This window comes from Stenella coeruleoalba (assembly GCF_951394435.1).
Source record: "Stenella coeruleoalba genome assembly, chromosome: 5".
Lineage (NCBI taxonomy): Eukaryota > Metazoa > Chordata > Mammalia > Artiodactyla > Delphinidae > Stenella > Stenella coeruleoalba.
Window position 1 is genome coordinate 112,546,050 of NC_137150.1, and position 288,358 is coordinate 112,834,407.

Genomic DNA, 288,358 nt, shown 5'->3' on the forward strand with positions numbered 1-288,358 from the left:
GCAGATGGCCTGAGAGGCAACAGAAGAGGTGGCATTTTGTGCTTTTGTTGTTGATGGGTGTGATCCAAGCGATGGGGATAGTTCAAAGGAGAGCAGACTTGAGTGGTTCAAGGGAGGAAACAGTTATCATGTGCTTGCCGAGTGACAAAACTAGAATTTTCAGTCTGTGAAGATTTAGTTTGAAGTGGATATGATTAAAGGTGATAAAATCGTGCTGTTGCTGGAATGAAGATGAATTTGTTCCTAATGAAAGAGCTTTAATAAATTTTTAAAAGAATTAATTATTCAACAAATATTATTGTTTATCTTCTTCTATCTTAATAAATATTTATTGTGATATTCCATTAACGTTACTGACAAGGCTTACTGAAAAAAGAATATTCAGTGCAAACCAACACGAGTCCCTGGACTAAGGAAGGCCACCAATTCCACACACACACACACACACACACACACACACACACACACACACACACACAGATAAGATCAGATGATCAGAAAGGCTAACAACCAAACTTTTGTTTTAAATATTGGACAACTGTAAGAATGAAATGCAATGAATCTTAGCTTTTAACTCTTTAGTACTCTCTGAAGAATTTAGCGACTCAGATCTACAGACCTTGGGCTGTGATTCTTAGCTAAGGGTAGATTTCAGAAAAAGATATGCCCATAAAGAAAATCTCTCATGATCTCTAGAGAAACGTTTTTTTGGTTTGTTTGTTTATCAAGCAAAGCCATGGTTTGAAATAATTGAAAAGCATGGCACTAGCCTGTAATAATCATCTTTTAAAATCTAGATTTAGTCGAGGGAGTGCCAGAAATGTCTATGTTTGGGGAATGTGGGTTGGGCAATAAGGCTGACCATCCCCTTCTCTTTTTGGTCATTTCTTTTGACTTATGTCTAATGGAAGAATTGAACATAGTGATCAGCTTTTTTGCAAGTAGTTGAATCAAATAGCAATCTAAAAGAAGGAGAGCTAGATAAAATGTTGGTCATGTATTGATTCTTTTTTGTTTGTTTTCTTCATTTAACTTTTTATTTTGAAAATAATTATGAACTCACAGAAAGTTGCAAAAATAGTACTCTTCAGCTGGTTTCCCCCAGTCATCATCTTACATAGCTTAGTTAACGAAACAGAAATAAACAGTTTACCAGGCAAAGAGTTTGAAACATTGGTAACTACAGTGTTATCAAAACCGGGAAATTGCACTCCTGTGTATGTGTGTGTGAGTAGTTCTGTGTAATTTTATCACCTGTGTAGATTCATGTCATCACGACCACAATACACAAGATACACAACTGTTTCATCACCATCAAGGAACTCCCTCATGCTACTTTTTTTTTTTATTGGAGTGTAGTTGCTTTACAATGTTGTGTTAGTTTCTGCTGTACAGCAAAGTGAATCAGTTACACGTATACATATGTCCACTCTTTTTTGGATTTCCTTCCCATTTAGGTCACCACAGAGCACTGAGTAGAGTTCCCTGTGCTGTACAGTAGGTTCTCATTAGTTATCTATTTTATACATAGTAGTGTATATATGTCAATCCCAATCTCCCAGTTCATCGCACCCTCCCTTCCCTCCTCATGTATTGATTCTTAAGTACACATAGATTGTGATCAGTGTCAACCTGACCTTTATAATAGACAGCTTTTTTTTTTGGTACTTTCTTTCACAATGGCCATTTATGAAATCAATGAAAAGGGGGCATAGAAAGGTTAACTTATTTATAAGTTCTTATAAATCTGAATTAAAATTTTAAAAATTTAGACTAAATGAAAGATGTTAGTTTATTAGCTGAATTTATGATCACAGTAGGCTTCTTTACCATATATACATGTGTTCAGTACTATTAATAATCTTGAATTCACTTGGAATTTTAATATAGTCTTAAAAAAAAGTCAAATGCTGAGAATGTTAAGGTATATTTGCAAAATTGGGAATTTAACTGAATAACATTTGGTTAATAGTGTGAGCAGATTTACCATCTTTATAATCAGGAATTATCTCACTATGCAGCGTGGCATGTGTTTTTCCATCTAGTTGTCTGTTGTTTGATGTTGTTCTTTAATGGTGTGCCTGTGTTTGTGTGCATGTGCACACATGTGTGTATATGTGTGTATGTGTGTTGCTTCATATTGGTCCTGTACAATTTTCAGTAATTTTATTTTTGTATATTTTATCTTTTTGTGGCTATGAATTATTTTCTTTGTATTCTTGGCAAGTGATATATAGGAAAGGAAAATTTTTCATTATTCAGTTTGAACACTTTCTTACACATTCTCATAAATAGCCAGTTTTTTTTTTGGTTGCCTCATGAATGGTCATATCATCAAAAAAATGGTAGTTTTGCCATTTTTTTCCCCAAATCTGTACTTGATGTATTCTTTCCTATCAAATTGCACTGGATAACACATTCAGAAAAACATAAAATTTTTAAGAAAGAAAAGCATTTCTCCTTATGAACTTTATAATAGTGTGTCACTAAATATGATTTTACCTATTGATGGAATAGATTAAAAATATCCATTTTAGATCATATTAAGCAACTTTTTTTTTTTTTACTTCTCTCGGCAATGTTCTATTAACCAGAATATATATTTTAAAAAGCCCATTGTTTGGCAGTGTCATAGAAGACACATTTTAAGCAGCTTCTCCATTATTTAGGAATTTTTACTCATAAAAATTGACTGTTATTTCAATAAAACTACCAATACTTTTTCTTCATTAAGCTTCTGTATTCAAATTAGGGGTTGAATATAGCCAACGTTATAAACAATATATGGCAAATCATTGAGATAAATGTTCTTAACTGTGAAGAACATTGATAAACCCACATTTATTATTTTAATCGTTCTATGTCATTTATTAACATCTATATCAACTAATTTGTGAATTATAATTCCTATTTTATGTTGTTTTCATTTCTCTTTTTTTCCGATATATATAATAGTAATATGTTTAGGTTTAGACTTTTTGTGCTGTTGCTCTGTTGATCACAACAGATGCTTATATGCTCTTTCTTTTGGTATAAAAAATAGTCTTAGAAATTATTAAATTTGAATGCTGCAATTTAAAATTGTTATTTTAAAATGCTTCTGTCTCATTCTTACATCAAAGAGAGATTTTGTTTATAACTCAGTTTTATGGAAGAAGGAAAGAAAATTTGGGCAGAGTATGATGCTTTCCTTTATTATCATGCAGGCCAGTTTGCCCCCTAATATAACTTAATTTCCAATCTTAATCAGCAAGTGATTATTTTACTGTGTTTTCTTGGTTTAGCCTCAGCAATACTGTTATATTATAGTGTTATTATTTATCATTGTCAATAACTGTATTATAGTTTTGAATTGAAACTGTGACATATGAGTGAGTGTTTTTCATGCTTTCTAAATGAATTCCTGAATGGTAAATTTTATAAAGAGATTTGGGGAAAGCTCTGAAAGAGAACCAAACTTCTCCTTTACTAGTGAAACATGGAAATGCAGGCATTTCTAAGTACTGGTTTAGAATAAGTTATCATACTATATATTCCATCTATATTTGACAGTAAAAAGGATCAGTTGGTTTGGGCAACATTGTTTGTTCAATATGTATTTTATCTTTGGAGGCTACTAGATTTCCACATCACTAATTTCTCTAAAATAAATTTGGTCTAACCCAACTGGAATGATTCAATTCCACCTCAGAAATAGGTGAAGTAATTTAAAATTTTCTTTTAAGTGCTTAAGAAAGGTATTAAGACAGTAAGGAAAATGTCATCCCTTAGGTTATAATTAATTAGACTATTGCTTCTCTAAGATGGGAATATTTTTAGTTTAAAACCTGAATATATGACTGTGGCTTTAAAAAATGTTAAATTTGGCTGTCTTGCTACATTGAGATGTAGAAGATTAATACAGCAGTTAGAAATACAATGAAATGTACATTTCCCAGTCGATTAAACGTGGGAATTTATAATTCATAATTTGATATAATTTCTTAGACATGTCGTCTGCATGAAACTATGGGTGTATCATTTCCCAATAGAATTTTTACCTAGAAATTACTGTTTTGTGATTCAATCTTAAGCGCTCCCTGTAGGAAATTTAGACGACAGTACTGTAACATGAAGAATATGGGCCACTGTGTCATAGCAGTTTCTTAGTTTCTTTTTGATTTGGAGGCATTAATAATGTTGCTTACAATCCCATGGCACTGAATCACTGTCTTTTAAAAATGTCATGTTCAGGTGTCTTGTCTGCCAAGTTGTAAATCTCTAAGCGCTTTTCTGTCTTTACTACCAAATGCTCATCTTATTGTTTTTTGTTTTTTTTTTCTGGGAGGGGTAATTTACTTTTCTATTGGTAATTTCTTTTCCTTTGTTTCATCTAGAAAAGCCAAATAAGATAACATTTGGAAAATATTATTAAATACATAATTTGTGATGACATTACTCACAGAGAAAAAAATACTTCAGTTCCTTGAAATGTGGGACTTGATTTTAATGGAGGCTTCTGTTCTGTGAGTAATGAAAATTCTGGATGACAAAAACATCTGTTTAATATAGAATAGGCATTGATTCATCTTTTGGCTTCACTGTTACAATAGTCAGTCTGAAAGTGATAAATCCCACTAGTAAAACAAGTTGAATGTATTTTTTTTAAAGCTTTACTTGGGGACAGAAACTTTATACTTTTAACTGTCGTTATATACACAAACATTTACATTTTAGAAAAAAATACTTATTTCTGTAATTAATATGGGAGAAGGAAAACTTATTCTGTACTAATAGTTCATTATAAAGAGCTATAATATTCTGGAAATATAACTCTTTAAAATATTTTCAGAGCAGGTTTTTAAAAATCAAGTCCAACAATGAATTGAAAGAATTTAGCTACTTCAGTTGAAACCAGGGCAATTCCTTAACTCAGCTCAGTTTGACAGTTCATGCATAATCATTCAAGGCCAGATAAGGAAGTATATGAATACATTTAGTATATTTTGCCTTTTAATAGTTGGTTTATATTTTTTAAAGAAATTAGCTTGTCTCCATGTTAATAATGGTTTTGATCATTAAGAAGTTTAAGCAGCTTGGTATGACTGCAGAGCTGCTAGAGATGTATTTCAAATAACTAAATATGAAAAACTCACTTTATTTTGTGTTCTTTGCTACTTTCATTTGCCTTTTCTAACAGCTTCATCTTCTGCTTCCTCTGGCCCTCCTCCATCAAGTTATTCCTTCCTCTGCCCCTTCAAACTCTCATTTCCTGTTAAATTCCTTCTGTAAATACACCCAAGCCTTCCCCATCCAAAATCACTACCTCGACAATAATCTGTTCTCCCTTTCCTTCCCCACTCTCCCCTCACCTTCTCTTTCCTCTTTTATTAGGACTTTTTGAAAGTTTGGTGTACCCTCATTATGTCTAGTTATTAACCTTCCATTCTCAGTGAGAACTGCTCTAATCTGTTCTCAATCCTCATCACTCCACTGTAACTCTTCTAAATTAGCTCACTAATGTCCTTCTATTTGTAGTAAGTAAGCAGTCCTGTTTTGGTCATCTTACTGGACCTCTCTACTCTATTTTGCACTTTCATAATATTATTTCCTTAGAGTCTGTGAAATTACACTCTCTCATATAAGCTTGCTGTTCCTTCTCTCCGCTCACCCAGAACTGGCGTTTGCCAAAGGTCGGACTGTAGCCTGTTATTTGTTGTTATCTTATTTAGTTTTCTGTGTTTATGTTTTTATTCTACATGCTCTTCCTGTTCAACTTATTTAGAATCATAATATCAAATACGACACAGAGTTCCCAATGTGTATCTTCCTTCAGACTTTCCCAAGTGATATCACAATTTGCAAAATTGTGCCAACTGCCTATTGATCATCTCCTCCTTTATTTACCATAAGTATCTAAATCATAGGTAGCATATATGAAACATTTACTGTATACCAGACCCAACATTAAGTATTTTTACTTCACTTATCCCACAAAACAATCCTAAGAAAATGTCCCAAACTGAAATCATAAATATAACTAAACATCTTTTTCCTTCAGTATTCTCTTCAGCTGTTGTTAGCACAACCATTTACCTGGTCAGCTAATTTAAAAATCCTTTGCTTTTTCCCTCACTGCACTCCTATCCTGTTTTTCACATGTGATCAAATATTAAATGCTGCTTGATTTATGAACAAACTTTTAAAACAATGTTTACCCTCTCCTTCATCCTTATTTTTCACTGCCCTACTTTAAACCCTTATGATCTCTCATCTGGTCTATTATAACAGCATTTTTACTGTTAATTCTTTGAAATCAACCCTGCATAGAGTGACCACTGTGATCTATCTAGAATGGGAATCTGATCACATCATTTACTTGTTTAAACATGTGGTTTCTAATTACCAACAGGATAAAATCCAAGATCCTTAACATGTGATATGAAGCTCTCTGTTATCTTGCCCCTGCTAGATCTATGGCCTCGTCGTACCATACATCCTACCTCATGCTGTATTAAAAGTTAACTGCTTTTGGTCCTCTGCATACACTACCTTGTTTTTCTGTTCTATGCCTCTTCTTGGGTTGTCCTCTATAACTAGAGTGCCTCCTCCCACCTTTGTATTCATTTTTTTACTGCTGTCTTCAGGAAGTAAGTACTTCCTCCAAGACGTTTTCCCTTCCAGTTCATCTGAATAGCTTTGGGATCCATCTTCTTTCATCTGAGAATATTACAGACTACTAAAACCCATGTCTGTTATTGATTTGCCACCCAGTTTTATGTAGTAAAGATGTAGATTGTGTCCAGTTTTCTTTGTATACCTGGTTCTTAGCACAATATTAACGTTTAGTTCCTACTCAACAAACTTAGTCGAATGAGTGAGTGAAACCATGAGTGAATAGTTACCCTCAAGCATCACTAGTTCGCAGAGGCAGATGTCTGATAGTTAATGAGGTTAGCCCTCCTCTGAATAAAAGAGAAGGAGCAACAGGGGGGTTTCCCTGGTGGCGCAGTGGTTGGGAGTCCGCCTGCCGATGCAGGGGACGCGGGTTCGTTCCCCGGTCCGGGAGGATCCCACGTGCCGCTGAGCGGCTGGGCCCGTGAGCCATGGCCGCTGAGCCTGCGCGTCCGGAGCCTGTGCTCCGCAGCGGGAGAGGCCACAGCAGTGAGAGGCCCGTGTACCGCCAAAAACAAAACAAAACAAAACAAAAAGAGAAGGAGCAAGAGAAACCAAGGTCTCTGTTGCTCAGTAATTCTGGCTGAGATCTACTTTAAAGGTGATGAGTATATGCACCTGCATAAATATCTGTGTTTACACAAAAGAACAAAGGATGAATCAAAGAAAATATTTTGAGTGTAGAGAGGAAAAAGATGGTGCAGAAAGGTTAGTGAGTGAGAGCAGAAATTTAAAAAGTGTCTAACACTGAATTATCTATGAGCTAGCCAATTGGGGAAAAAACAATGAATCTATCTCAACTGAATAGAAGGATGGATGAGGGTCAGTGAGCTTTTTTTTCTTTTTTTTGAAAATTTAGAATCGGAGACTTCCCTGGTGGTCTGGTGGTTAAGATTCTGTGCTTCCACTGCAGGGGCATGGGTTTGATCCCAGGTTGGGGAGCTAAGATCATCCCACATGTCGAGCGGTGCAGCCAAAAAAAAAAAAGAAAGAAGGAAAGAAAGAAAATTTAGAATGACCTCAAAGATAGAAAAATAGTAAAATTGACTCCCACTTATCCACAACTAAGCCTTAACAATTATTAATATTTTACCAAAGTAGTTTCATGTATCATCACCTGCCTCCCCTACCCCGGGACACATACCACGCACATTTAATGAGTGATTTTTAGTGGTGAGTTCTTGGAGGACATTAATTACCCTAAGTGAAACAAGCCTGTCCCAGGAGGACAAATAGTGCATGTTTCCACTTACATGAAGTATCTAAAACAGTCAAACTCATTGGAAACGAGTAGAATGGTGGTTGCCAGGGTCTGGAAAGAGGGGAAAATGGAGAGTTGTTCAACAGGTATAAAGTTTCAGTTAGGCAGGATGAGTAAGCTCTAGAGCTCTGTTGTACAGCACAGTGCCTGTAGTTAACAATTCAGCATTATACACTTAAAAACTTGTTAAGAGGGTAGATCTCATGTTAAGTGTTCTTACCACAAGAAAACACCACCAACAACAAAGGGACAGAAGGAGACTTTTGAAGGTGATGGATGTGTTTACTACCTTGATTGTGGTGATAATTTTATGTGTGTTTGCCTATGTCCAAACTCATCCATTGTATATATTAAATATATCTAGCTCTTGGTATATCAATTATACCTCAATAAAGCTCATTAAAAAATAAAAATAGGGACTTCCAGTGGTTAAGACTTTACTTTCCAATGCAGGGCGTGCAGGTTTGATCCCTGGTTGGGGAGCTAAGACCCCACATGTGTCGTGGCCAAAAAAACAAAACATAAAGCAATATTGTAACAAATTCAATAAAGACTTTGAAAATGGTCCATATCAAAAAAGAACAATCTTAAAAAAAAAAATAAATAAATAAAGATACTGCCTGTTAGTAGCTTTCTTATGGGTAGGATAATCTGATATCTCTTCTATATATTGTATACAATTTAAAGAATTGTGCTGTGTATTTTATTAGCTATTTAACAAATATAGTATGAAACACTGAGAAATAGCGAATAGAGATAATTTTATATAATTGTCTCTTTTACATGCAGTTTACATTCAAAATAAATATAAAGAAACCCCCAAACTACTATTTGTGGAATGTTTTTATCCACTTATCTAAATATTTATAGAACTTTTAAAATCATTTTTAAGAGGAGCCAGTTTTGGTATTTGTGTTACCAAAGCTATAGAAGTAATTACTATTGTTTATAATCAGATTTGCCCTTGTGTCTGGGAAGCACTTTGTCAATGAATGTGGCTTTAAAATTACAATCCAGAGTTGCCAAAGCAGGACTTGTGGGGTGGTTTCCATCAATAAATAACCCAGCCACATTCTAAATCTATTTCTAGATTTATATTCTGGAAGTTTTCTGCCAGAAAATCATAAGAACTGAGTTCTCTTTCTTCTCCCCCTACTAATGAATGATCAAATGAGTCATTCCATCTGAGCCTCCTTTTTTAAATGTGAAATTATGAATTACGATCTCCAAGGTTTCTTCCAGCAGAGGAGCACACAACATGCGTCTGTATTCAGGTCATGAAGTAATATAGTCAGCAACATTAATAGAGATTGTGATATTAGGAGTGAAGTCTTCTGGTAATGGTAGTGGGCCATTGTTCTGATGTAATGTGATGCTGAGAAATATAGGACCAGGCCTTTTAATCATTTAACAAGGACCAACAGACAAAAGAGATACATAGAAAGAAAAATAGGACTGGATGCATGACTGGGTCTTTGTCTCTAACCACCATGGATGGATTTGCTTTTCAGACTTTTAATGAAGATTGGCTGATGATTAAACAAGTCCACACTTGGATATGTGTCACCTTCATTTTATACAGCTATACTATGCCTATGTAAATTGGGGAGAAAACTCTAAAATTTATCCATAACTTTGTATCTATTCATCCTGTTCAACTCCTTTTAAAAATGTTTTTATTTTTTATTGGAGTACAGTTGATTTACAATGTTGTGTTAGTTTCTGCTGCACAGCAAAGTCAGTCAGTTATACACACACACACACACACACACACACACACACACACACACACACACACACATATATATATATATATATATATACACATATATCTCCACTTTTTTTAAGATTCTGTTCCCATGTAGGTCATTACAGAGTATGAATAGAGTTCCCTGTGCTATACAGTAGGTTCTTATTTGTTGTCTATTTTACATATACTAGTGTATATATGTCAAAAAAAAAACCTAAAATGTTTTTAAAACCCAAAGAAAAATACAGTCTTCAAACATTCCAATAATGATAAATAATATTCCTGTATTTCCATCATAAAATATATTCACTAACTATCTCACCATTAGTTACACATAGAAACAAGTCAGACAACCAACTTCTAAATGGAATCTCTCCCTCTAAGGGGGCGTTAGAACTCTTCTTATCTATACAGCCCTCTTCTTATCTCAAGAGGTACCTTTATGGTCCCTATGGTCTTTTTTAAGAGTCAAAACAGGGCACAAGTCTAAAGGCCATCCTAGGAAAATGGTAGGGATGAAATCATTAGCTCTTGATGACATAGCCGTATTTGTTATCACAGATCTCTCCTCATGTTGGGGGGAGGGGCTTGTAAACATTGTATAGCTCTTATCACCTACTAAGCAGATATTTTTAGGACAGACAAATGGACTAGAGCAAAAAGGTGTAAAACCAAGCTTACAGAGTTAATCCTGACCTGTCCACGTAGATTGTGAATGATGCTACTAGTACAAAGGGAATATCAATGAAATTTAATAAGTATATCTTTAATCTGTTTAGTTTTCCAGATATATGAAGAATTACATTTGCTTCTAGAAAGTGCCAGTGTTATCATAACTCTGTAATCCTTCAAAGCCGTTTCCACTCTGTTAAGTATTTATTGAGGACTCACCTCTATTTCAGATACTGTTCTAGAGGAATTACATAATTACAGATCTGTTATTTAGCATATTATAGATGGAAGCTAAATATTATGTGTTCATTACACTACTGAAAACACTAGAATATTAGTGTCTTTCCCAGTGAGTGATTTTTTTTATAGTTCACCTGGTTGCAAACCACTATGCTCTTATGCTGTTGAACTTTTCCTACTGCTGTTCCATGATCTACTAAGTGGTTCCCTGAGAAACATTCCACACTGTTTCCATCATAAAAAGTTTATTGTGAGGATGTATGAAAGTTCTTTTTCTACAGTTAGCTAGTTGGTTAACTGCCAGATTGCATGATTTTTTACTAGGTAATATTTCTGCAAACTTGATTTAATGTAATCTTGGATCAAGAACTTTCCCCACTAGGAAGCCATCTATTATAGTGGAAAGAACACAAGGCACAGAGTTTTCTGACATGGTTCATGCCTGACAAGCTGTTTGACCTTTGTCAAGGGCAACAGTCTGCTCTTCTAAAAAATGAGGAGTATAGTTTGAAAATATTCTAAGATCCCTTTAAAGTTACTATATGCCATGATTCTTACATATCCAAGTGATCAAAATCATGAGGAAGTATATTTTAGGATTCAAAATAAAATTTTAATTTCTTTGTAATTAAGTTCATACACCTATCTTTTTCTTCAATGTACATGATAGAACCATTTGTTTTAGGGTTAGTATGGTAGCATGAAACTTGTCTGCCAGAAAATTATTGTTCTATTCTTGGATTCATGCATCATTAATCATGCATTTTCAAATGAAAATTGCAGTAGTAAATTAATGTATTCTAGCAGTGCAGTCTGTTTCACTGACCACCTTTTGCCCTATTGGAAATTCTCTGGAGCTTGTTAAAAAAAATTGGCCTTTTAGACAAGATAAAACTACATTCTGGAAGACTAAATATGCATAACATGGAACTGAAAAATGCAACATCAGTGAAAAGCAACTTGCAGAAAATGAATTTTATGCTGAGAAGAAGAATAAGTAAACTTAATATTACAATCAGAATTTTTAGCTATTGGATAAGCTAACCGGCCTTCAAACTTACCATACTTAACCTTTTATGACTACAGAGCAAAATAACATAGCTACAGAGTTTGGGCTTAATTTAAACCTTTGAATGGTTGTACATCAAAATGTTAATAGCCTCAGGTCTTATTTTTTCCTAAATCGAGTCTTTCAGCACCATTTGATGGTTAATTTTGTGTGTCAACTTGACTAGGCCATGGTACCCAAATACTTTGTCAAACATCCATCTAGACATTGCTGTGAAAATACTTTCTAGATGAGATTAACTTTTAAATCAGGAGATTTAGAGTTAATCAGATTACCTGCCATAATGTGGGTGGGTCTCATTTAATTAGTTAATGGCCTTAAGAGAAAAAGACTTAGGTCCCCTAAGGAATGGGAATTCTGCCTCCAGACTACCTTTGGATTCAAGCTGCAACATCAGCTCTTCCCTGGGTCTCCAGCCTGCTGGCCTGCCCTGCAGATTTCAGAGTTGCTATAATTTCGTGAGCCAATTCCTTAAAATCTCTCTGTCTCTCTGTCTCCAGACACACACACACACACACACATACACACACACACACACACACACACACACACACACACACACACACTATTAGTTCTGTTGTTCTCTGGAGAACCCTGCCTAATATTCATTAGAAAGATATGATTCTACAAATATAGATTGTGAACTATTAGAAAGACCACTGATACTTACCTGTTATGTGAACTTAGATTAGTCTCTAACTTTGGGGACATCGAATTTCTTAATAATTACTTCAGGAGATTGGAATAGATTTGTTATTTGTAACTTTTTTCAAGTCTTAGGGATAAAATGTCATAGTGCAGCACAACAGACAAGTCCTATATTCTCAAAGGGATAATTGAATAATAGATTTTCATGTAGTAAGATAAGAAGTTCCAGTTCACGAAAGCTAAAACATGTGATTTCTAATTATATCTTACTGTTTAAACACAATATTTGACAATTTTTCCCATAATTTCGTGCATGTTCTTTTATTCTTTTCCTATCCAACTGAAACATAGCTATCGAACTATTCAGTTGAAATTAAAATGAACTCCTCCTACATTGCTATAAATTTAGATTTATAATTATATTATACTTGAGGTCAATGCTTACTACTAGTGTCATCATTTTTTTCTGTTTTCTCTTTCTTTTCATAAAAGCAAAACTTAAAAATATATACATATGTATAAGCACAATCACACATTAAAACACAGATACAATCCTGTCCAGAAAAAGATGGCAACTACCAAATTCGAAATGTCAACTGCCAGGTCATGTCACCATAGTTACTTCAGCTGAAGTACAAAAAACCATTTGAGGGTGTCAATGTATCATGTCTGAATGTGTAGGTTGTATGAGAGATGAATATATCACAGCGGAGGGCTAAAACAAAACTGCTCTGATTGAAGCAGGAGTTGGAGAACTAGAGCCCACTCTATATATCTTTATCCCTTTACCTCTTCCTCCATAATAGCACTTGAAGTAATTCAATGGAGCATTTTGTGTCCAAGAAGTACAGATTCTAAATGGCCTCCATCGTCAACTTCAGTGCTTGATTTTAATAGGGTTGTTGGTAAAGGAAGTACTCCTTACACAATCATCTCTTACTTTTTACACTAGCACATGCTTCTGCCTCTCTGATTGACTTCTAGCAAACTTATGTTAAAACAGATGTTAAAACATCATAAAAAGGATCACCTTTTCTCAAGAACTGTTAATTTGCATCCAAAAATCATGGCATATTATGGCTTTGAAATGAGGCAAATTATAGAGTTAAAACCATTTTTGAGAAAGATGTTTCTGTAATGGTTCAATAACCAAAAAGTTCACTGAAGCAATAATGTGTAGTACACGCTGATTATTGTACAGAATATAATGTGTATTATCCATTCATTACAGGATTACATGAGATTAAAGGAGTAATGCTGAAAAACTAGCTAGTCTTTTCTGAATCTATTACTAAAGCAGCGTTCCTTTATGTCAGATGATGCAGTTTCTGGAACTTTTAATTTGGCTTCCAACAACTTCCTTAATGAATTACAGCTGACTTAGGACTCATCAGGGAAAATAGAAAACGTTACAACTCTTTGACTGTACTACAGTGATATGGGTATGCTGATTCAGAGATTTTTTGGATATCCTAGGTTGTAGGCATTTTTTGAATGGAGAATGTTTTCTTCCAATAGGAACTACAGCAAAGTGGTCTTTGTGGGTACTTCACATCTTTCAAAATCTTAGCAGAAGTCATCATTCCTTTTATTTAATAAAAATCCTTAGGATATGACAGATTTAATTAAGCACTGAGATTGAACAGTATCAGCACATTTTATATGAGATGATTGTCCCAGAGAGAATATCACTTTTACAGTTGATATCCAAATCAGATTTACATGAAGGTACAGTCTCTTGAATTTGAAACAGGACTGACATGTAGATAATGCATTTTGTCAGGTAGGGCCTCTGTTAAACATCTTGTGTGAAGAATGACATCTTCTAAGGGTATGTGTACCCAGTCTCTTTCTTCATGATGATGTGATTTAAAGGACAGGAAAAAAAATCAACAATAGAAAATGTATTTTGCTTCTCTCCTGGCTTTCTAGAGAATTGATGGCCCAAGCCTTTATGAATGCTGTCTCTTTCAAGAAAGACATATGTGGCTGTCTTAGAATAGCCTTCTATTGGGACTGGAACATTTCTAACTCATCTCCTGAGGAAGATTTTGGTTAACTTGTTATCAGCCACACTGTTTTATATGTGTTGCTTCAGGACTCTCTTTTTTTTGAGCTCAGCTATTCTAAATCAGGGCTTATTTGATGAGTAATATCGTCTGGCCAGAGATCATTTTGCTACAGGGTATATTTTCTGCTGACATCAAACTTGTTTGGCTTTCTTTGTATACTCTTGTTCTTACTATTAGGCTAGCAGTTTTTAAGTTTTAAAAATGCCTTCGTAAGTGTGAATGGAAACTATATGAGTCTGCTTTTTTTAAACTGTAAAATGTTTACCTCTATTCAAAGATAGTTATTTGTAACTAACACATTCTGTATGTATTTGAAGAAACTCTTGTCTTGTTAGAATGATAGCCTTTAAAGGAGATTATTTTGGGTTTTATACAAAAAAAAGGGTTATTCAGAGAAAAAAAAATTTGAGAGTGAAAAGAGTGAGCTGCAGAATTTAGGTGAAAGGAATAGCTTTGTGAAGGAATAGAAACTCATTCCTGAGATGGAGTATTAGGCAATAGGTGGATAAGCAGAGATAAAGGGGAGAAAATAACAGATTAGGGAATTTAAACATGTTGCCTCATAAAAAATAATGAATAATAATAATTAGTATTGTTATAGCTGTCCTTTATTAAGAGTGTTACTATGTACATGTAACCATTATATTACTTGCTTAATTTACGCTGTTCCAATACTTATATAAAATATGAGTGGTACTATTATGCCTATTAAATGGACGTTGAAAAGGACTCTTCTTTTAGGGAGTCTAAATAATTTACCCAAAGTCATATATCTTTTAGGTAGCTAAATCAGGACTTGAATCTAGGTTTATTTGATTCCAAACTTGTTTTCTCATCACTTCTATTATATCCTGACTTCTGTTACATCCTGACTTCCATCATTATAAACTACAGTTCCAAGTGGTATCTTAAGCCAACATTTGTCATTTATCATTACAAATATATTTTGTTTAAACACCGGAAATTTTACAGTCTGTTTTGAATAATGCAAATAATCACAAATAATCCTTCCTAGATTTTTATGTTGACTTTATTTAACCAAACAGGGTAAAAGAAATCTCCGAATCAAATATAATTGCTTTTAGAGAATGGAAGATAAAGGGCATTGATAATATATAATATATATCTCTTGTCACAGACCATTATACTTCTTGCCATTGACTAATGTGAAAATTTGGGAACTATCATACATGCCCATTGATTTACTTAATTTAACAAACTTTTTTTAATGTTCCTACGATATTCTAAACACTGTTCTAGAAATAAGGAAACAAAATGAATAATTTCTGGTTTGTGCTCTTGGAAAGCTAGTGTAATACAGACTTAAGGAATTCAGCAAGTCATATCTCTCATTAAGATCAATGAATCATAAATGTGCAGATCTCTCTTTATCCCAAAGTGTTGGATGAAAATTGTTATTCAGTTATTCATTTAATTGACTAATGTTAATTGGGTGGTCACTAGCTGTGATAGATGTTGAGTACCTGATAGTGTAAGAAATAGAAATGCTTTCTAGACTTGGAAGCCATACATACTGTGAGTAGGTACACACACACACGCAAACTGTGACAAAATTTATGAGGAAAATAAGGAATACTCTTAAAGAGAATGTTGGTAGTTTAAAATTCTGAAGGTAAGAGAAAGTTATTCATGTTCAGAGACCACAAGGGATGGGGGGAGGGAGATGGGAAAAGGTGTGAGCTGAGGCTGGAAATATAGGTAGGGCCAGGTCTTAGGGAAGGTTATAGACCATGTTCTTTTGCAGATTTGTATAGCCTGGATGATGACTTAAAGGAGCCATCGTCTTCCTGCCACTTAATTATATGTAGATGATCTTTACGGTTTATTAACAAATGACTGGAGTTAGCCTGCTTTCTTTGAGTTATGCAATAAGGATATGTGTCCAGTATTTTTTCCCCTATTACTTATTTTCCTCTTAGATCTTGGACTTGTTAACAAAGAGATAGGGTAGGAAATTATCTTAAATTCCTTGATACTTTATGTATATTATCTATATATTTGTTTGTCCAGTGAGAAATCTTTAAAATGTGACATTTCTGTATTTATAGTGATTATCTAGCATTAAAAATAAGGAGCCAAAGCATTGCAGAAACTGATGGGAAAATGCAGTAATGAGGATCCCAAGAGCTGAAAATGCATCAGCAAAACATAATTTAAAATCATTGTAATTATTTTTAAAAGTTTCCCTTTGACACAAAAGGCTGAATCTTCACTATTGAAGACATGTCAAAAGTAGCTTGATTAAAGACAGCAGTATTGCATTTTTGCCATTAGAATAAAAAGACTGAATTGTTACTGAAAAGCCATGAAGTGCAGAACTCTGGAATTTGTGGTGAAAGGAAATTGAAAAAGAACAGAACATTTGGATTCATGTTTCATGAAATAATTTGTGTGACAGAATAGGAAGGCAGTCTGAGGGAAAATTGACATAATTTTTCCTAGGACTAGGAAAGGCCAGATAAATATGTCACTGTTAACAAATGCACTATTGTGCATGAACAAAGCGTGTTCAACCAAATTTGTAAATGTTAATTTTCAATCTTTGGAAAATATTTACATTTTTTAAAAGTATAAACAACCACTTGATCTCTCCTTTTTTTTCCCCTTTTCCATTGGCTTCCTTTTAATTTTGGATAGACATTAAATTGGAACAGAGTGAGGAAGGCAGATATAATTTTTTTAACCCATGGCAACGTTTGTTCTTCAGGGGAAGACGTATTGTGCTACGTATTGTGAAATATGTAATATGTAGTCTGCCTGTGGCCTTCTGCAATATATAAATCTAGCCTCTTTGAGCTTAGAGAATCCATATAGAACCCTTCCACCAGATTATAGGATCATAAAAGCTCACTACTAGTCCATTGGGTGGCAGGGACTGTGTCTTTCATATCTTTGTCTTTCCCACAGTGCCCAATTTAGTTTTTGTGTACAGAAGGTGCTTGGAGAATATTTGGGTGATCCAGGGCAACTGGCACAAACAGACTTATGAATAGAGAGAAAGAATCTCTAGATTTTTCCCTTTGTGCACTTTAAGGATATTGTAGTGGATGCTACTGGTTTAGCACTCAAATCTGCTTTGTACTCACTGCTTTCATACATGCGCAGGGCTTTCTTCTGCAAATACGTGTGACTCGTTCTCTGACCCTGTGTTTGGCTGTACGTGTAGGTACCCTGATATTGTGGGGAATTAACATGTCCAGAACTATCCCTCAATCAATTCCAGACATTTGTCTTTTTCCCCAGAGAGGATCTGATGCGTAATTATACCTTATTGTCCTATCCCCTCTAGTGGAATAACTCTGAAGGGTATTCCGTATAATGTCCTAGAGGGCTCCAGTAGGACTCCATCTGCTCATGAATACGTCCTGTGTTGGTTTCCTTTCCTTCTTTGTCTGAATTTCCCACTCTCCTAAAGGTGATGGCACTCAAAGCCTTGTCTCAGGATCTTTTTCTGGAGCAAGGGACAGGGACCCAGGTTCCTGGAATATTGGAGTAGCCACAGATGTCTGTAAAAGTTTGTTGAAAGGAATTAAATTATGTAGAATTTAATTGAATTAAATGAAATTATCCTGTAACCTCATTTCTCTGGGCCAAATCCAAATACTCATTATGTGCTGTTATGGGAGCTGGGGAGGAAGGCATGCTATTATTATGAATCTGATGACAATTAATTTATACACAATATGAACTAGTTTGTAGTCCGGTATCTAAAACCTGTTGCATGTGAAAAGATATCAATTAAGAGGAAAAAAAGAAGTTAAGAATAGGCACACCTGAACAGGTAAAATGACTTTACAGATGGGATGTCATAGGATAAAACAGAAGCATTATAAAATGAAGATATAATCAGTTATCTATACTTCCCTATATTTTGAAGTGTCCACTATATATTAATTGACATTTTCAGATTAAAAGATTAAATTTTGCTTCATAATTTGTACCCCCCTCAAAAGGAAAACTAGCTAGCTAGTCTGAATTATTTTTTTAGTGGGCCAGACAGATGAAATTTCACTGTAATTAGAATCATATTTTAAGTCAAGAAAGATCGCATAGCATTTTAGATTGTGTGTGTGTGCGTGTGTGTGTGTGTGTGTGTGTGTGTGTGGATTTTTTTCTCAAAATAAAGAATCCTAGAGCAACTTTTATAGCTACCAAATCAGAAAGAGGTTGTGGTGGTATGTTGCCACTGAACTTCTGGTTTGAATGATATATAAGAGACAGTCTGTTCAGCAGTTATTTGTAGCAGTTTTAATATAGTTACAGACCAGTATGAGAGGCTGCCTGGACTTCTGCAGTTCTTGGCAAGAGAAACAATGCATAGATCAAGCTGCAGCTGAAGGAAATGATTCCAGAGTGGGAATCATAGGTCTGGTACAGACTCAACCTATCAACAATGAATGATTTAAGTCAATAAAATCTCAATTAATATCATACATCTTTAATCGCTTACAATGTATCCACATTGGCCTCTTCCAAATTGAGTTCTATTACCATTTTTTATACATGTAATAAACATTTATTCAACCTAAACTAAGAAAAACTTGGGTTTCAATCCAGGTCCTGCCACTTACTGGCTATTTGTCCTTGGGCAAGTTACCTAACCTCTCTAAGATTCAATTTCTGCAGGTATAAACTGGAGATAGTGGTATCTATCTTACAGAATTATTATAAACATGAATGATTTAGCATGAAATACTTAATTCTTTGCTAGGCATGACCTTCGCAGACATGCTAAATACTGGAAAGCATCAAACACAGCAGTGCAAAATATATGAGGGTTTTATTGGAGTGAGCAAACAGTTCTCTATCTTAAAAGAATTTGCCTCTAACCATACAGATACTGCATACACTAAAATAATATGTATAAATAGCCCCAACCTGATAGAAAAAAAGGAAACTGCTGAGTGTAGGCTAAGTATGAAATCCTTTAGCTTTCAAATTAGATCACTTTATGTTTTTGTTACATCACACTCTCAATTCGTTCCAGCAACCTAGGTGCATTACAAAGACCTGTTTATAGAGATGAGAGGGTGGACTGAATCAAAAAGTTGTAAAAATCCTATCCTATTAGGCAATAAATAGCTATGGTAGATCTTAGCTGAAAATCATTTTCCCTCAATGAGAATAATGATTCTGTTTTATTTATTTTCTTTCAATTTCAATAAAAATCTCAACAGGACTGTGTGTGTGTGTGTGTGTGTGTGTGTGTGTGTGTGTGTGTGTATGTGAGGGGGCTGAGAAGCTGATATAAAATTTTTATGTAAGAGCAAGAAACCAGAAATAACCAAGACAGGTCTAAGTATAAGAATTAGGTGGGGGCTTCCCTGGTGGCGCAGTGGTTGAGAGTCCGCCTGCCGATGCAGGGGACATGGGTTTGTGCCCCAGTCCGGGAGGATCCCACATGCCGCGGAGCGGCTGGGCCCGTGAGCCATGGCCGCTGAGCCTGTGCGTCCGGAGCCTGTGCTCCGCAACGGGAGAGGCCACGGCCGGTGAGAGGCCTGCATACCGCAAAAAAAAAAAAAAAAAAAAAGAATTAGGTGGGAGGCCTTGCCTTATCAGAGGTAAAAGCTTAGTATAAGACTGTAGTAATGAAGACTGGTACAGACGTAGGCAAACAGATCAACAGGCATAATTAAGAGCCCAGAAACAAAGGCAAATGGAAATTGAATTATGACAGAGCAGATATTACAGGTTGGGAAGAAAAGATGATCTTTTCAGTAAAAAGTGCCAAGACAAGAGGCTATTCATATGGAGAAAAGAAAAAAAAAGAGGTAGACACTCTACATTCTACAAAGACATGTGTCAGATAGATAAAAGTCATAAATGTAAAAAGAAAAACTATAAAACAATATATGAATAAAGCTTTATGACTTTGGGGTAAAGGTAAACAAAAGATAAAGATAAACAGCACTTTCTTTACGATTATAAAGACAAAAAACTCCAAATTTGACATTAAAATTAGAATTTTCAGTTTATCAAAAAGACACCATGAAGAGAGTGAAAAAAACATGACAGGAATCAAGAGATCTTCACAACACATACGAAAAAGGATTAGCTTTCACAATAAAAAATAAATATTAAAAATATATCAAATATATTAAAAATTTATCAAATATATTGAATATTAAATATATAAATTAAATATTGCAGAGTAGGGGTAGCAAACAGTCCAATAAGATGTGAGCAAGAAAGTTGAACAGGCCCTTCACGGAAGCTGAAACCCAAATGGTCAAGAAACAGGCACACAAATGCTTAATTAAGCTCATTTGCCCTCACGCCAGCCGCCATATTCCCAGCAGCACTTGCGGGCTCGAGGCAGTAAAGCTCTTAGGTGGCCGCTGGCATCTAGGCCCTGTCACTTTCGCTCTGGTCTCCAAGGCACTGACTGCCTCTACGTTCAAACGTGGGGACACGGTCACGGCTTCCACTGCTGAGACAGCAGGCCCCTGCCCAGGATCTAAGCCTAGGCATCCAGGGCTGCCATGGTGGTTGCAGGATTTCGGCTTCCACCAACCATCATTGGCAGATTCAGGCTCTAGCAGACTGAGGGAGGTCAGAGCTTGTACGGACCTCACAGTGGCGCGGTGAATGAATGATGCCACCCCCGGAGGATCTGGCTGTGGAACTTTAGGCACCTCTGTCATCTCTGCCCCAAGCCCCACAGAGCCCTGGCTTCCTAAACTCCAAGGTGGAGTCCGTAACCTAAATGTCAGCTGGGAGTCTGGATAGCCTAGGGCCTCTGCAATTTACTTAAACCTTCCCTATATTAGACTGAATATTAAACGTGATGCAGATGGACTCATTCATTCTTAGCTCTTCTGGCTGCAAAATGTAGCCCTTGAAGCGGTTTTAGTTAGAAGTTCTGTGCACAGCTTTTGCTTAGCTGTGTTTTGATTGAACCATGAGGGACTATTCCTTCCAATGATGAATTACTCAAGACTTTGGGATGTGATCTGAAAAAGTTCCGACAGCAGACAGCCTCACCTCTGTACGTCTGCGATGTGCACCGTGGACTTCTGTATTTTTACCTCATTTTCCAGATTCCAGTTTCACAGCCCTAGTTAGGAACCATGGTGGTTGGAACTATGATCATCGAAATTATCTGTGACTATAGGGACTGTTGAGGTTGGAATTCTCTAACTTTTTTAGGACCTCTTGAACAATGTTGAATGGGAATGGTGATACCAAGCTTCCCTGTCTTATTCCTGATTCAAGAAGAACTGCTTCTAATATTTCTCTATTAAGAGTAATAGTTGCTCTAAATTTTAAATATATAATATCTTTTTAATTTTCTGAGTTTTTCTTTTTTTTCATGAATGAGTTCTGAATTGTATGTAATGATTTTCCTGGATATGTTGAGTATGTCACCTGTGTTTTTACCCACCTTATCTGTTGATGTAGTAAATTCCTATGTATATTTTAATGATAAACTAATGTTGAATTTCTAGATTATTAACAATCTGACACGATCCCTTATATTTTTATGTATTAGAAATTATTTTCTGTTCTCAAAAATTAAAGGCAAACTATATCATAAAGCCACATTTTCCACAAGCTGATAAAGAGTAAAAAGGTCCGTCAGTAGTGGAATAACTATGCCTAAAGGACCTTGCATCCTGTTTTAAATATTTGTCTCAGAAAGACACACTTGCAATTTACCAATAAGAAAATTGCCATACACTTAACTGAACAGCCTAGTATGCTAACGGGTTTAGGATTTGGGAGGAATGGAACATTTACTTAAATATGAATGAATGAATCATGGAAGGAAGGAAGGAAAAAAGGAAGGAATATCTGTACTCGGATCCAGCCTAACAGGACAACATCCATGTAGTTAGTAAGTTAGAGCTTACAGGTAGAACTCAAGTAAGCTTTGCCTGTAGTGGACTTTCAATAAATGATAACTATTACTCTGACAAAAGTGAGAACAGAAATGAATGTTAATAGCCTTAGGCCAGTGCTACAGGGAGGCTAATTAAGAATGAGTAGTGATCACAGACGTAGAAAACAAACGTATGGATACCAAGGGGGAAGGGGGTGGGATGAATTGAGAGATTGGGATTGACATATATACACTACTGAGACTATGTATAAAATAGGTAACTAATGAGAACCTACTGTATAGCACAGGGAACTCTGCTCAGTGCTCTGTGGTGACCTAAATGGGAAGGAAATCCAAAAAAGAGGGGATATATGTATACGTATAGCTGATTTACTTTGCTGTACAGAAGAAACTCACACAACACTGTAAAGCAACTATACTCCAATAAAAATTAAAAAAAAAAAATGAATGAACTCTAAAGTCAGACTGCCTGTGTTGAGATCTCTGATCTATCTAGTGTATAACCATGGGAATGAAGGCACAGGTGTGCATGGCATAATATATAGTTTTCTTTTTTTAATGTGGTTGACAAAAAAAAATGTTTTGGTTAAATGGAATTTTTCCGAGGATTCTATTTAACTGATTTTGGATTATCTGGGAGTGCAGTATACTAATGTTTCAGTGTAAAAATAAACTAAGTTAGGGCCATATATATACATTTTTGGTCCAGGTGAATAGAGACACATCTATATTTATATATTTATACACGTATTTATCCCTTGTAAAAACCAGAAAAATCAAGAAATGATTTTAAATTTGACAGGTAATTTACAAACATGAGCTTTCAGCTCAGACGTGATGTGAATTTCAAACTTTATGACTTTGAAGACGTTCTTTTTATTTTGTTATCAAAGTGTGATGTGTGTCTGTGTTAGTGTGTGTGTGAATATATGTTTAAAGCTTCTAGATGAAAAATATTTGGTATATAAACTATTTTATTCCTGATTATTTTAAATTTGGTTAAATTGTGGTTTTTATTTTCCCAAAGATTAGATCATATAATGATTGACAAAATAGCTGTGTATTTTAATTTTCTTAAAGAATCTGGAACAGTTCATAGTTTATATTTTTCTAAGATTTAAAGGAAGTTTTTTACTGAAATTCTTCTATCAATTTCTATAAAACTACAAAAATATGTAAAAATATTTTTAGACATTAGGTGTAAGCTGCTAACATTTTATACTTACTAGTTTTGCAATTCTATCATGTGAATAATTACAAAGCTGCAATTAAAAACAATGATCAAGGTCAGGATTTTAGTTTAGTTTAGCATAGTTAGATATGCTTAGAAATACAGATATGTAGTTTAGTTTTATTATATTTATCAAACACTGTTCAGTTAAATATTAATTTAGTATCTCCTTAATGGCAAGCACTATTATAGGTGCTGGGGAGACAAAAAACAAAAAATAAACTCTGTTTCAAATCTCTGCTTTCATGGCGTTTGCAGTACAGAAAGGAGGTTAAACAGTAAGTAATATAACTAAGGAAAGTGTATGGTTTGTTAGATGATGAAAGACAATAAAGTAGAAAGGGATTAGGAAATGCCAAATGTGAGGATATTCATTCAGTTTTAAATAAGGGGACCAGGCTAGACCTCCCTGAGTAAGTGTGATTTGACTAAGAATCTGAAGGAGGTGAAGGAAGGAGCTTGTGGGTGTCCATTATCCACACAGAAGGAAGAGTAACTGCAGAAGTCCTGAGGGAGGAGGTGTGCCTGAGGCATTTAAGGAATGGCTAGGACATGTCCAGCGTGGTTGGACAGAGTGCATAAGGTAGAAGTATGTTAAAGAAGTGAGAGAGTTAATAGGGTGAGCAAATGGTATAGACGGAGTCTTGCAGGTCATTATAACAATTTTGGCTTTTACTCTGAGATGGGAAAATCAGAGAGTTTTTGAGTCAGAAATGAGTGTAGGAGAAACATGATTTGGTAGGAGCGTTAGAAGAGGGTTCAGAGCAGAGACTCGGTTTGGGACAAGTTAAGTTTGGAAAACCCATTCTTGAGTTAGCAGAATAAGCAGAATCAAGAAATGCAGCTACATGGTCCCTACATCACAAAATCCATGCTGGTGTTGTAGAGGTACTAAAGAGTGTTCAATTCCAAGTGTAGTATCAGATGGCTTCTAAAATTCAGGTACTGTGCTAGGAAAAGATTTTATGGTAACATTAAACAGTTCCTACTGTAAAGGAGCTTGAGTGAGATTGACAAGTGCAATGTATTCTGCTCTTACAAAGGTAAGGACTGTGTTTTATGTGAGCACATACAAATGAGATTTCCCCTGTGTTATGTTGGTGGGGGGCAGTGATGGGCAGGTAGATGCTGTGGGATGAAAGGAATTAGGAGAAATTTGTAGGAGAAAAAAAAGGAGCTAATTTGAGACTGAGACCACATACAGTAGGTGACTAGTTAAGACTTTGGGATGTAAGAAATAACATACTAGTCTCCAGGCAGTGGCTTGAGAGATGGTGACTAGTTTAGGAACTGAAATTAGTTCAGTCGGCCTGGAGGATAGAGTAGCAAGGGAGGTCAAGAGTGGCAACAGAGGAAGTGGAGAGCTGAGCAGGAGAGGAGCGAGATCCGAAAGATGCTCATCGTACAAGAACATGGGTTCTATCCTCAGGGCAGCTGAGAGATATTGTAGGATTTCGCTGTTCCCACAGGCCTGGAAGAGCAGCTACGATGTCAAAACTCAGAGTATATACATATAGACAAAGAGTCTTATAAGGTACTTCGCTTTGTTAGTTGGCTCTTACATCATGGAAATACTTCCAAGTAGCAAATGTTTTCCAATTAAGGAGAGAATTATAGAAAATTCCATTAGGGCTTTAAAACTTTCTTGTTACATTAGAATGTGCAGATTTTTTTGAACTTGAACCAACTGTAGTTGAATTTGTTAATGATACTTTATTACATTTGTTTTAGAAACAAAACTGAAATCCAAATCATTTTGGCACTTTAGCCAGCAGCCTGAGTAATTTCATAGAGTAATAGGCTTTAGGGATTCTATCTAAATCCCATTAAGGATTTCTGTATAATCTTGAAAGATATTAATAATCTGTATGGACTGAGAATGATCCTTAAAAATGAATTCTCAGGAGCCCAGTTACAGAGGAAAACTGGTTAGAGTGAACACATTTGGCCCCATTGGGAGGAATCATCTGGATCTGTTGATGGATCTGTTGTTTCCTCCCACTTTTGCTGTCAAAATTTGATTAATACATAATTGGGAAAATGACTCAGTTAAAGAAAGGTTTGAATTTTGAACATCACGTCTGTTTTCCTTCTGAAGGTAAAGCATGTTGACTGTTTTAATAGAACTCAACAACAGGTATATTACATCCAATGAGGGGCAATCTGTTAAGATCTTTGGGGCAGCAAGACTGGATTACAAGGTTAAGAGAGGGGGAATAGAAGTGAATTGACTCTGATGGTGTGAACATTTATAAGGTGATGATCTTTTTGTCATGTAAATCAGGACCAGAATAAGTTTATCATTCATCTACAGCAATATAAGCAGGTTTCAGAAGTAAGTCAAGATTTGTTTCGGAAGTAAATAAGTCAAGATTAGTCTGCAATTCCTTGGCTGGGTGATTCCCCCCCACTGCATCCCCCAATAGCAAAAAAACCCAAAAAACTAGCGTTGGCATTCACTTTCCCATGAATACAGCAAATTGATGCAATATCTATTCCAAAGGAAAAGCTTCCTTTCTCTCTCTTTCTCCATGTATAAAAAAGAAATGAATGCTGCAGTTGTTGGACAAGGGATAACAGTTGATTTGGAATGAACCAGCCAAAAATGTCCCAAACAAATTAATAGCATAGAAACATCTGCTGCTGTTTTATTAGAGTTTCACATAAAAACCTAGTTTGCAAGCTGGCGTTTGGAAAGCTTTTCTTTACACTGAACTCTTAACGTAGCTGCGAAAGGCAATCAAGACCATATGTCTTGCATTTTTAGGTCCAAAATTTCCTACATCTCTCTCCAACCTGGGACAGTTGCTTGAAACATGAGTGCTGAATTATGAAACCCGTTTTTAAAATCGAGATTTTTTTCAACAATATATTTAAAGTCATTGAGGCTATGGCATTTACATTGCTTCGCTTATTATTACAATTTAATTTAAAAATCTTTGTACTTTATTTTTACCCATCATTATTTACGTGATGTTGGCTTTAGCTAGGCTTAACATTTAAAATATACATTACAGCATTAATTTTGGATGGTTTTAACCCCATCATTGGTCAGGAAGTAGAATTCTGATTTTGGGGGAGATGAAAACCATGAAATAGCCTATGAAATAAATCATTCTGTAGAAAAAATGTCCTCATTCCTGTTATAATCTGTTTATCTAATATTTCTTAAACTCTCATAAAACCCTCATGAGGAAAATGGGCAAGTTTTAGTTCCTATGTCATGAAAGCATCATTATTCATTGCTGTTCTCTCACGGTTACTGAACAGAGAACTGTAATGACAAATCTTGTTAATGGGTTTACAAGGATTTAGCAAATGTTTGTTGGATTTTAATACTAATAATGCTATGGCTTATTTTCATTTTGTAGTATGGCATGCCAGCTCTTCTGTGCCCTATTTCCACCCCTTTTTCCCCCCTCATTTATTCTCCCTTTGGAACTTCAGCCTTTACATACACGTGCAAATACACATGTATATACTGTATGTATGGATACAGATGTTTAAATTAGAGCTTAAAAGGATGCCACCATATGTTATCATAAGCTTTTATTTGTGTACAACAAACTCTTCATTGTTGCTTTGATTCTGACAGGAATTTAAGGAAGTTCCACAGCAACTTCGTCTTTTCTGTCACTTCAGTGTTTTTCATCACTTGTAACGCCATCTTTTTATTCACATTTAACAGCTCTGAAATCTGAGTAAGTTTTGCAGTTGATGGCATTTTAGTTTCAAAGAAATATGGCAACATTTTTCACTAAAAGGGAAAAGAATAACAAAGGCTCATTTGCCTATGAGGGGGAAATTCCTTTTCCCTGACTGGAAGTCAGTTTCCTATGTTATCTCTTACTACATACAGCTTTTTAGTTTCTTTGGAAAATGCTTTAGGTTAGTAAAAGGACCAAAAAAAGTTCAAGGACACAGAGAAAATGTCACTTGGTTTCTCTATAAAGTTGTTTAAACCTGAAAATATTATTTTGTTAAGAGAAAAATAACCAATGTTTATAAATTTTTGTAATTTCTTTTTTCTCTTTTACATTCCAGAATTCTTGATCCTACTGCTGTTTGTACTTTCCTCCTTATAGATTGCTCTGTGGGAAAGTCTTGGAAAAGAAATGAAATATCCTATTAATTTTCTGTGTCTTAGTCTGTGTAGAAAAACCTTCCTTTGCTTTTTTTTAATCCTTCATTGTCCTATTCTAGAAGATCTAAATCATTAAGTATGTGAAAAACTTTTAGTAACTATAAAGCACTATATTAATTAGCAATTTTTTTTTTTTTTTTTTTTTTTTTTTTTTTTTTTTTTGCTGTACGCGGGCCTCTCACTGCTGTGGCCTCTCCCGTTGCGGAGCACAGGCTCCAGACGCGCAGGCTCAGCGGCCATGGCTCACGGGCCCAGCCGCTCCGCGGCATGTGGGATCCTCCAGGACTGGGGCACGAGCCCGTGTCCCCTGCATCAGCAGGCAGACTCTCAACCACTGCGCCACCAGGAAAGCCCAGCAATTAATTTTTTTAATTCCATAAAACTACCATATACAAGAATGCCATCTTGGTACTTATGTACATATAAATCTCTAATTAAAAGATAATATTATAAAGATTTATAATGTGAAATCCATATCTTTTAGCATGAAAGTGTTTTAACACATTCTTTATGTTGTGGGCTTTCATGAGTTTTTAAGAATATCAGTGTCATTGGAATGAATTTCTACATAGCTTCTGCCAAAATTGTCTTTCTGTAATGCAAATCTGGTTACGTAGCTCCCCTGCCTAAGACAAAACAGAACAAAGACGTCAGGGGCTTCCCAATTCCTCAAATATAAAGTTCAGACACCTTAATATGGCTTATAAGTCCCACTTGATGTGTCCCTTATTTATATCTACAGTCTTATCTCTTGAAACCTTCTTCCCACTTCCGCAAACACTAATCACTTTTCCAAATACTGCTTTAGTACTAAAGCATGTCATAATCTGACCTCCCAGTTTGCACATCCTTCTTCCTCATCTTGAAACACTTTAACCACCTTTCATTCCAACAACTCTCCTTTCACCTGTCAGTTCTCAATTTAGACACCACTTCCTTCTAGCAACTTTCACTGATACCTCAAGTCTGAATCAGGTGCTGTGTTGGTTGGGATTAGGGTCAGCTATAAATAACTCCAAAGCTAGAGATAACAAATTAAATATTTTAAAATTTCTTTTGTAAACCCTTTGTAAGTAAAATATTATTAAGCTATATAATGATTACAAGTTTAGCTCAAGTATACCACTGGCTAAAATAAAGTATGATTATACTATACTACATGTGTATATGTAATGTACTTTATCTTTATAATATACTGATTGATAGGTCAAAATATGTTAGATCTGTAGGGTACATTTCAAAATACAGAAAGTACAAACTTCAGGTTTAAAATAGTATGAGTGAAATCCATTATAATAATATTGAATAGTATCAATGAAAGTTTACTTATTATCATCTAATTGGTATATTTTACTCCAATAGACCTAGTTACCCTAAAGAAAGGTGCTGTAATGAATGTCATCAAAATTAATTTTTTCTCAAACCCTAAAATATGTTCATATTTGGATACTATTGTGATTTTGAAAAGAACCAAGTAATGGGGATCTTAAGACCAAATTTAGAGTTAGAAGAAAGAGATACATTTATTTATCAAAAAACAGATCAGAAAATTATATAGATAGCTTTAAATATGGTTAACTGACAATTATTTCTGTGTAAGTAATTTAAATATACACTTTAAGGAGAGAATTCCAATTCCACATTTCTTAGTGACTTTCTCACGTGGTTTGTGTCATTAAGACACAGAAGTGGGGAGAGAGACTCAATTAGTCACAAGAAATCTTCTGGCAAATATATTTCTCAACGTGGTAAATACCAGGAAAGAAAAATATGTACATAAATACTAACTTTCTCTTAATTTGGTATGAACTTTCCCAAGAAAGCCCTAGTAGTGCACAATTGGGAATGTGTTAATTGGGCTGACAGACTTTCAAGTGGTAGAATGAGGATAGGACCAATAGTGATTCCTTCCAAGCATTTGAAGATCAAATGAATCGTTATGAATCCTGTAAAAGTTCCAACAGTCAGTGGTTACTTGGAAAAGAGCATTTAATAAACAGGCACAAACAGGAAGCTATATAAAGGAACAAGCAGAAGGAGCTCTTGTAACCAAAAGAGGTTTTTTTGAAACTGAACCTTCAAGGAGCTCTTATAAGCCCAACAAGTGCTGAGCTGAAAAGGGAAATGCCTGAAGCAGATGAACCCAACCAATAGACATTGGAACTCTTAATATATGGACAGCAGTTGTGCCACAAGCCAATGGAATATGTCCAGAGGAAAGTTTGTTGCCAAACCCTGAGTGTTTTCTCTTTTTGCTTTTGCTCCAGTGAGTTGAGTCAAGGAACAGATACTCAATTTCTCATCCGATTGCCAGATTCCAGACTATTCGTCAATGAAGAAAAATGTCTTCCCCAGAACATTTTTTTTCCCTCAGTACTATTTTTTCAGAGTTAAAAAAAAAAAAAGAAGGGAGGGAGGAATGATTGAGAGGTACAGTGGGTTTAATAAAAGACTCCTTTGCCAAAGAAAGGGTGGGGTGGGAGGAGAAAGGAAGCCACTCAGAAGTAATAGTTTTTGAAACATTCCCACTGGCAGAAAACAACTGTTGTGGTTTTCCTTACTTATGTTGTATACACAGAAGATGTTTTAGTGGAAGAAAGAAGAAACCTAAGCTAAAATGCTTGAGAAATAAGACTAGCTTAGCTTCATTTTTAATATAAGAACAAATCTATTAATAAATCTATTACATGTTTGAGGGAAAAAACCAGAGCTGTGCTCACTATTCCATTTCTATTAATTCTGATTTAGAACAGAATTAATAGTAGAAAGCCTGAAAAATAAACAAAAGTCTCCAAATAATAGTCCAGCATATTTACCAAATCTAAATGTTATAATCTATAGGGAAAGATGTATTAGTTTTGAAAGAGTATCTCAAAATGCTGTGGGTAGGGGTTTGTTGGTTGACTTTAACGAAATCTGAAGAACATGGGCTTTGAAGGAGAATGATTTGGTATGCTCTTAGAGACACCATACTTTATAGCATAAGGGTTTAGGTGCATATGGTTCTTATGTAGAAGGAAAATCTTTTTAAGTACAGCTTGCAGCACGTAGTGTCACTGTGCAACTTTACATCTTTTGAAGTATACATGCACATTTAAGAGGTAATCACTCTCAAGATATAGTACTGAGACTTTCTTTGATTGGGCAGACTTAGTAGCCTTCTTTCATCTTACTCCCTTTTGGTTTTCTGCAAAGTAAGCTGTATGTGTGGCTAGTTTCCTAAGCCATAGTTGAGTCCATGGCCAATCTGTTCCTATATTGTCACTCTTCATGCTGCCAGTAGCAACCATAGCTTAGCTTACAGGGGAAAAAATAGGAAGAAGTCTTAGTGAATTTAATGTGTTTCGTGGAAATATCTCAAAAAGAAGGCTAGAGGGCTTCCCTGGTGGCGCGGTGGTTGAGAATCTGCCTGCCAATGCAGGGCACACGGGTTCGAGCCCTGGTCTGGGAAGATCCCACATGCCGCGGAGCAACTAGGCCTGTGAGCTACAACTACTGAGCCTGCGCGTCTGGAGCTTGTGCCCCGCAACAAGAGAGGCCGCGACAGTGAGAGGCCTGCACACCGTGATGAAGAGTGGCCCCTGCTTGCCACAACTAGAGAAAGACCTCGCACAGAAACGAAGACCCAACACAGCCAAAAATAAATAAATAAATATTTTAAAAAAAGAAAAAGAAAAGAAGGCTAGATACAAAGGCCTTTAAATAATGTGTAGAGAAAAATTAAAAGACCACTTACTATGTGAAACTAGAAGTATTAGCAGAAAATAGCTAGCAGAAAGTGAATAATCTAGACCACTTTATATTCTCTCTAGTCTGACATTTTATAAAAAAAGTGATTGGTGCCTCATTTTTATAATCTATCATATTTTCAGTGTATTGTTTTCTGTTTGACTTTTTGTTCTTCTCAATGATGAACATTTCCTCAAGAACAGCGACCGTATAAATTTTTCTCCTAGGCATAACATTAGGTACATGGTATAGAATAGTATAACATTTGGAGGGAAAGGAACAAACATTTTTGTGTTTGTGTGTGCATCGTATGTTCTAGACATTGCCCTGAGCCTTTGTCATATGCATCTCATTTATTTTCACAGTAGCCCTATGCGGGAGGGAAAGAGAGGAATATTTCCAGTACGCAGGTGAAGAAGCTTAAGGTCAAGCACACTGATCAGTTTACCAATGATATTTAGCTACTTAAGTGGAGAGGTGGGAATTTGAACTCACATGGGTCTGATGTTCATGCCCCTACTCTTTTTACAATGGCATAATTTCTCCTGTTAGAATTGGATGACTGCATTGATCAGAGATTACTCCTTCTTTTCAATATAGGTACAATGTAAATACTTCTAATATGAAGGGAAAACAGCCTTTATTTCAGGCAGTGTTTATTCAGAATATTTACTAGCTATGTTTCCTTGGTCAAGTCATCATAAAACATTTATATACCTTTTCTATACTTCAGTTTTCATATCTATAAAATAAAAACATATATATGAACTCCCTACTTATAAAGACATTGTAACTTAAAAAGGAAAGAAAATTGAAAGCACTTCGTAGAATGCTTTTAAGGGTAGAGTCCTATTGTTAATGCTGCAGCCGAGGCCCATGATGATGATGATGGTCCATGGGTTCCTTCTACAACATGGTTTCCATAAAGTCTTATGTAATATTGAAAACACTTATTTGATAAATTAAAATTAACTAAGTAGGTTTAATAAAGAAAAAGCAGATATATCTCTGGATTGTGATCTAGTGTTTTTTGTTTTGTTTCGTTTTTGTACCAAATCGTTTGATGAGCCTGCCCAAGTCTTTTGACATATCTTAGTTATATATTTGGAGTATTCTTTTTGTAACTTAGTAAAGAAATATTTCAGTTCTGTGTTGCCTTCCAGTGATTAGGGAAGGACTCTACAACATGCTTCTTCAGGTACTAAAGGTCTTGATGTGTAGTTTGTTCTTATTTTCTAACTTGAATGGTTATATCTTGAAAAACTCTTTATTTTTATGTTTTTTCCACTAGTAGCAATGTATCACTGCAAGAATATTTTCCCATAAACCATGCATTCTTCAGAAAGAAATAGTAGAACTGGTTAGATATGGAAAATGTACTTTTGTAGAAAATTAGAGAAATTATATAATAAATTCTTTGAATCTAGCAGATACACCTCTCACTGCCTGTAAAACTGCTCTGCCTCTCATGAAAATCTCTTCCTAGGAAATTTTTGGCCTGTTGAATCACCCGATTGGAGCAGCAAAGAAACAGAAATAATGGCCAGAAAAAGTGCCTTCTGTTTGGAAAGACTTAACATTTATGAGACCTCTTTAGGGAAAAAGATCAGCATGAGAAAATAAAAATGTGATTTAATATAATCACACTATAAAGTGAATACATTGATTACTACAGGGCATCAAACACTAAAAAAAGTCATCACAAACCTACAGGAAGCATTTCCTTTTCCTGTTTTTGTCATGTCATATATATCTTATGTGTAAATGTACCACTAAATGTTTCCAGAATATTTCTGTTATTAAATTGCTTACTGGAATTTCATTTTCAAACTTGTTTTATTCTTATTTGTTATAAGCTATTTGTCCGGAGAAATACTAATTAGGTAAAATACTTGTTTGTTAAGCAGATAACTTGTAGAAAGTACCCCATATTATGTTTGCAACAGATAAAATACTTCTGGATTTGTTTCCTGATTATCTACAACTAGCCACGTGCTTTGCATTTATATTTTATATAGCACAGTTACAGGTATTTTTCTTCAATTTAAATATTTGTAACTAAAATACAGCATTTTCATTTTGCCTGTATGTATTTTGTTAATGGCAGAATTAGGATAAAATTGTAAAGAAAGTTATAATAGAGAAAGAGCACTGCAATTTTAGGTTTTTGATATGTGAATGCTTTTGATATAAACTTCTGTGTACTGAAACATTGAATGTATCTTACGTTATAATAGGTTCAAGGTTAAAAATATGAACAGAATATCCTCTATTTTAATCCTCTATTTAGAGGATTAGAAAACTATTTCATAATTGACTATATCCTGAATAAATTTTCAGCAAAGACAAAAGAAATGTTAAGCATTACTTCATGCTATCCAGAAGTTTTTCCATGCCAACTGCAGCATGAACTTTTGGGACAAGTATGTTGGAAAAGTCCCTAACTTCCTTTAATAATACCTTCTAGATCTATCTTTTATGATCCCTAAACCTCACGTGAATTGGTTTTTTTAGCCATACCATATCTCACAGTAGTAAGTACTCTAAGTTTGTGTTCATCTGAATAAAATAATGTACTCTATGTTCGCCAACCTGAAGTGGTGTGGCATTCAGTCTGTGATGAATCATAGAGAATTAAGGTAATCAGTATTCATTCTACTCGTGAACTATTTAATATTTCCTTGATTAGAATTTTCTCAACTTTTAATTTCTCAATTGAATTCACTTTCTAAAAACCTTTATTATATCATCTTCACGTGAGGCTAATGTGATTTTTTTTTATTACAGATGAGGGTAAGTCATCGTATTCTGAGGTTGAGGGCTGATGGCTTTAGGGGATCCCTTTTGTTTGCAGCTTCATTGCAAGCTAAGTTTCCTGAGCATACCCATTAAAGTGTTCATCACCTTTTTTCCCTTTCATATTTAGGCAAATATATTTTAAGAAGTTAACAGGGGATCCAGAAATGATCGTAATTCCATTGCTTACTACTGGTCAGATATTGCTACAGGACTTAGCTATCTCTTTGCTGTTGATATTTGTTTCTGAGTTGCTTCCTAAATCCATTTTGTCCCAGAAATATTGCAGGATTTAAAAATGTATTTTAATAGCAAAATAAACAAAATATACTCAACTCTGAGGATAATGAGGACTGTTAATGTCAGCTATTATGAGTGCCATTATAAAATCCTTTTGGAACATCAACAGCACACTTGTACTGTTAGCAAAACATCTGTCCAGACTTCCAACTTTAGAACCAATTACAAAACAGGAGACCGTGTTTGATGAGGCACTCTAGGAAAGTACTAGAGTGAACTGGCACCCTACTTGACATGTTAGGATGACTATGACTCAGAACCAAGATATGCTTATCAAGGGGAAAGAATATGATAAGGGTGAATCCTTGAGCAGAAAATACAATTGATTTTGAATGACTGTTTGAAAATAGCATCGAATAGCAGGCAGTGTGTGGTATCAGGAGAGCCTGTCTTAGTGTGGTAGGTGAGGGTCCCAGCATGTAAAGGGTTGGCGCAAGAGAAGCATGAGTTCCAGAAATGGTGGTACAATCATTGGTACTGAGGGTGGAGGAAATCCAGAAGATTAGAGAAAAGAGCACCAGAACCCACGAACTAGGCAGAGAAACAAGATAAGGATTCAAAAATGGTAGGATAAAATGGCTCAGTTTCTGAAACTAGAGTAGGAAATAGGTTTGGATATAGAAGCAGGCCAAAAGTCAGTTACTGCACTGGATGACAAATCATAAAATAGGTTTTTTTATCCACTAGAGAATGGATCCCACACATCCATTAAACTTCCCTTATCTACAAAAGGGGTTTAACAAAAGCTGTGAGAATTTGGGGCAGGCGAAGAGAAGAATTCCAGGAATGGTCATTAGACCCCGCTACATGATACTAATCTATCGCTTTATCAGTCTCATACCTCCAATAAAAAATTATCCAAGCTGATTTTCTCAAGGCCCCAAATATAACATGTTCCTTTCTACCTGCATGTTTTGCTTTTTGATTTTCTATCTACCTGGAAAGATAAACCTCTTTTCCCAGCTTATCTTTGCTCTCATCTTCCTGTTAGTCCCTACTCAAGTCTTACCTTCAAATAACTACTAAATAAGTTTCCATGAAGAGCTTCACCTATAAGACTTCAGTAAGGAAAGTATGAAAGTACACCAAGCTACTCATGAGTTTCATTGAACTGAAACTTTCCAAGTTGTTGTACCTTTGGATTACTTGATGTTTTGTCATATCTGTGTTCCTATACGTTTGACTGGTCAGGGATCTAAAAATATATGATGAAGTCTCATTTGATCTCCTTTGTTGAACATCTGAAAAAGTTTACTTAGCATGTGGTAACGATTTTAATTTGGGAGCACACTGGTAATAAAAAGATGTGTGTGCATGCATGCATCCACAAGTTAAAAAATGAGTTCACATATATTTGTTCTTAGCATTCAGCTTGCTCACTTTGTTTTTATAAACAGAACTGTTAAGCTTGTGGCTTTGGCAGCTAAATGCAGAGTAAATAAGAGTCAATCAAAAAGGTTGATAGCATCTATACGTACTACCTAGTAATCTTATTTATTTGGTGTATCGGTTCTAACATATTTACTTGACACTTTACTGAAAATATCATGTGCAGTACCTATTAATTAGCCGTTCAAAAAATTAACTTCTTATGTTTTTCCAAAGAAAAAGTATTTTATTTAGATGTAACAGATCCTGGAATGATGATATACTATATTCTGTACTTGAACAATCCTGCATTTTTCTATACTCATCTGGATTTTATAGAATGTTTTCTAAATAGCATTTGTCGTCTTTATACTAAATTACACATGTGAAATGTGAGGAAAATAACACATATATCAACAGTTGTGGTTGATTTGGATTATTTAATGTTTTTTTAGAGAAAGAGAAACCAAAAATTTATAATAACTGATAGCATACTACGTTGCTATTCTGTTTCCTCATATCATAGAGAACAGTCATTATATATACAAAGAGAGATCACATTTTGTTTTCTGTTATCTCATGCCAAGTATGATGTAATTTCAAGAGGCATTTTATCACACCTAAATATCTGATTTTCAGGGGTTTTAAAATTATGTACATATTCATTCATTTCATATGTATTTTCAAGATAAATGGTTATAATTTTTCATAGTGGTGGTTTTTAGGAAAAACTGCTTAAGAAACTTCTTCCATTTTGGTGTAGAATCAAACATTTCATTATACCAAGGGTTACATAATTAACTGTTATTACTACTCCCCCCAAAATCTCTCTGCTTTATGAAAGGTGCCTGAAGAGTGATATCTGGTTATTCCTGATTAATTACATAACCTCTTGAAATATACTCAATTTTCTATTTCAGTAGCCACCGCTCAGAAGCAGACTGACATCTGGCTTAGCTAGTGTAGGGCCATAAGGGGTGATGCTGCTCCAGTACAGCCATGATGGGTACCAGAACCCTGATTATAGTAGGCAATTGAGCCTTCCCATTCTATACCTAGATAGATAAATTGATTGATTGATTGATAGCAATATGGAGTTTTAAAATGAAGGCCATAGAAGGATTGATTGGAAATAACTGAACCAATACTGTGGGATGAGAACACTATAAAGTTCAATACCATCACGATTTCTTTTGCATTAGTGTGTAACTGACACTGGGCTAGGAGTTAAGAATAGATCAATGAACAATGACACTGCCCCCAACTTCTGAGAACTTTTGGTCTTGTGGGAGACTCATTTAAACATGTGGGTACAATGATGAGGTATAAACTTAGGAAGGGGAATACAGGATGATGGCAGAATAGAAGGGGCACCTGTGCCAGACTTTTAGCGAGTGAGGAAGAGCTCCAGGAGGAAGAATTATTAAAGTTGTGGCCAGAGGTAAGTAGGAATTAGCTAATCAGAAAGAAACACATGAGATGAAAAGTAGTTCAGTCGATTGGAGAGATTAGAGTCCTGGGGGTGGAAAGATAAGACATTAGGGTGGAATAAAAAGGGTCAACATATAAATGATAAACTACCCTAAAGACTTTGGACTTTCTTCTAAAGGAAATGAAAGGCCATTGGGATTTTTACCCAGGTAGTGACATTTTTAAAATATGCATTTAGACAGTACACTCCTGTAGCAGAGAGGAGAAATTACCAAGGGGAAAGGTTGGAGACACAGGGAGTTAGCTGCTGTGAGTTAGTCAAGAGAAAGGATGGAAGTAAATAAGAGTGGCAGTGGAGCTTCCCTGGTGGCGCAGTGGTTGAGAGTCCGCCTGCCGATGCAGGGGACACGAGTTCGTGCCCTGGTCTGGGAGGATCCCACATGCCGCGGAGCGGCTGGGCCCGTGAGCCATGGCCGCTGAGCCTGCGCGTCCGGAGCCTGTGCTCCGCAATGGGAGAGGCCACAACAGTGAGAGGCCCGCGTACCGCAAAAAAAAAAAAAAAAAAAAAAAGAGTGGCAGTGGAGTTTGAGCAAAGTGGACAGAATGAGAGCTGGATGATAATTAATATTGACAGAACTTGATGGTAGACTGAAAGGACTTGGAAGAGGAGCTAGATTTAGTACAACAGAATTAGTGGAAAGTGGGGTAGTAGGAGTAGTAGAGGAGGGTAGAAAAGATTAGAAGCTCAGTTTTGGATACAGTGAGTTTGGGGTGCGAGAGGAACATTGAAGTGAGGATATCTAAGTGTCTGTTAGATAAATTGGCTTGGGACAGCTATGTTCTCTGTTTGGTAGTAGTTTGTTACACAGAAAACCTCAGCAGGGGGCGTGGGTGCACGTGCAAGCACACACAGCATAGTTGGCGCTTCATATGGGTGGGAAAAAAATTCCAGAAAGTTCCAAAAAGCAAAACTTGAATTTGCCATGCTCCGGCAACTCTTTACATAGCATTTACATTATGTAGGTATCATAGTTAATCTAGAGATGATTATACAGGTAAACAGGAGGATAAAGGAGGATGTGTGTAGGTTAAATGCAAATATATGCCCTTTTACTTATATAAGGGACTTGAGCATCTGAGGATTTTGGCATCCTCGGGGTGTCCTGGAATCAACCCCTCACGGATAAGACTGTATGTCTGTACTAATATTATACGGGATTCTGGTGTTGAGTTTCAATCTCTCATTAGTCATATCTTTTAGTGAGATGTGACTAACGAACATGTATCCTTACTTCATCTGTAGGAAGATGTTCCTCATCATTTTGGTTTACTCTGTTCTAATAAGTAGAAAAATAGCTATAATAGCCAACATATATTGAGTATCTGCACGGTGGAATGCTTTATCTCAAACATCTTACCTAAATTATTTCATTTAATCCATATCACTGTCACATGAGGCAGCTACCATTATTGTCAGCCACATTTTGCAATGATTAAAAGGTAGAAGGAGATAGTGTAACTTGTGCAAAATCACATTGCTAATACGTGGTGGAGGTGAGATTCAAACTAGACTGTTTATTGTGTCAAAGTCTATCTCAAGGATTTGAAGTTCATATTTAATTGACTACTCCATCAATACATTGAAAGAAGTGACTCCTCAAGAAAGTTTTTTCCTTGCATTTGTGAAGGACCAAGGTCTGCTCTGTGCTCAGATATATCGTTTCCATTTTCTTGGGTCTTGCCTCCATGCTTGTGCCCCTGTTCCCTTTGGTGATGAAGTATAACTTCCATATGAACCTGAATTGAAAGTCCTCTCCTATTTGCAAAAACATGGACTTTAAAAAATTTTCTGTGTAAATTACACTTTTTAAACTCAACCTTGAGCTGTAGACTGGCTTTTCCTCCTTTTGGGTTCAGAATTATAATACTGTGTGCTAACTCCCTTTTAGTTGTTTTATGAGTAATTATAAATCATCTTCATGTTTACAGTTGTATCCTCACCAAAAAGGTTATGCCACTTGAAGGAAGTGGCTTTGATATTTTCATTTATATCTTCCCGTAATATCTTGTTCTTTGAAATCTCAATAAAGATGGTTCCTGGGCCCTATCTTAATGTTATTTACATATGCAAAGCTGTTCATGAAGGCTATGCAGTTTTCAAGAGTTTTCTGTCAAAATATTTGGCCTTTAAACCAGAATGTTACACATTTTTAGTTATGGGAAGGGGAGGCTATGATTTTGGTGCTTGAGTTTAGGCTTGAGATTAGGTTAAGAAGGACTCTATTATTTCCATTGAGAAATAGCTTCCTATTTACTAATGGGGATAATTAAAAGGATGCCTGGAGTATGAGCTGATGCTCTGACTTTTATCATGCTTCCTTATTTTTCTTGGGTAATTTGTCAGCTTAGTTGCTGAAGAGCAAAGGTTAGCTCTGTACTGTGTTATCTAGGGTAGGTATTGGAAGAAAATGTTATCTTTTTACAGACAAATTTTTTTTCTGTAAAGAAACCATAAATGATGCATCAGTAGTTTGAAAACATGACATAATTTTTAGTATGGATTGTTTTCTGTTCAATCTGATTACAATACTAGCCTATTTGTAAGTTACTTTTCTGAAACATATTTAAAATGAGTCATTTGAAATTATTTCTTTTTAAAACTCCCAGAATATAGTCACTGGTAAAGAATGTCATTGCTACAGAACTACTCTTTTGCTCTGTTCAGCACACTATATACTAGTTTTGACTCGCTTTTGCAAGTGACTCAGGCTTTCATTTCCTTCTTGTAAAATAAAGAGGCTCCTCTCAACTCTAAAGTTTCATACTACTTTATTAGAAATTGAATTTTTTAAATTTAAAATAACAGTGATGATAGTAGACATCTATATAGAGCTTACTATATTTTGGACACTAATCTGTTTTATATATTTTAATTTTATGTAATTTCATATAATTCAATAAAGTAAGCATTATGATTATTATTTCCATTTTATTAATAGGGAAATTGAGGCATAGAGAGGTAAATGACCTGCCCAGGGTGACACACCTAGCTCAGGCTAGAGCCAGAATTCCAGTCCAGACAATTGAGTTTCATAATCCATATTCTTAACCAATACACTATAGTACCTACTACTATATTTTTATTTGCCATATATATATATATATATATATATATATATATATATATTTTTTTTTTTTTTTTTTTTTTTCCCTACGCGGGCCTCTCACTGTTGTGGCCTCTCCCATTGCAGAGCACAGGCTCCAGACGCTCAGGCTCAGCGGCCATGGCTCACGGGCCTAGCCACTCCGCGGCGTGTAGGATCTTCCCAGACCGGGGCACGAACCCGTGTCCCCTGCATCGGCAGGCGGACTCTCAACCACTGCGCCACCAGGGAAGCCCCTATTTGCTATATTTTTGTAGTTTTAGAATTAAGAGTAGAGTGCAGGTCTTTAATTACATATAGAAAATTTAGCCAAATATTAACTTTTAAAAAGTCGCAATGATAATTAATATGATTTTATTTTTTAAGATGAGAAATTAGTTAAAAATAATTCTATAGTTTCCTTTAAATTTAAATTTTTAAAATAATTCAAGGCCTTCCCTGGTGGCGGGGTTTTGCTTTTGTTTTAGTCATAGAGAATTGCCTGTACATGAAAAAATAATGTTACCTGAATATCATTTGACACATTTATATGGATAAAACGCAGTACCTTGAAATTTTTTAAAAAGTTAATTTTTTCAGTTCTTACTTTTTCTCCACCTCCTAATGTAAGGTATAATATATCTTTAGCATTAGCATGTTGATATACTCTATCTGATGTCCTACATAGGATTCAGTAATTAAGCCAATTGCTTTTGATGATTTATTTGTCATGATCTGCGATATTTCAAAAGGAAAAAAAATATTGGACCATATACCTAAATTTAGACCCCATGATTAGCATGTTTCTTTAACTCATTATCAAACTCTAGGTGACATTGTTGATTATTCTTTGTAAGGCTAAGTATAGTCTGAGGGTTCCAGTTAAAGTGTGCATTGGAGTTACCTATGGAATATTTTTTAAACGCAGAAACCAGATTCCAAGCCTGAGCTAGTGAACTCGATAGTTATGAGTATCTTATTTAAAAAACAACAACAAAACTGTATAGGAGATTCCATTATGCACTCATGGCTAAAAAGCAATGAATTGAAATGAAGTCTTCGGAATCTGAAGAACTCATGTTTATATTTCACCTTCATGCATTAATAACTGTAATTAGTAAGTTAACTTCCACCTATCAGCTTCTGTTTCTTCATATATAAGCACTGATATTATTACTTATTTCATAAGATTGTCCTAAGGGTTAAATGTGATAATGTACAATAAGACCTTAGCAGAGTGAGGCATATAGTAAAAGCTCAATAAATGGTAGAGACGATTAATATGGATTTTAATTGATATAAAATGTTGAGGGGGGGAAATGAGGCCACTGTAGAATTTGTCTTGGGTATAATCCCCATTTTACATGATTGTTCTCATCAATGCTGTAGTGATGGCCAGGACAAGAATAGTTCTTTCTCTTTGATACACAGGCTGCTCATCCCTGCACCCCTTGATAGCTTTCTACTTGCTATTGTCCATTCAACCCTTGCAGCACTTGGATGCACTCAACCCATGACTGCATAATTGCTTGTGAAATTGCTTGTTACCGAATTCTGCTATTTCAGCAGCTCTCTATCTAATAATGGCACATTAGTGGGTAAAGTAATAAATCATATTTTAAAACTCATAACATTTGCAAGAATGACAGGATGATGAAAACAAAGAAACACATTCCAGACCAAAATTAAAGTCTATGAAGCTATTGTGCTGTCTAGTCTTGTTTATGGAAATGACACCTACCATCACCACATTCAATTACAAGACAAATTCTATCAGCATCTCTTAGTACCACGCTTCACACCAGATGGTAGGGCATAGTTTCCCACAATGAGATCCCAGGACTCATGCAATCCTGAGAAGTTGAAACCATTCTTCGCGAAACTCAACTCCCCAGGGCCAGAGGGGACATGAGCACATGGCAGGCAGATGAAACCCTTGAGGGTCCCCTGTAGCACAGCCTGAAGCAATGTAACGTCACAGTAGATAGCTGGAAAACACCTGCAACTGAATGGGTATTCTGGACAGCAGTCAGGGATGGTACAGCTCATTTAGAGCTGAGCTCTTGTAATATCCTGGAGACGAACTACAGGAGCAGATGCAACAGCAGCCTCTTGCTGGAAAATAGCGGCCACAAGAGAACACTGTATATCGATGATTATAATAATTACACAAAGCATTACTACATAGCACTTCTATTCATGTATCTCTGATTCTCATCACAGTTTTGCAAGCAAGGTGGGGCTCCTTATATTAAGCCAATTTTCAGGGTAAGGAAATGGATGGATAAAGGGGTAGGTGACATGGTCAGTAGCACCCAGGTAGAAAAGGTTGACACATCAGCACAGACGGATACAGATTTTTAGGAGTGTCTAAAGCTCTTAAAAATTTCAGAGTCTTTTTACAATACAAGAATGCGCAATCAGGGGTGTTGAAGGAGCCTGTGTCAGTGAAGAGTCTTAAAGCTTAAACTTTATTAGATTCAGGATAAATCCACGTGTAAAGATTGGTTTTTAAAGTTGCTGACTTTCCCAAGGCAGAAATATCAGAGTTAGGGCTTGAATCGCGATGGCGGAGATTTGGTTGTATTGTTTTATTTGAAGCGAAGGACTCTTTCTGGCATGCCGTGCTGCTCTTTATATTAGATAATTCAGCAAATTGGCATGTATTCTAATATTAATTTTGATAAGTTTTAGTGTCTTGACACCAGGTGTAAAAAGAGCAAGAAAACTGGAAAAGAAGGCTGTCAGAGATTTGAGAACTTATCTTTTAGAGTTCAAACAGCCTGTAGTTTATATCAGGGTACATTGTTTGTGGACAGTGGAGGACAAGGCTTACAAGTGGAGATTAAGTTCATTATAAAAGGTAAAAAAAAAAAAAGCTGGGATTTTGCATGAACCATCTGTAGATGGTGAGCTACAACAAGATGTTGGTAGACTTGGGGAAGGTGTGGGGAAGAATATATGGGATTGAATTATCCAAATCCTGATTCAACAGAGGTGGTAGCTGAAAGTGATGGTGTGATGGGATAGCTAGCTGTATGTACGAATGGCTTGAGCTAGAAGGGGGCGAGGGTAGCTCTTGAGAGTGTGAGATCAATGAACTAAGTCTCAGTGAGCTTGAAAACGAAATGCTCGCACTCCGTCCTAGCACTGAAAAACTGAGTGACAGCCTCCCAGTATTCTCTCAGGTTAACCAGATTTTATTGAAGACAAAAGGATATGAAGAATGTGGAAGAATTGGAAGATAAAAGGCAGATCATTTATATAATTTCCGAAAGGATACAGTGAAAACAAAATGTAGGCAATTTTTGATACCATACGATGACAACTATCATTTATATCTTAAAGGCGTGGTTTATTTTTAATCTGCATGTGAAATACTATCTGTGCTGCTCAAAATGTCGGCCACAAATCATTACCAAGAGTGAATCTACTTTTGTATTCCAAGGTGCTGAGAGATCGTGGAAAAGCAGTTATTCTCATTCATTAAAAGATGAGTTCCTACTTGAACCCTAATTTCATTTGCAAATGTGAGCCCAAAGTTGAGGTGAAGTCTAAATTAATGCTTTTGAAATGAGAATGCTATTATCAATATCTTAGGTTTAATTTTTCTCTTTATTTTCATCATTAAGTGATAACCTTGCTCTTAATTCATTCTAGTCCCCTGGGACACAAAACCAGTGATGACTTGTTGAATTTTAGCTATGTGTGGTCTAGTTCTCTAGATTTGCCAAGATCACTCAACACTTATTAGAAATAAATTTCAGCACTTCATTCAGGCTTACTAAATTTATTACTGAGTTTATTAGTTTGGATGACAATAGTGATCTTTCACATCTTAGTACTTGGCTCAGCCCATACTGGGTTAGTGAAATTAGTCCATTCATAATTCTTTTCCCCTAAGTGGTAGAGACATTAACCTATTCTCCTGAATATTATACCTAGTTGTGGCATTATTAAAATTTCATAATGTGAAATCTTGTCTAATTCTCACTGGAATATATTTATAGAATGGTGAAATTGTAGAGTAACTTAGACATATCTTTTTCTAATTCCTTAATTAATTTTTAACATCTTATAAATTTAGGCTTTAGTTTTAGCTGTGTTGGTTTTGCCAGTGTGAATGAGAAGCCCTAACATTTTGTAATCATAGAACCAAATGCACTAAAACTTCAATTACTTGCTTTTTTAAACAAAACAATAACACATCAAGAAATGGTAAACAATTAGATAATTTGGAATTATTTCAAATTGTACCTGTGATAGAACTGTTTTCGGAAGACATGAATGTGGTAAATGCCTTTTAGAAAATAAGCAATATAATTGGACTCAAAGTGGAGAGCTGAATTTGAATGTCAGAGATCTCATTATTTTATTTGGCAGCACTGAATGTTCCAGGTCCTATGGGTAACCTTTTGAATTCTACTTTTTTAACTTTTTCCGAAATCAGTATACATAAATATTAGTACACGAAAACCACACAGAAGTGATAGCTTGTATTAAATCAGATTTTTACTTACAGTAATGTGAAGCAACAGACAAAATAAACTCCATCAAAGTGAAAGCAGTTATGGTTATTATGTACCCTGGATGAACTTATTTTCTTTAATAAATCAGTAACATCTTGCTTCCAAAAATCAGTATGGGATTATTTAAAAAATTCTGATTTATTTCAACTAAATAAATGGTACTTGGATTTAACTGTATTAAATATTACTTTTTCCATGTTCTATCCCAAGGAATCATTGAAGTACTTGCTGTCTTCATTTCAATTACTATAGTTAATTTTTAAGTACTAAATCATATAAAGATAATAATATGACGAATTGTCATATTATAACGAACTTGAAATATTGGTCTATGCCTACAGGATTGCTAATTAGTTTTTTAATAGGTTACTTAATGAAACAATCAAATCAGCATGTTTAATAATTTAGGCCAGTGATTCTCAAAGTCTGTTTTTTTAGCTAGCAGATTCTATATCACCTGGGAGCTTATTAGAAATCAGATTCTTGATCCTATAGTAGAGTTAACTGAATCACAAACCCTGAGCCAGGGTGCCAGCAATCTATATTTTATCAGGCCACTTAGGTGATTCTGATGTGAGCTAAAGTTTGAGGGCTGCTAGTTTAGGAGTTTCAGCTCTGGAATTACACAAACCTCTAAGCTCAAATTCTGGCTTGTGCACTTATTAACTGTGTAACCTTGGGTGAGTTGCTTAACTTCTGTGAGAACTCAGATCTCGCATTTTGTAAAATGGTAAAATGATAATACCTGTAGCTTGGGGATGCCATGAGAATTAAACTAAATGCTCATATGAAATATGTAGCATCATCTTGCCACATACTAAGTACTCAATTTATGATTATTTTAAGAATAGTGTCAAGAAATAATTCTTGAAATTCACTGAAACTTGTTTTATAAAACACTGTCTCATTAATGTGTTTTTCCTATCAAAAATCAACATCATTATTGCTCATATTAAGCTTAGTTACATAATGACCATAATAATGTCACTTTTGTAAGTTACATGCATATTAAACTTATGTGATAGAAACGACTATTAACTCTACTTTTCAAAAAACGAAAAGGGTAAGCAGTTTCCCTTATCTTAAGGATAGGAGGAAAAAAGCAGAGAAAAAGCAATGAGTAGTAGGTCACGGAGCCAATTTCAGATCTGGAAGTCTGACCGTAGGACTTGTGCTCTTATCTGTTTCTTTCTACTGATTTTGTGTTTTTCAAAATAAAAGTAGTTCACATTTGTTTAATTTATATACCCTTGTTGAATTGAGAGCTTTTGTTTTTTGTTTTTGGGGTTTTTTTTGCGGTACGCGGGCCTCTCACTGTTGTGGCATCTCCCGTTGCGGAGCACAGGCTCCGGACGTGCAGGCTCAGCGGCCATGGCTCACGGGCCCAGCCGCTCCGCGGCATGTGGGATTTTTCCGGACCGGGGCACGAACCCGTGTCCCCTGCATCTGCAGACGGACTCTCAACCACTGCGCCACCAGGGAAGCCCGAATTGAGAGTTTTATAGTGAGAACTAGCAGTTTTCATTGGCACCTTTAAAAAGTACTGATTCTGATTTACTTTTGAAAACCAAATAGCCCTCTGTGTGAACTCTGATAAACTAAGAAAGAAGTTAAATAAAATATCCATTATTGGAAGAGGGCGTTTATATATTCATTAGGATTTGCAAAACAAAGCTAAATGAAGGCAAGTACACAGAGAATAAATATACACTGTTACATTTCTACTGTGAAAACCTAAGGTGGACAGACATGGAAGTTACTAGGTATAAGAAATTGTTGGAATACTTGGAATCGGGTTAATTTCAAGCAATATTGTAAAAAGGAAGGTACTCATAAAGAATAAAGAATTTCCTTATTTATCTTCAAATAAGGAGGAATTGAATCATAGGCAGAATTTGTGAGATTTGTCTAATTGAGAAGCACAGAAGACAGGACTGTATGAGGAGTAGGAGTAAGGAGAAGGCAAATACAGTTAAGGAAAGGTTATCAGGGCTTCCCTGGTGGCTCAGTGGTTGGGAGTCCGCCTGCCGATGCAGGGGACGCGGGTTCGTGCCCCGGTCCGGGAAGAACCCACATGCCGCAGAGTGGCTAGGCCCGTGAGCCATGGCCGCTGAGCCTGCGCGTCCGGAGCCTGTGCTCTGCAAGGGGAGAGGCCACAACAGTGAGAGGCCCGAGTACCGGAAAAAAAAAAAAAAAAAAAATCAAATAAGCAACCCACAATTGTACTTTGAGGGGAGTGAGATAGTAAAAGTTCATTGGGGAAGGTAATGATTCGATGAGAGCTTGGAGCCTCACCGAGAGAGTGTATCCACTTTGAATGTGGTTGAGGTCTCCGCACTGCACTGTTTTTACATTGAAAGGGAATAAATATGGAAATTAAAGAACAGGACTTAGAAGGGTTTGTTAATTTTTGAACTGATTAAAAGAATGAGAACTATAAAAGTGATTTACTGTAATGTGGTTATAATGTACCTCAAACACTTTAATATAGGATTATAATCTTAAAATTTATCTCTTTGAAATTTAGCAAAAACCTGCAGTAACATCCCTGAGCACAGCTTGGCAAGTGAAGTTCAAGCTGCATTTCAGACCCATTCACCCTCTTTGCTGGGTGTACTTGTACAGTGAATAACCTGCACAACTGTACATGGTGGTCCTGCTTATTAATTTTATAGTATATAGAATGGGAAGAAAATTTAGTAACTGCCCAGATGAATATGTTCACATTATAGACGAGAAAATTAAGCCCAAGGACAAGAAGAACTTTTTAAAGTTATTGAATAAGTAATTCTGATAGTTGTCAATGTCTAATGGCATCTAGAATTATCCTATAAGAAATTAAGGCATGAAGACGATTTAATATTCAGGACAGTTTGTAACCTATGTAAAATAAATTCCATAAGAATATTTTTGCTACTATTTTTTGGACAAATCCAATATATATTCATTTCATTCCTTAGACCATTAGAACTTAAACCTTCTTTTTTTTTTTTTTTTTTTTTTTTTTTCCTGCGGTACGCGGGCCTCTCACTGTTGCGGCCTCTCCCGTCGCGGAGCACAGGCTCCGGACGCGCAGGCTCAGCGGCCATGGCCCAGCCGCTTCGCGGCATGTGGGATCTTCCCGGACCGGGGCACGAACCCATGTCCCCTGCATCGGCAGGCGGACTTTCAACCATTGCGCCACCAGGGAAGCCCCAACCTTTCTTTTTCCAGTTCACTTTTGATTGTTAAACTTTCCCAGATGAATTTCATGCATTGTTATTATCGTTTATTAATTCATAAGTGCATAGTAATCATGACTTCTATACTTAGTGTATTATGTTTCCTTAGACGCTTGATGTAAGTTTCCACACAGCTCAACATTTTGAATTAGAATTTTGAGATGCCTGTCTGAACTTAATGCTTGTGCTCCTAACCATTTGTCTATACTGGCGCCTTATGTATTTGATCATAAAACTAATAGTGGCTTACCATTATTAAGTGTTTTAGAATGTACCAGCAATGGTATTTAGGCTTTACATGAGTAATCTCATTTAGTTATAACAATTAATAATTACTATTATTATCCCCATTCTACAGATGAGGAAATTGAGGCATTGACTAGTAAATGGGTAGTTTGACCCAGAATTCACTCTCAACCTCAGCTAACCTAAGCTACAACTCTTGTCTCTATATGACAAATTATAAATATTTTGGTTATGATTGTTCTATACTGATAGTGCTTACATGGTGTTACCATATTTGAGGAGTTATGAACCTATCCTTTAAAATGTGTTTTTTATTTTGTTTTTTTTTTTTCTGGTTAGGCACCATTCCCTAGCAATCACTCTTGTTTTAGATGCTCAAAAACCTGAGTTAGTTCAAAGCCACTTAATATTTCGTAGAGCCGTAATGTTTTATATTTCTCAAGTCTCACTACATTTAAACAATGAGGAGCAATGTTTTATTCATAGTAACGTTCTGTTCCTTGGACAGTGAAGTGTAATTCAGCATGATTTAATCTAGGGCCAGGTATCCTGGTTCAGCAAAAGAGAATCAGTTCGGTATGGTCTAAGGAGTACAGTCTTTGGAGGTGTGATGTACACTGGTGGTTCAGTTATTAACTAGTTGTGTGACCTAAGGTGAGACATTTTACTTCTGTAAATCTGTTTTTCCCTCTGTATAGTAATGAATTTATGTCTTCTAGTACTGTTATTCTATTAAGTCTGAATTTTTCCTGCAGTTAGAATATCACAAATGCAGTAGAACCTCAGAGTAAAATAGACATAATTTAGTTTTGTATTAACATAGCATTATAGGATCTTGAATTTCCTTTAGATTACTATTATGAACATAATTTATCATTGTGCAGTAGGTGTTTAGAGCTGCTATTAACAGTGAAGTCCTATTAAGAGAAAGAAAACAGAATTAATTGTATGTGTAGATGAAATCCTGGTCCGTAGTAAATGTTGAGCTACTTTTGTTTATTCGTTTTAGTAATGGCTATTTTTCTTCTGATTTTCCTTGTAACAAAAAATATTCACTTTTAAAATTCATTGTATTCATTTATTTATTCAGAGATTAATTTTTTTATTGTTATTTTCATAGTGCTTACATGAGTGTCTGGCACATAGTGGGCAATCAATCAATATTTATTGAAAAACTGAATGGTTTATAAGACATATATTAAGCCACTATTGTACACTTAGCTCAATGCCAAATATTGGGAAAGTATAAAGATGAATAAGTCAACTTTTGTCCTTAAGGATCTCAATATTTAATAGGAACAAACCAATATATATGATAATAATTGCAGTATAATGTGATAAATACTCCAGTAGACATTTAATTAATGCTGTCTAGAGAAATCTTGGAATATTTGAGAGAAGAACTCTGTTTTGTCTTTGCAAATTAAATGGAGGTATATCAGGTAGAAAAGAAGGAAATTTACCACTGTAGACTGAGTAAAGTAAATGTGAACAGGGACATAGTATATTGGGATAATGGAGCAAATATTGCAGCATAGGATATGGGGATGGAAGAGTAGAAATGAGGCTAAAGAGCTTGAAGAGACACTGTGAAGGTACTTGCAAGCCCTATTAAGAATTTTTACTTGTTTTTTAATAGGTCACTTAGTTAAACTTTCTACTTGGAGTTAAACAAGGCAGCTTGGAGTCAATAGAGATTTTAAAACAAGGGAGTGACAGGGATCATATTTGGTGTTTCCAAAGGATAACTACAGTGGAATAATTCCTTGGCCCAAGAAGATGTGAGGCTGGGTGAAAGGAGGCCCATTTGCACAGTGAGAGGTGGCGAGCTACAGAATTTACAGGGAAAGATTTCAGACTTTTCAGTTTTTACATGCCTGTTTAGTAACAAATATTTGCAAGTAAACTACAGTTGTGGTAAAAGTATTTACTTTTTTTTTTATTATTTTACTACTATATACCGATGCTAAGGTATTATGTACATTTTTAAACATCATATGAAATTTTATTAAAAATTTAAGGATTAGATTTAACATACATACCAATAGGATTTCTATTAATATCCTATACCTATGGATTATTTTATGTAGACCTGGAATATTGCTCACTTACTTTAGATATTATTGGTTTAGAAGAGAGCGTCTCAACTTTGGCTGTGTATTGGAAATAGCAGGTTGTATTCTAGAGCAATTACTTCTGAATCTCTGGATGTGGGACCCATACATTTGAATTTTTCTATCGCAGAGGATTCTAGTGTGAAGTCAAGGATAAGAACCATGTAAAGGGATTAGAAGAGTGATTTCAACCCTGAGCCCAGAGAAAACAGGAGAGAGGAATGGTAGTGATATTAGAATCACATAGGAAATTATTTCAAACTACATCCATTACTTTACTTTTCTAGAGACTTCGTGTAGCCAGCTGGGGTTGTATTAGATGCTTTGGGTTCATCTAGATTGAATTAAACTTAGACGGTTAATCTAGACAAACACGCTGGCTAGGATCTGATTTAATATGTGAATTTGGAGTTGGAGAGAAGATGACTGGTTTGCAGGAAAAAATGTGGTAAGTTTGACTATGAATATGGAGCTGATACAGAGTAAGGATTCCATGTTGACTCTAGGATTTCTCAGCGTACTCATATACTGAGAGAGGATATACTCAAGGAATAAAAGTGGTAATTGTTATTATTTTTTAAGACAAGTGGTATTGGTGAAGACCGTGTGTGTTTAGGATTCAATCATATGAGGCATCCAAGTGGTTATGTATGACGAAAGTGGTATAATTGATTTAGCACTTGGAAGAAAAATCTGGGCTAGGGTTATAGATACTGAAGCTTCCCACATACAGACAGTATAGAACATTATATGGTTGAGTAATATTGAGTCAGGAAGAGTATTTAGCAAAAAAGGAGGAGAAAAAAGATAGAACCTTAAAAAAGACAACATACGGAGAAAAATTCATAAAGACCAAGAAGGAAAACAGCTGGAGACAAGGAAAGAAAAGCAGCAGAAATGAATGTGGTAGGCAAGAGTGAGAGTAGGGTACCAAGAAGAGGCCGTGGTCAACAAAAACAAATTCTGCAAAACAATCTAGTAGGATGAAACCTGAAAAAAGGCTTTCTAATCAGGACAACTAAGATTTTTAAACTCTAAATTGAGAAGCGTTTCACTAGGATAAGGACAAAAGAAGCTTAGACTGTGTGTCTCAACCTGAAGAATGTTTGGCAATGGAGGAAGGAATAAGATATGAAAATGCATTTAAGGAAAGTTTGAGGGGATGTTTTTATTTAATGGAGAGATGTGGTCGTACATGCATATGGAGTAAAAAAAAGTATTAAAGTAGAAAGACAAAAATGGCACAATGGAAAAACAAACTGAGCCCAGATTATTTTATATAGTTGTTGTTTTTTTTTCTAGCATCTAAGTTATTTTACATTTCGGAAATTGTGTCTTATTTTAATATGCTGCTGTAACATATGGCTGTGACATTTAATCTCAGTTAATGATAAATCAGTGATACATGTGAAAATAAATATTTTTATAGAAAGTAAGCAAAAGTTTTTATTTTGACTTTTCTTTTAAATTAAGTACTGTTGAAAAGAAATAATCACTAAAGTGGATTAGATATGTGCAATTAATTTCATGGGTGCATTTTTTATTTGGTTTCACCATAACGTGACTTTCAAATACAAACAAATATAAAGAATGCTGGCTAAAATTATATCTATTCATTTAAATAAAAATAGTAGTAAGAATAATGTGGTACCAGATGACATCTGTTGTGTATATGCACTGGGGAAAATTGTGATACAGCCTAAATATGTCTTCATGAGCCTTCCATTTCTTCTATTTTAGTGTGTCTTCTGACCCACGTTTTAAAATCCTTCTCAATTTGACATTGCTGTGTGCTTTTTCTTGAACCTTGCCATCCTTTCATTAGAAGTTAATGTTTCTTAGTAGAATCAGTTAGGAGAGCTTTTTTATATAAAGATGTTACTGATGCTGTTTTAATTAATAGCTGAAGGTAACTACATAGTTTATCTATATTCTAATCGGGTTAGCAGGAGTTTGGTCCTTAACTTTCCATAATCAATAAACAAATGTTATTGTCCTCCAAAAAACAGTCAACCCGTTAGGGTCTAGTTCAATCTAACCAGTCTCCCAATGGGATTAATAATAATAGTAATTATCCTAGAAATAGAATTCACTATTATATTAATATTAACCACATTAATATTTACCATAATATCTAGCTGGTATTTGTAGCTATCATTCAGTTCATTGGGCACTATTTTAATGTGTCACATATAGTAACTTATTTAATCCTTACAATTCTCTGATAGTTTTTATTATCAATCTTAATATCAATCTATTTCATTCTTCTTCTTTTATATATGAAGAAATTCAAGCACGAAACACTTAAACAGCTTGTCCAAAGTCATATACTAAGTAAGCGGCCGAGCCAAGTTTCTTACCCAGGCAGTCTGGCTCCACAGTCTCTGCTCTTAAACACTGTTCTATCCAGATTTATACAGTCTAGTTTAATATAAATAAATTTGGAAAGGAAAATACCAATGTCAGCAGGTGAGTGTATTTTTTGCCAGTTATAGCCAAAGGTTTATTTCTTGTTGTTTATAGAATCATATTAAGGGCCGCTAAGGGCTAATTCCTCATGGAAACACTATTAATGGATTTCTTCACACAGAAGAGTGCCTGATGGGGGATATGAGGTTCATTCATTCAGTCATTCATTGTACAGTACTTATTAAGTGTCTACTATGTCCTCAATGCTACTCTATGTGCTGTGGACCAAAGCTTTCTTGGGGCATGAGACAGGTGGGGAAAAGAGACAATTAAAAAAATATATATAACACGCTATAATATAGTACAATGTAATAACATATAACCATAGGACAAGATTCTGATTCCATAAGTGTGTCCTAAATTCGGAAGAGTAGATTGTACTTAAATGGAACGTGCTGTGTTCTCTGTCAATCCTGTGAAATGAGATGCTGGCTCTCAACCATCGAAAAAGCTGTTGGAGCAGTCTGTGCACAGACCTCAGCAGAGATGGGTTAAAACAATATCTAAGGCAGCTAAGAGAAAAAAAACACTTTTCAATAGAAGTCCAAAAATGATTCCCAGACAATAATTTTGCAGTAAGCAACAGGGCAAAACTGGGTCCAGAGGACTAAACTATAGTGAAGTAGCGTGAAAGCACACCAGCAAAAACTAGGTGAGCTTGTTAGAAAAGTTCTGAACGCTGTGAAGCTGGGATAGCTTGTATTTTGTTCTCAGCAAGTTGAAGAACAATCTTTGCACATATTTAAAGGAAGATACTGTTGCCACTTTTCCTGTAACTTTGCCTCCTTGTACAGAGTACTGACTACATTATTGGATGTTGAGTGAAGTGCTAATTCAAAAAGCGTAACTGCAGTCCTGTAGTACATGATTTAGTAGTCTCACCTGTCTCATTTTATTTTAATTATTTTACTTATACTTTAGAAATATGAACGGGTGTCTTTATAGAAAAGTGTGTAAAATAATAATCTGGGCTCAATTTGTTTTTCCATTGTGCCATTTTTGTCTTTCTACTTTAATACCTTTTCTACTCCATAGAAAGTGTAAATAGAGCAAAATGTATTATATAAAAAGAATTCAGCGTGGAAAAGAACATTTTTCCCCTTATTTTGGTCATCTGAAAAAAGAACATCTGTATCTTCATACTCGCCGCAATTTTCCACCCTAGCAATTACTCACATGAGCTAGTGGGATATAATTGTCCAAGTTTTGTGTTTATCTGTGCAATTTAGTGGAAAAACTTCTTTTAGGTTAAGCTGACCAAAAGATAGAATTTTATTGGATGGTTTACCAGTTAATCAGCTTTGTGTTATGATGGCTACAAGTTGGCATCCTGCATAAAGGAATATAATATGTACACATAATGGATTTCTTCAAAGTGTATGATACATAAAAATCAGAAATGTCAAATACTAAATGTAGGAAAATTGGAAAACATCCACTCCAGTAAATTAAAATTATAAGTAAAGTTTAAGTTTCATGATTTGCTTTGAAGAGTATTTTCAAATTACCAGTGGATAGTGACTAAATATATGTTTGGTAGAAATTTATTAAAGGGTAAATACTGAATACATTTTCAAGTCATTAATACTTTGCAAGGCGAATAGGAGGTCATTTCTGAATGTTTTTGCCTATACAGAGTAAATGTTTTTGCATATATAGAGACACTTTGGAGACTGTTGGTATTAGTGGTTGTTGTTTATAAACTTCTATTGAGTAGGGAGCAAAATTTGAACTGCATATTCCTTTTCTTATTCATTTTATAAAAACTAATGCTTATCAGGTTATAGAAGTTAAAGTGTGCTTCCTCTGATACTTTCAAGTGATAGATTATCATTTTTTATTCAAGTATAGTTGATTTACAATATTGTGTTAAGTTCAGCAAAGTGATTCAGTTATACGTATGTGTATGTATATATGTATACTGTTTTAAAATTCTTTTCCATTATAGTTTATTACAAGATATTAATGTAGTTCTCTGTGCTATACAGTAAATCCTTATTGTTTATTATCATTTTTTATTAAAGATTATTTTAGCAAGTATCTTTGTTGCAATAAAGCATAAAACATTTAAAGGAGTTTTTTATTTAAGCTTAGCTTAAAGGATCATTGTGACCCTTGAAAATACTAAAGATGGTTGGAATATTTAAATTGTGTAATTACTTTTGATTGTTGCCGTTTTTATGATTCAGTTTCAGAGCTGAACTAAATGATAGTGAACAGATAAATGGAAAGGACTTGGCTGTGGAATTTGACACACCTAAGGTTAGGCCTGGTCACATACTAGCTACAATTCCTTGGGCAAAATTCTTAACTTAGAAAATGAGCCAAAAAAATGAGCACACCTCCCTTGATTGTTTTAGGGATTAAATGGGATTATTTTGTTCATTCGAAAAAATATGTTTAGGTCCTTGTTATAAAAAGAAACAGTGCCAGACCCCAGCTGTGCAGAGATAAACAAGACATTGAAGCTTAGTGAAGATACCAAGATGGAAATTAAACTTAATATTAAAGCAGTTCAGTCATAAAACTAATAAGATGTGTAGGGGAGGAAAAATTGTTTTTGCTACTACCCTCCTATGTTCTCTGGCTGGCGCCCTGTAAATTGGACCGACAAAAGACCGATTAATAGGAGAAAAGCATACACATTTATTTTATATATTTTACAAGTCACAGGAGTCTTCATAAGGAAATGAAAACCTAAAGAAGCAGTTAAACCTGAGGTGTTTTTTTGTTTTTTTGTTTTTTTGCGGTACGCGGGCCTCTCACTTCTGCGGCCTCTCCCGTTGCGGAGCACAGGCTCCGGTCGCGCAGGCCCGGCGGCCACGGCTCACGAGCCCAGACTCTCGGCGGCATGTGGGATACTCCCGGACCGGGGCACAAATCCGCGTCCCCTGCACCGGCAGGCGGACTCTCAACCACTGCGCCACCAGGGAAGCCCTAACCCGAGCATTTTTATACTAGGTCTGATGAAGAGTAGAAAGTCATGAAAAACACGATAGGACAAATAGGTGTGAGCTAAGGATAGTAAAGTGGATGGAAATAAGCAAGGTCTGTTAGTTCAGGTCCCTCTCAATGGCCCTCGATCTTCAGCAGTAAGGATTCTCGTTTCTTCCAGGTATAAGATGCACCCCTCACATAAGGGTCTTATGCTTCAGTGGAGCAGAGGGAGGTCAGAGGGTCCTTATTCTACCTGCCATTTCTCAAATTCCTTCATCTTAAAACATTCAATGTGCCATTCGGGGATAGTGTGTTCTGTCTGTTGTGTGTATTAAAGATAGCAACCAACATTTTTGTGCACCCATTGTGTCAGATACACGTTTCCTAAGGTTAAGTAGAGGGAGAAGACATAACTAATGAAAAGGATGCTTGGGGATTATCTAATACACCATGCTGAGTGTGGTGTAAACCCACCCATCATGAATTTTTTTCTTTCCTGTCCAAATCTGTAAGTCAGAAAATCATAGAATACAGCTACATAAAATACTTTTTTACCATTTTATTTTATTTTATTAAAAAAATTTTTTTTTCTTCTGATGAGAACTTTTTTTTAAGATGTTGGGGGTAGGAGTTTATTAATTAATTTAATTATTTTTGCTGTGTTGGGTCTTCGTTTCTGTGCGAGGGCTTTCTCTAGTTGTGGCAAGCGGGGGCCACTCTTCATCGCGGTGTGCAGGCCTCTCACTTTCGCGGCCTCTCTTGTTGCGGAGCACAGGCTCCAGACGCGCAGGCTCAGTAGTTGTGGCTCACGGGCCTAGTTGCTCCGTGGCATGTGGGATCCTCCCAGACCAGGGCTCGAACCCGTGTCCCCTGCATTGGCAGGCAGATTCTCAATCACTGTGCCACCAGGGAAGCCCTTACCATTTTATTTTGAACCGTATTTTTTTAAAGAGATGTTTAGATATTTATCAAAATCTAAGTATATTTATGATATGGATTTTTTCATCCCATTTTTCATTAATTTCATCATTTTAAGAAAAAAAATGAGTAGAATGAATAAACATCTATATACTGATGTAAGCAATTTGAACTAAATTTGCCTTCTAAGCTTCCCCCTCCCCCAAAAAAACCCCACAATTTAAAAAGTGCATATTGGGATAGCAAAGCAACCCTCCTGTGGTGTTACACTGATTTAGTGAGTAAGAACCCTGATTTTAGAATTAAACTGATACGGTGTGTATGCTGGTTTTTGTACGTCTATACCTCTTAGTTTTATCACCAATAAGTTGTGATAATAATAGTATTAAACTCATATGGTTCTGGTGGGAATTAATGAAATTAATGTATAACAAAATTTTAGCCCAGTTCCTAGCACAGTATAAAATACTCATTAAGTGTTAGTATTTAGGACATGCACACACACACACACACACACACACACACACACACACACACACCTTCCACCTAATATTGAATGTGTTAAGTATTAGTTTTATTTGGTTATTATCATATGGTACTATTTTTGATATACTTTGGGAATATCTAATATGAAGCCTAATTCTTGTCCTCAAGATTTTAACAGAGTTTAGTGTTTTAAAAGTATGGGATTTGACACAAGACTGACCTAGGATGGGATCCTGATTACCCCATATAGCAAGCAAAATATCAGTTTCTTCATTGGTAAAATAGTGAAAACTTTTCATCAGCCTTTGTGAGGATCAAATGAGATTCAGTTCTTAATTCAAAGGCTTCCACATACAAAATGCCAGATTTTTAGCTATTTGTAGTAGGGGGATGAGAAACGATATCATGTATACTTATGCAATATATGAAATAAGATGCACTTAGTACAATGTATGTTTTTCTCTCTTATAAAAACAATATAGGTTCACTATATTAGAAAAATCAGACACAAATGTACAAAGGCAAAGATTAAAAAATCATAATCTCATGACTCAGAAGTGACTACTCTTAATAGTTTATCTTCTCTTTATGCCTCTGCTTTCTACATATATGCATATATATTTATGTTGTTTGCAAAACTAGAAACATATTTTATATTGTCCATTCCCAAAGTATATTACTAAGGATTTTATTTTAGAAAGAGGGCATTGATGTTCCTCAAGTAATTTATAAAACTAAACGAAGTAAAGTTGGCATGGTCAAATGTGTTTGGAAAATACTAGGGCAACAAAGTTAAATGAGTTTCTTTTTATTGTAGGACTTCACAGTACTTTTAATATGCTAATGAATGTTGTAATTTTCCAAACGTTGGCTATAATATAACATTTTCCAAACATAAATATCTTACTTTTTAAAGCAAATACATATTAGGATCACTTTGAACTAGTGTTTTATAGAGCGTACTTTCGGAAACTGAGTCATACCTATTTTTATATGCTTTCTTTTTTCAATTAACATTTTATCTTGAGCATTTTATTACTTTATTTTAAAAAGAACATTATGTTTAATGTCTGTGTAATAGTCCCTTATAATGAGGTGCCTATTTTTAATAGCAAGTCCAAAATTTCTCTTTAGAATGAGTAATGTGGGTATTGAAAGTTTGAAATTCAAAAAGAGCAAGGCTAACGCAGCCTAAAAAAGCTTTAGGGAGGTACATGTGAACTGGAGGTGAGCAGGTGCTGCAGAAAAATATCGAGCCAAAGAGATGTCAGGTGAAGCCATTTTTATATTCCTCTAGGAGGAATTGTTTCAAATAATTTCATGGCTGCCTGTCACTCTGAAGCAGATTCTGTTCTTTCCTATATAAATGATATTCCGACTGCTACATGCATTTTTCCTTTGTTCAAGATCATTTTGAAAGGATAATTTTTCAACAAAATGATCTCAACTAGGAAGTTGCAAGGAGGAGGTTAGGAAAATTTATTCAGGCAGGCATTTTAATCAAAGAGGTATTTGTTAGAAATACAGTTAAAAGTGTAGTTGGCCAAGTCATACAAATAGTAACTTTTTTTCCCTTTGAGCTCTAGCCCAAGGCTTTGGAAATGAGTTATGAATGTAAATAAATACAAATCAACAGGAGTTCTGTTTTTATTTTTTCACTCGGAATTTCTGTACAATTTGAGAGCAACTTGCTGCAAGTTCAGCAGATGATTAAGTTTAACCTTGATCTTGAGCCAGCAAGATTGGCTTACTTTCTATCAGCAAGGGATGTAAATTTACTTGGACACATTTTAATTGGCATTTATGCAACATGTACACACAGATGCTGAATTCATTGAGAAATCCTGAGTGCCATCTGTTTAACTAGCTTTGCCCTCTATTAAAGTACATGATAAAATGAGACTGGAAATCTTTGGCTTGCTCTTATATTTATCTTACACTATACGGCATTTCCAAAGACCACCTTATTAGTGTTATACTCTGTTAGATAGTAATGATTACTAGAATAATCTAAAAATATACTTTATTTTCTCTTTCCCTTTATAAGATTCTTTAAGACAGTTTTTCTTCTACTCTTTCCCTTAGTAAAAAGATTATGAAGTAGCTTTTTTAAGTTAAAAAATATGTATTTTTGTAGTTTAAGGTAATTTTCTTAGTAAAACCACTGAGATTGCTGTATATATATAGAATTATAAGTACTTTGTATCAAACTTATCTTCATAATAAATTTAATGTTTCTAAATTTTAAATGATTTTTAAAATAATCACTTTTATTCCCCCTGTAAAGTTTGACATACAAGCAAACTTTTTAAGATCAGTCCTCTCTTCCACATATAATCAAAATGCTAGATTGGACCCAGTTCCAAATGAACGAGCTATTTGCCTTCCCTGAAAGATTTCGGGTAGGCAACAACAATATCCCATCATATCTACATATACAGAACTTGAAGGAAGAGCTGAAATTATTATAAAAATTAATGGGGGGGCTTCCCTGGTGGCACAGTGGTTGAGAGTCCGCCTGCCGATGCACGGGACGTGGGTTCATGCCCCGGTCCAGGAAGATCCCACATGCCGCAGAGCAGCTGGGCCTGTGAGCTATGGCCGCTGAGCCTGCGCGTCCGGAGCCTGTGCTCCGCAACGGGAGAGGCCACAGCAGTGAGAGGCCCGCGTACCGCAAAAAAAAAAAAAAAAAAAAAAAAAAAAATTAATGGGGAGGTGTTCCTCTTTAATCATGCAGTACCTTAATACGCATTTGAAAAAGATCCAAAATATACATTGATTCCATGATGAGGTGTTAAGATTGGAATCAAATTACAACCATACTTTCCTGATATATTAAGTCTTTTACTTAAAAAAACCCCACTCAAACTCTCAAATTGTTTTTCATACAGTTTCCTATTAAACTAAAGTAAGTATGCAGTCTTAGGAGAGCTGTCACTTTTTATAGCTGTCATGATGACAGAATGAACCATTTATTTTATCAGTATAGGCCTTATATCTCTGTGACAGGTGGAGATTATGATGACATTGTCTTCAACCTAAATTCATGAGCCTAAGAATGAAATTCCTAAGCTTGAAGATTTTCAAAACTGAAAGTAAACTATCAGATATAGTACCAAATTTTTAAATGGTTGTTATAGGAATGGGTCTAGTTAATTTCTTCATGTGGTTAATGCTTATTACAGTGATATTACTTAGTATATTAATATAATTCTCTCTTTATTGTTGGGTTTCTGGGACTGAGCTAGCAAGAAAACTACAAAATAAGCAACCCCTCCCCAGTGAACCACCTTGAGCAAATCCTGTGATTGACAAGGACTTTCAATTAAAGCCCCAGTTAAAGCTGCTTCAGAAATACTCTAAATTCCATCTCAAATTCAAAAAAAAATTTTTTTTTTTTGCAATTAGAAGCTCGTTGTTATCTTTGGATTCTGTTCTAGTTGTCAGTAGATAATGATAGTCTAATTGGAAGTCAATGGGCTTTCTTAATCTCTTTGGGTTGTAATAGCATTAAACCTTGCTGAACTCAGTTTTCCCATCTGTAAAATGCAGCAGACGTGGGCTAAAAAGATCACTAAGTTCCTTTTAATTAAAACATTCTATAATTCAAAACAATAAACATATGAAATAAGATCACAGAGTATAGAGTGGGCTGCTTATCCTTTATCTCTCTCCTGCCTCCAAAGTATGAAACTTTAAAACATTTCACTATTAGGGAAATGCAAATCAAAACTACAATGAGATAACATCTCACACGAATCAGAATGGCCATCATCAAAAAATCTAGAAACAATAAATGCTGGAGAGGGTGTGGAGAAAACGGAACACTCCTGCACTGCTGGTGGGAATGTGAATTGGTACAGCCACTATGGAGAACAGTATGGAGGTTCCTTAAAAAACTACAAATAGAACTACCATATGACCCAGCAATCCCACTACTGGGCATATACCCTGAGAAAACCATAATTCAAAAAGAGTCATGTACCAAAATGTTCATTGAAGCTCTATTTACAATAGCCCAGAGATGGAAACAACCTAAGTGCCCATCAACAGATGAATGGATAAAGATGTGGCACATATATACAATGGACTATTACTCAGCCATAAAAAGAAACGAAATTGAGCTATTTGTAATGAGGTGGATAGACCTAGAGTCTGTCATACAGAGTGAAGTAAGTCAGAAAGAGAGAGACAAATACCGTATGCTAACACATATATATGGAATTTAAGAAAAAAAAATGTCATGAAGAACCTAGGGGTAAGACACAAATAAAGACACAGACCTACTGGAGAACGGACTTGAGGATATGCGGGGGGAAGGGAAAGCTGTGACAAAGCGAGACAGAGGCATGGACATATATACACTACCAAACATAAGGTAGATAGCTAGTGGGAAGCAGCCGCATAGCACAGGGAGATCAGCTGGGTGCTTTGTGACCGCCTGGAGGGGTGGGATAGGGAGGGTGGGAGGGAGGGAGACGCAAGCGGGAAGAGATATGCGAACATATGTATATGTATAACTGATTCACTTTGTTATAAAGCAGAAACTAACACACCATTGTAAAGCAATTATACCCCAATAAAGATGTTAAAAAAATTTTAAAAAAATAAGAAAAAAAAACATTTCACTAAATCCTTCTCTGTTGAATTCAGTTGAAAATCTATTAGAATTTTTCCTTTGCATTTAAGATGAAGCAGAGTTATCTATTGAAAATCCACATCCATTTCCAGCAACATCGTTGGATCTTGAGCATATCATGCTAAGTGAGACAAGTCAGACAGAAAAAGATAAGTACTGTGTGATATCACTTATATGTAAAATCTAAAAAAGTCCAATTCATAATAAACAGAGTAAGATTCTGGTTACCAGGGGTTGGGGGGTAGGGGATAAAATTGATGTTGTTTAATGGTACAAACTTGCAATGAGCAGTAAATAAGCCACATTGATGTAATGCACAGTATAATGAATAGAGACAACAATGTTGTACTATAATTATGTAATGTGAAATATGGCTACCTTGGCAGTCATATTACAATATATTAAATGTATCAAAGTAGCATGTTGTACACCTTAAATGTACACAATGTTATATGTCAATATATTTGATAAAAAAAATTAAAGAATTCCACAGAGGGGAAAAAAAAAGAAAATCCACATTCAACTTCTATTTATTTGTAGCTTCTAACTAAAATTAAATCTTTTAGTGCATAATTATCTCTTACACCTCCACCCTATAAAACTTTTACTTCATATACTAACCTTAACTGATTAAACTACTCACACTGTCTATGTTGGTTTCAAATTCCTTTATGTACAGACTTCCAGTCTTTGAGGCCTAAGTTAAGAAGTGGGAAATGGGGTAGCAGTATGAAATGCAGTAGGAGCTGAAGAAGGAAGTGGGAAAGGAGGGTTGGCTGAGGAGTTCCCCTGGAGTCAAGTCCAACAGAGGGTTTCAACATTGGCAGCATCATAGATGGAGACAGTTTTTCAAAGGCTCCCAGTAGTAGGAACTCAAATGTTTGTTGACTGAAAAAAATAAAAAATGAATAAACAAAAAGGTAGGCAATCAGTTAGGTGGAGTTGGAAGATGAAGAGCAGGTAGCATTATTTTGTAAAGTCTGTTTGTAGGCTTGTATTATCACACTTCATGGTGAATACATGGCTAAAAGTTAGAGTTGCTTCAAAAAATATTTCAGTTTTGCACATGTCAATCCCAAACTCCCTAACTTGATGATAACCTGGAAGATTAAGGTATAAATTTCTTTTTTATGGTAAAGATGATAAACTATCACTTATATTAAGTCATTTAAATTGGAGGACTGTTCATGGATTAAAATATTACAAACAGCTTCAAAATACGGAAGGTGCTTGCTCTAAATGTTTCCAGTAGTTCATTTTCTAGCCACTAGGGTACAAAATCAAAAACCTGCAAGAAATTTGTTTATTTGTTTTTTTTTGATGTTTTTACTTTTATTTGTTATTTTGCTACCAACACTGAATTTATGTGACCATGTAATGCAGTTAGGCTATTTTAATTGCCAATCTTGACTTTGAGCCAGCTCTTATCCTTGTTAGAAATGTGGTAATATGTTTATTTCAAGTGTTACTTAGATCAATTAATTATGGTTGTAGTAGCTGTCAGTTATTTACAGTATTTGGGAGTAAAATCATGTCTCTTGTGTCACTTATCATATTGCAGCATGCTTATTTCATCTTTTTCTATATTTAATTACCTTTTTCAATATGTCTATGATTCCCTCAAATTCTGGAACACTGTATAATTACTGGTTGTGTTTTTTCTTTTCTGGTTATGATGCTTTGAAATGCCTTTCTTTGATTCTTTTGTTTCTAAGCAAAGAGGAATAGTGTGATTTTTATTATTTAAATGTTAATAGTTTGATTAGTAAAGACAATAAAGTTAGTAATTCTTAAAATGTTATACTTTCCATCAGAAATGTTAAACCTAGCTGATTTTTCCTTATATGAAATGTTGGTCATGACCTTTATTTTTTTTTGAAGTTAAAGAAGAAATTGGTATGCATAACTCAAGCAAAGACTTTTCTCTCTAGTTCTGCCCTTGAGAACACAAAAGAAAAAATTAATTTAATTTAATTTAGCACATCATTTGTTTAGTGACATTGGAACATTTAATGATATATATCACAGATTATTATATGTTCACATAAACTTCTCTTTTTAAACAGTGAATTTGAAAATGTTTAACCAAATAAAATAGCAAGTAAAAATATTATTGAGAGTAGGAACAATGTGATTTTTTAAAGTTTATTTATTTTTTATTAATTTTTATTGGAGTATAGTTGCATTACAATGTTGTGTTAGTTTCTTGCTGTACAGCAAAGTGAATCAGTCATACGTATACATATATCCACTCTTTTTTAGATTTCCTTCCCATTTAACAATGTGTTTTAAATTTCATTATTTTCCTGCCTTTTGGTATTTAGGTCAAAGGGCTACTTGACGTTTGCCATGCTTTTTTTTTTTTTTATTGGAGTATAATTGCTTTACAATGGTGTGTTAGTTTCTGCTTTATAACAAAGTAAATCAGTTATACATATACATATATCCCCATATCTCTTGCCTCTTGCGTCTCCCTCCCTCCCACCCTCCCTATCCCACCCCTCTAGGTGGTCACAAAGCACCGAGCTGCCATGCTTTTTTTAAACTAGTAAATAATCCTTTCCTTGACTTAGCTTTTTGCTCATGAAGACCTTGTGATTCCTCTATGATGTCTGCAAGTTCTGAACTTCATCTCTATTAAATTATAGGTCATTGTCAGTTAAAAATAATCATGCATTTAAAGTGGACCTTTTATATACTAGCCTAAGTTATCTGTTAAAAGAGTCAAGAAAGCATATTTAGAGCTAGAAAAATTTATAATTTATCAGGATAAGGTACTCTTGCATCATTGTTGATAAAGAAAATATTCCTGTTTTGAAAATAAATGTGAATTTCAGCTATGTAGATTTTTAATGAAATTGAGCTCTTTGAGACTGAATATACATGACTAAGGATAGGAACACCAAATTAACTTAGCATTAAGTTCACTTTAAAAATCTTGATTTTACAGTGTGAAAAAATGTTGATTTTTGTCCATAAAAATTTATAATATTGATTTTAGGCATCAAAGTTTTATGAGTATTTAAAATTATTATGTCAGCAATTGTGCCTTATTTTGTCAATTGAATTATTATAAATTTCAACTTAGAAGGTTATACACTATTAATAATCAGTTTTTGTATATCCTTCCAGTAGTTGATAAAGGATACATGATTAAAATTGGTAGCTAAAGTTGTCATTCTTTGTTTAGTTTTTATTGGAACTCTTAAAGAAGTGCTGATGATTGAGAGAGAACTTGTATTACATATATGTCAGGGAGCCTAGCAAATATTTAGAAAACAGACAAAAGTTTTATGATCATCAGAGATTTTATTGACTAGCTATAAACTACTTGGTTAAAAAAATAATAACAACTTTTAGCACTTAGAAAATAAAAAAGATTTTAAAATAGAAAAGCAGAAGTTACAGCTGCTCCTTGTGGGGAAAAAAAAAAACCTTATACATTTGTTTAATTTACAAGAAATGTTGCTGTTCCAACTGGGGTCTGTTAAAGAAGAAAAGTAATCCCAAGCTTGCCAGCATTGCAGAGAAACTGAGAGGTTTCTTTGTATTTATTTGAGCTCCTTTAAAGTAGCTAATGGTTTTATAGTTCTTTAAGTTGGTTGTAGGGTATTTTAAAGAACTGGTCAGCTAACCTGGTCGCAAGAGCCGTTTGTTCCTCATTATAAGCAGAGGTCTTAAAATCTCCAGAGGAGCATTTGGCCCTCTTCACCCATGAGACCAGGTTTTTGCTTATTTGATTCCCATTTTGACTACTGATCATTTAAAATTGTACCTTGATCTATTGGGTCACAGATAATTTACTCAACCCAGTGAACATAATAATTACGTTTGGTTTGGATTGTTTAACTTCAAATTCTACAATTAAGCATATAAACCATGTTAGCATCAGCTTAAGTTTATGAAATTTAACCGAATTTTGTTCAAGGGAGATAATTCATGTGTATACATGAGGTTCTGTACATGCTTTAGGTCGTGGCTCCCATTGTAATAGAGATGAGTTGCTAACTTCTTTAATGCTGGTGACTAGATTAGTGGGTGTGAGGGCTTAGCCATTTTAGAGCAAGTGGTCTTCAAACCAAAATACCTGTACATTTCAAAGGTGTATGGGGTATGGTTGTTTTACATTTTCCAGATTCTCACTCTCCCTATATATATCATTTCTAAAACTGAGGTACCTGAACATGTCTTTGCTTGTGGATTCCCCTTAGGTTTTTATATTGAGAGAGCAATAATTATTTTTATTGCATTGTTTTATCACGTTCAGTATTTGTTTCTTTTTCATCTGATACTTCCTTAGGAGGCACACATTTTATATTATGTAAAACACTGAGGGTTATTGGTAAAGATAGCAATGGTTAATAAGAATTACAAAATGATTTGCTTTTCTACCAGTTTAATCCCTAGTACCTTAAGGCAAGGCTTGTTAGCGTGACTCCAGCTATCAGCAAAAAGAGGTCTTAAACTTTGTCTGCCAAAGAGTTGAGGGCTGAGTGAACTCTCCCAAGGGCTGTGTAGTTTGTCAGGAAAAGGCAGCTCACACAGCTACACAATTGCATGTTTGTTATATTCCTTGGAGATTGAAAACTCTGTTAGGTACTTGGCATTATTATTCTGAAGCCCCGGACAGCCCAGTGATAGGGGAAGATACGAGGTATTAACAGATCTGAAACTTATTATGTTGGGGAATAGTAACAGTGATTTAGGGCAGATTGTCACCAATTAAAGACTCCTTTGTTTAGTTGATATGTCTGTGTGTGTGTGTGTGTGTGTGTGTGTGTGTGTGTGTGTGTGTACTATTTAGACTTAGTTTTTTCCTGTCACTTAAATATCCCTTTCATTGGGGGTTAGGGGGAGATGTTTATAATGGGCAATATTAATTATGCTGCACTAAGATACATTAGGGAGAATAGTTTGGTTGGGTTTTTTTTTTTTGGTTTTGTTTTTGTTTATAAATCCAATAGCTATTTTCTCGGGCTCTTCCCGATTACTGGAGAGGTTTTAACGAGATCATTTTAAACTGTGAGGATTTTTCTCCCTTGAGACTGTTGCCATTAGACCCCCATAAAATCTGAAAACTGCTTTTAGGCCTTCTCCTGTTTAGCTGCTGGCATGGAGCTTGAGAAGGTAAAGAAACACCTGGGGCTTTGTTTTTGTTTTTTAACAACCACCTTTGTTTCCCACTAAATATTTTAATTAGAAAACATTCTAGTCTTTCTCAGGCACTTCAAAAAATGCCTATGAAAACAAAGTATGAAAAATAGTTGTTTCAAGATCAGTCCTACTGTGTCTAGTCACTCATTTGTACAACCTTGAATCCATTTATTTAGTGCCTGACTTCAGGTCCTCATTTGTACAACCTTGAATCCTTTTAGCGCCTGACTTCAGGTCGTCATTTGTACAACCTTGAATCCTTTTATTTAGCGCCTGACTTCAGGTCCTCATCTGTACAACCTTGAATCCATTTATTTAGCGCCCGACTTCAGGTCGTCATTTGTACAACCTTGAATCCTTTTATTTAGCGCCTGACTTCAGGTCCTCATCTGTACAACCTTGAATCCTTTTAGCGCCCGACTGCAGGTCGTCATTTGTACAACCTTGAATCCTTTTATTTAGCGCCTGACTTCAGGTCCTCATCTGTACAACCTTGAATCCTTTTAGCGCCCGACTGCAGGTCGTCATTTGTACAACCTTGAATCCTTTTATTTAGCGCCTGACTTCAGGTCCTCATTTGTACAACCTTGAATCCTTTTTAGCGCCAGACTTCAGGTCCTCATTTGTACAACCTTGAATCCTTTTAGCGCCTGACTTCAGGTCCTCATTTATACAACCTTGAATCCTTTTAGCGCCTGACTTCAGGTCCTCATTTGTACAACCTTGAATCCTTTTATTTAGCGCCTGACTTCAGGTCCTCATCTGTACAACCTTGAATCTATTTATTTAGCGCCCGACTTCAGGTCGTCATTTGTACAACCTTGAATCCTTTTATTTAGCGCCTGACTTCAGGTCCTCATCTGTACAACCTTGAATCCTTTTAGTGCCCGACTGCAGGTCGTCATTTGTACAACCTTGAATCCTTTTATTTAGCGCCTGACTTCAGGTCCTCATCTGTACAACCTTGAATCCTTTTAGCGCCTGACTTCAGGTCCTCATTTGTACAACCTTGAATCGTTTTATTTAGCACCTGACTTCAGGTCCTCATTTGCAATTGGGGGTGGCGGTGGAAGTGGGGGAGGTTGCACTTAGATTGTATAAGTTTATGGTTTTAGAAGCTGTAGTAATACAGGCCTATTTTATGCATTATTTTAGAGGCAAGGAATGACGACTCCACTTTTCAGTTCGAAATGACAGTGAAAGCTGGATGCATTTTGAAATGGCACAGAAGTGGAGTTCTCTTATAAACTGCCAAGGAGACAAACTCAGGTCTGAATATCTATCTATCTCCTAAAAAGCCACTAGGGTTTAGTGCTAAAAATGTAGGCTCTGGTATCCCACTGAATCCAGGTCCAAACCTGAATCCAGGGTTATCACTTAACCAGCTACATACAATATAGCTATAGGAGCTGGGGAAATTTATGTACTCTCCCATATGTCAGTTTACCGCTAGACCTGAATTCCCCTGCAGGGCAGCCACAGTTGGAGGAGTCGACATTATCCCCTTGATCTATTTTGCATGTTAAACCTTTGTCTAAAGTTTCAGTTGAACGAGGCATTCTGTGACAAAAGAGGAAAAAAGAAAGAAAGAAAGAAAAAACCCAAATAAGTGCCTTGAAAGCATAGATCAACTATGTCTTGTTTATCTTATTAGCCACCACCTCCTAGTACAATAGTACTTTTATTGAATGAATGAACAAATGAGTGAATCACAAGTAAATCCTCAATAGTTTCATGATGCAGCATTTTCCCAGGGAATTTTACTATGCTTTAGAGATTTTGGAAACTTCTGACAAATGTGAATTTTCTGACTATTCTAATTATGTAATAACATTTATTATGCTATTGATTCTCTTATACATAAATAGTAAATTAAGCTTAATTGATGGCAGTCTGGAAAAATGCCCTAATGTTTTGAGTTGTCTTATTCTCTGAACAAAATGACTAGGTGAGTTTTTATTAATTTGCTGTAATGTATGGATATCAAAACAATATTTCAGATATTAGTAATCATATATATATCATATACATCACACATATACAGACAGGTATAATCACATATTTGTATATATACCTATATAATCAAAATCAGTTAGTTTTGTGTCAGATTTTCAGTCAGTTAAAAATGATATGCATCAAACAAAATTAAACTTTGTCATCCTAATAGTTATAATATAATTAATCAAGAGATATGAGTGAGCAGTTGAGATTTGGAGTGTAGTAGCATAAAGGTCTAAACAGGTAAATGTGAGTCCTGTGTTAAATACTAAGGGGCAGAATTTGAAACCATAGCATTTTTAATCAATAAAACAATTTTCATATTATCCTTCTCCTCCCAAATTATCAACTTTTACATATGTACACATAATTTGATAATATGGGTTTCTTATTTTTCTATTCTCCTCATGGGAGGATTTGTCTGTATATTATCTCTCTGTCCTCTTATCCCTTAAAAATGGCACGTTCAGTTCTTCAAATCAGAAACCTGGGGTATCACTGTTGACATCTTTCTCTCTTTCAGCTTCAACCCCTCAAGAAGTTGTTTTGATTTTCACCCTCAGTGTATACCTCTCCTTTCCCTTTTGTACCAAATCCAGTGTCATTATAATAGTATAAAAATAATCATCATTTTTCCCCTTAATTACTACAATAGCCTTCTAATTGGTCTCTCCACTTCAGTTCTTATTTCCCTCTTCATTTCATTCACAGAGCCACTAAAATGAATATTTAAATAGGATAATTCCAGCTCTGCTTAAAAACCACAGAAGTGGCTTCTCATGGGAATTAAAATAAAAGCTGACCCTTTATCATGACCGCTGTGCGCAGCAGATCTGGCCTCTCCTTCCCCTGACAATCTCATGGTGCACCAGTGTCAACCTGTCCCACTAACCAGAGTCTGAGTCTCTTAAAGTTTTTTTCTTCAACCTGGATTATTTCCTATGCCTGCAATACACTTCCATAGGATAAGTTCTATTCATTTTTCAGGATTTAGTTGAACTGCTATTTAAATTATGTCCTTCATTAGTTTCTCATACAGCAATCCTATCCTTTCCTTCATGTCATGTATCACGATTGTAGCTGTGTATCTATGCATGTGTTTATTTGACTATTATCTGTCTCCTCCCCATACCTTGCACACCATGAACGTAGGACTTGAGCTGATGTTAGCGCTGTTTCAGATATAATACCCAGCATTCAGAAGGTGTATTGTAAATATTTATGTTCTGAATGCCCACTATGTCTTGGGCATTATTCTAGGCACTGGATACATAGAGTGACAAAAACAAACTTCTCGTTCTCATGGAGCTCACATTTGAATACAAAAAGCCAGACAATAAATAGATAAGTATATTCCTTTGATCAAGGAATATATATATATATATATATTTCTATTTAGCAGGGCGCTAAATAGAAAGTTGGATGTTATAAAAGAAAGAACACGTCTCTCTTGCCCTAATCAGGTTCCCATACCTCAGATAGTCTCATTGTATCTGTGTTTTTTTAACCCTGCCAGGCTACTCCTGAATATGACTTTTGCTCTGGCACTTAGAAACCCTCATCAATGGCATTCTTTGTCCTCCTTTCCATTTGCACTGGCAGCTGAGAAATTTGGCAATTCCTCACATAGTGACTAATAGTAATACTTCTTTGCAGATGTAATGCACATATAAATGGCAAGTCCTGTACAAACACTAAATAATTAGTCTTCGTAATAACCCTAGCAAGATGGAGTGTAAAATTTTCTGTTCTGTATGGAAATAACTGAGCCATTGTGAATATACCTATTAAAATCATAGCATAGTGGTGGGATACATGGGGTGATTCTAAAATCCCTGACTTGTGTTTTTTGACTCCTAAATAAACATTATCTACAAATAATACTCTATCAAATGGTGTTTTACAAAAGCTGCATTCTTCATTAATAAATCCATTTAATTTATAGATGAAAGTGTATACAAATCAAACATCTAGTAAGCTACTGACATCTTTAAGTGAGAACATATGATTTTAGCAACCTGACTAACTTTGGGAGTTCATTTTTTATGATCTACCAGATTGCAAGTCTGCTGAATATTAACTATTTAAATGTTGATCCTTATTGAGGTACGCCTTTCTCTGGAATGCATCATAGGTTTTAACGTAAATCTAGCATGCCAAACTTCACCCCTTTGTCTTGATGACTTGGTGCCAGTGTAATACACTCTAGGGTACATCTTGTAGCACACATGATTCCTGAAGTGAAATAATGAAACCAGGAAACACTGACAGCAGAGAGCTGTGAGGGCTTTTCCTAGGAAGTGTCACCATGCTGTCCATGTTTCTGCAAAATGGGAATGTGGTTTAAGCTTGGACCCAGCCTGGAAGTAATTCTAATCACTAAAAGAGCAAGGATGGCTTTCCCCCATTGCTGCCGCCCGGCAGGACACAGAGGCATGCAACTGTGTTTAAGCCTGTTCCTCCATCATATGTTGTTTAAAACAAAACCCAATAAATGGCTACTAATTACTTTCATTTTGGTAATAACTTATCTTTCTATTTGCAGGACTTTGTATTCAGTGCTAGTTAAGATTGAGTGATGTTTGACATCCATCCATACTATATCACTTTTTCAGAATGTATAATTTTTTTTAATAAAAGTACTGCTTTCCTAGGGTAGAGCATAGGAGGTTTGTGAATCTTGAAAAGCTGCAGTAGTTGACAAAATAAGTGCTTTTACTAGCATACTTTCTTCCAGGATCTTAACCAAAGTATAATTTAAGGTTTCAAAATAAAGTTGCATGCTACAAAAAACACAAGTGGAAGATGACATAATTATTGAAGAGCATTCATAGATCTTTTCAGTGTCAAATTTTAAAAAGTAAATATGTACCCTTTAGGAAATGATCATGACTAAATCATAACTTTATACAGAATTGATGTGTGCATGAATCATTTTAAATATCAAATGCCTTAGCTTTAGAATATGATGCTATAAAATAGATAATACTTCATGAAAGATTATTTTATACGTTATCGTTTTAGTTTTTGTTTTTTAATGGGTTAAAATATCTTTCTGGACATTCATCCCTTTGGTTGGAATGCTTTTAAACATTTGGAATTATGATTTTATTTTAAGAAATGTTAAGGAGTTTTGAAAAACATTTGTACCCCAGATAACACTTTGCTCTCCTGGGTAACGCTGTGAGCTTAAAAAGTAAGAATGCAAATAGTTACGCCTTTATGATATGCTTCCTTGGCTGGCTCCTAAAGCATATATCTTAATACAAAATAACCTGCAATAAACCCTATTGTATTACCATTTCCTGACAAGGTGAAGATTAATGTTGTTTCTTGACCTACCTCTCTACTGATGTAAACTGTGCTGCAAGGGAAATACAAATGTTATAGCACGGGTGCCAAGCACCGAAGTATGTGCTCAGTACAGATGTGTTAAATGAAAGAATAATAGTTATTTTAAAATGAAATACAACTTACTTATGTTAAGTAGACATTTAGATAACGAACTAAAAGTATCAAAGAAGTGAGTAATACAATCTCTGCTAGTTAAAGACAATAGAAGTGATTAGTGATTTTGAAAGCAGTTGAAGTGGTACATTGTAACCGAGGCAGGCTGTCTCTGAGCATCCTTAAAGCTGTTGTCTTTGGGAATACACTTCCACATTTATTTTCTCCTCAAATATGTCCCATTTTTAAGGGTTTCATTCATTTTTTTCCCTTCCTCTGTCGACTGCTTACTACTATTTGCTGCGAGGTTTCATTGATAAAAGTTATCTTTTCAAGTAGAAAAATAAATTCCCAGGATGGCATATTCTCTTCCTCTGTTTTTCCCAAGATACCCATTAAAATTCTAATTAAAATGTCCATATTTAATTAAGATGCTTTTTATTGTGCAGCTTTTTCAGTCATTTTGTTGTTGAAATAGAAGAATCATAATAAAAGCACGACATAGGTAATCTGAATGATGATTTCTAATTCTCAGCATGCCACTGAAAATCTTCAGTGGCCTCTTCCAAACGTGGAAAAATCTGAGAAGGTACAAGAATACACAATATATTCAAAGGTAGCCATTTGAGTGTCAAGAGGGAAATTTCTCACTCAACTTCGGTTCTACTGGAAAGAGGCTGAAGTATTAATTATATCATAATAGCTATATATTTAGAATTGTGCATACATTGTTAAGATCAGATGGGTGGGCAAGTTGATGGAAAAGTGTCCTTGGTGGACTCTGCTCCTGTCTTTACAAATTCCGCATTCGTAAAATGAAACTAATAAAGTCACTTTTTCATAGCCTTGTTTTGAGGATTAAATGAGTGGATACTTGGCATGGTTCCTTACATAGTAAATGTTCAATAATCGTCAGCCATTGCTAACATTATTATTATATTGCTAACAATATCATTATTCTTATTTATGTGATGAGCTCCTCTCCTCCTGAGGAGCCTTAGATTATTAATTTCTAAAAGAAAAAGTTTGGGTCCCACATCTCCTAGGCCCCTGACTACACCAAGATTCTGTGATTCATGAAGCCAGAGTATTATAGTTCACATATGCTCACCACATGATTAGAGAACAAAATTAATTTTGGGAGCATTTGAGCCTCACCAAAATGGGGCAGTCCTGAGACTGCAGTGCATCAATGTACAATCACTGGTGAGTCAAACCTTCTGCAGTAAGGGAGTGAATTTGTTGGAAATACAAAAGATTAGGAAAATTGCATTTTACGGTAAAATGGTGATATGGTAAAAAATTTTAAAAAGAGCATTGCCTTGGAAATCAGGATACTGATGTTTTCTTCTGGTCTGTTCCTGACAAATAACACAGGCTAGTGACAAAGCTGGGACTCAGTTGCCTCTGTTTGTGGGATGGATTAGATGTTGTCAAAGACTCCTGCCCTTTCTATAACTTTATGTTTCATTCAGTTCTAAAATTTCCCACAATGCTTTTAAAGAGTGTGTTACAAATACTAAAATCTCCATAACATTTGAAAGTTTCCATTTAACGTATTTTTTCACTTTGTCCCTTGTCTTTTCAATATTACCCAAATAGGTTGCAAAGTCAGCACTGAATTTTAGAATCCTTTTCTGAAAGCAAATTTACTTATTCTGAGAACTGTATTAAAATTGATGTATGGTTTTTCAGAAAGACAAATGATTATATGTTTTGTTTTAAAGGATAAACTTTAGTTGGCCATTTTTTTTTAGACCAAAAACTTCAGGAGATTCAGATTCAATGAAGCTTATGTTTTTTTTTTCTAATTGAACAGAATGAAAAAAAAGTGAAAAGCAGTTGAGCCAGATTACATGCACCAACCTGTAAACATGAAACAATTACATAAATATGGAAGAAATATGATATTAGGATGAACTGTGGTTTAACAACCTTTTTAGGTGGTGTCTACTTGGATACATTATATATGTTATCAAATTAATATTAAATCTTTTCGAAAGTTAGTTCCATATTTTAGAATTTCATACTATTCAAATCAAGAAACATTTGAGAATATACTTTGATTAGTAGACATGTTACAGAAGAAAAGGAGAGATTTTCTTTTAAAGGATCTGTGTTTGAGATTATTTATGGATACCATCGTTTTTTCTGCAAGACGCTGCCAGTCATTTGAATTCAATTTTTATTTTAATTTCTTAAATATACATATGAATTAAAAAAATTGGATAGTTTAACCAGAAGTTCATATCATTTTATAATGTGACACATACTATTTTTTCCCCAAAAGGAAATGTTCAAGGCAAGTAAGAAAAAGAGTTGCTTTTATAGAAGAGAGAAAAAAATCTTAAATTCATAACTTTATGCAAGGTTGCCTGTCGCCATAAGCAATGCTAGAGTTCTGTGTTTCACAGCTGCAAAAATAATTGCATGAGCATTATCTAAGCAGCAATCTTTAATGGATTACATTTTGTTAGCTTTTCATTATATACTGTAAAAACCCAAATAACATAGTAAATGGAAAAGAAAAAAAAAACCCTTGATTTATCTGACTTAGACCTTTGATATTTTTGAAAGACATTTTATTCTTCATTGGTTTATTTGAGATATCTCAATTTGTAAATAAGATATAGTGTTACCAAGTTGGTTTTAAGCTCACCAAACAGAACAGTGGTGCAAATTATTTATTTTAATTTGAAAAGTATTTCACTTCTGCATGTTTCGAGGGTGTTAAAAATTTTCAGAGGTGTTATCTTAGATTAATAATGTGATCTAGCAAAAGCACATACTGTTTGTTAAGGTCAGTTCATTTGCTTTTTCTATAAACCTTACATTTTATTTGTGGTGTATTCTTAATACCTAATAGTAGTGTAAATTCATAAATAGTGGAAGTCTTCGTACTCTGTTCTTTTATAATGTGCTAACAGTAGCTGCAGTTTTCAGTTCAGCAAGGCTTATCTTTGTGTCTGTGTATTTTATTAGTAAATAGTGTGTCTATGGAGTTAGACTTACAACAGTGTGGTGTGATCATATCTCCTTTGCTTTTTCCTTTTACTGTTCTTTCCAAAAATGAGGACAGACATCTCCTGTTTGAAGCGGTATTTTCCAAGTGTTAATACTGTCATATTGTGCCCAAGTTGTTGTAATATGTAGATTAAAAAGTGGTTTTGTTGAGTGGATATTAAGGCTTACTCAGATGTATGCACACACTTAGCTGGCATAGAGGAAGGAAAAGTGGAGAATTGTAAGAGAAAAGTATAGTATTTTGTAAGTCTCTAAGCTTATTTGGGGTTTTGAAACCAAAATTTAAGGGTGACTTTTGAAATCGTAAGTTTTTTTTTCATTGTAGTACTTCGTCCATGACAGTATTTTTAAATGCCATTGAAATGGAAAGACATTCATTCCAGTACAAAATTGTAGTATCAAATATTTAATTCAATAGATTTTTAAAGATAAATATTTATCACTTCGAATCTGTGCACTTAACATACCAATGAGCATATTAAGTATCAAATTAGATTACTAAAATTGTTCACCTTTTATTACACACTGGGGGAAAATGGGGTGGGAGAAAGGTAACTAACATTTTTAGATTTTGTATTGAAGTGTGTATTTCCATTCCTGCTTTGTAAATATGGAAACAGAGGTATTAAGTAATGTGTTCGAGATTACCTACCTCGTAAACAACAGAGCTGTGATTTAAGGCTAATTGATGCCAAATAATTCATGATTTCTTGGTGTTAACAAAATACTGAAGACAATTATACTGTATTAACTATTTTCGAAATACATGTTTGATTTATTTTCTACATTTTATTCCAATAATCGCAAGGTGAATAATACTGGTTCTCAGTATGTTAGTATTATATTAGTATCCAGTTAGGATTATAGTAATGAATTGTTTCCTCCTCTAAAAAATTATGTTTAATAATATAAATGGGGTTAATAATATCTCTTATTCTGAGCAGGTTTGAGATTTAAATGAAGTAATGTGTACTCCTCACCAAATCCACAAAAAATAAAAAGTACAGAACATACAAAGTGACATGGTTGGTAGCAATGCTGTCATCATCACTGGTGCCTTTTAACACTGCCCCTCACTCAGTGATAATGGAAAAACAGACAGTGTTTTGAATTTAGTCACTTTGCAAGTATGTCTAAAGTTTTTGTAATGGACATATTTAAATTATAGTGACTATATACTGTTATACACTAGTTTGAAATATCTTTAAAATACCTCAGTCAAATGCATGCTTGGAAGTATATATATATATATATATATATATATATATACATATACGTATACTTTTCTTTTTTTTTTTTTTTTTTTTGTGGTACGCGGGCCTCTCACTGCTGTAACCTCTCCCGTTGCGGAGCACAGGCTCCGGACGCGCAGGCCCAGCGGCCATGGCTCACGGGCCCAGCCGCTCCGCGGCATGTGGGATCTTTCTGGACTGGGGCACGAACACGCGTCCCCTGCATCGGCAGGTGGACTCTCAACCACTGCGCCACCAGGGAAGCCCTATTTTTACTTTTAATATTTTTGCTTGTATGCATGTGTAATCCATTTAATAACAGAAAGCATCATCCCAACGTGTCATGTAAGTAAAAGGAGGGTTTGGTTATATTCATTAGCACATGGATGAGAAACTGTAGGCAGTAGACAGAGAAGTGCAAGTTAGAGATAAACCAAATGCTAACTGTGAGGGCACTAGGCAGCAAAAAACACTTGCCCACTGGCCTGTGAAGAATATCAAATTATCCCTGTCGTGTGCTTAAGGCCAGATATCATTATTAAATTGCATATGTCTGTAAGTAGATATAGATTTTCCAAGATGTACTGAGATAGCTGTTAGTAGTCGTTTACTATAATAAATGTCTCCTTCGCTGAAGTTCAGAGATAAGGACTGTATATTTCACCGTTGAGTGTAATGATTTAATCTTGTGCCTGCAGTACTACGGGATGACTTCAGACAAAACCCTTCCGATGTCATGGTGGCTGTGGGAGAGCCTGCAGTGATGGAATGCCAGCCTCCACGAGGCCATCCGGAGCCCACCATTTCGTGGAGAAAAGATGGCTCTCCACTGGATGATAAAGATGAAAGAATAACTGTAAGTATTTAAGCCAGCGGTGGGGGACATTTAGAAATCCAACTGTGTATATCTTCACGAAAGAAAAAGAGAAAAAAGTAGGTGCTTTCAAATACAGGATTGCATTAACTCCCATTTTCAATTCTTCTTTTAAAATAAATATATTTCAGTTCTCCTTGTGTTGACGTAAAAATAAGTGAGGAAAATGCATGTTGTTTAGTTTGCTATTCAGTAAAAGAAGACTTTAATTTCTATGTCAATGTCTTAGAGTTAACACTTTTGTGTATGACATAATTATTTGCATCACTCAGGGCGTATCACATTTCTAGATGGTATAGTAAAAAAATTATAAATAGAATTCAGAAATACAGTATATTTCCAGAAGGAAATCCCTTCAGAATTTTTATCTCTTTCTCCTTTTTAAATTGATTTTCTGTTCTGTAGAGTTTGATATCATTTCTGAAAAATCAAATCTCATTCTGAATGATGGTTAATGATGGATTGATCTCATTCCAGAATAAAATAGTGTGACTAGATTACTGGATTTCAAATTTCTGCTGTGATGTGAGTAGAGAAGTATGCTGTCTGTAGTAAGTAATGATGCGTTTTCTTCTGACAGCAGCGATTCTATGAGGCTTCTTTGCTTTTTCTATCTTGTAAGGTGTTAACTAAAGTACCTAAGTAAACCAGCTCTCATTGATTCTATGATTGTACAACATTCCCCTTTTCTGTTTTCTTTGTTCTGCACATACTGTCTATCTATTGTGAATTTATGAGCCAAGATTTAATGTTTCCCAGGAGAATGTGTGTGTAAGGCAAAGGTCACTGCTAAAGTTGTAGAAGAACAAAATTATAACACAGACCACATAATCCTAATAAATGCTTGCACTGTTTCTGAATAACCAGCTAGCAGATTAGCATGAAAATTAAATAGTGAGGAAAAAAAAGAAAGAGAGAAGGTTGTGGTGGACAGGGATTTAGAGACCTTGAAAGAAAATCAAGCATTTTTCCTGCATTGATCCGAATTAGAATGAGTCTGTCAAATGATTAAGTCTAGTAATTGGAGTGAGAAGGACCTAGCTGTACTTTTAGGAGATGCTGACGAGCCACATAGCAAAGTGAACTCTATTTGGAAATATTGACTCGGGGAAATAGAGTTAAGGGAACAGAGGAGTAGAGATTCTGGGACCAAATGCTTCTCCTGTTAGTGATAACAGATCCCTTTTAGACTTATGCACAATTAAGATAATGTTTTCCCCTTTAAAAACTATTTTAAGTCGTTTGATGACCATTATCTGTAATTTACATTTTCCTACCCTAATAATTCAAACTCATTGAAACCATTATTATCCATCTCCTCCCTCATGTCTTTCCCGATTACCTATTTGTGCTTAATACAAATTAATGATAAAATTCTCAGCATTGGAGATGCAGCATTAAACAAAAATCAGTGAATGCCCTTCTGGAGTTTATATTCTGTGGTTACTTATACAGATAAAACCAAAATAGATAGTATAACATATAGTATATTAGACTATAATAAGTCCTATAAAAAGTAATGAAGTGATAGATTAATAAAGATTGGGGTAGAATTCCAATTTTAAATAGAAATGACCAGAAATGCTCCACATAAAGATGTGAAAAAATTAAGGGAAGGAACTAGACAGGTATCTGGATAAAGAGTGTTCACACAAAATAGTAAGTTCAAAGACCCTAAGGCAGGGTGTACCTCTACCATTCAAAAAATATAAACAGGCAGAATGGTCAGTGTGGATGGAGCAGAGTAGCAGAGTGAGCAAGGGGAGATTTGTTGGAGATAGCATCGGGGGTGACAGCTAGCCAGACGGTATTCAGCCACAAGAAAGAACAAAATAATCACATCTGGAGCAACATGGATGGACCTAGAGACTGTCATACTCAGTGAAGTGAGTCAGACAGAGAAGGACAAATATCGTATGATACCGCTTACATGTGGAATCTAAAAGAATGGTACAAGTGAACTTATTTACAAAACAGAAATAGAGTCACAGATGTAGAAAACAATCTTATGGTTACCGGGGGGAAAGGTGGGGAGGGAGAAATTGGGAGATTGGGATTGACATATGCACACTACTATATATGAAATAGATAACTTATAAGGACCTACTGTATAGCACAGGGAACACTACTCAATACTCTGTAATGACCTATGTGGGAAAAGAGTCTAAAAAAGAGTGGATATGTGTAAATGTATAACTGATTCACTGTGCTGTACAGAAGAAACTAACACAACATTGTAAATCAACTGTACTCCAATAAAAATTTTTTTAAAACCCCCAAAACTAGCCAGACTGTCTAGGACCTAGTAGACATTGTAAATAGTTTGGCTTTTCCTCGAAGCAAGGTGTAAAGCATCAGAGTTTTCTCAGCAGAATCCTCCATGCTCTGCAGTACACAGTGAAGGGCGATAATAGCTGACGTGGAGAGCACAGTGGGAGTTTTTGCAGTAATCCAGGCAAAGGGGAAACGGTGGTTTGGACCACTCTCTTAGGAGGTAGTTTGAAGAGGAGAGGTTATATTCTGGATCTGCTGTGAAGCAATTGCAGACAGAATTTGCTAAGAGATTGGATGTGGCTTGTGAGAAAAAGAGAAGGATTACCTTAATCCATTGGTCTGAGCAACTGAAAAGGCCGAGATGCCATTAATTGTAAAAAGGGAAGATTTGGGATGGGAAGTATCAGGAACTCAGTTTTAGACACTGTAATTTTGAAATTCTTATTAGATATCCAAATATGTGTCAAATAGGCAGTTGGAAACATGAGTCAGAAATTCAGAGTTGAGGTTGAGGCTGGAGAAAAATTTGAGTTGTGGTAGACATAACAAGTACTCATTACCATACAGTCCTCCCTTCCTTCTGGGCAGATGAAACACTTCCCAGCTTCCTTGTCACGGGGCAATTTCACTGGTTCAGCTTCATGAGCCATGAGTGAAAATTAAAGACGTTAAATACTAGTGGGTGAGCTTCCAGCGCTCTCTCTCTTTATCAGGTGGCAACCAAGGAGGACACATGTTCCAGGACACCCAAAGAGCCTGGGTCCCTGAGTTAGGTGTAGTAGAACTTTCCACCCCATACCTCTGTCTTCCCATGGTGGACATGTAGAATGAATGAGAAATTTTTGTTGTATTAAATCATAGAGAATTTTCTAGCACAGACTAATGTAGCCTATCTTAATGAATATGGGAGTCATCAGCATGTACATATTATTTAAAAACAGGAGATTGAAATCACCAAGGGAGTGATTATACATAGAAAGGAAGAGAGATCCAGTCTTTAGCTCTGTGGGCAGGGGGGGAGGCAAAAGAGCAGTGGAGACTGAAAGGGAGCAGTCAGAAAGAAAGGAGGCTAACTAGAAGGGCAGCCACCTGGAGATAGTGCTTTAAGGACGTGGCAATGACTGAATCAATTGCAACCAGTAGATCAAGTAATGTAAGAATTGAGAATTGACCACTGGAATTGACAACTTGGTCAGTCATTAATGACCTTGACAAGAGCAGTTTCAGGGAGTGGGGTTAAAACTCACTGAACTGGTACAAGAGAAATTGGAAAGATTGAAATCAGACACGTTAGAATTGTATAGACAATGAAACGATGCCAAGATGTTAATGTATAAATAATTTTAAAATCATTTAAATGCTGTCAAAATGATGATCCATGATAGTGTTCCGTATGCCAGGAAGTTGTAATGTCTGAAACTTTTACTGTTTCTAAGACCATCTGTGTGTTTTGTGTAAATTATGACTGTTAAACTGATAAAACACTGGAGGTAAAACACATCTATACATGCAGGGAAATGAATAGATTAAAAATCAGCAGTTTGGATACAAAATTACTGCTCTTATTTAAATCATAATTGTTTTTGTTGGATTTCTTCCTTTAGGCAAAACTAAAATTGAGTAATTAAAACAAAAACTTAAAACAGAAACAGAATGCCTGATGTTATTTCTAATTTTTTTTTCAAAAATTCAAAGTAAATTCTTAAGAGACATTGGTTATTAGATATTTTATGTGATTCTTCTTTCCTGAGCTTTGTTTTTGAATGACTGTTTTCATTTCTATTGTTAAAGTACTTTGCCAAATGTGTTGAGTACAGACAAACAAGAGATTAAAGCACATAATATCTTTATGAAAGACAAGTGAAGATTGCATGGTTATTGCTACAGTTCTGGCTATAGGAATTTCTAGAGTTCTTTGATGTGGTGGCTTTCTTTGTTGAAAATGTAAAGTACAACTCTCCCAGCTGTGAGAACAAAGCCACACCCTACAAAAAAGGAAAATATGTAATTGAATTGTAGCTGCACCTGTATTTTTTTCATGTTCTTAAGTCACTTCTTTTTACACTGACCTGTATTCTAAGCCAAATTTTAGATCTATGATGATTATAATGCAGGAAAATATAAAAAGCATTTTCTTATTTTCCTGCCTGAGAGGAGAATCTTTTAGAACTTTTTTGGCGTGTATTTCTTAGAATAATTTGAAGGAGGCCTTAGATGATGTTTGTCTCTAGTGTTCGTTCTTTTTTTTCTAAACCTTAGTGTATTTAGCATGAGAATATAAGTAGTTTAACTGGCAGGCTGGATTAAATAGGTTTACTTCATATGTCTGAGACATAGTCATAACCATTATTATTAATAAATGAATTTTTCTCATAGAGATGAATCAGAGGACCAAAGACTTCTTTTTGATGTAGAATAACATCTCAATGTACTTTATAAAAAATGATATATAGAGTTTATTTCATTACATTTTGGAAATATTGTACTTAAAGTCAAGATTATTTTGTATGAGTGAAAAACTGAGAATGTTAAGGTTGGAGAAAACAACTAATACCAAATATTGAGAAAAAAATTTGTGTTCAGTTAAAAAACTAAAATTGCCCTTGAATTAAAGAAAAAGATAAATACAGTTGAAAGTACATATCGCAAATAATTTCCTAGATTACAGAAGATCTGAAGTATGTATAAAGATTGTCAATTACAGAATTATGTTGAATAAAAGCTGACAACTAGACCCAAAAATGCCCAAGAAAAATTTTAGCATGATTTTGGGTTTTTGAATGGAGTCAATCATCATTGATAAAGAGAGAAAAGAAATTTACTAATGTCAAAACATTGTGAAATGGTATTAAGCTTATTAAAAAATTTGCCATTTATTTTATATTTGTAGACCTGGGTAGTTTTAATATTGTTACCTTGGCGAAGAGTTTAGTGTGTTAAAAATCAGGCTAGTTTTGGGGGGGTCACACAATTGCCGAATGTCTGAGGCATCAGTTTCCCATATCTTTTTTTTTTTTTTGCGGTACGCGGGCCTCTCACTGCCGCGGCCCCTCCTGCTGCGGAGCACAGGCTCCGGACGCGCAGGTCCAGCGGCCACGGCTCACGGGCCCAGCCGCTCCGCGGCACGCAGGATCCTCCCGGACCGGGGCACGAACCCACGTCCCCTGCATCGGCAGGCGGACTCTCAACCACCGCTCCACCAGGGAAGCCCCCACCCCATATCTTTTGTATTGGCTCTCTACAAAAAGAAAATGCTCCTGGTGGTAGCTACAGGAATTGCAGGCATAAAGACAGAAGGAAATAGCCCATCTCTCACGGAAGATTTAAATAAAACTTACTTAATTCATTTATAAGCATAAAAACAAATGTATTCATAAGTTAAATGTATTAAGGTGTCCAATAGTACCTAGGTGGTACTAATGAGACAAGATCAACTATATGGTTTACTTCGACATATGATAAATTGGTATGGCAAATTGATACCATTATTTTAACAAAACAAAATGACAGTTATATGTATTTGTATATGAGATCTGATGATTTATGACTGGGAATTAAATCTTTGGACTTGGATTGATAAATTAATATTTATAGGAATAATAGTAAATCCTCAGTACATGGGACATAGTAAATATGCAATAAATATTTATGTTACAGCTCTTCTGGAATGTTACAGCTCTTGTGCTTAAGTCTATCATGAAAACAAACTGAAAAAACACCACTCTATTTTTTTCAATCTGAAGTTTTTCAAACAAATGTGTGGAGTTTTAGAAATGGTTGTTGTAGGGACACCAACAATTTACTACTCTACCATAGTAATAACAATAGCTATTGTGTATTGAGCACCTGTCATGTACCAGAAACGTAATATTATCTCATTTAATCCCCTTTAAAACTCAATGAATAAGCTATTTTCTTTCCATTATGGCACACTTATACCTGTCAATTCAGTCTTATGGATAAGAAGAGGAGGAAGAGGATATTGATATTAAACCCTTAATGTAGCACTTACTATGTGCCAGGTCCAATTCTAAGCACTTTATATATATTGACCCATTTTATCCTGACCCTGTCACACAGATACTAAAATTTCACTAGTGCAGTGGTTAACTCCAATTGACTGCGGGGACACCTGCCTTTTGTTTTACTGACAACATTTTCTATAGGTCCTATAGATTTTGCTGCATATATTAAAGACTCTGATTTGCTATCAATGCAAATTTCAACTCAGAATGGCCGTAACTCTTAGTTTCCGTTGTGAAATATTGCCTTTGAGTTTGTAAGGGTCTGGAGAGATTAGTTCACACAGTGGAGGTTATAGTGGTTTTGAAACTAAGCTTGGTACATTTGAGAATTAGTCCATATTATGTCCAGTAATAAAAACTGTAACATAACAAAGATCTATAAAATTTGAAGTTTGGTAGTTTCACAAACTATGGCACAGAAATGGTCAAGTTCGACCAAAGGTTATAGTTCAGATAAACTAAAATTATTTATTCTGGACACTAGAGGTCTTACCTCGAAAGATTTTAGGAGATTATCTAAAGAGGATGATAAATGACTGTTTGCCATTTGGCATTTAGGGAAAGAAGGACTTATATTAAAAGGGAATGAGTCAGAGAATGACTTAACTGACTGTACTTTACAGTTAATTGTCCAAATTGTGGATTAGCTAGGTTCTAATACCATCAGCTGTACACACGTCAAAAGTTATTGCTGAAAAATTAAGCAATTATGAGACATTACATAAATAAATGGATAATTAAGTCAAAGAAAATATTGATGTAGTAGCTTCACAATTTCATATAAATACAATAAAATATTGTAAAAACTAATATAGTAACAGTACAATGTAAATGGTAAGATCTGCCTGGACTCAATTCTGAAATTCCAGAGTAAGTTTCTTCAAAGTAACCTTTCACCGTCATTTATCCTGAATTATTTCATTTTAGTATTTAAAAGAAGAGCTTAAAAGACATTCTTTTCATGTTCGAAACTCAGCTTTTTAAAAAAAAATTATTTATTTTTATTTTGGGCTGTGTTGGGTCTTCATTGCTGTGTGCGGGCTTTCTCTAGTTGCGGTGAGCGGGGGCTACTCTTCGTTGTGGTGCGTGGGCTTCTCATTGCGGTGGCTTCTCTTGTTGTGGAGCACGGGCTCTAGGTGCACAGGCTTCAGTAGTTGTGGCGTGCGGGCTCTAGAGTGTAGGCTCAGTAGTTGTGGCGCACGGGCTTAGTTGCTCCACAGTATGTGGGATTTTCCTGGACCAGGGCTTGAACCCATGTCCCCTGCATTGGCAGGTGGATCCTTAACCACTGCACCACAGGGAAGCCCTAAATTCTTAGCTTCTAAGCTAAAATTTAGAGATGAACAATGCATGCTTTTCCCATCTTTTTTGTATGTGGCTTTGTGACATAAACATTTTTGAATGACTTGTATTATTCTTTGAGATAAGCTGTGTCTTGAATTTTTAATTTTTTTCCTACCTGTCTTCAAAGCAGCATGCTACAAAATGTTTTATATGTCTCATAGATTTTCTTGTTACTTAATAGAAAAAATAATTTAGATTATAAAGAAATACTTTCATTATAAGCTATTTATTTCTATCAAATCCATAGTCCAGAAACCATTTTATTGTCAATTCCATCTACTTATCAAATAACCATATTGAGACTTTATTCATTCTTCTTTGAAAATGTGGAAAAGATTTCACAGCATCTATGTGTTTTAACATGATGAGCAAAGGTTAATTTAGTAGCCTTTTCTTAAGGTTTTTACTTAGATGGGATGACCAGCCATCCTGGTTTGCAGGGAACTGTCCTGGTGTTAGCACTGAAAACCCCTAGTCCCAGAAAAATAACCCTTGGTTCTGGGAAAACTGAGACAGTTGGTCACCCTAAGCCTAGATGGTTTAAATGAATTGATTTATATATGAATGAGAAATTTCATTCATACAAGGTAAATAAAATGTAGTTTAAATAGAAGAGTTGTATCTATGTCATTTCTTTCATAAGCAAGTTAAAGACTTGAAAATCATTAGTGAAGTTAGGAGAAAAATTCAGTTATACATAAAAAATGATTTAACACCTCCCATTCCTCATGCTAAGGGGTACAACTGTTAGAATGCAATATGTCATCAGTTCTTTTTCAAGTCCTTTTCTGCTTCCTGTGTGTCTTTGTAGGCTTCTTTGATTTCCCTTGTTGGTGTGATATTTTGGTAAAAAGCAGCTGACTCACATCCCATCCAAATCCCCAGTGTCCTCCAGATCCTTCATAAATTTGGCATTCAGCCCTCTCCTTGCCAATTACTTCCTTTCCCCCCAATTCCCACATGTCTCCTTCCTAAGCCATCTGCTTCTCCTCCCTTCCTTCGATTAGTGCTTTCCTCTGGTCTTCCAACTTCTTTCATTGTTCAATGTCCGTTGCTTCCTTTTCCCCTCTGCTCCCCTACAGGAAATCAACATGCTTAATGCAGCTGATGTCATAGAGCCCCTTTTCCCTGAGAAGTTAAATTTGTGTTCCTGAAAAATAAATATGTAGTTCTGTTGTGTGAAGGTCAAAGGAAACTGGTGTATTGAACCAGAATTTTTTTCTGCCCATCTTACATAAAGAGTCATGCATATTATATATCATCTTTTTTAAAGAATAAAAATTTTATTCATGATGTTTTAAAGAATAAAAATTCTTTTTTAAAGAATAAAAATTTTATTCATGATTTAAATATAAGTTAATATGAATCTATAATATGAATCATGAGACTGAAGAAATGAGTTAAAAAGTAAATTTATATCCTATCATACTTAATTTTCAAATTTAGTCATTGAAATACAGTATTAGTAAAATTAAACAGTTTCATATATTGTAAGACAATGTTTGAAAACCTATATGCATGATTTTATGGACGTTTGATCTCTATAAATTTCATCATATCCATCTGTGAAATTAATTGTCTAATAATACCTATATTGGTTTACAGTGTCCTTGTGGGAATCCAGTGAGGAAATACATGTTATATGTCGTTTTAAATGGTGACACACTCTGTACGTATTAGTAATCAGTATTCTGGTGATTATTGTTGTACCTGCCTGAACTCTGGGTAAATTTAGCAATCAATAACTTGACGGAAAAGGAAAATCAGGAACTGTTTATGCCACAGCAATTTCAACTTTTCTGAATTAACAAGAAGACCATATATGTATATGAAAACAGACCCAGCATTTGTCTCATCTAAATTTCTATTTATACTGATTTACAACTGTGAGAAAATCAGTTTCTACAGAATCACCATGAGTATTTAGTGCAGGTGAATATTATGCGTAAGTAAAGTTTTCAGACTAATATTGATATTAAGAAACTAATTTAAAATCCTATGTTCACCCCTACTGTGAAATGCAATAATCAACTGGGGGTTCCACAAGAGAATTAAGCCCTAATGCCCTAAGGCATCCACTCTGTGTAATAGATCGACTTTTCTCCCATGCATCTAGAACAGTCCTAGTTGTGTACAATTCTCAGGGGAATTGAGAAATGCTGTGATTCAGATGAGGTTCACTGGTTGAGAAAGGCTGGTTTATCTTCCTAAGGAACATCCTGAACCTTTTCAGAAACTTGTAATTCTATTTAAATAATTAAACATACACTCATCCTGTTTGGATGCTGAAACTAGAAAAGAGAAAGCCAAGCATCTCAGGCCTACCTGTGAAGCCCAAGTACTCTTTTGAAAGGATTTTAATAAACTAAGGCCTTCTCAGTTCTCGCACACAAATTAGTTTAGATGACAATAGTTATAAATATAATTCCAGTGAGTATTTATTTGATTATTGCTCTCTAGATTTTAATTATTTGTGTGTTAGACGTGCATTTAAAAGCTTGGATACTAAGAGTTTGCAGTACCGAATTATGAAAGTCTTTGCGTATCCAATTCCCTCTGCCTGGAATGTTTTGACACCTACACCGTCTTTGTCTAGCTCACTCATTTTCAAGTTCCAACTTAAAGGCAAGTTCTTCAGAGGAGCCTTCTGCAAAACCCTACTCTGCACTTCCACACTAGATTTGACTTCCTATTATCTGTTCCTTTGCCTTTTGCTAAATATTTCTCTTTTAATCTATGGCAAATCATTACTTATATATTACTCATTGAATATACATGACACATAAAGGCCAGCCGTATTCCCTCTGTCTTGTGGTTGGAGCTCAATACATATTTCTTGAGCAAATATTAAATGAATGAAATATAAATCATAATAATGTCTTCTAGTATACTCAGAACTGAAAAGTTGCTAATGTGAACATACTTGATTCTATTTCCATATGCACTTATATATTTACTTTCTTATTCCCTTATAAATTGGAAAGGATGTATCATCCATACCATTTAGTTTTTTCTAAAGCACGTTTTTTCACTGCCTTATCAGCAAGAGAAGGAAGAGATATTATACAGGTTAATTATGTGAGTAAATATATTTCTGTAAGTGTGACTTACAGATACCTACAGAATCTTAGAGATGGAGCTGAGGAGAGATGGTAAATAGGCAAGTCCCTTCATTTTTAAGAAAGAAAGGGAAGCCAGGGGAGTAGATTTGCCCTGAGTCACTTAATGGATCTGTATCGTGAGTCAGGAATAAGAGCCAGACCTCTCAATGCCTGTTCTGATTTTCCCATGACGAACTAGACCTGATCACCCCTTCTCAAACAACACTTAAATTTAAGATGTTTCCTAACAAAAAATCCACAGGTAAAGTGTTTTACTGGACTCATTTCATACAATTTTGCTACTTGTTTTGGTCCTAAATTCAGTATTTCTTATCTTAGTACCAGTTATAGAAAGTATTATTTTGGGCTTCCCTGGTGGCACAGTGGTTAAGAATCCGCCTGCCAGTGCAGGGGACATGGGTTTGAGCCCTGGTCCGGGAAGATCCCACATGCCACGGAGCAACTAATCCTGTGCTCCACAACTACTGAGCCTGCGCTCCAGAGCCCGTGTGCTGCAACTACTGAGCGCACGTGCCTAGAGCCCGTGCTCTGCAATAAGAGAAGCCACTGCAATGAGAAGCCCAGGCACCGCAATGAAGAGTAGCCCCTGCTTGCCACAAGTAGAGAAAAGCCTGCACTCAGCAACGAAGACCCAATGCAGCCAAGAATAAATAAATGAATAAATAAGGAAAAATAAATAAAGAAAAAAAGAAAGTATTATTTTCTATATTTTCCCTTATTATTTTCAATTATTTATCCACTGGGTACAAACATGGCCTTGTGTCACGCTGATTAATAATTCTGTATGCATTTTTGCTTTATCAATTATGTTTTTAAGAACATATCTAAATTCATCTTAAGTGATTGATTATCTGAGATTGCCTCAGGATTTCATCCAATAAATAAAAATAAATTACAGCAATTTAAATACTAAGTTAAGGTTAACTTATGGCCATCTTGGGAAAGTCTGAAGCTCCTTTTTTGAAACTGCATTAATAACTAGACCTTGGTCACATCCTTTAATTGTTGAACATACTAAGCTAATAATATCTTCCCTATTTATTAGGCTCATAATGAGAATCAAACCAGAGCAGTGAGAGTGTTTTGAAGACTCACAATAACTGCCTTATTGTAAGGTGTTATTTTAAGTAGTGCTGTCATGATTTTCAGTTAATGTTCATTCTGCATTGATATTAATAACTTGGAGAGGTAAGAGACCAGAGATTTTTAAGTTCAGAATGGAAAAGAACCCTTTTGCATTATTTAGTGGACAAAACAAAGCAAGCAAACAAAAAACGCTGATAAAAATGGTATATCCTGTTTCAATCAGTTTTTTTTAAGTGTACAAATATATGAGTCTCCTTCTGGATGCCATATACTTTTAGGGGCCTCTGTAATTTATAGTCTGCATGCCCATTTTTGTCTGGGTCCCTTGAGACACCTAGTTGTAATTCCTAATAAAATCCTTGTAAGTCCATATAAAATGACTCAAGTACCGCAGAGAGGGTGCAAGTACGGTTGGATGCAGAGATAAAGTAGCAGAGGCTAAAGAGTGCCAGATAAAATATTGTCTAGTTTAACAAATAATCTTTGGTGACTTCAGGAAACAATATACTATAATTCAACTTTGAATTTTCCTCTGAGAAGTGTAATGAACTTCCATATGAGTAAAAGTCCTAACATATGTGAAAAATCAGAATACTCTTGAACAGTTTGGTATTGTACAATGTAGATTTTTTTTATCCAGCTTTGTATTAATGTTGACTGTCAGTACTCTTTTAAATCTCTCAAGATGATTCTGGCCTTCTGAATTTTTTTTCCAAATATGTTTCCTCCAAAACAGTTTTGAATATTTTCCCAAAATCTAGTCCCACCCAAATGTTAGTTTCAGGAGTGCCTGGCAGATCTGCCTAAGCCACCTTCGGTATGGAATTCTGCCAACTCCTGAAATTCACTGGGCCAAAACCTGCTGTGGATGTACACTGCTGTTCAGCGTCCATGATCCTTCAGTCAGAGGAGATCTTCCAGAAAGCAGAAAGTGTCTCAGAAATTAGAGTAAACAGCTAAGAAAGAGTTATAGCTCATAATTCAAAGTAATTATCAATACAGTATACTACTAGAAGTATTATAACTCTACAGAATGAACACACATGGTCAGAGACAGAGCTCATAATAGGAATTGCTGATTAACTTAGATAGCTGACTTACAAATGTTGTTGTCCCATTTGTTTTTTCCTTATAATGCAGGCTCACTCAAGCAGCTGGGTTTCTTCACTTTCCAAGCACTTTGATATATTTGATCAGGCCATTACATTTTTCCAAATAGCCAAGGACTAGTGGAATTTTACTACTGTCTGGGAGCACTTTGTTTAATTATAGGTTAAAGTAGTTGCCAAATTAAAGGTACAATCTTCTGTGGTTTCAAGGATGGTGTTCCAACCAGTTTATTTTATTTTCAATGTTCTATTAATCACGGCTGAAATGTTTCTCTAAAGATACAGTTTTAAAATTTATTTAAAACCTTGCTTATAAATCTTGCCTATAATCTGGAGAAAAGTTATGTCATATCAGAGTACTTTTTCATAAATTCTGTTTTTAAAAAGTTGACTTTTCTAAATGCTTGTGATTTTGGTGTTTGCTCATGATGGGCCAGACATAATTTTATTTTTCTGTTTACCACAGGAAGAATGAATTGTAATCTTTAAAAGCAAAGTAGTAGATTCAAAAGTGCATTTGATTGTACAGGATTCTTTCCTTAAAACATAGTTCAAAATGCAGAAATCAAAGAAATTATTTTAAGCCTTTAAATTTAAAATTATTTTTAATCTGAGCAAAGGGGTTGGGATTTCCTTTTCATAGTTTACAATTGGCTAAAATTGGTTTTATCTATTTCTCCATCTTGTTCATATTGTCACTTTTAAAGAAGCTCTCTCCAAAAATAATCCCAAATCTTATGCTGAGGCTGATGTCTTCTCTAATCTAATGCTGATTCTGCATTTCTTTTGTCTAAAGGTGAGTTGTTTTAAAAGTACTAATACTCTGTTGGTAATATCTGACCACTTCAATTTTTATCTCCTTAAGCCCAAAGAATTTGATAATATGATAAATCATACACTTGTAAAATAATCCGGTGTGCATTAACAAAATTACTAACAGATGGCACAGGTTTTCTCTTCTTAAATCTTACAAATCTAGGTGATCACGAAGCTTTAAAGGCTGATCACACTAGGAAAAGCCTCATGTCTAAGTCACCTTTAAGAGCATCATCTTGTATGGGAAAATTTCAAAAGCAGGTGAACTCAATCTGTATAATACTGGTTGAAAATAATGGAACTCTGTCTCCTTGAGTGGATAAAGTGTAATTTACTAAGGAATCCATTATTTCTTTGCCTTTTAACATTCATGGTGTCACTCTTCTCTCTCCTAGATACATCACATCACCATATTGCTACGTACATCATGCTTATAAAAGATCATGTCAGATTTTCTCATCTTTATTAGGAAACCTTACAAATACTGTTCAAATTTTAAATATACCATAGTAATAAGTACATATTTATATGGGGAAAGAAGAGCTATTCCTCTGTATAGGAACTAACGTTAAGATATCTACCTAACTAGATTTCGCCTGCAAAGAGCACATGCATATATGAAATGTAAACATGCACATCTTTTCCACTGGCAGCTAGATGGATTCATGGCAATTAGATTGGCTATCCCAATCACTCAGGTTTAAACATGGAGTGTAATAGATGGAAGGCCATCAATCTAACAGACTCAGGGAGGTCCACCAATAGCACCTATTTCTTCGCCAAGCCGTTGGTTCTCGCAATCTATACAAGACATTGCCAATTTGCAGTTTGTGGCATGAGAAGCACAGAAAACATGAGCTCTTGTTTTCTGTCCAAAAGAAAGTGCACTATGTAAACTTTACTTCGGATTTATGTAGAATGAACTCCAATCACTTACTAAATGATCTGGAGCAAGTTTCTGATATTCTCTGAGCATTAGTTTTCTCATCCCCAAATAGAAAAATATACCTCACCTGTGAGACTGTTGTAAAAATGAAAGATGATGCATGCAGCAATGTCATATACACAGCACATGTTGCCGCGTCATGGTTCTCATTAATCACAACAGTAATGGTATTCCAGATTGTTGTTTAAATACAGTAGTACATTTATGAAATTTACCACAGGTTCACTGATGTATTTTTCATGTGTTTGTGGAAAAAACTGCCAGAAGCATTTTACACTTAGGACATAATTTTTTTCAGGTTTTTCCAGTTGTTAAGTCATTTAAAACTCCTACTGAAACATTAGAAAATTTAAATGTATTTATTACTTTTGTGCGAAGTCATCAGAATTTGAATTTGTCTTCCACAAGACAGTAGAAAAGAGTGTACTTCTAACATAAATTCTAAAATATCAAGCCTTTTTATGAAGAGATGATGACTGAAGTCAAAGAATTTCATGTATCCTACATCTCAGATCTTGAAAAATCTGATAGTGTACTTTCTATGTGGGTGTTGAGCAAGATTCTAGAGATACAACAAACTCCTTGCCATTGCAGAACTTATATTTTATATAGAGAGAAGCAAGAAGAATAAGATCGAGTTTTTTATTTGTTTGTTTTTGTTTTTGTTTCATATTGACTTTATCTTGTGCCTTCATTTTCCCACTGACTGATATCACTAACACCAAAACCTTTCCCTCTACTCAATCCTGAAACCTCCTATTTAGGTTTGTATGGAAGCAACCTAGGATTCACAAAATTCTGAATTTCAAATCAAAGTTCAAATGTTACAACTCATAGCCTTAGGGTTAGGAGCAATCCAAAACACTGAGGTCCTTAACAGCATTAATACTTTTTGCACTACATTTTCTGTTCAGTATGTTTTTGTCTTGACTCAGGAACCGAACCATTTATGGCTGAGAAGGATTGTCACAAACAAGTATCATTCCAAATGGTGTCTGAAATACTCTTCAGGTAGACATTTTCTCTTTTGTTTTCACAGATAACTATAGAATATAAGGGCCAGGATGCATTTATTTTGATTTATTTGTCCACAAGTTAACCATTAGTTCTCAGGAAATAGAAGTACATGTGGATAATTCTGAAGGTTAATGTAACCCACCAAAAAGAGTTCATTTAAGCCCTAGCTCAAACCTTTCTTCCCAAGATTTTATTCTCTTCCTTACATGTGTAAATTAGCCTACTTGTTTTCTCTTAGGTAGTTTGTAGATATATTTTCATTTGTTTTACCATGTGCAGTGGTGGAGGAGAGGGGGTTATCGTCTTTTATCTTATCATCTGTCCCTTATGAAATGCAGCACACATTTGCCAAATAAGAGAGCTAGGTTCCAGAAGAGTCTTGTGATCAATAAAAGAGAGTGAAGCAACTGACCGTATGGATATTGAATCTCTGACCGACCCTGTCTGATGAGCCTTGACTCTGATTAATCAATTAAGCCCGTCACTTGCAAGTCTCTTGTTCTCCTTTGACTCTCTTAGATTAAAATACCACAGAATGGGAATGAGTGTTTATTTCAATTTGTAGCTACTTTAGGGATCTTCGTACTTGTATAGAATCTTAATAAACAGTATTAAATGCTTTTATTGCTTTTTCATTTTTGCAAGTTACAAATATGTTTCCATAAAGCAATTCTCCTTAGTTAATTTCTGTACTTCATTTACATAAAGTCATCCTGCATTTCTGAATCCAAGAATCCCTTATATACTCAACCTTGGTTTGACTTTGTCTGCCATGGTTTATGTCTTCTTCATAATATAAGTGAATTTAAATTTCAAGAGTAACAAAATAGTGTCTCTGGAAAAGGCATTATCTGAGCAATGCGTTTGGTGGTGAGGGAAATTCTCACACTGGACCAAAATTGGAGAAAAGAACTGAGCATAAGAACCCATGGTGAAGAAAAAAGATTTACTATTTGAAAAGTATTTTCAGCTGGTCCGCTTGTAACTCAAAAGAGCCAAGTGTTTGAAAATGAGCTTTTCTCCCCTCAAATATGATGAGCATTTGTCAACTTTATTTCTAGAGTATAGTCATAATTCCTTCATAGATTTTTATTTCAGGCTGTCCCAACAGTGACTGTATGTAAATTCAGAATTAGAGCCAGATGGTTGGAAGAGGTGATAAAAAGCAATCCTGGTTTCGTAGGAAAGTGAAAATTGCCCATAAGACTTTGTTTTTACCTTTAAAACAGCAGGACATTGTTTCATGAGACCTGTGAAGGAACCAATACATTAACTTTAATGGCTAGGAACTAAATTAATTTCTCATATGTATGCAGAATACTACCATGAAATACGTAGAATTTTCAGAGGTAAAGATCAATTGACTGACTTACTTTGGGGGGATAGCTAGCAAAGGCTATTTTCTTCCCAAGCCACTCTTTATATTGCCTCCTTTTTATAGGATTCACTTTTGGATTCTGATCTTAATGACTTGGGAACAAGATACCTGGGGAATTAGCTAAAAGCCCTCACTGTTTCATCTGCTCTCCATTTCACCAGTATTCGGCAGTTGTCTGCCCCTGGTTTAGAATACGATAAATTGGAGATGGCTTTCCCGGTTGACTGGTTCAAGAAAATGGGTGCTCAAGAGAAAATGCCAAACCCAAGTCTTCATATTGACTTTGAGCCACGCTTAAGCAAGCAAAATCGGTGTCTTTTAAGGAGACTGGGCTTCTTTTTTCTATTATTCCTTGTTAAAATTAGGATTCATGGCGAGATCCTCCGGTGATATAAACTAGATAGATAGAAAGGTAACAATTTATACCTTCACAAAGAAAATCATCCTCTCCCTTTAACTAACTATGCCTCTCTGCAGGGTGGCTCCCACTTGCCTGCAATTAGCAAAACAGCTCTTCCTGATATAGTCTATATCGAATTATCCTGGGTGTGCTTCTGTGGCAGCAAAGAGCCAACTACCAATTTATAAATCGCTATGAGGAAGAAATGAGAAGTTTAGTCGGAGAAATGAAAATCACAGAGAAATGCAGCTGCCATAGTCTTAGGCAGCGATTCTCCCAGGCCTGTGTTCTCAGCTGACAGCTCACCAAGCTGTGTAGAGAGCCACGTGTCCCCACTGGGATAATTGCTTTTTCTGCATGAGTCTCTTGTTGCTTCTCTCTGATGATCAAGTGTGTTTAAACTCCTGGCAGAAATCATGTTGGTTTTTAAATGATACTGTAAAGTGTACCAGCAAACAAATGAAATTGGATCATGTTCTCTTGTATGCATGTAGCCCAAGCAGATATGGGATGCCAATGGAGAGATCCTAATTGCCTGTTTTTCCTCTCAATTCCACTCCGAATAGAACAGTTGAAAGACCTACAATAAGTTGTGTTTTTTTTTTCCTTGTAATGCTGTTCCTTTTAATGTCACCAAGTAAAATGTGGAATGGTCATGTGTTTTCAATTTGTCATTTTCATAATTTCTTTACGATGTATATGTACTTATCCAGGCATCCTTTTGTTGTACAAGATTTTTTCATGAAAATCTCATGAACATTGTTCATACCATAAGTAGGCTATAAAGAGGAAGGGAGATTTGCATAAGAATGGACAAGTAAATGGATTAGTATCATTCAGGTGAAAATTTTTTACAGTGTGAATGAAATCTAACTACATTTTTTAATAATCTATAGTAAAAAAGTATTGTAAATATTAGCACATAATCTATTTTTTCTTAGTTTAACCCATCCAAGAGACACAGTCACTCTCATTTTGTATCACGAGTCTATATTGAACTGGTCCTGAGTACATGCCAGCTTTGCCTAACAGCTTTTGGATGACGAGTTTGAAACCAGATCACATCTCATCAAGAAACTTGAGTGGGAAATTTAAGCCAATGCATTTCTTTTTCCTTCTCCCCCTCTTCCTCTTCCTCCTTCTCCTTTTTTCTCTCTCTCTTTCTTTCTCTCCTTTTTTTTGAGGTCTCTGTGAACCAGAATAAAATTGGAATAGAAAGAGTTGAATTTTTTTTGGAAAATATATTGAGAGGCAGTAGCCTTTATGAAAAGTAGAAAGGAAATAAACTTTGTTAGCCAGGAGGGAGAACTGTGATTTGGCTAACCATGGTTTATTGTTTATTTATCGATCTAAAATAAAACTTATGTTTGAGACTTTAATATGAAATCATGTTGTTATGGATACATGATATCAGTTTTTTTTTTTTAACATCTTTATTGGGGTATAATTGCTTTACAATGGTGTGTTAGTTTCTGCTTTATAACAAAGTGAATCAGTTATACATATACATATGTTCCCATATCTCTTCCCTCTTGCGTCTCCCTCCCTCCCACCCTCCCTATCCCACCCCTCCAGTCTGTCACAAAGCACCGAGCCAATATCCCTGTGCCATGCGGCTGCTTCCCACTAGCTATCTACCTTACTACGTTTGTTAGTGTGTATATGCCCATGACTCTCTCTCGCCCTGTCACAGCTCACCCTTCCCCCTCCCCATAACCTCAAGTCCGTTCTCTAGGAGGTCTGCGTCTTTATTCCTGCCTTACCCCTAGGTTCTTCATGACATTTTTTTTTTCTTAAATTCCATATATATGTGTTAGCATACGGTATTTGTCTTTTTCTTTCTGACTTACTTCACTCTGTATGACAGACTCTAGGTCTATCCACCTCATTACAAATAGCTCAATTTCGTTTCTTTTTATGGCTGAGTAATATTCCATTGTATATATGTGCCACATCTTCTTTATCCATTCATCCGATGATGGGCACTTAGGTTGTTTCCATCTCTGGGCTATTGTAAATAGAGCTGCAATGAACATTTTGATACATGACTCTTTTTGAATTTCGGTTTTCTCAGGGTATATGCCCAGTAGTGGGATTGCTGGGTCATATGGTAGTTCTATTTGTAGCTTTTTAAGGAACCTCCATACTGTTCTCCATAGTGGCTGAACCAATTCACATTCCCACCAGCAGTGCAGGAGTGTTCCGTTTTCTCCACACCCTCTCCAGCATTTATTGTTTCTAGATTTTTTGATGATGGCCATTCTGACTGGTGTGAGATGATATCTCATTGTCGTTTTGATTTGCATTTCTCTAATGATTAATGATGTTGAGCATTCTTTCATGTGTTTGTTGGCAGTCTGTATATCTTCTTTGGAGAAATGTCTATTTAGGTCTTCTGCCCATTTTTGGATTGGGTTGTTTGTTTTTTTGTTATTGAGCTGCATGAGCTGCTTGTAAATTTTGGAGATTAATCCTTTGTCGGTTACTTCATTTGCAAATATTTTCTCCCATTCTGAGGGTTGTCTTTTGGTCTTGTTTATGGTTTCCTTTGCTGTGCAAAAGCTTTGAAGTTTCATTAGGTCCCATTTGTTTATTTTTGTTTTTATTTCCATTACTCTAGGAGGTGGGTCAGAAAGGATCTTGCTGTGATTTATGTCATAGAGTGTTCTGCCTATGTTTTCCTCTAAGAGTTTGATAGTTTCTGGCCTTATATTTAGGTCTTTAATCCATTTTGAGCTTATTTTTGTGTATGGTGTTAGGGAGTGATCTAATCTCATACTTTTACATGTACCTGCCCAGTTTTCCCAGCACCACTTATTGAAGAGGCTGTCCTTTCTCCACTGTACATTCCTGCCACCTTTATCAAAGATAAGGTGTCCATATGTGCATGGGTTTATCTCTGGGCTTTCTATCCTGTTCCATTGATCTATCTTTCTGTTTTTGTGCCAGTACCATACCGTCTTGATAACTGTAGCTTTGTAATATAGTCTGAAGTCAGGGAGCCTGATTCCTCCAGTTCCTTTTTTCATTCTCAAGATTGCTTTGGCTATTCGGGGTCTTTTGTGTTTTCATACAAATTGCGAAATTTTTTGTTCTAGTTCTGTGAAAAATGCCAGTGGTAGTTTGATAGGGATTGCATTGAATCTATAAATTGCTTTGGGTAGTAAAGTCATTTTCACAATGTTGATTCTTCCAATCCAAGAAGATGGTATATCTCTCCATCTCTTTGTATCATCTTTAATTTCTTTCATCAGTGTCTTATAAATTTCTGCATACAGGTCTTTTGTCTCCTTAGGTAGGTTTATTCCTAGATATTTTATTCTTTTTGTTGCAATGGTAAATGGGAGTGTTTTCTTGATTTCACTTTCAGATTTGTCATCATTAGTATATAGGAATGCCAGAGATATCTGTGCATTAATTTTGTATTCTGCCACTTTACCAAATTCATTGATTAGCTCTAGTAGTTTTCTGGTAGCATCTTTAGGATTCTCTATGTATAGGATCATGTCATCTGCAAACAGTGACAGCTTTACTTCTTCTTTTCCGATTTGGATTCCTTTTATTTCCTTTTCTTCTCTGGTTGCTGTGGCTAAAACTTCCAAAACTATGTTGAATAAGAGTGGTGAGAGTGGGCAACCTTGTCTTGTTCCTGATCTTAGTGGAAATGCTTTCAGTTTTTCACCATTGAGGATGATGTTTGCTATGGGCTTGTCATATATGGCCTTTATTATGTTGAGGAAAGTTCCCTCTATGCCTACTTTCTGCAGGGTTTTTATCATAAATGGGTGTTGAATTTTGTCAAAAGCTTTCTCTGCATCTATTGAGATGATCATGTGGTTTTTCTTCTTCAATTTGTTAATATGGTTTATCACATTGATAGGTTTGCGTATATTGAAGAATCCTTGCATTCCTGGAATAAACCCCACTTGATCATGGTGTATGATCCTTTTAATGTTCTGTTGGATTCTGTTTGCTAGTATTTTGTTGAGGATATTTGCATCTATGTTCATCAGTGATATTGGCCTGTAGTTTTCTTTCTTTGGGACATCTTTGTCTGGTTTTGGTATCAAGGTGATGGTGGCCTCGTAGAAGGAGTTTGGGAGTGTTCCTCCCTCTGCTATATTTTGGAAGAGTTTGAGAAGGATAGGTGTTAGCTCTTCTCTAAATGTTTGATAGAATTCGCCTGTGAAGCCATCTGGTCCTGGGCTTTTCTTTGTTGGAAGATTTTTAATCACAGTTTCAATTTCAGTGCTTGTGATTGGTCTGTTCATATTTTCTATTTCTTCCTGATTCAGTCTTGGCAGGTTGTGCATTTCTAAGAATTTGTCCATTTCTTCCAGATTGTCCATTTTATTGGCATAGAGCTGCTTGTAGTAATCTCTCATGATCTCTTTTATTTCTGCAGTGTCAGTTGTTACCTCTCCTTTTTCATTTCTAATTCTATTGATTTGAGTCTTCTCCCTTTTTTTCTTGATGAGTCTGGCTAGTGGTTTATCTATTTTGTTTATCTTCTCAAAGAACCAGCTTTTAGTTTTATTGATCTTTGCTATTGTTTCCTTCATTTCTTTTTCATTTATTTCTGATCTGATTTTTATGATTTCTTTCCTTCTGCTAGCTTTGGGGTTTTTTTGTTCTTCTTTCTCTAATTGCTTGAGGTGCAAGGTTAGGTTGTTTATTCTAGATGATTCCTGCTTCTTAAGGTGGGCTTGTATTGCTATAAACTTCCCCCTTAGAACTGCTTTTGCTGCATCCCACAGGTTTTGTGTCGTTGTGTCTCCATTGTCATTTGTTTCTAGGTATTTTTTTATTTCCTCTTTGATTTCTTCAGTGATCACTTCGTTATTAAGTAATGTATTGTTTAGCCTCCATGTGTTTGTATTTTTTACAGATCTTTTCCTGTAATTGATATCTAGTCTTATGGCATTGTGGTCAGAAAAGATACTTGATACAATTTCAATTTTCTTAAATTTACCAAGGCTTGATTTGTGACCCAAGATATGATCTATCCTGGAGAATGTTCCATGAGCACTTGAGAAAAATGTGTATTCTGTTGTTTTTGGATGGAGTGTCCTATAAATATCAATTAAGTCCATCTTGTTTAATGTATCATTTAAAGCTTGTGTTTCCTTATTTATTTTCATTTTGGATGATCTGTCCATAGGTGAAAGTGGAGTGTTTAAGTCCCCTACTATGAATGTGTTACTGTCGATTTCCCCTTTTATGGCTGTTAGTATTTGCCTTATGTATTGAGGTGCTCCTATGTTGGGTGCATAAATATTTACAATTGTTATATCTTCTTCTTGGATCGATCCCTTGATCATTATGTAGTGTCCTTCTTTGTCTCTTTTAATAGTCCTTATTTTAAAATCTATTTTGTATGATATGAGAATTGCTACTCCAGCTTTCTTTTGGTTTCCATTTGCATGGAATATCTTTTTCCATCCCCTTACTTTCAGTCTGTATGTGTCTCTAGGTCTGAAGTGGGTCTCTTGTAGACAGTATATATATGGGTCTTGTTTTTGTATCCATTCAGCTAATCTGTGTCTTTTGGTGGGAGCATTTAGTCCATTTACATTTAAGGTAATTATCGATATGTATGTCCCTATTCCCATTTTCTAAATTGTTTTGGGTTCGTTATTATAGGTCTTTTCCTTCTCTTGTGTTTCTTGCCTAGAGAAGATCCTTTAGCATTTCTTGTAAAGCTGGTTTGGTGGTGCTGAACTCTCTCAGCTTTTGCTTGTCTGTAAAGGTTTTAATTTCTCCATCAAATCTGAATGAGATCCTTGCTGGGTAGAGTAGTCTTGGCTGCAGGTTTTTCTCCTTCATCTCTTTCAGTATGTCCTGCCACTCCCTTCTGGCTTGTAGAGTTTCTGCTGAGAGATCAGCTGTTAACCTTATGGGGATTCCCTTATGTGTTATTTGTTGTTTTTCCCTTGCTGCTTTTAATATGCTTTCTTTGTATTTAATTTTTGACAGTTTGATTAATATGTGTCTTGGCGTATTTCTCCTTGTATTTATCCTGTATGGGACTCTCTGTGCTTCCTGGACTTGATTAACTATTTCCTTTCCCATATTAGGGAAGTTTTCAACTATAATCTCTTCAAATATCTTCTCAGTCCCTTTCTTTTTCTCTTCTTCTTCTGGAACCCCTATAATTCGAATGTTGGTGCGTTTAATGTTGTCCCAGAGGTCTCTGAGACTGTCCTCAGTTCTTTTCATTCTTTTTTCTTTATTCTGCTCTGCAGTAGTTATTTCCCCTATTTTATCTTCCAGGTCACTTATCCGTTCTTCTGCCTCAGTTATTCTGCTATTGATCTCATCTAGAGTACTTTTAATTTCATTTATTGTGTTGTTCATCATTGCTTGTTTCATCTTTAGTTCTTCTCCGTCCTTGTTAACTGATTCTTGCATTTTGTCCATTCTATTGTCCATTCTATCTCCAAGATTTCGGATCATCCTTACTATCATTATTCTGAATTCTTTTTCAGGTAAGCTGCCTATTTCCTCTTCATTTGTTAGGTCTGGTGCATTTTTATCTTGCTCCTTTATCTGCTGTGTGTTTTTCTGTCTTCTCATTTTGCTTATCTTACTGTGTTTGGGGTCTCCTTTTTGCAGGCTGCAGGTTCGTAGTTCCTGCTGTTTTTGATGTCTGTCCCCAGTGGCTAAGGTTGGTTCAGTGGGTTGTGTAGGTTTCCTGGTGGAGGGGACTAGTGCCTGTGTTGTGGTGGATGAGGCTGGATCTTGTCTCTCTAGTGGGCAGGTTCACATCTGGTGGTGTGTTTGGGGTGTCTGTGGCCTTATTATTATTTTAGGCAGCCTCTCTGCTAATGGGTGGGGTTGTGTTCCTGTCTTGCTAGTTGTTTGGCATAGGTTGTCCAGCACTGTGGCTTGCTGGTCGTTGAGTGAAGCTGGGTGCTGGTGTTAAGATGGAAGTCTCTGGGAGATTTTCGCCGTTTGATATTATGTGGAGCTGGGAGGTCTCTTGTTGACCAGTGTCCTGAATTTGGCTCTCCTACCTCAGAGGCAGAGCCCTGACTCCTGGCTGGAGCACCAAGAGCTTTTCATCCACACGGCTCAGAATAAAAGGGAGAAAAAGTAGAGGGAATTAGTAGAAGTATGAGGAAAGAAAAAAGGAAAGGCGGGAAGGAAGGAAGGAAGAAAGAAAGAAAGAAGCAAAGAAGGAAAGAAGGAAAGAAAGGAGGGAGGGAGGGAGGGAGGGAGGAAGGAAGGAGGGAAAGAAGGAAAAAAGACAGAAAGAAAGAAGATACAGTAAAAATAAAATAAAGTATAATAAAATTATTGAATTAAAAAATTCTTATTTAGAAAAAAAAAAAGGGGACGGATAGAACCTTAGGACAAATGTTGGAAGCAAAGCTATACAGACAAAATCTTACACAGAAGCATACACATACACCCTCACTAAAAGAGGTAAAGGGGGAAAAATCATAAATCTTGCTGTCAGAGACCACCTCCTCAATTTGGGATGATTCGTTGTATAAAGGAGGGAAGGAAGGAAGGAAAGAAAGAAAGAAAGAAGGAAAGAAAGAAAGAAAGAAAGAAAGAAAGAAGGTAAAGTATAATAACGTTATTAAAATTAAAATTGATTATTAAGAAAAAAAATTTTTAAAAAAAACCATGGACGGATAGAACCCTAGGACAAATGGTGGAAGCAAGACTATACAGACAAGATCTCACACAGAAGCATACACATACACATTCACAAAAAGAGGAATAGGGGAAAAAATCATAGATCTTGCTCCTAAAGTCCACTTCCTTAATTTGGGATGATTGGTTGTCTATTCAGGTATTCCACAGATGCAGGGTACATCAAGTTGATTGCGGAGCTTTAATCTGCTGCTTCTGAGGCTGCTGGGAGAGATTTCCCTTTCTCTTCTTTGTTCTCACAGCTTCCAGGGGCTCAGCTTTGGATTTGGCCCTGCCACTGAGTGTAGGTCGCTGGAGGGCGCCTGTTTTTTGCTCAGACAGGGCGGGGTTAAAAGAGCCGCTGATTCGGGGGCTCTGGCGCACTCAGGCCGGCGGGGCGGGAGGGGCACGGCGTGCGAGGCGGGCCTGCGGCGGCAAAGGCCGGCGTGACTTTGCACCAGCCTGAGGCCCGCCGTGCGTTCTCCCGGGGAAGTTGTCCCTGGATCCCGGGAATCTGGCAGTGGCGGGCTGCACAGGCTCCGCGGAAGAGGGGTGTGGAGAGTGACCTGTGCTCGCACACAGGCCCCTCGGTGGCGGCAGCAGCAGCCTTATCGTCTCCCGCCCGTCTCTGGAGTCCTCGCTTTCAGCCGCGGCTCGCGCCCGTCTCTGGGGTTCGCGCTTTTAGCCGCGGCTCGCGCCCGTCTCTGGAGCTCCTTTAAGCAGCGTTCTTAAACCCCTCTCCTCACGCACCAGGAAACAAAGAGGTAAGAAAAAGTCTCTTGCCTCTTCGGCAGGTGCAGACTTTTCCCCGGACTCCCTCCCAGCTAGCCGTGGTGCACTAACCCCTTCAGGCTACGTTCAAGCCGCCAACCCCAGTCCTCTCCCTGTGCTCCGGCCTCAGCTCGCAGCCCCGCCCGCCCCGGCGGGTGAGCAGACAAGCCTCTCGGGCTGGTGAGTGCCGGTCGGCACCGATCCTCTGTGCGGGAATCTCCCCGCTTTGCCCTCTGCACCCGTTGCTCTGCACTCCTCCGCGGCTCCGAAGCTCCCCCCTCCGCGCCCTGCAGTCTCCGCCCGCGAAGGGGCTTCCTAGTGTGTGGAAACTTTTCCTCCTTCACAGCTCCCTCCCACTGGTGCAGGTGCCGTCCCTATTCTTTTGTCTCTGTTTTTTCTTTTTTTTTTCTTTTGCCCTACCCAGGTACGTGGGGAGTTTCTTGCCTTTTGGGAGGTCTGAGGTCTTCTGCCAGCGTTCAGTAGGTGTTCTATAGGAGTTGTTCCACGTGTAGATGTATTTCTGGTGTATCTGTGGGGAGGAAGGTGATCTCCGCGTCTTACTCTTCCGCCATCTTCAAGGTCCCCCCCTCATGATATCAGTTTTAAAAACATTTTGTGTGACAAGATTAGTACAAATAAATAGGATAAATAAAGGTTAAGTTCTTGACATTTCTTCTTATACTTAAGAAAAGTGTTGATGGTGACAAGAGTAGTAGATATAAATTGTTTTATATCAATGTTTTTTTGTTTTGTTTTGTTTTGTTTTTTGCCCTACGCGGGCCTCTCACTGTTGTGACCTCTCCCGTTGTGGAGCACAGGCTCCGGACGCTTAGGCTCAGCGGCCATGGGTCACGGGCCTAGCCGCTCCGCGGCATGTGGGAGCTTCCCGGACCGGGGCACGAACCCGTGTCCCCTGCATCAGCAGGCGGACTCTCAACCACTGTGCCACCAGGGAAGCCCTATATCAATGGTTTTTTAAAAACTTTTTTTTTTAATTTATTTTTTGGCTGCATTGGGTCTTCGTTGCTGTGCACGGGCTTTCTCTAGTTGCGGCGAGCAGGGGCTACTCTTCGTTGCGGTGCGAATGCTTCCCATTGTGGTGGCTTCTCTTGTTGCAGAGCACAGGCTCCAGGCGCACGGGCCTCAGTAGTTGCGGTACATGGGATCAGTAGTTGCGGCTCACGGGCTCTAGAGCACAGGCTCAGTAGTTGTGGCGCACAGGCTTATTTGCTCCAGGGCACGTGGGATCTTTCCGGACCAGGGATCATGTGTCCCCGGCATTGGCAGGTGAATTCTTAACCACTGTGCCACCAGGGAAGTCCTATATCAATGGTTTTTGATAGTGGAAATTTTTCAAAAACTTACATTTTTATCTGCTTACTAACTCCATTAAAATTTAGGTTCCAAAGAGTGAAACAGCAAAGTTATGAAGGTGTATATTCAAAAATATAAAGTACCTACACATGATATTCAACCATGATTAGAAAAACATGAAATTATTTCATTCTATACATGGCTTTTTTACTAACAGCTCTTAAGGAACTGCTTACCTGGGAGTGTGAGTAAGAAATATTGCCAAATAAGAAATACTGTATTCTTTGATATTGTATAAGATCTGAATTATATGAATTATCTTTTACTTGGTTATAATTTTTTTAACTGCTATGAGACATGTATTTTATCCAACCCTTTGCCTATCATTTGTACAATATAATTACACTACCACCAGTGTTTTTTCCTTAATTTAGAATGCAACAAAGCATAATTGATTTTGAAAGGTACTGTGGTATATGTTAGAAAGTATGAATGCTTCAGTTGGAATTGATTACATTAAAGGTTGATACCACTCTTCCAACCAGATTGGAAAGTAATGGGTATTTTTCCATTTCCTCCCATTCTCTGCTCCCTGATCAAACAATATATCTTTTTTTTTTTTGAGGGGGGTGGTTATTTTTGTTGTTGATTTAATGCTAAATGTTAAAGAAATAAAAGCTGTTACCGTGACTCTTCTTTACATGTCTCTGTTGAAAGGAGTTCTTAGGAACCACCCAAAACTGCCTTGCAGTTTAGTTCACCAAAGAGAATGTCTGGGGCCTGTGACTGGCCATCTGGGGTACCTGCATCTCATGGTCATTAAGAAGTCTTAAACCCATGCAAAGTACTTCCCTTCTAGTTCACAACAGTTTGATATCTGTTCTACAGGTCAAAGATCCAGGCAGAATTGGCAGCATTGCTATGAAGAGATATTCTGCCCAAAGAGACTTAGTGAATTGTTTAAGGATGATACACTAGACTATAATTCAAAACCTCTCATCTCATTTACTTTGCAAAACAGTGGTAAAGAATCAAGTGTTTCAGAAAAAGTAATTTCTAAACCTGGGTGCTTTAAAATTTTTATTCCTCCTATTAACCCTGCTTATTAAGTCTTTACTACTGTAAATGAATATTTCTGAGTCTTTAATCTTTTAGAAAATTATAAAAATTAAGTACTGCACAATTTCTCATTGGTATCATGACACCTATTTGCATCTTGCGTATATTGTTTAAACATATATCTCTCAGCATTCTAGATCAGTGTTCTTTTAATCCATTGTTAGGATCTATTTTAAAAATAGTATTTATAGTAAGAAACAGATTTTGAATGCAAAATCTACTAAAGGAAATGAGATAAATTATATGACAGTTTGGTGGTTAGCCATTTGAAATCATCTTTGAAGCCTTTAATATAATTAGTGGTTTCGTTTTTGGTCTGCTGAATTCAAGTCACATTAGGTTAATGTAATTAAAAGCAGAAAAGATTTTGTGTAGCCAAACTAGTTAATTAGCCCCAGTTGGTTTAGTATATTAACCTAGAGGTGTATGGATAACATTGTCGGGGTGATGCCTGAAAAACAATTCCTGTGTAACAGATACTGCAAATCCCCTGACTTGCTTTAGGGTAGAAAATGACGACATACCAAGGGGTTCATTTTAAGTTCATCTTTATTTCTGATTTTAAGCACTGATTGCAGAGTGAGCTGTATATGCCATAGAATAACCAGACAAAAAGCTTACTTAATTTACTTTTTAAAAGAAAGCATGCTTCTATATGTGCAAAGATAATGTTCCTCCTTGTATTCTGGAAGTAAGAATTCTGATTGTGGTTTTTCATGCTTACCACAAATATGAAATAATTCTCTTCACTTTTGTTCGAAAAGCTACATCTTATACCTGATTTTTCTATATCATCTTGTTACTCAGTAAACAATGCAATAAAGGAGATGAAAGCATTCTAGAAGAGATTTTCAACTACTTCAGAGAAGTCTTTAAGTGCTAGGAGAGAAGGCTTTTACCCCTAAGGTATATAATCATTTATAGCTTCTTAAAGGGAAAATGCTAGTATATAAGAATCCTATATATCAAGTACATTGAGGTATTCCATACCTTAATGTCACTAAAACTTTTTTTAATCTGAAACTGTTCTGAAGAAAAATATAAAGTATAAAGATATTTGAAACTTTAACCTTTTCCCCACCTTTTCCTTTCTCCTCCTGTCTCCTTCCCCAGAAGTAGCAACACCACTAGGACCTTTTTTGTTTTGTTTTCACCTAGTATGTAGTTAGCGGAGGTCCCCCTTTAAGTGCTGTCTAGAGCTTATGGAAATGTAGGCTTCTAATGTGGTTACTACTGCAGGCTGATAAGGTAGATGGTAATGAGGAAGTGGGACTTCTGCTTCGAGTTTTGACATAGGCTAGATGCCATATTGTCGGAAAGCTTAACTCTTTCTGCTTCTCCACTACCCGGTTAGGTTAATTGAAGTAGAGCTGCTGCAGTGCAGTGTTTAACATTGTGTCTGTTCATTATACAAACTCATTTTTGATAGGTTTACAATTTGGCTGTCAGATCCAGCTGCAGGAAGAGAGCTGCCAGGAAATATTTCTTAACTTGTTTTAAATAGTGCTATTTTCACATTTATGGTGTTTTGTATGTGTTAGACATATTCTTCCTTTCTCTGTAGAGAGGAAATGTCAATTTTTGGTTTACAAAGGAGCACTAAGATTTAGAATGTGTATAGTCACCCTTTACAATCAATATTTTTATATGCCAGCATAAAATGGTGATTGTTAATAGTAGGTACTGCTTTAAAGCTGGTACGTTATATTTGATCGGGGTTATAGCACTATGTTTTTTTCTATTCTTCTGTTTGTTGAAAAGAACAGGCCACCATGCAGTCCACATTTGTGACCATAGAGAATAGAATTATGGCTTTTGGTTTGCTCTGTTTCAATTCAGCCATTGACATAATGCCAAAATCAATTTGAACTTGTAGAAACTGAAGACTACCATTTGCATCCGTTATTTTGTGTGTTTCTCTGTTTTCAGTACTTTGTTGTTTCTTCCTTCACTTTTGTCAATTTCTGTCTCTATCATCTCCTAGGAGATAAGTTTCTCCCAGGTTTGGTGAGGTTTGTTTGATTTTCCATTTAAGTTGTAATGTTCATTTTGGGGTTTTGAACCATTATTGCCAGTGAGTGTAGAGTAGAATGTAGGGTTTTATAGTGAAATTGTCTTGTTAATGGGATGGAAGTTGTGTAGGCGTATTTATACTAACCTGGGGACTCTCAGTGATGATTTTTCCAAATAGAGTAAACATTAATGGTATTACATGATTTTAATCCCTCCTTCCTTTTGTTATATTAATCCAGCATTTATCCTTAGGCCAGAGCCAGGTCTTTAGAACAAAGTTTCTCAACATCAGCACTATTGACATATGGGGTGTGTGATAATTCTTTACTGTGGTGGACGCCTTTGTGCTTTGTAGGATGTTATTGAGTTGAAAATGCAACTTAACAAAGAAAAGCATGAATCACATGATTTTACTTTAGTAAAAGTGTGTATGTGTAACGTATATTTTATATCTATATTTCTATATCTATTTATCTATATCTATATTGAGAGAGAGGGAGGTACAAAAGAAAAATGCTCATAAAGTATTGACAGTAAACTTTTGGAAGGTTTTTTTCTTTTCATGTGACATTTATTTGTTCTTTTTATTTATTCTGTTTGAAAACAGGTAAGTATATATGAAAACAATAAATCTATCATTAATATATCTTGTAGCTGCTATAAACCTTTATGAAAATGCTTCAGTGGATAATAGACTAATTTTATCTACAAAAGCAGTTTGCATTCATTAAAAATCTTTCGAGTGACTACTATATGCAGACATTTTTCTAAGCATGAGGGATAGAATCATGAGCAATGCAGAGAAAAGTCCCTGGATGATTTTTATAATGACACCTAGAGAATCATGGTCATTTTTTAAATAAAAGGACTGAAAAATGTCAAGTTCTAAAGGCACAAAAATTAAAACTGCTCTGTTAATATTTGGTTTGTCCTAACACATAAAGACTTGGCCGCAATATCTAGTTTGGATGTCTGGATTGAAATAAAGCAATTTAGGCATTCCAAAACACTGTGACCCCACTTGAATAAAGTAGTAGTTTCAACAAACTCCCAGTGTAGGATGAAAAAAAAATTCTATTTGAATGGTTCCTTCCTTACTTTCTGTATTTTTTTTTCCTCCTTTGTTTAATCTGTATACTGTACAAAATAACTGTGAGGTCAAAACCTCCATGAATAAACATTCTGGAAGTTATCCCTGACAAAACCTTTCTAAGGTTCAGAGCATTATAGTTATTCAGGGGTAATTGAACTCTACTCCCCACCAAAAGCATATTAAATTAAGTAAAGATAGTTCAATTTCCGCATCCCAATCTTAATTCATGATTAGCTTTGGCCTACATATTGTACTGGAAGTCTGCTTACATTTGTAGTTAATCCTTCTTCAAATAATTAAGTGTTCAAGAGTGTACCCGAATGACTTTCCAGATGATTTATTAGTATCTGTTCGGTCTCTGCCTCCTAAGACCCCAAGAAACTGTTTGGACAGCAGAGACACTTATGTTTTTTAGGACAGGTCAGGTTCTGTAATATTTTGGAAGTTAAGATATAGTTGCTTAAAGCATCTCTGGCAAATTAAGTAATTAGAGACATTTTAATTTCCACATCTTGTAATACTAGAGTATGCTTCCTTGAAATTACGTATAGCTAATATGTATTTACATGTTAATTATAGTCATATGGTATTAAGAATTTCCTAAACAACAAGGTCCTACTGTATAGCAAAGGGAACTACATTCAATATCCTGTGATAAACCATACTGAAAAGAAGATAAAGAATGTGTGTATATATATATATATATATATATATATATATAAAATAACTGAATCACTTTGCTGTATAGCAGAAATTAATACAACATTGTAAATCAATTATACTTCAGTTAAAAAAAAATTTCCTTTTTCTTTTTTCTACTTGCTAACCAAATTGTTCACACAATGTTTTTGGTTTTCATTTAATTAAATAATATGAAGGAACTTGGCTGGTTTGGAAAAACAAATTTCTAGTTATATAGAATATAATTACTTTACAAGAAATGTAGGTAAGTAAAAATGTTTTGCCTCTTTTATATTGTACCTTTGGAATAAATTCTGTTTAAAGTTATTACCTATAGAGTAAATACTACACATCAGCTTTTTGATATAATCAGTCTTTCTTTGCATGCTTAGAAAGTAGACTTCACTTATGAAGACCTCTGTCATGTAAAAATTACTGTAGCGATTTTAATGATAGTCACGTGAAACTTTTTTTTAAGATACGAGGAGGAAAGCTCATGATTACTTACACCCGCAAGAGTGATGCTGGCAAATACGTTTGTGTTGGTACCAACATGGTTGGGGAACGTGAGAGTGAAGTAGCAGAGCTAACTGTTTTAGGTAAGTGCAATTTTATCTGATCTGCTCATTGTAAAGCTTATCTCTTATTATCATTTAGTATCTTTATACAAGGGAGAAAGAAATGACCTTTTCTAGAAGGTAAACCAATATTTTGGGGGCTGGAAAAAAGACAGAAGAAATCAGTAAAGCAGCCTGAGATAAAGTAGCCAAGACATAGGAAGACAATTCGGAGGAAACACTACACCTCGGGAGGAGAAGTAGGGAACTCGGTGGAATAATTTTCTAAGTAATATTTTAAATTATAAATCTGCTCTTACGGAACATCTAAAATGGCTTTTAGTTTGTTCATCTGTATTTTTTTTTTTTTGAGATGACTTTTTCTAATTTTAGAGAGACCTTCATTTGTGAAGAGACCTAGTAACTTGGCAGTCACTGTGGATGACAGTGCAGAATTTAAATGTGAGGCCCGAGGCGACCCTGTGCCCACAGTACGATGGAGGAAAGATGATGGGGAACTGCCCAAATCCAGGTATGGATCAGAATTTAATGATGGGATTCATCCACTCGGAATTTCTACAGTTCTCATCAGACCACTTTTCACATATAAGCCATTAGAATGGTCTACTCTAGACTCCTTGATCTCCTTGGGCCAGACATAGTAACGGAGATAATTAGAATCAGAAGGTTGCCATGCTTTCTTTGAGCGTGTACAGATAACTGTAAGTTCATGACCCCAGCCTGCCCAGGGAACCCTTGGAAGATGTGACATTCCTTAAACAGTTTTCTCTTTGTCCAGCCAGACAACAGTTAATACCAATGTCTTATATGGGAATAGGTAGGGAAGGGAGGTACAGCACTAAAGATGTAACTACAAACCAGTTAAAAAGCAAACTTCCTTTTCCTTAGCTACAACATCACCAGGGAATGGTAGAAGAGGTCAGAGTTTCTTGATATCTGTCAAATCCTTAAATTGGCTAGAAGCAGAGATACACTCGCAGCCTTAGGGAATGAGGCAATGAAATGAAACTTTCAGGCACTGTCTTTAGGCTGTCTTCTCTAGTGTGTCCATTCATTCAGCAGACATACCTTGAGCCCCTGCTAGGTTTGGGGGTCACAGCAAGTGTTTAGGTATAGTTTCTGCTGTCAAGGAGCTCACCAAAGGAGTCATGTATGGATAGATACAGAGTAACGTAGCAAACCCTTTTGCTGCTTAAAGGTAGACCCATGGGAGCAGAAAATCAGGAGAGAGTTCTCAAAGGAAAGTGACATAGAAGCAATGTCTTGAAAAATATGTATCAATTTGACAAGCAAGAAAGAGGAGAAGAGTATTCCAGGAAAAAAGACATCACAGCATAGACACAAATCTAAGACTGTTTTGAGTGGTGGAAATTTAGCATGGCAGCACACAGCGCATGTGGCAAGAGGTTATGGGAAACCAGGCTGGAGATAGTGAGGCCGGATTTACAGGACTTTGTATCGACTAAAGAATTCTGAATCATACGGCATGCACATTGATAAGCCAAGAGGGATAACTATGAACAGAATTGCTTTTTAGAGGAAATATTTTTTTTAGCATTATGGATATCACATTAATGTGGCAAGGGGTTGGGGGGTTGCCGTTGGCTGGGTCACCATTGTTGTTGTCCAGATAAGAGATGTGAATCGCCTGAACTAGGAGATGAGATGGAAATAGGCTAGGGGTCCATCATGGAGAGAAAGTTCTGAGACCCAATTGATGAATTGAATGATTTGTTATATATAGGGAGCTGGTGAAGGAAGATAGGTAGGTTGTGTTAGGAGAAGGAGTTGTTTTATGTGATAGGGTAAGAAAAAAATGTTTTATCTAACGTATTAAATATTAAGTGTCTCTGGAGGTATGATGTCTAATTATTAGTCAGGATTATGAATTTGGAGCTTAAGTGAAATAGGGGCAGCAAATGTTTGTGTGGTCAATCAATATATAAACTAGTGTAGATAGTATAACTCAGGGATATCATATAGAGTAAAAAGAGGACTGAGGTGAAATTTCAAGGGATACCCAACATTTAAAAAAAGGCAAGATGAGGCAAGGCAAGGGAATTCCAGAATAAGACTCTCTGGGTTTAAATATTAACTCTGCCATTAAAATAGCTGAAGACCAAAGCCAAGCTACCTTACCTTCCTATGCCTCAATTTTCTCATCTGCCAAATGGAGATGAGCATAATACTTCATAAGGTGTTATAAGAATTTTAAAAGATAGAACCTACAAAATGCTTGAAGTCTGACATATAATAAAAATGTATTTAATGGTCACTTAAATTTTAGTATGAGTACAGGAGCTTGAGGAAATAAACAAATAAGCGTCAACTTTGCCTAAAAATATTCTGTTAAAAAGTAGTTTTAGGGCTTCCCTGGTGGCGCAGTGGTTGAGAGTCCGCCTGCCGGTGCAGGGGACACGGGTTCGTGCCCCGGTCTGGGAAGGTCCCACATGCCGCAGAGCGGCTGGGCCCGTGAGCCATGGTCACTGAGCCTGCGCGTCCGGAGCCTGTGCTCCGCAACGGGAGAGGCCACGGCATTGGGAGGCCCGCGTACCGCAAAAAAAAAAAAAAAAGTAGTTTTAATATTTTTGCCCACACGAATATAAAAGAAGTGCTCTTTTCTATGCACACGCTTACTTAGAAGAATGCTGCATTATTTACCTTCTGCTTTAAATTCTCGAGAATGTTGGCTGTGATTTGATACCTAAATACATACTTGTAATGATGGATTCTTTCAAGTAGAAAGTCACTTAACTGTGCTTTCTTTTGTTATGTCACTAGATATGAAATCAGAGATGATCATACCTTGAAAATTCGGAAGGTGATGGCTGGTGACACGGGGTCATATACTTGTGTTGCAGAAAATATGGTTGGAAAAGCTGAAGCCTCTGCTACTCTGACTGTCCAAGGTAAGGTTTGGGGAACATTTTTTGTGGTTGATTTATTATATGAGATACAATGTTGATATTTGGAAATATTACATATTAGAGTAGTCTATATAAAATATAGACTTTAAATAGTGCTGTATATATATACATTATTCCAAACATATTTAAAGGAAATTATTGTTTTGCCTATGGGAGCTCTATAAGTGTCTGTTACAGGAAATTGAACTAAGTTTTCAAAATTATGAGAGCATTTTCTCGGTCAAATAGAGGAGGGGAGTGTGCTTTAATCTCTGGGTCTTCAAACACAGAGCTTTAATTAAATGACAGCTACTGCCGCGAAAACTTGATCTTTCAATGAAAATAAGTCGACCATTCCTTCAGGTCATGCACTTTCAAGGGTCTGTACAGTTCAGAACAAAAAAGTGAAAAGATTCTGTTTCCCACTAGAATGTAAGATGCATCCAAAGAATAGGGACTTTTGCAGTCTTTTTCTGTGCACACCGTGCCTGTGACTTAACAGACATTCAATAAATATTTGTTGAGTGAATTAATTGCATTTGTACTTTGCTAATTTTGATGAAGATTTATTATTTGGTGTGATGTGAGCCAAAATGGCTGCCATATTCTTTGGCTACAAGTTTTTTGAATGTCAAAGTCACATCTTAAACTGATATGCAGAAATGGTTCTGTCACCTCCTTTGTCTCCATAATTTCATATGTTTTTCATTCTCATTATCCCTTTTCCCCTTTTTCCATGATGTCATACTGATTATTTCTTACTATGTATCATCTGAGAACTTTCTCTCATTTTTTTCCTTTTTAGGGACAAATTGTTTATTGTGGAATTTGAGAGACAGGGACCTTTAAAGAGCATTTTGTTGGTGAAAAAAATTCCTTATTTTGACACGTATATAGAGTAAACAGGGATTTTGGCCATAAACCACTTAGCTTGTTTCTGAGTATGACATTAGCAACACCTGCTCTGTCATCTTTTCTGAGCACTGTCTCCTCTAAGGCTATTACGAAGGAAAAGGTGGCTTTTGAAGGAGAGCTTCTACTGTGGGCTTTCTACAAAAGAGCCTTGTGGGCTTTTTACAGTAGAAAAAAGGAATAAAGAATATTTCCTTCCTGTCTCTAAAGCCATTATGTCCCCCTTTGGGGTTTTTAGCTCAACCTCATAAAAACAAAAGAAAAAAATGAAAAGATCAAGAACAAACATTGAATTTCTAAGGCCTAGACTACTTCTCTTTAATCTAAGTTGGACTTGAACTCCACATAAGACTAAAACTGTAAGAAAAGAAAACCCCTTTACATTTAGAGAAAGCATAAATTTAAGAGATGTCAAGTTCAAGTTCAGAAGCCCTCCGGAGGGAGTGAAAGTAGCCCAGGATGAATCCAAGACATGAAAAGGTGTGTCTATCTCCAGGCAATTGTGACAGGGAGGTTGATTGTCTATTATATTAGTCAGAGAGATGATGCTTTTATAAATAATAGCCATTCTGCTGTGTCTACAGTAGACATTGAAATCAAAATAGAGTTTCCTCCAGCAGTTTTATACTCAATTCCAAAGTTAATTCAGCCTTAAGTTTTCCATATGGAATTCTTGCTCCTAAGCCTGGATTTCAGTGAAAACTGGGTACAAATGATCAAATCCAGAAACTACTTAAGGAATTTAGAAGTTCTTATTTCAACTGCATTGGGTTTTCTATAAACTTATGAAAGATCTGTGTATTGTTGAGAAGTTATTATTTTATTCAACTATTAAAATAAAATATGCATATTAACATCACTGTGAAAATACCTTTAACATGCTAGAATAACATACACAGTATGTCAAAGAAAGTAACATGATTCCCAACAGCAAAACTTAACTAAGAAAAAAAACAAAGGAAACTTTTCAAAGGAAACTTGAGAAGTTATGTATTTTTTTCCTTTGAGATTGAATATAGAAAAATATTAGTTACTACAAAGGAAACTAATCAGAAATGAATACATTTGATAGCAGGAAACAATTATTAGAAATTCAGTAGCATAGTTGTTTTTGATTTCTGTATTTCATTTGTGGTTCATTTTTGAGGCACTATTGGAGTCAGTATGGGCTTAAAAATATTCTTCCTTTTCCTCACTCCTCATGCAATAAATATTTAATTTTGAGAATTGATGTTGGACAACAGAACCCTGTGTTCCAGTAGCAGTTTGGGGAAAAAAACTTTCTTAAATAAGGGTGAACGTTTGATTTTCACCCCCAGTACAGATATGATTAGTTCTAACATTTAAAAATTAACCCTCATTTGAGAATTACTTCCTTTTTTTTGATATATATATATATTTTTTTGAAATCCTGATTCTGCTGTTTTAGAGACTCTGTCTGTATGTATTTCCTCAAGTATTCCATTCTCAACTCATGATTTCTTTGGTTTTAATACTTGTGTATTTTTCACAGTCCTTAGTATGGTACTGGACATCTAGTAGGCACTTTATGTAATAAATACTTGTTACAATTTGAACTATGCATTTGAACTCCAACCTTCTGCTTGTGTGGTAGAGATATCACAGTACAGTACATCACAGGGGAAATTCAAGCATCTTCTGGTGACTTTGATCCTGAGTGCTAGCAATAGGTTACATTGGATCAGATCTGAAGAGATTATCATCTCTGATGGCTGCCTGGTGGTCTGTGTTTGAAAGGAACAGAGTAAAACCTGGGGCTGGACAGAGTTTCCTAAACTTAGATGAAGTTTGTTATCTGATCTTATCTGAACGTGTATATCTAAACTTATCTGAAGCTTGTTAAATATACAGATTATCAAGCATGCCCCTGGAGAACCTGATTTAGTAGATCTGGGTTAGAGAACAGAAATTTGTTTTTATTTTTGTTTTCAAGCAAGTTCATCAGTCTCTGGAATGTGGAGTTACCTGTTGAGCTGACAGAAAGAATAAAGGGCTTTAAAAAATTGCTCTAGGGCTTCCCTGGTGGCGCAGTGGTTGAGAGACCGCCTGCAGATGCAGGGGACGCGGGTTCGCGCCCCGGTCCGGGAGGATCCCACATGCCGCGGAGCGGCTGGGCCCGTGAGCCATGGCCGCTGAGCCTGTGCGTCCCGAGCCTGTGCTCCGCAATGGGAGAGGCCACAACAGTGGGAGGCCCGTGTACCGAAAAAAAAAAAAAAAAAAAAATTGCTCTAGGGTTTGGGAATTACCAGGGCTGGATGAAGTGTGTTACAGAGAATTGTGTAGCGAAGAGTATAGACATTGGTGTCAGACAAAATGTAGTTGAATCCTATTTCTGTCATTTACCAACTGTGTGGCCTAGAAAAGGTTATTTAAATTACATGAGTCTCAGTTGCCCATGTGTAAAATGGGTACAGTAATACCAATCTCACAGCATTTTTATAAGGATTAAATTAAATTATATATATATAAAGCTTAACATATTGTCTGTTACAGAATGTTTTATAAATAAGGAGTGTTGTAGTCATATAAGCGTTATTATTAGTGATAGCTTTATCACTTAATTTTAATAATTATTGGTTATTTCATAAGAAATGTAGTAATGTTCAGATAATTCTAGACAGGTAGGTCTTCCTTTGCTATTGTAAATGAGAAACCTGAAGTAGTAATATAATCATGATAATTTATTATGTAACAAGTTATTAAAAGTCTTCTCAAATATAAAGCATTACATTTTTATTAAAAAAAAAACTTTATTGGCTTTTAAACTAAATGTGTTAAATCTTGTTAGTGCCATCAAAACTAGTGCTAGATTTAATGTTGAGGTTTTGCAAAATAACTAGATAATTTAATGAAAATTATGACCACTTGGGAATAGAAATGATTCAAAAACCAATCACATTTTATGTGCAATGGAGTGTTATCGTTATGAAAAAACGTTCAGCAGAGACTCAGAGACTCTGCAGTAATTTGACCTGTTGAAAAATAATTAATGTCCATTACATGACCAATAAAAAATGGTGAAGTAATGCTGTTTGGAATGATCACAACAGAGAAGTGTTTCTGTTTAACTCCCAGTTAACCAGAAAATTCAGTTAACCTGAACTTGATATTCTGTCATTTTTTGGAATAATCAAAAGTTTATTACCTATAAATGTAAATGTTGTTACATTTACGCCTGATGTTTGTCTGCCTCATTTTCCCTCCATACTGTAATAATATCTATGCACCTCCTCAAGAATTCTCTTTGTAAACCTAAAATACACAAATTCAGGCATCTTTTAAAAGACATATCATCTCAATTTTGATTGATTACATTGTGATATTTGCATTTTAATGTCTCAATTCGACAAGTATTAGGATTGCTAGCTGTCACAGTAGGAATGAATTATCTTCTGAACTAGTGTTTCATGTTGCATAATGGCCCCATCGTTTAAGGAAAAAGATATATACTGTAGTATTTATAACCATTTTATAGGTTGTGACATACCTATAAAATGTAAAGTCTAAGTTGAACAAAATAGATGCAGTGAGGCACCCTGCCAGATTTTTTAAACAGTGTGCTATAGAAACTGCTAAAATTTATGCCTCTGCTTGGTGCTCCGAGAATGGTTGCAGGTTTGTTTTACATTATTTTACTATCTTAATCTAAACCCATTAGGTCTTTATTAGATGCTTGCCAGGTGGGCCTTGAGGTTCTTCTTGTAATCACATGATAGCCAACATAAATTTTCCTGCTTGCTTTCATTTTTGAACCAATTCATAGTAATTTAAACAGTGGGTACTTTTTTTTTTCCTTTGTTGAAGGTAGCCTTTAAAGAAAAGCATGGTGGATGCAGCCTCAAAACACTTAAAAGAAAAATAAAGGCTGAAAAATAACTTTATCATTCTATTAATAGCAAAACCTTTAAAATTAGTGATTATTTATGATGACAATCATGTCTGTAGCTTTTTAAATAATTCCATTTATGAGGTGTGCTCTTCTGAAAGAAAGATGGAAGATAAAGCCACACAGAGTTTAAACTCCAAATTTCTCCCATTTCCAAGTCTGTCCTCCACCTCTAAGATTTCTTACAATTCTTTGGTTCAGTGATACTCACTGCTTAAACAAGGCAAACTCGATGGCATTATTAATCTTTCCACTCCCTCTGCAACTTCACAGATAAAGCAGCTCTTATTACTGTCACAATTTCATTGACAAAGTAAATTTGCGACTCTCTCTCACCAGAGTGATCGTGTTCCCATCGCTATGTCTGTCACAGGAAACCGAACTGAAAACAAACTTCCATGTACCAGCCATTTCCCAAGCAATCTCATTTTATCTGTGCTGACTTGAACCATTAAGAAAATCTAATCCCATTTTTGTCTGTCTTTCTTACAATAGGCACTAAAAGACATTTAGTCCTCCCATTTCCCTTTAGCCCTAAGTGCTGAGCCAGTCAGACACAGGAAACTGGACGTTTAGTTCACACCCCACTGCACTCCTCCACAGGCCTCTCCCAGGGACCAGTTATTCTTTGAAGCTCAAAAAACAGTTGCTTTTCTGCCCTTTCAGCAACAGCTGTGTTAAAAGAAAAGGCAGATGCCAAACATCTCTAAACCAGGTGATGCTCTGTTACCAGACAATTGGAATTTCTGTGAAATCCCAGCTCTTTTCTCATAGGCGCTTATCCGTTTTTCTTCCCTTGATGTGAAATTACTCCATTCTCTCAATTTCATCACCTGGTTTTTTGGGGGTTTTTTTTAGTTCTAAAATATGGTATCATGAATGATGTTGATATCTCCTTAATGTATTCTTGGCATACAATAGGAATGTTCAAATGGATCATCAAAAAGACGTGCATTCTATTCTGTTCTGAAGAACTATTATTTTGTCTGATGCTTCCCATAAGTATTATGCCTACTCTGCAGTGAAGGAACAGAGCACTTCCCCGTTAGGATTGGTTAGCCACTGACAGCCTGTGGAAGGCTGAAACTTGAAGTCTGAGATTGATGTGAGACCAGAGAGACACAAGGCAGAAAAAAAAGACCAGTGCAGTCCTTTGGCTGACTTAACTGCTACTAATGGAATGTTTCCTAGAGCTTCTCTCCTTGCTGCTGGTGAACTGCATGCCAAAGAAAATAAGAAGAAAAAAAAAAAAAGAAAAAGGAAAAGAAAAAAAAAATGCTGAAATATCTTGGGCACTATAGTTTATAATTGACCCCTAGTTAATATCCCAGTGAACTAGGAATTGATCAATAGTTATGATTTCCAGTAAAACAAGAAGCAACAGTCAGAGGTTTGGCTAAGCTTTTAAGATTCTCCTAACCCAGTGTGTGAGTATTAATTCACAGGAAATAGTAGTGATGCAGTGAAAACAGGAGCAGACAAGGCATAAGAAGCTGAACTCTTCCGTATTCTTCATTTCAGTCGATGGCAATGCAACCTGCAAATACACAGTAGTAAGCAGCTTGGGTGCTGGTGGGGTCATGCTTTGCTCTTCCATTTCTCAAATGTCAGTCACCTTAAAATCCTATTTATTTTGCCTTTTAAATATTTCTCAACTCTCAACACCTGTCTTATCTTCTTATCACTGCTTTATTATCTCTTGTGCAGTGAAACTTAACATCTAACCAGTTTCCTTGCCTCCGTCTTGTCCTATAGAATCCATCCTTCATACAACAGGTACATTGACCTAAAATACAAATCAAATTGTATTAGTTCCATTCATGAAACATTGTCATGCTTCCCATCTCTCCAGATAAGGTTCAAAGTACTTAAATGCTGCTCTGCCTGGCTACTTAGCCCCCTCTTGCTACTCCCTTCAGGGTAGTAACACTATATTGTTTACATATTTTTTCATGTAAATACCACCATGGAGCTTCCTTTTGGGCTTTTCTTTATGTTAGTCCTTTGGTCTAAAATGCTCTGCCCCCACTGACCCATCTTCTACTTGCTAATTACTTGTATCCTTGGATCCAGCTTAGGCAGGCATCTTGCAGGAAGCTTTGCAGGCAGTCCTTACCCCAGTGTCAGGTTAGGTATGCACATTCATGGACCCGTCACGTGCTGTTGCCACCCTTATTGCATTTCAGTATCTGCCCCATTTGACTGTGAGTTCCTTACAGGCACACTTTATGTACTTCACCTTCTTAGTCTCGTTGCTTATTGCAGTCTTAGGAGCATCCTTGGTGCTCATGTAACATTTTCTGTCTGAGCGAATCAAGGGCTGCCCTGATATATACCAGCTGTGGTAGGTATCCTGGGCAAGTCACTTAACTTCTCTGAGTTTTAGTATACTCATCTGTTGAAAAAAATGAATGTACATGGACTATAAACATCAAAGATGATAGAAAAGTTTTAAAAAGATAATGAACAAAGTATATTCTCATAAAAGTGGTTTGTGGATTATGAAATGCTTATGCAAAATGATGGTTATGATTATTTTTCTCATCTCTTCTTTCAAAACAACTAAAAACCCATTAGAGTCTCAGTAATATTTACTTTGACCATAGAGATTTGAAATTTTTAGTTGCTGATTAATGTAGAATTTGGTAATTGTTTTGCTTTTCTGCAATTATAATTTTCTGTGATTCCTTGATATTGAGGTCTGTCAAAATCAGCCCTCAGGGGCTTCCCTGGTGGCGCAGTGGTTGAGAGTCCACCTGCCGATGCAGGGGACACGGGTTCGTGCCCCGGTCCGGGAAGATCCCACATGCCGCGGAGCGGCTGGGCCCGTGAGCCATGGCCGCTGAGCCTGCGCGTCCGGAGCCTGTGCTCGGCAGCAGGAGAGGCCACAACAGTGAGAGGCCACAACAGTGAGAGGCCGGCATACAGAAAAAAAAAAAAAAAAATCACTCCTCAATATTTTTTTTTTTTGCTGCTGCTTTAGGAAATGTTCTGTAGGGTAGAACTAACAGTCTTTTCTGATAGACACACATGGATTCAAAAACTGAATGTACAAGATGTTAAATCTCTGATTCTCAGTTTTCTCCTCCGTAAAGGGGAGTAAATATGTCTCCCTCATAGGATTTTGTGGAGATTAAATGAGCTAATAAATATGAAATGCTTAGCACATTGTGTGAAGCATTTAAATGCTCAGCAAAAGGAGAAGCAATAAAGGTGATATGAAGAAGGCAGAAGAAGAGGAGTCATTTCAGTCATGTGTCTTTATATGTGTATATATCAGGACTTTATGTAGCTTTAGTGCTCTTAGCTGCTGTATAAAAAGATTAAAGTCTGGACTTCCCTGGTGGCGCAGTGGTTGAGAGTCCGCCTGCCGGTGCAGGGGACACGGGTTCGTGCCCCGGTCCGGGAAGATCCCACATGCTGCGGAGCGGCTGGACCCGTGAGCCGTGGCCGCTGAGCCTGCGCGTCCGGAACCTGTGCTCCGCGGTGGGGGAGGCCACGGCAGTGAGAGGCCCGCGTGCCGCAAAAAAAAAGAAAAAAAAAAAAAAAAAGATTAAAGTCTGAGTCATGTATGCATCTCCCATTATACTTTATATAGACACACAATAAATGCTTTTCAATAAACAATGACTATCAAGGTTTCTGTAATTGTGGTTTAAAAAAATGTCAATTTTCATTCTAATTGCTTCAAGAAACAGAAAAAAAGTTAGGTATAACACAAAAAAATCTACATTAGGTAAAAATACTTTTTTGTCTTTATTAATTGTGTGTATTTAATATGCATTTGAGACCAAAATAGTTTTTTTTTATTAAACAGATCCATAATTAACATGATTCCCTTTGATCTTTAAACATAATTATTATCCCCCCCTTATATGTTCAATGCTGCTAAATTTCCTGATAAAATGAATAATATTGAATCACTGTACCTTCCATAAATATAATCCATATATTGGACCAGTTGAAACTAGAGATAAAAATAATGTGGATAGATGGTCCCCAGTAATAACTTCCATATAATTTAAAACTTTAATAGTCTTGAAAATGAATCAGAAGGCATAGTCCATTAAAAGAAATGTGCATTTGTGCCTTGAACATTTTCTAAGATGTGAAATAGCAACTTTGAAGTTTACAAAACCACATGTTAATTTCACACATTGCAACATGTCATGTGCATGGCTTTTTTTTTTTATGGACCACTATATAATTATTTCAGAATGTAAAATTAAAATTTAAGTGAAAATTAAACAATGTAGCTTACTGTAGATTTTATTGCCAGTAGTGAGGGATAAACTTTAATAAACTTGCATTCAAAAACAAACTCTGGGGGGAAAGAAAGCCTGTTTTGTAAATTTGTAGTTCCCATAAACAGGCTTCACCAGGCTAAAGCTTTCTATCAGCATATGAGATCTGATAGAGGGTAAGAGTCATCTGACTTTTTAGAGCTGGTATAATATCTAGACAGAAAAGAAGTAATGAGAGAAAAAACTGGACCCTTCAGTTCTGAATTTCCTTTCTTTGATGTAGACTTCATTTAAATCATTTGTTGGAACAGTGTGCTTAAATTGCTGATTTCAGAAAAGCTGGCAGTATAATAGTACATTGTTTCTGACCAATAACGTGGTTATTTGAGTCAAAGCCAAAACTAATAGTGTCAGATGGCCCTTTTGCAGGTTCAAGTCAGGTTTACTATAATCCAAGATTTTAGTTAAGAACTGTGAATTTACTATTATGAAATGGTAAATAAAGTGTTTCAGATTTAAAAAAAAGGACTGTGAGTTCAACGTTTTGATGAAACACATATTCCAAGGCCCCCAAAGCTTTACTGGATGACTTTAAGAACCTTGACAAGATATGGCAGACTGATTCTTTGGAGAATGATTCTTCATCACACATGGCAGCAATCCACAAAGGCCCAGTAAAGTCAGTCGTACTAGAGTAAACAGTGCTTCAGGGATTGGGATACACACACACACACACACACACACACACACACACACACAGTGTCATATATAAATTTACCACCTCCTATATGTATGTATTGCTACACTCAATGTTGAACTCAAGAGTCTTACTCAGAATGCCTCCCTTATAGGATTTGTTGTGGATTTTGTGTTTTTGTTGTTGTTGTTGCTTGTTTTGTAGTTAAAATAATGATTTTAAAAATTTAACTGAAGATTTGAGGAGCTAATGAGAATTAAAAAAAAGATTAGTTATTATAGAAAGAAAACCCAAAAGACAATGTGTGATTGAAGAGTTTTAAAGAGTCAGTATTGCCAGCTGAGCTCTTTGTGAACAGGCTGAAAGTCAAGTGCTATCATTCAAGAGGTTTAATGAAGCCCCACTACAGAATTTAACAAGAGAATGATTTGTGAGAATGGCTTCCTCTCCTAACTGTTCTGATCCAGTGACATAAATAGGATGCCGGGCTCCACTCCTGCTGGGTTTTTTTTTATGCTATTTGATTTGATTGAGACCCAGCAGCATTATGGCCTATGATTCTTTTCCTTTTTTTTTTTTTTTTTTTGTAGAAAGGATAAAGTAAAGAACTTCTTGTGTTCTTATAGCCTTTCAGAAATAGTCATTTTAACCCTAATGACTGTTGAAGATGTGACATTCTCTTAGATTTCTTTCACTTACTCATGAAGGTTTTGGGTTGCTTTTAGTTATTTCAAACAAACTGATAAAATCTTAAAAATTAATCAAAAGAAAAAGCAATTCTCCACCTAGCCTTCCTACAGAGAACTTGAAACACTCTCTTAATGTTTTTTGCCAAGCAAGTATTTGAGGAAATAAGTAGAGCAGTCAGGTACAAGAAATAATTGACACATAAGATGATTCTGTGACAAATAATGACACAATACCACACTAGTAAATAGCACATCATGGGTCTTCCGTTATGTTCTGAGCTTTACTGTGATTTATTCATCTACATAACAGTGGATAAGGTTCTCTCGTTGCTCAGTTACATAGATGTATAACTTAGCAACTGTCTTTAGCAACCTACATTATGAACTAATGACATCATCCTGGAAATAGGTAACTGAGTTGTGTGAATCTACACAATCTGCATTACGCAGCCTGAGAATGAAATTTGAATGAAATAAATTAGATTTTTGCTCTAGTCATTAATGGGTAGCTCATTCTAAAACATTAGATTCATTACTGACAATCTCACATAACTTTAAGAATTGGAATTATTTTGTGATATTGTGTATAATTTAATGTAAAAGAATTAATTCTAAGTTAATTTACATTGATGTATCCTATTTTGTCCAGAATTATTAAGACATAAAGTGATTGAGGTAAGTCATTGTTTAAGAGAGAATAATCATAAAGAGAATAATTTTAGACTAATTGACATCGAGGGCACCCTTTTCTTATGATGAACCCTGGGTGAATTAACTATGCAAGATAATTGAAAAATGGTCTTTTTATGCATCCATATGTATCAAATTTTATTATTTGCTTGCTATCGTTTTAAATATTTTATAGGTATACACAGAATTGAAAATTACACTGAACAGTATTCATCCTTATAGATTCACAAATCATTTCAGTATATTCCAAACATTAGGGTCATCATTAGAATAGTTATACCAGCAGCAGCTGGTGTCCTTTGAGCCTTATTTCAATAATTTCAAAATATAATATGCTTTTTATTTCATTTTTTAAAAGATTCTGTATAAATTGGAAGTTACTACCTTTTAATATCATACCCAAAGTTTGCAAAACTGATTAAAATACCACGAGCACTTTAATTTGCTTTTAAACTGTTATTCTCAGGACTTTATAAATAACGTGCCAATATAAACACACCTGTAGAAAATGCTAAAATAAGTATAAGACAAAATGTAGCTGAGTAATTGCTTTATAACAGAATTATGAGAGTAGGAAAATCCATAAATGGTTGTTAAGGTTAGCTTTAGCTGTAGGACATTTATTTTGTGTGGTCAGTGTTATTAGGAGAAAATTTACAGCATTACACAACTCAAACTGATAGAAATGACCATTTTACAAAGGTGCTTTTAAAAAGTTAACATTGTGTATGGTAGAATAGTCATTTCAAACAGTGTTCTTTTTAGGTCATTAGTAAAGAGATGAGGTGTGCTCTTGTGTTTTTCCTTAGGTTTTTATATTCCCCCCAAGTGTACTAAATGACTAAATATAATTGATGATCAGTAATTTTGGCCTGATTTAGGCTTCTTGGAAATAATGGTAAATTACATAATTCCTGTGCTGGATTGTTGAGATTATGAATGTTAGACATGGATGGGGGCTCTGTTTTACTGATGAAAAAACTGAGGTCAGAGATGACTTTATAATGTATAGCAAACTGTGAACATATACATTCGATACTTGACTGCATGAATTTGACATTTACGGTAGTTGTCCTAAAAGGTTGCATCATATCATCTTTCAGAGATGGAAATTGGCTGTTTGGACATTGTTTTTTTTTTTTTTTTAATGAGAAAATAAAATATAGCATGAGTCATTTCCTCCCCTAAAACCTTTTTATATGTTTGAAACATGCCCATATGTGAAGCAGATTATGTACCCATGTTAATTTAATATATTAATACATATTGTGCATTTAAACAATATCTTTTTTGTTAAGGTATAATTGACATATAACATTATATTCGTTTCAGGTGTACAGTATAATGATTCTATATTTATATATACTGCAAAGTGACCAGTGCAGTAAGTCAAGTTAATATCCATCACCATATACATAGTTAGAAAATTTGTTCTTGTGATGAGAACTTCTAAGATTTACTCTCTTACCCACTTTCAAGAATGCAGTAGAGTATTACTAACTATATTCCCTATGCTGTACATTAGATCCTCATGACTTACTTATTTTATAACTTGAAATATGTAACTTTTACCCCCTTCATCCATTCCATCTACTCCTCACCCTCACCTTAGGCAATCACTAACCTGTTCTCTGTCTCTATGGACTTATTTTTTTTATTTTTTGTTTTAAATTCCACATGTAAGTGAGATCATTTGGTATTTTTCTTTCTCTGTCTGACTTACTTCACTTAGCATAATACCCTCCATGTCCATCCATGTTGTCTCAAATGACAGGATTTCCTTCTTTTTATGGCTGAATAATATTCCATGGCGTGTGTGTGTGTGTGTGTGTGTGTGTGTGTGTGTGTGTGTGTGTGTATTCATTAGTTAGTTAGTTTACATTTCTTTATCCATTCATCCAGTGATGGGCATTTCGATTTTTTCTATATCTTGGCTATTGTAAATAATGCTGCAGTGAACATGGGGTATGTATATATTTTTGAATTAGTGTTTTTGTTTTCTTTGGATGCATACCCTAGAGTGGAATTGCTAGATCATATGGTAGTTCTATTTTTAATTTTTTGAGGCACCTCCATATTGTTTTCCACAGTGGCTGCACTCATTTACATTCTCACCAACAGTGCGCAAGGGTTCGCTTTTCTCAACATCCTTGCCAACATTCTCATTTCTTGTCTTTTTAATAATTATCCATTCTAAGAGGTGTGAGGTGATTTTGTGGTTTTGATTTGCATTTCGCTCATGGTTAGTGACGTTGAGCATCTTTTCATGTGCCTATTGGCCATCTATATATCTTCTTTGGAAAAATGTCTATTCAGAGTCTCTACCCATTTTTCTAATCAGATTATTTGGTATTTTGCTATTGAGTTGAATGAGTTTTTAATATATTTTGGATATTAACCCCTTATCAGAAATATAATTTGCAATTATTTTCTCCCATTCAGTAGGTTGCCTTTTCATTTTGTTGATGATTTACTTTGTAAATAATTTCTTATTGAAAGTTATTTCACTTAGGTCATGGAGCCAAAAGATTTCAGAACCAAATTTACATTAGAATAAGATTAACACTTTTTAAGAATTTTCAAACAAACAAGTCATGCAAGGTAGTAAAAATAGCAAGGATTTAAAGAGCTGAACAGACCTGAGCTCCAATCTTCCATGTCTTACCTGATGTGTGACCTTAAGAAAATTACTTAATTTTCACATTTCTCCCTTTGCAAAATTGGCATATTGAACTCTTTTCTACAGAGTTGCTGAGAAGGTTTCTGTGTGTGATCTGACACATAGTTAGCTAACATTGATGGCTCTTTACTAAACTGAGATGTAGAAAGGTTATGTGATTTATGCAGGATAGATCTGATTAATTTTGCAGAGAATCTTGATCCAAAGTTGTTTAATTTTATCATTATTGAATAATTTTATCATTATGCCATCATGTACCTTAACGCTGACCCTCCATGAATTATGCCATTTGAAGGTAAGTGTTCCAGATTTTCAACTAAACAAATTCTTAGCACCTTCTATATATAAAACAATATGCTAAGCACTGTGAAGGATGCACAGATAATGAGACATGGAGCCTGCCTTCATGGAGCTTATTACAGCCTATTGATAAAGAGAGATATACATAAATGTCTACAGCATCAGCAGTATATGAAAAGTGGATTTGTACAGATAGGCCAGGGAGGAAGAAAGTGCTTTCAGCTGGGCAATGGGGACATTATTGTCATTTGTTCACTCTTTCAACAGATATTTACAATGTGAATAATGTCCTCAACTTGATAAGTTCTATAGAAATGCCGGCAAACAAAATGGTTAAATACTTGCCCACATGGAACTTATAGGCTAGTTTAAGAGACAGACATTTATAGAATAATCACAAATGTATAATTTAAAACTACAGTAAGTGCTCAAGGAGAAAAGTTGAGGTTGCTGTGAGAACATATAGCATTCTGATAAAATTTAGTATCAAATTTAGAGGAAGCTCTTTGAAGAGGTATTTTTTTTTTAGCTGAGGGCTAGGGTGAGTAGGAATTAAAAGGGGAGGATCCCAGGGCACAGCATAAACAGAACCGGAAGTAAGATGGAGCAACATGTGCTCGAGGATGAGAAGAAAATCTACGGGGCTAAGATAGGGTGGTGGAGGAGGGGAAGGGATATGAGAAGACACCAAAGAGTTACATAACGAGGCCATGTTTGAGATTTTGCTCTCTATTTTAAGAGCAATGGGACCATATTGAAGGGTGTTAAGCAAAAATGTACTATAATCAGATTAGTTTATTTTTAATCATTGTGGCTGAATTGTGAGATTGGAATGGAAAAAAGCAAGACATTAGTTCGGGTGAATGCTGGTGGATAACTTGTCCAGGGTGGTGGCAATAGAGATAGAAAGAGGTGGATGGAATGGAGAAATAGTTATGAAATAAAAGCTATGGAATTTGGTAATGAATTATGTATCTCTCGGAAGAAGGAGAGGAAAGATCTAAATTTCTGGCTTTCTAAATTGACTTCGGGAGTATTACCACCAAAATTATGATCCTGAGATCCTATGTCTGGTGGCATACACATTATCATAGTTTGCTGGGTAGCTGCATTTCAATCTCAGACTCTTTAGCAGGCAAATAACTAAGTTGCACCATTTAATAACTGCTTGTGGGGACATTTGTAGAAGCAGAAGGAAAAGAAGAATATTAACTTTTTCTGAGCACCTGTAATGTGTCAGGCATAGTGCAAGGTATTTTGTGCAGATAGCAAGGTTTCTCAGTCCTGGCACTATTGACATTTTGGGTTGGATCATGCTTTGCTGTGGGAAGCTGTCTTGTGCGTTGTAGGATGTTTATCAGCATCCCTGACCTCTGCCTATTGGTGCCGGAAACACCCCCCCTTCAGTTGTGACAATCAGAATTGTCTCCAGAGCCACTGATCTAAAGAATAAAGTGAGATATTTGAGTGGAGGGGAAAAGTTCATGGTATTTTATGTATCCATTAAATATATTCTAAAAATGTTCCTCTTAATCACTCTATTTTTATGTCTGAAAAGTTGAAAGATGTAATGACAGGCTTTTATGTTAAACTCAACCTTTTCCCTAAAAAGAAATCATACCTAGTATTAAAATATCTTGAGGGTTTTTAATTGTTAGAGATATTATCATTCATGAGTATCTATGCATATAATTTCTCTGGTGTAACAGTGACTGGGATTTGTCAGTTCAAATGTAGATACTTCACTCCTTAAAAATTTGAGTGTTCCTCTGTTTTAATAAAAATGTGTTTCTTCTCAAAAAAATCTTGTAACTCATTACTTTACTCCATTCATATTCTTCTGGAATGTGGTATTTACAATTCTAGTCTGTCAGATTTGTTAACTGAGCCCTGCTGTGTATAAGAATGAAAAACATCACATCAATTTAGGGATTCACTGCAATTTAGCTACTAATAATGAAAATGAATATCTATGAGTTAGCAGAAGAATTCCATAGTCAGGGTGATTTCATCTGTAGCCCATTTAAGGAAGCTGCTGTTCTCTGATATTTGCTAGTAGGATTGGTCCTACTGTTTGTAAATTTGCTTAACTATGAAATATTCTATAGGGCCATTCTATGAGTTTAGAATACTTAAATTATTTTAGACCCGAATACTGTGAAATCTTCTGTCATTACAGTACAAATAATTGTATAGCCCATTACTAATAGTGAAGAATCTCAGGACTTTAATGTGTAAGGATAAACTCCAATATTTTTGCCACTATGCTTCAAAAACTGAGATTTCAATGTGGAAATACCAAAATTGTAATTTTAATATTGTGCTAATCATGCAAATATTTTACTTTCTTGGAATTTTCTGCTATCTCCTGGATTTATCATATGAGCTATGTGTATAAAGTACTTCATCAACTTTAGGTAATATTGACTGAAAAGAATATTTTCCAGGACATTTTCTACTAGAGTATACATTTGGGTATACATAATCTGAAGGAAAAATATTGGAAGCAGAGGGGTATATCTGTTGTCTTGCTTTACCTCTGAACTTCCAGAGTCTTAAAATCATAGCGTAGAAAGCACTTTAAGAGTCAGCTACTCTATTTCTTTACCAGACAGTGTTATATAGCTAAACTGTTGTGGCCAAATGGAAATAAATCCCATTTTTAAAGACCTCTAGAGACATCACAGTTGGCAACCAATTCATGGTTCAGTGACCTTTACTGTTAACTGCTTCTTTTCTATACTTTTCCTAAGTCGTTCGTGCTATTATTTAGGCCCATTATCTACTTCTCTTCTGGCCTAAGTAGTTATTAAGATTGGCTGGTCCCTGTATTTATTAGACATAATGTGAAGACTTCTTAAGTATCTGTCCAGCTAACTTATTTTCTCAGACCAAAAAAAAAGCCTCTTCCTCCAGCTTCTGTATAATTTTTTCAAACATGTATCATCTTTCTGACTCATGTCTCCTGAATATGACAAGGAGATAGAAGAAATGAGTTTTTTCTTTCTTCTTTCCTCCCTCCCTCCCTTCTTTCCTTCTTTACTTCCTTATTTTCATTTCTTTTTTCTCTTAGCTTCTTCTCATTTATACCTAGAAATTATTGTCTGAACAATGTACATTCTTAGAATAAGATTTCAAACTAATTAGATAATCTGGAGCCCTTCGATGGCACATTCAAATGAGGAAGAAAATCTCTTATTCTAAGTGTGTGTATGTGTGTGTGTGTGTTTGTGAGAGAGACGAGAGAGACAGAGAGAGACGGAGAGAGGCAGAGAGAGAGCAAGAGACTAAATTCTCCCAAACTTTTTGAACAGTTCTTTTTCTAAAAACTGTTAGTCAAGTGTATAATGTTTGTATATCTCCAAATATTTGGAAGAAAGCTCTTCTTTTTCTTTTTTAGACTCAAAAGAGAACCAGTTTTATAAAATTATATAATTAACGTGTATTATATATATGTATTATATATATATATATATATATATATATATTTAGACTTTGATTAACTTCCCTTCCTCCCCCACCCAACCCCAAGAAAATAAAATCTAGGTGAAAACAGTATGCTTTGTATACAAACTCAACTTAGTGGCAATTCTCTAATCCCTCACGCCTTTCCAAACTCCCTCCAATATAAGGAAATTTAAAGCTGTCCCTGGAGATGGATTGTAATCTGCATAATGTTGCAATGTTAAAAAAAAAAAGAAAAACTAGTAAGGTTTTTTCCTCTTAAAAATATATATTTATTTTTTAAAGTTTTTTTTTACCTTCCTATTTGACCCATTTACCTTAAAAAGTATTTTTTGTTAAGATATTATTCTCATGCTTCAAAAGAGTAGTATTTTATTCAATTTATAGTGAGATCAAGAAAAGAAATGATTAAAATTGGTTCACCCTTAAGAAATGATTGCATTACATTTTTTTCCCAAAAAGGTGAACTTTGTAAGAGCCTTTAAGTCTGTTTTCTTCTCACTTGTTAGTTTCCCATGTCTTTTTAAAACTCTAGCCAAATATTCTTTAAAGATTTTTAATGTCATGAGGAATTCTTTAAAACTATTTTTATGTGTAGGTAGTAATGATTTTAGATTAAACAGTTTATGACAGTCTAAATGTAAAATCAAATAGATTCTGTGTCCTATTGCGTATAGTTCTCCCCAAACTGATTAACTAGTAGGGAAATTTGTACAGACATGGATTTAGTCGAGAGACCTGGAAGACAGCCTTTGGTTAGTCATCTGTGACCTTGAGAAAGTTATTTAACAATTTAGGTTCTCCATTTTCTCATGCAAAAAGATAGGGTTAGACTGATAAGTGCTAAGGTCACTTCCAGAGCTAACATTTTATTGTTTTATTGTTTTATTAGAGATAGAGACAGACAGGCTTTTCGTCTTTCTTAGGGAGAAAGGGGAGCTGGGATAGAGGTGCTCCCAGCCTTTAAAGCAGAAAAAAAGATGAGACGAGTTATGTGGAGGGTGGGAGAGAAGCAGCCCGTAAACCAGGAGCTTTAGAGGATAATGAATGAACAGGATCCAAATGACTCTTGTTTTTTCTAATTCTTTCTGGACTTTTCCTAACCGGACAATAATAGGCACTGCCTGTTGTGTAGAAGATCTCTGCTTTCTGTATGGGGAAAAAAAAAAAAATCATTTGACCTGACCCTGAGAGAAATACAGAGGAAGGGGAAATCTGAGAAAAACTTAAAGAAATTTCTATCATTTATTCTCCAGAAGAGAAATTTGGGGATGATAATTTTCTTCAAATGAGAAAAAGGATTTTATTTGGAGGGTATAAATGGCATTTATTTGTTTACTGAAACTCGAACAAATGAAATTGTGATGGGCAGGTTTTCATTTAGATAAGAAGAATCACTTCCTGATAATCATGGTTGTTAAAAGCTTAAATGATCATTCAAGATACCTCTGATCATTCAAAAACCTCTGATGTTTTAGGAGCTTCTGTGTTAGATGTTGTTTTAGATAAGTTTTAGGGTCCTTAATAGACTATGAAAAACCTTACAGTTATCAATTGTCATTGATGTGATATGCACCTGCATTAGCCTAACATTCTTTTTTGTGTGTGTGGTATGCGGGCCTCTCACTGTTGTGGCCTCTCCCGCTGCGGAGCACAGGCTCCGGACGCACAGGCTCAGTGGCCATAGCTCACAGGCCTAGCCGCTCTGCGGCATGTGGGATCTTCCCGGACCGCGGCACGAACCCGTGTCCCCTGCATTGGCAGGCAGACTCTCAACCACTGTGCCACCAGGGAAGCCCGGCCTAACATGCTTAAACACAGTGGATTTTAATTAAAAGATTCAACTGCTATGGTTCAATTGCTGGTAAAACCTATAGGCAAGGGAAAAGCGCTTTTTAAAATTTTAAATGAGCTGCTTCCCAGTGATTTTTTTGGTTTCTAACATGTTAAATATTTTTGAAACTGTTTAAGAAATTTTAAATTACTGAAAATACATGACTAGAAACTATTTAGGAATCATTCCTTTGATCTCCTGACTTCAAATAAGGCTTGATTTTAACTGCATCAGTCTAATGAGATCAAATTTATTTTCAGATTACCCAAAAGATAATTTTATGACTTTTTGTTTTCTCAAAGCAAAGTTCTGTTGCTACAGTTGTCAGGTTCTCTCTCTTGTAGTTTCTGAACATTTCTTCCTGTCATTTAAAAGACATCATCTTTAAGGTGATGAGAAATGTAAGCAAGTCCCATCCTCTGTTTGTTTTCAAATCTGGATAACATAGTTATGCTATGATAAACATTATGCCTGAGCAAATGAGAGTATGCTTTTTTTAACTTTTCTTGCAGGTGTGATTGAAAAATTATGCTTAGAGTTTTTACCTTAGAGTGAAAAGTAGACAACTTATTTCACTCACGTTAAAGGGAACGTGTGAGTTAAAATGTGCTTCTGAATTACCTTTAAATTTTGCATATGTGGTAACAATAGGCAAGAGAACTCCTCTCTCTATTTTAAAACTACCATTTCACAGCAGCAGTGCTTGGCATAGATCATTTATTTAAAGTACCGGAATGTATATCAAGTCTAATTAGTTGTGACTTGCTGAAAGACATGGACATTATTTATTTGAGTAGAATATATTGTGGATGTCTACTGGGCTATTATGAAAAAGCTCTGCATTTGACAGTAATTACCTTTGTTTCTAAAAGAGCAAAACAATTGCTTTCCAGTTTTTAAATATGTAATACATGAGCTTTCTATGTTAAAATACCCAATGTTTCAGCATTGAAAACAGGTAATGTGATTATAACTTTATTAGATAGTGTTATAAAGTTTTCTCTGTTTCTATAATGTGTTTATATTTTTCCTGTGTGTTTTCTCAATTAAAAATATGCAAGAATTCAAATATAATACCTTTTTTTAACCGTGCTACTCAACCTATGGTCCTGTACCAGCAGCATGTGGGTTCTGCAAAATCCCTGGTCACACTTCTGACCTCTACAATCATAACCTGTATTTTAACCAGATCTTAGGGTGATTCTTATGCTTATTCAAGTATGAGAAACATGGGTTTAATAGAATATCATTGACAGCATGAACCTTTTAAAATTAATCTGATGGTGGAGTTACAGGATTTAATACTTCTTTATCTTTGATTAAGGTGCTTGATTTCTATTCTACGTAGCATTAGCAGTTAAGATTTATAGTGTGCTTTTTAAACCCATTACATATATAGTTATCTAATCCTGGTAGCAAAATGTAAAGTCATTGAAAAGTGTTTTATAATTTCATAGCTATCATTCATTGTAGCTCTGCCATTTAATCAAAGTAGAGATTTTAAGATTCATTTCTATTCTTCTTAAATGATTTATGATGATGCTGGAAATGCTAACAAATATTCATTCATGGACAGTTTGAGCCATGTATCCAAATATTAATGTGTTCTTCATTTTATTTTAAAAGAACGATCATTGTTAAGTCAAATCTTATTACTTTTTCTGTTTCATTTTCTGTTTATTTTTATTTATTCCATGTTTTCTTTTTTTGTTTCGTTTTAGTTGGGTCTGGTAAGTTGACATTTTATTGGCCATCTTCTAATCATCGTGTCACTGTGACTGGAACTTCTCTTCCCCTTTCCATCCATACCCTTCCATGTCCTTCAACCAATCAGCCTCCATGTTTCACTTGTCATTGGCCACAAAGACAGACTGCACAGAATAAAGTCTGCAGGAAGTATGGGTAACTGTGACAAAGAGTAAAGGTAATGGGGTTGCTAACTTTATGTCTTATTAAATGATGTGTGATCTGCATCCTTTTATTTTTTCTCTTTTTAAATGAGTGATAAAATAAGTGATAGGACTTTATCTTGATTAAGTACTATTTCAATTTATATCTCACAAGATAAACAAATGAAGAAAAATGGTGCCCAGAGGACAGTTTGGGTTTGGGGGATCCAAAATATGTTTATGAATCCGTGTCTGTCTTTTTGTAACTGTTACTCAATATTAGTCATTAAAAGTCCTGCTGGTGAATAACCGTGCACTTAGGGCTATTTGCACTCATTTTCATTTCTATGTGTCAGAATCATTTCATTTTATGTAAGAAATAACCACATGATGTGTCTAAAATTTATCAAAGTTTGCTTTGATGAACAATTTGTCCTCATATAAATAAAGGTTTCTAAGTACTTTCATGATCAGTACTTTGGGGAAGGTCCATTCACATACTTTAAGGATGCTGGAGCACCATTTTTGGAGAATTTTTTATGGTGTTGCAAGGAATAATTTTAACCCTAAAAGAATCTCTCTATGTTTTAAGTTAAAAAGCTATACACATATTATAAAGATGTCATTTCATACTAATACAGATAAGAGGATGGATTGTTCAATAATGGTGATGCAATAATGAGCTATTAGAAAAAAATAGCTTTCTATATATGCAAAAATATAGATGGGTTAAAATTTAATAAAAGCAAAATACAGGATGAAAATAGAGTGAATATTTATATAATTTCATATGTATTATGTAATCTATTTTATATAATTTTACTGATAGAACAACAAAAATGACTAACTAGATTAGAAAGACTTTTAATAAATGGAAAAATATATCTACAACATTTTTGAGAAGTGGATAAAATTTTAGCTTATCCTTACTTCTTAGAAATCAAAAATTTAAGCACAATTTAAAAGGCAGTGTTTGGATTAGGCTGATGTTATTTGAACCACTACCTAGAGTAGAGGGACCCCCAGAAATGGCTTCAGAAGCCACTTCATGGAACCCCCTCCCCTGTCCCCAAGCTGTTATCTATTTAGGAATTAGATCTTTGAGGAAGAATTTGTTTGGAGAAGTTTCATGGCTTAAGAAGACAAAAAAAGTTTGTACACCATTGAGATAGAAGATTTTTAATCTTTTCTAACATTCCAGCCCTTATAACCCATAACCCATACCCCGCCTTTTTATTTAGAAGGGGAATACTGTATAGCACAGGGAACTATATTCAATACGTAGGATAAACCATAATGGAAAAGAATATGAAAAAGAATGTATATCTACGTATAACTGAACAACTTTACTGTATAGTAGAAATTAACACAAAATTGTAAATCAACTATACTTCAATAAAATAAAAAAAAAAGTTAAGCACAAGAACACAATATCCACAACAAATAGGATATCAATGACAAGGTAATGTGAATATAAATGTTTAACCTCACTAATATAAAGTGCCAATTAAGAGGAGATTCTGTTCTAAGTTTGGCAAGGATGTTAATGTTCAGTATTCGTGAGGTTTGGGAGGAAAGTGTCCTATCAGAGAGAATTTCAGTTGAAATAAACTTGAATAAAATTGAGAGGGATGTAAATCTCACCATTGTGTTTAATGGGGGAATTAGCAACAATCTAAATTTAAAGACAATAGATTAGTTAAATAATTAAGGTTAATTTGTATTTAGACCATTAAACAGTCATTCAAGTGATACTGTAGGAGAATATTTTAAAACAATATGGTACAATTCGCATGGCTGAATTATAGGTAGCTTTTCTTTGCTTATCTAATTTTCTGTATTTTCAACACTGAACATTATATTAGTAACATGATTATGTGTTTTTAATTATGGCAAGTTTAAATATTGTAGCCCTTGAAAAATAGTCCAACATTTTATCATGAACATCAGATGCATATGGTGATTGGCCTTCTCAATCTAAATAGATAAGTGATGATAGAAGATTGAAAAAGGCATATTTAATCCATTTAAAATTTTTCTTAGAGATATGTCTATATCTAATATTTAACATACATGTAGGAAAGGGTTTTTTCTGAGACATGCCTCGTGGCTGATGTCATTGTTGATGTTGGCTGGAGGATATGCCTATAAGATATAGTAAATTCATTTCCAGGCAAATATCCTGTGTGGAAGGATTGCTGCAGGATAAATGTAGTTTGTATAAGGGTTTGTATCCCTTGTTCCCACATAAGTCTTTGAGGTTTGAGGAGAGCTGGCGTTTTATAAAAGAAACATGGATTCTGGCACATGTTATTAGACATGGTTCTGAGATTTAGAAAAGAGACCACCCGAAGTTTTTACTTGTCTAAGTGATTTGAACATTTACATTTTCCTACTCAAATTCCCTGCATATATTGGAAAGTCATATTTTCCCATTCATTTAATTAATCACTTCGTTTTCTTTCATTGAAACAAACCAAACTCTCTTCTGGATTTGGTTTATTATCCAGTCAGTCCTTTCAATTCCTTGGTCTGATTTCTATGTCAGTTATTCCAACCCTTAACTAAGGAATCAAACGCTCCTGTATGGATGTGTGTGGAGGAAAATCCTCAGGCAATGATGCACACACCTGTTATTATACCTGGATAATGACAGTGTTTGCCAAATTCATGAGTAAACCAGTCAATTACAATCAGAGTTTAAAAAAAATTATAAGCTAGAACGTCAGCATTACCAAAATTGAACCTAAACTTATTCTCCTAACTTTGTATTTTCTTCCGTATAAGTTACAGGACATTTGAGGGCATTTGACCTGATTTTTCAGGTCTCCTGTAATTTTCTTGTCAAATGGTATAATTTCTACTAAACCTCAATTAAAAATAAAAAGGGAGTATAGAAGAAAGGACACTTATCTAGAAGTTAGGAGATCTAATTGCTTTCTTCAGTTTTGTGACCATGCAAGTTGTTTTACATATCGCCTTTTTTAAAGGGGTTTTACATTCCACTTTACACACATGTATATATGTGTATACATACAAATGTGTAAAGTTGATAAATGTATATATTATATATCATAAATATTTGTATATATGTCTCAGATACAACTGACCAGAAAATATTTAGCAAGAGAAAAGGGTACCCTTTCAAATACTCATCTTCATTCACAAAGAAGTCATATTCTCATGAGCAGAGAAGTAGCCCTTGTGGACATAATCTGAACATACTTTTTGATTCATATTCACTTGAAGCAGTTATCCTAAGTGACTGACATAAGTAACTAAAAGTACTTTTAAGGAAAAGGTTAGAAATAATGGAAGAGTCTTAAAAAGCGGATTATCCTGTATAAACTGTTCAGTGTCTGGCTTGAAACGTTCATTTCAGTTTGAACTGAGACAAGAAAGGAGAATAATTAGGCGTTTCAGACAGCTGATAACAAATGAATTTGAAAAGTGTAAACAGTAGGTAGAAAGACTTATGTTCAGTGCACAGTTTTTCCAATCATAAAGCACAGCCCCAAAACAAGCTTTTTAAATTTTTTTTTTCCCCAGCGAGTGACCCCATCAGCACACCTCATGTTTTCAGCTGCCATTGTTCTCAATGTAACTGACACAATTTTCTGACACTCTATTTACTGCTGGATGAAGTGGCCATTTAAGTCTGTATAAATCAAACAGTTTGGACCAAGCTGGCAGTATTTATAATGTCAGGATGAGCAGATGTTTCAAATTTGCCCTCATTTCCATATATATTCTGTTTGAACATGCCCTTGCCTATGTAAATGAAAGAGGCATTCGACTCCACTATTGCTTTAAATTCATTTCTATTCAAGTAATTGGACTGAAGATTTTAAATGGTTATAATTTCCATGGTAGCATTTCGGGAGCTTTTGAGTTAAATTAATTTTAGGGCCTGCCTACATCAGGAGGTCCTTGTGTCTGTGATTAACATCCATGCACCTTTAAGCAGCTCTAAGTAAGAAAAGATATTTATTCATACAAATTTCAGGCATACGTTGAATGTAAATGGTCAAATTGTAGTTCAAGAATTCTTTTTAATAAGGTAGATAATCTTAGAAGGTCAAGTAATTAGAAAGAAAAAAAACCTCTTTACAGAGCTACACGATTCCACTCTATGAATGTGCACTTAATTTAGCTTCATTTAGGTTAAGGATGAGAATTGGTACATTATGTATATCTATAGAGTACATAACAACTGGTATAAAATAACAGCAGCACTTGGGATATCAGCAAATTGTCTCAAATAGGACAATGACTCCATGCTTTTGATTCAGGGTAATTTGTTTCATCTCCTTCAGAACCTCCACATTTTGTTGTGAAACCCCGTGACCAGGTTGTTGCATTGGGACGAACTGTAACTTTCCAGTGTGAAGCAACTGGAAATCCTCAACCAGCTATCTTCTGGAGGAGAGAGGGGAGTCAGGTATGACCTTGTTCTAATATTTCAATCAGTAAAGATGAGTGCCAGATATATAACAAAAAGCAACAAATTATTTAGTCACATATCTGTCGCTTTAAGAGAACTGAGAAATCTCTGAGTGACCTAAACATTTCAGCAATAAAAGAGAAGACAAAATTTCCTACCTTGTTTTAATTCTCAAATTTTCCCTGCCTAGTTTTGGTACAGAGAGTGGTATGTAGAATAGTAATTGTTTTATTGTATAAAATTTACCTTTATTTCCAATTCAACCACATATTTTTAAAAACTACTTTTTTTCTCAACTTAATTACTTATAACTTTTTATTATTCAGATTTGTAATTATATGTTAAAAGAGATTTACACACATTTAAAACAAAGATGATAATTAGTCAGTGCAATTTTTCTGAAAGCACCAGGAATCTGAAGTGTCTTCTTTGCTTCTTTATGTTTTATCTATCATATATCTATCAATTAAAAATTCATCAAACTATATGAAAGTCTCTTTAACATAGATGTCATATTGGATATAGTTCAGTATATGCTAATTCTTTGAAAACTGTAATATGTGGTCACCATTTGCTATCAAGTCCTACTCTCTATATATTTTTATAAACCAGAATTTTCTATATATATTGAAGCTAGAATATAGAGATCTGTGGTCTTAAAAATTAAGTTCACTCTTAGGCTTCAGCTTATTAAAAAGGGAATTTTGAAACACTTTCACTTTAAAAATAATAGGAAACTTTAAAATAGTTTTTTTTTTTTTAGATTTTTTAAAACGTCTTTATTGGAGTATAATTGCTTTACAATGATGTGTTAGTTTCTACTGTATGACAAAGTGAATCAGCTATATGTATACATATATCCCCATATCTCCTCCCTCTTGCGTCTCCCTCCCACCCTCCCTATCCCACCCCTCTAAGGTGGACACAAAGCACCGAGCTGATCTCCCTGTGCTATGCAGCTGCTTCCCACTAGCTATCTATTTTGCATTTGGTAGTGTATATATGTCCATGCCACTCTCTCACTTCATCCCAGCTTATGCTTCCCCCTCCCTGTGTCCTCAAGTCCATTCTCCATGTCTGCATGCTTATTCCTGTCCTGCCCCTAGGTTCTTCAGAACCATTTTTTTCTTTTTTAGATTCCATATATATGTGTTAGCATACGATATTTATTTTTCTCTTTTTGACTTACTTCACTCTGTATGACAGTCTCTAGGTCCATCCACCTCACTACAAATAACTCAATTTCTTTTCTTTTTATGGCTGAGTAATATTCCATTGTATATACGTGCCACATCTTTATCCATTCATCTGTTGATGGACACTTAGGTTGCTACCATGTCCTGACTATTGTTAATAGAGCTGCAGTGAACATTGTGGTACATGACTCTTTTTGAATTATGGTTTTCTCAGGGTATATGCCCAGTAGTGGGATTGCTGGGTCATATGGTAGTTCTATGTTTAGTTTTTTAAGGAACCTCCATACTGTTCTCCATAGTGGCTGTATCAATTTACATTCTCACCAGCAGTGCAAGAGGGTTCCCTTTTCTCCACACCCTCTCCAGCATTTATTGTTTGTAGATTTTTTGATGATGGCCAAAACACAAATTTTTTCTTATCTCTTAGTGACTTCAGTTCTTCAGTAAATGGACACATTTCCCTTTACTTGTTTTCTGATACTTGTAAAAAATTATTCTCATTCATTTTTGATACAGTTATTCCTAACCTCTTTTAGTTTTTGCTTAAATCAACCTTGGGTGTGTTGCTTTATGATCTTGCTTCTACTATGTTCATACAAATAACACACAGATAGTGTACTGACTGCACTCACTAATCATTTGTATGCAATGCCATCAAGTTCACTATAATTTTCACTTTGGTAGGCAAATATCAACTTGACTATTGTACAGAGGCTGTCATTTAAGTTCTAATACCTCAGTGGATTCTAATACGTTTCATTTGGCCTCAAAGGACTAAATTTGCTGACAGCAAATTAAAGACAAGAAAAAAACAAAATATTTTAGTAGAACAGGAAAAATTGAAAGTGTATTATGTAAGAATATCAAGTAGCGATAATAGTAAATCCACTAGCAGTTCTTCTTAGTAGAGTAATATTTAAATGATTCATTTAGTTATTTAAATAAATTATTCATTGTCACCTAAAATCTGTATCAAACTTTGAAATAATTTTGATTTGGTTTGGTTTGATTTAATGATATAACTCACTGTTACCTAAAATTTTGTCATTGGACACATTTCCATGCAATAGTAGTTAAGCCTTTGTAAATGACAAATATTAAAAGGCACCTAAACTTTTAAAAAGTAGCAAATTTATTTGATTAGAAGAAATGTTAATATTCTTTATTTCATGAAAAACAATGACATGATATGTTTTTTACATGAAATATACACTCTCTCCAATGAGCATGATATTTTGATTCATAGAGAGAAATTTGTACCACAGAATAACATCACATTTTGTCTTGAGTTTGTTTTTAAGATAACTTTCTGCAAAAATAAAACTCCATTATGAATTCTTAAATTCAGTATTTGATTAAAAATTTATAATAGATGTGCCCACCATTTAACCAGAAAAACAAGAAACTGTTAACAATTTGATAGATTAGTGAACTTTTATAATGGACAGGTAACAGGCATAGTTATAATGGTGCCTAAATGATATTCTTAAACTTCATTTGTCAGAATGTGTTTAAATTTTAATGTTGTTTTTATACATGAAAAGATTTAGAGTTTAGAATCCTAATAGGCACATCTATGTGAAACAAAGCCTTTGACTTTGTTTTGGTTAAATATGTAAAACTTTTAATTCTAATGGTATCTAACATCCTTTTATATCTAGTATTGTTTGAAACTGAAATTATAAAGGCATATATCCATATTAAGAATTCATTTAAATTTTCAAATAACCCTATTTAAGGCTAGATCATTAAACCTTGTGCATTTATATGTTTATGTGTGTGCACATCTATATCTGGGTATGTGTTAGAGGATATTTAGCTTATTTGCATACACAAGTATGTGTGTTTGTAAATGTTTATACATCTATTTGTAAATATATGTATGTATGTATGCCAACATGTTGGAAACTAGCAACTAACCTATTGTAATTCTTTCCTCCCAAATTCTGGGTTCTAGAATCTGCTTTTCTCGTATCAGCCACCACAGTCATCCAGCCGTTTTTCAGTCTCCCAGACTGGTGACCTCACTATTACTAATGTCCAGCGATCTGATGTTGGTTATTATATCTGCCAGACTTTAAATGTTGCCGGAAGTATCATCACAAAAGCATATTTGGAAGTTACCGATGGTAAAGTAGAGCATTTTATTTCAAAACGTCCAAGTTTGGCTTAGGGTCTAAAGAGAGTGCCAGTAAATGCATTTATTTTCAACTTTGTATCCTTTCTTACAGCAATTTTGGTGTAATGTGAAAAGGCTGAAGATACAGTGATTAAATGTAAAATCATTCTTATTTTAACTTGGCTATACTATAAACTTCTAGCATCAAATTACATTCATAAAAGCCTAGCAATTATACAAGGAAAGTTTACACTGAGTAGTTGTACGTAGGACTGTGTCCATGTTTTGGAAAATGCGAAGTTATTTTAAAATCTCTTAGTGTAAAATATCATCCTTTTTCTTTCCTCCATACTAAGGAGATAAGATGAATTGTTGACAAATCCAACTCACAATTCATGATGAGTAAGTTTTCCTTAGTAATGTGGTTTTGTTCTATTTATCAACTCTTCTAAGCATGATTAATTAATGCCAAATATATTATAAAAATGCAGTAATGGAGAAAATCTCCAAACCATAAGATGGAGAGTAGTAAGAAGAAAAGAAACTATAAGTAAGCATGTAAATATATTAAATATATATACATATGTGTATATAACGGGTTTCCCTGCTCTCCAAAAGTAGAGCATTCCTATGAAACCTTTTGTAAGCCAAAGAAATGGCATCAAGTGAAGAAGCAATTTCCTCTTTTCATAAAAATGAAAATCCAGTTCAGATTTATTTTGATTAGTGGGCACATGTACTAATGTAGGTCTTTCATAAAAGCAAAGTGGCTTAAAATGAACTTTCAAAAAATGCACAGTACCTGTATACACATATGTATATATACATAAAATAAACATATATACATTCTTTTTGTTGCTGTATAGTATTCCATTGTATAAATAGCTCACAATTTATTTTTGGACCCTTTATTGATGGGTTGTTTTCAGTTTAGGGCTTTTATTAATAAAGCTAAATATTTCTGTATAAGTCTATGGGTGGGCGTGTGCACTCAGTTATCTTGTTTGCCTTTTGGTGGATGCATATACTCATTTTTCTCTCTCGTTTTTTTTTTTCATTTTCCCATGTATTCCAGATACAAATCTTTGTCCGATATATGTATTATAAATATTTCTTCCCAGTCATTCTATTAATGATTTTGTTTGTTTGTTTGTTTGTTTGCGGTACGTGGGCCTCTCACTGTTGTGGCCTCTCCCGTTGCGGAGCACAGGCTCCGGACGCGCAGGCTCAGCGGCCACGGCTCACGGGCCTAGCCGCTCCGCGGCATGTGGGATCTTCCCGGACCGGGGCATGAACCCGTGTCCCCTGCATCAGCAGGCGGACTCTCAACCACTGCACCACCAGGGAAGCCCTCTTAATGATGATTTTAAGGCTTAAGTAACTAATTTTAATGAGGACCAATGTATTATTTTTTTTTTTATACGTGGTGCTTTTAGTTCCCTAATCTACCTTGAGACTGTGAGGATATTCTGTGTTTTTTCTGGAATCTTTATTGTCTGTACTTTTGAGATTTAAGTTTTTAATCTGTCTTGAACTAATTTTTGTGTATAGTGTAAAATAAGGGTCAAAATTCCTTTTCTTCCCTTATATGGATACTAATTGTTTCAGCATCACTTATTGAAAAGACAGCCCTTTCCCCACTGAATTGCAGTGGCATCTTAATCATAATTCAAATGAGCATACATGTAGTGGCCTACTTCTGTTCTCTCTGTTATATTCCATTCATCTATTTATGCAAGTATGTATGGTCTTAATTATTATAGCTTTGTAGTAAGTCTTACACACTGTTAGTGTAAGTCTCCAACTTTGTTTTTCTTGTTTTGGGTTGGCTGTTAGAGGTCCTCTACATTTTTTTTATAAATTTTAAAATCAACTTTTCAATTTCCATACACACACACACACACACACACATTTTAACATCCTAAACAAACAAAAAAATCAGAATTTTAATTTTGATTCCACTTAAATTATTGAACAATTTAAGGAGAATTAACATCTTAACAATCTGAGTCTTCCAATTTAGGGAATTTATCTGTCCAATCAAGTTAAATATATACCCAGTATCCACCAAGGTCTGACACATGGTAGACTCTCAATAGATATTTTTTGAATAAGTGAATGAAACAAAGAAGGAAGGAATGAAGAGCTAGCTGTTGGTTAAGTCAGAATTAAAAATTAAGATTGTCTCACTCAAAAGTCTACACTCTTAACACTATCTATGATATATATTATATATCTACTGCCCTAATACGTTAGAATGACCTAAAATGTTTTTACAGTTTCTTACATACATTAGAGCTATTAAGTGATGATTGTGAAGACCATGTAATGAATATAATGATTAATATAATCAATATATAGGAAAAGTAGAACATAGATTTGCACATATGTTTATGATTGCAACTTTATAAAGCAACTTGTATGTAAGGATATACATTAAAAAAGGCCAAAGAAAACTATAATAAAATATTTTCAAATATCTCTTATTATTCTCATAATTGAAAGCAAAACTTTCTAGGTGCCTTTTGACATGGCCTTATGGTGAATGGTTATATTTGTGAGCATAGATCAAGCATGTCAACTTTTGCTAAACTAAAATGAAAACAAAACTCCTAAATTTGTGGATTTGGGGTTCATCCCTGATAGCCAATTCACTTCTAAAAGTTTCATCTTACAGTCTCTGGGGAGATTTAAGGTGATTTTGTGTTTGGTACTGTATTTTTAGTTTTGTTTTCTTTATTTTGGAGTCCATCAATATTGTACAAACAACTTACAACTATGGACTCACTCTTCATAGGTAAACTGTACTTACTGTGAGTGCTGATAATATCAGTATTTACATATTACCAAATCAAGTCGAAGAGAGGTAATAGGCAGAGTATTTTCTGGAAACTATTTGACTTTAGTTTCTTGACTTTCTTTCTTTACTATTTGCAAACAGAACAAAGGCAAAGGCAGAATAAAACATGAGACACAGAATATGGTGGAGTAGCAGCTGTCTTTGAAATGTTGTTTTTCTGTAGCTGAGGCCTACCCCAAATCCTGTTTGACACAGGAACATAGAAATTCATATAACCTATTTAATTGAAAATGTTTCTTCTCTTAATTACTAGAACGTAAGAAGTAGTTAGTGATGATTAAATGACGTATAAAATCTAAAATCACTTGCATTAATCTCTCAAAAGTGATTGATATACAGTGGAAAGAGCATTAACTTTCTAATTACTAGCTATTTGCCAATGACTAACTCTTTGATTTGGACGAGTCACGTGAACTTTCAATGTTTCAGCTCCCTAATTGCTGAAATGGGGTAACAGTTTACAGCCTAACTCATGGGTGTTGAGATATGTTTACAAACTGATGGCAATTGTGATATATGACTCTGATGTTTGCTGGTTTTTAGATGTGAATTTTACATATTTAAACCAGTCAGTGTGTGTGTTATTCTGTATTCTTTTTCACCTAAAATTATTTTATGAATATTTTTATATGTATTAACATAGATTTTATGATTATTATTCTTGAGGTGACAAAAAATATGACTTCTGATGAAATACTCTCATTTCTTAGGGTCTTTAAATCTTTCATTGAACATGTGGAAAACTAGGTAAACTTTTATAAACCCTGCTCTAATAGGGTTACCTCATCTGTTACACTCCTCATATCTGTACCACTACCACCACCATCACCACTATACTGATATTTATAATAAGAAATTTTTTTATTGGAGTATAATTGCTTTACAATGTTGTGTTAGTTTCTGCTGTACAATGCAGTGAATCAGCTATATGTATACCTATACCCGCTCCCTCTTGGACCTCCCTCCCACCCCTCCCATCCCTCCCATCTAGGTTGTCACAGAGCACCAAGCTGAGCGTCCTGTGCTTTACAGCATGTTCCCACTAGCTATCTGTTTTAAACATGGTAGTGTATACATGTCAATCCTAACCTCCCAATTTGTCCCACCCTCCCCTTCCTCCGCTGTGTCCACATGTCCGTTCTCTACATCTACGTCTCTATTCCTGCCCTGCAAATAGGTTCATCTGTACCATTCTTCTAGATCCCACATATATGCGTTGATATATGATATCTGTTTTTCTCTTTCTAGCTTACTTCACTCTGTATGACAGACTGTAGGTCCATCCACATATCTACAAATGACCCAATTTTGTTCCTTTTTATGGCTGAGTAATATTCTATTGTATATATGTACCACATCTTCTTTATCCATTCATCTGTCGTTGGACACCTAGGTTGTTTCCATGTCCTGGCTTTTGTAAAGTTATTCAATGCCTCCTTTGTGCCAGGCATTATGCTAAGAACTTTAAACAGTTCAATAATTTCAAATCTGACTTCTTATTTTACAGATGAGGAAACTGAGGCAGAGAATGGTGAAAAGATATACCCAGATCCTTCAGACACTAACTAGCAGAACTGAGATTTTAAACAAAAGTTTGACACTACCAAATGTAAAATGGATAGCTGGTGGGAAGCAGCCGCATGGCACAGGGACGTCAGCTCGGTGCTTTGTGTCCACCTAGAGGGGTGGGATAGGGAGGGTGGGAGGGAGACGCAGGAGGGAGGAGATATAGGGATATATGTATACATATAGCTGATTCACTTTGTTATTCAGCAGAAACTAACACCATTGTGAAGCAATTATACTCCAAGAAAGATGTTAAAAATAAAACAGAAAAACAAAAACAAAAGTTTGCACTGTCCAGTATGGTAGGCACTTGCCACATGAGGCTATTTAAATTTGAATCAAAATTACTTAAAATTAAGTAAAGCTACACATCCAGTTCCTCAATCACACCAGCCACACTCAGGTGCTCAGTAGCATTTGAAGCTCTTGGCTTCTGTACTGGAGAGCACAAATACGGAACATTTTCTTTTTACAGTGCTATGTCCTTCTGATTACAAAGTCCATGCACTTACTTTCTTTAAATCATATTTCTGTGTCTTACACATCCTATTTTATTACCTGATAATTCATTTTAATAATCCAAATGTGAGATATTAGACTCTATTTGAAGTTTTTCTCATAAATCCTAAACTTAGTGTTGACTGCCAAATGTACTACACATCTTAATTTGTGTAACTTTGAACATTTCATCAGTATTTTATTCTAATCTGTGACAACACCAAAATGTTTCATTGTCTTTACCTAAAAACATAAAATTGCTTTAATGAACTTTTTTACCTCTGATTTACATATTACTATTTTATAGAAAAGGATCGTGATATCACAATTCATATAATTGTCTAGCTTTTTGCAATTAGCAAAGTACATGGAGTATTTGTTATTCCATTTATCTTCATAGCAATCCCCTGAGCTGGTTAGAGCAAGTATTATTATCCTCATGTTACAGGTAAAAAACCGAGACTTAGATAATTTAAGGAACTTGCCTAAAGACACATGACAGATGGTGTAGCCTGATAATCATCCCTGCTTCTCTTTTCTTGCTTTATTTTTGTAAAGTACCCAGTGTAAACCAGGAAGAAATCAATAACAGAGAAACAACATCATTAAACTGGGTTAGGATAGGATAAGGAAGTGAGGATGACGCTAAATATGATGCAAATATCAAAGAACTGTAAAGGTATAGAAAGTTGAATAAATCCCCGGATATTGGATTGTTTCTAAATATAACAAGACTACGAAATGTAAACCACTCTGTTACTGGATTTTATTATAATCAGTTATAAAGAAACACTCTGTTACTAATTCAATTAATATCTGGAAATAAATATTCGTTCATTCTTATAATCAAGGGAACACAGGTGGTAGAGTCTTGTAAAAACCCCAGTGCACTAAAACACTTATCATTATTTTTTCATACTTACCAGGAGGGGCCTCTAATTTGATTTGAGCCAAAATCAACAGATAATGTAGAAAAGATTAAACGATTCTAAGCAAAGGAATTATTGGCTTATATGTTTCATCCATGGAGTATCTGAAACACTCCTGCCAAGTTTCAAACTCCAGCCTTCTAATATACCTCCACGGTATTAACAGATTTCACACCAGCGACCAAAGATGGAAGAGAATTGGAAGGGTGGAGTGAAACTGCACAGTTGCTGATTTCACTTTCTTGCTTTCTTGTTTTTCTTAGATTGAATGCCCAAAACTAATAATTATTGCATGATAAATGAGGAACAAATTGAAGTGTGACTCCAGCTTGTGAGAAATCTTTGGCGCATAAAACTTTGAACATGACACATCCAGCTTTGCAAATGGTTGCATCCAAAATTTAGTCACTCTGGCAACCAGTTTTGTTTAATCAGGCAATTTCTTAGAGTTGTCTTTTGAATATTTGTCACTTAAAATATTTTAAACTAATATTCAGAATTTTAAAGTTTAATAATAAAAAATGAACTTTATTTTTAATGTTTATTCATTTAAAAAACTATCTATGGAATTTCACCTAAATTGCCTATGTCAGGAGATCAGAACATCTCTCTAATGCAGGATTTATACTAGTTCCACTACAGTTGTTTTGGATTTTTTCCTAGAATTATGACTTTATTATCTCAGATAGAGTTTTTAGGTTTTAGATTTTTTCATATAATAAGAGTAATTTTATTTATATGTTATAAAAATGCCTTCCATTGTTTCCTTCCATGGGACATTAAAACTGTTAAGGTGATAGATTTAGCGAAAGTGCCTTCCCATTCCTATAATTCTGATATGGAAGTGTGTTATATCCTGGGTTAGGATATCCACTTCAATTATATTTTTGGATTAGCTTACCAAGAATATTTTTAGACAGTTTTCCAGTTTCTCTGAATTCACTATGTACTCTTTTAATAGAAAAAAATTCCAAGATAAAAAGAGCTCAGTCATATTGATTGATCAGTTATCAAAGTCCAAAGCACATTTTTGAATCCAAAATTGTCAAGCATGCTGGATTGATCAGTTATCAAAGTCCAAAGCACATTTTTGAATCCAAAATTGTCAAGCATGCTGGTATGATACCATCATTCCTTCTGTTGGACTCAGAAAGATTATCAAGTTGGTTTGGGGTCATTTATGAAAATCTGTCTTATACGTTTCCTTGGGGTAAATGGGTTTTTTGTTGTTTTGTGTTTTATGTATTTTAAAGTTTAAAAAGCACAGTATTCCACTTCTCTCCACTATACATTTCCTTCACCATCCACAATCCTTATTTAGTCTCTGAACTCTTAAGTTAAGTAGGTCCCTTGACAATGCAGCAAGCCTAGTCAGTGGTTGGTCATTTGAAAGGAGTACATTTTAATATTCTGAATCAGTGCATCATAGAAATGCATTCTGAATAATGCATGTCTCCTACTTTAATTACTTGTTTAATTAGTTTGTTTCAAAGCCTAGAGCAACTGCTGTTGTTCGGATGATTAGAAAATTGCTTCCAGTTGCAGAAATCTATTTCCTGTTGTTTGTTCTGGCAGTGATCGCAGACCGACCTCCCCCAGTCATTCGACAGGGTCCTGTGAATCAGACTGTAGCAGTGGATGGTACTTTAGTGCTCAGCTGTGTGGCTACAGGCAGTCCAGCGCCCACAATTCTGTGGAGAAAGGATGGAGTCCTTGTTTCAACCCAAGATTCTCGAATCAAACAGCTGGAGACCGGAGTACTACAGATCCGATATGCTAAGGTAACTTGAAATGACACCCTGGGTTTCCCATTTTGTTCCACTTTGGTTTTGCCTCCAGCAACTAGTGTTGAAGTCTCAAATTTTAGAATCAATGAAATGTTAATAACAGTATTAATATATTTTTAATTTGATGCGTTATTCTTTCAGACATTTCACTGTGTATATTAAAGATGATTTGACTCATAATTTAGCCCATGGCAAGTAGTTTAAGGTTTTATATGGAGGAGAAAAGGATGAGGATTTATGGGAGATAAAAATACCTTCCAAGTGGTGATGTGATGCATTCATTCCGTATAGCATTTTTCAAAGATATCTTCCAGTATCATATTATGTGCCGTGTACTTGAAGAGTTCTTTTATTGTGAATATTTGGTTCAGAATTTTGCAATTACAGAATACTCTGCATGCAAACAATAAAGCAATGTACACATTGAATGTACATTTCAAATCAGAATATTAAATGATGAAAGCCCACAGGTTTGTGGGAACAATTTAGGGATTTACCTTCCCAGGGCATCACATCCCATACCTGTTCTTTCAGGACTCTGTTCTTTTGCTTTGATTTTTGTTTTCATTTTAGATCAAGATCAGACAAGCTCATGAGGCATATGAAAGAATAGCCTTGACAGCAATAAACATAAATTTCGATTGCTTTATTGCCTATTGTGGGCGGCTTCTTTGGAGTTTTGGATCAACATAGCAGTTCATTTTATGTGCCACGAAAGTTAATATGTTGTACTTTTATGTGACAATGATTGTGACTTTGTTATTACAATTGCCAGAGCAAGATGACAGCATTTTTGTTTTATCTAACATTATTTGATGATAGAATTATTACCTTAGGCAGAGGTATATGGGTTCATTATGGTACTGATGATTTTAACGTTGAACATGTGACCTGTGTTTGTTTTCTGGCAGTCAGTCTTTCAAAGGAAGAGAGAGCATCATTCCAGCTGGAGTTTGACTTTATACTTACGAAACTGCCTTAAGTTACAGGTTAAAAAAATAAAATGTGAAAAAAGAGTGAATGCTTTAAGAAGAAATCATTTTGTGTCTATCCATTTTCTATAAATATTTGTTTATCTCTGATATCCATATGGGTGTAACTCACATAATATATGAAATAGCAAGAATAGTCACTGGCTAAATTTTATTAGCCCTATTACGTGACTTATTAAATATAAAGCTATAAATTAGTAATAAAGATTAACCCTTTGAAATTAAAGTTATATAGCTCATTGTTTACTGCGCGACACAGAAAATGGTGATGTTAATGCACTTAAATATTATATTTTTATTATACAGTTAGAATAACATTTTTGTCTTCTGTCTTCATGCAATATTTTACTTCACATTCAATAAAAACAAATTAAGAGGCAGTTTCTGGTTAGTGCTTTTTAATGCAAGTTATCCATATTCATGGACCATATACAAAACTATAATTGCTTTTTCAGCCCAGTGAGCTCTTGATTGTTCCAAATATTTATTTTGCATCTGTCTTCTCAGCTGGGTGACACTGGTCGGTACACCTGCATTGCATCAACCCCCAGCGGTGAAGCAACATGGAGTGCTTACATTGAAGTCCAAGGTAAATTCAGTAGTATTTTACCTTAAAATAAAGCTTTTGTTTACTCACTGGTAAAAAGATGAAGAGCATGTCTTGTTGCTTGAGTAGGTGGATGGGTATGATATCTACATTTATGTGCTTATCTGCGTAAACATCTTTCATCTTTTTCTTCTTTGTTAGAATTTGGAGTTCCAGTTCAGCCTCCAAGACCCACCGACCCAAATTTAATCCCTAGTGCCCCCTCAAAACCTGAAGTTACAGATGTCAGCCGAAATACAGTAACGTTGTCATGGCAACCAAATTTGAATTCAGGTGCTACTCCAACATCTTATATTATAGAAGCCTTCAGGTAGAGTGAAGACGATGTTTCCTAGTTGTTCTCTCTTTTGATTTACCATTAAATATGCATGTTCTAACTTGTGTATCTATCCTTAGCCATGCATCTGGCAGCAGCTGGCAGACCGTAGCAGAGAATGTGAAAACAGAAACATTTGCCATTAAAGGACTCAAACCTAATGCAATTTACCTTTTCCTTGTGAGGGCAGCAAATGCATATGGAATTAGTGATCCAAGCCAGATATCAGACCCAGTGAAAACACAAGGTAAATATTGATTTACTCAGCCTTGAGACATCTACTTATCTTTAGATGTTATAATTTTACAAGTAACTCATTTGTACTACATGCTAGGATTGTATATTTAACATAGATCTATTATCCAAGTTGCTCAATTAATTTTTAATACACAGTGTCTGCATACTTTCTTATTTTCTGGACTAAGCACTCCAAGACAAGATGAATAACAGAGAAATGTTTCTCATTTTATAAATCACAAATCCAATGAGCAAAAATATTATGTGAATATTTTTGTATTATTTTCAATTTTTTGATTTTTAAATATGACTATATGTGGGTGTAAAATTTTAATCACATAATTGTTTTTAAAATTGAGTAAATTTTATGTATGTTGAGATTAATACTCATGACCTCCTGGATGAGTTTTGAACATTGCAACCATTGCAAAAATAATTTAGGTCTGTATGTTGTTTCGCCTGTCTTTCATTGCCAATTATGTGAACCATGATACATTAAACTTTTAAATGGAAATCATGTATATTTTCGTCAAAGCTGGGTTAAAGAAACAGATAAAAGGAAAAATGAACATGTTGAAGCTGCTTCTAAAAACATTTGAAATTGGAAATTTTTTCACTTGGACCACATTCTGGATACATTGCTTTTTATTGTCTTTCATGAATAGGAATTATTATTATTATTATTATTATTTGTGTGTGTGTGTGTGTGTGTGTGTGTGTGTGTGTGTGGTATGCGGGCCTCTCACTGTCGTGGCCTCTCCCGTTGCGGAGCACAGGCTCCGGACGCACAGGCTCAGCGGCCATGGCTCACGGGCCCAGCCGCTCCACGGCATGTGAGATCTTCCCGGACTGGGGCACGAACCTGTGTCCCCTGCATCGGCAGGTGGACTCTCAACCACTGCGCCACCAGGGAAGGCCAGGAATTATTTTTAGCTTTCAACAGATTATTATCTCCTACCCACCCTCTTGCTCCTCCTGTTATTTTAATGTTTTAATAGTAGTAAAATTTATATATTAAAAAAAGATGAATTTGAATCAACCTTTACCTTTTTTTAAACATATTGTCATCACAATTAAAATATACTTTATTAATATAAGATTAATAAAGAAAGGTAATTCTAGATGGTAGGAATTAGAAATATAAAATTCTTTTCTCAACATACAGAGGAGTCATAATGTCTATCTTAATTCATATATTTCCAAAGGAAAAATGGAAACTTAGTTACAGTGACAGAAACAAATTGCACACAAAAGTACTGAAAGATTTAAATTACTTTTTCCTGGTTTGGGAGAGGGTCTGCCAGCCATGTTGCATGTTTTGTCTTCTCCAGTGAGTATATAAGCAATCTTTTGGGAAGGACTTTTTGTTTCAGAATTCACTGAGAGAGCAAACTGAGTTGTAGAACATGCCCATGTCTGTTTCTTGCTGTGTGAAATCAACACACCCAAATGCATATATTTGCTATTATGAGTCACTTCACCAGTAGCTTTAATATTCTTGGAGCCTGCCTTAAGGCAGTTTGAGGTTTTCAATATTAGATACGCATTTGTAAAGAATGCAGAAACTATGACAGCTGTAAAGTGAACTTAAACTTTTGTCCCCAGTACAGTGGCCTCTACCCAGTAGACCTTAGGAAAAGTTTTTCATTAACTGCAGTTCTGTCATATACTCATATAAATGATTTTGTAAAATATGTCCTCAACTCTTAAGCGAGGAGGTAGTCAACATCTTATCAGTGAGTCAATTTAAGTTTTTTAAAAAATTTAATCCACTTACCTTTATACATGATAGCTAGTAGAACAACTTAAAGGAAACAAACCCATGTCAACTGGAAAACTGGAAACATAGTGAAACAGTCATACAATTGTGAAATCAAAGAATTTTTCATCTCAGCTCTTCAACCTACTAGCAAGTTAGTATGTTCCCTGAGCATCGGTTCCCTCATCTATATAATGGGGCTAAAAATCCCTACTCCACAAGATTGGACAAGGATTAAATTAGCCAATTTATGAATATACAGGGCTCATATTTCTTTTATATTATATGCCATAAGACTGTCATTGGACTTGTATTTCTTTCACTGTCTGGAATAAAAACAGAGGAAGTTCATAAAATTTGAGAAACACAGCTAGTGTGCTGAGTGAGAAAACCAGAATTAAATGTATCTCGACAGTCTGGAATGATGGACCAGCACTAACAAGATTAAAATTAATGGAGCAAATTTATAAGTCTGGTACTTGAACTTAGGTTTAAAAAATTAGCTGTAGAAGAATAGGCTGAGGATACTCTGCTTAAAAAGAGAGTACCTGTGAGTGTGTGTCAGGTGCGTCAGGATGACTTCAGTGTTGGAAGTCAAGCACACCTGTCTGAGCCAACGGAGTGAGTAGTTGTCGAAGAAACAAATCTAGTCTTAGCAGAATTATATGCAGATCAAAATCTGAACTGGTCAGATCACGAAGGGAGTAATGTGTCCTGTTTTGAGCACTGCATTTTCAGGTAGACTTTTAAGAGGAAGACAGTGAGGATGGTTGGTGAGGCTGCACTAAAGGCTGAAAACCACATCATTGGAAAAGAAATCCAAAGACTTGGCACATTTAACCCCCAAAATAACAACGTTAGACAGGGCTTGACTTTTTCTTCCTTAATATTTTAAGAGTAAGGTATGCTTATTCTAACTCCAGGCACCAAAACAAGCCAATGAGTGGAAGTTAACATTGAGGCAGATTTCATCATCTAGTACTTAGACTGCTTTTGAGACACACCGAAGCCGAGCTGAGTCAGGCCATAGCAGGAGCCCGGGGAAGAACCTGGGAAAATCCAGTTGAAGGGTACAGAACGTGTAAGCAGTTAGGAGAAGAGCCAGGGGTAGAGGGAATTCAGGAAAGACTTGTTGGAAGTTGATTCACGAGGGAGCAGGCATAATTTCTTTAATTACTTCTGCAGCATGGCTGCAAAAATAGTCTTCCCCAAGTGGGCATTTCTATGAATGAGCTGGGTCTTAAAGTTGCACAGATCCAGGGCATGGTTTCCTGTTCAGGAGTCAGGTAGACCTAGGTCGCAGTTGGAGTTGGAGCCCTGTCCCAGTGTAATCAAAATGTGCTTTCCCAAACACAAGATTTGATAATGCAAGGAAGATGACATGAGCACCTAGCAAGTGGGAGTGGGCTGGGGGGTAGACATTGCTGAGATGAGGGTAGTTGTTGTCACTGTTAGTACTATTCTTTATCCATGCTCTGTCCACACGGCATTCTTGAGCCTTATCTTTTAAAGAATATGCACACAGACATAGAATGTACAGAATATGTGTATACTATAGATAATAAGAGACCAGTTATTGTAAATAATGAAGGGGGGGCCTGGATAATGCCCCCCCCCTCAGAGATTATGTATAGGGAGCTCCAATACTGGGGAAATAATGGGAGTAGAATCATATCTGAGATTTCCTCCAAGTTTAATTCTGAATGTTGGGAAGACCTTTCACATTATAATACATTTCTTTCAGGAGGAGAAGGAAAGCAAGAACAATAAAGGGACCAATTAATACATGTCTCAATATTACATTATTAGACATTACTTTCCATTTTTCTTTCCGATGAGGAATTTTCTAAAATAATATTCTATTGCCAAAATGGTTACACTAGGGATTTTTCCTAGATTTCATGAAGGGATTAGCTGGCATGTTACCTCAACCAGAGAAATTAGAGATTGCCATGCAAATTATAGTAGTTACCTTTTAAAATGATTACTAAGACACTTCCTAAAAGGTAGACGATTCCCTGAGGATGGAAGTTTACATGTGAGAGAACATGTTTAGAGGCTAATATAATATGTTTGATATGTGTGTGTTTTCCATACAGTAATTCACTTTAACTCAACTAATGTTTATTAACACATTCTATATGTATGGAACTGTGCTAGGTATTCTGGGTTCATAAAAATTGACCCAATCCCTACCTTCAAGAAGAGGACTTTATATGCCTTAAAAAATGCAGTTCTCACAAAAATCCCCTCCTCAGAAGTAGCATCCATTGATATTGCCATTTGACAGATGAGGTAACTGAAAAATAGTGAGGTTAAGAAATCTTCCCAATATTACATGGCTGTCGAGTTGCTAAGTTGGGGAGTTGCCAAATCTGTCTTATTCCAAGAACTCCACTCTTACCCTAGAGATAGATGGTAGCTAAAGTTGTAGGAGCAATGGAGACCAGTAGAGAAGTAAATCTGCCTGAGATGGAAAAGTTACAATCAAGTGCTTTCTGGCTCTAGTCTGTGAAAATAGGTAGCCTGAAGACCGATATGAGCCAAAGCTATTCCAAAGGTCTGATAAACTATGAGAAGCCAAAACTATCTCAGGTTTTCTCATTTTGCTTATTTATAAGTTTATAAATCAAGGTTATTACATCTAAGGGTTTTGAATAGCACTCTTTTTTTTTTTTTTTTTTTGCGGTACGCGGGCCTCTCCCGTTGCGGAGCACAGGCTCCAGACACGCAGGCTCAGCGACCATGGCTCACGGGCCCAGCTGCTCCACCGCATGCGGGATCTTCCCGGACCGGGGCACGAACCCATGTCCTCTGCATCAGCAGGGGGACTTTCAACCACTGCACCACCAGGGAAGCCCCTGAATAGCACTCTTGTTCTGTCTTGTCTTTCATTTGCTTGCCTTCCATGGACTTCATCAAACATACTTACCAACCTCATTTTTTAAAATTTTTATTGGAGTATAGCTGACTTACACTGTTGTGTTAGTTTCAGGTGTACAGCAAAATGAATATTATATGCACATATGCATATGTCCACTCTCTTTTAGATTCTTTTTCCATATAGCTGACCTCATTTTTTTTTTTTGTTTGGCCACGCCATGAGGCACGTGGGAATCTTAGTTCCCATCCAGGGATCGAACCCTTACCCCCTGCAGTGGAAGCTCAGAGTCTTTTTTTTTTTTTTTTTTTTTTTCAGATCTGTTCTCTCTTTCTATGAGTTTGTTTGTTTGCTTGTTTGTTTTTGAAGTATAATTGACCTACAACACTGTGTTAGTTCCTGTTACGTAACATAGTCATTCGATATTTCTATACATTTCAAAGTGATCACCAGCATGTCTAGTTACCATATGTCAACATACAAAGACATTACATAGTTATTGACTACATATCCCACCCTGTGCATTTCATACCTGTGAGTCATTTATTTTGCAACTGGAAGTTTGCAAAGAGGTATGAACTTCCAGTTGACTTGCATTCTTAACCAAGAAACTTAGATCCCATGAATAAGGTGGTCTGCGGTAGTGAAAAGAGCATGCATGATTTGTGTCCAAAGGCCTGGCTTTTACTGCCTGCTCATGGATGCTGTGGCCTTGGAGCAGGTGCTCAGTCTTTCTGTAGCCAAGTTCCCTTCCTTGAACACTGGCAGCGCGGAGTCTTAACCATTGGACCACCAGGGAAGTCCCCAACCACATTTTTCATATTCATGTTTTTGTTTTCTATCCGACCTCAGTTCTTTAAAAGTATTTAATCATTCATAAAACTAAAATTCTTGTTTCTGTTGCTTGTGCGATGGAAAGTAATCCAGAATATATGTGCCAAGATACAGTACTTTGAGAAGGAGAATTATGGATATTAGAAAAATCTTAATTTTCTTCTCTTGTTCATCCTGTGTTCCCTTTTACTACTGTAAACAAAGCAAAGCATCTGTACTTAGAAAATCTCTTTAGAAACAGGCAATTTTTATCAAGTACAGACTTATTAGTAAGTTTAACAAAACACTCTCTTGTTGGGAAAAAAGCGCAACATAAATGAACACTAGTAGCAATTTAATTCTTACTATGTTCTTGGTCTCCTTTCCAAAAATGTTGGTGTTCTTGAGACTTAGAACTCTTTATTGAACCTTTCTGACAGTGATACAATAACTAAACTAAACCAAACCATCAATTAAATAGATGTTAAGTACTCTTTTCTCATCAGATTTGTTTTGTTCTGTTCTATTCTGTTTTATTCTGTCTTATCCTATGCTATCCTATTGTGTTGGAGGTTCCTGTATCCTCCATCATAACCATTAACTTATCATATATCTTATTTGGGAAGCTATCCAGGTTCATCTTATACGGTGAGGATGTCTTTTTGTGCTTGCTTTTCACTTATGTGTGTCCATTCTCTCCATTACTCATCTGCTGTGCTGCACATCCTGGCTCTTTTCTTTCTGGCATAGTTAGGATCAGTACAGAAGGTTGTGGAACAAACTCAGAGGAGATTGCATAGGCTCCTCATCTTTGGCAAGAAAGTGATCATTACATGATAGGAGGAGCCCTCAAATGCCGCTGTTTGCCATTGTTATCTTTGCCTCCTGCTCTTTATTGCTGTCTCCATGCCCTCTGCTTGTTGTCTCTCTCTATATGTCCTATCCTCCTGACTCTAGTAAAAAGGTTAAGTTGTTCCTATTTTATTCTGTATCACAGGTTGGAATTATCCTTCACAGTTGGAATGCTTCTTCTTTTCTGAGATTTTTCTCTGAATGAAAGGATTGTTTCCCCCATGCTTTCATTCAAGTCAGTTGCATTGTCTAGGATCTGACACAGTCTCCTTGGATTGTTGCAGATGTTCCCCCAACAAGTCAGGGGGTGGATCACAAGCAGGTCCAGCGAGAACTGGGAGATGTCGTACTGCATCTCCACAACCCCACCGTCCTTTCTTCCTCTGCGGTCGAAGTGCACTGGACAGTGAGTCGTTGTTGCTGCCGTAATATTTGATCTCAGTTTTAATAAGCAGATGACTTTGGAAGATCATTACCTGAAAAAATATATGCATATATAGAGAGATGCAACAGATAGTTAAATTATATATATCTGTTGCTTACCTCTCTACCAATGATAACTTTATAATGTAAGCATTGTTTATTATGGTAGCTGTGAAATGGCTTTAAACAGAGAAAAATTTCATCTTGTGTGTATTTTATATTATGCTGCAGTAATGAACTTTACCAGTCTCAGACGAAACAAATTATATATTCATAGTACTATAACGATAGGATCATTAGCATATGAATTTTTTAAACTGAAAAGTATTTCTGAATAATATTAAATAGTCTTTTAAAATTAGGAAGTGGAAAATACATTTTATTTCCTCATCCCCTTGACACTCTGACTTACCTCTAGATATCTGTTGTGGAAGTACCATGATGCCTCACATTTCTGCATGAAGCATAGAAATTAGTATCTAATATTGTACATAAAGGCTGCAAAAGCGGACGTATTACAAAAGATAGTGATTTGTTTTCAGTATTCTTTGTGTAAACTAGAAAACTGTGGAATGAAGTCAGATAGAATTTTTTGGCATTGTGTCACATTTAATTTTCATAATTTTCTAAAAAGTCAATAAAAGGACATGAATGGTTGCATTTTTATTTGTCATTTTAACAGGTGGACCAACAGTCTCAGTATATTCAAGGATACAAAATTCTTTATCGCCCGTTTGGAGCCAGCCATGGTGAATCGGAGTGGTTAGTTTTTGAAGTGAGGACTCCAACCAAAAATAGCGTGGTTATCCCTGATCTCAAAAAAGGAGTCAACTATGAAATTAAGGCTCGTCCTTTTTTTAATGAATTTCAAGGAGCAGATAGTGAAATTAAATTTGCCAAAACCCTAGAAGAAGGCAAGTATAACGAAATGTGCGGTTACTATGCATTGCAATACTTTTTTGTTAGGCTTTTATTAACTTAATGGAAAAGTATGAATGACATTAAGTCATAATATTAGTGACGATAATTATTAACTGTTTTGATAGTGAGCATTGTATTTTGTTAATAGGATTTATTTAATTAGAACTACTAAAAACCAAAATTCTATTATACTCGACTTGCTTTAGTAGTGGCCTATCTAAAAATGTGCGAATGTGTACATTGTGTTACTTAATGACATATTGGATATATTTAATTATTCAGAACTAAGATTCACATTTAAAGATGGAATTATCCTCAATTTGCTTGTCTTTCCATTAATTATTTTTCATTCATTTATCAAATGTTATTTTGAGTGATGATCCGTAAATAAGGTGAGTAATGTTTTGGTTTGCCCGGGACCTTCTGGGCTTAGCATTTTATGCCTCATGTCCCTGGAAACCCCTCAGCTCTAGACAAACCAGTATGTTTGGACACTCTATAACTAGAGATTAAAAATTAGTATTTACATAAAGGTTAAAGGTTACATGTCACAAGTGTACTCTTTAAAAATAACCAGAATTTTTCCTAAAATGTCTTTATTACTTTGATTACAATAAATTATAGGATACAGTTAATAACATGGATGGTTAGTATTTATCTTTATGCTTTTGAACATTTTTAGGGAGAACATGGGACTAGGGTTACAGGGTAGGAGAAAGAGGAATTCTCCTGGGATGTTTTGTGGAGATAATCTATATAACTTTGGTTATGGAAAACTCACAATAACAATAGGTTAGCGATATCGAGGAAAAACAAATAGTTTGAGACTATTCAAATTGAATGAGATACATCTTTAAAACATATACATATATGGATATAAATTTTATATGTTTTTGTTTAAATGTTAAATGCCTGCTTTCAGTGTTCTCTAGTGTGCTCATAATATGTCTACTTTTTAAAACAATTTCATAGCACCCAGTGCCCCACCCCAAAGTGTAACTGTATCAAAGCATGATGGAAATGGAACTGCAATTCTTGTCAGTTGGCAGCCACCTCCTGAAGATACTCAGAATGGAATGGTCCAAGAGTATAAGGTAAATACATATATAGCAATTTACTGATGGACACCAATCTCCCCTGCAGAAAAAAAAAAAGCAACCTTGGTTAAATTGTTCATGGATATTTGGCGCCATCTGCTGGTCCACACAGCAACATGTAAAATTATTTTTAAAATACTTTCCTGTTTATTCAATAATTGTGGAATAATTTTTTCTTAAGCCATTTGAAAAAAAGAATATAAAAGAGAGAATTTACCTGGTCACAGTACGTATAGGTACATATAATTTCACAAAAACAACAAACGTAAAGGCTAATAAAAGAATCTCTTTTTTTTTCCCCTTAAAAAACAGCTTAAATACATTTTGCAGAACTAGTTTGCCCCATGGAATTGTATCAGATATGGTTTGATTTCTTTCTTTTAACATGTTTGGAATTTTGTAACATTGGAGCTAAGTTGGAAAAATTATTTTATTGTGCCTGAAAATTCTTTTATAAACCTTGTTTTCATCTCTAAACAAAATTTTACGTCTCAGAGGAAATTCAATTTTAAACTTCTGTATATATTTAAATGAATTTTTTAAACATATGATGTATTGTCAAGTAATGTAATCCAGTGATTCTGAATAATTATTTTTACCTGTGAAGTTATCAGCTCTAATCATTGAATTTAGAGAGGCTTATATAGATTCATCTCCAGCAAATATTTTCAAGCATGCCAAGGTACAATAAAAATTAAGAACATGAGATTTATCCTGTTAATGAATATACATTAAAGCACAGTTTTAATGAGCTATGATAAATGAATAAACGATAGATTGAATTAGGGAAATCTCAATAGAGAGTAAATTTTATGTGTATTTTTTCAACACTTATGTAAACACACTACATAGTAGAAGACTTTTAACTGTAAAACATGTATTTCTATAGACACTGAAATATATGTATATATATTTCAGTATGTATGTCCATTATACCTCAGTATTTTTCTAGTTACTAGCTAAATTATGATACTTTGTAAATTCTCTCATATATGTAAAAATTTATATATGTTTATTGATATGAAACTGATGCTAAGAAGGTGAACACATTTACCTTCTACAGGTAGTTATATGCTAACATCAGAATCACTTATGGAATCATTTTCCATATATAGGTGCCTGGCCACCATTTTCAGAGATTCTGATTCAGCAAGTCTAATAAGGCCCTTGCATATATACTTTGGTAGATCTTTCCAGGTGATTCTGTTGTGCACTTTTGGATAAAACCCAAATAAAGATCATAAGTGTACTTTTGAGTACCAAATTAATTTGTACAATGACCAAATATACTGAGCTCAATTTTAGGTGTAACAGTTTATTTTAAAATGATTTTTAAAAATAAACTAAAACCTCTGTATGACAGTTGCATGTACTTTAAAAGGGCAACATATTTTTAAAGTATTTAAAATACTGCCATAAATGTGCTGTGGATATTTTAGGGTATTTCAAATAGATCTTCTACTGTAATTGAGTCATTAAAAGGTAAGAGTCTCTACACTTTCAAGTGCCTTCTCGTGAGTTTCAAGGTTATTTCAAGACTGGGAAGTGATGGGGTGCTATGGTTCAGTCCAGAAAAATAAACCGTCATAGAGATTTTCAAGCATATAAAATGCGGCGATGTCTCAGCTCTTAAGCGAAATTGTGTAATGTAGGCATTTTCCCCTAAGAGTCAAAACTCATTTCTCTCCTAAAGAAATGTGAAAGGGTGGATTTCACTTAACTTCATGGTCAATTTAAAATAATAAAATGCCTTTCACAACCTGATTGACTGGTACAAAATCAGTTTGTGGCTTTGGTTCAGCTGTGTAATGTAATTGAGGGAGAAAAAATCACAAAGGACTCTTTATTTCCAAATGGTCAGACCCTGGTATAGAGTCTGACCATTTGTTGGTATTATGCATTGAAATTATATTAAAATAATATTAACTTTCAAAGAAAAAAATTAAAGGCTCTTGCCCGTGTGATAGAGGACACCGACACTCTTAGATTTATTTGAAATCCCATTTCCTGTTACAGTTTAGACAATAGGCTACTTGAACCTAATCCTACACCTTGCTTAAGGACATCGTAAAGAATATAGAGCATGTTTTACTACTCCATGGATCATTTTCTTATAGAACCTGAGTCCAAATACTGTCATGCATCATATTCAAGCTCTATAACATTGCAAAAGATCACTCTAATAATTAAATAATCCGTTAGTGAAATTTAAATTAAGGATTATAGCATAGTTCAGAAATCTTAATTTCCTGAAAATAATTTCCTACCACAAATATCAAAGTTAATGAGACGGGCTTCCCTGGTGGCGCAGTGGTTGAGGGTCCACCTGCCGATGCAGGGGACACGGGTTCGTGCCCCGGTCCGGGAAGATCCCACATGCCGACGGCTGGGCCCGTGAGCCGTGGCCGCTGAGCCTGCGCATCCGGAGCCTGTGCTCCGCAACAGGAGAGGCCACAACAGTGAGAGGCCCACGTACCGGAAAAAAAAAAAAGTTAATGAGACATACAATAATTTTCTTATTAGGAGAATATTTTTCTTTTAAATCAAATATGTATTGTTATTCTTTATGATCTTATGTATGTTATTAAAGGCTAATTTAAATTACTGTAAATACAAGATCAGAGTGCTATGTTTCTTTCATTTTTCTTTTCAGTGCTATTTTTCTTTCAAATTTTTCTTTCATTTTAAACCTACCATAGGTGGAATAAATCCTAGAATGATCCTTATTCTTTATGTTCAGTTTTATTTTTAAAAACCATGTTTATGCCAAGATACTTTAGATTATTCAGAAGCTCTCTCTTTTTAAATCAACTGTTTCTCGATTTTGACATGAAAGGTGATGGGACTGTGACAGCACCAGGGAATTTTATCTAGAGAACTGTTGAAGTAAAGTATTAGACACAGAGTTTCCTACTCATTTTTGTTTTGTGATATCTGGTCAGCTAGTATTATGCAAGTCCATAGTAGGAATGCAAATACTGAATGATAATAGGTAAGTTATTGTTCTTTATCTAGATGTATACAGCTTTTTGCAAGTTCCTTTTATTTTTTCCTGGCATATAATTTCTAGGTGTTAAAAAAAACAAAAAAGTCCTGATGATAAGGTTAAGAACCAGGGTCTTGGTAGAATCATTTGTAGAATCATCTGATATAATCCTTTGTAGAAACTTTTATAGAATCACCTGGTATAATCCTTTAAAAGTATATAAGAAAGTTCAAGGAGGCCTTTAAGGTACTACTAAGGTACTACTAGGTTTGACTAGAAGAGTCTTCTCAGAACTAGATCCAGGGGAAAAATGACTTTTGAAACTTCCTACATTAGGTTCATGATAGGTCTGAACTCTGTCTAAGTCTAAAACCACAGTGCTGATCTTTGCATTAACTTACATAATTTGTTGTGTTCTTCTTATAGGTTTGGTGTCTGGGCAATGAAACTCGATACCATATAAACAAGACAGTAGATGGTTCCACCTTTTCTGTGGTTATTCCCTCACTGGTTCCTGGGATCCGGTATAGCGTAGAGGTGGCAGCCAGCACTGGGGCGGGAGCCGGGGTGAAGAGTGAGCCACAGTTCATCCAGTTAGGTGAGTGCCAGTACAGATCTGGTTTGAAAGACATATCAGTGTACCCACTGTCCTGCTTTTCTTTTTGGTATATAGTGGAGCCAACCATTGCAAGTTGAATAGGCTATGGAATGTGGCAATAGAATTATGAAAATGACGGTGTTAGCTTTATTTTACCTATCTATAATATCACAACTGAATTTAAACTTATCCAAGCACACATTTTTAAATGATATTTTAAGCAAAAGGCTGTCAGTATTGTGTCATCCTAATCCTGTCCTATTGAATTTTTTTCATCTTTTCAATAAATACTATTAATTGAGCAACAAGGATGCCTCAGGGAACAGGAAAGATGCAGTCTGCACCTGCATGGAACTTACAGCGGTTTGGGTTTAAAAAGAAACAACTTAAACTAGGTATTGGAAGTTTACAGCAATATGTAATTTATATTCACCATTTATGTGTCTTTAAAATTGTATTGCTTTTGATAACAAAAAAGATAAATTGAGATGTAAAAGAGCATTGGAATATGACATATGCTAATTACTTAGAAAGTTAAAAATGCAATGTGTGCTTCAAAAGTGGTTAGATGAATAAAAAAGAAACACAAAAACCTGACAGAAGCCTTAGTTACCACACTTCATGATAGACAATGTGGCATGAACATAAAATTCAAATTTATTGGTTACCAGTAAAATCTGAAACAAACAACAAAAAAACAGCACCAAAATTATAAATGGAAAGGGGAGAGAAAAGGGTCAGATATTAAGAGGTGATATTTAAATTAAGATACTAAGAAGTATATAGTCAACTTTGTTCCTTTCACATCACAAGTTAAGCATTAGTAATATTTCATGCCAGTTGCTAAATTATGAAGATGAATCAGATACATGAATCTTTATATATCACAAATAAGTATATAGTACTGTTGCATGTTGATAATATTGATGACATCTTAGAAATTATTTCAGAACAAAATTAAGAAGCATTCCACTGTGAATAAATTTTGTTGCTGTACGTAATGAACTTTGCATTCAATTTGGAAACAGCTATTGATGTTCCAGTGTTAAGACTGCTACCCGCTGTAACAGATAACACTTGCAGAACTTCTGGAGTGTAATATAATAAAGTCTACCTGAAGTCCAGTGGTTGTAGCTATGGAGGGTCACAGGCTGATGAGGCGTCCCTTCTTTAACACGGGGCTTCCAAGGTTGACCCTGGGCCAGAAGAAAGGAAGAAAAGAAACACATAGTGTGGAGGAGGGTTTAAATGGCACATGTCTGGAGATGGTGCACATCACTGCTGCACAGAGCTTAGTCTTGTGATTCCAAACAGATGAATGGCAACACTGCAAAATCAAGTAACTGGCTAGGGAGCTACCTCCCAACAACTCTATGCTATGAGAGTACAATTCACGTCTTTAGTGGAGAGCTGGCTGCTTCTGCCACAGCCACTGGCCAGAATTTGATTTTTGGATTATCTTTTACAACGAGCACTATTTTTTTCAACAGAGATTATAATATACACAACTTTTAAGCAAAAAGAGCTTCATGGTTTATTTCTGGTTCATTTATTCCAAAATTTTTAGGCAATACCAAAAACTATGTTTAAAAATTGTTTGATGCATCTGTGACAACGTTATCTAAGGTATGGGGGAAAGTAGTCTGAACATAGATCTTTTTACTCAAATAGTTGCCTTATTAAAACTGAAATTGAAAGTTACATGGTGATGACCTTATACATTGTCATGTCATTTACTTATTTTGTATAATATATGACTTTCAGTACTGGGTTTTCAAATATGAATTAGAAAAAGGACCATGTGTAATTTTATTTATTTAAGATTTAAATCATGGGATTTAAGGGTCAAATTGGTTTTCTTGAAATTATAGATGTGTTCCAATTTTCCATATCTTAATATAGCCTCAGCTGCAGTGAGACAAAGACTGAGGTACAGAGAGGCCATTTTAATTCATCAGTCACACCACACTTTATTCTGTTAAGCCCATCTGGTCGTCTGCATGGAACCTCTCTTGGCTGTCTGCATAAAATCTGAAGCTACCCAACTTAACCTTGCACAAATAACCATGAAATCTATAAACCTAGCAGATACAAAGGGTGTAGTAGAAATAAAAAGAAGAGTCAGCTTGGTGAACTTTCAGAGGATGAAGTGCTTGTAGGATAACCATAGATAAAAGAGTCTGGAACATGAAATAAAACTTTCAGTCAACAAACAGTTGAAGGCAGGTGACGACAACTGCTTGTGAAAATAGGTTTTTCAGACTTGACCCTCCATAGAATGAAATCTGGAATTCTGTTCAAGAAAAAAGCAAATAAAAGACACACGCATGGGCTTCCCTGGTGGTGCAGTGGTTGAGAGTCCGCCTGCCGAAGCAGGGGACACAGGTTCGTGCCCCGGTGTGGGAAGATCCTACATGCCGCGGAGCGGCTGGGCCCGTGAGCCATGGCCTCTGAGCCTGCGCGTCCGGAGCCTGTGCTCCGCAATGGGAGAGGCCACAACAGTGAGAGGCCCGCGTACTGCCAAAAAAAAAAAAACAAACAACAACAAAAAAAACACACGCATGCACAACATGAGAAGCAATTTAGCCTTTTTACGTAGAAAGGGGTGCTATTTTCCTAAGACTGTTTCCTTAGCCATTGAATGCTACTTATTTTACCTGCCAGTGTCTTAACAGGATGCAATGTCATTTAATAAGAAAAAATAATCAGTAAGCTTTTTTTTTCTGTTTGAGAAATGTTATTCATAACTAATGAGTTATACCAATTATTTTTCTTGGAAAAAAATAGAGTTTTGGACTGAAACAAATGTTTCTACTTTAAAGCAGGTGGTGTTAGCAGAACATTTTCAGAGTTAAATGCACAAGCTTCAGTAGTTGTGGCACGCGGGCTCAGTAGTTGTGGCGCAGGGGCTTAGTTGCTCCGAGAATAGCAATAAATTCTATCAATTTTTAATTCTTGAATCAAAATAGCTGACAGAAAACAGGAGACTTTTTGACTATTCATAACACTTGATAATTCTTGCCCATATTTAATGAACATTCTTATAGCTATTGCTGGCCATGTTCATTATTTTAAAAGAAAGATTTTTCATAGTTCTTTCAATGGTAACATGATTTTAATTTTTCATTGTTTTTTTATTAATGATTCAGAATTTTTTTTTTTTTTTTTTTTTTTTTTTGCGGTACGCGGGCCTCTCACTGCTGTGGCCCCTTCTCGCTGCAGAGCACAGGCTCCGGACAGACGCGCAGGCTCAGCGGCCATGGCCCACGGGCCCAGCCGCTCCGCAGCACACGGGATCCTCCCAGACCGGGGCACAAACCCGCGTCCCCTGCATCGGTAGGCGGACTCCCAACCACTGCACCACCAGGGAAGCCCAACGATTCTGAATTTTTATAGACCCTTCTAAACATAGTTTCAAACAATGTGTTTCTGAGGCAGTTAAGCGTCTTAGACTATTCAAGGGTGAGAGGAGGGGAGATACACACACACACACACACACACACACACGCGCACAATTTTTTTTCATTGTCTCACTGAGTTTTACACCCAAATTAACCCAAAGACGGCTTTTCAGATTCTCATGGAAACCCCGTGTCACCTGAGGACCAAGTCAGCCTTGCTCAGCAGATCTCAGACGTTGTGAAGCAGCCAGCGTTCATCGCAGGAATCGGGGCAGCCTGCTGGATCATCCTTATGGTTTTTAGCATCTGGCTCTACCGACACCGGAAGAAGAGAAATGGGCTGACTAGTACTTATGCGGGTATCAGAAAAGGTATTAGCTTTCCTAAGCTTTCCATATTTTACTATGTTTACATAACTCTTCATTTTAATCTGTGACTCCAAGTTATTCATGATTACGCATATCCTATATGAAATTATTTTAATATATAAAGATCTTCAAAAGTGCTTTTATTTTATTGCAGTATCTAGGTATAACCTCCTCTTGAGTATCAGTACTACAAATAGGCTTATCAGTTCCAGGCCCAGTTCCTTTAAAATATATTTCACCAGGGTAGGTCTACACTTCGTTGCGATACCATTCCCTTGTTCTCTTAGGGAATTACTTTATATTCTGGAGGAAACTTTTTAATCTCCTTGTCACAGGAATTATAAATACAAGCTTTGGACTGTCGCACAACTTTAAAGGGCGTGTTGTTGCCCTTTGTAAAGCTAAAGAGATTATTTATAAATAATGATATTTCCGATTATTTCTGATTATTTATAAAATAGTTTCTTGATAAATGTGCTTCAGTTTTCAGAGAGAGGAGGTTTAGAACTTTTTTATTGTTAAATTTAAAGTTGCAGAGCTGAATATGTATACTGTTAATGGGTGATGATGATTTGTTAAAAATGTGTTTACAGTTTAGAAGAGAACGTTTATTTAGCTGCAATTGTTTACAACTTTATGGACGAGCCAAATATGCTAAGGATTTCACAGACATTTTTACCACATATTCTCGAAGTCTGTAGGTTGGTGGTTTGTATTTTATGTTTTGTGATGAGGTTGTTAACACTATCAGATAGATAATCCTTTTGCCTTTCCCTCCTCAAATAGCTTCATCCTCTCTGGGCATCAGATCTGGGCTCTAAGGCAGGGTGATTGTAAGTCCCAGTTTTCAGGCCACCGTCCCAATTTATGTCTTTAGTCCAACTAAATTATTTACAGTGCTCCTTTGGCTCTTAAAATTGTCCTCGTTTTTGGATGGCAAATTATACACTCACGCTAGTTATAGGGTCCACACTTAACGTCTAAGATAACACTTTTGCTGCAAAGCAAATTTAAAGAGGATGACCAGTAAACACATACCTCCCTGCACCATCACCACCCTTTAAAAAAAATTGTCTACATATTTCCTAAGTGAACATTTCCTGCGTGGCTTGGCCAAGTCATTTCTCTGATCAATGATATGGCAAAGTCAGAATTTGTTAGTGCTAGCTAGACCTCTTCTCAATGAAAAGTTCTATTGAATATCCCTGTACGCTTGTAAAACAGTCTGGGACAACAGTCTTAAAATATTTGTGCCCTTGGTCCCAAGGTGTCTTGCCAAGAGTCAACACAAATTCATCACCCACACTGTGGAAATCCATGAATGTGCCTCCTGTCCGTGGCTCCACAGCAATCTCTTCGTGTACCTACGTTCACCTTAGTGTTATCATCCTTAAATATGTCTTTTTCAGATATGTGTCCTATGCAGAGATAAAGCAAAATGTCAGTATCCCTGCCTGTGAAATGGAAAACGAGGGCTGGGAGGTTACCGCAGAGAGACTGGTTGCTCGTTACGTATACAAAGTAGATCAATGTCAGGCACACGTGTTACCGTATAAAACCTTTGACTGAAAACCAAGGCAGAGGAGGGGTTTGTGGGTGTCTGTGTGTTGTGAAGCCGGGCAGGGGCAGGCTGTTGGGAGTTGTGTGTTTGAAATCCCATTTGAATGAAGAAAAGTGACTAATTAACGTCTAGACGTAGAGTCTCCTGAATTCCCCAGGAATCCTGTATTTTTTATTGCCATGAAGTCTGATAGCTGTGTAGTTGTAACAATTGAATGCTCTCTCTTGTCTTGAAATCTAAATATGTGACATGAAACCCTCTCCCCTTCTGAAATGTTTCTTTTCTTTTACTAATGTACTTTAAGCATGCCGGCAAATGCCTATGTGCTCTTTCTGCAAAACCTGTTAAACTAATATCATCGTCCTTTTAACTAGCTTGTGTTTAAGCAGAACTCATAGAACATAATTACAAATGTAATTGGTGAGCATTCGATTCTGCTTTCCTCACTTTGCCGTGTTAGCACTTTTTCATAATTCTGGTTGTATGCAGTTTTGAAAAGTGCATCCTGAAATCTTAAATTGTCTATGCCCAGAACAATGCTGGTAATTCTAAGAAAAAAGGAAGTGAAATATTTTAAAGAAATCAATAGGCTGTTGACCTATAAACCATCAAACCAGAGTGTGACTTTCGGGTAATAGTGAGCATTTTTAACATTTCCCCCCTACATTTATCCGGAGGTGTGCCCTCTGCTCGTACCCCTTGTCCACATACGTAGCGGGAGTTTATTTTATTACTGGAAGCTTTGAGAATTAAGTTGTCCTTTGGTGTACAAGCTGTAAAAAATTCATTTAGACAGAACTCTTTTCATCTCTTCTTCAATTCCTTAAACTGAGTTTAGCAGTGGGCTAGGAATACTGACAGGGACCTTTCATTTTTTTGCCTGTGTCCTTTTGGTTGCAAATTAATGTTCAGGCACTGCATTCTTGCTCAAGTAGCTTTACTTTCAAATGTACCTCTTTATTATTTTTTATGAGGACTAGTTACTATGGCTCTGAATTTTTGATTGTAGCTAAATTACGTTGACTCTCTGAAAAGACCTGGCTGAAAGAAGACACAGTAGAATTCCTAAGACAGAGACCGCTGTGCAGCAAAGGAAGCCCAGTGTATAAACTGGATCCCCAGCATTGAGGGTTTTGTTTTTGTTCCTCCTAGTACGCTCAGAAATAAAATGGTTTGGTAAGAAGTGACAGTTGTAAAGGATGCTACGGCATTTGAATTTGCAACCCCAGTGCTCTAATCTTCAAGTAAATTTCTTGGAGAAGTTCAAATGTGAAGTGGCAGCTTTTTGATCCGTGATAAGTAATCAACATTCTAGTTTGTGTGTATTAAGGATTTCTTAAAAGCAAATTTTAGTCTACAAGGAAGTAATGTAGATTTCCTTGCTTTCTTTACCAGAGCAGTGTTTACTTTAAATTAACGTGAAGAGCTTGGAAAAAATGTCAGCCTCCTCCCTCTATGAAATGACATGGAAATAGCTGTGGTGTTATCCAACACCCAGGAATGAGAGAAGATAGGAAAAGTGGCAGAGGCAAGGCTGCTACTTTTGAGGTCTGCAGTTCAATTTCAGGCATTATTGATTGGATTAAGATTTATAACTGCAGGGTGAAGGTTTTCAGAGGGGCATTATTGTTCTATTGTTTAGCTTTTGGTGTGGTATTTAAAAAAAAAATGCTCAGCCTACTTCTAGGAAGCTTCTAAATGTAAACTATAATAGAGAAGTTAAAGTTTAAAGCTCCCCATTTTTCCTGTCCCTTCACAAATTTCTATCATGATAAAAATGTAGCATTACACTGTTTATATGATAAGTATCAGGCATTTCTTGGCAGTGAAACAATTCAGTTTTATGGGTTTTTTTGTTCCAGTTCTTTCTTTGCTTGCTGCCTTCCTTTCTTCCTTCCTTTCCTTCTTTCTTTCCCTCCTTTCCTCCTTCCCTTTCCTCTTCTCTTCCTTCCTTCCTTCCTCCCTCCTTCCATCTCTTTCTTACTTTTTCCTTTCTTTCTTTCTTCCCCCCTTCTTTCTTTCTTTCTTTCTTTCTTTCTTTCTTTCTTTCTTTCTTTCTTTCTTTCTTTCTTTCTTTCTTTCTCTTTCTCTCTCCTTCTTTCTTTCTTTTTCTTCCCCCCTCCTCCCTCCCTCCCTCTCTCTCTTTCTTTCTTTCTCTTTTTGTCTTTCTATCTTTCTCTCTGTCTCCTTCCCTCTGTCTCTCTTTCGATGATGAATACTTAAATGCACCTATTAGTTAGCCCACTTTAATAAGCCTTTACTTTAAGATTTCTAGATAAGGTTTAGGCAAGACCCTGATAATACTTGTTTAAGAACCCATTATCCAATGTTTGGAAATGATTAATAGTAGAGGACTCCTGTTTGTACTAAAGCCATGAGCTAAATCTCTATTACTAAATGCAGGGGTCATTTGCAGGCTAACCCAGCACAATCCCCACCCCCTCCCGTCCTAGAACGTCAGACCCTTCAAAATGGTACCTCAGAGACAAGCTTCTTTTTTAACCTCAGATTTGGTTTTATTCATATATCAGAGTGTCAGAACTACTGGCCTAGTTATTTACATTTGTTTTATGTTCAGCTGTCTGCTTGATTTATACTAATGTGATATGTTCCCTTTCTCTCTTCAGCTTAATAACTGGTTTATATTTTGTTTTGATTTTTCAGTCCCGTCTTTTACCTTCACACCAACAGGTATATATTTGCGCTTACCCCCCTCCTTTTCTTTGTTAGTTTGGCATGTGTTGTACTATTGTGTTCCTGTTTTTATTTCATTTTCTGCAGTAAGCTGGGGGGAAAGGACTTACAATGGAAGACAGTACATTTACTCAGGCCAGGCATGCACTTGAAGTAGAAATGGTTGGTGTTGCCTGTCGTTCCTTCAATGCCGTTACTTATTCGTGACTCCGCATTGCATCTTAGCCTTGTTTGCATGTGTTTCATTAGATGGACACACTGTTTCTACCCTCAGCATGATTTAACATGCTAATGATCACATTGATTATTTCAGACTTGGCAGTGCATTTTTTTCCCTTAACTTAAGCTTTCAGGTTTTCAAACAAAAATTTCTCTCCCTTGCAATTCTCTATCCGTACAATCAACATTCTTAAAGGTAACCAAAATATCCAGCACATGTGAAAGATAAAACTTGTCATTTGCCTTAAGTCCGAGCACTAAGATTCCATTCCATTCAGTTTCTTTCAAAGTGGGTCCTCTTCTTTCGATTCACCTCTAGTAAAAGATGTACCTGTAGCCTTTCCTCCTCGGTTTTAATCCAGTTATTATAATCACTGGGAGCACTTATCTCTCCTTAACAGACTCCCAGTTTGGAGTTCTTCTAAGTAGCAGAATGTAGCAGCTTTTAGAACCATATTTCTCCTTAGAAAATGGGTCTGTATTTACAGAAACGCTAATATCCTTAACCCCTTGCCTGACTATGTGCAAATCTTTTTCTGTTATGGCTAAATTTTATACCCATAATTTATTAAGCCGAGGATGCTTTCAAGAGCATTAAAATATATTTTCAATATGTATACATGTCTGATGAAAATACATGGAGAAGGGTTTTCACAAGCCACAGTAAAAACTAGGTCGCATTCATTACTAGTCACAACTTGGCATACATCTTTGTGTGTGGAGAGAAAGATGGTTTATTTTAACGTTTATCTTTGTCTTACTGGTACTCATATTTCTGGGGAAATGGTCTGGTAGGTTTTTTTCTTCCCAAATTTAAGATTCCACTTACATAAAATCATGAAATTACATGAAAATAATAAATTCAAAATTGGAATCTATGAGAATGTGAATGTACAAACGTGTAATAGTTATAGTTAATAAGAGTGAACTGAAGTTGGCTTCTGCTTAGTTTTCAACCTTGTTGGCACGTAAAGAAAATAAAAATAACATATCTAATTCTGTACCATCTTAAAAAAATACTAGTTGAATTGGAAATCTATTTCCTGTGATGAATTTTCGCAATGCTTCTAAGTAGAAAGGAAGAAAACATGCCATTCTAGAAATATGCTCATGAATGTCATAGCTTTTGATATATAAACACAAACATGTCTATTAATTGTTCCTTTTTTTTTGGTAACATTCCAGTAACTTATCAGAGAGGAGGCGAAGCTGTGAGCAGTGGAGGGAGGTAACTATCCTGCTTGTTTTGTAGATTCTCAGGGGAATTCCAGGTATTTCTTCTTGTCTTCATCGATGACATCACTTTCTTTGCTTAAAAGGTTTAACTTAAAGGTGAAATTTGTTTAAATATTTCGGAAATACTCCATTCTGTTGTGCTGTGGAGCCAAGCTTGTTTACACACAAATGCACTTGATTGGAGCTGTTGCATCTTAGTCAGTGAACGCCAGAGGGAGCACTTTAACCGGGAAAGAGACTTGCTGATTTAGCAGATGATTAAAGGAGTTAAAGTAATTAAGCGATGGCATTTATGAAGATTAAGAAATATAGCTAGTTAACAGATACTATCAAAGAAAAAGTGTTCATTTGGAAACCTGCTGAACACAGCATTGGCTCATAAGTTGTTGTAGTTTATGTCTGTTTGTTTGTTCTTGTTATGAATTCAACATAGTTCAGTCTCCATTTGCCGGAAAATATGTTGAAATAAAAGGAGAATCTAGGTAGCTTGTTAACACGGAGGTTTTTATTTTTTTTTCCCTCTCATTAAAATGAACCTCAATCCTACATTTATGATTTTTTGGTAATTATTATTCAGTGAACTTTAATATATTCACAGAGAAACCACAAATTGATGTGACAGACGGCTGAAAGGGGCTGAAAGAAGGTATAAGTTACATGAGTCAAGCTTCAGGATTTTCTATGATAATTTTTTCTTTTCAAAAACAGTAACCTCTAGCTTAAGGTGTAAGAAAAAAAACCTTTTGACCAGAACCATTTTCTAATTCAAATTCAGTTAACGTATCCTGCTTTGTATAGTTAGATATGTGGTTGCAACTGGAAAAGATAAAAATAAGAAAGAGTGGTGAAAAAATTGTTGACCACCTTTAGCAAATGCTGTACAAATTTGACAATTAGCACTACTGTTTTCTTTCCTGGGTACTGCTGCTAGCTTCCTGTTTTCATACCTGTGAAACAAAGTCAGCCACTGAAAGACCCCAAAGCTAGGGAGGTCTTCATAAGGAATAAATCCACTTGATTCAGGAATTAAACCAGGGCCTGTTTTTGCATCTGGGGCAATTCTGTCTAAATCATACCCCAGACATTCATGAAACAGTCTCTGGCATAAGAACATTCTCTCGTGGATAAATCTGGAACCTGATGCTATAACCACCTCTCTACATGTGTATATTCATGACGGTAGACTTCAGCTTTCTCATTAATCAGATCTTATGAAAATGCTTATTGAGCATCTTCTGTGGGTTCTGCACCAGCCTCTGTGCGTGAGCACATGCGCAGATGTGCTTTCTCTCTCACACACACACATGCGCACACATATAAAATATGTCTAGTTTCTGCTGTAAAGGAATTTTCAACCTAGGTAGACCAGATTATCAAGGAGGAAATGATGGCAGGGATCTCTCAGTACCAAATGCTCGTTTCTTCAGCAGGACTGAAAAATTACAAAGTTCCATTTGGAAAGGTCGCTAAATCATCATACAGAATTAACCTTCTGAATGTAAAAATAGTATAACAGTGAAATGGATTTATTTTAAATACCAAATAGAAATGATCTTTTTACCAAATAAAATGACAAAAAATGCTGGAATGTTATAGAGGCAACAGTTAAATAAAGATCTTAGAGTTCATGCTCAAAATGACAGTTACATACACAATTTTAAATTTATTTATTCATCACACCTATTTATTGAATACCTACAATGTGACAGGCAGTGTTCTAGTTGCCTGGGATGCATCAGTGAGCAAAGTCAATGAAAGTTCCCGTCCTTCTGAATGTTACATTTAGTAGGGGAGATAGAAGATTAATAATAAACATTTTTTCAAAAGTCAACTCTATAGTAGAAGCAGTTGGTGAGTGCTTTGGAAAAACCAGAACAGGGTAAGAGCAACAGGAATGCGTTAGGAAGAGGTCTCATTTTCTAGCCATCTGTGAGTGTGTGGTGCGTGTGTGTGTGTTCTGTGTATGTGCGTTGTGTGTGTTCCATGATCCAGTGTGGTAAGAGAATGAACAGTGAGTCAGACTCTTGTACTCACTTCTCTGATGCCACCTCTTAAACATTGGATTCCCTCAGGCATCTCAGACTCTGTGAGCCCTCACTGTATCACCCGACTCATGTGGTTAATGACACCTAAGTCAAAATATCAAGTCATCCTCTTTCCTGCATCTATTACTGCATTTCGTTGATCCTGCCTTCTTCTCCCTTTACTGTCGCTGTATTGTTTCACTTCAAGCTCTTTTTGTCCCTTGTCTAATCTGTTAAAATTGCTCCCAGCAGTCCTGCCTTCATCTACCTTCATTACAACTATTTCCTGTTAATTCCCTTTGCCCGTTGGAACCAGAATGAAATTTTGAAATGCAATATGGATCATGTCTTTGAGCTTCTGAAGATCCCAGTTTCAGTAGAACACACCATATTTAAAATAGCAAGTCTAAACTGGACAGAACATGTGAAACCCACAAACTCTAGGGCCTTGTAGCCCTCCTCATATCTCTGTATGCCACCCCCTACAATCCACTGTGTCAACCCACCTGCCAATCACCAATATTGCATTCTCTTCTATGCACTTACTACATCAGCCCGTAATGTGTCCCCCTTCCCCTTGTTAGTTGGCTGAGGTTCACCTGCTGTGTCCTCCGTGAACTCTTTGTGCTGTATAAATACCACAGTTAAGCACCTAATAAGAGGTAATGCAATTATCTTTTGTTTATATCAGGGGTCAGCAAATTATGGCTCTTGGTCTGAATTTGGTCTGACACCTGTTTTTGTAAATAAAGATCTATTAAGATACAGCCAGACTCACTTGTTTACGTATTGTCTATGACTGCTTTCCCACCACAATGGAAGAGTTAAGTAGTTGAAACAAAAAATATATGTCCCACGAAGCCTGAAATGGTTGCCCTCTAATCCTTTATAGAAATAGTTTTCTAACTCCTGGTTTAAATGATCGTTTCCCACCATAGAATGTGAGATCCTGGAGTTAGAGGCTATGTGATTTATTAATCAATAATTAAATGCATGAATTTTTGTAATGCAATAAATGTAATTTATTGGATTATATCCATAAATTCAATATATGAATTATTGATCTTTGAAAGATATCACCAAAAAGTATCTAAAGAAGGAAGGGATGAGTTATCGAGTAAACAAATGTCAGAAGACTTGAGTTCATTCCTTGATGAGAGAAGAGTTTGGGGCCCTGGACATTTTCCTCTGATAAAGGAGAAGGTTGAGAGAGAAGGAGAACCTGAGAGCTCTCCTCGTTCTCTAAACTGTGAATTTCCCTCTTCACATAAAAGGGAAAACGAGGATGGCGGGAAGCAAAGAGACCTCTTCTCAACTTAAAAAGGGCAAAGGATTTGCAGTATAATCCAGATCCAGTGGCAGATCATGGATCTTAAGTGGCTGTTTCTATTCATTGGTTTCCTTACCTCACACATCTCGATCTCCTCTTCCAAACAATGGAAACCTAGTTAAAATCCAAACCACAGCAGAAACCAGGAATCAGCAGAGAAAGCCTGAAGAAAGGCATAGGAAAGTCAGGCTAACCAGGTCGAGAATGCCAATAGCACATTTCCTGGCAGTGGGAGGTGAGAAAGAAAGAGTTCAGGCCTCGCTTCTCTTTGAAGGACTGACCACTCTCAGCTCTATCCCTTGCTTCTTCCTGGGCTTCAGAATTCTTTCAAGCTATCGAAAGAAAGAGGAGACAGCCTACAGGCAACCCTTGCTGCTGGGCCCCTTCACTATTTTCCCCAGCCCCTGGACCCTTTAGTATCAGTATTTTATTTTGTGGTTTAGGAGTTCAAATAGGTTGGTTGGTTGGTTTGTTTTTGGAGTGAGTGATTGGAATGTCTGGAGTAACAGGAGCAGAGGAATTGAAGGTAATTGCCACATAATTATTTAAGTGCATCCGTCCTCTTTTCCTTTGTGACGCAAAACTATCCCCTTAATATAAACTGGAAGTTAAATATGGTTTTTGGGAGCCCTAGTCTCTTTCTTTCCCTGATAATATCTTTTTGAACACAGGAAAAAATAGACAAACCTCACATATATTAGCATGAAAGTATAACAACTAACATGTTATATGATATATATGTATAAAATGGTTGCATTTATATATATATAAAATATGGTAACATTATATAATATTTCCGACATATATTAATCACTATAACCAGCACTGTGTTTTGTTTCTGCTTCATTTCTTATTTTTGGGCAGCTAAATCTGTCTCATACACACTAGATCATCTTAAATACATAAAGATAGCTTGAGAGATTGTTAGTTTCTAAAGACCCTAACACCCTTATCAGAGTAGCTACATATGACCTTGACTTCCTCAGAGTTCTCTGAAATATACCCATGGCATTTTAAGATTCATTATGGGCCAGTAATCATGACTCAACCTTCTTCCCTAGATAATTAGCATTCCAAACAAAAGTCTGAACTGAAAGCTAGGATGTGAATTGTTAATCCTACTTCCTGTTGGAAAGCTCCCATACATATGAAAAGTTCTTTTCAGCCTCTGATGATATCAAAACGTTCACTTTTAAAAGTGTTTTTCTGAGGGAATCGTAGCATGAAAATTTTGTCTATTCCTTTTGAAACATGTAAGACAGGCTTGACCCGTACTTCAAACATCCTATAATATTTCTACAGTATCAAATATGGAGATTTATTTTTAATAATTTAAAAAGTGATAACACACTTTAAGCTCACGAGAAAATAAGGAAAGCTATAGACTACTAGGTGCAGAATTTCTATAACCAACATGGATTTCAAAAGCTCCAGGTATCTGTGATGCAGCTTGCATTTAAATGTTTTACATTTTAACAGGTCAGCAACATGGCTCTTCAAAGCGTATTTTTATCAACAATTTTAATAGTAAATTTATTCAGTTTTAACGGCATTATTCTGAATGTTTAGACTTCAGACCTTACCCCACTCTTCCTTTTATTAAGAATGTTTGAGGATTTTAGGAAAGTTCAGCACTCTCCAGTATATGTGTTTATAGTATTCTGGCTTAGAGTGTGGATTCTACAGACAGACTCCTTGGATTTGAATCCCAGCTCTGCCACTCGCTCACTTTGTGTACCCATGCACAAGTTTCTTAACCTTTCTCAGGTATCTCAGTTTCCTAATCTTTAAAATCTGAATAATAATAGTAACTACTCTGTAGATTATTAGAAAGATTAAATGAGTTAATACATATAAAGGTCAGAACAATGCCTCACACATTGTAAACAAAGGGGAAACGTTCATTATTATTACAGATATATGTATACACACATATATACATATACGTATACAGATATATAACTTATAAATCCATATTTTTCATTTGAAGTGAATTATTCCTCAAATAACCATCATTTGCATAGAAAGTTTCCTCGGTTGATTCTCTGTATGCCAGCATAGGAACCATGGTGAGTGAAATGTCAGGTTCTTGCTTCCCAGGTAAATGAAAGTGTGGTTATTGCACTTGAGCAAAGAAAATGAAAGCATGAAGAAAATCTTTTCAGACTCTGTAGTGCCAGTCTGTTTATTGTGGATCTGACAGTACATCATGCATCGTATCACCTCTTTTGCTGGATTATCCAATGGAGTCAGTATTGGAAAAGGACCTCAGGATTTCCATTCCTGGACTTCAGTCTGTGTCTCTGGCACTGGTAGTCCAGGGCTGCCATTAATAACTGCTGATGTATTTTGCATTCCCAATGCACAGTGAAAGAGGATTAACATCTGTCGTGCAAAAAAAAAACATGAGCGCTAATATTTCTTACAGTGGACAACGTTTTACCAGATTTAATTCAGTAGCTTTCCTTTGTTTATATAGGATTTAAGGCATCTTACATTGTCACCATCAGAAAATGTTGACAAGCTTACAGAACTGTGCACTGAAACACTGATGAGGCTCTCTGCAAAATGTCACAGAGCCCCAAACTCACTATCTCTGAAACATGGTTTTGAAGAAAACTATGCAAATGTGCTTACTGTGAAGCATCCTTTATCTCAGTAAAGAAGCTTGTTCCATTTTTTAATGAAGTTGTGAGAAGGATCATTATTTTTTAATGGGTCAAAAATTAAGAAATGCAAGCTGTCTTAACGAGAATATTCTTTATGCTACTAAAACACTACAAAATATAAGTATCCACATTTTTTAGATTCCATGTTTGATTTTTAGCCACTGTGACTGAAGGCGGAGTAGAGCATTACAAATGGTACAATATTTGTCTCACTGTTTACAACATAATGGCTCTATAAACTGAGGCATGCCTCCGAACATTACATTATAGTTGCCTTGTCTGTAAAATAAAAGGAATTAGTATATCTTTCAGCATAGTTGACCAAATTATTTGTGAGAATAGTGAGATGAAGAATTTTCTGGAATTCTGAATAGGAAATATCATTTGCTACTTATATAAAACTTGCTTTTATACATATTTTTTTCTTTAGGCCAGGACTTCTCAACATCAGTGAACCTGCCACGCAGCCATGGCTGGCAGACACGTGGCCTAATACTGGGAACAATCACAATGAGTGCTCCATCAACTGTTGCACAGCAGGCAATGGAAACAGCGACAGTAACCTGACCACGTATAGTCGCCCAGGTTAGAGGCACAGAGACAGCTTGATAGGCAAGCTTGGCATTGTTAGGAACAAGTCACGAGGAGATAACTTTCGTTTTCTTCTCCTTAAACTGAAAATGAAATTTAATCAGCATTTTCATGAACTATTAACCATGGTTTAGCAAACTAGCCTGATTCAAATATTTTCTCCATCCCTATATCTCCACACCTCACCCTCCACCCAAAAATGTTTCTCAGTATGCAAAGGGAGAACGGAGAATATAAGTCCTAGAATAGATAGCAAATAAGGAAAAATGAAATTATACAAAAGTATTCATCTTCATGAGAATGTATGTAATTATAATTTTAATTGTACTTATTTATAGTATTTATTTTAAAGATTTTAAGAATAAAGCAGATCAATAGATCTATAGTTTGAGTGAACCAAATTTTTAATAGCAGCAATAATAATAATTATATGGTGGTAATAAATAACTTTAAATGAAAGCTAACTGAATTTCAAAATTAGATTTTTATAGTATACTAGTAAATCCTAAGATACATGAATTGTATATCTTTTGCAGGTGTGTATACTAATACTAATTTTGTATTGTGTCTTTTTGGTTCAGAAATATGTGTGGTAAATTGCTCGTTAAAATCTCATGCTAAAACATGACAGTAAAATTCGGATGTAGAATATGCAATATGCAAAGGAAAAAACAGAAAATTACAAATAATTCTTACAAAAAACCTTTTAACGTTCATTCACAATATAGGAAATATAAAAAGAATCATAAAGAATCAAAATATGTGACTATAGAAGTAAAATGGAGTTAAGGAAAAGGGAAATAGGACATGGCATTTAAGTAAAAAGTGTGATACACCATAAAGAACAAATCATAGCCTCCATTGGATATGGATATGGAAATGATATATCCATGTGACCAAGTCCATGTTCTCTAGAGGTCCATATCCTAGTTGTCTAGAAGAAGTGCTCACATAATTATAAGTAAAAGAAAGATTATGCTGAGCCCAATAAAAGAAAAATGACAATATCCATTTAAATTAATATGTAGAGCTGTGTTGTCTAATATGATAGCCTCTGGCTTCAGGTGGCTATTTAAGTTTAAATTTAATAAAGTACCATTTAAAATCCAGTTCCTCAGTTGCACTAGCCACATTTCAAGTGGCTAGCTAACCCCATGTGGCTAGTGGCTATCATGTTAGACAATGCAGAATAGAGCGTGTCCATCATCCGAGAGAGTTCTATTGGATATTACTCATATGGAAAGATTAGCAAAGAAAAACGAGATTGCCAAAACCATATTGCCATTAAAAATATTGTTTAACCACTATTATATAAAACTTAATACCTAGAAATTAGAAATAAGAATTACTAAAAGCCAGATTGATCAGATATCCCTGATCCCTGATCATTTGTTGTTGAAATGCAGGGTAGTTGAATTCAGTAGGATAGAGAAGTTGCAGATTTTTCTTAAAACTATATTCATTTTTACATCTTTAGTAGTGACCGTGTTAATTTATCATTTTTTAGGATATCCAGTTGAAAACTTATCCTCAAGGTGACCTGTTAATGTTGTAGCCACTATGAATTAAAATAGTGGTATTTTTACTATTATAACTTGACTAATTTTTTATTTTAAAAATGTTTCAATTTTAATTGATGATTTAAGTTTTTCCTGCTATTTGAATATTTTCAGCTACAGGCTTTGAATATTTCCTATATATATATATGTATATATATACACATATATATATATATTAGTTATTTCACTCAAATATTTAAAGAAGGGGAAAATTAGAGTGAAATATTAGACATATTAGGTATTATTTCAGGTGTTATTTGATAAATTGCCCTTGCTACTATGATTCATTTTGCCATCATTATTGTCATTTTATACTTCTTGAGGTGTCATTATGAAACCATGAAAAATGATTACATAACATCTTTTCCTGATAATGATTATCCTGCATGACCAAGGGAGAAAACTAATAAAATTCTCCTCAGCACTATTTACTGTCACTTTACCTCTGTTCCTCATATTTTTTGAGTAGAGTTATTTTATAAAATATTGAAATCTCAAGTTCTTTCATCTGAGGGCAGAGGGTTTTTTTTTTTTTTTTTTTTTGGTCTGGATTCTTAACCTATAAGCTTAACTAGTAACTTCAAATAGTTCAGTAACTCCAGACTAGAAAGTGTTAAGTTGGCACATAAAGATATTCGTGTATATATTATTTAGTGCAATTCCCATTAATGGGGCTGTTAAAGGAAAATTATTTAATTTGGGTGCATTATTTATAAACTGTGTAACATTAGCAGAAGTTCAGAATTATTTAGGCTCCATATAAATTACGTGTCCTCTCTTATTCACTCAATTTTTCTTTAGAAAGAACATTTGACTATGTTCTTTAGAAAGGACATAAGAATATTTGGTCCTTTTTATTCATTATATTTAAGCCCATTTATACTTTATAGAACAGTTTTACTGTGACTCACAAAACTACTTACAAGGAAATTGAAAACGAATAACCATGCAGAATGACTTTTTCCTTTTCCTCTCCATTGCACATAGCTGATTGTATAGCAAATTATAACAACCAACTGGATAACAAACAAACAAATCTGATGCTCCCTGAGTCAACTGTTTATGGTGATGTGGACCTTAGTAACAAAATCAATGAGATGAAAACCTTCAATAGCCCAAATCTGAAGGATGGGCGTTTTGTCAATCCATCAGGGCAGCCCACCCCTTATGCCACCACCCAGCTCATCCAGTCAAACCTCAGCAACAACATGAACAATGGCAGTGGGGACTCCAGCGAGAAGCACTGGAAACCGTCCGGACAGCAGAAACAAGAAGTGGCACCAATTCAGTATAACATCATGGAGCAAAACAAACTGAACAAAGGTGAAGAGCCTTGCCTTTATTCCCATCCTTTTCTGTATTGGCATCCTTAACCCTTCAGCACTACATGCCGAAGCTTGTCTGCAAGTAGCGTGTGAAATCTTTCTTTGGTCGCTAAGGTTTTCTTATTTCTTTGGTTTCAAAATTTCCAGTGTCAAGAAGTTAATTAGCACAACAATAACCTTGGAATATTGATTTTAGAATAATATGTAAGTATTTTCAAATGGTTTGAGATTAATTTAAATTTAATCGTAGGTGAGGGATGGCTCAGGACAATCTTTTATTCATAAGGCAGAGGTACAACCATCACAATACCTCACATTTTAAATAAATAGACTCTCCCATTCTTTCCACTCGAGAATGGAAGGTAATTGCTTCTACATGGTCATATAAACGAATGGCTTTTTTATCAAACTGAAGAAAAATAATTAAATTAAACTTGAACTGGAGAAGCGGTTCAGTTTGTTATATTTCTCCTACCTCATGTGATTACTAAGACTGCTGCAATGTATGATTTCAGAACCTAAATTTCTTTGGGTAACCTGATTTGAAGTCTGTCACGATAGAACCTAAAATAAATTCTTAGTGTTAACTTGTTGCAGCAGAATAATGTTTTATGGCCTGAAGGGAATGTTTCTCTGTTACAATATGGGTGAGTTGGAAGAGATAGGTATTTGATTTCTTTGTAGTCCCTCAGACTACTGCTTTAATAACATGATTTGTAAAGTTAGACCTCTGGAAATAAAGGAATTGCTCCGATTTGAATAGATCAGGACAATTGTGTATGAGTGTCCAGGTAAAGAATACATTTAATTACAGATAATTGGAAACACAGATTTCTTTTTTTTTTAGGTTTGAGTTGGGAACAACTTATCACAGTTGGAGACTGCAAAAAGATAACTTAAGACAAACATTTCATTTAAGTTAGTGTTATACGTTTTAATTTAATAGTACAGTTATCTTGCTTTTTTTCCCAGTTTAAGGAAACATTTGATTGGTATAATAGCCCAATTCAATAAATATTTATTTTTTTAACCATTTTTTTTCTCAAAGTATAGTTGATGTACACTATTATATAAATTACAGGTGTACAATATAGTCATTCACAATTTTTAAAGGTTACATTCCATTTATAGTTATAAAATACTGGCTATTTTCCTTGTGTTGTACAATATGTCCTTGTAGCTTATTTTATAAATAATAGTTTGTAACTGTTAGTCCCCCACCCCTATATTGCCCCTTCCCCTTCCCTCTCCCCACTGGTAACCACTAGTTTTTTCTCTATATCTGTGAGTCTGCTTCTTTTCTGTTATATTCACTAGCTTGTTGTATTTTTTAGATTCCACATGTAAGTGATATCATACAATATTTGTCTTTCTCTGTGTGACTTATTTCACTTAGCATAATATATGAGTTCATGACAAAGACTGACAAAGATGAATAGGAGAGTTTCTGTAATTGTAAAGTTTACAGTGAGAATTCAAACTATTGTCATATTATTCCTGTATAGTATATGGCTTTATTGTGGACTTTGGAAAGGTCTGACAGTCCTCTGTACAAGTATTTCAGAGCTCTGATTTATTGTTTATACTGCTTATAAACAGACTTGGTACGTCAAAGTATAATAAAGTCACTGGAATGCAGCTAGCCTGACAGATTATTACTCAGTACGTTCCAGTGGTGAGTTTATCATTTGGATTTTCACCTCTGCCTAAGTAAGCAGAAGCATTTGTGGGAGACTGAGATACTTCATCTTCTTAACATGGATATATTTTTTATTAGATATAACCTTCCTGGCAAGTTTCAGTTTTATGTTTTATTTTATTATTTTATTTTTTTTAATGATTCACACACATGACATTTTCCCGATCTCTTGTTATTAAAATTATTTTGTTACTATATTTTTAAAGATAAGAAGTCAAACAAATCTGATTTCTGCCTTAGCTAACTTATAAATATTTTAAAAGAAGAAATAGTCCCTGGTAGGATTCATTCCGGTTCATGTGTAGAAGATGATGCAATGAGTTTGTATTTTATAAATCTTAAAGGAGACATGTTTAAAGATCTTGATTTTTTTTCTTGACCTTTCATTCTGAACACTTATGTACATCTTAGCAGGTGATCAACATGATAGTTTGAAAGCTTAATCGTTGGTAAATGATTGAGGCACCAAAATAAATGTTTACTTTTTTTCCCATCTGAAATGTCTAGATTATCGAGCAAATGACACAATTCCTCCAACTATCCCGTACAATCAATCATATGACCAGAATACAGGAGGATCCTACAATAGTTCAGACCGGGGCAGTAGTACATCTGGTAAGTAAGGGAAACCAAGGAGAAAGCCAATCTCTCCTTTAAAAGGATGGTACATTTCAAGATTACAACTTGAATGCTAGTGATCTGATATGTGTATATGACATGTCTAATCACTTTATATGATTTGAATCTTCCAGGGATGGGTCTTGTCTCTGCAATTGGAGGGACTGTTCGCTCGCTAAACCATTTTTTTTTAACATCCTTATTGGAGTATAATTGCTTCACAATGGTGTGTTAGTTTCTGCTGTATAACAAAGTGAATCAGCTATACATATACATATATCCCCATATCTCCTCCCTCTTGCGTCTTCCTTCCACCCTCCCTATCCCCCCTCTAGGTGGTCACAAAACACGGAGCTGATCTCCCTGTGCTACCATTTTTTATGTTCTATTTGGTAACAAAGATTGAGGCTCCTATTTTCCTCCTTGTTAAAAACCTTTATTAAAACCAGAAGCATGACTTAATCTTTAAAGGCAGTTGAAACTTTTTTCCATCTCAGCAAAAATATAACTTAAAAATGTTGCACATATAGTTAATCTGCTCAATATGTTACCATTTGAAGGAAGACTATTAAAGCATATAAAATTTGAGTACACTTGAGCAGAATCAAAAACCTAAGCGATAATATCATGAGATTTAGGTACAGTTGGAACCTGCCTCAGTTTATACTCTCTACTATCCCTCACTCAGTTCTTGCTCTAAAACCTCGTAAAGCAACTTCCCAACTTCAGTCTTTAAGTGCCTCAGAAGCCACATTGAAGCTTCTTCCCTGTGGTCTTCATGCTGTTGCAGCTGTTTGCCAGCTGTTTTCCTGATAGGGGTTGCAGATGTGAGCTTGCTGGTATTTAAGTCCTGTTTTTCTAATTAAAGACGGTTCATTATTAGAACTAACATGTGGCACCACAACAAGTCATACCACAATGAGAACAAAACCAATTGATCTTGACTCTAGTTTGTTTCTCCAGGAGAGGATAGAAATATTACTTCCTAGCAACTGGATTAAAGTTGCTGGTAGGTGCTTTTAGCCAAATGTCTCTAACTCTCTTCTGTAATGGAGATGGTATTTGCATTTTACCGTCTTCCCTTGACTAAGGCATGCTGATTTGACATTTTCTAGGCTGTGTTTTGTCACTGATTGAAATTGTTTCTATTTGAATTAAGGATCTTAGAAATAGCTCCTATACCTTTCTAGATCTACTCTTGTTCTACTATATATGGTTTGATTTTTTTTTTTTTAACAATCAAATCTTATCAAACAACTTTTTTTTTTCTTTTTCGAAGTAAGTAAACCCTAAAATTAAGGGAAAAATTTCAAGGATGTACTCTTGGGAAAAGTATATGAAATATTTTCATATTTGATATCTCATGGTGTTTCTTCTTTGAATTCTTAGCCACTTAAAGAGAAAAACGTGTCTTAATGGAAAAAAAAATGATTCGAGGTTGTTAATATTCAATTGACTTTCTTCATCCCTCAGCTTAGAGACATATGTGGTAAAAAGATACAAAGATGTGAAATCTGATGGTAATTAGGGGAGAGAATGAAGCAATTAAATTAAGTGTAGGAGAGATTTGTGATGTTAGGCCTTTCAGGACAGACGGAGTTGTTACAGTAGATGTATGCCAGGAAGTCAAGAGGAAGGCTCTGGGGATAGTCAACTCCACAGTACATGCATAGCCATTCCAATACAGGACAACTGAGTGGAGGAAGAGAGAATGGAGACACATAAGCAGAAGCCTGACCGTCATAATTTATGAATAACAGCATGTCCCTCAGCCCACACTTGGTGCAGTAACATACCAGTGCAAGAACATCTGGCTTAACAAACACTGCCATTAGAAAATTTCCAGGTGACTTAAAAAAAAATAAGGCTCACTGAATATACTCAGACTTGGTTTCATGTACCATGTAACTTGGAGCTGTTTCGGAAAGGTTTAAAAAAAAAAGATCAAGACAATTCACTGAATTTAAGGGATCATATGAGAAAAATAATTATAGACTCATTGTCTATAATTTACATAAGAATCTAAAATGTATCATATTGGAGGAGGAGGATAAAGACCATTTTATCCCCAAATATCTTTTGACCTAAAATTATTTTAGAATGAATATACCAAAATGTGCAGCTACCTATGTTTAAAGAATATGCCAAATCTAATATCAGAACATTGGGGAACTTGGATAATTGAGCTATTCTGAATGTCTCTGAATGTTCAAGCAACATTATTTCACTCTAAGCCATAATTTTATAGAAACAGTGGCTAAAAACATTTCTGTTCCTTTTTTTTTTTTTTGCGGTACATGGGCCTCTCCCTGTTGTGGCCTCTCCTGTTGTGGAGCACAGGCTCCGGACGCGCAGGCTCAGCAGCCATGGCTCACGGGCCCAGCCGCTCCGCGGCATGTGGGATCTTCCTGGACCGGGGCACGAACCCGCGTCCCCTGCCTCGGCAGGCGGACTCTCAACCACTGCACCACCAGGGAAGCCCCATTTCTGTTCCTTTTTAAAAATCATTTTTCTGCTTCTTTTGTTGTTAGATATATTAGTTCTTCCAGCAATTACTTTCACCTGCACCTGCCTTTCTGACAAAAACGAGTAATTTCATTATGCCTAAAACACTTCAATGGACAAGTACAAATTATATATACTCAGTGATTTAATGCAACAGTGGAAATGTAATAGATCGCATCTGTATCATATTGTATTTTAGGTTCCAGCAATTAAATAATAGAAAGGCAATTCAGAAAATATGTCTTCAGCTCATTTGTTTTAGATGATAATCCATAATGCAATTAATTGCTGTAAGAAGATCACTATTAATGATATGACTTGTGAAATTCATTTATGATTTTATTGCTTTTTCCCTGTTTATTTTGCAGTTAAACTTGGCAATATTCTGCGTCTTCTATCGTACAAAGTGCTGTTTAAAATTAATGAAGAAGAGTGTGTTTATCTCTCTATATATATGAATCATAAGGTCATATTTACAGAAAATAATTAACCTGTGGATAATAGAAAAGATTTAAAGTCCAGAAGTAAAAAACTTGCATTTTATTTCTTTTCAAGGGAGTCAAGGGCACAAGAAAGGGGCACGGACACCCAAGGTACCAAAACAAGGTGGCATGAACTGGGCAGACCTGCTTCCTCCTCCCCCGGTGCATCCACCTCAGAGCGCTAGTGAAGAGTACAGTATTTCTGTAGATGAAAGGTAAGAGGGATTTAGAACAGAGGTAAGTGGAATAATATGATTCCTTAAACCCATGTTAAGTAATTGTTAAACTCGATCACCAAGGGAGACTGACTCCTAGGGTCCATGAACATCTGTCTCTGAATAAAACATTCGTCTCTGAGCTACTGATAGCTCAGCACAGCTTAAAAACCTTCCTCAGTGTTGCCAGAAAAAGGAATTTGCATCTTGGAAGCTTCTTTTGGAACTAAGAATCATGAGTTGAATACACACACACACACAGACACACACACACACACACACACACACACACATCTATACACACACATAGTTTACATATTTATATTTTAAAATATTTTACATTGTATACACATAGTTTACACGTATGATCATGAATATATATGAATTTATATGAGATCACATATATATCACTCTCTGTATATGATTTTGTATTTTTCAAATATCAGAACTTCTGTTGCACATCTCTAAATTTTCATAAAATAATTGTATGGATTTATACCACAGCCACAGTATCCTGAAAACTGTTTCTTCTTAGATATTATCACATTCTGCTGAAAACTGTAGAAATTTAAGCTTATTGAATTGTCTCTCTCAAGGATTTTACAAGTATAAATAATCCACACGATTATCCACAATTAGGAAGTGAGCGTGCTTCTTCCTCACTCCAGATTCTGTAGAACTGGACATGGTCCCGCCCAGCAAAACAAAACAGCAGCTTCACTAGTGTGATCCGTGGAGAATTAACACAAAAAATACAAATCGACCTGAAAATAGTCTTTTTAATGACTATTATAGAAATGAAGACATTGTTCCTTCATCCTCCACAAAAAAACAAAAACAAAACAAAACACAGTTTTACAGTTCCAACTATGCCAGGAAACAAAGTCTCTGTACTTTAATTTTCCAATCACTGAATTAGCGAGTACTGTGCCATGCTCCTAGGAGAAATGCAGGGTTAGGTTCCTGCAAGCCTCTGGTCACAACATTTTTGTCAGTCCATCCATACATAACCTTGTTTTATGTGTGTTTTTGTTTAAAGACACCCTATTTAATATGTATTGTTGATTCATTAACATTGAATTCACAGCCAATGTCACTGTAAGTCATTCCTGAACAAGGCTTATCTAATACACATATTTTCTCCATAAAGGCACATCACAGCCTTCTTGCCCTGGGAACCCTAGACATCCCTAAAGCACTACACTTGGGGGTCATTTTAAACAGGGAACTCACCAACATAATGCAAAAAAAAAGAAGAAAAAAAAAGAGAGTGAACAACATGGCACTATAGGCCATGAAAAGGAGCTGAAACAAGAAGGTGGAGTGTTGTCTTGTTTGACCTCAGCTAGGAATGTATGCGTCAGGTGACTCAAATTTTTTGCCTCTCTGCACATGTCCATGAATGACCACAAAAGTGCTATGGGTATTGACTTTGGGTTACAAACATTTCTTAGCAAGTAGGTGAATCTGCAAATATGGAATGTGCAAATAACCAGGATTGGCTATATTTTAAAAAATTCATTTTCTGGGCTATACTAACAACATTCATTACTATTTTAGTCCACCAAAAATAGGAATAAAATGAAATAAGTCAATATAGTTTAACACAAAATAAAAAACAGGGATGCAGCCGTGCCCGAAAAAGAAAGGCTGATTCTGAGGAGAATGAAGCTTTCCTGTTTTTGTTTTGTTTTGTGGTATGCGGGCCTCTTACTCTTGTGGCCTCTCCCGTTGCGGAGCACAGGCTCCGGACGCGCAGGCTCGGTGGCCATGGCTCACGGGCCCAGCCGCTCTGCGGCATGTGGGATCTTCCTGGACCTGGGCATGAACCCGTGTCCCCTGCATCAGCAGGCGGACTCTCAACCACTGTGCCACCAGGGAAGCCCACTGCTTTTGTTTTTGAGCTTAACGAATGAGAAGTTTCTCAATCAAGAGGAGGGGTTTTTTGGACATTGAGACCACAGAGGGATGTGGACTAACATGAGAACTAATATGAAACACATGGTAGAGAGTGAGAGGAAGCTGGGAAGGCAAGTGTAAGCCAGATTATACAGGTACTTGAATGCCTTATTTAGGTCCTCGTATTTTATCCTCTAGGCAATTAAAGAGCCATTTATTACTTTAAAGCAGGTGAATAACCAGAGAGTGATGCATATTATAATAAAGTAATTTTGGAAACAATGTGAGGAGAGAAAAAGGAATCGATTTTAGAGATTTTTTTTAGAAGTAGAATAGAAATGAACTGGGGCACAGTTTGAGGTAGGAGAGAGAGAGAAATGTCAGGATGAATACAAGATACCTAGGAAACACAGGAAAAAGTGTCCGAGAGGAATATGGTAGGATTAGTTCAGTTAAAGAAGATACAAAGAAATCATGTTATATGAGCATCAACTTTCCTGAGTTCTGGTAAACAAGTCAGGTGGTGGAGAATGAACAAGAGAGAGGGGTAACATGAACACAATTTATATAATGCGTTAAGTTACTTCCATTCTAATTAATAACCATATGGCCTGAGGTAAAAGAGAAAGTCATGAATGTTCCCCAGATCCATTTAGAGCTTCCACACAGCTCTAGCAGAGGAGTAGAAGGGACATTTTATTGTTTATTGATTATTTTATTTATTGTGTTTTTCATTCAGCATCCTAAACGCAAGCCATGTACTTTACAAAGTACTATGTACTTTATTTTGTGCTCAACTGAAGAAATAGTGATCTATTATAATTTTAGAGGAAAAGTGGGTTGTATTGGACTAATAACTTGATCTCCAATGTACCTCCCTCTGAAGGGATTTTCAAGAGTAATTTTTCACAGAGGTTAGCATATCATCTTTGGATTATTTGCAAGACCGTCCTTGAGTCATCCTTTAGAGATCATGTTGAGTTGGAGGGATAGAATATATCAAACACTTTTGGGGTTTACTAAATTAAACTATGTTAAATAGATTTCTTTATTGCATGACTTCTCAGAGCCTGTAATGAGCCAATTAAATTGTAATCCCTCAGAGAAAAAAATGTTATATATAACAATTCACACACATTTATGACAGTGAACTATTTTTTTTAAACAATACCTTCTTAACGTGGCCAGAAGATTCAGATTTCAAAAGCAATCCAAAGTTGATATTTCACTAACTATACAAATAGTTTATTTGAATAACCTGAAGTCAATCTAAGTGTCCTTATAATTTGTTTTAGCTATGACCAAGAAATGCCATGTCCTGTGCCACCAGCCAGGATGTATTTGCAACAAGGTGAACTAGAAGAGGAGGAAGATGAACGAGGCCCCACTCCTCCTGTGCGGGGAGCTGCTTCTTCTCCAGCTGCCGTGTCTTACAGCCATCAGTCCACTGCCACTCTGACCCCCTCTCCACAGGAAGAACTCCAGCCCATGTTACAGGATTGTCCAGAGGAGATCGGCCACATGCAGCACCAACCCGACAGGAGGTACGTTGCTACCAGTCTTTACTGACAAATCAGATAATTTCCACTCCTAAGTGGCATTTACAGAATACTATTACATGAAGTAATTTTCAGGTCACATGGGGCTTTTTTCCAGTATCATCACACAGTATGCCTTGGTAATTAGCATATCAAGTAATATTGTTGATCAGAACATTAGATTAATTGATCCCAGTGAACTTGCAACCATAAAATAATGTGCCTTAATTCTCACCCACTTATGATAATTGCATTCATAAACAGGTGGAGATCATGTAGTAAATATATGGGTTGCTAATCTTGTAACATTTTATTGATGATTTTGTATTTTAGTTTTCTTTATGCATGGGCATATCACTTCTTTAGTCTGTGAAGAATAGATTTTTCTCCTTTTATTTTTTGTTTTTAATAACTTTTTTTTTTTTGGCTGCGTAGGGTCTTCCTTGCAGCGTGCAGGCTTCCCTCTAGTTGTGATGTGCGGGTTTTCTCTTCTCTAGTTGTGGCGCGTGGGCTCCAGGGCACGTGGGCTCTGTAGTTTGTGGCACGCAGGCTCTCTAGTTGAGACGCACGAGTTCAGTAGTTGTGGCGCACAGGCTTAGTTGCCCCGAGGCATGTGGGATCTTAGTTCCCCGACCAGGGATCCGAGCCCTCATTCCCTGCATTGGAAGGTGGATTCTTTACCACCGGACCACCAGGGAAGTCCCTCTCCTGTCTTTGAAAATTAAGTCTGCAGAATGATTTGTTCTTTCATAGCTGTAATGTTACAGAAGCATGAATTTCGTATATTCATTTTGTGTTGACTCAGGTACATTTATTTTGATTGAATGTTAGGTTGCAGTCCTTTTGTCCAAGCTACTTAGTAGTGTGTGTTTGTGTGTGTGTGTGCATGTGTGTTTCCTAGACTTTCTTTAACCTATATGTTCAGCATTGCTAACGAGTACATTTTTGTTTTGCACAAATCCTTCACTTGGCATTTCTACCACATAAAAGCTATTGCTGCATCATGTCAGCACTTCTCTCACTATTGATGATCTTGTTTGTACTATTTTATTGCCCTTGACACATTACATATATATTACTTTCTGTATTCCTAATATCATTTGAAACTAAGTATATTATTTGCCCCAGAAGATCTCCTTCAATATTCTTGAATGAATAACAAATTCTGGTTTATGCTGCTTGAATTCTGTAGGTTCAAATAGAATTTGCAGTGTTTATTAACTATTCTACGAGTAAGAGGTTATTGCCAAATTTAACTCATATACTCTCTAAAATGAAGGAAGCAGTTAAATTTTCTTCTGTGTGGCAAGGGGGAAGTTGGATTGCCAGACATTTAACTTTAGTATTATTAACTCATGGAACTTCAGGAAGATTGAGAATAAATAAGGTATCTCTTTTCCCTATTAAGGTCACAAGCATCTCTGCCACTCTTATTCGGAGAAAATGAGACGCTAATAGAGGCTGTTAGCTCTGAAATACCTCAACATTCTTTTCTCATTCTTTCAAATTACCTATTTCCTCACCATCCTCCTCTGTGTTACAAGTGGTACACCCAGTCTTCCTGGCCAGCTCTTCTTTTGTGTTCCTTATGTCATCCTCTTCACCTTTCTTGATCACGATCAAAAAGCAGCTTATCTATCTTGACTTTTCAGCCTCTTTCTCTTCATTCAATCCTTTCTCTTCACTATTAACCCTACTGCTTTTTTGGGGGGAGTATAATTGCTTTACAGTGTTGTGTTAGTTTCTGCTGTACAATGCAGTGAATCAGCTATATGTATACATATATCCCCTCCCTCTTGGACCTCCCTCCCAGCGCCCCCCATCCCACCCATCTAGGTCATCACAGAGCACTGAGCTGAGCTTCCTGTGCTGTATAGCACGTTCCCACTAGCTATCTATTTTACACATGGTAGTGTATATACCTTACTACTTTTTAAACTTTCCTTAGCCTCCCCTTCCAGTCACCCTGCTCTTTTTCTCTCCTACTCTGTAGGATTCTTTTTTATTATTATTATTTTTTTTTGCGATACGTGGGCCTCTCACTGTTGTGGCCTCTCCCGTTGCGGAGCACAGGCTCCAGACGCGCAGGCTCAGCAGCCATGGCTCACGGGCCCAGCCGCTCCACAGCATGCGGGATCCTCCCGGACCGGGGCACGAACCCGTGTCCCCTGCATCTGCCTCAACCACTGCGCCACCAGGGAAGCCCTGTAGGATTCTTTAATCACTTCTACCTTCCTAATTCTTTTTCACACCTCAGCCCCCTGTATGCTGGCTTATACTATTTTGCTTCCATCAGGCTTCGGAAGGTAACCTCTTAATCGTCAGTCTAGAGGCTTCTCTGTCTTTATTACACTTACGCTTTCTGCAGTGATAACAATTTTCTGATTTCTTGTGAGAATTAAATGAAATCGTGTATATAAAGTATCTAAAGCAGGATAAGTATTCAACAAATATTAGTTCCCTACTGTCCTCACCCTTATGCTGTCATCCTTACACTTGGTTCAAGTATTACTTATATTCTGATGGCTTTCGCATTGATTTTGCCAGCCCAGCCCTTTCTCTTGAGCACTACCGTGATATTTTCAGTTGGACATCTCAGACTACACATGTCTGAAATCAAATTCTTTTTCTTTGCACTTGACCTTTCAAACTTGTTCCTTTTCCTCCTTTATTGGCTATCTCGTTTAGAATCATTAATCCTTATTTATTTGACCAACATATTAAAAATAAAAGAGCCAAGGGAATAGGCAAAAAAATCACAAAGAATTGTGATTTTGAAATCAGTGTAATTATCTTATAGTTTGATTTCTTCTGTTATCTTCCTACCATTCCCCAAAGTAAGTTATTCACCAAGCCCCTTCTTTTCTAACTCCAAAATATCTCTTGATTTTGTTCCTATGTTTCCATTCCTAGAATCCCAGGGCAGGCCCTCAGTCCCTGTCTCTTGAAATATTGCTACATCCTTGACCTGACCACTTTTCTTCTCTCTCCCCTTTTGTGTCCACTCTCCACATTATCTTACTTTACCCCCCAGTCTGGTAATGTTACTCCCCATTCAGAGTCAGCTCTTACGTTTAGCCCAGTATTCAAAGCCTTTTACAATCCTTTTTCCTTTACTTACCTCTTCCCTCCCAACCCCTCCACACACCCTCTTTTCTAATTAGTCTGTTTGAAATTCCCTGTTGTCTTAACTCACCAACAGCCTGTCAGCAATGCCACTCTCCGGCCCACAGAGGGCTAGCAGGAGGGGCAGGCCGCTCTTGCCTTTCATGACTGTCCCCAAAATCCTTAGCGCCCTCACTAAGCACATGCGTCTTGGTACATATTGTTTCTTTGATTGCCTGGTGAACACTTCTCATCTTTCCAAGTCCTGTTCAAATGCACCGCCTGTGCAACTTTCTTCTTGTTGCCTGGCAAAAATTAACTAATCTTTCTCTTTACTCTTGACAGTGGTCTGTTCACAGCTCTGCTACCACACTAATCAGGTTTTCACGTTGCATTAGCATTGGCTGTTTGCATCTGTTTCCTTATTTAATTTAAAAGCTCTTTGAGAGCAGAGCTCAAGTCCTACTCACGTCATTGAGTTCCACAAAGCCTTCTTCAGTAAGTATCTGATGGATGGAATCTGATACTAGAGGAGTTGACTGACTCCCTGCTGTTTTGGCGGGGGTGAACTCAAAGTGAACAGGTGTAATTGGGAAATGCATTGGGTATCTGCCCTCAAAATCCTCTTTGACTACATTCAGCCTTTTTTTAAAAGGTATGACTTTCAGTCTATGAAGGTACAATATTAATAACACTGGGCACTAATATGAAGTAGATGAAAGCCCATTAAACAAAAAACTATTACTGCTCTTTTATGCTGAAGGTATATTCTACATGTTTACCATAGAAATTTTTGAAAATACATAGAAACAAAATGAAAATACAAAAGTACCAATGATCTATGTTGTCAGAAATTGTCACCATTAAGAACTCAGGGGCTTCCCTGGTGACACAGTGGTTGAGAGTCTGCCTGCCGATGCAGGGGACTCGGGTTCGTGCCCCGGTCCGGGAAGATCCCACATGCCGCCGAGCTGCTAGGCCCGTGAGCCACGGCCGCTGAGCCTGCGCGTCCGGAGCCTGTGCTCCACAATGGGAAAGGCCACAACAGCGAGAGGCCCGCGTACTGCAAAACAAACAGACAAAAAAAGAACTCAGTAAAGATCTTTTCTGTTCTTTGTCTCTACATGTACTCACACTGCTTTGAATTTGTGATATGCCAATATAATTTTATAAGGTATTTTTTTCACTGAACAGTGAATTTTTCCATGCCAATTACAGTTTAGATACTCACGTTAAACAAATGTATACTGCAATTTATTTAAACAATTCCTTAATATTGGGCATTTAAGTCATGTCCACCTTTTTGATACTATATATAATGCTGTAATTCCCATCTCTAAGTCTTTGAATCAAGCCTCTTCTCAAACCTTTAACCTATTTGGATGCCTACCCCATCAGTAGATGACTTCTGTTTCTCATCATCCTGCCACTCCCCTCATGATGCGCTCATTAAAGATAGGCAGGTATTTCTCTACAGATTTCATTCTAGAGAATCAGACCCTTATGTCCAAGTACCTGTTCCTGCAGATTTTTACTGCTTGAATATCACTCAGAGCAATACATGTATCTCCAGCCATAAAGGCACTTCCCTACCTCCTGCAGCCATTTTCTCTTGCCTGTATTACTATAATGGTCCATAAGTGGTCTTTGTTGCCTTTAGCCTTGCCCTTTCTTCAATCTAATCTTCTTGCTGCAGACTGTGCAGAGGCATTTTCCTAAAATGCGACACTGATCAAGTCTCTCCATTGCTTAAAATCTCTCAATGACTTCTCATTTCCCTTAGAATAAAGGCAAGATTCCTTAATGTAGCAATCAAGGCCCTTTGTGACCTGACCGCTGCATGCCTTTCTTTGCCTACCCATTGCCACTCCCCTCCTCCCTGTTCCTGTTGCCTTTACTCTAAGTTTCTTCCAGTTCCTGGAATGACCAGTGCTCTTGATCTTGGGTGGCCTCAGCCTGCAGCAGCTTGAAGAAGGATTGCGGTTCCCCGGCCAGAGACCGAAGTCAGGCCGCAGCAGAGAGAACGCTGAATCCTAGCCACTAGACCACCAGGGGCCAGTGGCAAGGCCAGGGACAAATAAATTTCCACAAAGAGACAGAAAGTAGTGAAACAAGTAAAGTGTTTATTAGAGGGAAAAAGAGTACGTGTGAATAGGCACACACAGGCGGGCTCAGAGAGAGAGTTGCACCATCGTGGTAGTTTGAATCTCTTACGTGGGGCATTTCTTCCGGGTTTCCTTTGGCCAATCATCTTGCTTTGTCTGGCTCTGAGTCAGTATTTGGTTTATTTCAGGGTCCTCCCATGTGTGCGTGCGCATCTCTTAGCCAAGATGGATTCCAGCGAAGAGGTCTGTGGGTAGGTTGACATTGCTTACTATGGGGTGGCGCCCCCCCTGCATTTTTGTCCTTCAAGGAGCCTTTCTGTGTGTGTGTGTAGTCGGGAAGGTCTCCTTGACTTGGAGAATGAGGAATATGTGGTCTCTTTATCTCTCATCTGGGCAGGGCTCAGCTTCTCCTCCCTCCTGCTATTGTCTTCATCTTGGTATATCTGTCCACAGGGGACAAACTCCAGGCGCTCAGCCTGGGGCCCATCTATCTCCTGCCTCACTCTCAACCACTTTGAGGTCTTACCACTTGCCTTCTCATCTTCCTGGGACACCATTATCCCCTCTCTTTTTTTGGAGCTAACACTTACATATCCTTTAGATCCAAGATTAAATGGCAGATGCTCTCATTAGAATCTTTCCCTGATGTCCCAGCTCTGAGATTGAAGCCAATTCTATATGTTCCCAGCGTGCCCTAGATATCTTCTGTCGTGGAGCTTTGTGAATACTGCATTACCATTGCGTATTTAATTAATTGTCTCCTCCGCTAGACTCTAAGTCCCTTCAAGCAAGGAACATATCTATTTTATTTAGCTGAATTTCTAGCATAGTCCCTAAGTTCCTGTTTCTATTGCTGCCTACAAATTACACTAAAACATAATCACCTAAAACCGTTTTGTTTTACTCACAACTCCATGAGTCAGGAATTCTGAAAGGATTCACCTGGGCAATTCATCGCCAACCCACATGGCTTCCTCTGGTCTTTGGGGCTGTGAGATCAACTTTGAAGTGAGTTTCTTCACTTACATGCCTGACGTTTCAGTGCTCCGTGACCTCTCTCTGGCTCCTTATGGAGTCTTATCCTCCAGGGGCTCTCCACCACAGCCCAGGCTTCTCGTGACATGGCGATCTCAGCGGAGTGGCACTTCTTACGTGGCAGGGAAAGGAAGTTGCCAGGCCAGTTAAGAGCTACACTCAGAACTGGCACAGTCTCACTTCTGCCACGTTCTGTGGTCAGAGCAGTCACAGGGTCCACCCAGACTCAGGAACTTAGAACTAAACTCCTTCTCTCGATGGAGGGATAGCAGGTTCTCATCCCAGAAGAGCATTGTGGATGGAAGATATTGTTATGGGCATCTTTGCAAAATACTGCCACGGACTGATACATAGTTAGCTTTACTAAGTATGAGTGCCTTAAAATCGAATCCTTCCATGTCTTAAAGTATAATCGGTAAACCATTCCCTAAGCCGTGTCCTTGTGATCCCTTTGGTCTCAGAACCTAAAAGTTCCTTCACCATAGTTAGTACACAGTAAAGAATGAATACATTTTTTACTTTTTTTGTGTTTTTTTTTTGGTTTTTTTGTGGTATTCGGGCCTCTCACTGTTGTGGTCTCTCCCGTTACGGAGCACAGGCTCCGGACGCGCAGGCTCAGCGGCCATGGCTCACGGGCCCAGCCGCTCCACAGCATGTGGGATCTTCCCAGACGGGGGCACGAACCCGTGTCCCCTGCATCGGCAGGCGGACTCTCAACCACTGCGCCACCAGGGAAGCCCCGTTTTTTACTTTTATGTTTACTGATTAGGGGCATTATAAATAGTGTAATGAATAAGAAATTACTGAGCTAAAACCATTATAACTTTGCAATATTTAACTAGATAAGTATTTCATACTTGCATTATTATGGATATTACAGTTTGGGCATTCTCATTAGCTTCTGAGATATTCCATTTTTTGTCCAAAACTAGATAAACTAGATGACCAGCATAATAGGAATCTTCTCTCTTTTCAGACAATAACTATGAAAATAATAAAATTAAATGTATTTACATATACTGTTTTCAAAAGTGTCTGGTGCTATTGAGTTTACTGTAGTTGATATTTAGTGAAAAAAAATCTCTTGAAAAGTAAAAGTAAATTTTATGTATGGAACAGGAAATTTATAGATATTTTATTACTGTAGATGAACTGAGTATGATATAATTGGAAGGAAAAGAAAGAAGGCCAAGAAAAATTAAATATTTTGTCTGTTTACAAACCAGTTAATGATTAATTATACAAAGTATTGAAACTATACCAGTTTTTAAAAAAAATCTCAAAGGTATGTATTTTCCCCCTTCCATCTTTTGCCTGGTAAATGCTATGTGGTAAACTATATAAATACCTGCTTTCATAAATCAATGGACTTTTTCCCTTCTTCTCTTGAACATGCTTATGAAGGCATCATTTTTGCAGGAGCCTAGAGTGTTGTGATTAGCAGCCATGTAGCTGTACATTATTTCAGAAGACATTGAAACCCCTCAGGGGGAAAAACTGAGAGGGTTGAGGTTCATTTGTGGCAAGTCCCACTTGAGTGCCGCATCTTGAAATAGCTTTCTGTTTTCAAATAGAGTATATTACATATTTCAAACCGTACAGGTTTATCACACGTTCCCTGGGCTTGCCTTGTTTACAGATGGCTTGAATAAATTTTTCTGTCTTTCCTCAGCATTTGTACAGGGTGGTAGTAGTTAAAAGCCAGCCCTTATTTAACATGAAGATGTTTCTGCTTCACAGAATGTGAATTATCCAAATACAACAATGCTAGCATCCTTTCATTGTGAAGTTGGCTGTCTTACATCCCTTCACTGATGGTCAAAATAGTCCCTTTTGTGCTAAAAAGTCTTACATGTATTTAAAAAAGAAGTTTCTTGTATTTTGGGTGTGCCTGCTGACAAAGACTGTAAATTGACTTTTAAGTATGGTATTTTATAACAATCCAAATTAAATAAAGGCACTCCATATTGAAACAATTATCCATTTTAATCTCTTAAATAACTTCAGCTTTGGCATATTTTTCATGTTTCTTCTAGTGCCACACACAGATGCATTAGAAACGACCCAGAAATGAAAAATAACACATTATACTGAAGAACTGTGTATGTGTATATATATCACATATGTATATATATATGTGTATGTGTGTATATATGTGTGTAATAGCACCATTCTTAGAGGAAAGGCCATGGCCTTGGAAATGGAATGTGGGATTAAATTCTAAATTTGATACATACTAGTTGTGGGAACTTTGGCAAGGTCCTTAATTTCAATGGCCTCTGAATTTCAATCTCCTTATCTGTTAAAATAATAAAAAAATAAGTACCCTGGAAAGTTGTTGAGAAAATTAAATGAGTTAACGTTGTAAAATACTTAGCTGCAAAGTAGGTGCTCAATAAATTAGTTAACTGTAGTATTTTAGTAATCATTCATTTTTAATGCTTTCCATTTGTGTTAATAAAACATGTTTATTGAAGTGCCTCAATTCATTGGGATAAATAGCACAACACTTTTTTCTTCGAACAACTGCCATGCCACCCTAACCACTGTGCTATATTGAACTTCCGTTTCCCTCTCTGTAGCAGGTCCCTAAGTTCGATCTTGACCAGATCCTATATGATTTTTTTTGTTTGTTTGCTTTCTTTTAGTTTAAGACCCGGTCCTGTTAATTTTAAAACCATAATCATGCATTTCCAGATTTTTTTGCAGATTGCACATGCCTGTGGCCATGGTGGCATGGAGTAATGGGTGTGTTCTGTTTTTAATCACTTCCTTCCTCACTCTTCCCAGTGCATTCTCCCAAGCGCTAAGGCGAGGAAAAGGGCACATAAAAAGAGCAAAGTAGATGAGGATCCGGTCTTCTCTTTGGTTAGCCCGACTGACTGTTCTGTCTCATCTTGCTCTCTGAGTATCACAAGAATGGTGAGGGAAGGGGGCTGGCACCAACTTCCTCCACTGATGAAGGACTCAGTCCTGGACAGCATCGATAGGCATTTGTAGTCCTTGAACAATTTAGCCACATCTTCAGATGGACTACCAGTGAGTGGCATTCATGCCATATCTCTCCTAGCCTCCCAAGCCATAGGGTCACCAGATTACACTAGATCCTAATGTCACTTACCCTCCAACACTAGTGCTCAGGTCGGCAGGCTTATTTGGAATCTATCCTCTTTACTTCTCAGGAGCACAGAATTTGATGAGGTGTTGTCATGACTCTTCCAAATGATATTCCCCTTATGTCATCTTTTTAACCTTGCTTAGAGAGCACTGGGACTGTTGAGCACATCACTAAGTAGTCCTCCAAGTGGAAATCACTATATGTATCCCTTTTTTCAGGCACTTTCCTAATTAGGAGTTAATCTCTTGGCATTCTCCAGCCTTGGGAATAGCTTATTTCCACAAACCTTGCTTTCCACTAATGTCCAAAAGCTCTCTACCTTCTCAGTCATCTTATATTCACTGTGTGTGATGGTGTTGGAGGGTAAGAGGACTGCTTTTCACTGATGTTCCCCAGATCTGTGGAGAGATGGTTGAAACCAGTTATTGGTAACTGTGAACTTAAATTGTAGGGTACTGCTTTATTTTGTCCTGAAATTTGGCACTTAACTTCCAGAGCATCAAGAAAAATACCTGTAAGCATTTTGTTAAACAGGTGGAATAATGGTAAAAGCAATATACTTGCAAATAGCTAATAATCTTTATAAGTAAGTAATTTGGAGAAAAACTGCTCTTGGCTCTTAGACCTTTTTAATAGACTAAAATCTAAAGGAAATTGTGTCATATGCTCAGTGCATAATTTTTTAATCCTATAAAATTCTACTCTCTATAGTCAAAATGAATGAGTCCATTTGCTTACAATGGTGGGAGTGGCAATGAAGGAAAGGGAAAGGAACATGTTTATATGTTTATGCAGCAGCCTGTTTCAGGACTGATGTCTGCTGTCTTTGGTCATAATAAGCTGTCAATAATATTCCATACACTTTAGGACAAATACATAGATGTCAATTTCGAAATAGGTACTACTTACCCCTGTTTTAACTGAACGTAATCCAAAAGATAAAACGTAGGAGACTTATAGATAGATGAGTATATTTCTATTAAGCTTGAATCAAAAGGTAGCCCACCATGCTTCAAAGTACCTCTGGGGCTTCCCTGGTGGCGCAGTGGTTGAAAGTCCGCCTGCCGATGCAGGGGACACGGATTCGTGCCCCGGTCCGGGAAGATCCCACATGCCGCGGAGCAGCTGGGCCCGGGAGCCATGGCCACTGAGCCTGCGCGTCCGGAGCCTGTGCTCCGCAATGGGAGAGGCCACAACAGTGAGAGGCCCGCGTACCGCAAAAAAATTTTAAAAAAAGTACCTCTGGTTTTGAGGTAAATTTCTTACAACTCAGAATAAAACATACACATGCTCTGATTTATCGTTGTTTTTCCTGAACAAATTATCTCCACGGAAGCAAAGACTTGTGAATTTCTTGGTTAATTTATGCTTTTGTGTCCTAAGTAATGAGCTAAGCCATACCTGTTTATTCATTTTCCTGCAGACGGCAGCCGGTGAGCCCTCCTCCACCTCCACGACCGATTTCCCCACCCCATACTTACGGCTACATTTCAGGACCCCTTGTCTCAGATATGGATACGGATGCGCCAGAAGAGGAAGAAGACGAAGCCGACATGGAAGTAGCCAAGATGCAGACCAGAAGGCTTTTGTTACGCGGGCTTGAACAGACCCCTGCCTCCAGTGTTGGGGACCTGGAGAGCTCTGTCACTGGGTCCATGATCAATGGCTGGGGCTCAGCCTCAGAGGAGGACAACATTTCCAGCGGACGCTCCAGTGTTAGTTCTTCTGACGGCTCCTTTTTCACCGATGCCGATTTTGCCCAGGCAGTGGCAGCAGCAGCAGAGTACGCTGGTCTGAAAGTGGCACGGCGCCAAATGCAGGATGCTGCTGGTAAGTCGTCCGCTTTTCTCCAAGCTGGGAAAGAAAATTCGATGTGCATTTGTCAGTTGCTGATTGGAGATCCATAGTCGTATGTTGCTGATTATGGAGATCCATAATCTTATGTCCTATATGAAATGCAACTATTATTACTCTTTTTTTTTTTTTTTGGCTGCCTAAGGAAACCAAGGTCCAAGATGATGATGTAGCTTGCTTATTCCCTTTTTCATAACAGGCTTTTTAAATCTTCTATTTTATTTTTATTTAATAAATCCTATGTAATGTGAGTGAAGCTACCTGAAAAGTCTTTATTTTTAAGATAGTCTTAGCAAATATATGTACAATTTCTTTTGGAATGTATATGGTCAATTAAATGAGGTTTGTGTTATATGGTTTTTTTTAAGATGTAAAAAGTCACCAAAATAAAATTCATTGAGGTAGTTCTCTCATCCCATTTAATTAGAAAGTGTCTAGGAGAAATAGATAAATGTCCGGAGGGGACACTCAACCATTGGAAACTGGGCTGTTTCTCCTTAACCCCTATTCTCTTCATGCCCTCTCAATTAGAACACTCATTTAATTGAGAAGATATAAAGATGTTTGTACTATACACACATTTTCAAGTATAAGTATGTTCGATACTTAAAGTATACATTGTTAATCTAATAATTTGGAGAGCAAGTTAATCCAAACGCTTATGTATTTTTTCCATCTATTTTCCCTTTTCATTGCCAGTAGCCTGTTTTTAATTACTGTATATCCATTCTTATGTTTTAACCCATTTTTACTTATCTCCCACTCCCAACTCTGTTTAGAAAGTAAATAATATGAGAAAGAAAAAAATTTTAATTTAAATCATACATTTATCACATGATTTTCATTTCTGTATAATGGAATATGTACATATATGCATTCATATACATGTTGAGTGTATATATATTTCTGGTAACCAAGAAAATATGAATAGAATAAAAATAATGTGGTCAAAAAGAGAGCTATTTCTGAGAAAGACTATCACAACAAATCAATAATTGCTATTTTGTTCTATTTTTCTTAGTTTAATAACTATCACATTGGTAGTTTTCCATGTTCTCTTCAGATATTGGATTGGTCATTATTTCTTATCAGTGTAGAATATATTCAGAGAAAATTTAACTCACATCATAAAGTTTTCTTTTCCTATATATTATTTATCAAGAATGTGTTGCAGGAAAAAAGAATGTCTAATATCTCTCAAACTATTATCATAGAATGCATACTTATTTCAGCCAGCCCTATACTTTATGATATTCAACCAAATTTCCTTTTTCTCTCCTAGTTGCTTCTGGGTATAATAAAATAAGTATGCAAACATATCTATCATTCCTAATAAATAAATAACATTTAACTTTATATACAGCTTTTGTTTCTCCTTATTTTTTAATCTTCTGTAAAAAAATAAATAAATAAGTGAAATTAAACATCTCAAACTACTGCTTTCAGATTGCATTAAGCGTGTGTTTCAGTTCATTAAATCAACAAGACATAGAAATAATGTCGAAAATGCATCTGCGAACGACCTTATGCCTTAGGGTCTATGAGCAGTAGATGGCCTTACACAATAGAATGAGTAATGGGTTCAGTCTCAGCCCTAATTCTCTTTTCATGGATATATAACTTTAATTGTAATAGTCTCCATCATAGCTAAAAAGAGTTTGGTTTAATATTTTATTGTACTGTAATTTAGTGGCTCTTCTGGTTTTCGTTCGGTTCATAATTATAATGAACTAAACAGGCATTGGACTCTGCTTATTAAAGTGTTCTTTTCAGGAAGGGGTGCTGCTTATCATATGACTTGAAGTTAATATGAATGAATAATCCAATCACATTGCTTCTCACTTGGCTGCATTAATGTCTTTTACTTAATATGCTTCCGTTAGCACATTTAAATGTGTTGATTTTACTATACGTGGCTTCTTCTGTTTATAGCCAAAACACATATTGTCTAGGTCTCTCTGAGGTTTCTTGTAGTACAACAGAAAGTTCTGGATTTGAATCTCTGGAATTTCAAGGAACCAAAATAACAAAGGTCAAGTGTAGGGCCAATAGATCTCCACTGCCATTATGGATTAAATATTTTGTGCTGTTGTAATATGTCTCTGTAAGAAAAGGCCAGAGAATTGGAGAGCACCGCAGTGCACCATGTCTGATTAGCAGAGTCATTTATCACCTGTGAATATTGTCCCTCTAAAATCAAATAACAGAAAACAACTACCTATACCATCACCAAAAAATATAAAAGTCTCTGGAGGGGGTCACTTTAAATATCCATAACCAGCAAATAAATATCTTGTGAGAGAAAAGGGGTGTGAGTAATTTTTGGCAGGTCTGAATACGTGAGCTAGCTTAATTCCAGGCCACCTTAAGAGAAAATACCTGAGAATGTATTAAGATACTAGGAATCTGTCTTCAAAGAATAGCACAAACATATTTAATTAAAATAAGGGATGTATTTTGTACTGTTCATTCTTAGAATATGAATTTCTTAAGGGCCCTGGCTATTCCTTTTGAGAAAGCAACAGACATTGGATATATTATGTAAAAATTTAATTAACATTTTTGTTTAATCATAACACTTTAGTGAAGGTAGATGCAACAGTCAAAATGCTTTTCTTTAATAAATAGGTATCAGAATAAAGGTACCATGGTTAAAAAAAAGAGCCTGAAAATGCTTTTAGGGTATTTTTTCCAGTGGATAGCTCAAGCAGAATAAGAAGAATCCTATTGTTTACTAGAATAGTTTATTTAAGCTTTTTTTTTTAATTAGGGATGTTTATAGTTTTAGTGTTTTATTTTGATTATTAGTGTTAAATTAAATTAAACTTTATTGGTGAGTTTGGCTCTGATATTTTTCCTCAGGCCGCCGACATTTTCATGCATCCCAGTGTCCTAGACCCACAAGTCCTGTTTCCACAGACAGCAACATGAGTGCTGCGGTAGTACAGAAGGCTAGACCAGCCAAGAAACAAAAACACCAGCCAGGACATCTGCGCAGAGAAGCCTACACAGATGGTAAGTCCATTGAAACGGATGGAAACATCTATGAATCTCTCCTCTTTACCCTGGCTCTCCAGGACTTGAAAATGCATCCACTGACATTAGAAATTACATTAAAAATTCATTAAACAGTAAGCCTCATATTACTTATAGGAATGATTGACTTCCATATCTTGTCAGGCACCTCAAGTCCCTGAAGTTTTCTAGTAAGTAGGTTATTTCAGAAAGTAAAACAATGTATAATACTTTTAATATTCTTCAAAGGTTATTATATAGTCTTAAACAAATAGACATTATTGTAGTTGAAGTCATGGCATAGGGTTAACCTTCACCACGTTCACTGATAACTCTTCCGAAATGTCCTCACTTTTTTTCCTGGTGAATTTTGCATTCAAATAGAAGACAATAAGCTCATTTGAACATACATTCTAACTATAGTGATGATATGAACAGTTAGTCTTTGCCCCAAAAGGCAAATCGAATCATCTTCCTTCATGCCTTCACATACAGTATCCATTCTCACTGAAGAAGTAAGGCTTGTATTCTCCAGGGAGCACAGGAGAATACCGCAAACATTGTGATGTTGTCTAGAGAAAGCCTTTAATGAAAGTGCCTCAGGTGGCCCGGCATTTATTAAACTGCCACCTTCTCGTTTTATAAAACAACCCCAAGGGCTTTGTTGGAAATTCACGTAAGATAAATTCTCTCAGACTCACCCATCTTGTCAAGTTTGCTGAATCTGCTAAAGGGCTGGGGGGAGAAGATTGTCACAGGCGCTGTTCCCCAACCTGATAGAACCTTCATTACCAGTCAGCAATGTTTCGCAAAGGGCATCATTTTCCATTACCATATGAAAGACCAATGTTATAGATCCTTATCCAAGGTTACAAGGAAGGTTTTCTGAGGCACTTCTCTGATTCCTGCCACTTGACAGAAAAAATTTAATACAAAGCTCACAGCATGATGAGCACAAGTAATTTTGCAATGAGTGGCTGTCCATGCTATTATCTATACTTTATTCGGAGTATTTTCTCTCACTAGCATCTATCTGATATTAGACTACATTAAATACTGGCATGACACAGCGCACCTGGGCCTCCTGGATCCTGCCCAGGACTCTTTTGTCAGCGAAACTGAGCTGTCAGAATATTATCCGGTTTTGAAGGGTTATTATAGTGGCTTTGTGCATGTTTCCCTCTGTGAAGGGACAAACACTAGGTGTAAATCCCCAAACTCTATTGGCAGTTTTACATTTATGGGATCCCTATAATGGCATCTTACAAGTTTTATAGCTCTTCTATCAGTTTTTATTATCTAGAAGAGAGTGCTCCTAAGAGAAAACTGGTCAAACATCAAACCTTGATGTAAATACATCTAGGTTGAATACATCAGGGAAAAAACCTAGCCTAAAGGTTTGTGTAGCTCTTTCTACCTCTTATTTATACTTGTTTCAAGGGGCTTCTGGCATTGAGTGATGCTTTTTAAAATGCTTTAAAACTAACACGGTATTGTGAAGCAATTATACTCCAATAAAAAAAATGCTTTAAATAATGTAAACATGCCAGTTAAAGGGCATAGTGTTGCAGTTACAAATTACACTGTGCTTGAAAATTGTGATCTATATTTATTGCCCCACGTTCTGTAGTACTTATTTCAGTGTGTTTAATAATTAAATATAAATTGTAACTAATCCCTGAATAACAGCTATTAAATTGAATGATGAAGCAACCAAGTTATTTTTTAAGTTAATTTCAGAAATACCAAAGAAATATGTTAAAATATTTGAAAGCGAAAAAGTTAATAAGAAATATTATTTAAATTTCTAAATGTTCATTTCACAAGTGATTATGCAGAGTAGTCATAATATATACCACAATGTAGAAGCCAGTAATTATTTTCTCTAAGTCACAGAAATAGACAAAATTGAGATACAACTAAAGCTGTTTTTTAAATACTAGCTTTACCTTCCTTTTAGCATTTTGATAACCAACTGTCTTTTAGTTATGTTTCCTGTACTAACAAGTCTTGAATATAATTCTGGATGCTTTCTGATTTGGTAACGAAAAAAATAACAAAGCTATGTGTTATTTTATACATTTCCATAATGCTTATTGATGAACAAAAATCATTTAAATGCAGATACTTCTTAATGCACCCAATAAAAGAAATGCACATACTCTTGATAGTACTGATTATAGCATGGAAACAAACATCATTTTATCAGAAATCACTTTCTCATTTTTTGAAAAAACTATTTACAGTTCATTCATGAAGAAACTCAATTGCAGATACAATTTGTACAGTTATTAAAGAAAGAGAGAGAGGGAAGGGAAAGAAAGAATTTAAAGAGCTGCGAATTGTGAAAATGAGAATTAAATATATTAGTAAGACCTGGAGGGTTCTTTCGTTTTTGCTTTTTATGATTAAAATACATCAACTGTGATGGATGAGTTTGATTATTGTCAATAGACTTCTTACGTGAGCTATTTTCAGCCTATGGTATGTCAGTCGAGTGTGCAGCATCTTTACTTTGTCAATTTTGTTCAAATTATCAGTTTCCTTTGCAGAATTTTTGTAAATTCTATAAGGAGAGATAAAGAGTGGCTGGGTCTCAAATGATAAAGAGTAATTTGTGATGATCCTTGTCAGTCAGCTCTGATTAGTTTTCTAGGGCTGTCCTAAGAAAGTACCAGAAACTAGGTGACTTAAACAACAGAAATTTATTTCCTCACAGTTCTGGAGGCTAAAAGTCCAAGATCACGGTGTAGGCAGGGTTGGTTTCTTCTGAAGCCTCTCTTCTTGGCTTGTGGATGACCACCTTCTCCCTGTGTCTTCACTTGGTCTTCCCTCAGTGAATGTATGTGCCCTCTTCTTATAAGGACACCAGTCAGGTTAGATTAGGGCCTACCCTAAGGACCTCATTTTAATTTAGTTACCTCTTTAAAGACCCTGTCATCAAATACAAGTCACATTCTGAGGCACTGGGGATGAGGACTTCAACATGTGAATTTCGGAGGGGACACAATTCAGCCCGTAACAGCCCACAAGCCCCTAATCCATGGCACTGTGCCATACCTTGTTTGCAGGTAAATTCTGGGTCTCATAAACACTCAGGGAGTACTCATTGCAAAGCAGAAGGCTGCATGCTATTGACACACTGACAGGCAGAATCCAACTCTTTATTTATTTCATATTTGCCGCTTCCAAGTTTAACCCAGATGAAGGGTAGGATTAAAATATATGAATATTTATCAGTCAGACTTTTATCGAGTTAAAGCCAAGCATAAGTGCATTTCTAGGACCTTCTAATTGATTCTTTCCACCGCTTTTCAACCCCTTCTGAAGCATTTACATACTTGATTTAAAAACCAAATCTACATTATTTCTCCAGCTCTACTTTTCATAAATTATAAATTCACCACCCTCTTTGGAATGATGCTGTTTTGACTTGATATATCATTAATTACAAGGTCTGGGAATTTAAGTAGTTAAGTAAATAGAGTGCTGGATCTCCGTAGTGAGTTAACGCCGGCAGAATTGTCTCCATGTGTATGTTCTTACGTATTACTTTACATGCATTATATTGGTATTTAGACAGTCTTGTATAAAGAATGGTGTTTATATGATTGTATAAAGAAAGAGTCTATACATATATATGAGTTCCATAATCCCATTTGTTAAACCGAATTTTAGCTATTAGGGGTATGAACTGGATGAAAGTACTATTTATCACTTTATGAAATATAGAATTGTTTATACTATGATAATCCCTGATTTGACTCAGGGATTTTACAATACCTAAAAAAGAATTTATTTGGTAATCTGTTTATATTAAGAAATTACGCCCACCAGCATTCCCCTCTGTCACTTATATACAGTGGCAATTATATGCAGGAAGTTAGAACTCTTAGAAATATCATTGGATTCTCTTCTCTTTTTCTACCTGTATTATAGATACAGGTGTATCTATATACCTATATAGAGCATCCAGTAATAGATTTTGTCTCAAGAGTTATAGATTCCCAAGGCTTTGTATGATCTTATGATAGTGATAATCATCAGCTTTGCGATCCAATAAGCACAGACATTTTACGATTTGATGATAGTGGCAGTCATCAGCTTCCTGATAAACTGTGTTTGCAATCAGTTTGAGTTTGTAGCAAGCAGATAGTGCAGAAATGAGCCTGCAGTCACTCATTCGCTCTGCTTCCAGGTATGTTCTGAATTAGGCTTTTCTCCTCGCATTGTCAGTCCCAGGCCAAGTCTGAACTTAGAACAGCTCAGCCTTGGGCCTCTTGGCTTTAAGCCACTGACTACAATCTGTCTTCTAACTCTTTGGTTGTTTTTAATAAACAAGCAGCAGATGAGGGAGAATATCATGATAGTACTTTTTTTTAAGTGTTGTTTTAAAACAAATTGTTAAAGTCGTAAAGGAGGAAAATCAACACTAGTGACAACGGCAATTTATGTTGTAAGACAAAAAAATCTTTTGATTTTCCCAGATTCTTGGGAAAATTAACGCTATGGACTGTACTTTGGCCCCCATTTTATTTTTATTATTATTTAAAAAATTTTTTTGTGGTACGCGGCCCTCTGACTGCTGCGGCCTCTCCTATTGCGGGGCACAGGCTCTGGACGCGCAGGCTCAGCGGCCATGGCTCACGGGCCCAGCCGCTCCGTGGCACCTGGGATCTTCCCGGACCGGGGCACGAACCCGTGTCCCCTGCATCGGCAGGCAGACTCTCAACCACTGTGCCACCAGGGAAGCCCATGGCCCCCATTTTAGATAAAAAGTATTGAGGCCGTTTACATGAAAAGGAGAACGTGGTGAGCTGTGAGAACTAACAACAACAACAAAATGCAAGTTACAGTCTGACCACTTTTAATAATGGAGTCCTAAGTAAAACAGCTGGTAGTAAGATGGTACCTCAAGCTTTCTGCTTTCAAAAACCAATACAACAAATTCTAATGCCTTAGTTATATAGCACATAAGGTCAAAAGAAAATTAGTTTTTAAAAATTCGTATCTACTTAAGGAACAAAAGAAAAGGATTAATTATTTTTTAAAAAAATAAAATAATGAGAAATACTAGATTAAAACTGATGCTTCCTAGAACCCTTAATTTGCTATTATATTAAGAACTTTCAAGGCACAATTTTAATATTCAAGAGTTTATTATGCTGGTATATGTAAATGATAGTCAGTGGACCATTGCTAATAATAGTAAAATATCTGGAAATAACCTAAATATTCCTCTGTAGGGATTGATATGAATAATGATATATTCATAAAACAGAACATTATACAAACTTTTCATAAAAAGAGGTAATTATATGTACACATATGAAAATGTATACAACTACACAGGTGAAAAAAGTGCAATCCCTTTTATGTTACTAAGAAAGCAGACAGCCACTCTACACAATCCCAGATGTGGCCATTTTACATAGTTCCTAATGTGAATGGTGTTCCCTGGAGTTTTGCAACTTGGCAGCCCTGCTTTAGATGCATAAATAATTTCTGGAATGATCTATAAAAACCTATTCAAACTGATTACCTCTGCACCAATACTGAGGATTGGAAATGAAGGTAGGGAGGTATAAAGGATTGTATTTCCTAGTCTTTATGTACTTTTGAATTTTTACCATGTGAGTGTATATTTTTTGTGGAAAATCTTAATGTTAAGTTTGTAATAACTAAGCATTTAATACATGTTCTGTACATGTTTTAGTTGACTTATTCTATCACACAGACATTTCTCTGCAAATATGGAAACTACCATTTCTAAAGTCATGACGAAAAAAACTATGCTGATAATTCCCAAATCTCTGTGTCTCTGGTTTTGACCTCCCTTGAAATTCAGATTTTATGTACAACGACCTGCTGGACATCTCTATCTGGATACTTCAAAAGCCCCTCCTATTTACTTTTCTAGAATGGAACTCACGTTCTTCCCTTACAAACCATCTCTTCCTCACCCCTATATTCCTCATCTTCAGAGATGTTTCTCTCATTCCTCTAGTCAACTATGGCAAAAATCCTAAAAGTTATCTAATGGATAGTCTTCCCCTATTATATTCAATTGATCATTAAATAATACTGATTTTTTCTTCCTTTTACTTTCTCAAACATATCTACTCTCCATCTGAACAGGCAACAATACAATTCTATCTCCTATCATTACTTACTGAGCTATTAAAATAACTTCTTGGCCTCCTGGATTCAAGACTTTCCTTTTAATCCATCCTCCAGACTACACCAGAACAGCCTAAAACTGGAAGCTATTCATAGTCTTCTATTAACTTTCCAGCTATTACTAGGTTATTTATTTGTTTTCCCTGGAGTATGTACATAGGAGTCATTTTTAAAAAATAACACCACTTAAAGGAAATGAATTTTCTAGAAATCAAATTTTATGCCTAATTTTATCTTTAAGTATGTCTATAATAGAAGTTGAATTATATATAATATCCAATTATGTGTAATATATTAATATATAATTATAGATATAGATTAAATTATATTTATACTAGTGATCATCTTGTTTAAAATCTGTGGGTGCATATACAAAGTGGAGAGATCCCATCAGTGAATGGTAGATTGTGAACATCCGATAGAATGAAATAGTAGTATAAACAACACTGAACCAAAAATTAAGAATTTGGGGGCATTAGTCCTGGTTCTGATCATATTTACCTTTAAGATTGGAAAATAACTTAAGATCTGTGTGCTTGAGTTTCCCTATCTACAAAATGAGAAAGGATTCAGGGTGGATTAGGGATGGCAAATAGGTCTCAACTCAAGTGCCAGCCTCAGTCAATTTGAAGTGATTGCCTCAAGCGTAAGGGTATCCATCTGGAATCAGCAACATTACGCTGAAATCAATTGGGAAAATCTGCCGTGGTTGCAGTAGAGAAAGTTATGGCATACATACCCACCATGGTAGCCATCCCAAGACCAGATAACCTCTAAGTCCCAGCTCTATGATTCAATATTCCTGTGCTAGATGAAAATGAGAGTACATTAAAATTGTTGGTCATCTTATTCCTTGGTTGCCTTCAGTTGTTCCAGTTCATTTAAGATATATTATCTCACAGTTGAATGTGACTCTAATGGCAATGCTAATGTTGACAACTTTATAAGTGGCAAACTTTTACAGTATTTTAAATATTTCTTTTTAGATCTTCCACCTCCTCCTGTGCCACCTCCTGCTATAAAGTCACCCACTGCCCAATCCAAGGCACAGCTGGAGGTACGACCTGTAATGGTGCCAAAACTCCCTTCCATAGAAACGAGAACAGACAGATCATCAGAGAGAAAAGGAGGCAGTTACAAGGGGAGAGAAGTATTGGATGGAAGACAGGTTGCTGAAATGCGACCAAATCCAGGTGACCCCAGAGAAGCACAGGAACAGCAAAATGATGGGAAAGGACGAGGAAACAAGGCAGCAAAACGAGACCTTCCACCAGCAAAGACTCATCTCATCCAAGGTACTGATTTAGTCAAGCAGCCAATAAATATAGATTGAACATGTTTGCATGGTACTCTGCTAGGTTCTTTAGGATCCTGTGCAAAGGGTGAGATTTAGAAATTTGCTCTCTGTTGGAGGAGACAGGCATGCTCCCAGATAATTTGAATACAGTTAATTCTAATACATGACATATGCAAGTCTTCCTTGGAGAGGTGCCAACTGAGTTGAATTTTAAAGGAAAGCATGATTTCCACAAGTTAAACAGGGAGAAGGGGATATCTGGCAAAGGAAATAAGTGGTGAAAAAATATGAAAGTGGGAAAATGAATGTTTGGTGAATACTTATTTACAGTTTGGCTGGAGAATTAGATACTTGGGGCCAGGGACAAATGGTAAAAGATACAACTAGAAAGGTGGTTTAGCCTGACTGGGAAGGCAGGGAATACTATTCTGAAGAGTCTGGGATTTATGATATGGGCAGTGATGAGCCAGCCAAAAATCTGATCAAGAAATTACATAATCAGATTTGTGTTTTAAAAAAATAACTGACAGCACTCTACAGTGAAGGAAGAGTCGGGAATTGGGTAGCTGAAAGTATCAGAACATTGCAAAATAATCTAGGTATAAAATATGAAAGCACTGAATTAAAACAGTTATGCAAATTAAAAGGAGAAACAAACTACATAGGCATTTCAGAGGTAGACCTTATAGGACTTGGTGACTAATTGAATGTAAAAAAGTAAAATGAACTAATGGAGTAAAAGAAAAGTTACTCAGATGTTAACGAGATGGCTCTCTATGACTAGTGGAACATAATTGTATTAACCAATGTAAAGAAGAATGGGGAAAAGGAAAAAAGTCTTGTGGAAAATAACTTCAGTTATGAATGGATTAAGGTACTGACAAGAACACAGATATGAAGAAAATCAATAAGAACTTAGAGAACTAAGTTTAAAGATCAGGAGAAAGGTTGTAGGTAGAGAGTGGATTTTAGAACCAGCAACACAGAGGTGAAAATTGTTTGAATTACAAAAGCTAAATTATCTTGCAGTGAGTGATACGGTAGATAATGTTTAACAATCAGTTCTCTGGAAAGAAAACAAAACAAACCTCCAGTTTGTAGCCATTTGCTTACTTCTGTTGTGCAATTACTCCCAAAATGGCTAGTTTCAAGCTACTAATATGAAATCAGTGTATGTGGAGTTGGGAGGAGACGAGTACAGTGAGCTCTTATGAGAACAAGTGAGCTCTCTCCAACACACCACAGTCAGAGATGATTGTATTTAAAGGTTACCCACGGGGAGAGGGAAAGGGGGAGGGGCAGGATAGGAATGGGGAATAAAGAGGTACAGACTACTATGTATAAAATAAATAAGCTACAAGAATATATTGTACAGCACAGAGAATATAGCCATTACTTTAAATAGAGCCTAATGTATAAAAATATTGAATCACTCCGTTGTGCACCTGAAACTAATATAATGTTATAAATCAACTACACCTCAATAAAAATACATACATACATACATACTTACATGTTCGGCAGAGGGACATTCTATATAGAAACTGAGGTGGATGTACCCAGTGATATAAAATAATCAAGCTATCCAAGCTAGAAATAATAGTATCCTAGAAAGAATGGAGATAGAAATTTTAAGATAGGAAGGAATATAAAATGCCACAGAAGTAAAAGGTAGGTGTGAATGGGGGTGAGGGTGAGAGAATGGGTGGAGGACACACAGATTTTACAAAATGTTTTTTGTGGGTTGTATTTAAAAGAACTGTTTTTAGTGGAGTAGTCAGAATAGAATCCTGCCTGTAGGGGGCTGGAAAGTGAATGGAAGTTGTGGAAGGGGGTGATGAGTATGGGCTCTTCGCAGAAGGTTGGGAAGGAGAAGAGAGGTCGAGGTAGGGTTTGACAGGAAGGCAGAATCTGTGAAAATGTTTTAGGATAGTGTATTTGAACATTATTATAGAATAAGGAGAAGAAACTATTTAGGCAGAAGAGATACAAGAAAAGGAAGGTGATTGATGAAGGAATCAGGAAAGAATGATGGGGAAATGAATCTTAGAAGGCTGTAAGTGCACTTTAACTACAACTGTATTTTCAAAGCTGTACTTTGGTAAGATTAGACATCTATTGTTCTATTTACTACGGGCATCTGGTCATTAGCAACTTCCTTTCAATATGGAAGACAGTTTCACTTTGTTCTGTGACAGAAGCCTGAATCCCTCATCCAGGCATGGACTCAGCCGTGAAATGATGGTAACACTGTGCATTCCTATGTGACCGCAGAGTACTTGGTGACATCACCACAATCTGAAGTTTGAAAAACTTTGCTTGTTTTTGTCAGTTAAGCCAAAGGTGATCTGAACTTTTAACTTTGTGTGATTATACTCCAAGTAGTGATTCATAAATTATGAAATTTATGTCTGGCTGAAAGTGCAGACCAATTTGCTGCTCACAGGCAACCTTCCTCCAAAGTAAGCTCAATTCTTCAGGAGAAAATTTTACAACTCGGAAAGATCTTGGTGTATGCATAATTAGAACAAAGAGATGAAATTATGTGTCTTTTAATTATCAATTCTGTACATTGCTATAATTTTAACCTTCATAATTCAATTTACATTATTTATAATAAAAGAGGCTCCCTGATTTACATGTGTAACAAATGGTTATTTTTAATTAAGGAGAGTGGTCTTCTAGACTTCAGGGTCTGATATTTTTGCTGACATTTACCTCAGTTAGTTCAATTTATTTCTACATATATCAAACATCTACTGTGTTATTAAGCATTGTACTAGTTCTGAGATTTTTGCGGAAACATGAACCTTGACCTCAAGGAGCTTATAGTCAGAGAGGGAGACAGGTATCTATAGATTCACAGGTACGCTCATATATTTTTTTTAACATCCTTATTGGAGTATAATTGCTTTACAATGTTGTGTTAGTTTCTGCTGTATAACAAAGTGAATCAGCTATACGTATACATATATCCCAATATCTCCTCCCTCTTGCGTCTCCCTCCCACCCTCCCTATGCCACCCTTCTAGGTGGACACGGAGCACTGAGCTGATCTCCCTGTGTTATGCGGCTGCTTCCCACTAGCTATCTATTTTACGTTTGGTAGTGCATATATGGGCATGCCACTCTCTCACTTCATCCCAGCTTACCCTTCCCCCTCCCTGTGTCCTCAAGTCCATTCTCTGCATCTGCGTCTTTATTCCTGTCCTGCCCCTACATTCTTCAAAACCACTTTTTTTTTTTTAGATTCCATATATATGTGTTAGCATACAGTGTTTGTTTTTCTCTTTCTGACTTACTTCACTCTGTATGACAGTCTCTAGGTCCATCCACCTCACTACAAATAACTCAATTTCATTTCTTTTTATGGCTGAGTAATATTCCATTGTATATATTTGCCAGGTCTTCTTTATTCAGTCATCTGTCTATGGACACTTAGGTGCTTCCATGTCCTGGCTATTGTAAATAGAGCTGCAATGAACATTGTGGTACATGACTCTTTTTGAATTATGGTTTTCTCAGGCTATATGCCCAGTTAATGTTTATGATGCTCTGATACTTGAGAGTCCAGAGAAGAGAAAATTAGCCCAGTCTTGTGGGAGATGGAATATAAAGAAAGACTTCTTGATCTTTCCTGGTGGAAATGACCCATAAGCTGAGTGTCCAGGATGGGTGGAATTTAGCTTAAGTAGGAAGAGTGGATAGATTGTTCTGGAAGAGAAAGTCAGCATGAAAGGTCGAGGTACATTGAAGAGGCTGTAAGAAATTCAGTATTACTAGACATTAAACATGGTAAAGTGGTAAAAATGAAGCTCTTGCAGTAAACGTAAGCTTAAATCAGAGAGAGCCTGTAGTTACTATAAAAGGAAGGTGCCTGAGTAAGCCAATTTAGAGGGAAATAACTTAAGAAGCAGAGACCTGTTAGAAGATATTTTCAACCCCCAGAAGAGATGTAGAGAATATAAACCAAGCTGTGGGAGCAGGGATGAGTGAGTGGGAAAATTCAGGAAACTTCTTAGAGTTAAAATCATCCTTACATGTTATATAGTTGAATGTGTGGAAAAGATACATTTTAAGGGTTATGGGAAGGTTTGTTGGAAGGGAGGGAAGATCCTGAAATAATTCCAGTTTTCTGTCTTAGGTATCTTAATGATGAGTGATGTCATTGGCTACATTAGGGAATACAGAGAGGGAAGAAATCTCAGAGAAGTGGACATGATGAAGTCAATGTTCAACATGTGGAGTTTGAGGGACCCTCAAGAGGGAAGTGTTCAACCAGGCAGAGTTCAGGAAATATAAATTAATAACTCATCATGATGAGTTAAAAGTTAAGCCACTCATTCATTCAATCAGCATACTTACTGATGGCCTATTCTATGTCAAACTGAGAGTGTATCAGTACACAAAGCAGAGAAAAATATCTGCCCTCATGGCAGCTGTATTCTAGAAAAGTTTACAATATGAGAGAATGGATGAAATCACCCAGGGTGAGTGGAGAAAAAGGTTTTTCTGTACACACACACACGTGTGCACGTGCGCACGCTGGACCAAAAGCAGAAACCTGCAGGAAGGGCATCAACATAAGGGCATCTGCACAAGAAGAACCCACAGAAGATTGGCCAGGAAGGAAGGAGGGATATAGGAGCTAAGGGAGTAGTCATGTTTAAATTGATAGTGGTTTTCAGATGAAGGGCAGTGAGAAGTCCAGAGACGTAAGGGCTGAAACATGATTAGCATTATCAAAGTCAACAGTGAATTTTCTCAGTTTCCTTGTAGTAATGTGGGCATGAGTAGATTTCAGTGGGATACAAAGTGAATGGGAGTTGTGACGACCAATATTGAGTCCAGGTTGCTTTTCAAGAAGCTTTGCTAAGCAATCAGTAGATAAAGTATTGATTTATGTAGAGCACAGACTTAGGGGAAAGCTTTTAGCAAATGAGATATTTTGTCATAATGTAGTTTGTCAAAAACTAAATTCAGTAGAGGAAGGTGGATGAAACAGGGACTGGAGACGAAGGTCACAGAGGACCAAGTGCCGTGAAGCTAGGGTGCAGGTGTAGTGGTCCACATGGACTGTGAAACCCCAGAGAGTCAGAAGTCTGCGTCAGGAACTAAAGTTGTGATGAATAGAACAGGAAAAAGGTATCATCAGGGTGGACTACACAGGCTACGTAACTCGACTGCTTGGCCCTCACAAGAGGAGGATGTTTTTTGTGGAGGAGCAGTGATTTAGAGCTGGTGTTAGTGAGCTAAAGGCAAACCTTCCTCCTTCCACTGCAGGGAACTGCAGTGGAAACTTTAGGGGAAATCAGATTTCATTCAGGTAATGTGGGCCGTAGAGGAAGCTTTTAGAGGAGGAAAACAAAAGGGCATGAGGAAGAGGTTTTGTTTTGCTTTTTTTTTATGTGTTTGGTGTCCAAAGGGTAGAATGGATAGGCTTTGGAGAGAAGCGAGCAGTCGGAAGATGCATCAATAGATGCAGCACCAAATTTAAAGCAGTATGGAGCTAGAAATTCAGGAGACAGTACTAAACTGGAGTGGCTTGTTTGTTTATTTATTTATTTATTGGCTGCATTGGGTCTTGTTGCTGCATGCAGGCTTTCCCTCTAGGCGAGCAGGGGCTAGTCTTCATTGCGGTGCACAAGCTTCTCATTGCAGTGGCTTCTCTTGCTGCGGAGCACAGGCTCTAGGCACGTGGGCTTCAGTAGTTGTGGCACTCGGGCTCAGTAGTTGTGGTTCACGGGCTCTAGAGCACAGGCTCAGTAGTTGTGGCGCACAGGCTTAGTTGCTCCGCGGCATGTGGGATCTTCCCGAACGAGGGATTGAACCCGTGTCCCCTGCATTGGCAGGCGGATTCTTAACCACTGCGCTACCAGGGAGGTCCCCTGGAGTGGCTTGTTTTTTGAAGCTAGCAATGATGTCAGGCTTTTGAGAATCAGGGTTTCACAATTTAAAATATGATATTGAAATGGTAGTTGGCATCTAGAAAGTGAATCCGGGCTTGGCTCTGTTTTGGTGATTCGAGAAGACTGGGCTTTTTTTCTATCAATGCCTTATAATTGCTTCATAATTTACATAGGGACATATTAGAATGTCTCACTTGTTTTCACATCAACACTAGCAGCTCCTCTGAGTGTAGATACTATTATCACTTTTTTAGAAAAGTTGAAACTAAAGCCTAAAATAATGGGAGATCACATGGTTAAGGATAGAACTGGAAGCCATGTCTGACTCCAGGTTTGGGTTCCCTCTTTTAAGGATGTTGATCTCAAGTGAATTTGAGGTAGACAAGAGCTTATGAGTAGAGTCAACAAAAATCCCAACCACTACTAGGAAAACAGCAAGGTTGTTATTTTCAAAAGACATTGCTGCCTTGTTCATTACTGTTATAAAACGTCCTCATTTATTCCTCAGAAACACTGATGTTTCCCCATTCAGAATTACAGACACAAGTGATACATTATACAATGAAATGTACAGTGGTGTTCATACGCACTTATTATATTTCATTACACAGAGGATATTCTACCTTACTGTAGACCTACTTTTCCGACATCAAATAATCCCAGAGATCCTAGTTCTTCAAGCTCAATGTCATCAAGAGGATCAGGAAGCAGACAAAGAGAACAAGCAAATGTAGGTCGAAGAAATATTGCAGAAATGCAAGTTCTTGGAGGATATGAAAGAGAAGATAATAATGAAGAATTAGAGGTATCTATAATTTTTTTCACGTTTCCCAACATTAGACTAGTTTTTATATCAGTCTCAAAGTTAAAAACATCATCAGTCTACAGAAATGTTACTGTTTCATCACAAACCCTGTCACTGATGCCAGCAAATGAAATTCTGAGAATTTAATGATTTTTTTGAAATGTGTTCCAAAGTTTTAAATGGTAATAACAGCTTCTTTTTAGGTCTTAGGGTTCATATTTATCTGTAGCTATTCACATAGGAAATATATATGGCAAAAATGTTGTTAGGATATAAGAACTGTTGATCTAGATAATTATGATTCATAATATTACAGTAGGTTATAAAAACCCAGTAAAGTGACAGAGTTATCAGGTGTGAGTGCGGGTGTTTTGCCTGCGTTACCTGACACCCTAGTGATCACTGGAGTTAATCAGGATGACCTGGCCAACTCGTTCATCTTCAGTCTTTTGAAAATGGGAACCTGATACTTGACACTGACCTTCCCAATCTTCTTGAGTCAAAGATACACTCCTTTGTTGGAATCTATAGGTAGTGTTTTAAGATAGAGTTGGCAGTAAATCACATCATATTATAAAATCATCCCTGTTTTTAAGATTGTGTTTTCATCATTTAATAAAAACACAAGCTGGGGACAAATTTATCTTACAAATATATTTAATCTCAAGCAGATTGTTTAAGTTGAGTGTTAAACTAAAACTTTTTATAATACAAGATGAAAAATTATAATTAATTATGTCAAATTGAATTTTCTATAATGCCCAATATATCAATATTTTGATTTTGAGGTTTGGAATAAGAAGGCTTTCCTGGGCTTCCCTGGTGGCACAGTGGTTGAGAGTCCGCCTGCCGATGCAGGGGACACGGGTTTGTGCCCCGGTCCGGGAAAGATCCCACATGCTGCGGAGCGGCTGGGCCCGTGAGCCATGGCCGCTGAGCCTGCGCGTCCGGAGCCTGTGCTCCGCAGCGGGAGAGGCCACAACAGTGAGAGGCCCGCGTACCGCAAAAAAAAAAAAAAAAAAAAAAAAAAAAAAAGGCTTTCCTTTTGCAAATGCTGTTAGAAAAGTTATTTTTTAGGTTTTTGATTGTTTTTCTTTAGAAGAGCCCTTTTGGGGAAAAAAGTCATCATAGACAACCTACTACTTAAAACCAATAAAAATTGAGCTATAATGTTGAGTTGAGGCTGGGGGAGTAAAGAACTTGGCCTCTTCCTTCTCCTCTCACCCTGTGCCACACCTGCCAACACCCAGACACTGTGTGGAACACAGTTTAGTACTTGTTAGAGAACTATTAGATTTGCTATCAAAACCAGCTAAAATTGACAAATTAATATGTTGCCATGAGCACTTTCTAGTGTAGCTAGTTAATGAATGAAGAAACACAAATTATAAGAATAAAAGCATATAAATAAATATGAAATAGGACAATACTCTAAGATTTATTTTAAAATTTAACAAGAACTGATCTCTTACAGGAAACTGAAAGCTGAAGACAACCAGAGAGGCTTGTGAGATCTAATGTGAAAGTTATCACTCAAGATGCCTCGTGTCTGATGACATATGACGCCAGATAAAATGTTCAGTGCAATCAGAGTGTACAAATTGTCGTTTTTATTCCTCTTATTGGAATACCATTTTTTTTTAAAGTTTATTGGGGTTTTATTGTTGTTGTTTGATCCCTATCCTTACGAAGAACCTCCCTATTCCCCTCACTGTTGGAACAAATCATTACACCTTGCTTCCAGCAAGGGAAGTATTTGACTTCTTGCTTCAGTCATCAGCCAGCAGGAGAGAACAAAACAGTTCTTTTGCATTTTGCCCCTGAGATGTGGCATTGCACTGCTTATATACCAAGCCAATTTACAGCAAAATATTGATCAAAGATACAAAGTTGACTAATCAACCTCATGTCAAGGGCTCTCAAGTTATAATCTTTCTATAACCAACTGCTAATGCAAACTAAAACATAACTTCATTTTAACATGATTTTAAAATCAGTCTTTCATACCACCCTCTTCTGGGAGAAAAAAAATACGTAGCAAATGCAGAACAACCACAAACAATTTGAATGGGGTAGAAACATTGTAAATATATACTCTTTGCAACCCCTGGTGGTACTTTACTTTGTCTTCATTTCAATCATTGAAGTATATTCTTATTGGAAATGTACTTTTGGATAAGTAGGGGTAAGCCAGTTGGATATCTGGTTGTCAAGTCATTGTCATAAGTCAGCCTAGCAAAAACCTTGTTCTATTTTTCAATCAAAAAGCAATTATAAATGCATATTACAAACAAATGGATGTTTTTAATGACCAATTGAATAAGGACATCCCTATCTTAACTGGCCTAAATTTCTTCTGGTAGTGTCAGTTCAAATTTCAGAAGTGCCACTTAAGGAAGTTTGATTTTTGTTTTTGTAATGCACTGTTTTTAATCTTTTTTTTTTTTTTTTTGGTTTTAAAAGCACAATCACTAAACTTTATTTGTAAACCATTGTAACTATTAACCTTTTTTGTCTTATTGAAAAAAAATGTTGAGAAGCGTTTTTAACCTGTTTTGTTAATGCTCTATGTTTGTATTTGGAATATTTGAATGATGACAGATGGTGAAGTAACGTGCATACTTTATTGTGGGCCATGTACGCAATGGTTCTTACTTTTCCCGGACTTAAAGAAAAAAAGGTTTAAGTTTGTTGTGGCCAATGGTGAAACTTACAAGATTTCCTTATAAGCTCAAATAGAGGCATTACTTGCTTTGAATTGCCAAATGATGCCCTCTGACTGTAGATTTTTATGATCCTTTTTTTGTCATTATATAAATTTCATTGACTTTATAATTGGTGCTATTGAAGAAAAAAAAATGTACATTTATTCAAATATAGGTATCAGGCCTGACCCCACTGGAAAACAAAGCCAAACAAAACTGAACCACAAAAAAAAAAAAAAGGTGGTGTTCACCAAAAACTAAATGTGTTCATTTAGATAATTTGAAATTTACATAGAAAAGGTGTGCAGTACTAAGGGAACAATCCATGTGATTAATGTTTTCATTATGTTCATGTAAGAAGCCTCTTATTTTTAGCCATAATTTTGCATACTGAAAATCCAATAATCAGAAAAGTAATTTTGTCACATTATTTATTAAAAATGTTCTCAAATACATCATTCTTTCTTGTGTTGATTTCTTTTTTTTGCATTGTGTTATCAAATGTATACCATTTAATCACAGAGTTGTGCTGTCTTAACATGTCACCACTGTATTATCAAATGTGTAAAAATTCTCTTTTATGAACAGCCAGGTTTTACTTGTAAGGAAAAATTCTCATTTTACTTTTCTGAAATTAAAGATATAAGATGAATCATAAACTAAAAGTTAGTCGTTTAATCAGAGAGTAACTTTGTCAATATTAAAAATGTACTAAAATGTTTATGTGTATGAATCTGAATTTCAGTTAACCTATTTCTGAAATAGTCAGAATTCAACTACGATAAATCTGACTTGTAAAGTTTGGACTACTTATGTTTTGTCAGCAAGAAAATTATGTAAATCCAAAAGGTTTATCCGTAATTATCTGCTTTCTGGTTACAAATATATGTGAAATTTTGAGAATACAATACCTATCATATACCAGGTTGCATACTATTGTTCATTAGATTAAAGTTAGCATATTTAGTTATTCAACTTTGGATGAATGAAGTGGGCATCATGTCTTGGAAGTTCCAAGGGCAATAGAATTTAGTGAAAGTTTTTTTCCTATGACATATACATTGCTAAATTTTGTGTTGATCATACTTTGAAAATATGGAAAAAATGGGGGTGATCATTTGAAATTTAATTTTATAAAAATGAAGTAACCACCAACTACCTAGAGATGAATAGGTCCATAGGTCAAGAAGTCAGTTTCCAAGCTATATCAAAGAAAAAAATTTGGAGAGATATGTTTATGGCCTAATTTTTCTTTTCCTTTCGGTGAGTTGACTAAAATTAAGTTAGTCTCTCTTTTGTAGTATATGATATACATACAAATTATGTGTATCAGAGGGCCTGAGTTTGACTCCCAGTTTTGTCATGGGCTGTGTTTCCTTGGACATATCACTTAACCTCTAAGGCTCAGGTACTTCACCTGTAAATTCAATAATACCTACCTCATGGAGCTATTGTCATGATTTAGTGAATTCATGTGTATGACGTGGACTCTGTAAACCTCCAAAACAATACAAGATATTGTTGTATTTATGGACTGAAATCATTGCACACATGCTATCTCCACTTTTCACACATAGTCTGTTCCCCGTAACCTGCAAAGAGTTTTTCTAAAAAGGTCAAAAAGTAAGTGTGGTTCAAGGATGGGGGTGGTTCCATTTCCGGTGAGTAAAATTCACAGTGAAATACCTAATTGTGGAATAAATTCTTGGTGTTTTAGCTTGTTTCCTTGCTTTTGAATTCCTGAGGGCAAGGATATGACATTTTCAGCATGTATTTCACAATTCAGGGGTGTAAGCATATGACTTGAGGTCTCAATGACTAGACTTAGTGTCTATTTTGGGCTGCTGTTCCAACTAGTGGCAGAAAATACTGTTAATGCCAGGGGAACTCAGTTATATCTTTCTCGATCACTCTGAATATAGAGTCTGGATCTTCTCCTCTCTCCCCTCTCTGCAGGGTGGTATCAGAATTTCAGAGGCTGTCTTCATGTGTAGAAGGTGTATGGGGTCAGATGGCAGGGGCTTTGGCATTCTTGCTATCGTCCAGGTTTTCACTCATCTCCGTTTGTCAGAACCTTTACTCTGCATCCTCCTTTCCCCAAGCTCAACAACCCTCATTATTTGCTGACCCTCTCCTAAGTCTTTTGATGTAGGTTGGGTGTAGGGGGGGACCCAGAATGGGACTTTTGTATGCTCTTCCATGCCGTCTGGGGCTCTGGAGACTGGGGTGTGGAGGCCCTTCCTCAGGGCCTCACACCATATCACTCTGTCTCCTAAACTGCTTGTCACGTGTAGGCTGCGTACTTTGGGGGAGGGAATGGCAGCTACTTCTGCTTTATGAAGAAAAAAGCGTTGGTTCCGGATCCAGACAAGATGTGCTTGAGTTTCGGCCCCTCAAATTATTAGCTGTGTAAACCACCGTTTAAGGTAATGAATCTATGCCTTAATCTTAAAACAGTGATATTAATATAATTATTAATACCTACCTTACAAGGTTGTTGGGATTAAATGAGTTGATATACGTAAAGCATATAGTAAGTGCCCAATATTTATTGGGCAATACCTGCTGCCTCTTTGGTGTTCAACTGGAAAAAGCCTCATAGGTCGCTTTACTTTCAGATTCCCCAAGCCCTAGAGGACTAGAAGGTGAGAAAGCACAGGAATCAGAAACCTCAGTGACACACTCGCCATATTTAGTTCCCTCACCTCCTATTTAATTCTCTCTTCCCAGTGAGATGGAAAGGGAGGGAGAAAGAGAGAGGGAGAGAGACAGAGAAACTGAGAGAGAAGAAGGGAGGGGGAGAGAGAGAGGAAAGAAAAGAGGGAAGGAAGCAGAGAGGGAGAAAAACTATCATGCATATGGCTTGTATGCCAGGTCTTTAGTTTGCAAGACCTCATCTCTTGCCAGTCAGCCTTCGCTCTGCTACAGATTTCAAAAATCTATTTTGAAACCCAAAAGAGAGCGTTGAATTGCTTTTCTGTGGTAACCATTCCTTTGCATTTCTCTGGTAACCATCTCAGGGCAGTATATATAGAAAGCCCTCTCAGCTGCCTCAAGTGGGGTGGGATAGCAGGAAATACCTTATAACAGGTGCAGCTTCTGCTAATATTTCAAAATATGATCTTGCTACAAAAGATGAAAGAAAACATTAAACCAGGAGGTTAGTCTTTAAAAATAGAAATATCTTTTGTCAAATTCTAGTCTTCTCAGCTTATTTCAAGAAAATTTAGCAGAGAGAAATTAAATGTTGAAAAAATAAGGATTTGGCAACATATTAAATGGAATATTGAGCATGAGAGTGTAAAGATCATTTTAGTGTCCAAAAGTTTTAGGGAAGTTTTCTCCAGAGAAATATGGCCATTGCCCTTTTTCTTTTCACAAAGGCGTCTGTATCAAGACTCCCAGTGAATAGCCTTAAGGACCTTGTATTTCTGGATCCCTACGTGTAGTTTCTGTTTTGGTAGTGATGCTCAAGTTTTGTTTTGTTTTGTTTTTTCCATATATGAACACACGCCACCTGCAAAGTCCAGTGCCTTCTCATTAAGGCCACATTTCTGTCTGTAACACACCAAATACCCCAAGCAGATCATTTTCATCAGCGTTTTCATTTTTATTATTCCCTCGTCTTTATAAAATGACAAAACACAGAGTATTCAAATAGCACCACAAAGACAGATGCCAACACTGCCAAATTGAACTGTTTGCTCAGCACCTATCTGTCAGCTGTAAAATTCTGAATTTAGTGGTTTAAAGAAATTAACCCACAATTAACAAAAATGTAGAGTATATGGAAATGGAATGTAAGAAATTAAGAGATCTTGGGCTTAAAAATAAAAGATTTGCTCATATTCAGAATACAAGCATAAAATTATTTTGAAATAGTAAATTGACTTTTTAAGCAAATCCTAAACATTTTTTGGTTGTTCCCTTCAAAGTTTGCATGAGGAAACAAATGTTGCTTTATGCTTCAAAGTTAGATAATCCTTTATTATGAAAATGTCTTATTCATAACAACAAACTAGACTAATTAGCACTTTGAGTGCTATTAAAATAGTTGAAAAGTTATATTCTTTTTCTTTCTTTCTCTTTCCCTTATTGCCTATTTTGAACATTAGTGAGAGGAAAGATAACAAATGGGTATTTAAAAAATATTTTCAAAAATTCTTGTTCTCCAGAGACTATGTTTCTCAAAGTGATGTTCATCGATGTGACTTCTGGTTGTAAATGTAAATTCCTGATTCCTGTTCTGATTCTGCTGAGTCGGAATCCTAGGAGGCAAGACCTAATGATTTACATTTTGGAGACAATTCCAGGTAATTTTATGTTAAAAAAAAAAAAGTTTGAAAGCCACTTACCCTAACATATCAAATGTAAGTTTCATTGTAATATATCTGTGTCTTACAACCACTTGCTGTCAGGCAACAGTTATGATGTATTGGGTTGGCCAAAAAGTTTGGGTTTTCCTATATGATCTTACGGAAAAACCCGAATGAACATTTTTGGTCACCCCAATAGTTTTCATTGCCTGCTATTAAAAAACATACCTCATACAAACAGACAGTGAGCGTGTGTCTAACTTCATTAATAAGGGCATCAGTGGAAAGACAAAGAGCATTTGAAAAACAGTTGTGGAAGAAACAAATATGATTGCTAAGTTAGCAAGTATGACATTAATATCTTTACAGAAGCAGGGAATCATAGCACCTCTTATTCTTTAGGTTAATCACTAACCTTCATAACTACATGAAATCTGCACCTTTATCATTTGAATTAGTAAAAAATATACTTTGGCAATTTACATCCCCCCCCCCCTTAAATCAGATGAGAATTAAACAGTGACTTAGCCTTGTCTGTGGTTCCCCAGAGGCAGAACTTGTAACAAAGACTTAGGTGCTGTTTATTTAGGAATTAATTTCAGTAGATGGGAATGTGAGGAGAACAAGAGGAGAAGTCAATATCTGTTCTTTAAAGTATGTGAAATTGCCTCCAGGGGGACCCTACTAGCTCCTCCAAAAATCATACAGAATCCCTTCCAGAATCTTTCACAGAAGGAGGCAAGCCTAGAAGTTCATCAGTTTGTTCCTGCTTCTGCCTTGATTGCAGGCTGCTTGTGGGGTAGGGATGGAGTGGCATGAGGTGGAGTGGGGTGTGGGATTTATCTCCCAAGCATTAGTGAGCAGACCAGGTGGGAGTAGAAGACCCTGGGGCAGATAGTGGACACGCATATGGCAGGTGTTTGAGATGGGAAGGTGCCAAGATGACGTGAGTCTGAACTCAAAAGGAACTGTCGCAGAGGAGTCCTGAAAGCCATATGCTAAAAGCAGGATTATTGGGAAATGTTTTAGCATGCTAGCAAAAATTAAGCAATCATCAATTTACTTTTTCTAAATTTAAGATAAATTTTCTTTCATACTGTGAATATATGAAATTAGTCCTCGGTATTTATACTACTTTCACATTGGTGGAGTTCTTACCAATTGTTAGTACTATGGGTGTTGAGTTTGACATTTAACGTATTCTGAAAAAGTTTACACTATCATCACTGAAACAAAACAAAAGCAAAAAAGTATGCAAACAGCAGTGAGACATTAACTGAATCATTAGAGTAACTATGAGCATTTTCTAACAATGCAATAAGCTTTACAGTACCACAATAATTAATTAAAGTTGTGTCATACTATACACGCACAATGCAAATAAATGCAGGTAAAATTATCAAATACCTCAGAAAAACATGAAATATCAAGCAAAGTTGAGGGTGTGAACAATTTGTGTCTGTGAGATTATCATCGAGGCACTGTTTCATAACTACAATTGGTAGCATTTTCACAGTGGAATATAAAGATCTTCAAATCAATGGAGTCTTACATTTGATGAACTATTGTAACATTTATACAAACCCATTGTCTTAAATAAATTGGGCTCAAAATATTTACTTGGATTTGGTACTTTTTTTTCATTTCGATCTTTGGCATAATCAGTAACTCCACACGTTAAGACTGAAGTTGCACTTTGAGGTTTTAGAAATTATTCTTGCATTTGAATAAAGCTCTGAGTTCTTTAATTTCAAGTAAAGCAGAGCTTTCGATGCCTCCTACTTAAGTGATTTCTACAACCTGCTCAGCTTCAGAAAGTAACAAAACTAACCTGGACAAGCAGGGCTGCTGTCCCCACCCTGCAACTCAGGGATCTCCTGCACTTTGAAGTGCCTTAAATCCTCCTCCAGTGCCTAAGTCTGGTCAGGGTGGACAGTGCCTTAAGGCTCGGTTCTGGGACCAACACGGGCCCAGGTCCCCTGCTCGTGAGTTCCATACCCAAGGAGCTGCAGAATCCAGATTTGTATCTGTTGGGTTCCTCCTGGGGCCCTGCAGCTGGCCCCTGGTTCCAGGAGGGCTGCCTGGTTAGTGATTGCTACCATTGGCTGTCACATTTTTTTCATGAGATTGAGTGAGCTTGTGTTGCCAAAATTGTACTGATGTGCCTGATTTGAGGTGACTTAAATTGTTTATAAAACAGAGGTTCTGCAAAATATTTGCCCTGGCTGCCACACTAAGGAAACCCTGAAGTTAGGAAAAAGATATATTTGTAAACCAGCGTAATAAAAACCTGAGTTTTTACATGGAATGACTATTTAATAGACTGCCTTATGTTTTTCACAGTGTGGAGTTTAGATACGCAGTATCTTACCTATGTGTTCTCTGTAAAGGTTATGTGTAAATCATCCCTAAAATGCCTTTTCATTTTGTGTGTAAGAGTCTTCACGTTGTTCCTGTGATTTTAGAGGGGAGGCAGTGATAGTAAATTGAATGAATGGTTCTTTATATAAACCCTGTTTTCAAACCTACAAGTCACAATTATGCAACATGTTGGTAAGGGCTTGGAGAGTGACAGGCATTTGGAATAGCTACTATGGGGAATACCATAGGAAGTAAATTATGGATAAATAGTTCATGGGGAAAAATTTGACTCATTTATTGTGTACCTGCTATGATTTAAATATGTAATCAGATTAAAATTTTGCCACAATTGTTTTGAAAGGGCTAGCCTTAACCCCTTGACAGATAAGGAAACCAAGATTTTGAAAGACTAAAAAATGTGATGAAATTCTCAGGAGAGAGACATAAACAGAGTATAGATATGAATCCAGCTTTAAAACTCCTTCTATTTCTAGGAAACAAAACTGCCCCTTAGGAATGAGAAACTTGTGAATAAAATTTAGAAACAATACCCAACTTTCTTTATTTCATTAATTATAACTGAAATGCAGAAAAAATGGTGTCTGTGTTGGAAGTAGGAAGATGCGTGGATGCTAAATGTTCTGTGCTGTTGGCACCAAATATTTAAAGCTCCATTATCTTTAACTAATATGTAAATCTCAAAGTACTGCTTAGGCTCCAAAGGCGATTTTTAAAAATAAGAAATTATTAATGATAATTTCTAAAACATAACGACTATGTGTATAGATGTAGATATGGATATATAGATAGATAAAGGTATATATAGATATATACAGGATATGAATCCCATATTAACATTCCTCAAATTAAAGGACTTTAACAATCTGACTGAAAACCAACTGAACCTTCCAAGAACACATACCTTGGGACTTCCCTGGTGGCGCAGTGGTTAAGAATCTGCCTGTCAATTCAGGGGACATGAGTTTGAGCCCTGCTCCAGGAAGATCCCACATGCCTCGGGGCAACCAAGCCCATGCGCCACAACTACTGAGCGGGCGTGCCACAACTACTGAGCCTGCGTGCTGCAACTATTGAAGCCCGCGTGCCTAGAGCCCGTGCTCCGCAATAAGAGAAGACACTGGAATGAGAAGCCTGTGCACTGCAACGAAGAGTAGCCGCTCGCGGCAACTAGAGAAAGCCCACGTGCAGCAACGAAGACCCAATGCAGTCAAAACAAAAACAAAAACAAAGAACACATACCTTTGTTTTATCAAAACAATTTGGGAAGTTGCTCAAGGTCATACAATATTACTTTTTAAGTTGAATTTTTAATTGCTTCGCCCACCTCAGCAATCCCTGCCTCTCTGTGGGAAAGAGAAATCTTTTGGAGAGGTTTTAACTTCTTTTTTTAATCTGTCTTTTTTAAATGGGCTAAGACATTTATTATAAGTAAGATACCTTACCATTTTGAATGCTTGAGTACTTTGGGGAAAAATAAGTCAGGAAAAATAATAAATTACTTTGACTAATAATGCACCTATGCATAAGATTAGCATACATTTGGAAGTTAATATATTTATCTGGATGATTTACTATCAACTGCCATTAATTAAGCCCCACATGTTTCAGGTGTGCATAATTAAACAATCATTTTGAACAAAACTTGATTTCTTATCCTGCTCTATGCTGTGGTGCCAAAAATATGACTACTGGACTATTCTAAAATAATAGTCACCCTCTACAATGTAATCAACAGAGTTCGATTAAATTACTTATAAACTTTTACCCAAGCTCCCTACCCTGATTTTAATCTAAGCATTCATTCATTGGTTCAGCAGTCTACTGAGCATCCACTATGTGCTAAGAACAAAGATGAATAAGCTCCAGAAATGCTTGCTAAGAACGTAACGGGAAGCAGGTACACACACAACAGAGTGGGAACCATGTAATAAAAGTATTTACACGGCGATTTAGTGCATTCGGGCAGTTATAACAAAAATGCCTTGGACTGAGTGGCTTATAAACAACAGAAATTTATTTCTCACAGTTCTGGAGGTTGGAAAGTCCAGGAACAAGGCACTTGCAGATTCTGTGACTGGTTCCGGGTTCATAGACAATCATCTTTCACTGTGTCCTGATATGGCAGAAGAGGAAAGGGTGCTCTCTGAGGCTCTACCCTTACGACCTTATCAGCTCCTAAAGGCCCCACCCCCTAACACTATCACACTAGGGGGTAGGTTTCAACTGTGAATTTGGGGGACACAGATATTCATACTATAGCACATGGCAAAAACGGAGCTTGTTGAAATTCTAAACAGGAATTGAGGCGCTAGTGTGTCTGGATTATGAAGGCTGAAAAGGAAGTCATCGATTCATTTATAACATATAAAACTTGGGTAGTCTCAAAATTGTACTGTCTTCTACTTATAAAAATACATATTAAATATGTTTTAAAGTGAAAGTACATTCAAATGAGCCCCAAAGACCAATTCTTAATTATGTGTGAGAAAGGTGATTTGGATTATTTATTTGCTTGGTTTTTTTTTGGACAGTTTCCATCATTCTCCAACTAAAATAATTTTAGAATCACACAATTTTAAAGAATTGGCCAATAAAAACATAAAAGGATTAACTGATAAAAATATTAAGAGGATTTGGAATTAAATTGCTTTCTTTTATATTTAATTTCTCTCTTTCATATAGACAGAGTATCAGTAATGATGCTTCTGAACACAGATATGCATAAAACACATAAAATCCAACTCAGTGTGGCTGAGCAATGAAAGAAATTTATGGTGTAATGGAACTGAAAAAAGGATAACAAAAGTGCTCTTAGCAGACACGGTTCAATCAAGGCTCTTACTCTTTGTCTTTGCTCTGCTTTGCTCCACATGTTACTTTCTCCAGCTGTTATCAAGATGGCCATTAATAGGCCAAGCCTCAAGGCACACATGATAATATTCAGAGGCCAAGAGACAAAAGCAGGAAAACTCAATACTCTCTAAAAATGCATCCCAGTGATCTAAATCATTACATATGCTCTTTCCAGGACCAAACCTGTGTCCAGAGAAATACCAAGTACCGTTTGGCTTAAGTCTGGATTCCCTTAGACTCATCAGGTCTTCCACTGGCGTGTATTGAGCTGTTAACTCTGAAGTATATGGACTGCCTGTTGAAGAGATTGGATAATGGAACACATTCAACAATGAGCAACACACACATCCTTATTCATACATTTTGCAATGAGTCTGTGCTCTATCTTTAGCTTTTGTATATAGTTTATGTAGTAATTTAAAAAAAAGACTACAGATTTTTTAACACTCTTCTCATCAGGAGGCAGTCTATGACTCATCCCCTTCATGATAAAATTGTGACTACCTCAACCAATAAAGAGGGTTACTGACTTTTGAGTTTAGCTCATTAAAGTCCATGCAGCTTCCTCTCGGTTTTTGAACATTTGCTCTGCAGAAACTTGCTCTTGGAATCCAGTTGCTATGCTGTAAAAAAACCTAGCCACCTAGAAAGTTCTTGTGTCGGTCATCAGTCTCAACTGAGCCCAGCTTTAGTGCCTGTCATAGGAGTCTAATGATTCCAATCCACTTGAGTCACCCCTGACATTCACAACATCCCAGCCAGGGTCCTGGATTTCATGGAGCAGCTGTGAAGACTTTCCAAACAAGCCTTCTCAGCTCTGCTTTGAATTTCTGACCCACATAATAAATTGATGTTACTTTATGCCAGTGAGTTTGAAGTGGTTTGTTACACAGCAGTGTATAACCAGAACTGCTTAATGTCTTTAGTGAGTAGAAAAATCCATAAACTTGGAAACAGAAAGAAAGAAGATCTGAAAATAAAGGCAGTTGCCAGGCATTTAAGCAACAGCCTATGTTTTGAGGGGAGGATGTTGATTTTGAAATAGAATGATGGTAATCAAAACCCTTGTATTATATGCCTAGTGTCACCTTAAATGATCCTAGGAATACATTGTCCAGCTGTAAAGAATCTTCTGCTCCAAATAGTCACATTGAGTCACTGATTCTTGGGTTTTACTTTATAAACCAGAAATGTGATATTCCTTCACATTTGCATGGGCCAGAGAAGCTATAGGGGGTTTTGTATAAATTCTGAAATTTAGGCAACAACCCTTCTGGTAATAACCGGGACCTAAATTATTCAGAACAATCATCTTTGCTCTTTCTTTCTCTTCCTACCTTTAATCTTTTTGTTTATTCCTTATTTGTAACTTCACCAAAGCAAGGAAAATGAATAGAAATAGGAATATACTCATTTTTAATTCCTTTTTGTAGGGATAATGGCATAACAGGGAAAAAATAAAATTTAATACTTGCAGAGTATTTCCCTGCTTCTTTACAATTTTTATGGAATTTTGCAGTTTACAGTGTATTTTCAAGTACATATTAAAATATAATCTTCACTGCAATATTAAATATTAGTTTGTATGTGAGAAAATGAAGAGTCATTGTGGTTATGTTACTGATCCTTTTGAGTTGGGCCCCAACAAAAGTCCTCCTTCCCAGCATCATATGAGCCAATAGAACGAGGTCAGAAGAAAAGGAAAGTTTCATTCTCTGTTCAGAGAACGGAAAGGCGCGAGCTCCCTTTCTGCTCTATGCTCTCTCGCAGACAGGCGGTGGGCGGGGCTGCTTTATAAGGATCGCTCAGCGGGGAGGGAGACGGAGTTCTCGCGAGGCAGGTGCGGCTGTGCTGCCCGGGCTCCAGATCGCAGTGCGCATGGCCTGCCGCGGCCATCTTGGATTGGAAACAGTGCTTGGTTTCTGCGCACAGATCCCAAGCTGAGGTGTCGGCACAGCAGCAGGAGCCCGAAGGACCTGAGGTGTGGCTTCTGCACGCGGCACCCTATGAGCAAGTGAAACTAGGAAGCACCAAGCACCAAGGAAAAAAAAAGGTTAGACTTTATTTTATTACCCAGATTCCCCAGGAATTGTTAATGGGCTTTGCCTGTGAAAAAATCCCTCCTCTTTCTTTTGTCCTGCTGCTTATTCTTGAGGGTCAAAGGTCCATCTTCCAAACTGCTTCCTCTTGATTTGGGGGAACATAATAACCATGGGTAGAGGAGCAGCATTTCTCCCCAGCTGCCTTTAGATGTGTTGGGTGGTCACCAGGCCTTAGCATTAACTGTTTGTATCCGAGTGACCACCATTTGTCTAAACGTTTGGAGACAAAGGACACCAGATACTTTACGATGCATGGCCCAAATATTAGCAAGAGTAATGGTCGCATGTTAAATGTTTCTAAAAATGAAGGTATCTAAGTTTTTGTCTGCAGGGAAGTGTACCCTGATGTCCAAGCTCACTGCCGGGGCTGAATGCCGCTGGTCACACTTTGGTTGTTTTTCAGAAGAGAAGCTTCAAGTCAGAGAGAGGTTTACATGAGTAGTCAAGGGGGCTGTTGCCCCAGGGTGTCCCTCCGGAGGTTGGGGCTCCGGGACCTCTTCCCTCAAGTACAGTGTCCCCACTGAGCTTCAGGGCAGAATGGGTGGTTGGGGTCACCAAGTGGGCTCCCTTCCGCTTAGGAGTGAGCTGGCCTTGCAGGCTGCTGATTTTCCAGACTTTTAGGTGCACCCAGGCTCCTTGCCAGAAGGCGTAGAGGGCCAGGTCAGTGGCTGTGGGCGGCACTTGGTTACGTGTTCTGTGAGACCTTTCATGGTTTCTCCTACCTGGAGGGCACACTTGAGTTGTTCCATTTCAAAAGGGCTAAAGTGTCCCTTCTCTCGGGCTTGAGGAATCGGTCTACCATCCATGAGTTCAAATGCACTGAACTTTAACTTATCCCTTGGGGCTAACTTCATGTGGAACAGAACAATCAGAAACTACATAACTTAGAGACCCCTTGAGGGGCCAACTTTCCCCATCTCCCAGGGTCAGGCTGTTACATAGGAAGATTAAATGTTTGGGGGTCCGGGGTTGAAATCTGATGAACTTCCAGTTCTGCAGGATGCGCCCTAACGGGTTATTCTTCAGTATGGTGGATGTTTGGTTCCCGCACCTCAGATGTTCTGGTTTTAGGGTGTAGGGATTGATTTCCAACAACTGACGGGCAGTGATTTGTTGGCACGCAAATGCCACAAGATTTGACCCAAATAAGGTTTCCAGTTCAGGAAATTTGGAACCAGCACCAAACTATTAATGGATTCCTCAAAACAGGAGGCGTCCCAAGAGCGTGAACTCTGATATAACTGGGGGTCCCCTTGATCGTGATGGCCTGTGCTTGAGATAGTCCCTCCTCAGTAAGAACATCTTACAGGAGGTTAGATGGGATGCATCTGGGCCAGAGCAGCTTAGCCGTGTTAGTTCCTAAACTGCTAGGTCTGGTAGGGGGTGGCACAGCTGTCTGAGGCAGGGTCTTCTCTTTCCTCCTTTCAGCCAAAAAGGAGGAGCTTTTGGACTTTCCGCTGGGTGAGGGCTAAAAGCATGAGGGATCCCCATGGGGTACTCTCCAAATGGCCAGAGCAGCTGGTATTCTGTGCTGATACGGGGAGGAGAGCTTATGGAACCTCTGTCAAGGTTGATAAAAATCATCCAAGGTTTGCCTCACAAGCAGAGGGCAGGGAACAGTAATGGGGTTCCTGGTCTTGAGAGGGGCTCACAGGGCTCCCCAGCCCACTTCAGAGAAATTAGCGCTGACCAGAAGAGGTCAGGTCACCAGTCGAATACCTACCTTGGGACCCTTTCACACTTGGGTGTCCCCGGTGCCTTTTCCTGAACTCAGGTTGAGTGCCCTCATTCCATTTTGTCAGGTGGTCCTCATTACCTCGGGCATTTCCCAGTCTTGCCTCTTGGGGCTGGCCACTTTCCTTTACCAAACTGAAAGTGATGGTGGAGAACACTACTATTGATCCCTGGAGGTTGCTGAGGAGGGGAAAAAGCCCTGGCGTGGCCGCTATTGCCTTGCACCGGGGTCAAGTAGACAACGCTACTGGCGAGACGGCAGGCAGGACTGCTGTGGCTCCCACCTGTCCACAGGTCCCCACTGTCCCCAGGTGTCTGGAACTGCAAGAAGGCTAGTCAGAGGCAGACATGGGTGAGTTTCAGTCTGCCATCCCCAAAGATGTTACAGTGTGATCCCCTCAAGGGGGAGCAGTTCAGATTACTCTGGGGGCTACGCTGTGTATGCACCACTCCTGGTATCCGGTTGCTGGGCAGAGTTGCTCTGAAATTGGCTGAAGGCTGCCGCCATTCTACCCTTTAGAGTGAACTCAAAGACCAGGGTCAGTCATCCTCACACTAACGTCCCGAAGCCTCTGCTGTCCTCCCGCTGGAGCCAGGGCAAGCCTGGAGCCTAGCGGATAGGCACAGGCATGAAGGCCATGGTCCATCCCATGTGCGGTGCCAGAATTTTGTTACTGACCCTTCCAAGTTGAGCCCCAACAAGGGTCCTTATGCCGGTATCATTTGAGCCTATGGTGTCAGTATTGTAACTAGTCCTGCACAGTTGCTTATGAACTATCAGGAGTTACTGCTCCTGCAGGAACTTAGCTAAAACATGGTACCGTCTCATGTTCAGTGTCAAGAATATTGGTCATTTTTTAAATTGAGATATAATTGTCATATAACATTATATTAGTTACAGGTATATAGCATAATGATTTGAGATTTGTATTGGATATATTTGGAAATGATCTCCATAATAATTCTAGTTAACATCTATCAGCATAATCACAAAAATTGTTTTCTTGTGATAAGAACTTTTGAGATCTACTCTTAGCAACTTTCATGTATGTAATAGAGTATTATTAACAGTAGTCACTGTTTTGCACATTACATCCCCATGACATTTATTTTATCACTGGAAATTTGTTCCTTTTGATCACCTTCACTGATTTTGTCCTCCAACCCACTAATCCCCCTGACCTCAGCTCACCCCGCCCCTCCATCTCTGGCAACCACCAATCTGTTCTCAGCATCTATGAGCTAGTTTTTCGTTTGTTTGTTTTAGATCTCACGTGTAAGTGAGATCACATGGTATTAGCTATTGAGTGGCTAGGGAGGCGAGGGTGACGGGGTCCACAGTTTGCATGGATGTAGAGGTGGTATGTCCAAGTGGTATGTTGAGGACCCTGTAGTCAGGTTTGCAGGAAGAGGAGAAAGAGGAGGATGGCTAGAGAGGGACAGTAGAAGTGGCCAGTGCTGACATCACCTGGTATTATCAGTTGCGCTTCCACTCAGGTTTTCTGCTGTTCTGACCTCATGTTCTGATTTTTAGACGGGAACAGCTTGATGGGGTTGCTGCAGTTTAGACCTTGGCAGAAGTCTGATCGAGTCCCAGGGTTCTGTGCCAGAAGCCCACATCACTGCCTACCCTCCAGGAACCCACCCCAAACATGGTGCATTCTCATGTCCAGTGTCAAGAGGCCATGCCTAGTTCTCTATCTGTTGGTGAGATGAGGGTTCTCATCCCCTACCCTATCTCCTATGTCTCTTCCTTGAGGATGAACTAGGATTGTGCTTTATCTCTGAACTATTATCATTACTTTTCTTGCTTAATTGCTTTCCCTTTGTTTCTGTATTCCCTCACTTCCTTAATTAATAACTGCTAGCACCTGCTTTTTGGAACTCAAGGGAGGCCTAGGAGACTAAAGCCTTTTTTCTCCAAGAAAAGGGGGACATGGAGGGGCTTTTGCACACAGGAGGGCCCCCAAGGCTCCTACTTGGTTTCAATTCCCCCTTTTCTTTGACACTCTTCAATCCCAAGGGGAACAGGAGTGGGACAAGAAAGGGCACCACTTTTGAGACAAAGAGATCAAAGAGTTTTAGGATGTAAACTGCTGATTTTTACTAATGAAGGGTTGATGGTCTTTTGAAAAGTTCCTGTGATAAAGGGAGAATAAAGTTATTTGCCTGGGTGAGAGTCTCTTGGAATAGTAAAGTTATGCTAATGAAGACAATGGAATGGTAATTCATGTTTATGCAGGCAGTAAGCTCTGTGGGAGGTAAGGAAGTTCCAAGCTGTGGGTGGGGATAATGTTTGCTTCACACCTTCAACTAGAGCAGAACTCCTTGAGGGCAGGGATTTGTGTTAAGTTTTGTTCACAGTCCCTAGAACAAAGTCAGGTCTACCATACATCCTCAGTAAATATATTTGGATGAATTGAGTTGCCTCTATACTCAGCAGAGGCAATCTCAAGAGATAATCTATTTTAAAAAAATCCTTGTTTTTATCTTGATTTATTTTTCTCTATATCACTTTTCACACTATCTTTATGTTTACTTGTTGTTTATTGTTTGTGTAGTCTCACTAGGATATAACCTCTCTGAGGGTAAAAATTTTGATTTATTCACTACCCTTAAAGAATAAACTGAGGCATATTAAAATTTGTAAAGAGTTTATTCAGAAATTGATTTGCACCAGACAGAGCCAAACAGGAAGTTGTTAGGAGCATTCCATCAACAGGAGTCAAGGGTAAGACTTTTATAGAGAAAATGCAGAAGGAAAGTAAGGAAATTGATTTGCTATACCTTAAACAGTTGCCTTTTGGGAAAGCCTAGTTGGCTGTTTGTGATTGATTGTTTTTAGGTTTTGATTTCTTAACCTTAACATATTTATAGGCTTAGATTTTAGTTTGCTTACACAGGCCATTAGAGCCACCTCAATCTAATGATCTCCGTGTTTAATTAATTTCATACGCAGTGTTTACAACACCTACAATAGTGCTGTTGATGAAAAATTAATCAGTCAGTATAAGACAGAAATGGAAAATTTTATTCGAGCCACATTTGAGGATTATAACCCAGGAAGAGCATCTAAGAAAGCTCTGAGAACTCTTGCACCCCTTAGAAGTCAAGGCACAGTTATATAAGTTTTTTGAGACAGAGGGCTGTACATCACATGACATATTATTGACAGTTTACGTAATCCAGATCTAAACATCATCGTGGTAGGTCATGTGACCCCTTATAAGATCAAGAAGAAATGTTATCTTTTAAGGACTTGTCTTGCTGCTAGGAGAATGTTGCTCTTTATGGTTGAGCAGGTATTCCTGCTATTCGGGGTGGTTTGGACAGTGCATAATGCAGATATACAATGCACAGTAAGGGGAGAGAGGAGGCCAAAGGGCAGAGAAGAATTTTTTGTTTAAATTTTCCTTGTCTTGCCATAAAATTATGAACTTTATTTCACAGTGCCTGTGGAATATATAATAAGCATTCAAAAAAGTATTTGTTGAATTCATGAGTGAAATTGTTAACAGTTATAGTTAATATTTTTTAATAAGTTCTGGACAGAATGTTGTTTCACAGTTATTCTTATTTAATCCTCCTAATGATTCTATGAACTAGGTACTATCTGCATATTTCATAAATGCAGAAAGGTATTTAGAGATGGTCAGGGGCTTGTTCTAGGTCACAGGACTAGGGTGTCACAGAAGTAGGATCTGAAGCAAGACCATCTGTCTACAAGGCTCATGCTCTCAACTCCCACTCTATACTACTATATAACTACTGTATATAGGCCCTTAGACTTAAAATATCCTCTTCCTTTTAATAACCATGATAATCTACACTTCATGTATTTAGCAGGATTGTTCTTCTCTTGAACTTGCTTAACTTTCTTTCTCTCATCAACTTTTGAAAGTAAATCATTTTGAATTTTAGTCTGATTGTGGACAATGTAGATGATAGGTGACTCCAATTCTCTCTCTCTCTCTCCACTCCCACCCCCTTCTCTTAATATGTGAAAACAAGTCTGCTTGATATTAGTAATGTTTCTTAGATAAGAAAATCCAGACAGAGGGAAGGAATCATCTTTCATTTGGTGTGCCAGTCTTCCAAAACTACTTATTCATGGGCTCTAAGAAGGCAGTTTACTAGATTTGCTGCTAATACATTTTTGGATGTTGAACCTAAAACCATGGAAAATAAAATTAGATTATAAAATAATCCTGAGATATTAAAGGTGAAAAAAATAAAAGACACTCTTTTATTGATATTTTAATTTTTCTTCCATTTTCATGTTTTAAAATTCCTTCAACAAGAGACATAATAAATAAAATAAGTTTTGGGAACCTGTGTTTCTGCAAAAAAAAATAAACATAGAAACTATAAAATAACTCACTCTTAATACCTTTCTCTTTTAATTTAAATTTTCTTTATATTTGAAGAGAAAATATTTTCTTCTCAACTAGTGGATGAAGTTTTAGTAACAGGTTAGGACTTTAGCTTCATATATTGATACAAAAACAAGTTCTTCCATGCTTGACTCTTATAAAGGCTGGCCCTGCTACTTCAAAAGAGAAGTTATAAAGGAAATTCTTATGTAATCCTTCCTGTTCTCCTGCAACATAATTGCCAACAGTATTACTGAACAGCAGAATAATTTATCCTGCTGAAACAGCTCAATGGCAAATTGGCTAAAAATCAAATTAACTTAATTGTTTGGTGTTAGAACATTGGAAAGTCCCCTTTTCCATATAATTTGTTGTGAAACATTTAAAAATCCCCAATTTGTTTTTAAAATATATAAAATGTAAATATCAAAAAAATACAGTTTTTCAAAGAAAAGCTTTTGCTTTGAGATTATACTTAATTTATTAAACAGGACTCTTTCTACCACGAGTCTTCCCACTTTTTATACTTCACATTCAAGGAATGGCAGCATGAATTGGCTGACTGCTGCGTTGACTGCCAACAATAGGAATCTATAAAGTGACTACTCTGTAAAATGCGGTGCACTCAATACACATGTAGATCCAAAGAAACATAAAATAAGTTCCCTGCTCCATGTTATAAAAGCAAAATGTATTATCATACAAAGTAACATTATGTGTTGCTCTAGTGAGTGCTAAATTATGTGCTAAAGACATTTCAGGGTGTGTTGGACTTGTGATCAAACGTAGCTGGTTTAAAACAAATTTATACTAACCTCTCCCTAAAACTCCTTTAAAATAAAATTAAAAGGGATAAAAAATAAATACAAAACAACAATGTGGGCAAAGAGGGTAGGGGGTAAATGAGAGCTAATAATAGATCTCAAGCAACTCTAAAAATGGAGAGCAGATTTTGCAAATGATAGCTGACTGTTCAGATATGAACAGTTCAAATTAATAACCTTTTTTTCTTTCCTTTTTAACATTTTTATTGAAGCATAATTTCTTTACAATGTTGTGTTAGTTTCTGCTGCATGACAAAGTGAATCAGCTATGGGTATACATACATCTCCATATCTCCTCCCTCTTGCGTCTCCCTCCCACCCTCCTTATCCCACCCCTCTAGGTGGTCACAAAGCACCAAGCTGATCTCCCTGTGCTATGCAGCTGCTTCCCACTAGCTATCTATTTTACATTTGGTAGTGCATATATGTCAGTGCCACTCTCTCACTTCATCCCAAATTACCCTTCCCCATCCCCGTGTCCTCAAGTCCATTCTCTACAACTGCGTCTTTATTCCTGTCTGCCCCTGGGTTCTTCAGAACCTTTTTTTTTTTTTTTTTTAGATTCCATATATATGTGTTAGCATATGGTATGGTATTTGTTTTTCTCTTTCTTACTTTGTATGACAGACTCTAGGTCCATCCACCTCACTGCAAACAACTCAATTTCGTTTCTTTTTATGGCTGAGTAATATTCCATTGTATATATGTGCCACATCTTCTTTGTCCATTCATCTATCAGTGGACACTTAGGTTGCTTCCATGTCCTGGCTATTGTAGATAATGCTGCAATGAACATGTGGTACATGACTCTTTTTGAATTATGGTTTTCTCAGGGTATATGCCCAGTAGTGGGATTGCTGGGTTGTATGACTTGTATTTTTAGAAACTCCATACTGTTCCCCATACAGGCTGTATCAATTTACATTCCCACCTACAGTGCAAGAGGGTTCCCTTTTCTCCACACCCTCTCCAGCATTTATTGTCTGTAGATTTTTTGATGATGGCCATTCTGACTGGTGTGAGGCGATACCTCATTGTAGTTTTGATTTGCATTTCTCTAATGATTAGTGATGTTGAACATCCTTTCATGTGTTTGTTGGCAATCTGTATATCTTCTTTGGAGAAATGTCTGTTTAGGTCTTCTGCCCATTTTTGGATTGGGTTGTTTGTTTTTTTGATACTGAGCTGTATGAGCTACTTGTAAATTTTGGAGATTAATCCTTTGTCAGTTGCTTCCTTGGCAAATATTTTCTCCCATTCTGACAGTTGTGATTTTGTTTTGTTCATGTTTTCCTTTGCTGTGCAAAAGCTTTTAAGTTTCATTAGGTCCCATTTGTTTATTTTTTTTTTTTATTTCCATTTCTCTAGGAGGTGGGTCTAAAGGATCTTTCTGTGATTTACGTCATAGAGTGTTCTGCCTATGTTTTCCTCTAAGAGTTTGATAGTGTCTGGCCTTACATTTAGGTCTTTAATCCATTTTGAGTTTATTTTTGTGTATGGTGTTAGGAAGTGTTCTAATTTCATTCTTTTATATGTAGCTGTCCAGTTTTCCCAGCACCACTTATTGAAGAGGCTGTCTTTTGTCCATTGTATACTCTTGCCTCCTTTATCAAAAACAAGGTGGCCATATGTGTGTGGGTTTATCTCTGGGTTTCTATCCTGTTTCACTGATCTGTATTTCTGTTTTTGTGTCAGTACCGTACTTTCTTGATTACTGTAGCTTTGGAGTATAGTCTGAAGTCAGGGAGCCTGATTCCTTCAGCTCCGTTTTTCTTTCTCAGGATTGCTTTGGCTATTCGGGGTCTTTTGTGTTTCCATACAAATTGTGAAATTTTTTGTTCTAGTTCTGTGAAAAATGCCATTGGTAATTTGATAGGAATTGCATTGAATCTGTAGATTGCTGTGGGCAGTATAGTCATTTTCACAATGTTGATTCTTCCAATCCAAGAACATGGTATATCTCTCCATCTATTTGTATCATCTTAAATTTCTTTCTTCAGTGTCTTATAGTTTTCTGCCTATAGATCTTTTGTCTCCTTAGATAGGTTTATTCCTAGGTATTTTACTCTTTGTTGCAATGGTGAATGGGATTGTTTCCTTAATTTCTCTTTCTGATCTTTCATTTTTAGTGTATAGGAGTGAAAGAGATTTCTGTGCATTAATTCTGTATCCTGCAACTTCCCTGAATTCATTGATTAGCTCTAGTAGTTTTCTGGTGGCATCTTTAGGATTCTCTATGTATAGAATCATGTCATCTGCAGACAGTGACAGCTTTACTTCTTCTTTTCCGATTTGTATTCCTTTTATTTCTTTTTCTTCTCTGATTGCTATGGCTGAAATGTCCAAAACTATGTCGAATAATATAGGTGAGAGTGAACTTATTATGATTTTGATCATAAATATTAAAATCTCTTTGCTAATGGGTGGGGTTGTGTTCCTGTCTTGCTAGTTGTTTGGCATGGGGCGTGCAGCACTGGAGCTTGCTGGTGGTTGAGTGGAGGTAGGTCTTAGCATTGAGGCGGAGATCTCTGGGAGAGCTCTTGCTGATTGATATTATGTGGGGCTGGGAGGTCTCTGGTGGTCCAGTGTCCTGAACTCGGCTCTCCCACCTCAGAGGCTCAGGCCTGACACCTGCCTGGAGCACCAAGACCCTGTCAGCCACAAGGCAAAGATGGTGCACTCAACCATCAATTCTTGCTTGTCTTTGGTCATTCTCCTGGCAATGGCTGTCTGTAGCACCATCGACCTGCCCCTTGAGATGGGAGAATATCCTGACTTACTCATGAGCACCCAATTTAATCACAGGAGTTGTTAAAAATTTTCTGGGCTTGGTCCTGGCTGTGGACCCTGCAGTGCCTTGTAAACTGGCTCTCGTCCTTCAGCGTGGTCTCAGAGCCCCTGGAGAACACAGAGTTAGACTCAAGGATGAGAGTGCCTTTATAGAAGTCCAGGAATCATAGAGTAGTTCCAGCATAACAGGCATACAGCCCTTCGCCTGCAGCTGACAGCACGGCTTCCCGGAGTTCATGCCTCTGGCGAGCTGGTGCCGCACCACCTCACTGCACATGCCTAGTAACCTTTAATTACAGGAAAACTATATAAAATTGTACAAGAAAAGGAAGTGTTGTTCTAGTATACCATATGACTCACCTGTGAACAGTATTGTTATTATTGCAATAAGGTAAATACCCATTTAAAAGTTTCATCTAAACCTAGAAAATGGATGGAGGAAAAGAGAGTTTGTATGATTAGGGAGTGATGAACATAAGAGAGCTTAACTGTCTTTTTCATAAAGCAAAATAAATAATGTCTAAATTTTGAAAGGCAAAAATATGTAAAAGTATTATTTAAAATATGGACACAGATGTGAAAGGAAACAGATAAAGTGGGACTTGGATGGGAGCAGATTAGCAAGATATTGCTTTTTGTTGTTGTTTTTATAGCCTTGTAACATCATTCAAGTATTAAACCATTGTACATATAATCATTTGAATTAAAAAAAAAAGAAAAACTGGAGAGAAGATGTAATAAAATATTCGTTATTCAGTACCATGATGCACAAAAGAATTTTAAAAGGGAGAAATAAAAATTCTCGTTCAAGTACTGTCTAACTAAGGGAGGCAGTGTGGTGTGATGGAAATCTATGATTGTGTAACTCTGATGCTTAGATTCCAGTGTGGGCACTTCCTTTGTGTTTGTTATCTGACTCCTCTGATTTTCAGTTTCCTGTTATGTAAAACCACAGAATGATAACACCCTACCCCACGTGATTGTAGGGTACTAATGTGATAATAGCTAAAATATCTAACATAGCATGTGGTATATTGTTTGATGTTTAAAATGTATGAAATACCTAAAAAAATCATAATCTGGTTTGAGACTGTGGTTCAACTTTTCTGAGTCTCTTCCCGGAATTAATTTCTCAAACAATTAACAGTATCCCTGTTAAGGAAAACAGCAATGATATTGAAAGTTATTTAACCAGATTTTGCATCTGCTGTTCTTCATAGCCACTAATCGCAGTGTTTAATATCTTTAGAATTTTTTAAAAATCCATTTTTCTAGATCTCTAAGTACTTCATGTGGTGATAATGGGTTCCACAAAGTTTTAATATTGATTTTGAGCATTGTAGATCTAAAAATGATGGTTAGGACCAACTGTTTCTTGGCAAATTTTAATGTTATCTATATGGCCTTCCATGAAAAAAGAAGAGCCTCTGAAAACATTACAATTTAGGAGGGGTCTCCCTAAATTACTAATTCAATAATCATTAGTTAGTGGATAGAAAGAACAATGAATAAGAAAGATGAAAGGAAAAAACAAATATAGTTTGTGTGAATAATTTGTGGAGCTGAAGGGCAATGGGTGAAATAGAAGGGTGATCAAAGGCTCAAAAGTTCCCGTATAAAGGAAAGAACAAGAAGGCCAGTGTTAATCATTACACTCATAGACTGGTAAGCAACTGGTGTTGCAAACCCAGTACTCTGCCAAAATAAGCTAATTTCTTTAGAAAGCCTGTTTAGTCCTGTCTGTATTCTATGTGAGTTAGTGCCAAATAGGCTCATTTCCAGGTATCAAAATGAAAGGAAAAAAATATATTTTACTTACGTTAGTACTCAAAAATGTAGAATGAAGCCACTCAACCCAGATTAAGAGGAACTATTTGAAATGAATGAATGTGTGTGGCTCTTCATATGCTTCCTCTTGCTCTACATTGTAACATGGGGATCTGCTGTACTTGTGCCAATGACTTCTTCTATTCTTTGCCTGCTCTTCCTTCTTTTTTCACCCTCCTTCAGGTTGGATTTGGAGACTTTCCATCTTCAGGATATGGTAAGTCTCCTTTTCAATGTTGATTGTAGAAAGAATAAAGCACATTCAGGGTTCGTGAGATTACTGCCACAACCTTCTCTTATGAATTCTATTTAGATTCTTTACCTTCAGTGTCGGAGAAAGTTACTTGATCTCTAAGTTTCAACATGTCTAAAACATTGCATGCCTGGTCTTGTTTAACTTTACACTGAAGTATATACCCAAGGGTCAAAATCAGCTAGAAGGCAGACACTGTGATTTTATGTGTTTTTAATGTGAAATCAAATTTCTATCCTCCAGTTAACCAATGAATCACAGCTAAAGCAGTATTTCAAAAGGTATGTTTGTCTCAGATCAGCCTGATTATGGGGGTCATATGTATGTCAGCAAGAGATCAAACGTGATTTTCTGCATTAGTGATTATCCTAATGAAGTCTAGCTGAACTTTCTGGTGACTTTACCACCTTCTTTATTTCAGAGATTGATTGACACAATATTTATTGGTTATTTTTACTCTAATTTGGATTGCCGCCTAGGGCATAGCAAGAGTAAGAAGAGAAGGTTTACAGTTCTTTCTTTGAAAAACAAAAAATCAAACATTTATTTCTCTTACCTTAAGGGAAGGGAAGTCTTAAGGGAAGGTTTCTTAAGAAAGCTGTGAATCCAAAGAATTCTTCCTGGAGAAGGAGAGAGAGGGAGTGGAAGCAAAAAGAGAGAATTTCCATGGACTTGTGCTCTTTTTTCATAAGACATGAAAGTTTTGCTGCTCAGCTTCACTCTGGGGTGGGAAACAGAAAGGATTTCAGCTCTGTGGTATTTGGAAACTGGGAGAGGACTGCAGATAAATGAGACAGTAGGGGAAAAAAGAATCTGATGTGATATGGAATTTTAGTTATTTAGGCAGTATGGGGGAAGGCTGCTAGGAGTAGAACTTTCTAGAGTCAGGGAATGATATTAAGTTCTTTAGGCAAGAGGGAATTAAGCTTTCTCCAGGAACTGAAAGACCTGAGTGGATCAAACACCAAGATTCGTGGGAGAGTAGTTTCTTAAGAGGCTGAGGGGGAGGGCAGCTTTTGAAATTTGAAAAAAGATGAACTGCACAGTTGGGTCACCATAAGAAAATGCCTGAATTATCCAAGAAGGTGCAAAGGGTAATAAGCACCAAGGCAAAGTTATCAGGGTTGAGACTAGTTACCCAACCTTGCAGGCTGAGATGCTTAATTTTGTTATTATTGATTGGCTAAGGGCACAGGTATTGGAACCAGGCAGATTTAGGGATCTAAAACCCTAAACAAAAACCTACTGGTTATAAAGCTGTAGGAATGTGACTTATTTTCTCTACCTCCCAGTTAAAAACAATTTTTTTTAAGGACAATTTTTTAGAGCAGTTTTAGGTTCACAGAAAAATTGATGGGAAGTACAGAGATTTTCCATACACCCCCTTCACCCACATATGCATAGTTTCTCCAATTATCCTCCACCAGAATGGTACATTTGTTGCAATTGCTGAACCTTCACTGACACATCCTTATCAACCAAAGTCCATAGTTTACATTAGGAATCATTCTTGATGCTGTACATACTGTGGGATTAAACAGACTCATAATGATGTGTACCCATCATTATGGTATCATACAGAGTATTTTTACTTCCCTAAAAATCCTCTGTGCTCTACCTCCCCATCCCTCTATACCTTCTACATCTCCAGCCTCTGGAAACCATTGATCTTTTTACTGTCTCCATAGATTTTTCTTTTCCAGAATGTCATATAGATGGAATTATACAGTATGTAGACTTTTCAGACTGGTTTCTTTCACTTAGGAATATTCATTTCAGTTTCTTCCATGTCTTTTAATGGCTTGATAACTCATTTCTTTCTTAGTGTTGAATAATATCCCATCATCTGGATATACCATTCTCCTGCTGAAGGATATCTTTGTTGCTTCCAAGTTTTGGCAGTTATGAATAAAGCTGCTATAAAATTTCATGTACAGGTCCTTTGGTAGGCATAAATTTTCAGCTCCTTTGGGTAAATATCAAGGGGTGTGACTGCTGAGTTATATTGTAAAAGTATGTCTGGTTTTGTAAGAAGCCACCAAACTGTCTTCCAACATGTCTCTATCATTTTACATTCCCACCAGCAATGAATGATGGTTCCTATTGCTCCACATCCCCACCAGCTTTTGATATTGTCAGTGTTCCATATTTTGGCCATTCTAATAGGTGTTTAGTGGTATCTAATTGTTGTTTTAATTTGCATTTCCCTGATGACATTTAGTGTGGAGCATCTTTCCATATGCTTATTTGCCATCTGTATATCTTCTTTGGTGATATGTCTTTAAAGTCTTTGGCCCATTTTTTGAACAGGTTGTTTGCTTTCTTATTGTTGAGTTTTAAGAATTGTTTGTATACTTTGGATAATGGTTCATTATCAGATGTGTCTCCTGCAATATTTTCTCCCAGTCTGTGGCTTGTCTTCTCATTCTCTTGATGCATTCTTTTGCAGAGAAGAAGTTTTAAATTTTAGTGTAACTCATCAATTATTTCTTTCATGGATCACGTCTTTAGTGTTGTATCTAAAAAGTCAGCTCTGTATCTAAGGTCATCTAAGTTTTATCATTTGTTATCTTCTAGGAGTTTTAGAGTTTTGCATTTTACATTTCTGTGATCCATTTTGTGTTCATCTTTTTAGTTTGTTTGTTTGTTTTTGTGTTCTTCTTTGTGAAGGGTGTAAGGTCTGTGTCTAGATTCATTTTTTTAATATGTGGCTGTCCAGTTGCTCCAGCACCATTTGTTGAAAAGACTATCTTTGCTTCACTAACTTGCCTTTACTCCTTTGTCAAAGATCAGTTGATTATATTTGAGTGTTTTCCTGGGCTCACTATTCCATTCCACTGATCTGTTTGTCTATTCTTTCACCAATGCCACACTGTTTTGCTTTCTGTAGCTTTATAGTAAGTCTTGAAATCAGGTAGTGTCAGTCTTCCAACTTTGTACATTTCCTTCAATATTGAATTGGCTATTCTAGGTCTTTTGTGTCACTTATGAACTTTAGAATCAGTTTGTCAATATCCACAAAATAACATGCTAGGATTTTAATTGAAATTGCATTGAATCTATAGATTACATTGGGAAGAACTGGCATCTGGCATCTTGACAATATTGAGTCTTCCTACCCACAAACATGGAATGTCTCTCCATTTATTAATTTCTTCTTTGATTTCATTAATCAGTTTTTATAGTTTTTCTCATATAGATTTTGTACATATGTTGTTAGATTTATAGTTAAATATTTTATTTTTTGAGTGCTAATATAAATGGCATTGTGTTTTTTTTTTTTTTTTTTGCGGTACGCGGGCCTCTCACTGTTGTGGCCTCTCCTGTTGCGGAACACAGGCTCCGGACGCGCAGGCTCAGCAGCCATGGCTCACGGGCCCAGCTGCTCCGTGGCACGTGGGATCCTCCCAGACTGGGGCACGATCCCGTGTCCCCTGCATCGGCAGGCGGACTCTCAACCACTGCGCCACCAGGGAAGCCCGGCATTGTGTTTTTAATTTCAGTTTGCACTTGCTTATTGCTGGCATAGGAAAGTGATTGACATTTGCATATTAACTTGTACCTACAACCATGATATAATTGCTTATCAGTACACGAGGTTTTTTTTTTGATTCCTTCAGATTTTCTGCATAGAAAAGTCATGTCATCTGCAAACAAAGACAGGTTTATGTCTGCCTTCCTTTTATATATATATATATATATGCACACATACTTTTTACTTCCTGTTCTTGTTTTATTGCATGAGCTAGGAATTGCAATAGGATGTTGAAAAGGAGTGATGAGAGGAGATATACTTGCTTAGTACATGACCTTAGTGGGAAAGCTTCAAGTTTCTTTCCATGTAGTATGAATTAGCTGTAAATTTTTCATAGATGTTCTTTGTCAAGTTGAGAAAGTTCCCCCAATTCCTAGTTTTCTGAGAGTTTTTATCATGAATAGGTGTTAGATTTTGTCAAATGCTTTTTCTGCATTTATTGATAGAATCCTGTGATATTTTTCTTTCAGTCTATTGATGTGATGGATTACATTAATTGATTTTTAAATGTTGAACCAATCTTCCATACCTGGGTACCTCTAAGGTTTTTGTTTTTATCTATAAAATGGGAATGATAGTATCTACTTTGTAGAATAATAGAGGATTAAATAAATTAGTATCAAAACATCCTGTAGGGGAGGAAAATATCTTTTCCTCCTACTCTTTTTAAGTTCTTTGCTGGGGCCCTTGTAACAAAAGATAGATTAGCAAGAGGAAAGTATACAAATTTATTTAATATAAGTTTACATGACACGGGAGACTTGGTAATGAAATTACCCCAAATAAGTGGTTAAACCTGAACATTTTTATGCTAGATTTGATGGAATAGAAAGTTGTGGGAAAATGTAATAGGAAAAAGGGTATCAACTAAGTAGAATAAACAGGGGGGAACTTGACAAACTCTGTTTGTTCAGATTTCTCCCAGCATCCCTCTGATGTTCCTCAGTCTTCAGAGATGAGGATGCTACGTTCCACTGGGTATAGGAAGGGAAGCTCTTCCTTGATGGCCTCAGGACCCACTTCAAGGGAAGTTCTGAAAGTCCTTCCTACACCTGTTTATTCTTAAATTTCTTCAGCTTGAAATATTGAATATTTCAAAATGCCATATTTTAGGGTGTGTCCTGAACCTCATAAGTTCTTTACAATGTTTAACAGATCCAAAGAACCCTGTAAATGGCAGTTTTTACTCTTAGAGGCAGATTCACACTAACTAATCTCCTTAGAGATGGATCTGTGAATCAGAATAAAGGTTTGCTCACATATCACAGGGAATAGTTGGCGAATGCTTTGGCCTGTTATTTTTTCTCATTAAGATAATCACATGATAACTAATTAATTGTAATTAATCAAGCAGTAATTAATCACTGCTTGTGAAAGCAGTACAGTCAGTGCTCCATATTTGGGAGTACTGCATGTGCAGATTCAACCAACTACAGATTGAATTTGATCTGGAGTTGGTGGAATCCACGGATACAGGGCCCTTGAAAACGGAGGGCTGACTGTATAAAAGCTAAGCATTAGGTCTGTGAGTCAAATGTCAACATGGCTTTAGTTGAAACATTAATTTCCAGGCAAAGACAAGTATGGCTATGGTTACTCTGCCCTGGGCAATGGTTCAGGTGGTTTTGCCAGTTCTGTCACCTTTTCCTTCATTACTAATTGCTGGTAGAGAACTTCTTTTCTTTTGTAAAAAATTAATAAACAGAAACCTCAGTAAAATAGAGTTGGGACATGAGAAGCGGGAGCCCCTGTGACCTGCCATGATAGCAGAGCAAGAAAAAAGATCCCTTTTCTTTCCTGGTAAGAACTCAGCCCATGAAAAGCCATAGACTCTTTGTTTACTACAGCCCTCTCACCTTCCTTTTCCTCTCTATAAAAGCATTCTTCTTCCCTTGCCAAAGGGCACTTGCATGTGGTTCACTGTGGTTGCAGACCCGAATTGCAATTCTCTGCTAATCCTGAAAAACCCATCTTTGCTGGAGAAATATCTAGCAGTCTATTTGGTTCAGGTCAACACTTTAGAAATGTTAATGAATTCAATTAGACTGCTTAATACTGAAGCCATTTTGCCTCTTTGGGGTTACTTTACATTTATCTGCTCAGATGATTTGAATTTCATTTAAAGTTTAATTCTCCCTGGATCACCTTGTTTCCAGGTTCTTTTTCACACCCGTATATCACTTGCTCTGCATATTTCTAGGCACTCTGTAAAATGTAACTGTTTAAGCTATTCTTATTTTAATCAAACTGATGACGTGCCTTCATTGCCTGTCCTCTAACCAATTTCCCAGTTTTCTACAGAATAATGTCTGAATTCTTCAGTTTTAAGTGTGTATAACTATGGCCTAGTTTTTTTAAAAGATTTTTTTTTTTTTTTTTGGTGTGGACCATTTTTAAAGTCTTTATTGAATTTGTTACAATATTGCTTCTGTTTTATGTTTTGGTTTTTTGGCCCCGAGGCATGTGGGATCTTAACTCCCCTACCAGGGATTGAACCCACACCCCGTGCATTGGAAGGCGAAGTCTTAACCACTGGACCACCATGGAAGTCCCTCTATGGCCTAGTTTTAATAATCCAATTTTATCCTCCACTCTTTTCCAGCAAGAAATCAAAGCTCCTCAAGACAAATGAACACACAGTAGTGCCTTATTACTAAGATTGCCTCCTTGTCATCGTTCCTCTTGATTTTTCCTCATTACCGTAGCCACGTAATCTCTCCTTTCTCAGAACTCTAAACCACTTGTTTTATGTCATTCATTTTCGATGTTTATTCATGTATTGTTCCATACTATCTTATTATTTATTAGTACCTAACTTTTATTTTTCTAAAACATATTGTTTGGTTTTGGTTTCTGTTCTGTTTCCCACAGAGCTGAGTACAAAAATAATACACACTTGTTAGGTGATTAATAAATACATACCAGTAGAGTTCATTTCTTCAGACTTTCGACTGAAAAAAAATGCACGACATGAGAGCTGTGAGTTAAGTTTTACTGGGCAAAGTGAGGATTATAGCCCAGGAGGACAGCATCTCAGATAGCTCTGGGAAACTGCTCTGAAGAGGTAAGGGGGGAGGTCAAAATACATGTGATTTTAGTGAAGGGGGTAGGCATGGTCCAGCACACATTTTGGCAGAAGGTTGCTGCTAGTCATGAGGAACAGATGTCCCCTTTAATGATTTTAGTGCTTTTCTAGATATGAGAAGATGCAAGAATTGGGCTCATAAAATCTTCTCTTGAAAATATCTAACTATCTGAATGCCTATTTTGCCAGTTTTTCCCAGAGCACAGAGTGCCTCATTCTTGATCTCCTTTCAGGGTGTGTTATATAGGTCAGTGACTGCAGTGGCTAGTGACCTAATCCTGGTAGAGGCAGATAGCAAGTGACAATTTTTAGTTGGCAGAAGGTTGGAATATGGTCTAATGCTTAGGAAACACTCTTATTCCTGCTTTAGGGAAATATCTATTTTAAAGTATTTAAAATAAATTTCCTAAGATAAAAGCAAATTATCTATTTGATACACAATTTGAGATTTTTTAAATCGTAAGCAGCTGGATTTTTAAAAGGGAAATTTGCTTTGCCATTTTCTAGAGTCACGTTCAGAAAATTGAAAATAAGTTTTAGGGTGACTTGTTACAAAAGTTGCTTTTCAGCTCTAATTCATTTTGGCCTAAAGAGCTTTGAGGAGAAATGAAATCAAGTGAGTTTTGAGAGGGCCTTACCACAGAGAGGACAGCAAGGTCAGGATGTTGAGTTAAGATCTGGAGGTCTCTAAGTCAAGCCAGCAGCTGGGAAGGTTGTGTACATCTGGACTACAGAGATGCCTGAGAGTCAGCATTTTGGATAATTCCTAGGTGATTCGAATGGGACAGCACTGAGAATCACTCGAGAAAAGAAAGGAAAAATAAAAATTCGTTTAGCATAGGCATGATTTAAGGCCCAGTGTAATGGTCGCAACTAAAGCCAGCAGCTCAGTTAATCACCTGAAGCATGTGCTGTGTTCTTCCCTGCTGTTTTGGGAGGAGCATCTTCTTCTCTAACAAAGTTTTGAGTTCCAGTACATCCACACAGAAGAAGTTATCATAGGTATTCATTTTAGTAAGAGGTGATAAGCATGGGATTCAACGTTGAGGTGACAGATGGGGACAAAGATTTATGTCAGGAAATCCAATGTGATGGAGAATTTTGCCTATAAGATTTTTATTTGGAGCAGAGATGTATATTGCATGACTGGAAAAAAATGTACCCTTAAGACATGTGTATGACTACTGGAAATATTTTATGTGAAAAATTGTAATTTGAAGGGGGAAAATTATAATGAACCCCACAAAATCCCTTATTGTCCCCTGAAGCAGTTAGTTGGTAGGTTTCATTTTTGGTATCTGGCATGTTTGACATTTGTTTTTTTTCTAAGTATCATCTTTATGTCTTATTCACTTTCTGTTTACATTCACACAATATTCTACACATGTTCTTATTTTCACACAGAGGTTCTCTAGCCAATGCCCTTGTCTTTTAAAGAAAGTCAATTTTTAGAAAATGTCCAGAAAATAGAATATAAGTATTTCTTCTGGGTAAGCTATTTAGTCGAAAGCCTCAGATAACCAAAAAGTAAAATGAATAGCTTTAAAGAGGCATCTCTGAAATATATATTTCAAATACATTTGTGTGTGTGTTTTTATTTATATTCATATATATAGATTTTGAAGCACTTTAATATAGTAATAAAAAGTTTTCTAGATTTTCCAATTTATTTTAAAACTTTGTGACTTTTTTTTCTGCAAAGTTTCTTATCTGTTCCTACCTATTCTAAATAATACAAATTGGAAGAATAGAATTATGGGCAGACCCATAGAAAGATTAAGCAATTACCCAGGATTTTGATATGCTAGGACCAGATGTAGTATTAGCTTGTGAACAAGTTTATAGGCACTGGAGGAAGAAAATATGGTTTCAACAAATGACTGTTAGTAGAGAGTTCCAACCCTGAGCCACATAACAGATTATAGAACTTGTTTATGAATTTATACTCCCAACTTCTACCATTCCCAAGGCTCCCAGAAATATGAGGGGAGAAAGGAGAGAAGAAATTATTATATTACTGTGGGAGCCATATGTATGAGAATGGTCAAGGATATAGCTTTCAAGATGAATTCCTGAAAAATCTTCTAGATAAGATTAAAGTCAAGTTTTTAAGGACGTAGGGATTAGGTGTTGATAGAAAATGAAGGAAGTATATTCAGATGGAATAAATTGAAATGACCTATGAAAGGCAAAATGATAGGACTGGTGAATAGAAAGTAAATTAGTTTGGAAGAAAAGGAAGGTCTTTTGCAGGGTATAATGAGAAATTAACTTGGTAAAATTGAGGTGGGAATTGACGCTGGTCTGAAGAAGCTGAAGCCTGAATTTAATATACTAGGCAAGACAAAGGGATAGGATAATTTTTTTTTTTAAGTTATAATAAAGGCCAACTGTCCCAGTGTGGCAAGTTCACTGTCTGTATGCAAAACCCATTTCCACAGTTAAACCACTTTTCCAGCCTCCTCTGCAGTTAAGTGTGGTTGAAGGACAGAGTTTGGGCCAGTTGAAGGACAGCAGAAGTAATATGTGGCACTTACATGTCTGGTCCTCAAATCCTCTCCTGTGAGATCTTCCTCCTTCTCTTGCCTGTTGGATAAAGCTGCTCAGAATGATCTTGGAAGTGAAGCACTGAAGTTGATGCAGTATCTGAGGCCTGAATCCCTGCACAAAATGACTATATGAAGCTGACTCCTCCTCCTATAACAAGGAACACAAAGCATTAGACTGTACATGAACAAAAAGTAATCTTCTATAATGTGTCTAGCCATAGAAATTGCAGGTTTATTTGTTCTAAGAGATATCTAGCCTAGCTAATGCACACAATAGGACACATTATATGTTAATTATTTTGCATAAAGGAAATATTTAGCAGAGTAATATACTTAACTGAGAAAGGGATAAAGAGTAGAATTTTTAATTAATTAATTTTCATAGAAGAGACTTCTATAAAGGAATCTGCATGTTTTCATTTATCCCTGCCAATGTAACTACTTAAATGCATTAAACTTGGATTGGTAATTTCTCTATTTTATATCTGAAGATCTGCATCACTCTCATTGGTTTCCCTGTCCAGAGGCTGTGAGTTTCCACGATGAGATAAATGGCAGTGCCCTTTGATGGAGAAGATCAGAGTTCCAGAGTAGTTAATGATAAAAGGAAATGGGTAGCATGGGGTAGTTAATGGACAGAAGCAAGTTGAAGAGGGAAAGAAACCAGAGTGGTACCATGTTTACCCATGGCAAAGGGAGCAAAATGAAGTGTCAGAAATGGAGTTGTGCCTAATCCACAATTATTGGGTGCCAGGAGGATTTAGAGGATTGAGGGCCACCAAGCAGAAAAATCTCAAGTCCATGGGTATCAGTGACTGGTGCTGTAGATTGATGCTTCTCAAACATCTTTATGTTAGGGCACCGTTGTGTACACGAGTATGTTTGTTAATTGCTGGAAATAATAGGCTTGTGGCTCAAGTCCCTGTGGCAACACTGGCTAACTTAAAATTTGTATTTTCTCTTCTGTAGGATAGTTGTTTCTGGAAGGTGGTTGCCCAGCTAGGGACTATATATCCTAGGATTTTTTGTGTCTCTTTGTGGCCATGCGAGACTAGTTCTCACCAATGGAATGTAAATAGAGATAATATATGGCACTATGTAGTAAAGGTGGTTAAAAAGTAGGTGGCAGAGCCAAAGGTGAGGAGAGCTGTGTTGGCTAAATCACCCCATGGACAAAAGCTACTTACTGACCGCAGCTGACCAGAAAATTAGCTTTCAACAGTTAGATAAGCAAGAAATAAACTACTAGTGTGTTTATTATACTATATATATATAACAAATATATATATATTTGCTTATATATATATATATATAAACATGCCAATGGAATGGTGGAGCTTGTCACAGCTTCTAGCAATATCTTAACTAAAATGATCAGTATTTCACCTCATCTGCAATCCATTCACAGCAAGTGGTATGTCCCAGTTGGAAAGCTCTGCCTTAGATTATCCAGGTAATTCATTAAATACATGAGTGCAATAAGGACACAGGGAGCAGCCTTCCTTTACTTTATCATTAAGTGCTTCTACTTCATTAAGGGGCCATATTTTAAGAAAGAGAAGAGAACTAACATTTATTAAATTCCTATTATTAGAACCTTGGTGCTTATTATTAGCACCATCTTGAGATTCTTTCCATACATGTTTCATATAATTTTATGCAAAAATTTAGGCATAATTTTCTGATATCACGTCTATCCCTTTCCCTCATAGTTTACTTTGTCCTTCTCTACCAATATGCAATCCTGAAGGACTGCTCTTGTCCCAGGGCATATCAATTAGGCAGCTTTAATTAAAACTATTAGAATATGTAATAGTAATATAATAATAATAAATAGGCAATCCATCTAACTTAATAGTTCCAATTCAGGTATACTTAGATTTCTTGATCTAAGGCTTCAAAGATGTCACCAGTTTTTCAGTTCTGCTTCCCTTACTTTAGTCCATCACTAAGCCTCTTTGTTGTGGTACCTGTCAGCTTTAATTTTACATCATTTTAACACACAGTGCATCAAAGGAGAGTCTACCACTCTGATTGCTCACACAAAAGTCCTAATATTGGCCCTAATTGATCTTATTGTTCCAGTTTGGGTCATGTGCCAGTCTCTGAACCAGTAGCTTTGGCAAGGGGATGGAAAGCATTGATTAGCTTAGCATCAGTTGGCTGAGTTACCCTACAGTTACCCTAAAGGCTGTGGATTTCCTAAAAACAGAGTACAGAAGAAAAAAACATCCAAGACCTTCTCTTGTTTCCCCTTTTTCATCTAACTAGTCATACTCTCTGAGTTTTCCACATCTGAGATAAGTATTCCCATCCCTACTTTGCTTCATCTGGCTCTTAAATTTCATAATCCCTTATACCTATTTAAAAATCCCAACCTTGTATTCTCAAATCTCATTTGGTCTGAAGGTGGGTTTTCCATTTTATCCATCAGTCTGTCCAAATAGCCTTTTATTTCAATAGGAAAATATTCTATCAGACATGAGCTTCATGCTCGTCTTCCCCTGAAAGAACATTTGAAAGAAGATTAATTATATTTAATATACAAGAAATGACTTGTAATGCTTATGTATGACATCCAAGGACAGATGTTGCACAGAAATACAAAATTAATATATGTAAGAAATTTAATTTAAGAAATTAATTTTAAACTGTAGGAATTCTTCTTAAGAGGATGTGTTGTTTACTAGACTAGAGGAGATCATGCAGAAGAGAATTTTTTTAAAATGTAGAAGACCTAGGATCAAGCTCTGCCCCACCACCAATGGTGACCTTGAGATGTCAGTTCATCTCTTCGAGTTTTTTCAAACACTACAAGGAAGGGAGTGTTCTAAAGGGATAGATAAATGTTAAGTAGCACAGGATAATATCTAAGTCAGAAAAGCACTGTTAGTATATGCTCTCAGCCAGCTTTTGCCTAGTCATTCAAATGATTTTTTAGAATTGGATAACTTGCCAGGAAGTTGTCTGGGTCATGGGAACATAAAGATGAACAAGACTCACCCTTAACTTTCAAAGAGTTCTCGGTTTGGTGGCAGAGACAGAGATATAAACAAACACTGATAATACAGTGTGATTCTTGCAACAATAGAAATATTCATGGAGTGCTATGGAAACAGAGATGAGAGAACAAATTTTTTTTCCTTTTGCCAGGATGTAGAAAAATTATCACTAGTAGCTGAATACTGTAATATTATAATATTTGAAATAGACTTCATTGCAGGTTTTTCAGGAATGATACAGAATTTACTATAACAAATTAACAAAGAAAAGTGGCTAATTTGATTGTTGGTTGGACTTTGAGGAATATTATTTACATCTGTTTGTAGGACAGAGACTGAAGGCAAAAGGACAAGCTAGACATTCTCAAAATTTGTAGATGATTTAAACATTTCTTAACCACATGTTCAAGACATGTTCAAGACAAAACTGTGTCCAAGAAAGGACTTATGGAACATGGTGATGATTAGAATGGGATAAAGAAGTGTTGTGTCTTTGTTAAATTAACATTTGTTAAGTAGAGCCATGGGTATCAATGTTGGATGGATCTGTTCAAAAAAAGATTGAAAGAGAAAGTGAAATAGAGAGGTTTATTACTCACAGGTCCTGGAGGAGGTATACAGTATGCCTCAAGGTGCCACATGGGGAGGACAAGGCAGGATGTAGGCAGGGAGAGTGGGTGTTTGGGTAAGAGGATGGAAAAAAGGGTCCTTGGGTACAGTAGGAGTCCCAGACTAAGGCTGGATAGATTAATTTAAATAAAAAGAGCAGTGTTTTGGTAAGCTTTGGGTTGGGAAACTTATCTAAGGGAAGCTCTAGGGGATGGCCTGGGGAGGGCCCTGGGAGGCCTGGAAGAATGCTTATCACAAGGGTAGCTGAGGAGTCATAGGAGTAACTTACATTTACATGTTACCTAGGGCATGCACTTGCAAGAGGGTCTAGTGTTAGCTAGAGGCCCCTGCAGCCCGCTTGGCCATGCTAACTGGATGCTGAAGCAGCAATATTGTGGAGTAGTTTAGCTAAATTCTCAACAAGGAAGCTTAAAGATAGGAAATGGAATAGGCCATGATCCGCTGGTTGATGATGGGGGAAATTTGAACAGAATGGCTCCTTGCCTGCTATTTGAGAGGGAACAGTGCACTAGCTATGGAACATATTTTGGATCCCTATGACATTGGGGGTTAAGTAAAATAATTAAAATGAAATAAAACAAAAAAACAAACAAAAAACCATACCTCCTTCCCTTCCCAGAAACATGTCTGAAGAAAATGAAATATCAAGGGAGGCAAGGGCAAGGCAAGCCCTTGATGCTCCCACAGTGCATCAACCTCCACTCTTCATCTAAACCTGACCCTAGAACTTCCCAATACAGGGAAACTGTAGAAACGTGACACCAATTTTTCCTTTTAACAAAAGGTGGCTCAACAGGGAGAAGGGGTCCTCTATCAGAAAAAGAATTAATCTGGGAAAGCAAGAAAGAAGTCAAAGACAGCCCCCTAAGTGACAAATTGTAGGGGAGGGTTTTTTCATAACTCTAGAAATATGCCATTTAATTAAGTGTGAAGTGTTCATTTTATTTTGTCTGCATGACCTTTACCATAATCCTTCATGTAAATTTAACTTTCTTCCTTTTTTATTTTTTAAAAACTAGAGATAAATACACAAGATAAGTGATAAAGTGTAATGATTTAGCTGGATAATTACTGTGAGAACCTGGAAGACTTCCTTTGATTTTTGAAGAAAGGATGGTATTGATATTTGTATATTATTTTAGTATTTCTGCCAAAATTCATATTTTTAAATTCAGGGATATCTAAATAGAAAAGGAGCATAAATATATTTATACAATATATTTGTGTATAAAATGCATGATTCTAGGAGAAGAAATTTATAAAGTAATGAATGAAGGTGTAAAGAAAGTCTTTCTAGCAGATCATAGCTATTCTGTGCCATGATCTGGGCCAAACTTTTAGGCCATGCAAGCTTCAGCTTAATGGAGGACCAGATGAATGTTACAAATATTGCAGTGTAATTGTTGACATTGTGTAAAGTTTTCTATGCCTTGCATTTAGTTTCTTTAGCAGCCAGTTAATTTTAAATAATTATCTTGGATTTAGTGCTAGAAATGAGTTACTTTGACCTAGAGATTTTCTGCAGCCTACCAACTTTTTGTTTTAAGAAAAGCAATATTTATTCAATATCTTTTTTCTGTCCTTCTCTCTTTTATGTGGCCCTTCCACCTTTCGTTCTTACTAGACCTCCAACTCTATGCCACAAATCACAAACATTAATTTCCTCTTGTCTTTGATTAATTGTCTGCTTTGTTATTTAGGCATTCCATCAACATGAATCATTAAGAATTCCTTAACAATTTCCTCCTTGTGTTTAATCTGCTTATTAAATGTGTTTACAATTATTCTACTTTCATCATACAACCAGTTTATTGCATTTGACTTTACTGATTTATAGTTTCTTCCTAAAGGGCTTCTCCTTCCTCAAGCTCTGTTGGAATTAAATGCTTTCAGATATAATCAACCTGTTCATAGATTGGTCTTGAATAACTCTACAGTTAGGATGAAGTTCCTGAAAATATGTACTGAAAAACACCTTTCTGATATTTTCTAAATGTCTGTTGTTGCAATACACATACTAGAGGCTCCATGAATTATTATAAAATAGAATTGAAGCGTACTAAATGAGTGCTTCAAGACATTAAAACATATGTCAATAACACAGTGTAGCAAAAGGTTTTCCAGGCAGGGACTTAGAAGGCTGGAGTTCTAGTCTGAGATCTAATATTTTTTAGCTCCATGATTTTTCAAATCTTTTTTTTAAAAAATATTTTAGTATATAGTTAGCCCATGACTCTACAATGTAGAGTGATATGGTCCCAACCCAAGGAATGCCCAGAAATGCTGAGATAGATACCAGAAGCTGGTAGAGGCAAAGAAAGCTCTCTCCTAGAGGATACAAAGAGTGTGCAGCCCTGTATTTTTGACTTCCTGTTTCCAGAACTGTGAGAGAATAAATTTCTGTTCTTTTAAACCACCCAGTTTATGGTTATTTGTTATGGACAGCCACAGTAAAGTAATTATTTGGTAGTCCTAGAGTGTAAAAGAAAATGAATAAATATTTTGAGAGGAAGTGAAGATAACCTGGCACAGCAACAATAAAACTGTAGCAATGATAAAATTCACAGAAATCTTCAAAGATGTCGTGTGTGAATTGGCTAAGTCATCTACATTTATAGTATTGACAATTTAATACTATAAATATAGTTATAGGACATTACTTCTTGGAAAATTTCAAAAATGGCATAGAATAGCACCCTGGTAGAATCACTGAGCTAACTGCTGAAATAAGATAGTACAGTAAAAGAACTTTGAACTAGCAGTCAGGACCCTAAAGTCCTAGCATTGATTTTGGCTGCTTAATAGCTGTGTGATTTTAGACAAGTTAGTTAAACTGCGTCTCCTTTTCTGCATAGACTTAGTAAAATCTCAAGGGTGTGGGAGGGAATATTTCTACATGAGCTGCTGTTTGTGGTAATGAATCATCATTTTGGAAGAGGACACATTTTTCTTGACTTTGGATGCTGGTAGCCCAACTTAACTCTCATAGTTTTTGTTTGTTTTTACTTTCTGGCTTAATGAAAGAAGTTAGAATTTTTACACAATCACACACAAATATAACTTCATTTATAATTGACAATTTATGTAGCTATTTGTGTGTACTTTTGTCATCTCCATCATGCATACAACAGTTATATCCAACCACTGCCCAGGAAGTTGGGGTATGGGCTAATGTCTCTCCTATTCCCTTGAGAAAGTGCCTTCCTGTTATCATTGACGTATGTCTTTAGTTTTGGCCTGTCCACTCTGAATCCTTAGAGCTCTAAAATCTCAAGCTACAGGTCACAGAGATAGACTCTATAATGTCCCTGTCACTTTTTCTAGTGAGACTATTAAATGAGAACTTGATTTTCTAGAGATTTTCTTCATAATCAGGACTGAATGTCCAAAGAAAGAAACAAAAAACAGGCAGATTTTCTGCTTTTCTCTCTACTTTAGAAATGTCTCTCCCTTTTATATTGATATACATATTTTTGTCCCCCTCTACCAACTTATAGCTCATCTGCTATTTCTGTACAGGTAGCAAAAATAATATTAGGAGGAAAAATTTAATTTGTAAAATGCCTTATTGGAAGCACAGTATCTGTCTCCTCCAGTGCAGAGGGAAGAAGAATTCTAGTAGCTATTGGTTTAGTTGTAGCAAGTGACACACCAGAAACTTTGTAGTTTGTGGCAGACAATGAAGCTATTCCGTGTTTAAGTTGTCCTCCTAGGCACAGGGTAAGATGGCATGTCCCTTCTTCCTTTGTAGTTGTCATGTAATCTGTGGCTTGCTCTGGCTACTGATACGGGAGCAGAAGTGGAAGAGAGTGCTCTTTTTTCTCTGCCATGGTGCTCATGGAAACTTGTGTTGAAACAGAGTCTCTACCAGCCCCAGTCCCTAAGGGAATATGATGACCAGAGCATCCCTCCACCCACCCACCCACCCACCTGAATATGTAGAATGAGGGAGGAGTAACTGTTTTGTTAATACTGAGATCAGGGGTTTGGTTTTTACTGCAGTGTAACCCAGACTATGCTGACTGATAAAGGCAGATCAAATTATATCTGTTATTATCTATAAAGTTATGAGGATGAATTAGACTAGATGTTTACCAAGATTGTTTTCAATTCCTAATATTCTATGAATCTCTGAACATGAACGTAGATTGTTTCCGCTTCTCTATTAAAAAACCTGGTCACCAACATACTCTATAGTGGAAATCAGTTAAAATTTTCTTTTTTCAAACCAAACTCATCCATAAGCAAAGTGTTCTGATTTCCTGTCATCCTGAAATATCCTGAGGTTTCTACTTCTCGAGAGCGCTCTATCTGAAAAGTGAGCTGTTTGGGTTTGATTTGATTTATTATCACCCAGCTCTGAGATACATCTCTGTATCCTTCTAGCACAAATGCATGTTTCCTGAAGAAAGGAGAAGGAGTAAAACATTACATCTGGTACACAATAAAATAAAACTATCTGAAATTCAATTTTGATTTTTAAAAAAATCAAACATAACTTTAAAAAATTCAGAAGAAACAAAAATACTTCAAACACAGAAATGCAGTTTTTTTTTAAGATGAGCAGCAGCAAAATAATTGAGAGGACTAGAAATCTCCCACTCAGAAGACTGCCTGTCATTTTAGCTAAACAAACTAACAAACAAATCTCTAGTTAACACAGACACACACACCACACACACTTGCAGGGCATAAACAATAGAGACACAGAGGAAAGATTAAACCAGACTTCAGATGCCATGTAACTTCTTAATCACAGAAGCCCCTCCAACCCAAATTTGTTATTTCCATAATAGGGTGCCAACAGAAAGGCACTTTCCTTGGATTTATCCCTTTTTCCTTTCCTTTAGGGTTCCTGCTTTGTGTTGTACCATACCAGAATAAATATTGTGAGTTCCTTAGGCCTTCAGGTTTGGCTTACAGTTTTACAAGTTGTTGCTTCCATCTTGATCAGGCATTGGCAAATATTTTGTAAAGAACCATGTACTAGTCTAACAGGGCTGTTGTAACAAAATACCACAAACTGGGAGGTTTAAACAACTGTAAGAAACTTATTTTCTCACAGTTCTGGAGGCTGAAAGTGCAACATCAAGATACCTATACATTTGGTTTCTCCTGAAGCTTCTTCTTGACTTGCAGATGGCAGCATTCTTGCTGTGTCCTCATATGGTCTGTCTTCTGTGTGGGCACTCTTGGTATCTCTTCCTTTTCTTATGAGGACACTAGTCCTGTTGCATCAGGACCCACCCCTATGACCTCATTTAACGTTAATTACAACCTTAAAGTCCCTGTCTTCAAAAACAATCACATTGGGGGTTACAGCTTCAACATATGAGTTGGTGGGTTGAGGGGGCACAATTCAGTCCAGAACATGCCAGATAATAACTATTTTAGGCTTGGGAGTCAAAAGGTTTTCTAAGTACTCAACTCCCCCATTACTATATTGAAAAATCAGTCATAGCTAATACATAGGCAAATATGCATGGCTGTGTTCCAGTAAAACATCATTTATGGACACAAATCTGAATATTACATAATTTCACGTGTCATAAAACATTATTCTTTTGATTATACTGCTATCATTTAAAAGTGTAAAATCCAGTCTTAGTTTTCAGTCCATTCAGAACTGCATTTGGACTGCATTCAGTCCATTCAAAACTGTCACTGCATTTGGCCCACAGGCTGCAGATTGCCAACCACTGATCTTTGTCATACTGGATATTCATGGTAATGTCATCTAGTCTTGACGTTTCAAGATATGTTTAGTTGATAAAATGAAAGCAAGTAAAAAAGTACTGCTCTCTGATCTGTAGTCATGGAAAAGGAATCCATTAAGGCATCCTGTCATCAGGGAAGGAAGAAAGGGGGCATGCCATAGTTTCTTGAATGTTTCACACAATCAAATCTGGGTTAACAGTCTCAAATGCACAGTGATACGCAATGACTCTCAGCTCTGAAATTCTGGGCACTTTATAATTTTGTAATTTTAGCTCTTTTTGAAGCGATTATTCTAGGTTAAGAAAAGCAGAACAGTACAGAATCAATATTTTTTAAGTTAAGAAACTTCCAAAGGAGGCTAATCAGATATGCTTCTCTTTAGGTAATTTTACTGCATAGAAGATTTTCTAGGTCTTAATAAATGCTAAAATCAAGTCTCAAAAGTGTATTTTAGATTTTCTATTTTTATCTGTGTTGCTTGTTAGTTTTCATACTTGGCAGGAAACGGGGCTGGCAGGAAAGATAAGTGATAGTTGTTCATTGGTTGTATTATTCAGCCACATGCAAAACGAGTTTCAAAATTATTTGGAAAATTATAAAAGACAACATATTTTCTGATTTCTTTTAGTATGATGGTCTTTCTAGTCATTTCCCAACATTACTATTCAGCCTCAGTTGTAAGAACTGAGTTAAAAATAATACTGCTTTAGATTTTTGAACAACTCTGATATTAAGTTCTTCCCATATTCTTGTACTAAATTTTAAGGCCATAAAATTCCCCAAAAGATGTTAACCATACTCAGGAAAGGAAGGAAAAAAGCTCCATTTTTCTTTCAATAGTAAGAATCTCTTGAAATAAACCCCTTTTGGAAATTTCTCTTTACTTTTTCCTGAGAACTGTAGCAGGAACCTCTGGTAGAGTAAAACAGAGTTCTAATAGCATATGGTTACATAAATTAAAATATCACTTTCAGAAATGCTCATGGGAGCAAATGGCTAGCCAGAGCAGACTGTCATATAGATTATATCCGATCTGCTTACTTTTAGGAAGGGGAGCTGTTAATTATGAGGCCAAATGATCATTCCAATAGGTCTTTACTAAGGGTAATCCTAGATAGTAAAATCTCAGACAGATATTCAGCCTGCACTTTACATACACCACAACAGCGTCCTGTCTCCAATGGTGATATAGGTGATAGGAAATTATCTGACCCCATATGAGGCAGTGAGTGACTTTGGGGCACATTAGAATAGGAAGGCTCTATCACAGAGGGTAAGAAAGTGTGTTCACATTACTCTATCATCATGTTGAATTAATTTCAAGATATACTTGTCCTGAGTAAATTCAAATTAATTAATTTTAAATGTTAATCTTTTATGATTATAAAATTAGTACATGCTCATTCTAGAAAATTTGGAAAGAAGAAAAAATAAACAGAAGGAAAAAATTGACTTTGATTTCACAATTCAACAGCAACTGTTAACATTTTGGCATAATTACTTTTAGTCATATATATTTATTTATCCCTATTTCTATTAGATCTTTTTGCTTTTCCCTGTCTGGATTGAGTCTAATCCTCAATTCAGAGTCAGACATTTTGAAAACTGTAAATATCTTAGGATAATTAAATGTGTTTTGTCAAAAGAAATGAATGTTAAAATACCTAAAGTTAATAGGTAATGGGTCAATGATATATGTCCTAAAATGTACCTCAAGAGTAATTCCTGAGAAAAAATGAAGGTTAATAATAGTAGATTGAAAATCTCTTGTGACTAGACACTTAATATACTTTACAGGAATCAATGAATATACGTCTATGAAAATGGATGGTGCTAGAAATTCTATGTGAGGTCTGTAGCTGCAAATTTGAAGTTCAGGATAGAGAAATAAGTCCTAAAGATAATATATTCTGGTTTTTGTTTTTGTTTTTTTGAGAGAACACACCTAGGTTGATGAAACATTTATTTACTTATCCACTTCTCCAACAAACACCAAATACCTGTTATGTATATAATACATGATTGATGGTATATATTCAGATTGAGAAAGGAGAAAAGTTTAGGAAACAAAATAGGTTTTAATCCTAAACATCTATTCTCAGTCATTATAAACTAAACCAAACCTAAACCAAATTAAAAAGTTAATCTCTTGAATTTTTACTTGATGTCTGTCTGTACCAGGAAGCATATTGTGATCTTCCAGATGTATAAATCAACCTAATTCAATGATTACTTCATTAATTTCCAAAATCAATCTTGTCATATGATGGTTCTTCTATCTTAAGATGGAGAAATGTTTATTCTCTTCACTGCCATATTTCAGATATCTTTGTTGTGTATGATTTTATTTATTTTTTAAAATTTTTATTGTTTGTGGTTGTGCCACCTGGCTTGTGGGATCTTAGCTCCCCGACCAGGATTGAACCCAGGGCCATAGCACTGGACCGCCAGGGAATTCCCTGTATGATTTTATTACTTATAAAAGTTAACATGCCTCCTTTGTGATTTCTTACAATGAACCTCAAGTGGAAAAAGCCAGTTTTTGTTCTGTAGCTTCACTAGCAAAGCATAGCCTCTTTGGCAGGGAGGGGAGAACTTATAATACTAAAAATTAAAATCTTTCCTTGTCATTTATAAAGCATTTGCTGCTATCAAAATAGGGTCTCCCCTGGACAAAACTGTGACAATTATTGATTGAAAATATATTTAGTGCTCTGAGCAGTGCTAGGTGCCAGAGTTTCAGAGCTAGTTGTGTTTCCTGAACTAGGAACCAACAAATGTGGATAGCTACCATGTAACGTCAGAGTGGTTGAACCAGAGAAATGAGCAAAGTGCTATGGAAAATCAGAAGAAGGAACAGATGCTGTGAGTATTTTCTGTGGGTTAATGTCTGGGCTAAGACTTAAAGAAATAGACTGTTGTGGACAGAGAATAGAATGGGCCAGGGTCGGGTAAGGGCAAGGCAGGAGCAGGATAGCTAGCCAGGATTCTTTGTAAAGAGATACCAAGTTAACTCTGAGACATAAGCATACACAGAATGTGTGGAACAGCTAATAGTCCAGTGATGAGAAGGCAGATTGCATATGAGAGAAAAGGTATACTGGTGGGCTGCTGAAGATGAATGTATGGGTAGGTAGCCCAGGTCAAGATCATGGAGGCCTGGGATGTCAGCTAAAGAATTTGGACCTCATCCTATGAAAAACAACAAGCCTTTAAGATGGTTGGAAGCAGGAAAGTTACACTGTCAGATTTATATCTGACTTGCCTATTTTCTGCTTTGGTTCTAGTGTCTCACCTTGAATACCCAACACCCTCACTGTTCCTTCTGACAGTCTGTGCCCCGTACCTGCAGATTCTATTCTGCCATCCACTTTCCTGCTGCGCCCCCAGTTCCCACATCTCTACATTAAATCTTTCTCAACCATGGTGTTGAAAAACAAGTTCATGTTAAGGTGGCAAACAGATTTTGACTTCCACATCAAATCTTTCACTTTAGTAGTGGTTTAGTGGAGCATGGTGTTGGGGGAGAATCATGTTTAGTATCACCAAGAAAGAGTTCCATGATCTATTATGAATGACTGGTATGCTTGTAAGAGAGGGACAAGACTGAGGTTGTGACCACTATTGAAGTAATAATAGCTGGCTGTGGCTTATTTTTCTACAATCTCCTGGAGATAGCTATATTTAGAAGAAATCTTCCCCAAGTTTCAGTCATTCATATAAGACTTTCACAGTTTTTGCTATCTTCAAGTATCATGTGTACTTTATTCCCCTAATAATTTCTTTTGTTTTTAAAATAAAGGTATTAAGCAGAAAATAGTGGGTATATATTTTTAATATGCCAAACTATAATAACCACATATGGGAATGATGCAGATCAACTTCATAATAGTGGAGAAGGGAGGCAGAGAAAGAATGAGAGGCTTTAGCTGAACATGTTCATTTTAGTTATTCTTTTAAAGTGATTTGCAGGGAGAATTAGGAAAGGTCCACATCTTTTAAATCAGGGTTGTGGGTACATGGAAGACTGTTATATCTGTACATTTCTATAGGTTTGATATATTCTGTAATGCAAAAAACTAAAAGAAAACTAGTAGATGATAAGAAAAAAAGGACAAGTTCAAAAGGGCAGAAGCACCAGGACTTCTGGAAGAAAGGGCAGAACTCAGAGTAAGAGGCACAGACCAGAAATGCCAGGGCTGGGAGCAGAGCAAACACAAGAGGGTCTGGGATTGTTGAGTCATAATCCAAAGGGCAGCGGAGTGTGTAGATAATGAAAACAAGTGAGAGATGATGAAATTAGGGTTTGGGTCCTCAAATGTCCCCATTTCTGCACCAGTGGTTCCCCTGAAGCTGTACTATTGAGTGTGATGGTGCCATGATTGGTGATGGTGATGAAGCAGATTTATACCATTTAATTAAATACTTCACTCCTAGCAGTCACTTAGAGTGGAGTGGTGGCAGTCAGTGACTACTGATGAAGTGGGCTTATTTCTATAAGTTAGTTTACCATGCCCTTGAAGAAAAATTCTTCTATGAATATGAAGGACTTATATTAATAATTTTTTTTTAAAAGGCAAACAAAAACCCAGCTGTAAATACCTGTCATTGGTTGAGGTAAATCTTAACTACTGTTAAATAACATTTAATAAAAATACTAAAAATAAATGAAGATTGATGTTCTAATGATTTTCTATAATTCCTATAATTACTATAGAGCAATTATAATTTGCATCCTTCTAATAAGGCTCTTTTATATAAAATTTTGTCATTCTACTATCTGCGGTAATGAAATATATCTGCTGCTATTTACTTTGAAGTAGTTAATGCAGTGTTACCCATAGGGAAAGCAGATCAATTACAGATCAACACCTGTAGTTTGAAGAACTAAGCTTATGATGTAGCAAAGGTCATGGCAAACCTGAAGCTCAGAATGAAAGACATTTAAAAGCAAATGGAGGATTTCCCTGGTGGTGCAGTGGTTAAGAATCCACCTGCCAATGCAGGGGTCACAGGTTCGAGCCCTGGTCCAGGAAGATCCGACATGCCGCGGAGCAACTAAGCCCCTGTGCCACAACTACTGAGCCTGCGCTCTACAGCCTGTGAGCCACAACTACTGAGCCCACATGCTGCAACTACTGAAGCCTGCACGGCTAGAGCTGTGGTCCGCCACAAGAGAAGCCACCGCAATGAGAAGTCTATGCACTGCAACAAAGAGTACCCCCCGCTCGCAGCAACTAGAGAAAGCCCGCACACAGCAAAGACCCAACGCAGCCAAAAAAAAAAAAAAAAGAAAAAAGCAAATGGATAATTCCAAGGAATCCTATGGTACTGGTTTTGTGGGGACAAATGTGAATCTTTCCATCCCATTGCAATCTGTCGTGGTTGACCCTCATGCATTATTTTAAAATTGCCTCAATTTCAGAGGTTGCTCCAGTAATACTTTTTTAAAGGCCTTTGGGTGCTCAGTGTAGTATATTGTAAAAATGGCACAGTTCTTTGCAGCTCCTCCTTTTAAGAGATAGTTTCTTTCCTTACTCCTTGAATTGGGGCTGGCTTTGTGACTTGCTTTTGACCAATAGAACACAGCAGAAGTGACACTGTACCTCTTTTAAATCTAGGCCTCAAGGGGACCATGCAGTGTTTGCTCTCATGATACTGGAACCCTTTAACTGCCCTATGAACAATTCCAGGGAGCCTACTGGAAAATGAGGGGTCATGTTGCCAGAAGCTCTAATAGTAGCAGCTGTCCTGGACTATTACTAAATAAACCACTGGCCTGGAATAAAGTGCTATTCCCAGACGAGGTCTTGAACCCAGAGTGAGCCTAACTAAGAACCCTCTAGCTTGCCCCAGGTAAGAACTATTTATCTGAGCTTAGTCCAGATTACTGACCCTGAAAACTAAAAGCAATGTGGTGATTATTTTAACCATTAAAGTTCTGAGGTGGTTTGTTTTTGAGCAAAAACTAACTGATCCACTCAATAGCTAGATCCACATAATCTTTCTATCATATCAGTATATATCTTTATGCTGGGGGTGAGAAAATATAGTCCAGCCCACCACTGGTTTTTGTATGGCTATGAACTAAGAATGTCTTTTATATTTTAAATGGTTGAAAAAAATTCAAGGAATAATTATTTCATGTAATGTGAAAAATATGGAATTCAAAATTTAGTGTCCATAAACAAAATTTTACTGGAACACATCCACAACATTTATTTTATATATTGCCTATGACTGCTTCCATGTTACAGTGCCAGAGTTAAGAAAATTCCACAGAGACTGTATGTCCTGCAAATCCTAAAGTGTTCACTATATGGTCCTTTACAGAAAGAGTTTACTGACTCCTGATGTAGGCACATATTTCTACTTTAAGACAAAATGAAAATGGCAAATTTCAGATACTAAGATGATAGTAAATTCCATAACAAATTGAGTCTGAGCTCGGTCAGACTTTTCCTCGGTCCCGGGCATCTTAACACCATGGCATGTTTTGCATGATCAGCAGCCTAGCAGCCTTCATGTGTACTGGGGTTTCAGTTTCTTTTATGTGCTGTGTCTTGCCCTGTTGGACATCTTGAACTGTTTTTTTCAGTGGCTCTGAAAGATGACTGATGATTTCTGCTGGTGCTCAATCATTTTTGGCATTTTACAGGCAGTCTTGGTTATCTTTGAGAAGGCATGTTTTTCCCTCTTGGTTGCCAAATTGTCCTCATGTTAAACATCAATTTCATTTGCCCTTCACTGGGGTTTTCAACTCATATTGCTCTCAACCTGTTTTCTCTTTTAGACCATCTTTGGATTCCTGAAATTATTATTTTAAAATTTTTAGCTCTGCATATTTGTCATCAAGCTATAATAGGCATAGTAAAAAATAATAGATTGCTTTGAAATAATCAATACATATTTGGAACGATAAGCATAAAATTAGAGCAAAATTGAAAATAAGTGTACATTTCAAACTTTAGCTTATTGGTATCTTTTAAATAATGTGCTACCTTATTCTGTTTAAGGAAAAAAACTTTTGGAGTCAACTAGAGACTCTTAATGTGAGATCCTCCTATAACCACAAAACTAATACGTTAAGGCAACCATCCCAAATATGCCATCAATTTTAGTAACAACCATCCATCCATTTTTTATGTGAATGTTATATTAAACAGATATATGAGCGGAACCTTAATTGTATTGACATAGATAAGAATGTTGCATATTATTTATTCTACTAACAAGAGCATCTTCACTCAAGATTCTTATTTCTTTCATTAACTTTATGTCCAGTTTTAGGGAAAATTTCAAAATTACCATACTATATATTTCATAAAAATATGTCAATGATTTTTCTTTTAATGTAGCCTACCAAGATGCCTTTATAAATATATGAATTACTCCACTTTTAAGCAAAATGTGCATCAAATGAAAGTGAAAAATAAATTATTTATATTAGAATTATCTTCTTTCCCCAAAGACTCACTCATTTCATGGGAAATGAAGGGGGAAAAAAAAAAAAGGAATTTCTTATGAAACCCAAAACAACTAAAAATAATTTTACACTTAACATGCTTGTGTTAAACAATACATACTATAACTGTATATATGAGTTTGACTTTTACAACTAGAAGTTGGGAGTTATGCCAATAAGAAGGGAAAAGGAAAACACACAAAAAATAATACTCCAAAATACTGAACCACCATATGCTTTATAAAATCCTCAGAAACCACTTGCTCAGTATTCTGGAAGTCCTTCCACAAATGCAAAATTGAAGGAAGGCACAGATTTGAAAACCCTGCTTAGAAACAGATGAGAATACTGGCTTATTCTTTCATGTAATGTTTTCTGGCATATTTAATGCATATGTGAAGACATTGAATTGCATCTGGAATTAAAGAGAAAGCTGGAATACAGACTTCTTATCAGGTGTTCCAATTTATTATAATAGCTGTTAACAGACACCTGCATTTTACACAGACTGAAGATTTTGGCTAGTCTTCAGAAGTTTTTGTACAGAGAAAACTGTCGTGGTTTACTAAGACCAAATTTATTTGGCATTAATTACATTGCATGAGAGTGGGAAGACATACCAGCTATGGCTAGAAAGGGGAATACCAACTTTTGTGGTGGTCTGATAAAAAAAGAACTTTTCAGAGAATATCATAAATTGATTGTGGAAGAAAGTGTTTTTGTTCAGTAAAACACCCTTCTTTCTCTCCTTATAATCCTCTGAAAGTCAGTTAGAATTGGAAAATGAGTATCTGTGAGCCCTGGCTGGAAAGGGATGATAAAATGGATAAAATAAAAAATTAGCAGAACTGTTCTTGTGGGTAATAATGAAGATCTGAAAAGGGAGAAATGTAAAGAAGCATTAAAAAGAATTATATTCAATTTTAAGTTGTTTGAATGTTCTACCATAATCAGATTTTCAGCAAAATCTGCTACAAACCCATATGCATTTTCATATGTATGTTAATTTGTGTGTGTGTGTGTAAATCACAAAAATGAGGACTGTGTTTCTTGATTTAGGCAATACAGTGAGCTCAGGAAGGGGAGATGGCCCATATACCAAACCAATGAAGCCTAAATGCAGAAAAGAAATATCTAAGAAAAAATGTAAGATAATTTTCCTCTCACGGTATCTGTATCCTCTAGGATATCTTGGGAGGTATTCAGAGACTTTCATTGAACTTAGGTTGGGGTTCAAAGAAATTGTATTTGGATTTTAATGGACAGCATTCTTCAGCTGTTATTTAAAATACTTGTAGAATGAAAAAGACACCTCACTAAAAGCAATAAGGAGCAATGAGAAAATTCTCTATCAGTCGTCTTCTCACTCTGTCTCAAGGTCTCTCCCTCTCATCACCACTCTCTCTCATTCTCTGTGTATCTCTTTCTCTTTCTGTCCCTCCTGCTTTCTCTCCCCCACTCTGTCTCAAAATCCTCTAGAAAACCATGTTATAGTACGTCACATTAAACACAAACCCACACCCCTTTTACCAGTTTCTACAACAAGAACTTGGCAATCTGCAACCAGGAAGAGGGCTCTCACCAGCACCCAAACATGCTGGCACCTCGATCTCAGACTTGCAGCCTTCAGAACCAAACGTCTTGGAGATTGGTTCAAGATGGCAGAGTTGAAAGACATGCACTCACTCCCTCTTGCGAGAGCACTGGAATCACAACTAACTGCTGAACAATCTTCGACAGGAAGACACTGGAACTCACCAAAAAAGACACCCCGCAACCAAAGACAAAGGAGAAGCTGCAATGAGACAGTAGGAGGGGCGCAATCACAATAAAATCAAATCCCATGACCACTGGGTGTGTGACTTACAAACTGGAGAATGATTACACCACAGAAGTCCGCCGACTGGAGTGAAGGTTCTAAACCTCACGTCAGGCTTCCCAACCTGGGGATCAGGCATTGGGAGGAAGAATTCCCAGAGAATCAGACTTTGAAGGCTAGTGGGATTTGATTGCAGGACTTTGAGAAGACTGGGGGAAACAGAGACTCCATTTTTGGAGGACACACACAAAGTAGTGTGTACATCAGGACCGGGGGGAAGGAACAGTGACCACATAAGAGACAGAACCAGACCTACATGCTAGTGTTGGAGGGTCTTCTGCAGAGGCGGTGGTGGGGGGCAGCTGTGGCTCACTGTGGGGACAAGGACACTGGCAGCAGAAGTTCTGGGAAGCACTCCTCGGCAAGAGCCCTCCTGTAGTCTGCCATTAGTCCCACCAAAGAGCCTGTAGCCTCCAGTGCTGGGTCACCTCAGGCCAAACAACCAACAGGGAAGGAACTCATGCCCACCCATCAGCAGGCCAATGGAGTAAAGTTTTACTAAGCTCTGCCCACCAAAGCAACCGCCAGCTCTACCCACCACCAGTCCCTCCCATCAGGAAGCTTGCACAAGCCTCTTAGATAGCCTCAACCACCAGAGGGCAGATAGCAGAAGCAAGAAGAACTACAGTCCTGCAGCCTGTGGAACGAAAACCACATTCACAGAAAGACAGACAAAATGAAAAGGCAGAGGACTATTTACCAGATGAAAGAACAAGATAAAACCCCAGAAAAACAACTAAATGAAGTGGAGGAAGACAACCTTCCAGAAAAAGAATTCAGAATAATGATAGTGAAGATGATCCAGGACCTTGGAGAAAGAATGGAGGGAAAGATTGAGAAGCTGTGAGAAATGCTTAACAAAGACCTAGAAGAATTAAATAACAAACACCTAGAAGAATTAAAGAACAAACAAACAGAGATGAACAATACAATAACTGAAATGAAAAATACACTAGAAGGAATCAATAGCAGAATAACTGAGGCAGAAGAATGGATAAGTGACCTGGGAGACAGAATGGTAGAATTCACTGCTATGGAACAGAATAAAGAAAAAAGAATGAAAAGAAATGAAGACAGCTTAAGAGACCTTTGGGACAACATTAAATGCAACAGGGGTCCCAGAAGGAGAAGAGAGAGAGAAAGAACCTGAGAAAATATTTGAAGAGATTATAGTCGAAAACTTCCCTACATGGGAAAGGAAATAGCCACCCAAGGCCAGGAAGGTCAGAGAGTCCCAGGCAGGATAAACCCAAGGAGGAACATGCTGCATCACATAGTAATCAAATTGACAAAAATTAAAGACAAAGAAAAATTGTTAAAAGCAACAAGGGATAAAAGACAAATAATATACAAGGGAACTTTCATAAGGTTAACAGCTGATTTCTCAGCAGAAACTCTACAAGCCAGAAGGGAGTGGCACGATATATTTAAAGTGATGAAAGGGAAGAACCTACAACCCAGATTACTCTACCCAGCAAGGATCTCATTCAGATTCGACAGAGAAATCAAAAGCTTTACAGACAAGCAAAAGCTAAGAGAATTCCACACCACCAAACCAGCACTACAACAAATGCTAAAGGAACTTTTCTAAGTGGGAAACACAAGAGAAGAAAAGGACCTACAAAAACAAACCCCAAAACAATAAGAAAATGGTAATAGGAACATACATATCAATAATTACCTTAAATGTGAATGGATTAAATGCTCCAACCAAAAGACACAGGCTCGCTGAAAGGATACAAAAATAAGATCCATATATATGTTGTCTACAAGAGACTCAGTTCAGACCTAGGGACACATACAGATTGAAAATGAGGGGATGGAAAAAAAAAAAATTCCATGCAAATGGAAATCAAAAGAAAGCTGGAGTAGCAATACTCATATCAGATAAAATAGACTTTAAAATAAAGAATGTTACAAGAGACAAGGAAGGACACTACATAATGATCAAGGGATCAATCCAAGAAGAAGATATAACAATTATAACTGTACCCAACATAGGAGCACCTCAATACATAAGGTAAATGCTAACAGCTATAAAAGGGGAAATTGACAGTAACACAATAATAGTGGGGGACTTTAACACCTTATTAACACCAATGGACAGGTCATCCAGGCAGAAAATTAATAAGGAAACAAAAGCTTTAAATGACACAATAGACCAGATAGAGTTAATTGATATTTATAGGACATTCCATCAAAAAAATAGCAGATTACATTTTCTTGTCAAGTGCACACAGAACATTCTCCAAGATAGGTCAAATCTTGGGTCACAAATCAAACCTTGGTAAATTTAAGAAAATTGGAATCATATCAAGCATCTTTTCTGACTGCAATGCTGTGAGATTAGAAATAAATCACAGGGAAAAAAACACAAGCACATGGAGGCTAAACAATACGTTACTAAATAACCAAGAGATCACTGAAGAAATCAAAGAGGAAATCAAAAAATACCTAGAGACAAATGACAATGAAAACACAACAATCCAAAATCTATGGGATGCAGCAAAAGCAGTTCTATGAGGGAAGTTTATAGCAATATCATCCTACCTCAAGAAACAAGAAAAATCTCAAATAAACAATCTAACCTTACACCTAAAGGAACCAGGGAAAGAAGAACAAACAAAACCCAAAGTTAGTAGAAGAAAAGAAATCATAAAGGTCAGAGCAGAAATAAATGAAATAGAAACAAAGAAAACAATAGCAAAGATCAGTACAACTAAAAGCTGGTTCTTTGAGAAGATAAATAAAATTGATAAACCATTAGCCAGACTCATCAACGAAAAGAGGGAGAGGACTCAAATCAATAAAATTAGAAATGAAAAAGAAGTTACAACAGACACTGCAGAAATACAAAGCATCCTAAGAGACTACTACAAGCAACTCTATGCCAATAAAGTGGACAACCTGGAAGAAATGGACAAATTCTTAGAAAGGTATAACCTTCCAAGACTGAACCAGGAAGAAATAGAAAATATGAACAGACAAATAACAAGTAATTAAATTGTAACTGTGATTAAAAATCTTCCAACAAACAAAAGTCCAGGACCAGATGGCCTCACAGGTGAATTCTATCAAACATTTAGAGAAGAGGTAACACCCATCCTTCTCAAACTCTTCCAGAAAATTTCAGAGGAAGGAACACTCCCAAACTCATTCTATGAGGCTACCATCAACCTGATACCAAAAGCAGACAAAGATAGTACAAAAAAAGAAAATTACAGACCAATATCACTGATGAATATAGATGCAAAAATCCTCAACAAAATACTAGCAAACAGAATCCAACAACACATTAAAAGGATCTTACACCATGATCAAGTGGGATTTATCCCAAGGATGCAAGGATTATTCAATATATGCAAATCAATCAGTGTGATACACCATAATAACAAATTGAAGAATAAAAACCGTATGATCATCCCAATAGATGTAGAAAAAGCTTTTGACAAAATTCAACATCATTTATGATAAAAACTCTGCAGAAAGTGGGCATGGAGGGAACATACCTCAACATAATAAGGGCCATATATGACAAACTCATAGCAAGCATCATTCTCAATGGTGAAAAACTGAAAGCATTTCCTCTAAGATCAGGAATAAGACAAGGATGTCCACTCTCGCCTTTATTATTCAACATAGTTTTGGAAGTCTTAGCCCTGGCAATCAGAGAAGAAAAAGAAATAAAAGGAATGCAAATGGAAAAGAAAAAGTGAAACTGTCACTGTTTGCAGATGACATGATACTATACATAGAGAATCCTAAAGGTGCTACCAAAAAACTACTAGAGCTAATCAAGGAATTTGGTAAAGTTACAGGATACAAACTTAATGCACAGAAATCTCTTCCATTCCTATACAGTAACAGTGAAAGATCAGAAAGATAAATTAAGGAAACAATCCTATTCACCACTGCAACAAAAAGAATAAAATACCTAGGAATAAACCTACCTAAGGAGGTAAAAGACCTGTAATCAGAAAACTATAAGACACTGATGAAAGAAATGAAAGATGACACAAACAGATGGAGTAATATACCATGTTCTTGGATTGGAAGAATCAATATTGTGAAAATGACTATACTACCCAAAGCAATCTACAGATTCAATGTAATCCCTATCAAATTACCAATGGCATTTTTTACAGAACTAGAACAAATAATCTTAAAATTTGTATGGAGACAAAAAAGATCCCAAATAGCCAAAGCAGTCTTGAGGGAAAAAAATGGAGCTGGAGGAATCAGATTCCCTGACTTCAGACTATACTACAAAGCTACAGTAATCAAGACAATATGGTCCTGGCACAAAAACAGAAATATAGATCAATGGAACAGGATAGAAAGCCCAGAGTTAAACCCACGTACCTATGGTCAACTAATATATGACAAAGGAGGCAAGGATATACAATGGAGGAAAGACAGTCTCTTCAGTAAGTGGTGCTGGGAAAACTGGACAGGTACATGTAAAAGAATGAAATTAGAACATTCCCTAACACCATACACAAAAATAAACTCCAAATGGATTAAAGACCTAAATGTAAGACTAAACACTATAAAACTCTTAGAGGAAAACATAGGAAGAACACTCATTGACATAAATCACAGCAAGATCTTTTTGAACTCACCTCCTAGAGTAATGGAAATAAAAAGCAAAATAAACAAATGGGGCTTAATGAAACTTAAAAGCTTTTGCACAGCAAAGGGAAGTATAAACAAGGCGAAAAGACAACCCAGAGTGGGAGAGAATATTTGCAAACATATCAGTGGACAAAGGATTAATCTCCAAAATATATAAGCAGTTCATGCAGGTCAGTATTAAAAAAACAACCCAATCCAAAAATGGGCAGAACACCTAAATAGACATTTCTCCAAAGAAGACATACAGATGGCCAAGAGACACATGAAAAGCTGCACAACCTCACTAATTATTAGAGAAATGCAAATCAAAACTACAGTGAGGTATCACCTCACACCAGTTAGAATGGGCATCATCAGAAAATGTTCAAAGAACAAATGCTGAAAGAGGGTGTGGAGAAAAGGGAACCCTCTTGCACTGTTGGTGGGAACGTAAATTGATACAGCCACTATAGAGAACAGTATGGAGGTTCCTTAAAAAACTAAAAATAGAATTACCATATGACCCAGCAATCCCACTACTGGGCATATACCAAGAGAAAACCGTAATTCAAAAAGACACATGTGATATTCATTGCAGTACTATTTACAGTAACCAGGTCATGGAAGCAACCTAAATGCCCATTGGTATATGAATGGATGAAGAAGACGTGGTACATATATACAAGGGAATATTACTCAGCCATGAAAAGGAACGAAATTGGGTTATTTGTTGAGATGTGGTTGGACCTAGAGACTGTCATACAGAGTGAAGTCAGAAAGAGAAAAACAAATATTGTATATTTATGCATATATGTGGAATCTAGATAAATGGTACAGATGATCCAGTTTGTAAGGCAGAAATAGAGACACAGATGTAGAGAACAAACATATGGACACCAAGAGGGGAAAGCAGGGGCGGGGGTGGAGGTGGGATGAACTGGGAGATTGGGATTGCCATATATACAGTAATATGTATAAAATAGGTAACTAATAAGAACCTGCTGTATAAAAAATAAATACAATTCAAAACAAACAAAAAAATAAACCCACAAAAAAAAGAAAATTATATCTTCTTCTCTTCAAATCTTCCTACAGTTACCATCTTATTTACATGTTCTTGTTCAGAGAAGTTCTTTCTAAAGTGTTGTGTAGGCCCATGGTCTCACCTCCTATTCACTCATCACTCTTAAACCACTCTAGCTCCTATCTTACTCATTCCACTGAAACAACTATAATTAATGTCACTAACAATCTTCATGTGGTCAAACCCAACAGACACCCTTCTCTTTATCACATGCAGTTTTTCAGTGCCATATGGCACAGTTAGCAACTCCCGCCTGGTGTTGATCTGTACTACCTAGTTAGGTGATCCCTATAGTATCAAGGCTTTAACACTCAAAGCTCCAAAATCCTTTCTCTATGTATCATCCCTGAGCACTTGGATGATTCACAGCCTCTGAGCCTTGTCCAGAAGAAAACACTTTTCTCTCCGGCTCCACACCCAGCCTCTTCTTCCACCAGTCTTCCCCATTTCAAAGTATGTAAAAAGAGCAACCAAACCTAGAAAGGATTGCTTTACCTGCCAACTCTTTCTTTTGAAGAATGTCAGACCTACAGACTCGTTCCAAGAATAATATGGCAAACACAGACTTGTTAATATATACTTGCAACATTTGTTTTCTATTTATATTCCTTTTTATTTTGACTCAACCATTTGAAAATAAGTTGCAATCATCACATTTCACCTGTAAATACTTTGAACAGGAATAAGAATATTTGCCCACAACAACACAAGGAATTTGCCATTGATATAATAATATTAACTAATATAACGTTCGTGTCAAAATTTCCTTAAATGATCCCAAGCTGTCCTCTGTAGCTCTTTTTTGTTTTAAAAATGGAGGTGTACTTTTAATCTATACCATAACAATATCCCAATATAAGTAGACAATCTAATACTTTTAGTAGAGCCGTGCAACCATCACCACATTCTAGTTTTAGAACATTTCCATCACCCTAAGGAATTCCCTCATATGCGTTTGTATTCAATCCTTATTCCTAATCCCAACCTCAGACAACCAGTAATCTGATTTCAGTCTTTATACATTTATCCTTTCTTGAAAATTTATTTAAGTGAAATCATAAAATATATAATCTTTGTGTCTGCCTTCTTTCACTTAACATAATGCTTTTGAGGTACATCCATGTTGGTACATGAACCATTAATTCATTCATTTTTATTGCTGGATAATGTTTCATTGCATAAATATACCGTCTCACTTGGAATCCAGTTTCTCCAATCTTCATGAGTCCTTGTTGCTTGAATGTAGCAATTCTAGTGGGTGTGTAGTGGTATCTTATTATGATTTCATTTCCATTTCACTAATGACTAATTATATTGGGCATCTTTTCATGTGACTGTCAGCCATTTGTATGTATCCTTTGGTGAAATGTACATTCACATATTGAGCCTATTTTTAAACTGATTTCTAAATTTTCGTATTATTGAATTATAAAAATTCTTCATATATTTCGTATACAATTCCTTTATCAGATATGTGATTTTCAAATATTTTTTTCTCAGCCTGTGGCTTGTCTTTATTTTCTTAATTTTGATGATGTCCATATTTTCTATTTTTTTTCCTTATAGATCATGTTTTTGGTGTCATATCTAAGAAATCTTTGCTTAACACAAGTCACAATTTTTTTCCTAAATTTTCTTCTAGTTGTTTATAGTTTTAGCTCTTATATATAAGAGCTTACATATAAGCTCTGTGCTTTACCTATTCATCTCTCTTCTTCCCCTTCAGCCCCTGGCAGCCGATGATCCTTATGGTCTCCATACTTTTGGATTTTCCAGAATGTCGTAAAGTTGGAATCATGCAGTATGTAACCTTTTTAGATTGGCTTCTTTCACTTAGTAATATTCATTTAAGGTTTCTCCATGTCTTTTCAAGGCTTGATGGCTCATTTTTTTTCAGCAATGAATAATATTCCGGTGTCTGGATGTACCACAGAGTATTTATATATTCACCTACTGAAGGACATATTGGTTGTTTGCAAGTTTTGAGTAAAGCTGCTATAAACATTCACGTGCAGGTTTTTATGTGGATGTAAATTTTCAGCTCCTTTGGGTAAATACCAAGGAGCACGATTGCTAGATTGTATGGTAAGTGTATATTTAGTTTTGTAAGAAGCAGTCAAATTGTCTTCCAAAGTGGCCGTACCACTTTGCATTTCCACCAGCAATAAATGAGAGTTACTTTTGATTTGCATCTTTGCCAGCATTTGACGTCATTATTAATTTTATTTCTTATCTTGGATTCTTAGGGATAGCCTCTGTATCTATATATCTTCACAGGTAGCCAATGTTTAATCAGAGGTTGTGCTCAAACACTTGGAACCAGTTAGTCTTCTGCTTTTGGCCAGTGAAGATGTATGTGAGTTGGGAGCATAATTTTCTGGACCCTCTCATGTCTTTCCTCTGCCAATGAGCAGATTTCCAGTCATTCAGGATGGTGTAAATAGTTTGGGCCTTTTCGGGTCTCTTTGGCGTATGTACAAAGCCTTTCAGTCAGCCAGGGCTGTGTGGACAGCCTATTTAAGTCCCGCTATGGCTTTTTCACTGTCAGGATGTCTGTGTTAATTTATGTCTAAGCACTGGTCTCCTACGGACTCCAACCAAGTCTTAAACCTCTGGCTTTCAGAACTATATGCTGTTCCCATTTGTCTACTGCCAAGTTTTCTCCTCTTACTGACAAAACCCCTTGATTTTTCTCCCTTTGGTCCAAATGAAATCAGCCCTTCCAGCAGCAAAGCTGATGATTTTTGATCAGCCCCACCCTGGTAGAGCTACAGTACCATCTGGGCTGGAGGGGAGGATGGCAGCAGCCCCAGGCAAGAGAGCCACAGACTCCACTGTTCTTTCCCAAAGTTTAGAAAATTTTCATGAATAAATATTTCTCAGTTAATTGTTTTCAATTGATTTCAGGGTCCTGAAATGGTTGTTTTGATAACTGAATCAAGTTTTATAGGCTTTTTATGGGAAAAAAACATTGCCAACTTCTTGCCATTGCTGGAAATCCTATTCCTTTTGTTTTTTGATCTAGTATTCAAGTAAGGATGCCTCCGGTGGTCATAGGTCTTTGATCTATGAGAGTAATCTCACCATCCCATCATTTTTATCCTTTGTGACAATGATGTTTTGAATACAGGCGAGTTTTGATTCCTGCCTTTTCCTTTCATTTATTCATCAAATACCTTTCATTTTCACTCCATCAATATTCTTTTTGGTTATTTTTTTCCCGAAAATGGGTCCCGAATCCTTCTACTTCTGTTCATTCTTATTGCTACCGTTTTAATCCAAGTCACTGTTGTTTCTTTTCTGGATCATGGTGATAATATAATATAATATGTCTCCCTGCTTCCATTTATTCTCTCCCAGAATCTATTCTCCAAACAACAATGACTTTTTAAAAATGGTGCAATATTTTCTGTATTTAGACAGAATTTTCGAAAAAAGGACACTGAAAATTTTTTTTATCATCCTAATCATTTTTAAGTGCACAGTTCAGTACTGTTAAGTATATTTACATTGTGAAAGAGATCTCCAAAGTGACTTTCAAATCATAAAGCATATCATAGTCCCGTGCTTAATATCATTTTACTTTTATTTATAACTTTTTTTTTTTTTTGAAGTTGTACTGCTTTTACTTTTTGTGCTCTTAGAATAAAATCCAGACGTATGCTTGTGGCCTATAAGGCCAGAGTCTTAGTCCGTTTGGGCTGCTGTAACAAAATACCACAGCCTGGGTAACTTATAAACAACATAAATTTATTTCTCACTGTTCTGGAGATTGGCACCCTAAGATCAGGGTGCCAGCATGGTCAGGTGAGGGTCCTCTTCTGGGTCACAGACTTTTCTATGTATCCTTACATGGCAGAATAGGCAAGGGAGCTCTCTCTTGAGTCTCTTTCATAAGGGCCCTAATCCCAGAGCCCTCATGACGTGATCATGTCCCAAAGGCCCCACCTCTTAAGACCATCACCTTGGGGGTTGTTAGGTTTCCACATATGAAGTTTGGGTGGGACACAATCAGACCGTAGCAGCCAGGTATTAATTATCTGGCTGAAGCCTATCTATTCTATTTCCTCTCATCACTACTCTCTTAGTATATGCGTTCAAACCAGTCTCCTTTCAGCTTTGTAAATTTGCCAAGCTTCTCCCCACCTCAGAGCCTTTGCACTTGCTATTCCCTCTACCTGAAATATTTTTCACCTCTTCATCACATGCCTGGCACCTTTTCATTCTTCGTGAATCAGCTTCAGTGTCACCTCCTCAGAAAGGATTTCTCTCACAATCTCATCTAATTCAGTATTGTCTATTCCTCAGCCAATTACCTTCTGATGTATCACCCAGGTCATGATACTTATTATAATTGGTAATTATAGTGTCTATTTGACTACTTATTTATTTTTTCTTCCTCTAATTGATGCTCTCCAGGAAGAAAAAAACCTGTCCTTATTCACCACTACATCTCAAATTCTTTGAATAGTGCCTGGCATATAGTGGAGTCCTTATCCCACTCTTCCATTAAGAAATTAAATGAAAGAGAAAAAAGATTATTCTTCTCAAATTGCATTGTTCAGAAATATTAGATAAGGAGACCAGCAAATACTTATGCTAAAATTAACAACTGAAGTAAGCACACTAATTTCTCAGTGTTTTTTTCCTTGTGTTTTCCAACAGCATGTATTTTTGTTAATAAAGTAGTTTCAGATGTTCTTTTTGTGCAAGTAAGGTGTTAAACCAGAATGGTTTAATAAAAAGAATTTCAAAATAAAACAGAAGCATGTCTCTTATTCAAACAAGTGGTATAATAAAGTTCAAATTATCCATTTAAAAATGGAAATAATATAGACATTGTAGCCTAAGAACGTTGTTTTAAACTTGAGAGACTTAGAAAGTGAATGCCATTTCTAAAAAGAAACTATATTTATTTCACATATTATGTATGAAAAAGGACTATTTAACATTATTTATTATCTGGAAAACCAAAGCATAATAGCTATATCTCTCCAAATCTGTATTCATGGTGATTCTGTCATTTTCTTCTAAAGAAAGTTTAGGCATTTTAATCAGTTTATCTCTTGTCTCTTGAAAAACTTTCCACCTAGACATTTTTAAAATCTTGGTTTCCAAGGAGAAAAAATATGAAACTGCAACTTAGTGACTACTAATACATTTAATCTATAAATCAGTAGGGACAGAAAAATAATACATATTATTTCTAGAGCTTAAAACTTCCATAAATAAAAATTTCATTTTCTGGTACTGACAACCATGCTAGTGAGTCCTCATCATGTCACTTGCTCTTTATGACTAAAGTAAGTATTAAAGTCCACATACTTGATAGATCTGCAGTGGTCCTCTTCCCACTCAGCTTTTGAAATGAAATAAGGGTTCAAAAAATGATGCACTACAAGTCTTTTGTTCAGATGCATACAGTATATCTTTTGATATGTACAGCATATTCATTTCTCCCTAATGTTTTTTCGATCTTGGTACTTGGGGGTGAAGAGAAACAAAGAGTAGAAGCTGAAGTGCTGACATATTTACAGAAGGATTCAGAAAGTATAAAGTTTATTGGGCACCATTTTCAAGAATAGCATTTAATGTGGGCGGACTTTTTTTTTTTTTTTTTTTTTTTTTTTGCGTTGTCACAACTAGGATAGGACTGATTAGGGTCTGAAAACTTTCAGGTGCTTTTCACTAAGAGACATAATTAAAGTCCAAGAGGCTTAGACTTGGGGACTTAAATTCAAGCAGTCCCTCTTCTGAAGCTTGAACTTGCATCCCATCCAGGTTTTTCCCTGTCTCATTTTAAATCATCATTATATATTACAGTAGCAGCCATGAAAATTAACATATTCCTACATGTTCAGGGCATTCAAGAAAGCCTATGAAGATGAAATAAAATGGCATAGACTTTTCTTTTTCTTGTATTTATTTTTTGTTAAAACTTCCAGTGCATTGTGCAAGAGAGGAGAAAGCTGAATTTATTTCTAACCAACAACATCTTTGTATTCATAATGCAGTGAAATAGAAAACTGGTGCTAATTTCAAGAGAGAGAAAGAAACTTGTTAGGGCAATGGTGGATGTATTACCAGCACTCCTTCTGTTATAGAAGACAGAAACTCAACAAACTTAGGCATGAAATACAACTTACTGGTGAATTTAATTTGGTAGTTGAGAAATTGGCTAACTTTGGACGAGCTTAGATCCAGGGACCCAAACAAAAGTTATCTTTCTCTCCCTTCATCTCTTTATTCAGCTTTTCTTGGCCACTGGTCTCTTTCTTTCATACTGCAGACAAGCACTGTGATATGGTGGGGAAACCAGCTACCTGGAGACATCTAGTTATATTCTACTTATTCCATGATCCATGTTCTCATCAAGTCATTCACTCCAAAACTCTCTATTGCATACTTATTATGTGCCAGATCTCTCATGAAGATTACTTTCTACCGAGTACAGACAGAAAATAAATAGAAAAAACAGAGATAGCCACGTGCCCAAACCCCCTGTTTCCTTTTTCTGGAAACATAACTTCAGCTACCACCAGATGGTCTTTGAGAACCCTTCCTATCAGAAGTAGTATTTGTCTTTTATTATATCTGTGTTACAAACCCCAAACCATTGATGTCTTTCAGTATAAAGGGGGACCATGTGCCAAAATTATGGATAGCCTCTAGAAGCTGAAAAAGGCAAAGAACAGATTCTCCCCTGGAGCTTCCAGAAGGAATGCAGCCATTTTTGCACCTTGACTTAGCTTAGTAAAGTCTATTGAAGACTTCTCTCATCTACAGAACTGTAGAGTAATAAATGTTGTTTTGTTTTAAGCCAATAAGTTGGCAGTAATTTGTTACAGCAACAATAGGAAACTCATATACCCTCTATTTGCTACCATTGCTGGAAACGTGTATCTCCATTAATTCATGCCTTCTCTTTCCTTCTTACGTCTTCCTTCCACCTTTTAATTCTCTCTCTCTCATGGAAATGTTTCCTCACCATGGTGAGTTAGCCACTATAATTCTACCCCACCCTTTCCTACGGTGAATTTGTGTGATCATAAGGGAAAGTAATTCTTACCAATCCTAGGCATGTCATTTAGAGATTGGTGCTGAACATTAGTTCTTCTAAAAAGGTTTATTTACTTTTCCTGCTTCCAGTTTTACACTTCTCTTGTGTGAGAGCCTTCTGTTTTCTTATGGCTTAAAAAAAAAAGTCTGTTCTTGATTTTGTCTAAAATCATTCATTCTGGAAACAATTGCTGAGCACCCACTATGTGCAGGGCATAATGTTATGTACTGCTACACATAGATGTACAAGAAATAGTGTCTAGATTGTAGAACTGATAGAAAAGCCATCTTTCTGTAACATATCAATCTAATTGACAGGTTCTAATAAGCAATATCTAGGCCTTGGTATTTCTGTTTTGAAGGCACTGTTAGGCATAGTTGTTATTTAATATGTATTAAATAAAAGTAATATGACAGTCATTTTCCTATTGCTCCAATTTGGTAAGGACTGTCTACACAAATTAAATTTTGATTTTGTTGCGTCTTTTAAAGAAACAAATATATTGCCTTGTAGGCTTCCCTACATAGAGAGAAAAATCAATACAAATAAATGATTTCATTCTTTTGCTGGCATCACCGTTGCCCTGAAATTGCTGCATATTATAAAAATCTCATGTGTACTGCTTTTAAATCCTAGTAAAGCAAGTATTACATTATTGTTTTGTTATAAATTCCAGAATTCTGTGTTTTTTTTCATGCTGCACATAATGAAAGACAAACCTATCTCTGAGTAATCAAG

The 288,358-nt window shown here is 36.3% G+C and overlaps 1 protein-coding gene across 1 annotated transcript; it reads left to right on the forward strand.

Annotated features, from left to right (window-relative positions):
- Window positions 1–77,465: 77,465 nt before the first annotated feature.
- ROBO1 (roundabout guidance receptor 1) lies at window positions 77,466–224,170 on the forward strand (the record flags this gene model as incomplete). Its single annotated transcript, XM_079921453.1, has 27 exons — window positions 77,466–77,642; window positions 110,291–110,411; window positions 110,763–110,901; window positions 113,172–113,299; window positions 138,920–139,044; window positions 142,201–142,372; window positions 149,791–149,996; window positions 151,502–151,583; window positions 151,743–151,911; window positions 151,998–152,164; window positions 158,744–158,865; window positions 159,565–159,796; window positions 160,776–160,897; window positions 164,313–164,484; window positions 168,059–168,256; window positions 172,479–172,505; window positions 173,913–173,955; window positions 180,417–180,571; window positions 183,124–183,459; window positions 185,668–185,775; window positions 188,839–188,980; window positions 192,175–192,423; window positions 203,204–203,610; window positions 206,497–206,649; window positions 213,816–214,124; window positions 220,647–220,840; window positions 222,315–224,170. Coding segments are annotated over 27 exons (4,470 nt in total), but the record flags the coding sequence as incomplete, so codon positions are not given.
- Between the last annotated feature and the right edge of the window lie 64,188 nt (window positions 224,171–288,358).